The sequence below is a fragment of the Hyaena hyaena genome, unplaced genomic scaffold (assembly GCF_003009895.1).
Source record: "Hyaena hyaena isolate Hyena2069 unplaced genomic scaffold, ASM300989v1 scaffold_11, whole genome shotgun sequence".
Classification (NCBI taxonomy): Eukaryota; Metazoa; Chordata; class Mammalia; order Carnivora; family Hyaenidae; genus Hyaena; species Hyaena hyaena.
In genome coordinates, this window is record NW_024080643.1 from 4,716,000 (window position 1) to 5,004,357 (window position 288,358).

Below are 288,358 nucleotides of genomic sequence, written 5' to 3' on the forward strand. Positions count from 1 at the left end.
AAAAGAGATAGTTGCAAATGACATATTGGATAAAGGGCTAGTATCCAAAATCTATAAAGAACTTACCAAACTCAACACCCGAAAAACAAATAATCCAGCGAAGAAATGGGCAGAAGACACGAAAAGACACTTTTCCAAAGAAGACATCCAGATGGCTAACAGACATGAAAAGATACTCAATGTCACTTGTCATCAGGGAAATACAAATCAAAGCCACACTGAGATACCACCTCACACCAGTCAGAGGGAAAACTCAGGAAACTACAGATGCTGGTGAGGATGTGGAGAAACGGGAGAAATGGGAACCCTCTTGCACTGTTGGTGGGAATGCAAACTGGTGTGGTTAACCTGGAAAACAGTGTGGAGGTTCCTCAAAAAATTAAAAATAGAACTACCCTATGACCCAGCAATAGCATTACTAGGAATTTACCCAAAGGACACAGGAGTGCTGATGCATAGGGGCACATGTACCCCAATGTTTATAGCAGTGCTTTAAACAATAGCTAAATTATGGAAAGAGCCTAAATGAGTGTATAAAGAAGATGTGGCTTATGTATACAATGGAATACTACTTGGCAATGAGAAAGAGTGAAATCATGCCATTAGCAGCAACATATGTGAAACTGGAGGGTATTATGCTACGTGAAATAAGACAGTCAGAGAAAGACAGATACCGTATGTTTTCACTCATACGTGGATTTTGAGAAACTTAAGGTCATGGGGGGAGGGAAGGAGAAAAATAGTTACAAACAGAAAGGGAGGGAGGCAAACCCCCAGAGACTCTTAAATACAGAGAACAAACTAAGGGATGGATGGGGGGGTGGGGAGAAGGGAAAATGGGTGATGGGCATTGAGGAGGGCACTTGTTGGGATGAGCACTGGGTGTTGTATGTAAGCCAATTTGACAATAAATTATATTAACAAATGAGATGTGGTACATAGATACACAATGGAATAGTATTCAACCATAAAAAAGAATGAAATCTTGCAATTTGAAACAACATGGATGGATCTACAGAGTAAAATGATAAATGAAATAAGTTAGGCAGAGAAAGACAAATACCATATGATTTCACTCATATGTGGAGTTTAAGAAACAAAACAATCAAAGGAGAGGGAAAAAACGGGAGGAGAAAGAGATAAATCAAGAAACAGACTCTTGACTACAAAGAACAGAGAGTTGCCAGAGGGGAGGTGGGTAGGGAGATGAGAGAAATAGGGGATGGGAATGAAAACGTACACTGCTCATGATGAAAAAAATAAGCAAAATAAATTTTAAAAAGAAAAGCAAATGGATGGGCGACGAGCAGGATATTTGTGTTATTTTTGGCCAGGCTACAAATGAAGCTGAAGGTTTCATTATGATTTTCCAATGAAACTGGTGAGGTGACTCTTTCCAAGTCCTGGTGGGATCGATACGTGAATTTTTTTTTGCCTCTGCAAGTTTTATTGAGAGATTTGATGAAACTTGATGAAACATAGCATACCCAATAAACTTAAATCAGACAGTGGGCTTGAGGGTCTGTGTCTGTATATTTCTTCCCCTTCAAAGCCTCCTGGCAGAACAAAAACATTTTAAGAGGTCCTTCCAGTGTAAATTTTACAACTCTCAGTTTTTGTGAAAGAGGAATTTTTTAATTACAAAATTCCTACAGAATAAAGATATTGAAGAGCACTAAGTATCAGAATCTCTGGGATACTTTTTTAAGGCAATGATAACATTGATGGTCTTAAACACATATACCAATAAAAATGAAAAATAATTATTAAGCTAAATGCTCTTTATAAGAGGCATGCCAGAAATGTAAGGACACCAAAGGTTTGAAAGCAAAAGGAGGGAAAGTTACATCATGATGTTATCGACAGAAAGCAGGAGTGACCATGTTAATAAGAGACAAAACAGATAACAGTAATATTACTAGAGGTAAAAGGGTTCTGCCTAATGATAAAAGATTCAACTCACCTAACATTATAGCCATATTACATCTAATGAAAACTTGATAGAACTTCAGTGTGAAAATGACAGACACATCAGTAATATGGGATTTCAACACCCAGAATTATTGACACATAGTATAATATAGCAGTTACATGATAAGAACATGTACTCTGCGACTAGAGTGTCAGGTACGATTCTATACTCTGGTACTTAACTAGCTATGTGATCTTGGACAAATTACTTCATTCTGTTCAATTCCCTCGTAGGTAAAATGAAGGTAATGATCGTACTCACCTTAAAGGGTAGTTAAAATAATTCCCTAGTAACTAATGCAAAGAGCCTGAAACACCGCCTGGTACATAGCAAGTGCTTGGTAACGGCTCATCATTTCATTGTCGAGAGGTCAAGTGTACCGAAAGTAAACAAATAAATGTACAAAAGCGTAGAAGTTTCAAATGACATAAATAAAAGTTTTATTTTTAATAGGCATTGAAATCTTATACTCAACAGAGAATAAATATTCTTTACAAGCACACATAAAAATGGAACAGGTGCGATATCAAAGACCTCAAGAAGAGCACAGACCATGTTCTATGACCACAATTCAACTAAGTTAGAAGTTAATGACAAAAATAATGCGTATTTTAACAAATATTGTCGGAGATGTAGAGACAAAGAAGAATGCACGCTGAACAACAAATACCTAGAACTGAACATTAATAAAAATATCAAAACTCGTGGGATAATGCTAAGTTGACACAAAGAGGAAAATTTAGAGACCTCATGTTTATGTTAGAAAAACAAGACATGAAAAATAAGCAAAAATGTAATTAGCTAAATGTCCATTTTTAGAAATTAGGAAAAGAACAACAGACTAAGCCCAAAGAAAAGAGAAGATACCAAAGGTAAGAACAGAAATGAATGAAATCGGAAAAAATGATATGGTACGGAGTATCAACAAAGTCAACAGTTTATGCCTTCAAAGGACTAATAAAATAGTGGGATGGGGGAGGGGCGCCTGGGTGCTCAGTCGGTTGAGCGTCAGACTTCGTTCGGCTCAGGTCATGATCTCGCGGTTTGTGGGTTTGAGCCCCGCGTCGGGCTCTGTGCTGACAGCTCAGAGCCTGGAGCCTGCTTCACATTCTGTGTCTCCCTCTCTCTCTGACCCTCCTCTGCTCATGCTGTCTCTCTCTCTCTCTCTCTCAGAAATAAATTTTTAAAAAACATTAAAAATTTGTTTAAAAATAGTGGGATGGGGAGAGTGGAGGGAAAGATAGATACGGAGACAGACAGACATACACATGTGCGCACACACACACACACACACACAGGAGGTACTTTATAAAAAAATAATACATTATGACCAAGTTCGGTTTATCCTATGAATGCAAGCGTAGTTTGACAGAAAATAAATAAATGCAATTTAGTACATTAACAGATTAAAAGAGAAGATCTTTATCATCTCAATAGATGCAGAAAAAGGAAGAAATCCAATACCTATTGATTTTTTTAAAAGGAACACAAGGGAATTTGCTTACCTAGATAAAGAGAATCTTTAAAAAAATAACCTTTACAGGTGAAATACTGATCAGGAAAAAAACAAGAATGCTATTATTCCCGCTCCTATTTAACATTATCCAGTGCACCCAGCCAGGAGCATAAGAGAATAAAATCAGGTGAAAGATCAAAGGATCGTAAGGGAAGAAACAAAATGATTATTTGCACAAGATACTACTGTCAGTGTAGAAATGTCTAACACATATACAATTAAATTATTAGAACAAGGGTTTACCAAGCTTGCGGAATATAAATTCATTATATGAGGGGCTCTTGGGGGGCTCAGTCGGTTAAACGTCCGACTTCAGCTCAGGGCATGATCTCACGGTTCGTGGGTTCGAGCCCCGCGTCAGGCTCTGTGCTGACAGCTCAGAGCCTGGAGCCTGTTTCAGATTCTGTGTCTCCCTCCCTCTCTGACCCTCCCCTGCTCACGCTGTCTCTCGCTCTGTCAGAAATAAATTTTTAAAAAACATTTAAAAAATAAAATATATTCATTATATGAAATTCAATTGCATTTTTACACAATAAGAAATGTTCATTGCTTTCTTTAAAAAAATTTTTTAAATGTTTTATTTATTTCTAGGAGAGAGAGAGAGAGAGCGCGAGCGTAAGCAGGAGAGGGTCAGAGAGAGAGGGAGTCACAGACTGAAACAGGCTCCAGGCTCCGAGCTGGCAGTCAGCACAGAGCCCGACGCGGGGCTCGAACCCACGAACCGCGAGATCATAACCAAAGCGAAAGTCGGACGCTAAACCGACTAAGCCACCCAGGCGCCCCTCATTGCTTTCTTTAAAAAGTTAATGCCATTTATGATAGCAATAGAGCTTGTGAATAAATCTAACAAATAGAGAGCTCAAGTCCTATTATGGGAAAAAGTTATAAAACTTTATTAAAAGACGTTAAAAAGACCCAAACCTTATACCATGCTCACTGATACAAAAAAAATCAGTGTTATATGATATAATTATCCATAAATTAGTCCATAGATTCAATGGAATTTAAAACAAGTTTCCATCAGGAATTTCCATGAAACTTGAAGAGCAGATGTTCATCTTCCTAGAAAATGGCCAAGAGTAAGCAACATAGTCCAAAACAAAGAACAAAATAGGAGAACTTGACCTACTAGGCGTATTAGGAAGTTATAAAAATTAAGTTTGCAATTTCGTTTGTCTAACAAGTCAGTTTGGAATTGATACTGGGAGAGATAAATAAACCAGTAAAACAGAAGAGTGAGAAAGAGATGTGCACATACATAAAACTTAATCTGTGCCAGCGGTTGCTCTCTGGGCACTGGGAAAATAATAGATTATTCAATAAACGGTGCTGAATTTCCATACAAAAAAAAATGAAATTCTGTCTCTCACACCACTCATGAGTCAGCTCCTGGTGGAAAGAGCAAATATTGTTATGAGTTCTAAGTAGGGAAAACTTTTTTAAATACCCCTCCCAAAATCCATAAAATCATAAAGGAAAATAATGAATAATTTTAAGTACATTAAGAACTTCTGCTCATTAAAAGGCACCCTAGATGAAAAAGACAAGCCACAAACTGTGATTAAACATTTGCAACTTATTTAACCAATAAAGAATGAACAGTTACAATTTATGAGTTAATAAGAAAAAAATAAACAACCCAAAAGGAAAAAAAATGGGCAAAAGATATCACATATTTAATTGGAAAGAAAATTATGAATGGCCCATAAACATATGAAAATATTCTCAAACTTATTAGTCATTTAATAAAAAATTGAAACCACCAGGAGATGGATACCATTTAATACCAATTAAACCAGCAAAAATTAAGGAACCTCTCATTATTATTGCAAGTGAGGATGCAGAAAAACAGACACTCACAAACACTGATGGTAGGAAGGTAAATTTAGGAGGGTCTGGGTGGCTCAGCAGGTTAAGCAGTTAAGTGTCTGCCTCTTCACTTCGGCTGAGGTCATGATCTCACCGTTCATGGAATCCAGCCCCGCACTGGGCTCTGCGCTGACTGCACGGAGCCTGCTTGGGACGCTCTCTCCCTCTCTTTCTGCCCCTCCACTGCTCACACACCCTCGCACTCTCACCAGGCTAACACACACATTCTCTTTCCAGTTCATGGGCCTCCTTTACCTGAATCCTCTGGCCAGAAAGGCTGGGAAGTTTCTACAGGAGTTTGAGTCTCCTGAAATGCACTCACAAGCTAGTAGAGCCTGCCCTGGGGGCAAAGCGTTGAGGAAAAAAATGAAAATTCAAAAAAAAAAGGAAACTGGCTCCTGTTCAACAATCTGCCTTCTGCGGCATATTTTGCAACATCCTCAAGTAGTGTTTTTTGTATTCTGTCCAGGGTTTGTATTTGTAATAAGCAGGCAGGATGTGCCATCAGGGGAAAGAGCATAATAAGCCGACTAGGAATCCCTGCGACCTCACTCCAGGCACAGCGCCACCCCCCAACTCTGTTGCACCCAACCGTGCTGCTAACGGTGACTAAAGATTTCCTCTGACTTGAACGTGACCGCCTTTCTCCTAACTCACTGGACATTAAGCTGTGGTATTGCCTCACTTTGTGAATACACTGAAAACCTACTTCAAATAGGTGAATTATGGGGCATGTAAATTATATCTCGGGAAAGCTGCTTTTTAAAAAAGAATGAGTTGCATAATTAAATTAACACAGTTAAATTAAATTAACTTGGTCAACTGCATTTTGTATCAACTCTTCCTACTCCATCTGTAAATTTTCGATAATTCCTTACATACACTGAATTAGTGGCCTATCTCCCAGTTTTTTTTAAACACTCTCAGTAACTGGTTTAGGATCCATGAGATCATCCTTACACATCAAGGGCAAGTTCTCTTTAATGAATTCAAAACATCTTGGCCAAACTCACTCTAAGCCTGACAGTTCTATTCTTAAAAAGTGAGGGTTGTACACTGATAATCAGAAGCTCCTTGCAAAGTCGATATTTGTTGACTCAATGACTGCTCAGAACTGGATTTTTCTTCCCACTTCATTGCTTTCTGTAACACTGGGTTTTCGAAATCCAGTTAAAACCTGTGATTTGTTGCCTGAGAGAAAAAGAAAAATAGTTTAGACCGTATTGTGACAATTACAATCGTTACCATTTATTGTGTGTTTGGCTGGCGCCAGGTGCCCACTGTAGCACCTCATGTACGTTAACTCATTTGCATCTTCAAAGTCAACCTGTAATGTAGGCGTTACCTCTATTTCACTAATTCGGTACTTAGAAAGCAGTAAGTAACTTAGCCAAGTCATAGAGCAGCATGGTTCCAACACCTATGCAGAGAAAGGTCAGCAATGGGTCCCTGAAGTAACCCTTTTCCCACTGCAGTAATCACCCAATTCATAAATATTTATGGAGTCCAATCAAATGCCAAATATTGAAGATACAAAAACAAACCAAAATAACAACAAGTCAGGGCTCTTGTTCTGGGATCACACAATCGAAAGTGAGAGACAAATACCTCCTCGAGTAGCACAAATGTAATGGGGTAAGCCTTTACATGTCATATGTACACTGTACAATGTCATAAGGTCCAAAGTCCAACCGGAGTGAAGAGGTGCATACTGACTTTGCTGGAGAAGACGGGGAAGGAGGAGGAAAGGGGGCAGCCACTGAGAGGCTAACATTTATTCCAGGCAGAAGAAACAGAGGACACAAACGCCAAGTGGTGGGGAAGAACAGAGTCCCCAGAACGGCCTCAGTGTGTGAGCATCAGCAGAGGGCTTGGTAGGCGCTGGCTTTGAGGGACTTTGCAGACTATGCTAAAGCGGTTGGAATAAAAAGCACCGGAGACTCTGGGCCTTACGTAACCTGTTTGCATTTCAAGGAGGTAACTAAGGATTCGGATGACTTGCAGGGGCAGACACAAGGGATGCCAGGTAGGACACTGTTAAATTGACACAATTAAAATGTTGCAATTATTCCTCTTTTAGGCTGATGATAAGCCATTTGTGGTCCCAGGACCATGGTTAGTACTGTCTATAGCAGCAATGTCAAACAAATATAATGTAAGCCTCATTTATAATTTAAAATTTAAAGTAGATTAATTTAAATTAAAATTTGGGAGTGTCATTAAAACAAGTAAGACAAACACATGAAATTCATATTTTATTTAACCCGATATATTATCATCTTAACATGAAATCAATATAATTAATATAAATATTAATTAAATATTTTATTTTTTCATGACAAGTCTTCAAAATCCAGTGTGGATTTTATACCTAAAAGCTTCTCAAATGCTAGATTTGCTTTGAAACTACTTGATCTGCATGTAGATTTCATAAAATTTACACTCAAAAAGTAGACTCGTATACTCAGGTTGCTCCAAACACACTTAAGTGCTGCCCAATATGTAGCTGAACGTCCATTTTCAAATTTAAATGGATTCAAATGAAATTTTTAACTTTGGTTTCTCTATCAAACTAGCCATATTTCAAGTGCCCACTAGCCACGCATGGCAAACGGCTACCATTTTGGACAGTGCAGATTGGAATACTAATTCTGAAGCAAGGCATAATGACTTGCCACACTCTCCTGCTTGGCTTATCATGGGTGTTCACTGAACATGTTTGTTATTATCAGAGAGCGTAGACTTTAGAAACAGAGAATCGCTAATTCTAAACCGACTGCAAATAGAAGTGTGTCACATGGGAGAAATTCTTTTTGAAACCAAAAGGAATAAATGCTCAGCACAGTATTGGTTTTGGCTATGTTATTTAAAAGAACATTTTTCTTTAGACCAATGTAAACTGGTTCCCTTATTATAGAAAATGTAAACTGGGATTGGAAAGGATTATTCTTTGTTATTAACATACCTACAAAACACACGAGTCCCAGTATAGAACTTTAAGCCATAAAACGACAGGTCAGGAAACATACACTGTGCCTTGAATAAGAAACGTCTAAGGAGCCGTCCGCTCCCCCTGCGCCCTGCTCTCAGCTGCCCTGCACTGCAGAGCTCCAGTACTGAGGCTCTACATTCAAGGCCATGATGGATGGTCAGCAGCTTTCCACAGCACTGAGAAACTTGCCAGATGATGAATACATTTTCCTTCCTAATGGTTATTTGAGAGCCGACTAGCCACCATCAGTCTCACGTCTCTGTGAATAAGGAAGACTGGGGGCCCGGCTCTCTGTGTGTTGGTTTCCCCACCCATCACGGCACTGGTGAAGGGGAGTGTGGAGAAGACTCCTCTGATAGTTAAAGGTGAGAAAGGTAACGGGCAAAGCCGGAGTGCAACAGAGCAAATGATTACACTGGTACAGCAGGTAATTCCACAAGTGAGGGGAATGTAAGAGATGGCAGGGAGCAGCGGAGCCTGCGGTTAACCAGAGGGCCAGTGACAGCTCTGAAAGGGGAGGGTCCCTGAGTGGGTGGGGAGGCCAATCACTGCTGCCAGATCTGTCTACTTGTGTTCGTTCACAAGCAAGACATTTGGGATTCGGTGTTAAATCTGACTTTTAAAAAGCAGCCAACATTCTATTGACCAAACAGATCAAGTTGCGGCTCTCTAGTTTGCAACCTCTGAACCTGAAGTTACAGAAGCTCAAAATCGAGAGCAACATCCGAAACAGAGTTCAAGTAAAAGATAGGGAAGGATAGTTCTCTTTGAAGACAGGACGATGCAAAGTAGATCACAGACAAAAGAGAATAAAGTCACTGCTGGGATAAATCCAATCTAGGTCAGTTCATATCCATGTCAGGAATAAGACAGAGTCAAGAGAATCTGTCCCCACAACAGTGAAGTAAAGGCTCTCTCTTTAGAGCTGAGGGGCCACAGCAAACCCAGCCTGCTACTTGGACCATCATACGAAAGAGAAAGAAACATCTTGTTCAAGCCACTGTATTTGAGGTCTCTTACGAAAGCAGTTGTGCCTGTACCTGAAGTAATGGGAGCCATGCAAAGTAAGGAGACAGAACTCCCTGCATCAGACATCCACACGAGGAGCCACCCATTTTATCTAATGGGCCAGAAGACAGTGATTGTTTTAGGCTCTGTCCCAACTAGCAACCACAGACAGTAAGTAAACAAATGGGCATGGCTGTGTTCCAACAAAAGTATTTACAAAATCAGTAAGTGGGTTCGATTTGGGCCACAGGCTATCGTTGGCCAACCCCTAGTCAACATATCAGTAAATAAAGAAATAAGGAAGCGTCTGATAATGAAAACTTGCCTGTTTGTACGCTTGGCTCCCTGAAGTGAAAGAAATTTCTGCTGAGACTTTATTACTGAAAGCTGATTCTCAGAAGGGACTATGGTCTCAATTCCCACGATATACGTGGTCTAAAACATCCTCAGAGCGAGATGTTATTTTGAAGTGGACCTGGGTAAGGGGAGCCTGGGTGGCTCAGTCGGTTAAGCATCTGACATCAGCTCAGGTCATGACCTCACGGTTCGTGGGTTTGAGCCCCGCATCGGGCTCTGTGCTGACCGCCAGCTCAGAGCCTGGAGCCTGTTTCAGATTCTGTGTCTCCCTCTCTCTCTGACCCTCCCTTGCTCACACTGTCTCTCTCTCTCTCTCTCAGAAAAAAAAAAAAAAAAAAAGAAGTGAACCTGGGTCAGGGGCCTAACAGAAGCAAACACAAATCCTCTTTGGAGGAACATGCCTTCAGCCTCAAAGAAGTCCCAAAGATAAATTTCTATCAAGGATGAGCTCACAAATAAAAATTATAAAACACACAAGGAGAAAAGAAGTCACGTTCAACAAGGCAGCAGAAAAAAAAATCAGACTCTATTGACTTTCAATATTAGATTTATCAATGACAAACACAAAATAAGTATATCGAAAAATGTGTAATGAAAAGAAAGTGTAATGAATAAGAGATTACGAAAAAGTGACCAGACAGGGGTACCTGGGTGGCTCAGTCAGTTAAGCACCCGACTTCAGCTCAGGTCATGATCTCACACTTCATGGGTTCAAGCTCCACGTCGGGCTCTGTGCTGACAGCTCAGAGCCTAGAGCCTGTTTCGGGTTCTGTGTCTCCCTCTCTCTCTGCCTCTCCCACACTCATGCTCTGTTTCTCTCTGTCTCAATAATAAATAAACATTTTTTAAAAAGTGAACATATTTTTTAAAGGACCAATGAGAACTTCCATAAAAGAAAAAAAAAAGATATTTAACATTAAATGAATTTCCAATAAAATTACTCATAAGAGGATTAGAAAACAGGGGCGCCTGGGTGGCTTAGTTGGTTAAGCGTCCGACTATCGCTTAGGTCATGATCTCGCGGTTCGTGGGTTCAAGCCCCGCGTCAGGCTCTGTGCTGACTGCCAGCTCAGAGCCTGGAGCCTATTTCGGAGTCTGTATCTCCCTCTCTCTCTGACCCTCCCCTGCTCACGCTCTTTCTCTCTCTCTCCTAGAAATAAATAAAAAATATTAAAAAAAAAAAAAGGATTAGAAAACATAAAAGATGGTCTAAAATCACAAAGACAATAAGAAAAAAGTTAATAGCAAAGAAATTTTAGGAACTGGAATGGAAAAGTAACTGACTTAGCAGATCAAGAAAGCTAACGTTCCCCCTCATGGTGGGGAAAGCTGAGAAGGAAGCTACTAATTACCGCAGGAAGAGTTGAAAGCAGGACTGAAAACAGAATTGGCCAAAAGCTTTAGGAGGTGAAAATGGTCACCTCCAAATAGAGAAGGCTCATAGAAACAGTTGAGTCTTTAAAATGTGTCATGGGATTTTGATTAAAAAAAAAAAAAGAATAAAAAAAATGAAAATAAATTCTGTATTTTCTATTTCTTTCAATGCTTATTTATTTTTGAGAGAGTGAGAATGAGCAGGGGAGGGGCAGAGAGAGGGAGGGGACAGAGGGTCCAAAGCAGGCAAATTCATGCACTTCACAGATCATACAGATCATGACCTGTTGGACACTCAACCAACTGAGCCACTCAGGTGCCCTTCTGCTATTTTCAAGAGTAAGAAATTCACTAAACTAATAACTCAGGTAGAAGGGCATAATGTTGATATACCAAAAGATATAAAAATATATCTTTAAATATATATCATCAAAAATAGGAATGACTTTCAAATATACATTTTCAATTTTATTCATATACAAATAATTTTAATTATATGTGTATACACAGATACACACAGATACACACACCTCACACACAATTACAGTTTTAGGGGGAAAAAATACAAGTAGACCACATAGGCTCAAGACTGCATAAGAAATCTAAAAGTAGTTTTTAGAAACTTCTTAATAGATTATTTCAAAAATAAAGTAAAATCATTACATCAAACAAGGGCTCAGTCTAGAAGGTCCAGTTAAAAGACAGTTTATTTTAGTTTTCATAGTGGCACCTATACAGTTCACCAAGTAAGATAAGAACTTGTCACTCATGTATCTAAGAGTTGGCGTCCTGGAATCAAGTTCTTCTGTCTATCTAGAAGAAAAATTAAAAAAAAAAAATGCATTGGTCACAGAGATTTAACTTTTCTTCTGCCCTCACAATATATGGCAATACAGCAGGCATTAAACTTGGAAATGACCATGAGCCGAAAGTGCCATCATTTGAAAATCAAGTTCTAAAGACTTCACTTGAATGACACCAGGGGTATCAGAGTTTGAGTCTGAGCATCGTCCCTCAGGAATGCATGGCTTTGGGCAAATTAGCTTCTTCTCTTATCTTCTAAAAGAGCAATGATCGTATCACCTACCTTAATGTTACCGCAGTGTTTAAAATTTTCATGACTGTCCCAGCATTCTAAAAAGTAGTATGCATGAAGTCTCTTTTCAAGTTCTGCCAGTCTCCAGTCTGGTGCCAGCCACCTGGCTGAATCTTCTAGACAACTTCAGACAATTATGAAGTTTTAATGGTAAACAAATATGAAAGACTACAAACTGTAAAACTTTAAATGTATTAGGAGCATCTGGGTGGCTTAGTCGGTTGAGTGTCCCAATCTTGATTTCGGCTCAGGCCATGATCCCAGGGTTGCGGGATCAAGCCTCTCGTCAGGCATAGACCCTACTTAAGATTCTCTCCTCTCTCCCCAGCTCACATTCTCTTAAAAAACAAACAAAACAAAACCCTTAAACTGTCTTAATTCTTTTTTTCCCTTTTCATTGACTTCTCACTCTTTCCCAAAAGTCATTAAAAAAAGACTAATGAATTTGGGAAATGCGAAACTTAAGATTTCTACCCCGCACAAAAATAAACAACCATAAATAGGTGAAATGATTAATCACAAAACATCTGCAATACTTTTTTTTTTTTTAAATGCTTTATTTCTGAGGGAGACAGCATGAGCAGGGGAGGGTCAGAAAGAGAGGGAGACACAGAATCTGAAACAGGCTCCAGGCTCTGAGCTAACTGTCAACACAGAGCTCGACGCAGGGCTCGAACCCACAAACCGTGAAATCATGACCTGAGCTGAAGTCGGACGCTTAACGACTGAGCCACCCAGGTGCCCCAACAACTGCAATACTTGAGAAATTATTTAAAATGACAATTTTCACTGAAAAAGTCACATGACCCCAGGACTAAAGGTTTAAAATTTTTCATTTTTCCAAACATCTCTACAGATAGGAAGAGATTACATCCAAAGAGCTCTTAAATCATTTTTTAAATTATTTAAATTTAAATAATTTTAAATTATTTATTTAATTTAAAAAGCTGGGACGCACATATGTACAGTGTGCACATATGTACTATGCAGTTATGAAGGAAAACAGTACCAGGATAAAGAGAGATTTAACAGAAACTTCCTCTGGAAAGTGAGGCATTTGTTGCTTTTTATTTTCTCCCTTTATCTTGTTCAAATATAAAACTATCTTTAATTAAATAAATCCGTGGTTCTTTAAATTCAAATTGTTAAAACTTCATTAAAAGCAGGGGCTCCTGGGAGGTGGCTCAGGAAGCGTCAGACTTTGCTTCAGGTCATGATCTGTTTGTGGGTTGGAGCCCTGTCTTGGGCTCTGTGCTGACAGCTCGGAGCCTGGAGCCTGTCTTCGGATTCTGTCTCCCTCTCTCTCTCTCCTCCTCCCCCACTCACACACACTCTTCTCTCTCTCAAAACTAAACACTTAAAAGAACATTTAAAGGGCGCCTAGGTGGCTCAGTCAGTTAAGTGTCCGACTTCGGCTCAGGTCATGATCTCATGGTTTGTGGGTTCGAGCCCCACGTTGGGCTCTGTGTTGACAGCTCAGAGCCTGGAGCCTGCTTTGGATTCTGATTCTCCCTCTCTCTGACCCTCCCCTGCTCACACTGTCTCTCTCTTTCTGTCAGAAATAAATAAAACATTTAAAAAATTTTAAGAAATCCTATTCACTTATTGCTCAAAGCCACCTATTACAATTTTCTTGAGTTTCCCCAATCCAAATTAATGATCTCCTCTGTGCTCTCAATATTTTTTTTTTGTATCTTTATCCTATCACTTAATGAGAAGCTCACATTATAGTATACTTGCATATAATCCTAGACTCTAGAAATAAACAGCCTGGGCTTGAATTCTGGCCCATTCACTTACCAGTGACTTGTGCCTCTATTCTCATTTGTAAAAAAGAAATAATATGATCTACCTCATAGAACTAAGAGTTCATATATGGCTATTTTTTAAAATAGTTTATTGTCAAGTTGGTTTCCATATAACACCCAGGGATCATCCCCACAAATGCCCTCCTCCATGCCCATCATCCCCCTTCCCTCCCCCCACCCCATCTGCCCTCAGTTTGTTCTCGGCATTCAAGAGCCTCTCATGGTTTGCCTCCCTCCCTCTGCCCCACTATTTTTCCCCTTCTTCTCCCCCACGGTCCTTCGTTATGTTCCTCCTAATCCTCCTATACGTGCAAACATATGGTATATGTCCTTCTCTGCCTGACTTATTTCGCTCAACATAACACCCTCAAGGTCTATCCATGTTGCTACACATGGCCAGATTTCATTCTTTCTCATTGCCATGTAGTATTGTATCGTATAGATAAACCACATCTTCTTGATCCATTCATCCGTTGATGGACACTTAGGCTCTTTCCATGTTTTGGCTATCGTTGAGAGTGCTGCTATGAACATTGGGGTCCATGTGCCCCTATGCATCAGCACTCCTGTATCCCTTGGGTAAATTCCTAGCAGTGCTATTGCTGGGTCATAGGGGAGTTCTAGTGTTCATTTTTTGAGCAACCTCCACACTGTTTTCCAGGGAGGTTGCACCCGTTTACATTCCCACCAACAGTGTAGGAGGGTGCCCGTTTCTCCACATCCTCACCAGCATCTAGAGTCCTCTGATTTGCTCATTTTAGCCACTCTGACTGGCGTGAGGTGGTATCTCAGTGTGGTTTTGATTTGTATTTCCCTGATGAGGAGGGACGCTGAGACATCATGTGTCTGTTGGCCATCTGGATGTCATCTTTGGAGAAGTGTCTGTTCATGTCTTCTGCCCACTTCTTCACTGGATTATTTTTCAGGTGTGGAGTTTGGTGAGCTCCTTATATATTTTGGATACTAGCCCTTTATCTTATACGTCATTTGCAACTATCTTTTCCCATTCCATTAGTTGTCTATTCGTTTTATGGATTGTTTCCTTTGCCGTGCAGAAGCTTTTAATCTTGATGAGGTCCCAATAGTTCATGTTTGCTGTTGATTCCCTTGCCTTTGGGGATGTGTCAAGTAAGAAGTTGCTGCGGTGGAGGTCAAGGAAGTTGTTTCCTGCTTTCTCCTCTAGGGTTTTGATGGTTTCCTGTCTCACGTTCAGGTCCTTTTATCTACTTTGAGTTTATTTTTGTGTATGGTGTGAGAAAATGATCTAGTTTTATTCTTCTGCATGTTGCTGTCCAGTTCTCCCCACACCATCTGTTAAAGAGGCTGTCTTTTTTCCATTGGATTCTCTTCCCTGCTTTATCAGATTAGTTGGCTGTACACTTTTGGGTCCAGATCCGAGTTCTCTATTCCATTCCACTGGTCTATGTGTCTGTTTTTGTGCATATATGGCAAGCTCTTAAGAGTAGGCCCTCATTCTCCACCTAGTACTGGAAGTTAGCTAACGTTACTGAGTACAGAAAACACTCCATTCGTATTTATATTCTTTTAAGTTCCCAGCGGTGACTTGCATACAGCAAATATCAACAAATGTTTGCTGAATTAAACTGACCGACTACCAGCAGATTCAGAGGGCTGAGGAGGAGGAAAACAAGGTCTCTGCAAATTAAATCCACAGCCAAGTCTTTGGCACTGCAACCTTTGTGAGCCTGGTCGGTTTTTGTTGATCTTACCGGACAGATTAGGTGGAAGAAAGAGAGCATTAGATTGAATCAGTAGGGAAGGCAAAAAAAAAAAAAAATTTTGGACCATGACCGGTTTTTCCAGAAATCCCTACTCTTTCCTCTACCTGCTGCTGCCTCGTAGCTCCCCAGCTCCTTGCCCCTCTCCATGGTCTCCTTGGGCCGGGCGCGGTCACTCTCTGTAAGGCAAGAGAAGGCTCTCGTCTCCTGCCGTCTGAGCACGCGGTGCTCCAGGGTCACAGGAAATCACGCAGACCTTCCTGGAAGGGCCTTCTTGTTAAACATCTTGCCTTCCTGAGATTCTAACCGTCCAAATTGCTCCCCCTGACACTTTCCAAGGTGGGCAGACCACCCCAATGCTGGAATGGGGGGCTTCTCTCTGAGCTGCTTCACGGGGAAGCAGTGGGAGGTGGTGACACACGTCTGGCCCTGCTAGGTCCTAGCCTAACACCCTCCCTAGGATTACGCTCCCTCAAGTTCCAAGGCCCTTGTACTTACCTTGCTTTGATCTATGGTTTATTGTATACTCGGAATTTTCCACAGAAATCGTGTAAGGACATTCCCTTCAGAGACTTTGACAGCTTGGGCATGAAAATCGGTGTGCCATTCCTGTTAGCACAGAAAACCCCAGCCCCATGACTTAACAGACATGTGGCCTCCAGTAAACTGTGTAAATTAAGCTTCAGTTTCTTCATCTAGAAATTGGGAGTTTTCCCCTTAGAGGGTAATACTAAGGTTAAACAGAGGAGAGTACATAAAAGTTGCGACTGTGGAGCCCGGAACAGACCCCACACTGAATATTAATGGAAGATGCCCACAGGTAAAGGGGACTTTGTGAAGATCTGGATTAGGCCCCCCAGCTCGGGTTTTCCAGGACACCGACCCCGTGTTACCAAGTCCCAGGGTTGTGTCCCCTAAATAACTCTGTGGCGTGTGTTCCAAAAAGTACAGCGCAGCTAGGATTACACATGGGGAGTTGGGCGAGGCACGGAGGAAGGGGGTGCCAAAGCAATTGCGATAAATCCCTGAAACCCCAATATTTCACACGTAAAAATCCCATTACAGTATTTCTAAAAGCACTATTCAGATTCCCACACTATTTGAGATTAGTAAGTCGTTAACTTGGGTTTACTGGGTCATCACAAAAGAACAGTTAATCTGCTTGTGTAATGATTCGAATGATACTGTACTAAGTACAGGATTAAAAATCCACTCAGTAATAAAATCAAGATGCGGTTAGTAAAAACAATTAACCAAGTGCCCAATAAACGCTGTGAAACCTTGCCCAAAGAACACGAGACCTAACAGATGCACATATCATGCTATCCATGTTAAGATGTCAACTCTCCCCCAGATCCTCATGTATTTCATTTGTATAAACCCAATCAAACTCCCAGTAAGATCTTTTAAAGAAAAATATAGGTATTCAGGCTTACCTTAAAGACTAGGTGTCCTAAAACAGCCACCGTACACAAAAACAAAAACAAACAAAACAAGTAAGATAGGGCAGCTGCCCTATCAGGGGCCAGAGCCAAGCACCCAGCTACAGTGACTACAGCAGTGGGGTGCTGGTGCAAGAAGTGATGCTTGCAAAGTATCGGGGGCTCATGCCATCCAAGTGCTTTGTAAGAGATCCTATTATTAATACAACTACCCATCTTTATTATCCCCACTTTTCAGACGACAAAGCTTAAGGTCAGAAAAGTGAATTAACTTGCCCAGGATCACACAGGTTCAAAGCAAGGGTCTGAACCCAGCTGACTCCAAGAGTCCAAACTACCTCAGAAGAAAAATATTAATGTATATTATCTTCAGAGAGCATTAAAACAAAAAAACCTCTTAAATAACCTGGCATAAAGATGGACAAAAGATATCAACATGCAATTACATTAACATGCAAATGGATAACATATATATTAAAAAGTTCAACTCACAAGTTATTATTAGGATTGATAATATTCAGGGTTGCAAAGCATACTAGGAAATGGGTACTCCTACACACTGTAGAAGTGTATTATTTATACAGCGTTTGGGGAGGCAATCTAGCATTAAAAAATACAATTTGTGTATTTGCCTCTTTGGCAATTCCTCTTCAAGGATCAATCCCAAAGAAACATTAAACATATGAACAAAGAGTCACATACAACTCTTCTGTGAAACAGAAATACTGGAAAGAAGCTAACTGCCCACACCACAGAAAATACTTTAAAGAAATCATCGTACATCCATGCTACAGGATGGTACAGAACAAGTAAATTACATGCACTGACGTGGAAAAACAGTGATGACCTATCATTAAAGGGGAAAGAAAACAAATCGGGAAGTACAGATTTTCTTTAAACCCATTTGTTAAAAAAGAGAGGATCTAAGAGAGAATGTTATATGTGAGAAAATGAGAGAGAGAAAATATTCACATGCCTATGTTGAAAAAGGCATCTTTTAAAGGGTTCGAGAGAATACACACCCAAGTGTGAAGAGAAGATACTCAGGGGAAGAAAGTGGGATGAGGCCCTGGAAGCTGAAGGGGACTTTTGCATTTTACCCCATATCCCTTCTATCTTGTGTTCACTCTACAATTTTTTCTAAAAAGCAAGATACATAAATTGGTAAAAAGAAAACACTAAGAACCAATCAAAGAGAAAAAGGAGTAATAATAAGAAAATTACGTATTAAGAACAACTACTGACACCTATAAAAATTCAAAGCAACTGACACAATAAATTTTATTGTTTACATAATGACAGGCTCAGGACAGAGTGAAGACATTGGAGACAATGACGCCACATTTAAACTCCTATCACAAGTTGATCTGTTACAAATTTCCAGTGGTTCAACATATTAAAATGTATAATATATAAAGAAAAAATAAGAAATATAAATATTCAGATTTTTGTAGCACAATGCAATGTCCTTTTAAAAAAAAACCCAGCTTGTTGTAATTGGGTATTTAATTCTGACAGTAACTCAAAACACAAAATCCCATTTTCCTACCCTTCCCCAAAATCTGGATCTGGGGACTGCAGTTTTAAAGAAGGCGAAAATAAAAACAACTTCAGTGTTCAGAAACAAAGCGTTTTCCTTATTTTAATGCATCAAGGCGCAGAGGTTTCAATTCCAAAAAGCCAATCACTGCTATATGCGGATAAATAAAACAGACTGAACAACACTTTAGTAATCAAACCCAACTAACATTATACTAAAAATATATATGTGTGTGTATATATATGTAATACCTATTATAGAAAAAAAGGTGCCTTGGTGAAAATGATTCTGAAAATATTCACTTGATGCACATTATGTACAAAACCTTCTATATAAAAAATTATACTATTTTCAACGAAATTCCATGTTCACAGCCCATTTGAAAACTGTACTTGAAAGATAAGTAGGTCTACCTCATGGTTTCTGTCTGAAATCATAACTAAGGCAGTTCTCTTTCCAAGGGCCCTCTTTTTCACCCACTCGATGTCACGGATACTCATGGACACAAATATCACACAGATGCATTCTGACGTGCCTCGTGTTTCAGTTCTGGAGCTCTGTTCACTGTCAAAACGGGGTAGTTTATAGTTGCTACAAAGAATACTTTTTTCTTAAAATATAGGGTTTCTCTGTTCCAAATTAAGCATTTACTTAAGACATTAAGAGGCTGATAAACCACTCCATTTGGTGTCAATATCAATAGCCCTATAAGAAAGAACTCTGTATTGGAATAGCTAGAAAAGTTTCCATTAAAGTAATAGTGCATCCTTCACCTGCATAGAATCAATTTGGCTTAATAGCTCTTTGCCCCCAGACATCAGTCTGGAGCATATGTGACATACGCTCTTGAAGGTTCATCTCAGATATGAGAAAGCATCTCACACAGGCAATATGAGAGTGTATGGGATAATAAAAATTGTTAAAAATCCGCTGGATGATTCTTAACAGCACTCCTCATTCAGAGCAGCTGCTGTGGAAAAGACTGGGGGCAATGAAGCGGAGCTGGTCAACTATTTACACCAGTAACCATTTCATTAGGTCTCTAAGCAAATTAAATAACCGCAATGACCTGGTACCTCTAGCTCATCGTTCTACAAGCACTGAGGCTTTGAAGCTTAAAAGGTGAAAAATAGAATACCCTTAGAAAAGGGGAACAAGTCTGAGGCAAAAGTTGTAGGTCTGTAAATATATATTTTATATGAACACACAACTGTGTGTATTATTCTGTATATATTTACATACATATTCACAAGACGCCCTGCAGTGGAGTTCAAAAGGCCTTTATCAAGGAACAAACTGATTCTAGTAGAGGACTCAGGAGTTCATACCACCTGTACAGGAAACAAATGTGCATATATTCACATCATGTAAACCTTATCAACAGAAACACTGCTATGACAGTAGGGTTAAATAGGTTTTACTTATCAGTGATGTAATCAAACATTTCTTACACTGACCATCAAAATAACGAGATACACAACTGGGTTTCAAATCCACAAGGAAAAAGATGTTTACCGTGGCAAACAAGAACACAGTTCAGATTCCAGAGTAGGGAAAATAGCAAAACTTTATAAATCTCCTGGGATGCAATCTAATTACTGCATCAATTTTAGAAAAATAGACTCATAGAATGAACGATGCTGCTATGAATTCTCTTGACCACATCAACCCGTATGTTTATCTTTTTCCTCTTTTGTTTCCAGCTGGAGGTTTCTTCAACTGAAGGAGCTGCCCTCCTGTTCCAAACCCTGCAGAGGCAGGACTGGACACCCCAAATGTCAAACCAGCTGATGCCGTGATCCCAGGATTGCTGAAGTTAAACCCAGATGTACTTGAGCTGCCAAAGCCTTATGTTTAGGGAAGAAAATATTCACGTCAGAAGATAAATCACAAAAACAAATATAAACACTGGCGACAAGAGGTAAATTTCTAGCTAAAAGAATACATATTTATAAAAATAACAAATATATTAGAACCCTAAATCTGTAACATGGGAAATGTTATAAGACAGTAATTTAGCTAACAACTAAGAGGCACTTTGAAGGCGTAAGGTTAGTGATCCAAGCCAGAAGAGAAATCTCAGCACAAATAACGGAACTCTAGAACACTTCAAGTCGCCAGACACTTTCCTGTGAATTAGATATGCCCTGGTGCCTTCCACCTCAGCCCCTCCAGAAAAATGCTGTCACCGTGTAGAAGAGGGGCTCACTCCTGTAATCCTAAGTCCTCTAAGAAGGCCTCGACCCATGATTTTCAGGACAACGAACACACCAAAGAGTAGCATGCACTGCTCAGATTTTATAAGAATCTTCGCATAACTAAGATCAAGTGCTATCACTGCCTACTTAACAGTACCGATTTGAGATTAGAACCCTCCTATCATGGAATTCTATTATCTTACTCTTTGGGAACGACTGATTTTAAATACCACTTACTATTAAATGGAATTGCCTTAAAATTCCCTCAATTTAAACACATTAAGTATTATGCCATTATTTTAGACATGCTACTTATCCCTAAGCGTTAAACATTAAATCAAGCCATGATTTACAAATACAGAGAAAATGGGAGAAGAAACTTGGGATTTTCTACTAGAAGAGTCAAAAGATTACATGCCTGTTTCAAAAATGAACAAAGAACCCAATTAATCATCTCTTGTAAAGACTGGGATTTTTTAAACCAAAGGGACTTATAACTAAAGAACATCTCTTTGGGAGAGAAATCATTCTCCGAGACAAATAATGATAAAAACTGGGTTAAAACTTTCACAACAATGGGTCCATTTCTGTAATTAATGAAGAGACTTGTTTAACCATGAAACTAGTCTTTGGGTTCAAAATAATCTCTGCTTAGTTAAAAGAGGATATAATTACTTATTATATCAAACTAATAAGTCCTGTTAGAAATATTTCACAAACTTGACTTTTAGTTTATGAGAGAGATAAAACTCTATGATTAGTTAGGCTTGCATGCTACATCTGGGGGGGGGGTAGAAACTGAATCAGAGATTGCTTTTGGATACGGGAAATAACAGTAATTATACTTTTAAATTAAATAATTTGCATCTTTAAGTTTGCCTGAAATTCAGGCCGCAGACACACAAACCTGCACTAAGACTTCCTGAGGGTTTATTTGTTGTTCCAAATCCAAATGTGGAGGCCCCTGTCGTGCTGCATCCAAAACCAGAGCTAGTTCCAAATCCTAGTGAAAGGGTAATAGAGAAATACACAATGGTACGTAAAACACAGATCAAAGGATACTGACAAATAAAACCTAAAATTATCAAAGGTCTAATAAATACAGTGCTATTACAGAAACCTGCTAGTTACTCTTTTGCATCAGACTTTTGAAGAATCAGATTAATTCTGAAATAAACATTTTTTATCTGTTTAGACTAAATTTCAGACCAATCGGTACTTTATAAAGAACAAGATCATATTAGTATTTTCTCTCCCAAACTGACTAGAAATCTTAGTGACCACTCTAATATGGTGTCAGGTCAAGCAGATACAGACACATCTACTTAGGGTTATTTCATTTTGAAAAAAAAGACTGACTAAATTCATAAGCATGACATGCACAACAATTTAAACACCAAGTACCACAGGACAACTTTACTCTCTTTTTTACCAAAACCTTTTCACTTAAGAACCTCTACTATTGAAAAACGGCTTAATTACAAAACAGTTAATCACATTAAATCTACTCAGTAACAGCAGGCTCCCGTCGCATACCAGCCGATTCAACAACTGAGAAATTTAGAGTGGGAGGTCATTTTTCTTCTCTTAATAGTACTAGTCATAATTTAAATAAACAAATACTGTTCGTTATATGAAGTTCAAGAGGAGCTTCTGCTAAGTACTGAAAGACTTGTTTCCACTCTCCTAAAAGTCAAGTGCTCTAAAAATAAAATTCAAATTCTCCTTAGGCTGGTCTGCAGTAGTTTATCTACAATACTGAGTCTGACAGTATTATGGCCTATATAACACTAAGAAATATGATGGCAAACTGGATTATATAGATTATAGGAAATATACTATCTACCATAATCCTAGCAATTCCAGTAGAGTCCACTGGATTCACCTTGATTGCTCATAGGCTTTCACTCCTTTGATGATACATTTTAGTGGAAATAATCTACTCATTACAGGACAATATGCTTGTCAAAATACACTCTACTATCAAATACCCACACCACAGAATGGTGAATACATTTATATTTAGCATGATGATTTGCAGAAGACTTACCTTACTAGAGTTAACTTATAAAACTATTAATTGTTATGTATTTACAAGTATGAATAAAGGCAAATATGCCCAAAGTGCTTAGGAAAAGACAGAAGCTGAGCTGTCCAATTTATAATAACATTATTTTCCCATTTAAAGTGTTCATTTACAGAAAAAGAAGATAATGATTAGATGTCCAGATGCAGTTTGGACTCCAAAATGATGTGATTAGGACTACTGATTTTTTTAAAGTTAAATTTATTAACACTAAGTAATTTTCAAGTTTGTAGTTTACCCTATTGCTTTGAAAATAGGAACGTCCCTACCGATCAATTTTACTACTCTTTTTTATTTACTATTCACTGAAGATGAAATGATCCAAGTTCTAAATCTAAGACCGGAAAGCACTGATTACGTCTGGAGAACTGTTTTTCACTACCAAAATAGCAGACCCTCTGAGAAAGTTTTTACAGACTGGTATCAACTCAAATGAATAATAGTCCAAGGCAATATTAGAAAAGTTAAAGTGTACCTCCAAGGTTTGAAGAACCTAAGCCACTTGACTGCAAGCCAGTGCCAATACCTGAGCCGAATGGTGTTCCAAAACTAACTCCCAGAGATGGCTGTGGCCCTGGTATAAAAAAAATAAAATAAAAAATAAAATAAAAAAATGGGGGGAAAAAAAACAAATTTGCCTTACTCTTTCAGGATTAAAATTTCTTTATGAAATTATTTTTTAAATAAACAGTGATTAATTTTAACAAATTCTATTTGCTAAAAGTCAGTTTTCAGGATGTCTCCCCTGCCTGATTTAACCTCACGACAAAAAGAAAAAAAAAAAAGAAACCAAAAACAAAACTGGTTTTTAAGTAACCTGTTCATACTAGGCAATTAAAAGAGGCTTAGCACATTGAAAGATGTTATTTTAACCTACTAAATAATTTGAAATCTTTAATGTATTGTCTTTTAGTTTTATTTCTAGAATGATTTCAGGTCTCCCCCAACTGTTTTCTGATAAAGTTAGTTGGTGTAATCAGTAAAGGTTTTTACTTTTTTTCTTTTTAAAACAAGCTCCTCATCGTTAGAGTCAAGTCTCAACTGATCAGAGACTGACACTAACGTGGCAAAACTATCATGTTACTTCATAAGAGTAAGTACCCAAAAAACTAGGCATCACTTTTTATATGAAATATGATATATACAATAAATAGATAAAAAACAAGACAGTGTTTTATTTCATTAAATTTATTGTTCATTTTAAAGCAAATCAATTACACAGTAACATGACAATTCCAACTTGTTCACAAAAAGTGATAATTGATCTATTATTAAGCTCTGCTACATTACACCACTTATCACCTGATTAAATAAAATGATGAACATTTACAAAGGCACCGCTGTGTACCTTGACAGATTCAATACATTCAAGATTTCAATTCAGAAGTTTCTTTCCAACATTTTGGAAAATGTACTCAGATGCAGAACAATTAGTCATCCTTTTCCCATTCGTTACTTTAAAGATTTTGGCTGAGTTTGTTTGGCAAGAATAGCATCAAACTCACTAGCCTCTCTTTTTAACTACTTTTTGTTCTTTAAGCAGAATACAAAAATCTAAAAATCTCTCATTTGATAAATAATTTATGAAAATTACTCAATAAATCTCATAGTACAATCTTCAGTCTTGTCTTTTTCAAGCACAGTGATCAGTGCATCTCAAAGTTGAGGGAACTGCCAAAGTAACATACAGATTGAAATTTAAACTCTTCAAAAAAAGCAAAGCCTTCAAGTTGTTCAACGAAGAATGAGGTTTGTATATTCAAAAGGTAGTGTGAAATTACAAAGCTTAAAAAAAAAAAAAGAAAACTGAGGAACTGTATTTTGCTACACTGGGACAGAAACTGGACTTTTCAAATAGCTTCTACCCAGAAAATAAAGAGTGAGAACTGATAGCAGCCAGAGTTCTTATACTACTATTAAAAAATAAATTAAAAAAAGATTTAAATTTTTACATCCAGTTTGAGATCAATTTGAGAATAAAATACCTGCCTAGCAGCTCTTTTGTAAAATGTTACTACAGGAAAAAGAAACTAAGCACATCACTTTCTTATTTCTAACAAAAGTAATACGTAGAAAACACGTCCAGTTTCTGTAACACTGAGAGACTTAAGCGTCACATGTTTATAGGAGGCACTGCTGGTGGAAGACCCTAGAGAATAACGCACACCACAGCCCTCAACCCTACAAGTCCTAAGAGTTACTCAAATAACGTGCTTTTTGTTGTGTATGGGTCTGTTTTTCAGAGCAACCCTAATCATCAATATTCAGAATATAGGTAAATCAAGAACTCTGACAATGACAAGACTTTCCATTGCACAACAGGTACATGATACTTTGAGTTTGGTACCTTCACACAAATTCTGAAGGCAACATCATTTATAAAACTAGTAGGCAAATGTATAACATTTTTTAATATTAAAAACTCATGATAAATATCTTCCATGCCAAAGTATTAGCATATATTACACTCTGGCCACCATATAAATTAGTTTCACTATTAGAAAGCAGAATCTAAATCCTTCAGGCAAAAGTCACGTAAACAATTCAAGAAATCTATCTTCAAAATCTGAATAGTCATTCGATGAGAGGCTTAGTTCCATAAATAAAACCAAGTTAGTAGTAATATATCCCAATAATTGCCCAAAGTGAAATCTTCATGTAGAGTAACATTTTACAAAAGTTACCGTCTAACATATTCACACACAACAAAATCAAGTTTAGCACTGTAATTCATATTTTCCAGAATAAATTCTACTTTCTTAAAAGTAAAACTGCATTCACAGGAAATGGACTAAAGTGCTAAAATTTTTTAATAATTTTCAATAATTACTCAAAATACCTAATGTAATTAGTATGATTCTTCCTAGGTCATCTTTTAAAAATAATTTTTCTTAAAAACAAAAAATGCCTTTTCCCCTAATTTGAAAAATTTTACTTACTGATTTAATGGGGAATGTTCCTTTGGTTGTTAAATACAACAAAACCACAAAACTCCAAGAAAACTAAAATGAAATACTTAACGTTTCCTATTTAACACTACATCTTAAATGTCCAAACCTACACTAAAAGCTAGAAATTAGGAATTCCTAACAAAATGTCTCAGCTCTCCTTAAAAATAGCAGCTAAGTCACATGAGAATCATCTTATTATGTAAACATCAAGAACTTTTAAAAGTGTCAAAACACAAAAGCAAAACTTAATCCCAGCACATTAGCTTAAAACAATCTATCCTAAGTTAAAATTATACTGATAATCCTAATGTAAAATGTCTTCAGCTTTTTAAGAAGCTTCAAAAGCACTGATGGACAAGTGTACTCAAGATCTACTAATGTGTCATTTATCCATGTACTGATGCTTATTTCATACGTAATTAGCCTCCTGGTTTTCATCAATTCTCTTCAGCCATCAGAAGCAATAACCATAAATCGTGCAGGCCTAATATCTTTTTTTTTTTCATTAAAAAACACCAAAGTTAAGAAGTCGCTAAAATCCATACCTCCACCTCCAAGAAAGACTGTGCAGAAACCACCTTCGGAAGGTAGCAGCCTAAGAAGCTATCTGCATTTTTTACATTAATGAAGAATCCATATGCAACTAAGGGCAAATCCCCTGACAACTCAGATCTTGCACAGATCAACAGTGGTACATGACAACAGCACACAAGCCTTACCTAACTGAATCTAGGTGGTCTTTAAAATTATTTGCACTTAAAAAACAAAAGATATCCCCAAAGTCACAGGACAAAAAGATGAAGTCACTGAGTGGGTACAAAGCAACTTCTCAACGGGCTGAATCTAGGGGCCTCATCCATCTTGCTGCAGTGGTGACAGGGCTAAAATGGCGAACATTCTGACTGCAAAATACATATAGGAACGCACGAGGGAGCTGGGAAGGCCTTCAAAGAAACAGAAGGAAAAAGAGGAGACATAAAACAAAACTGTGATCACTGTTGTTTAGCTTCTCAATTCTAAAAATCCACACAACTCAAAATGAAAACGGAGAAGCCCTTATAGGGGCTTCAAAACTGCAGGGACCATAGAAAACAGTCGGGTTCCCTGAAGCCTGGCAAAAGTCACAGATAAAACTAAATGAGCAGAGGCTCCTCAAGATGATGAGTTTAAATGAAGCGAACATTCTCCAACGCCACGGAGAGCAAACACCATACTCAGCTCGTATCGTTTACCTTCGTATCCTCAGAGCCTAGCACGTAGTAGGCACTCGTATTTATAGAATGAACATACATCTTCATATGCCCATGAGCGCAAAATGTATGAGTGAAAACCTACAAACCTCAAGACCGTCTACATAAAAGATTAAAAAAAAAAACCCACGAAAAAACAAAATGCAACAATAACCCTGACAAGTGGTTTTGCTTCAATTTTCGCTTCAAATTTTGGAATATAAAATTCAGCTATACCATGACATTTTAAATAACTGACTTTTTATTAAAATGGAAATCCCTTATGTTTTAAAGGACACTTAACCAAAACCCATGCTTATCTGATCTATTTTAGGATTAATGCTGACTCTAAAAAGTAAATTGGTACTATGTTGGTTGGATTAGCTGGTTAAACAATCATGAGAACTAATAATCATAATTATACGACTGATTCCTTTACTGAATCAGTAGGATTCAGTATCAAGTCAGTAAAGGAATCCTACACTCCAGCCAGCTAGAGAACTAGTACAATAGTGCCACTGTGAGCCACTATTCACATGGGTCCAGCCACGGAATGTGGAGGATGTGGCATGGAACCAATCACCAGCCACTCACTGATGGTAAGTCAATTCTGTCATCTCCAAATGTGAAGAACAATTTCTGAACTGCCAGTAGTGAAAACCAGAGAATGCTTCCCTAGTAGAGGCAGCCTAAGTGCAATCTAGATACGTCTGTTTTGTTTTTACTTTTTGTATCATAATTTACTAGCGGACTAATGGAACTATCAGAAAGACACATGCGATAGGATAATAAGAAGCATTACTCAAAAATTTCTGAATGAGTAAAAACTCAATATCCACGGAGACTGTGTTTTCTGTCATACTTGCAGCCTGACAAAAAAGAGGCTAGGAGTAAAGACAACAATCTCCAAAAGACACAGCCCGAACTCCGAACTGCAGAACTAGACCACAAAAATGTTTCTTTTGTCAGAAGCGGAGTTAAACCACAGGCCCCCATCACCTCCTGTCTAGGGCCTCACCAGTTACTTTCCTCACCTGCCCAGCTGCCCAGCTCCCACTTCTTAACGTGCAATCCAGCACCTCAATCACCTTTTTCCTGCTCCTGCTCTTTTCACTCTGAAAAGGTACAAATAATTCTAGCACATACTCTCGTCCAAACTTGGTTAAGAGAACCTGTATTGTTTCCAGTCATTATACATAAAAACAGCCAACTGACCTTCAACACGCCTTCGGCCATAATGTACTTCACCCTACATGTGGGCCCTCTGTAAGCACTATGTATGAGGACACAAGAATGCACCATCTATCAGTATCGTATGTGAGAAATGCAACAATGGCTGGATTATCTTTGACTTTAAAACAATAAAGGATACAATCACAATTTCAGAATGTGTTATTCTTAAATGTAACTTGTTAGTGAAACACCATGTTCTAAAGGGCATTTATAGCAATACAGCAAATAACAGTAAGTAATTCACAATATTCAATATCTAATTGAGGAATAATTATTGCTAAGACTACCCTGCATTTTTTATCAGGTATATAATTGTGTCCATCATCACTTTTAGATTGTATTGGAATAGCTACTCATAGAAATTTCTTCAGTGCTCACACAAAAGGAAGACTTATAAAAATGCACATAAAGGTTCTGCATTTTAACAGTAAGAAGCTATAACTTGAATGCACTCAGACCTGTAGCAGGCTGCTGCTGCTGTGTGAGTGTTGCAGCCATGGCAACGGCTGCCGCATTTGGCATGCTGCTGAAAGGGGTGGGTCCAGTAGTAACTCTGGGTGCGTTCTGCCACTTCTTGGCTTCTGCTCGCCTGGCTTCAAACACATCTACAGCATCTCCCAAGAACATTTTCCTGTAGCCCAGGTACTGTTCTTTTAGCACCTAAAGGAAAGAAAAAAGAAAGGGTTAATCAGGTTCAGTGTTGACTCTGGTAATACGGGAATATCTAAGTAGGAAATAAGAAGATCAAAGACACTGCCGATACTAGACATTCCCCCTGAGGTGCAGATCACAGCGCTGTTAACGCATGGAATGCAAAGTGATGCCCGCAAGCTCTATCGCTCTAGAGTATTTTCTTCCCTAATTTTGTCACAGCTTTACAATAAATTGCCTAAAATATTCTGGCTTCATGAGGCCCTCTTTAAATTGAGTCAGCCAGTAATATGTAAAATTCCATTTTCAATATCCTACTTTTTTATAATTGTTTCCAAACTCTCTAACATCCAACCTCTTGATTCAAAAAGCTAAAAACATGTACTACATATATGTCAAATGCCTTCTTTAAAAGGTATAGGTGACACATGTTAAAATAAGTGACTTCAGCATAGAGAGCTTGGAGGGTATAAAAAGGGTTTTCACTTTATCAATATTGTTTCACTATTGTACCATGAGAATGACTCATGTTGAGCTTGCATAACCAAATGGGGAGGGGGAGAGTGAGTTTATAATTTCAGAGTAAGAAAGAAAAATTACCAAGTTCATCAAGTGGGCTGGTTCACCCAATACAGCATCTGCCTTGATTAAAGCCATTAATTCATATCAGAATTACTAAATACTTTCATTAAGGGTTTAATCTAATTTTGATCAGTTTTAAACAACTTTTTAAAAATATATAGAATTTTATGGGGCACCTGGGTGGCTCAGTGGGTTGGGCATCTGACTTCAGCTCAGGTCATGATCTCACGGTTCGTGGTTTCGAGCCCCACGTCGGGCTCTTAGCTGACAACTAGCTCAGAGACTGGAGCCTGTTTCAGATTCTGTGTCTCCCTCTCTCTTTGACCCTCCCCTGCTCACGCTGTCTCTGACTCTCTCAGAAATAAAAGAAAATTTAAGAAAATTATTAAAAATATATAGAATTTTCAGATTTCCTACCATTCTGAGCAGTAATGTCTTTTTGGTCTTAACCGGTAGGACACTTAGAAATCGTACTGCTATTTACAGTATTTAAAAGTTATCATCCCCTTTTGTGTGGATGTCAGTATTTGAGGTACTGGTTCCAAACTTTCCTACCTCTATAAAGTACATTATATATATATATATATATATATATATATATATATATATATAAAGTACTGAAGCAGGCCTGCCAAGAACTGAAAACTGAGGGAAATGCAGTCAGAAGCAGAGTATGTGATGTCAGAAGAATGAATTTTATTAGAATTGATCTCCCCCTAATCCATCCTCTTTTCTCTGTGTAATTTTACGGACATACCCATAATGTTTGGCATTAATAGCCCATAAATTTCTGTTCTGCTTCAGATACTGAAAAACAATGACTTGCCTTAGAGACTTGAAAAGACAATTGGTTTAAGGGGGAAAAAGAAAAAAGAACAGATATTAGCCTTGATTTATAGAAGCTAATTGATAAAATGTCCAATTTTGTTAATGTCCTTGAGGCTTGGCTGGCTTGGGTAGTTTAAGCCCACTTCAGCAGATTATCTCATGAAAAACAATACAAAAGGATCAAAAACAGAAAACCACCTCTTGTGAGGTTTCTGTAAGTAAACGAAATTATACTAGAAATTATACTTTGGTCACTAAATTCAACTGATAATAACTGGCAACATAGCAAATCTGATCATGGAACATCCTTTGGTTCCTGGGAACGTACATTACAAAAAAAAAAAAAAAAGAATACCAGAGAGGAAAAACTGCCATTGAAAAAGCATGTTTACTTACAAATAATATGTCTAGAATTTGCTTTAAAATGTTCCAGGGGGAAAAAGCATCCCTAGGTGGGAAACTGACATCTTGATACGGGATGAAGCTGAAAGACGGTACCTGGGCATTCATTACAACAGTGCCCTTCCTTTTATGTGTGTGTATACTTAAAAACTTTCATAATAGGGGCGCCTGGGTGGCTTAGTCGGTTAAGCGTCCGACTTTCACTTAGGTCATGATCTCGCAGTTCGTGGGTTCGAGCCCCGCGTCGGGCTCTGTGCTGACTGCCAGCTCAGAGCCTGGAGCCTGTTTCAGTCTGTGACTCCCTTTCTCTCTGACCCTCCCCTGCTCACGCTGTCTCTCTCTCTCTCCTAGAAATGAAAAAAAAAAAAAAACTTTCATAATAAAAATTAAGGGAAAAATATCTGTAGAACACACAGACTTCAAAGTACCAACAGATGCAACTACGTGGATGGAACTAGAGAGTATTATGCTAAACAAACTTAGTCAGAGAAAGACAAATATCATACGACTTTACTCATATAAGGACTTAAAGACAAAGAACACATGAACATAAGGGAAGGGAAGCAAAAATAATATAAAAACAGGGAGGGGACAAAACATAAGAGACTCTTAAATATGGAGGACAAACAGAGGGTTGCTGGAGGGGTTGTGGGAGGGGGGATGGGCTACGTGGGTGAGGGGCAGTAAGGAATCTACTCCTGAAATCACTGTTGCACTCTATGCTAACTTGGATGTAAATTTTAAAATTTTAATTTAATTTAAAAAAAAAAAGAAAAAAAGAAAGAAAAGTACCAACAATCATCTTTAGCACTTTAATAAACTTATTTCAAGAAAATTCTTCCTTTAAAACTAACTATTTTAAAATTTTGGCTTAGAATTTTAAATATGTTAAAGCAAAAGATCCAAAGTATGCTCATTTTTAAAATGGTGTAATTTATGGGGTTCCTGGGTGGCTCAGTCAAACATGGTGTAACTTATGGGGCTCCTGGGTGGCTCAGTCGGTTAAGCATTCAACTTGGGCTCAGGTCACGATCCTACACCGCGTTCTCTACCGTCAGTGCAGAGCCTGCTTCAGATCCTGTCTCAACCCCTCTCTCTGCTCCCCTCCAGCTTGCACTCTCAAAATGTTCAAATAAACATTTTTTTAAATGTTACAATTTAAATGGCTAACTTAAAAAAAAATCTATTACCATGTACCAGATTAAAATAAAAATAATGGTAATCTCAAACTCTATTCTGCAGTTAATATCAGACTCAGGTTTGGATGCTTTGAATTTTAAAGGTTGTTTTCTGACTGTACATAACCCCAAGAAACAGTTTAATTATATTTGCCTAACCAGTTGGAAAAAGTATACTATATTTAACATTTCACTAAAATTTTAAAAACTAACATTACACAAGGTTCAAAATATTGAGTGACAAAATATTTTATTTATATTATTTAATAAACACAAACTTTTCCCTGTATTTACAAGAGACAGATCTTGTAAAAATTTGATAACTAATTAAGTATTTAAAACATATGCAGGGGCGGCCTGGGTGGCTCTGTTGGTTAAGCCTCTGACTTTGGCTCAGGTCATGATCTCGCAGTTTGTGGGTTCAATCCCTGCATCAGGCTCTATGCTGACAGCTCAGAGCCTGGAGTCTGCTTCAGATTCTCTGTCTCCTTTTCTGCGCCTCCCTCTGCTCACACTCTCTTTTGAAAAAAATAAACAAAATAATATATGTGTGTGTGTGTGTGTGTGTGTGTGTGTATATACACACACACACATATATATAAAATTAAAGCAGCACAAAATACTTTTGCTACTGAGTAGGTTTCTTTTCTATAGTGCTGTTTATAGTGGTAAAGAGATGGAAACAACTTAAACGTCCAACAACAGGATGGATTAAGGAAACTACGCACATATGTACACCGAAATCCTACGTAACTAATTAAAATGATGTTGAAGAAATATGTATCCACGCAGAAAACTGTTTACGATATACTACTAAAAAAAGTTAAAATAGCTAATTGCATAGAACACTTGGATCTTTTTGAAAAAACAATGGATATTATCTGTGACTGCATCTGAGCATGATTAGGGATTATTTTTAGTCTTCTTCACTTGTATGCAATTTTAGCTACTCCCATACGGAGCATGAATGCTTTTGCTCTGCAAATGAATACTTCACTTGGGTCTAGATATACAGATACGTGAACTGGTAATGAAAACTTACCTTCACATTTTCATGAATAGACTGAAGTTGTGCAGCTAAAGCTACAAATGTTTGATAAATTTTCTGCATAGCCATTGACAAATCTATAAAAGAAAATTATATTATCACACAAACATATATGTAACATAATCAGTATTATTTTTCTAGGACTTGACTTCAATCTTTGGTACTAAAAGTGTAGGAGGCAACAAACTATATCAGCGTTGCCATGACTACGAGAAGAAAGCACAGTGAGCTGACTGAGAGCAGGTGTCTGAATCAGTCATCGGGGGAAGGGAGAAGGCCCTGAGACTTCTGCCTTGGTCAACATCCTGACAGTTCATAACAAAGCATTTTCTATTTATAGAGAACAAAGATCTCATCAAAGCCTTCAGGAAATTGTCTTACACCAGCTGAAGATGACTATTAGCTGTTACCTAGAATATGATGCAAAAACACCTTAACCTCTCTCTGACCAAAACCCAGGACTGTCAAAAAAACCAACGACAACAAAACCACACCACACCACAGAAAGCATGTTACCTTGAGGGGTTATATGGGAGTTATTTGCCTGAGTGGCAAGATGGTTCTCTAGTTCTTCAATCTGCTGCCTGTACTGCTGAAGCTGGACCTCAAACTGCTGCACCAAGACTCTGAAGTAGCTATACAAAAACATTTACCAAGTCAGGTCAAAATTTTCAAAATATTATTTTCCCTGCATTCCAAACACCAAGTAAATAATTATATACCCCCATATAAGTAGGGCCTTTGACTTAGTCTGAGGACATAATGATATGGCACACATATTATTGAAACCAAAACCAAAACTTCTAAGTTACCAACTTATCAAAAACAGATGTACATCCTTACTCTGATCATGAAATACCCCAATGAGGAAATAATCTACAAAATAACATTCTATGCTTTAAAAGTATCAAAATTATGAATAACTGTTACAGACTGGGAGAGATTAAGGAGAAATAACTGAATGCAAAGTGAACAGGAACCTAGAATAGAAAAAGTACATTTGTGGAAAACAGGATCCTGGAAGAAAAAAAGCGTATCAGTGGAAAAGTAAGTAAAATTCAAATTAAGTTCTGCTGCTTGATTAATACATCTATGTTAATTTCCTATTCTTAATTATACTGTGGTTTCACAGTATTTTAACAGTAAGGGAAGAAGGGTAAGGGATATAAGGAAGTTCTTTGTACTATCAATTTTGCAAATTTTCTGTAAGTCTAAATAAGTTCAAAATAAAAGTTTTAAAAAGTGCAACTGTCAACCAGACTTTACAAGTACTTAGTCCTTGTATTTATAACCTAAAAACACTTTGGTGTCCACAGAAAGAGCATGTAATTACTACTACTATTCTGCTAAATTTAACCAGAGAATGCCAGATAAATAAAAGGGACCTTGAATCGTATACAAAGCATGCTGAATGTAATTCTGTAGGAAATGGGCAACTACGAAAGCTTTCTGCAGTGGAAAATGACAGAATTCGCCCCATTTCAAAACTAGCTCTGACGGCAGATGAAGAGTAAGAAGGATAAACTACTAGAGGATGTTCAGCAAGGAAGCACAGCCCATGCTAATCTGAATAAGCTAATAAGAGTAAGACTGTCCTTGTTAATGTTCTGATTTTGGTCACTGAACTGTGGTTATGTAACAGAATGTTCTTATGGTTTAAGAAATACACCTGAAGTGCTTTAGCATAAAGGGCATCTGTCTGCAAAGAGCTCAAACTGTTCAGGGAGAAAAATATGCATGTATATTAGAGCAGGGAACAAGACAAATATAGTAAAAACATTACCACGTAAGGAATCTCGATAAAAGATATATGGGAAATCTTTGTTTTATCCTTGAAACTTTTCTCTAAGTCTGAAATTATATCACCATCAAAAGTTAAAAGAAAAAAAAAAAGAGCGAGAGACTAGGAGCCAGACCTCCACCGCCCTTCAGGCCTCAGGCCCTTCATCTGGAAGATGGGACGGTCACCGCTGTAGAGGTTTTGTGGAAAAGGAGATAAAGTATGTCAGGTGCTAAGCGCTCTGCGTGGCCGATGGTGAGCATCTGACAAATGTTAGTTATTAGCTCTAGCAACATGAAAGGATATGAAGAGACAAGATAGAAATCACTTGGCAACTAGACAGATACACATCCTGGGTGATGAGACTGCAGGTGGATGTTTTTTATTTTAACTTTTCTACAGTTTCTAATTGCTCTTTCTGATGAGTTATTACCTGTGTGAATAAAGCTATGCAAACAAGTAAAAGGGTTAAACTACTTCCAGAATGCCCTGTTTAAGGAAGGGACTATCATAAAATTATCTTTAAAAAGTCCTTATTGGTAAAAATATATACTGCCTGCAAAATTTAACAGTGGAAAAGGCCCTCTACATAACTTACAAATAAAGTGTAACTGCGTAACACTGGTTAAAAGCTCACATCTTAGCCATCACTTACCCTTTGATAATGAAGATCGTGAACTGCTTTCTTAGGGTTATTATGAGAATTAAAAGGAGAAATCCATGTCAAGGGCTTGTTAACCCAGGCCTGCTACATAATGAGCCACAAACCCTTAGCCTGGACGGTGTACTGTTCTGCTTTCCTAACATGAGAAAGTCCAGCAACTTACTCGGCGGGAGCGGTGTTTTCATGTTGGAGTCCAGGCGGGGTTTTCTGGGTTCTTAAAGCTATTTCAGCATTCTTTAACTCCTAATAGATCAGAGGTTTAAAAAGAAAGAAAAAAAAAAGAAAGAAAGAAAAGAAAGAAAGAAGAGAAAATTGACCAGTTAAAAGCCAGGTTGAAAACACCTATGATCTCTGGACTGAAACTTCAAACACTGCCACTCTCCTGCTCTGAGAACGTGTCGTGTTTAATCCGTCTGACAAGTTGCCAAAACCTCTTTCCAAAGACAAAGTACACTCTTAACAAACTTTATGATAAATTTATAATGAGCTGCTTATCTATTTTAGGAACTATGGACTTCTGTAAAATCTGTGAAGTTAATTCATCCACAGCAAAAGACTGCTATTATTTAAATGCTTTAAGGGGCACCTGGATGGCTCGGTCTGTTAAATGTCCAACTCCTGACATTCATGATCTCATGATTCACGACATCAAGCCCCACATCCCACTCTAGGCTGACAGTGCAAGGCCTCCTTGGGATTCGCTCTTTCTCTCTCTCTGCCCCTCCCCTCCTTGTGCAAAGATGCACACACACACTCTCTCAAAATAAACATTTTTTAAAAGCGCCCACTTGAGGCCGTTGTGCCTCAATCATACCTTGTACCTAGAACATAGTACTGAACTGATTTAACTTACTCTCCCTGGTATATCCTATGTCTTTTGATCCCAAACGCCTCTGCTGAAGTGCTGTGTATAAAAGATCCTTAAAAATGTTCACTGACTCCATGGACTCAGCAATATAACTGCAACAAACCATTTGGCACCTACCCTACCCAAAAAGAAATTTAACTACACTTCTTATTTAAACTCTTGAGTTATATACCCCTAAAAATGAGGTATTTAAAAGAATTTGCTTCCATAAGGCTCTGGTCTTTGCAATCACAACTCTGCTCCTCACCTCAGAATTGCTTTATTTCCCAAAAAGGCTTTCCATGAAGAAAAGGGTTTGGGGTTAAAGATTGATAACTACTTCGCTAAGGGACTCAGAATATTTTTCCAATTGATAATTCACTGAAGTGTGGGTAGATCACAAATTCCTGTAAATTAGAAATAAACCAAGCTTATATCAAATTTCTTTGACATCACCTATAAAACTTTCTAGGCCCGGCTCGGAGGACTTTTCCTTAAGGAAGCTCTTTGACTCTTCACCTGCCACCGTTATACTCTACCCAAACTTTCATGATTTCATTCACCCCAGTAGTCTTTTCGTGCCTTTGGGGTTGTGTTTTTATCTCTGAAGGACTATTAACAAGTCTAGTACATAAGAAGTAGTCTGAATATGTGTGAATGGAATCATCCAGTACTAAAGTTGCAACAGATCTCGTTATAGCATTCATTTCTCTTCCTGAGTTTGCTTCCTCTACTACTGTGCTAATAAACTTTCCATATAATTTCATACATTTCACATATGAAATCTGTGATTTCATGTAACGTTTAATCAAAGTCTAATCATTCTCCACTGTCTAAAATCATAACTAACATTTTCTTTCTCCTAGAAAGATGACATATACATACCTATCTGTTATATACAGAAGAAATAAGTTAAAAAGAAATATGGGAGAATATTTTATTTGTATTTAACCAAAGTGTGTAGGCAACCTGGAAATCTGAAAGCAGACACAAAGGCTTTGAATTCCTTTTATACATCATACTTTAAAACAGCTACTTTAGTAACACACGTTCATTAATAATATCACAAAAGTATTCTCCAATAGTTGACTTAAAGATAAGCACATACAAATTTCTAATTTTAAAATAAGACCAGGGAATGTAATGTACAGCACAGTCACTATAGGTAATATACTTGCAAGTTGCTAAGAGAGTAGATCTTAAAAGTTCTCATCTTGGGGAACCTGGGTGGCTCAGTTGGTTAAGTGTCCTTGGCTCAGGTCATGATCACATGGTTCATGAGTTCGAGCGCTGCATCAGACGCTGTGCTGATAGCTCAGAGCCTGGAGACTGCTTCGGATTCTGGGTCTCCCTCTCTCTCTGCCCCTCCCCTGCTCTCTCTCTCAAAAATAAATAAACTTAAAAAAAAAGTTCTCATCTCAAGGGGTAAAGATTTTTAACTAAGTACGGTGGTAGATGTTAACTAGGTTTGTTATGGTCATTTTTGCAATATAAATAAATATTGAATTGCTTTGTTGCACACCTGAAACTAATATAGTGTCATGTCAATCATATTTCAATAAAAAAAGACACATAAGCACCTTTAAAATTTTTACTTAATATTATCACTTCATTTATGAAGAGCATAGCACTAAAAAGGCCTATCACATAAAGCTCATTAAGATGAGGGAAAACTTTTGGAAAGATTTCTAGACAGCCATGACCAAATCAAGTATATTTTGTAATTGTGAAATAGAAAACAAAAGTAAATCACTTACCATCATTCTTCCCCACCAAAGTAAGTAAAAACTATATATATTTTTATATATGTACAAAATATATATATTAATATATATTTAATATTTACAAAGCATAATACAGTTTTTATTTAACCACTGACAGGCTTTTAAAAAACACTCTCTGGGGGCGCCTGGGTGGCTTAGTCCGTTAAGCGTCCGACTTTCGCTTAGGTCATGATCTCGCGGTTCGTGGGTTCGAGCCCCGCGTCGGGCTCTGTGCTGACTGCCGGCTCAGATCCTGGAGCCTGCTTCAGTCTGTGACTCCCTCTCTCCCTGACCCTCCTCTGCTCATGCTGTCTCTCCCTCTCTCTCTCTCTCTCTCCTAGAAATAAAGCATTTTAAAAAAAATAAAAAATAAAAAACACTCTCTGTCTAGCTTTTATAATAGCAATTTAGCCAGCGGACACTCTGTAAAAGCCAACTAGTTAGGAGCATCAACTCTAGAGCTGGATTACCAACCAGGGTCAGAGAGACCAAGCTCTTGCATTTATTAACAAAGCTCTCTGCCCGCTGTCTTATTTACATAAGGAAGGTAAGAGTGCCTACCTCATAGAGCTGCCATGAAAACTAAACTGGACTCATATAAATTGCTTAAAATACTGCCTTCTATGGGGCACCTGGGAGCCTCAGTTGGTTAAGGGTCTGACTTTGGCTCAGGTCATGATCTCCCAGTTCGTGGGTTCACGCCCTGCATTGGGCTTTGTGCTGTGCGGAGTCTGCTAGGGATTCTCTCTCTCTCCCTCTCTCTGCAACTCCCCTCCTTGTGCTCTTTCTCAATAATAAAAACTAAAAAAAAAACAACAAAAAGAAAACAAAACCTCATACATAGTAAGCACTCAATACAAATTAGTAACTATTTTACCGCAGCAACTTACAAGTGTATGAGCTGTATGTAGTAAGTCTTCAAGTTTATAAAAGAGCGGTTTCATCTGAAAAAACATGGCAGAACAACACTGCACACTAAAATGACGGTACATTAGTTTACCTGAGCAGTTTCTATTTTCAGCTTGTCAATACTGAGAGTGTCTCTCTGCAATCCACTGGCAGCCAGGGACAGAAGCTGCTTCAGAGCTTTGATGTCTTCTCGTACTTTAAGCATTGCTTTCGAAGACATTCTACTAATTTCTTCCTGTACCTGTTTCTGTTCCTTCACAAATTTCCTAAAAAGATACATAGAACTAAATTTTTTAAAAATACACCTTTGGTTTCCTACAGAAAAAAAGTACATTTACAATAGGTTGGTCAGAGTTCTAGTGTTTTAAGGAAAAATTAAAACTTCAACTACAATTCATATGCTTTTTTCAGAATGACAGTAACAAGAATTTAATTCCTGCTTTCTGCTTTCTCTCTAGTTTATAAAAATATTAACATTTTTACCCAAGTTAAAACGTTTAAGAGGAAGAGACGTTTCCCCCTAAAATACATTCTAGCATTCTTCAATACGATTTATCTAATGTGTGACACACTTACTGGAGATTTTCAACATCCTGGCAGATGACAGGAGGTAGGTTTTCATCCTTCAGTGCTTTACTATCCCTAAGAGAAATGCCACAGATTTATTAAAGCCATTGGGGTTATAAACAGCTGGCGCTGAGTTCCACTAGAGTACATGTTGAGAGAGAAGAAAATAAAGCAAATATTCCCCATTTATATATTTCATGAATGATCTCAAAGCTCTTTATAAAGAACTATAAATTTCCTGACCTTTAAAACAACTTTGAACAACTCACCTGACGTGGAGATATCTTTTCTAAAACAGACTGGCACCTATTCTAAGTACACATAAATGCATTTGACTAAATGTTTAAGAAAAAAATTTAGAAATTCCAACAGATTAAATATTGAACTAAGTTCCCCCAGCTCAAAAATTCTATGAGTGTCATTTCATTCGGTTCAAAAATAGTAAAGGATTCTTTAAAGAGAGTCTACAAAATTTCTCATAATGGGATGCTCACTGTATTTTACTTTATTTTAGAATTTCAATTTGTTGTTCAACAAAGTAAGACTGAGGAATAGCTTAAGGGAATCACAAATATTTAAGGAGGATAGGAATGAGTGAAATCTGGCATGCCGCAATGTAATCATCAGGGAAATTTCACCACAGATTTGCTACTAATTCCTTGCTATAACCCTAGGCCAACCTCAGTCTCTTGCAGCTTCCTCATTTATGTAACAGGACTAAAATATACACAAGATGTTTTAAAGGCATGAACTTGATCATTCATTTATAAATGTTTCATTTAATGTACAAATTAGGTGAGAAAAAAACAAGTGGTAGTAAAAACCATGCTCTTGAAACATATGATGTGTGTGGAGGCTCTATTCCCTCCTTGTCATCAGAAAATAAACGGTACTGGTAGAGTAACTCACAGAAAAGGGGTGTTATATATCAAATTGGGCATAAAGTGTTCCAGAAAGAATCAGTTATAAATTTTCCAAATGATTAAAAATTGAAGATTTGACCATCCCATCATCTTTCCAGAGCATAGGTTTATTATTTTATTTTTGACAAAAGCAGATTAAAGAATTTTTCAAAGAAAAAGAAGCCTATATGGTTTCATTTACTTCCAACCATACTATCTGTCTACGATTTACTCAATAAAACTCAATTAAAATATTTTAAAAGTTAAATTGTGAACTTACTCTGGTCTTGTTCCTGTTTTATCACCTAGAAAATTCAAGAAGCTTCATGTAAAAACCGGTCATTCAACAATGCATTCCAAATAGAAGTTTTAATTTAATGCAAACTAAGGTATCAACAGAAACTGTTCAGCATTTCTTAGACTGCCTCTTAAATAGCACGTGAGGTCATGACTTATCACAAACTAGAATCGTGAGGTCATGACTTATCACAAACTAGAATCGCAGCGCGGCATGTTACGGCATGTTACGGAGATGTGTGTGTACACATAAACAGACAGTAATGCAGCTGACTGTATCTATCTCATTCAAGGGCAAGAATCTTCCTCTTCCAATGGTCTTCCAAAAAAATATTCCTGCCTAGCAGTTTAACTCCTGAAAGTTTTACTTGACACTTTTTTAGGTTAGAATATGAAAATATGTCAGATTACCTGAACGTCTCTAGATATTTTATGAAAGCAGCAAACTTTTTAAAAATGAAGTCTTCAATGTATACAGATATAGCAACAAGTTTCTCACTAATGACCCCTACTTCCTAGTTATCATTACTAGCATATATCTATAGAAGTAGAAAAGTAAAAATACTCCTTCAGCAAAATGCAGTGACTTATTTTCCACTTTTCCAAGATTTCTCACTATAAAGTAAGACAGCTTATTTAAAAACATACAGGCACACACAACACTTAATCCCACCGGAGAACTTCAAGGGTCCCCTCCCAGTCTTTTTCTGCACTTACACACACATTTTTAAAAGCAGTCAGGATTGCTAGAAGTGATATTTCAACACCTTTTCTCAACATGTTATGAGCATTTTCCACATCACTTAACATGACTGTAAATGACCATAAAATATGATGATGTCGTTGTAACAGAACCTTTGTGCCCAACCCTCTTGTTGACATGAGATCTCACTATATAAACAATGCTGCTACAGTCAATGTATTTATCTACAAATACTTGTTCACTACTTTATTTGTATTCAAAAAAGAGGAATTTATAGGTCAAAGATTATTCCAAGGAAGGCCTTTGACGTATTATCGAACTGACCCTTTAACACAACTGTTCCAATTTATCCTCCCAACTGTTATGAATAAGAGTACTTTTCCAAATTGCCTGGGTGGCTCAGTCAGTTAAGAGTCTCTCTCAGTCTCTCCTCCCCTCTGCCCCTAGACTGCTCACGCTCACTCTTTCAAAATAAATGAAAAATAAACTTAAAAAAAAGTACCTTTTCCATCAGACTCTCAGCAATGAACAGCTTTTAAAAAAAGATCGATGCCCGTATTTAAGTGGAAAAGGCCACTTAATTGTAAACCAAATTCATATTTCTGACAGGTCTAAGTAAAATACTTCAAATGTTAGAGAAGCATATTTCTCCTTTTGTAAACAGCCTATTCAGGCTATTTGTGTATCTCTGAGGTATTTTTCTTACCGCTTCTAAGAGCTATTTCAACATTAAATATTTAATTCTTTGTCCCATATATTTCATGTATTTCTAAAATTAGATCCTAATTTTAAGATGCATCTCAATTTCAGAGGTTAAAATGTGAAAATACAAGCATCTAGAAATCAGGCATTTTAATCCCAATTTGTTATTTACTTTCTGCCTTCGTCCATGGGGTTTCTTTTGTTCGCCTCTTTAATCCAACTATAATTTATATTTCCATATTTTGTATTTTACAGATTCTAAGATTCTTCTCCTTCATGGTGGAACCTCTCTGAAGCTGGTGCCCACGTCCTCCAGATGGGGGTCTCCAACTTGGCGAGACACAGTAATAGAAAGCAGGGATTTAATTTTTCCCCCAAATAGTTCAACTTTTTTATTGATGAATGCACTATTTTGCTCTTTGACATTCCACTTTTCTTACAGAGACAGAATCTGTATACAGACAAGCCCGTATCTATAAAACCCAGGTCTGTTTCAGCCCACGAGGGTCCCTGACTCGGTCTCCCTTTGCTGGAACAGCCTCCTACTAGATCCGCGCAGGTCCTCGCCCGCCTGCACTTCCTCCCCCACAGGGCCGGCTTCACACTCTTCCTCAAATACAGCTCTCATGTCACACGATCCACAACAAAGCCCCGGTAGGTCTCAACTGTCCTCCGTGTAATACTAAACTCCTGAACTAACGTGGCACACAAGGCCCTTCGTGACCTCCGGAATCCAATCTTGCTGTCGTGTAGCTACGCTGGTCTTGCAGCGGTTCTTCAAGAGGGCTCAGCTCATCCTCACCTGGCGGTCTAGCTCCAGGCTGCCCCTCCTCACAGAACTTTGCTTCCTAGCACTCTTCACCCGATTCAACCCAGTAACGCAGGTCCAGGCGAACTGATACCGCTAACAGAAAGGCAGAGAAATCCTTCAGGTGAAAACAGAATCCCCCGACACAGAACAGCAGAGTAAAGGGAACTAGACGGGGTACATGAAGTCCCATGCGCTTCCTTCTGTTCAATTCTCACTCAGGTATGAGAGTAAGATGCAGGGGGGAGGGCAGGGGAAAAGAGGGGAGATTAACTCCCTGCATTCCTCTTACCCCTTTGCCTCACTCAGCTCTTTCATATGGAGCCTGACAGCAAGTACAATAAAGAGGGAAGCAGTTTCACGAATAAAAGTAGTTGGAGGGGACCCAGCTGCTCTGGCTGAGTAAAAAAATAAGCTGCTAAAATACCTAGGGTTTTTTCTACATATCTTAGAAAGTTGCTAAGTTGCTACAAAGAAAACTAAGTAAAAACAAGAGATAGACCCCTACGTTTATAAATTAGTCAATTTTCAATCAAAGAAAAATAATCCTAAATTTCCTAAATTTAAAAGGATTTTGCCTGGGGCCCCTGGGTGGCTCAATTGGTTAAACATTCAGCTCAGGTCATGACCTTACTGTGTGGCAGATGGAGTGCAAGCCTGCTTGGGATTCTCTCTCTCCCTGTCTCTCTGCCCTACCTCAGCTCTGCGCATGTGTGCTCTCTCACTCTCAAAATAAAAATAAACTTAAAAAAAAAAAAGATTTTGCCAACTTTTAGGATAGTACTTCACCATGGTATCTCTTTACAATAAAAACCATGTCCAAAACAAAAAGTTCTCACATATGGACACAGTGTAAATTACACCTTCATCCGTTACCGCACTTCAGATCCTTCTGGGGCTTTTAATGCAATATGCATGTATATACCCTAGTGGAGCGTGTTTGCATCAGAGGCAGAAGAGACATTGCAAAACAAAACAAAAAAATCACACACGTGGGACCAACAACACTAAAACACTTTTGAAAATGAATGTGGATTGACAATTTCTAAAAAGAATATTCAGCCTGGCAGAAGCAGAGCGGGAAGGGCATTTTCATACTGGCTGGTGGGAAATAAATTGGTAAAACCTTTCTAGAAAGTAATTTCACAACATATACTAAGAGTTTCTAAAACTGTCTCTCTCTCTAATGATTCAGCTTCTAGGTATTTGTCCTAAAAAATTAACTGAAAATTTATAACAGCAAACACCTAGACAGCATTCACTAAGCGCCTGGTTCTGCTGAAGTTTTATGAAAGTAATGTCCTCAAACCAACATGACAAAGTAGGTACTGTTATTTTGGCCCCACTTTACAGATAAAGAAACTAAAGCCCAGAGGGACAAATAACTTGAGTAAGGTCACAGAGCTTGTGAATAGCTGAGCAGCTCGGAACCCAGGCGATTTCAGCTCGAGTGTACATCTTTAAATTACAATAGTATGCTGCCTTTCCCTGTAAGGATAGCCAATACAGTGATACTTCCCAGAAGACCTAAAAACAAGTTGTTAATAATAGAATGATGGCTGACTAATGATACATCCATTCACAAAACTGATATTAAGTTGCATTAAAATATTTCTAAAGAATTACTGAATTGACCAATGCTTCTGACAGAACACATGAGGAAGAATAGGTTATAAAGCAATACAGCTGAGCTTTGAACAACACAGGGGTGAATGGGTGCCAACTTCACAGGCAGTTGAAAATACACATATAACTTTTGGCTCCCCCAAAACTTAACGACTAATAACCTACTTTTCACCCAAAGCTTTACCAATAGTGTAAACAATTAACACACGCTTTTTATGTTACGTGTATTATATACTGCATTCTTACCGTAAGAGAAGCTAGAGAAAAGAAAATGCTATTAAGAAAATGATAAGCAAGAGAAAACACATTTACAGTACGGCTACTTATTGGAAAAAACCCACGATAAGTTCAGACCCGCACAGTTCAAAGCGTGTTATTCAGGTGTCAACTATGCGTTCGTGATCCCAACTTAAGAATATGTATCAACCTACGCGTGAAGATGGCTACCTAAGACATCTGCACATACAAATCTCAGTTTTCTATAAAAATAAACTCAAACACACACTACATGAACAATTTGGGAAATAAAATACAAACAAATTTAAAAGTCAAAACTTTACTACTTAATATGTACTTAATCCTCCAGACCCAGGAATTTAAGTTACTATAAGGACATAAAATAGGACGTTACTTACTCTTCTTATCTGATGAGCTACTAAAGTCTATACCTCCAAGGCCTTCGTTGCCAGCAGTTGAAGTAGCTGCCGTGGTTCCCAAAGTCAAGCCCAAGGCATTCTGTCCAAGTCCTAAAAATAAGCCAAATATTACATATCAAGTTCACTGAAAGCCTTCATAATTTCACCTTAATGACCAAAGCCCTAAAATGCTTTTAAGTCGGATCCTGGTTTTCTTCATACCTGATTTAAGCAAAGAACAAGAAACAAGTCCAGAGTATGCTCTGGACAAAGACTGAGAGTCTTGCTGGGATTCAATGGTACACGTAGTTCAGATGATATCATTTTATTTATTTTTTTAAATATTTTTATTTATTTCTAGGAGAGAGAGAGAGAGAGACAGCGTGAGCAGGGGAGGGTCAGAGAGAGAGGGAGTCACAGACTGAAACAGGCTCCAGGCTCTGAGCTGGCAGTCAGCACAGAGCCCGACACAGGGCTCGAACCCACGAACTGTGAGATCATGACCTGAGCGAAAGTCGGACGCTTAACCGACTAAGCCACCTAGGCGCCCCTATTTATTTATTTTTTTAAATGTTTTATTTATTTCTAGGAGAGAGAGAGAGAGACAGCGTGAGCAGGGGAGGGTCAGAGAGAGAGGGAGTCACAGACTGAAACAGGCTCCAGGCTCTGAGCTGGCAGTCAGCACAGAGCCCGACGTGGGGCTCGAACCCACGAACCGCGAGATCACGACCTAAGTGAAAGTCGGACGCTTAACTGACTAAGCCACCCAGGCGCCCCAGATGATGTCATTTTAATTTCTTTACTTTCTAGGTAATTTTTTTTAAGTGTAGCTGACACATAACGTCACACTCGCGTCAGGTGTACAACAGCAATCCGACGAGCCTACATGCTATGCTATGTTCACGGCACATGTAGCTACTCCTCTGTCACCATAGAACCTTATTACAATAGCACCGACTATATCCCCTAGGCTGTCCCCTTCATCCCTGTGATCTACTCAGTCCACAACTGGAAGCCTGGACCTGCCACTCCCCTTTGCCCATTTTGCCCATTCTCCTACTCCACCCGCTGACCACCACATCACTCTGCCCTGTGTATTTATGGACCTGTATCAATTTTTCTTTACCAGAAGGATCAGAGGGTGTATGTTAATTCGATACAGGTGAACAATCCATTTTATTTGTTGTTTTTTAAACCCTCTCTACAAAAGCAGTTTTAGCTTGTTATTTTCAGGTGAACACTTCATGTCTTCCAATCAGGCTTTAGAATTGTATACTTTTAAAATCAGATGTGTGAATTAACTTCATAGCAGAATCCTTTTACAACGTATATGTATATATCAAAGCATCACGCTCTACGCTTTAAATATCTTACAATTTTATTTCTCAGCTACACCTCCATAAAGCTAGGGAAGGATGGATAAATAAAATAGTAATGATTTGTAAGGTTTCAGTATTAATTTAAAGCAAAGAGTTTTACTATTGATGAAACTTAAAGAACTGATAGTTGGAAGCCTTATAGTTCAAACATCATCAAGATTTCATACTCCTAAGTTCTTTTCATAAAACTTAAAAAAAAAAAAAGTAGGATTCATTTATTTAAATCCTACCTCACTGACAAAAGGAACTAAAGAGACTATACTTAATCTTAAATCATTAATGTATGCTTGTGAATCAAGTAGCAAAATTTTAAAGACCCTGCATTGGTAAATCTTAGAAATCCTTGCATTCGCAGCTGATACAACTGTGGTTCTTTTTGAACAATATGCTATGTATTTTAAAAACAGAGGAAACAGTAGGATGTACTGGATATGAGCACAGGATGACTGAAAGCTGGATTCAAATACTGGCAATGTGTGGAAAAAAAACCACAGCTAAATAGACGTTAATTTTTTAAAATCAATGGCACCTTTAGGTTAGCATAACCACAAATTAAGCACTAATGTGTGTCTAGAGCTTAAGAAAAATTAGAACAGACCTAAAAATTCATTAGCAGACACAAAAATAATGCTCGACCTCCCCTTTCTACTATCTTTGTGTTTTGCTCTCCTAGGAATCTTTGGGAAAGATGTTGAAATATTTACCCTGCAAGGAAATGTATGTTAGTCATCCAGTGACTGTGGTTACTAGAAGACACTCTGAATACCTACCAGGTTCGACAACAGTGACAAAGATAAGTATTTGAAAGATCAAAGCTAACCTGAACACTACAAATTTCTACAGGTTATCCTGACAAGCTCCTTTTTCCCTTTTCCATTGACCCAGAGTTTCTTCATTAAATTATAGTATTTGAATAGAGAACACAAAAGAACCATAACTTTAACAGAAAACTCTCCCACATACCAATTATTAGACACATATTAGGTGTTCAGCAAAACTTCTGAAAATTAAATAGCCATTATAAATGAATGTATGTATTATTGGAAATTCTGTGATTTCAACATGTTATCAACTTTCCCTAGCTCATAAATTAGGTTAGGAAGCAGAAACATTTTTTATTAATTTTTCTAATGTTGATTTATTTTTGAGAGAGAGACACAGAGCATGAATGAGAGAGACACAGAGCATGAGTGGGGGACGGGCAGAGAAAGGAGGCACAGAATCCGAAGCAGGCTCCAGGCTGTCAGCACAGAGCCCGACACAGGGCTTGAACTCACAACCATGAGATCATGACCTGAGGTAAAGTTGGATACTCAACCGACTGAGCCACCCAGGTGCCCCAGCAAACAGAAACTCTTTCCTGGGGGGGGGGCATGGGGGGGCAGGAGAGAAAGAGAACACAAGCAGGGGAGGGGTAGAGAGAGGGGGGAGAAAGAATCCCAAACAAGTTCCATGCTCGGCACAGAGCCGGATGTGGGGCTTTATCCCTCAACTGCAAGATCAAGACCTGAACTAATATCAAGAGTTGGACACTTAACTGACTGAGCCATCCAGGCACTCCAAACAGAAATTCTTGATTCTAAGTGCTATGTGAGATAATTATACAATGTCTTCAAATCAGAGGAAAGCTTTTCTCACTTCCACTTAGCCTCACTGGCTTTCCTGCATTCTATTACTGTATTACATTATATATAGTATCATGTTTCCTCTATTATAAACCCCTAATATTCAAAACATCTGCAGAATCCTTAATACGAGGCTAATTCCAAAATAAGCATGAAATGAAAAATCAATCCAAGATAGAAAACATTAAGTCTTCTCTGCCAAGTGAATTGATACTTTAATATTTTGCCTGACTAGAATAAATTTAATGTTGTTTTAAAACTTTGCTTTCAGGGGCGCCTGGGTGGCTTAGTCGGTTAAGCGTCCGACTTTAGCTTAGGTCATGATCTCGCGGTTCGTGGGTTCGAGCCCCACGTCGGGCTCTGTGCTGACTGCCAGCTCAGAGCCTGGAGCCTATTTCAGAGTCTGTATCTCCCTCTCTTTCTGACCCTTCCCTGCTCACGCTGTCTCTCTCTCTCTCTCCTAGAAATAAATAAAAATATTTAAAAAATAATAATAAAAAATAAAACTTTGCTTTCAAAACATTCTAATACCATTTCCTGATCTATTTAATGGAAAGCGATTCTTACAACCAAAGCTTAAAAGGTCAAGTTGTCTTACAATGAATTTAGATACTAAATGATTCAGACTAAGCAACTGCCTTTTATGAAAAAGACAAGTTTCTCTAGAATAGTTTACTCCTCCTTAAACAGGCCCCTCTTTGCTTCCTTATCTAGTCAGTCAATACTGAGGGGCCCCTGGGTGGCTCAAATGGTTAAGTGTTCTACTCTTGATATCAGCTCAGGTCATGATCTTGCAGTCATAAGATTAATCCCCACGTCAGGCTCTGTGCTGGGTGTGGAGTGGGATTTTCTCTCCCTTCCTGCCCCTCCCCCGCACATGTGCGCTAAATAAAAAATAAATAAAAATACTGAGGAGCAGAAAAATTTATTTCTACATGGCTACAATGTCTAATTATGTATGAAAAACATTTTTTAATTCAGTATTCATACTAAACAAAAAATCCATAGGTTAAAGGAAAAAAATGATCTGTTCAAAAGGCTAAAATACAGATAAAGTAAATTTAAGTATAAATATTTACTATTTTTGGAAAGTAAATACCATCAATTACCTGATGTTACTGTATTCGAACTCTGGAAAAGCGAGCCTCCCAGACCAGCTAAGGCTCCCCCTAAAGAGAGGCTTGTTGATGCAGTAGTAGTTGTGGCCGTTGTTCCACCCAAGTTATTTAGGGTAAATCCTGTAGATGCTAGACAAAAATGCAATTGTAAGGTTTCATAAGGAAACATGTCTAAGAACATCAGAGAAAATAACACTTCCTAAAAAAAACAAAACCAAAAACACTCCATGTCCGTAATAAAATTCACTTAGGAAAAACTACTCATTAAAGATAAAATACACACACACACACACACACACACACACACACACACCCCTAAGAATAAAGAGAAATAGTACCTTCAGAGTAAAAACCGAATGACAGAAATAAGAGTTTTGGGTAATACTACAATGGTGTCAGGTAAGTGACTGCAGACAATAGAGAGTTTTTCAACCCAGGACATCAACTTCGTCTTTGAAATGGAATGAATCCTAAGCCAGGCAATGTTCATGCAAATTATTTACCCTTGCCTGTCACCAAAATGCTCCTTGAAAACAAAGTGGATATTAATAATTTTACATTTTGCCTCTCGCCCGGTCCCTGCTGTGCTCTGTAAATCGAGACTAACCTCCAAGACAGCCCTGCTGCTTTTAGGACCAGTGATGACCTTCTTCACAAATCAGTAATTTACTAGGTCGAAACTGCTTAATGGCTGAAATAAAAACTCTCCAAACTGAAGTTATCTTTAATAAAGGTGGACACCTACGTTCACTAACCACAAAACAAAATAAAACTCCACCATAAGATGTGGCTTCTTCTCTTCTGCCTCACCTGCAGGAGTGGATGTGAGAGCAGACGAAAGAGTAAGACCACTCGCTGAGGTAGACGCGACAGGGAGAGCAAATGGTGTGGCAGAGGCGGCAGGTTTACTGAATCCCAAACTGAAACCCGTTGTAGACGCAGATGTCGTGGCTGGCGTTCCTGTGTCAAACAAACAAACAAACGGACCCTATTTTACCATAACCGTGTATGCATTATACAGTCTCAATCAGGACCCCTACAAGACAGAGTCTCTCTACCCTTGCAGATAGAACAAGGATACATGTACTTGTAGTTGCATAAGAAGTAAAATATAAAACCTGGGACTAAATCAGGACAAATACTTAAATGATGGTCCTGTGATTTAAGAAAAGCAAAAGAAAAGTCCAATCAATGTGATAACGTTGAAATCCAATTTCAGTGCCACCCCTGAATTTACCTAAAATAGCATTTACCCTTCCTTTATACTCAGGAGAAAAATACCGCTCCCAACCGAGGCTGATAAACCACGCTTCTCTCCCGCTTCCTCTCCTGTGTCTCTGTCTCTCCCGCTTCCTCTCCTGTGTCTCTGCTTCCGCTACTCCTTTCAGTCTCCTTCTGTCCATCTCCTTGTCCTTCCTCTGTTTGCCTCCTAAATGGTGCTGCCTGTGGCCGCCGGCCTGCTTCCTTTCTTCCCAATTGAAGATTTTCAACCAGAGACATGGCCTAAAATTACACCTCCCAGAGTCACCCCTGCCCAACTCTACCTGGATGTCCCTCTGCACCTCTGCACCTCCCTAGACAAAACCACCCCTAACCCCCTGCCAGGGTCCACTCAGTTGCCCGTGCCAGAAACCACGACCGTCCCTGAGGCCGCGACGAACCCTACTCCGGAAACATCCCTGGACCATAAGCATCCTCAGAAACCTTAGCTCCAACCATCTGCCTCTCAAGAACTATTATCACAACCTCTTAATTTGTCTCTGTGCTATCAGGCCTTCTAACCTCTATTCTTTGAATTATTTAGTTACTTTAAAAACAAGAGGTAATAGCAACAAGAAATAATACCCTGCTGACTCTCCCTGACCGAAGGCTCCCAGGAGCTCTCTGCCATCCCCACACCAGAGCCTAGATGGCTGGCGCACAGCCACCTCTCCTGTCTTGTCCCAACCTGCTCGTGCAGCCCCTTCTCTGTACCATTCCCACCTCGGAATCCTACACTCTAAGAACCAAGTATTTTTCTTATTTCCCTGGATCCCTTTAAAACTGGGCCTTTGCACTTTCCGTTCCTCCAACAGGAATGTTTCCTGCCATCCAAATAAACTTCTACTCTTTTCTTCCTCTTCCTTCCTTTGTGCCTTTCATACCTGTTAAAGCATTTATCAGATCACACAAGACCATATTATTACACCTGCCTGTCACCTTCCCCTCGTAATACAGGGAATGCTTTGCTCAGGCCCTCTGTAGTCGACACCGTCAGGACATCCTCACCACCAGTACCATCACCACACCGACAGCTAATACTAGATGCTCAAAGCATCATGTATACCTAAGGACACACAGCTAGGAAGCAGAAGCTGCTCAAAAATATTGAATGAAGAAACGTATAACCACCTGCATTCTGGCTTCCTCTGAGAGCACAAAGAAGCCAGAAGCTAAGCTTCTGGATTGTCCTTACCACAACCAGAGGTTCCTGCCAGAGTACAGCACTGTGAAATCCTGTATGGGTCCCACCGTCACAGAAAGTAAAAGAACCCAACTGCTTGCCCTTGAGGCCAATCCTGTCCAAACTTCTGGTAGTAAACAGATGTGTTATGCTTTCTGCTGATATCAGGTGAGTAGCATCCAAATGAAGAAAGTCCACCGATCTTTATTTCAACGTTTTCTTTAACTTTAATAACTTGAATTTTAATTGAGGTTGCTCACTGTCCTTGCACGCGTTCACTTCCTGACATTATGAACCGCCGTCTTAGTAACTCAGGGCCCAGCTGGCGTACCACTACACAGAACTAGCATGTTTTGGAGCCAGAAGGGAAGCCAAAACCTTTTTGGTCCAAAACCTTCACTTTATAGATAACTAAAAGCTGCCAGACACTACATGACTACCTAAGGCCTCACAAGGACTTGGAGGTGCAAGCAGGGTTTAATCCCAAGACTTCTGACCTACAGTGTGGTGCTTTTTTCACTACAAGAACTCAAATAACTGCAAACTGCAATGTGGAATTTCCACAGAAAAATCATTTCTGTGTTTAAGGCTTTTATTCTGAATTAAAGTCACTGACTGTTTAAAAAACTCCCAATACTGAAAGGTTCTGTGAGGAGTCGGTGTCCATGATTCCTTACATGCTTCCTTCTATACCCCAGCTCTGTGAGATACTGAGAAGAGTAGAAAACCACAGATCTGGGAACTTTCCTCAAAAATTCTTACCCAGAGTTAATCCTGTAGTTATAGTTGTTGCTATTCCTGGGGACAAAAAGAGAAATAAAATTTAATTCGTCAGTGGAAGATGGCATTTGGGGGTTATCACAAGGGCAGACTTAACCATCTTCAGGGCGTGGTTACAATACTCAGACGGCCAGTATCTCCCGCCATAACCCCTAACACAAATGTTCTTCCTACACCACTGGTTTTCATATCATAAGCTGTATGTGACTTTGATTAATTAGGGAATAAAATTTATAAAATGCAAACAACTAATGCTTGTAACAAACTTAGGCAAGGAGAAGAAAAAGCTACTCCAAGCAAAACACAGAGCTATCTCAGGGCGCTCACTGGCTGGTCTCACATTTACTCCTGCAGTTCTTACATTGTCTATGTGTGGCCGTGAAAAGGTGCAATCAAGGCTGGAAGGTCAATGCAAAAGGCGGTAACAGAGACCAAGAGGCCCTGAGAGTAGAGAATAAAAAGTCAATAAGGAAGTAAACTTTTTAAATGGCAGTACCAGTGAAATATATTTTTAACTTGATAAATACCCATGAGTACTAAAAACAACTTATTATTGAAATGTCTACCAGAAACCTTGAACTCTCACCCTTTTCCCAGTGAAACAATTGTTTTAATAATACAAAAACTTAAGACATGTCTTAGGAAGGTAAATTATAACATTATAATACAATAGATGCGAACTCTCTCACATCTGCTCAATTAGTTCAGTCCAAATGGGTAAACTTATCTTGACTAAGGTAAAATGCTGCATTATATAATCTAATATAAAAATTAAGTTACTTTAATTCATTATATTTAAAGAGCTATACCATCTTTGTGTCAAATACACTAAAAAATTTTTTTTCTTAAGAGAGATCTTATGTAATTCTTTAAATGTGTAGGTTTTCCTTCTTTATACAAAAATAGGTTATAACCAAGCTGGGCCTATCACTGGTCCTTAATTCCACATCCAATATATTTTTTCATCTTAGTATTTACCATTTTTTAGCTCCGTCACCAAGGACAATCCTCATAAAGGGAAGAGACAGAGAACAGAACTTGAAAACGAACAGCCCACACCTACTCCCTGCAAACGTGATGACCCTGCTCACCTGCATTTGTTCCTCCCAGAGTGAAGCCAGTGGTAGATTTCGGTCCAAAGAGCCCGGTTCCAAATCCGCCCGAGGAAGCAGATGTGGCTGCAGGAGCGGCGGTGCTTCCAAGAGTTCCAAAGTTGAGCCCCACCGAAGGGTTGCTTGTTACAAAAAACACAAAGTCAAGTCTATTAGAGCCAGTATCTCTTTAAGAAAAATAAAAGTTCAAGGTTCCCTTCGTTCATTTAACATATGCAATATGCCCCCATAGAATACGAAAGGAACTATTTTTAGCCCACCAAACTCAAATATTTTCCTGTTCTCTTTAAAAATCAGTCACATATAAAAGTAGCCTTAAATACAATAGGGGGGTGCACCCGGGGGACTTGGTCACTTAAGTGTCCGAATTCAGCTCTGGTCACAATCTCATGGCTCTTGAGTTCGAACCCCACATCAGGCTCTGTGCTGGTAGTGCAAAGCCCGCTTTGGATTCTGTGCCTCCTTCTCTTTCCCAAATAAACATTTTTTAAAAAAGTAGCATATTTTCTACTCTACTAAAATACAATACTGGCCTTCAAAAAAAAAAGCATAATCCACAGCGATTAGGATTTCAGATCCCAAGTAACCATAAACAGTATCACACATATTCTGCTTTCAGAAGTTTTATTGAAACCTAGCATATTTTGGGGGCGCCTGGGTGGCTCAGTTGATTAAGTGTCCGACTTTGGCTCAAGTCACGATCTCATGGTTTGTGAGTTTGAGCCCCACAACGGGCTCTGTGCTGACAGCTCAGAGTCTGCAGAGCCTGGAGCCTGCTTCGAGTTCTGTGTTTCCCTCTCTCTCTGCCCCTCTCTTGCTCACACGGTCTCTCTCTCAAAAAAAAAAAAAAAAGCCCACATAATTTCAAATGGCCATAGGGAAATCTTATGAATGTGGATCATTTTCTTCTTGAGTGACTCATGGACAGTTCACATTTCTAAACACAGTTGTTCTTCCCCAACTACTAATAACATAAAGGAAGATAACATACCCAGAAATAGAAAAGTGCTCTTCACTACCTCTCTATAGCTATACTACCCTATTCATGGAGTTGGGGTGAGGGGGCGAGGAGGGTGCAGTCAGTTATCTTGCCACAAAACAGCAGTAAGAACTGGCAGTGGGGGTGAGAAGAGGAGACGGCTCAAAGGTAACCCGGCAAGAGTAAAATGCAAAGCAAAAGTACCCTCGATCCAGACTGCGTTCATCACCAGAAATTCTCTTCAGGGTTTCTGAAAGCTGAAAAAGAACAGCTGATAATAACAAGTGATGTGAACAAAGTTCACAACTTTCAACTGTTCTTATCAAAATTCAGGGGCTTGGGGCGCCTGGGTGGCTCAGTCGGTTAAACATCCGACTTCGGCTCAGGTCACGATCTCACAGTTGGTGGGTTCGAGCCCCACGTCAGGCTCTGTGTTGACAGCTCAGAGCCTGGAGCCTGTTTCAGATTCTGTGTCTCCCTCTCTCTCTGACCCTCCCCTGCTCATGCGCTCTCTCTCTCTCAGAAAAAGAAAAAAGAAAGAAAAAAAAAAACTCAGGGGCTCAAACTTGCTATCTAAAATCTTGACAATCTGCTACTTCAAAAATTGTGTAGGAGAGTTAGGAGAGAATATCTCAACATGTAACAATGGGAGACCCCGTTCATCCTACAGAGGTACCTTTATCACTTCTCCCTCACCTTCACACAGACATAATCACCCTAAGAGAAGCCAAGGTCAGGTTTAAAAAGTTTAAAAGTCTGGGCTGTTTCCACTTAAAAAAGCCGTAGCGTTATGGTCGGGTTCCAGCGACAGCACCCCAGCGTCCTCATACCTGTGTGACCTTAGTTGGCCTTCATGATTCTCTATTTCCTCACCTGCAAAATGGGAATATCAGTGCCCACTTAACAGATTTTTTGCAAATATTAAGAGACTGGCAAATTAACTTCACTCAATAAATGTTACTACTGTCATCATAAGAACACCTATAAATTCAACTAAACACATTATGTACAAGGTATTATGCCAGCTAATCACTGTGAGAATAGAGAACTTACTAAGGAAGTAGAACTTGAAATCAGTCATCAACACTGAGTAGGAAAAAAAGCCTATGCCCTCTTTCTTAGTTTATCATTGATTTCAAAACGATTTCCATGAGCACAGGTGTATGTGTATCCCAGGTGTGAAGTACAGAGGGCTGGCAGAACAGGCCACAAGGTTTCACCAACAAAGGACAAATCTTAAACACTTAATCAACTGAATTAAAAGGGTATTCTAGGGGGCAACTGGGTGGCTCAGTTGCTTAAGTGTCCGACTCCTGATTTCGGCTCTGGTCACAATCTTGTGGCTTAGGAGCTCAAGCCAGGTGTCAGGCTCCCTCGCTGATAGCACTGAGCCTGCTTGGGATTCTCTCTCCCTCTCTCCCCCTGCCCCTCCTCACCCCAGAGCACTTGCTCTCTCTCTTTCAAAAATAAACATTTTTTTGTATTTAAATAGACACTCTTGGCAAATTGTGCAAACATCAAATTAAGAAAATATTTATTATGCTCCCTGTCTTCCAAATAAATCAATGACCCCGTTTGGTTTTACTGTCATTCCATAAATATACAAAAGACGTACAGTGAAAGTATGTATTTTTAGACAATTAAAATACTTAAAATTTCTCGGTAACTGAAGACACAATGAAGTGTTTCATAACTAAATTTGAAAACATTACCAGAGAAATACATCAAAGTGGTATCTTCTTACTTAGAAAAGTAAAAGAGAAAGTTCTCTGTGGCAGAGAAATTTACTTTATGAAAAACAAAAGCCACCCCAGACATAACCAATTTTTGCCTCAACCTAGCCTCAACCTTATCTGCCAGCGACTCTTTAAGATGTGTTCAAGAAAAGCCAAGTTGACTCCAGCAGGTCAGGAATACTCTTTTAACTTCTCCAGCATGTCCTAATGTGGACTTAGGGGGTAACATTCACCGAGTGCTTCCCAAGTGCGAGATACGGTGCTAAATACTTTTACATGCTTTATCTGACAACTCTGTGGGGTAAATATATTATACCCCTTTTCCAGATGTGGGAACTGAGGCTTCGAGAGTAACTTCGCTAAAATGATTCACCTAAAGAGACCAAGTCACTAGATGGCATAGGGGTAGTTAGGCCTTCCAACCAGCACTCCACTAGACAGATGTCAGCCTGCCTCCTTTCATTCACTTATCTAAGCCTTTCTAAAGACTGAGTGCGTGTTTCTAGTTCATTACTAACAACTCCTTTCCTCAGTCATTCAACAAGGATTTATGAAAGCCCTTTTCATGTGCCAGGACTTGTCACAGGGACTGAGGACAGAGTGGTAAATAAGACTCAGATCCTGGCTTCAGGAAGTTTCCAGTGAGAGAATGAACCAATCATTCATTCACTCACAAAATATGTACTGAGCTCCACTGTGTCCACTGAAAAAACAGTACGAAATGGTCTTTGCCTTCAAGGGGCTTCCATTCTATTGCTGGGATCAGAACATAAGTCAACAAAACACTTAATGAACTGATCACAACTGTGCTAGGCGCTGTGTCACAGGGTACTCTGAGGACGTTTCTGTCCTCTACACTTGCAGATCTAAAAAGACCTCTCTGGATAGGTAAACATTTGAGTCCTCAAAGTAGACACTAGCTGGGCACCCAAGGTGGTTGGGGAATTCCAACAGGAGGGAACTGATCCAAGAGAGAAGAGGTTTGGCCACGCCCACCTGAGGAACTAAGAAAATACCAAAATTGCTACAGGAGTGTTTTTCAAACTAAGATTAGGACCCATCGAAGTATAACATCAATTTAGTAGATCACAACCAGCATTTTAAAAAACAAAATGAAGCGGCGCCTGGGTGGCTCAGTCCGCTAAGCGTCAGACTTGGCTCAGGTCATGATCTCATGGTCCACTGAGTTCAAGCCCAGAGCTTGGAGCCTATTTGGATTCTGTGTCTCCCTCTCTCTTTTTCTCTGCCCCTCCCCCGTTCACTCTCTTTCTCTCTCAAAAAAACAGACATTTTCTTTTTGAGAGAGAGAGACAGAGCATGAGTGGGGAGAGGCAGAGAGAGGAGACACAGAATCTGATGCAGGCTCCAGGCTCCGAGCTGTCAGCACACAGCCCAATGGGGGCCTCGAACCCACGAACCGTGAGATCATGACCCAAGCCAAAGTTGGAAGCTTAACTGACTGAGCCACCCAGGAGCCCTTAAAAATGTAGTTTTAATTAAAATATAATAACGAAATGGAACAGAACAGAAAACATCAGTGTCTCAGGTAAGGTGAGGGCGAGTATCTTTCTTTGAAATTTAGCTTCAGTTACTTGTATGCCTGTATGGGCTGGTGACAGAAAATAATTCTTTAAATACATCCGCATCACTGAATTGAAGCAAGCTGAGAAGAGGAGAATATGGGCTCAGGATGAGTCTGAAGAGGTTCCAGATTATCTGGGTCTTGCAGATTATGGTTAAGATTTATTTTTACTTCATTCCGAGGATAATGAAAAATCATTAAAAGGAGGCAATTGGAATTTTTAAAAAAATCACTCTGGCTATAATGTGGTGAAAAAAGATGGTCATCAAAGTAGATTTTTGAGACAGCAACTAGGAACCTCTGAACACATCTGAGGAGGAGAGGACGTTATAGTTTTCACCACACGAGAAGGATCACAGGTGGAAAAGCTGGCCGAAATCACAAGTACTTTAGGAGAGCAGGACTCTTATTTATCTGCCCCACTAAAACAGAGCCTCCTCGGCAGGAGTGTGTTCAATAAACACGTGTTCCCTGAATGACCAGTGCCTGTAAGAGGCTGGCAGCAACTGGAAAGGAAGCAAACGGAAAGGGAATAATTAAAAATTATGAGGCTTTGCTGATTCAGTGTGCAGAGTGAGAGAAAAGGAGGTGGTATTCAAGGAGAGAGACTCCCAGATTTTATAGTTGACTACGCAGTCTGTGACCACCCCTTTTTTTTTTTTTAACACAAGAAGGTTACTTTTGCCCTTTTAATCTACCACCGCATTCCTCAAACTTCACAAGACACCTTGAAACGCTTTCTAGGCATTCTTCTCGACTTAACTCCTCCACGTTTACCTTAAAAAAGACTGAATTCTGGGGCGCCTAAGTGGCTTAGTCGTCTGAGCATCCGACTTTCGCTTAGGTCATGATCTCGCGGTTCGTGGGTTCGAGCCCCGCGTCGGGCTCTGTGCTGACTGCCAGCTCAGAGCCTGGAGCCTGTTTCAGTCTGTGACTCCCTCTCTCTCTGACCCTCCCCTGCTCACGCTGTCTCTCTCTCTCTCTCCTAGAAATAAATAAAAATTAAAAAAAAAAAAGACTGAATTCTCAAGATTAAATCTGTCATCACAAGGATCTCTAGCCATTCTAGTGGCCTCTGGACCTCTGCGAGCTGTTTCGCCCCCATCTGAGCTGGTGGTTTAGCAGGTGGCACAAAAAACGAGAAACACGCTTCACTTCTGAACGTTAAGTAGACGACGGTGTGAGTCATGACGACGACAGCTCGCGTCCACTAACCTGCACACCATGTTCAAAATCATCACCAATAAATGCTGTCAAAAAGCGTCTAAAACAAGAAACAACAATAACAAAGGAGAGGGTCCCATGAGGTTGCATAGACCTGAGCTCGTTTAAAACCCCACGAAATCAGTAAGCACTGGAATGTCCCAAACCGTATACCCCGCAATGAAACCCGAATTCTCGGCGAGACACTTTTAACTGTCCTTACAATTCTGTTAACTTTGTTCTAAAGCCCCAAATAAGCCCCAAAGTCGTCCATTCGCCCCCCATTCGCCCTGTCCCCGGGCTGCCGCTCTCGGGCTCGGAATGACATCCCAGGCCCTTCCACGCAGCCTGACCCCCCCCCCCGACACCCCCCCCCAACCCCCTCGGTAGGAACAAGGTGTGAACGTGAACCATCGTGAACTCTGGGACCTCAGCCCCGAGCCCTCCGCCCTCCTGCCGGCCAGGCCGCCGGGGGCCCGGCAAGGCGCTGAGGACTTCGAAGCCGCCCAGGGCACGTATCGCTCTTCCAGGCCCCCCAGGAAGGAAGCCAGGGGGCGGGGGGGGGGCAGGGGAGGGACGGGCCCAATCACCGGAGCCCCGAGGGGAGGCCCCGGGCCAGGAAGGCCAGGACGTGCGGTTACCTAGACGCCCCGGTCCCGAAGGAGAAGCCGCCGCCTGCGCCGGTCCCGCCGGCGGCTACGGTGGTGGAGCCCAGCGTGCTGGTCCCGAAGGAGAACCCCGTGGACATGGCTGCCGGGTGCGGCGCCGTCAGCAAGCCGCCAGGGCCTGGGCCGCTCCTCCTCCTCAGAGCCAAGGCGGGCCGGGCAGCATCGCTCTCACCCAGCCGCGACCTGGCGGGAACTTCAAGTCCCAGCGGCGGCGAAGACAAGGCCGAAGTGGGTGGGGCAACCACGCGAGAGCACGTTCCGGCGCCCGCGCGCGCGCACGTAGCCCACCGGGAGCGAGGCCGCCGCGCAAGGCGCCCTGGGATGGAGCGGGGTCGGCGCCCCGCGCAAGGCACCCTGGGATGCGGTGGCGTGGGCGGGCCTCCGGCTCCCCTACGGAGTTGGCGCCCAGCTTTACAGAGGCAAGCGGAACCGACTCTTTTTTAGTTGCGTATCCGCATGTGTGTTGAGTGAATCTGTGCTTTATGGTTGTTGAGTCTCAACTATTGCTTATGTCCTTTCAAACTCTCCCGCAAAGATTGTTTCTAATTACCATTTTATTGAACGGGTGGTTAAATTTTTTTTAATTTTATCATTTTTTTTTTAAAGTTTCTGAGAGAGAGAGAGAGAGACAGCGTGAGCAGGAGAAGATCAGAGGGAGGGAGACACAGAATCTGAAGCAGCTCCAGGCTCTGAGCTGTCAGCACAGACCCCGACGCGGGGCTCGAACCCACGAACCTTGAGGTCGTGACCTGAGCCGAAGTCGGACGCTCAACAGACTGAGCCCCCCAGGCGCCCCTGAAAGGACAATTAAAGACCCTCAGATATTAAAGAACAGGTCAGACACGAAAGTCAGAAACCAAAACAAATCTAGAGGGAGTAGAGAATAATTTGGGAAGCAAAAATAAATAAGTTTATTTTTCTTTTGCTCATACCTAGAGAAATGAGATCCACAAAATCAGAACAGGGTGCTACAAAAAAGTTTTGGAAAAAAGGGAAATGTGTGTAACAAAATGAACTCTAAGCCTGGGAGGAACAGCATTCCGTACGGTAGGCACAGCTAGTGCTCAGATCTTGGATTCTAATATTATGCTCCAGTTGAAGGGACTGGCCCTCCTTGAGAAATTATTAATTCTTAGAGTCGCGGTGGAAAAGATGCAAGATGAGCCTGGAGCATACTGTGGTGCCAGAAAGTAAGGAAGTGCTCACAAAAGCCCCGCCTGTGTTGATGAGACCCTGTCAAAGGACATAGGAGCCAAGTGAAAGATTTCCTGATGGCCAAAAAAGGAACAATTCAAGCAAGAAACTAAGGAACTCTCAGATTATAACCAAAAGTGTAAAATGAGCATCCATGAGTCCATACTGATGTAAACCAATGAGTGAATGAATGAATGAATAAATAAATGGGGGAAACTAGAAAAATATCTTCTGCAGAAGAATTCCAAATCATTTATATAGAAACACTATCCTTACAAGAAGGCAGGAACAACTCCCTACTCTATAAGCTGGACTGTGAAGAGTGAGCTCTTTCAAAAAAAAAAAAGACAGTATAGAAATAAGGGAAATAGTAGCTTTATGGAGGAGAAACTTAAACATAACCTCAGTCAGGTGATCACGGTGAGCATCAAGACTGACAAATCATGTTGGGGCTTATGTACCCTTGATATAATGGGATAAAAATGGCATTTTATCTCTGTGATCTTCCTCCCCCAAATCCTTAATCCTAGTTTATCTATGAGAAAAACATTAGACAAATTCCAGTGCAAAGGCATTCTACAAAATACCTGACCAGTACTCTGCAAAACTGTCAAGGTTATCAAAAGACCAAGATTTTCAGAAACTGTTTGTCAAGACATACGTGGCTCCTTAAAGTAATGTGGTATCCTGGATGAAATTCTGGTATAGAAAAAGGACATTAGATAAAAGCTAAAGAAACCTGAATAAATTATGAAGTTTAGCTATTGAAAACATATCCATATTGGTACATTAATTGTTATAAACATACCATACTAAAGTAAGATATTAATAAAAGAAGAAACTAGATATGGGGTATGTGGGAACTGTCTTTTCAATTATTCAGTAAATCTAAAGGTGTTCTAAAAATAAGGTCTACTTAAAATTTAAGAACTCTTGGAAATTAAAAACATAACTGTGGCAATTAAAAAATATTAGAAACAGGGGCGCCTGGGTGGCTCAGTCAGTTTAGCATCCGACTTTGGCTCAAGTCATGACCTCGTAATTTTTGAGTTCGAGCCCTGTGTCAGGCTCTGAGCTGTCAGCACAGAGCCTAGGGCCTGCTTCAGATTCTGTATCTCCCTCTCTCTGCCCCTCCCCTGCTCATGCTCAATCTCTTTCTCTCTCAAAAATAAATAAAAGTATTAGAAAAAGAAGAGTTCACCATGTTCTCAAAACACTGAATGGAAATAAAAGAGAAAACCAAGTTTCCTTATTTTATTTAATTAATTAATTTATTTATTTACAGCTTATTTATTTTTGAGACAGAGAGAGACAAAGCATGAGTGAGGGAGGGGCAGAAAGAGAGGGAGACACAGGATCTGAAACAGGCTCCAGGCTCTGAGCTGTCAGCACAGAGCCCTACGCGGGGCTCGAACCCACGAACCGTGAGATCATGACCTGAGCCGAAGTCAGATGCTTAACCGACTGAGCCACCCAGGTGCCCCGCAAGTTTCCTTATTTTAAAATATCCGATCATGGGGGTAAAGAGATCCAAAAAGCTTCCTGAGAAAATAAAGTAGGTACACCCAAAGGAAAACAAAGTCATCAGATTTCTGATTATGTACCTTGGAAGTTAGGATGTGTTTCTAGGAGCTCTCAAAATCCCAAGAGAAAAATTTTTTCCCACCACAGTATTCTAGACCTAGCCAAACTATCCATCAAAGATTTGTCTTTTGTCTTATTTCAGGAAGTCATTAAAGAACAGAACGAAATAAATCAAGAAGAATACAACGTAAGATCTAGGAATTCAACACAAAAGATTAATCAAGACTTTTCCCTGGCTGATGGTGGAGGGGAGTCCTAAGATAATATCCATTCAGTAGGCCAGAGAACAACTAGAACGGCCAGGAACAAGAAGGGAAGAGGCTCTTAGAGATATCTAGGGAGTTCTAGAAGTATGTCTTGAGGAAAAACAATGGAACTGAGAGATTATCTGTCAGAGTTAACCATTAGGAATTCTGGATCTAGTGTGAAAATACTTAACATGAGAGAAAGAAAACTAAGCAAATTACTCAGAGGCAACTGAGCTAGAAAAAAAATGCAATTATATAAGAAAGGAAATGTAAGTAGAGTACTTAATTTGGATTAGCAGTGAACAGTCTATATGAATAATAATGAAAACTTGAGTGTGGATTTAGCTTTTTTGAGGTGTTAAAACTCTAGGAAGACAAGAGGAAGGGGGAATGTGAGTCTGGGACCAGGGGATGCTCTGCAAGAGCTAAATTCCGACCTTAGGTGAAGGAAGAAACTGAAAAAAATTACCTAAAACTGAAAAAGAAATCAAGAAACAGTCCAAAAACTATATTACTTAGACATACAAAGACAAACATAGAACTAAAAACAAGAAAAAGACAAAAATCAGAATGAGTGCTTTGGGAAAGTAGGAATCGTAATGGTAATATAACCAAATTTTGTTATAAGCTTTATGCTACTCTTGAATATTTATTTGTTTGTTTGTCTGTTTGTTTTAAAGTAGGCTCCACACCCAGTGTTGGAGTCCAACGTGGGGCTTGAACTCACAACCCTGAGATCAAGATCTGAGCTGAGATAAATCAGACACTTGGCCAGCTGAGCCACCCAGAGGCGCTTACGCTTGAACTTTTAAAAAACCATTATACATTACTTTGAAAAGAAGTTAAAATTTCTTTTTTTTAAATATTTTTATTTATTTCTAAGAGAGAGACAGCGTGAGCAGGGGAGGGTCAGAGAGAGAGGGAGACACAGACTCAGAAACAGGCTCCAGGCTCTGAGCTGGCAGTCAGCACAGAGCCCGACGCGGGGCTCGAACCCACGAACCGCGAGATCATGACCTAAGTGAAAGTCGGACGCTTAACCGACTAAGCCACCCAGGAGCCCCAAGAAGTTAAAATTTCTTACTTCATAGTCTTTCCCCAGTTATGAAAATATCATAACTTGGCAGAAGAATGCAGAAAGTATACGAGTTCTGTTTATAAACTAAACATCCACATCATGAAACACCCATATTGTAACCATCACCCACATCAAGAAACTGAATGCTGCAAGCAACTTAGAAATTCTTTTTATGCCCTTTGTCAATCGCACTCTAATGGTAACCATTATGCTGATTATTGTAAGAATATATTCTTTACTTTTCCTTATAGTTTTAGCACCTACATGCTCACCCCTAAACGTAGTTGAGTTTTGCCTATTTTTTAACTAAAACATAAATGGAATCACAGCATATGGTTGTTTTGTGTCTTGCATCTTTTGTTCAACACTATGTTTATGATTTTCATCTTTGCTGTTATATGTAACTGAAGATTGTTCATTTCCATTGCTGCATATTATTCCATTTTATGACTATATCACCATTTATCCATCTATTCTACTATTGCTATTGTGTATAGTTTGGGGCTATTATAAATGGGGTACTATAAACATTATTACACGTAATGTTCTATAATATACTGTTGCATATACACAGTACACATAATATACTGTTGCATATACATAGTATACATAATATACTATTGCATATGCTTAAGATTCTCTAGAGCCCACATTTAGGAGTGAGTTGATGGTTCATAGGCTATGTACGTATTCAACTAGATAAGGTGATGGTAAACTGCTTTTGGAAGGCTTTGTAACAAATTACACTCCCACAGCAACCATGGTCTGAGAGTCCACGCTGTTACGTATCCTTGCCAAAACATGTTACAGTCAAATTTTTTTTTTAATTTTCCTGATTAATAATAAAGTTAAATATTTTTACATATGTTTATTGAACTTTTGGACATCCTATTTTGTGAAGTCCTGTTCAAATGTTTTACCCATTTTTCTGTGGAGCCTCTTTTTATTTAAATTTGAGAGACAGAGACAGAGCTTGAATAGGGGAGGAGCAGAGAGAGAGGTATCTGATACACAGTATCTGAAGCAGGCTCCAGGCACAGAGCCTAACGTGGAGCTCGAACTCACGAGTTGTGAGATCATGACCTGAGCCGAAGTAGAAGTCGGATGCTCAACCAACTGGCCACAAAGGTGTCCCGGAGCCTCTGTCTTTTAAAAATTTATTTACAGGAGTTCTTTATATTTTCTGAATATGAATCCTTTGTATATTATATGTGTTAAAATGCCTTTTACACTCAATGGATTGCTTTGTACTGCCTTATTGTTGTCTTTTTTCCTTCAGGAATAGAAAGATACAATTTAGGGGTGCCTGGGTGGCTTAGTCGGTAAGTGTCCGACTTTCACTTAGGTCATGATCTCGCGGTTCGTGGGTTCGAGCCCCGCGTCGGGCTCTGTGCTGACTGCTAGCTCAGAGCCTGGAGACTGTTTCAGTCTGTGACTCCCTCTCTCTCTGACCCTCCCCTGCTCACACTGTCTCTCTCTCTCTCTCTCCTAGAAATAAATAAAAAACATTAAAAAAAGAAAGATACAATTTAAATATAATTCAATTTACTATCTATAATGTTTTTTAATGGTCTGTTTTAAATATTTTTCTCCATAATAAAGTCATGAAACTATTCTCACCTAACCTCCAAAAGTTTATTATGCTTATTTGGGTCTTCAATCAACATGGGAATGCACAGCATGGGGTAAGCATCACATTTGATCTTTTTACCATATAGATACCAAAGTTTCTCAGCCCCATTCACTGAAAAGAGGGTTTCCCCACACTGATCTGCAATATCACATTTTTCGTAAATCAGATATCTATATATGTGGGTTTATTACTGAACTTTCATTCTGTCCCACAAGCCTATTCGCCTATTCTTACAACACACTACCTTAGTTACTATAAATTTATAATGTCTGAAAAATTCCTTTGGGAAAATATTGCTTTCTTGTTCTTCCTCAAAATTATTTTTAGTCCTTTACATTTCCATATATATTGTAGAATAAGCTTATCACACATACATACTGACAACTCCCCACCGCATCCAAAATATACACACACACTAAGCCTATTAAGATAGTGATTGGGACTACGTTGAATTTGTAGATAGGTTAGTTTGGAAAGAATTTATATGTTTTGAAATTGCGTTTTCTATTCCATGAACATAATGCACCCTTCCATTTATGTAGGGGTGTGTGTGTGTGTATAAGAGAGAGAGGGGGATTGAGATTGAAATATATCAATATACCCATTCACCCATCCACTTATGGAGTTTGTAACATGCTCTACAAATATCTTACACATGTTTTGTTAAATTTGTTGACATCTGATATTCTTTTTATGCTGTGGCAAATATATCTTTTTAAAATCCCATTTTCACTTTCTATGACATTAGAACTTATATGCTGTTTCTATTATTTTAACAGTTACTCTAGCAAACAAAACATAAACACACTTTTTAAGGCCAAAGTTAACCAGCACTCCCACTCTTTTCCAAGATAATGCAAGGATCCTAGAAAACTTTATCTCACTCCTGACTCATGTATTTGAATTATTGTTCAACTCCGCAAAACTTTGGCATTGTTTTATACGGCTAGTGTTTATGTACATATACTCATTTCTTCTCTTTTAATTTTTAACATTTATTTATTTTTGAGAGACAGAGGAAGACAAAGCATGAGTGGGGAAGGGGCAGAAAGAGAGGGAGAGAGATGCAGAGCTCCAGCTCACAAAACTATGAGATCATGACCCGAGCCAAAGTCAGAAATTTAACTGACTGGGCGCCTGGGTGGCTTAGTCGGTTAAGCGTCCGACTTTCGCTTAGGTCATGATCTCGCGGTTCGTGGGTTCGAGCCCCGCATCGGGCTCTGTGCTGACTGCCAGCTCAGAGCCTGGAGCCTGTTTCAGAGTCTGTGACTCCCTCTCTCTCTGACCCTCCCCTGCTCACGCTGTCTCTCTCTCTCCTAGAAATAAATAAAAATATAAAAATAAATAAATAAATAAAAAGAATCTTCATTTCTTTTGCATCTTAGATCTTCCATCTGTGGTCATTTCCTTATTCTGAGATATAACTTAGAATTTGCTTTAATATGGATCATGGCAAACTCACTCTTTCTGTTTTTGTTGTTTGGAAAATGTGTGAGTTTTTCCCCCCCTACTTTCATTTTTTGAAAGATGTTTTTTCCTGGAAAAAGTATTTTATTTTTTTAAGTGATTTCTTCCTCTTCTTAAAAAAATTATTTTTAAATTTATTTATTTTGAGAGAGAGAGAGTGGGGGAGGGACACAGAGAGGTAGAGAGAGAGAATACCAAGCAGGCTCTGCACTGTCAGCATGGAGCCCCAGGTGGGGCAGGAACTCAGGAACCATGAGATCATGATCTAAGCTGAAATCTAGAGTTAGATGCTTAACTGACTGAGCCACTCAGGCGTCCCTATTTTATTCTATTTTTAAAAGATTTTATTATTAAGTAATCTCTACACCGAACTTGGAGCTTAAACTTCCAATCCAGAGATCACAAGTCATATGCTCTACCAATTGAGCCAGCCAGGCACCCCTGCAAAAAGTATATTAGATTGACAATTGTTTCTTCCAGTATATGGAAGATATCATTGCAATGTTACATGCCTTCTACTATTGCTGATAAAAGTCAACCGTAAATTTAATTATGAATCTGCTGGAGGTAATTTGTACTTCTACTCTGATGCTTTCAAGATCTCCTTTTTTGTCTTCAGTGTTGCCATAATGAATAGTGAATCTATAATTCACTACCGTGTGTCTAGACATGGATTTTTTTTAATTTATCATACTTGGAATTTGTAGGCTTCTTTTTTCTGTGGATCAATGTCTTCCATGCATTCTAAAAAAATTTCAGGCATTATCTCATCAAGTATTATTTTTGCTCCAGTCTCTCTTCTTCTCTCTTATTCTTGTGAAACTGTGATTAGGTTTGTGTTAGATCTTTTAACTCTTTCCTTCACTTTTTCTTGAATCTTTTGTCATATTTATAATCTTTTTGTCTCTGTATTCATTTCCTTCGAGGATAATTTTTTTAGTAACTTCTGGTTTTCAGATTCTTCTTGTTTAATCTGTTAAACCCATCCAATGAAATTTCCATTCCAGTTTTTGTGTTTCATTTATAGAAGTTGTATTTGGTTCTTCATATTTGCTATATCATTCAAAAGTTATTTTCCGGGCAGCTAGGTGGCTCATTGGTTAAGTGTTCAACTTTGGCTCAGGTCATGATTTGATGGTTCATGAGTTCCAGCCCACATCAGGCTCTGTGCTGAGAGCTTGGAGCTCAAAGCCTGCTTCCGATTCTGTGTCTCTTTCCCTCCCTGCCCCTCCCCTGCTCACACACACACACACACACACAGGCACACACGCACACACACTTTCTCTCTCTCCCTCTCTCTCTCAAATATAAATGAACATTAAAAAAATTTTTTTAAAAAGTTATTTTCCCCAGGGCACCTGAGTGGCTCAGTTGGTTTAGCATCCAACTTCAGCACAGGTCATGATCTCACAGTTTGTGAGATCAAGGCCTGCGTCGGGCTCTATGCTGACAGCTCAGAGCCTGGATCTGCTTCGGATTCTGTCTCTCCCTCACTCTCTACCCCTCTTCTGCTCTTGCTCTGTCTCTCTCTCTCAAAAATAAATAAACAAAACATTTTTAAAAATTATTTTCTCCTACACTGCAGATATTTTAAATGTCTCATTTCTTTAAACAAAATGAGCACAGTTGTTTTAGAAACAAAGCCTGATAATTATAAAATCTTTATTGCTATTGCATTGTGACTGCCAGTTATTTCTTGAGAATTGTTTCCTTGTGTACTAGTTATTTTTTACTGTGATGAATCATCACAGTTTTCCCTTGAAAACTAATTGTGAGAATTATTTGAAACCTACATTAAAGATAGAGTCTACTAAAAAAGGATTTGTGTTTGCTGTAAAAGGCTTCCTAGGCATTACTAATTCCAAGCACTTTCAACTATATTCACAGCTTGACATTTGGGGGAAGTTTTTTTAGGTGGTATGAATCCAGCCTGTACATCCATCTAATAACCTAATATTGTGATTGTAATATTTCCAAGATGGGCAATTACTGCACCCCCTTCTTTTCTCCGTGTCAATGCAAATTTCCTGCAGTATTCTAAGACTTGGATTGGTTGAGTTTCCTATATGGCCCTGGCTTTATATAGGGAAAGAGTGTCCCCACCTGGGTGGGCCCTAGATTTTTGACTTCTGAATTGTGCGTCCTTCAGGGGCACCTGGTTTGGCTAAAGCTCTTTTCTGACACTTTCGGCATCCTCCTTACCTTTCTGGGTATATGCTCTCCCTTAGAGTTTGCACGTGTACATCTTCACTATCTTGTCAGTTACCTGGTATTTTACAGAACTTGATTTCTATTTTGCCTGTTACTTTGAGTCTTTTTTGTTTTTAAGGCAGGGTCATTTCCTAGCCTATCGTATTATCATAAATGGAACTCCTATATGGATTGTGAAAAACAAATCAATATAGAATAGTTGTTAATAATACAGACTCTAGAGTCAGACTGTCTGGCTTCACATCACGGATCTGGGCTTTCTCTGTTGCATGATATTGGGCAAGTTACTTCACTGTGTTTCACTCTCCTCATCTTTAAGCTGAGGAGGATAAGTATTTTCGTCAAAACCCAGGGAAGGCACCTGGTGTACTTTCTGACTCTTGATAATCACGTAGTAAGTGTTTCTATCATTGTTATTCCTTCTCTATTAGAATCAGTAAGAGAGAAAAAGTGAGAAATGACAAGAGAAAAGAAGGTAGATGATAACCTGATATGTGAGCTTAAACTGTATGGGAACAGGAAGTGGGAAAAATGACAAAAATCTGGGAGAAATAATAAAAAAGAGGTTTTATTAAGGAAGTCTTGATGTATGTTACTCAATATAATTCACCCTATTTTCATCTCCAAAAGATCTTCAGGGGCGCCTGGGTGGCTCAGTCAGTTAAGCATCCGACTTCAGCTCAGGTCATGATCTCGCGGTTTGTGGGTTTGGGCCCTGCGTCAGGCTCTGTGCTGACAGCTCAGAGCCTGGAGCCTGTTTCAGATTCTGTGTCTCCCTCTCTCTCTGACCCTCCCCTGCTCATGCTGTCTCTATCTCTCTCTCAAAAATAAATAAAATATTTTAAAAAAAAAGATCTTTAGTAAGGACCTACATTACTTTTCAATGTTTGGTTGTTTTTTGTTTTTTGATTTTTTTTGCTTTTGGAAGCAGGTTTGTGTTTCTTTTCTATGTAATACTGTACCAAGACTGCTTTCTAGGTGACTCAATCTTATTCTTAGATATTTACCTTACAGGAGTAATTTCAACACAGGGACTGCTGTGCTTAACAAGCATCTCACTTGCGTAAGTAATCTGTCTGATACACAGCAGGCACTCAAAAAAAACCAAACCAAGACAAGTTGAATAAAATAAGTGAATGAAATTCTGGCAAATTTTTAATTAGAAAGGAAGACTTAGGGGCGCCTGGGGAGCTCAGTCGGTTGAGCCTCCCACTCCGGCTCAGGTCATGATCTCACGGCTCATGAGTTTGGCCCTGCACTGGGCTCTGTGCTGACAGCTCAGAGCCTGGAGCTTGCTTCAGATTCTGTTTTCCTCTCCCTCTGCCCCTCTCCCACTTGTGCGCCCTCTCTCATTCTCTCTCTCAAATATAAATAAACATTAAAAAAAAAGAGAGAGAGAAGAAAACTTAGATGTTAGGCCTTTGTAACACCAAACATAGCGTGAAAGGTGATGTAAAAATGTAATGATGTTTTACTAGTAGCATTTTCTAGTTACAATAAGTGAAATTGATGAGGGAAACAAAGGCAAGAGAAATGTAGCTTAAATTAAATTTCTTTAGGGCTTGTGGCTCACGACAGACACCTGACACATGCAGAGTGTGACCTTCCTCAAGGCACTCACGGCCGTCTTAGTGCCTTAGTGGTTATGTTTTATTAAAAGACTAAAAGTAACCTTATCTTAACAGCAGCTCACGCCTCAAGGTCCTGAAAGCCTTGCTTCCACATCCCTTGGAGACTTACCCTATCACTAACCCCCAGTAATTAAAAAGCATATAGTCAATTACTCTTCATGACCCCAGCACAGCTCTTTCTGCCCATAGGTCCTATCCCTTTGCTATATTAAAATCACCATTTTGCACCAAAAACTCAAGAATTCTTTCTTGGCCATTCGCTCTTAAAACCTAAAACTTTCAGATTTCATCAAAACTGCTGAGTATAGAACATCTGGAAAATATTAAGCAGGGTTTCTCCATGTCTTCACTATTGACATGTTTCTGGAGAATTCTTTATTGGGTGTGTGTCTGTAGGTATGCATTGTAGGATGATCCGCAGCAAACCTAACCTCTACCCGCTAGATGTCAGTAGCACTCTCCACCCATGCACCCAGCCTAACAACCAAAAATATCTCTATTTATTGCTAAATATCCCCTGAGGGGCAAAATCCCTCCAGGCTGAGAAACACTGTAATAAAGGAATTACAAAAATCACCTGTAATCCTCCCATCTAGAAATGTAAATTTTTTGTTTATATAAAAAAACCCCTACAAAACAGTCACATTGATCTTATCATTCCAGAGCCAGCTTATTTTCCACTCAGTAATACACCCTCAACATTTTTGTTATGTAATATTCCTCTACAGCATAATTCTTTTGGTAGTGCGAGTACTTCATAATAAAATAATCCTAATTCCTCCTTCCTCCCTCCCATCCCTGTGTCATTGCTGTCCTTCATTTCACTTCTAATAAGCACACACATACACAACACTATTATTTTCAACAAAATGTTTATTATTAGATCACTAAAGAATAAGGAAACGTTTTTATTTCACTTTAACTTATTCCTTCTCTAATGTTCTTCCTTTCTCTATGTAGACCCAAATTTCTGACCTGTATCATTTTCCTTCTCTCTAAATAATTTCTTTTAACATTTTTCCCCCAAGGCAGTTCTATTGGCAATAAACTTGCTCAATTTTTATTTATCTAAGAAAGTATTTCACTTGACTCTCTTCTTGCTTGTGTGGTCTCTTCACATCAGAAGAGAAGTCAAATGTGATACTTTGCTCTGTATAGGTAAACTGTTTTTTTTTCCTCTGGCTTCTTCAGGATCTTTTTTCTCTATCCTTGATTTTCTATAGTTTGAGAATGATATGTAGTTTTTCTGACATCTATCCTGCTTCGTGTTTGGTCTGAGATTTGACATATAACATTAATTCCAGGGAAATTTTCAGACATTATTGTTCCAAATACTTGCTTCTGTTCCTTTTTTTTCCTTTTCAGATGTTCATTACATGTATATTACACCTTTGTAGATGTTCTGCAGTTCTTGGATATTATTTCTGGGTTGGTTTTTTTTTTTCAGCCTTTGTTTTCTTTGTGTTTTAGTTTTGGAAGTTTCTGTTGAAGTATTCTCAAGCTCTCTGAGCAAAGAGTTGTCCAGACTACTAATAAGTCCATCTAAGTCATTCTTCATTTCTGTTGCAGTATTCTTTATCTCTAGTATTTTTTTGGTTTTTTCCCCCCTTGGGATTCTCATCTCTCTGTTTCCATTGCCCATCTGTTCTTGCATGTTGCCTCCTTTATTCAGATAGATTAGACCCTTTGCCGTATTAATCCTAATTGCTTTAAATGATCAGTCTGATGATTCCAACATCCCTGTCATATCCAAGTCTGGTTTTGATGCTTGCTCTGTCTCTTCACACTTTCTGTGCTTTAGTATGTGTTTTTAAGTTTTTCTGGATATTTGGGCATGATTTACTAGGTAAAAGAAGCTGCCCAGCATTGGTGCCCAGGAAGGTCGCTGCTTGTGGGTTTCCGTTTCCTTCAGTTGTTTGTGATTCTCTGTATTTGCCCGCCCCTCTCTAATTCTGAGGGCAGCATATTCCCTGGAACATCAGTTCTCTTGCAGGTCTAGGAAAGTGGATAATTTTCCAGTTTGTTCAGCTTTTTCTTATTAGGATCTACTGCATAATTTTTTAATGGATGCTGGTATGTATGGACATGCTACAGTTTTACAAAGCTAACTCTGCAGTATGGGGAATTTTGGTTGTTTCAAATAAGGCTACACTAAATATATTTGATGATTTCCTTAGATCAGAATCTCGTGAAGACAATCGCATCTAAAGAGAAAGTGTTGAAATTTGGTGCTGTCCACTGGCAGGGTAATGGACTTCAGTGATTTCTTGTCTCGTCCTCACGCACTAAATTCTTTTTACATAAGAACGTCTGCATGGTCTATTCTTTTTTTATTTTTTTTTAATGCTTTATTACTTCTGAGAGAGAGAGAGACAGCATGAGGAGGGGAGGGTCAGAGAGAGAGGGAGACAGAATCCGAAGCCGATTCCAGGCTCTGAGCTAGATATCAGCACAGGGCCCAACGCGGGGCTCGAACCCACGAACCGTGGGATCATGACCATGACGCTCAACCGACTGAGCCCCCAGGCGCCCCCCAGAGGGTTCATTCTTGAGCAGAGAAAAGTGCGGACCGCGGTGCTCTCCATTTCTGGCCCTCTGCCAGGTAGAGGGACGCCTGCTGTTAGGGTTTGGTGAGCCTCCACATGCAGGGGGCGCTGTAGAATCTACGGTGACCCGGGAAGAACGGGACGCCGCTCTTCCCCCAGAGGACGGTCTGCCCCGCCGGTCCCCGCCCCCTCCGCAGCCGCCGGTTTGGGGAAGTGTTTCTAGGAGACGGCGCACGCCGGCTGCGCCTGCGCGGTTGGCGCTGCCAGGGGGCGGGCTGACGGGCCGGGCTGACGGGCCGTGGCGCTGGGCCGCGGGTGGATCCTGCCGGGCCTGGGTGGAGGCGTCCGCTCCATGGTACGCCTGTGAGGCGGGCTGCCGGCGGGCGTCGCCTCGAAATGGAGCACATCCGCACGACCAAGGTAGTGGGACGCAGCGAGCTGTTCGCCACTGGCCGTAGTCTGAGCCGGCAGAGGGGCGAGGCGACGGGAGCTCGGCCGGCCGGGCCGGGGCCGGGGGCCGGCGGCGCGCGGGCCTGCCCGGGCCTAGGCGGGGAGGGTGGGGCGGTTGGGGCCTGGGGTGGGTGCGGAGGCCCCCGCACCTCCGGGAGTGGCACTCTCGCTTCCAGTGCTTGGTGTCGGGGTGTGGATGGTTTGGGCGGCTGCGGACTAAGTCCCCTGAGATCGGTCGCCGCCCTCTCAGCGCTACACTTCGGGGGCGGGGGGCGAAACTGGGGCCGCTTCAGCTTCAGCTGCTTCAGCCAGCAGTTCGCCGCACCCCAGGCCGGAAAACGGGGGGGGGGGGGGCGTCAGATCAGCGTTCCGGTGCCGTGGACGCTCTTCCTGGTTCACGTTGAGTTGCCCCGTGTCACAGACTCCTGATGCAAGTTGTGGAGACGCCGCGATCTGCGCCCTGCTCCGCCGCGCGTTGTCGTCTGGGCTCCGGTCGGTTCAAGTGGGCGTCCCGTCTCTGCGCTTCGCAGCTTCTTTGTCTGTAGTGTGAACGGTTCAACAGAGGAGTTCCGGGGGGGGGGGGGGGGGGGGGGGGCGGCGGTGAGGGGAAGTGCATGTGTTAAAGTGTCAGATGAAACCCTTTTTCAGTTGAGCTGGTTAAATCCTGTGCTTAACATTTGGATGCGAAAGTCATTTCTTTTTCCTTTTCTTTTTAATGTTTTATTTATTTCTAGGAGAGAGAGAGAGCGTGAGCAGGGGAGGGTCAGAGAGAGAGGGAGTCACAGACTGAAACAGGCTCCAGGCTCTGAGCTGTCAGCACAGAGCCCGACGCGGGGCTCGAACCCACGAACCGTGAGATCATGGCCTAAGCGAAAGTCGGACGCTTAACCGACTAAGCCACCCAGGCGCCCCCGAAAGGCATTTCTTTTTAAGAACACACTCGTCTTCTTGTAATTCCATTACACATGCTGAGACTGAAGGAAATGGCAGCAGAATACTAGCACATTACGTTACCAGCAGTCAAGTTCAGCTTCAACCTTGGGAGGGAGAAAAACCGAGAGAAGGATTGAGGAACATGATTTTAAGATCTCTGGGAGCCTAACAAAATCAGGGAGAGGACCCACTGTGAATCCTGACTCTTCGTGTCTTCCTGAAACCATTGTTGAGTTACCGCGCACCCTAAAGTTAGGATTCATTTAGAAAAACAGCAGACGTCCATGATCTCCTCCTGTTCCAAGGAGAATTTGAGGTCACTGCCGTTAAAATGTTTCACAAACGTTTGCGAGGTGTCACCGATTTTGGTTGGGGCTTGTTTTTAACGTTGCATATACTATAGTAAAATCGAAGATGCTAAAAACTAAAAAAAAAAAAAAAAAAATCTTTCAAAAAAATCTTAAACATTTTTTTAAAGAACATGTATTATTGAGAAACAGTAACAGAGCGTGAGCAGGGCAGGGGGGAGAGGGGCAGAGACAGAGGGAGACAGAATCCGAAGCAGGCTCCGGGCTCGGAGCTGTCAGCACAGAGCCCGACGTGGGGCCTGAACCCACTAGCGGTGAGATCATGACTGAGCTGAAGTCGGTAGCTCAACCAAGTCACCCAGGCGCCCCTCCTTTTTTTTTTTTTTTAAGAGAAGAATGGATAAAATAACTCCATAATCCTTCAAGTTGCTGGCACTTAAAGTTTGAAAATAGAAGGCTAATTAAGTAAATAACCAAACTGGTAGAAAATGCAGAGGTGGAAAAGAGGAGGGTGTGGGTCAGATCAGGTTCATGTCCTGGTTCGGACTATGTATCATTACATAGTAGCTTTTCACAGGGAGCCGATGCTGATGGCTTAGTGAGGTCCTTCTATGGCTTTTTAGGAAGCAAAAGTTAACTTTCTATTAAAATTACTTCTCACGTTGGTGGTGTTTTATTACTTTGAATTATTTTTCTAGCATTTGACCACCAATACTCTGGAATCATCTTAAGTGGCTGTAGGGAGACTGCATTTAAACAAATATTTACCAGGTCCCAGTTACATGCCAGGCACAGGCACTCCAAATAGATTTGGAGCTCGTGCTACATTCTGATGATTGTGTTTACTCTAATATTTTCTTAAATTGTGGCTTATTCTTGAAATATTGATATGAGCATAACCTATTGCATTCTTATACCAGTGTGCTTAGCCTTCACTTGAACATGGTTAATTTACTGCAAAAATAATTGTATTTCAGAACTAAAAATGGATGGTTTTAAGTTTACTTAGGTGTTTTGGACTTGATCACTATGATCAAGAATCGACTGTAGTCGTTTGTGACTATTGTCTTGTTCTATTTTGAGACAGCTGTATTTGAAAAGTAATAATGACCATTTCTTGAGCAACTCTACGTCTGTAGAGCCAACTGTGCTGTAGTATTACTTTACGGTGTTTACAATTTCACAAATACTTTTTTTGTACAAAATTGTGGCTAATTTCTTAAATAACCTTGCCAGTTGAGCACATTATCAACCTTTACAGATGAGGGGATAGGCTGGGAGAGTTGAAGTAATCTGCGAGATTGAATAATCTTGATAGTTGAGTAGTCTCACGAAGGGTGGAGTTAAGATTGAAACCAAGGTTTTCTAACTCCAAAGACTACACGATGGTTTTTCTTCTCTAGTTTTAGTCTAATTGCTAAAATGTATTAACATTAAATCAGAAATGAATCTAATAGTAATCTGAAGAGCTTTTTCTTCCCCAAATCTCTTTTTGACATAAGTAAATAATATGTGGCATTTTTTTTTGTATAGTTTATGGTCATTGTGAGGTTTGTTTTTTTTTTTTTTAATTGCTTACTGACCAGAGACTGAGGACTGATTAAATGGCTTTATAGCTGTAAAATTCAGGAGTATCATCCTATTTTGGTGACATTTGGTTTACTAACTGTATCACTAAAGATGTCAGGTGTGAATTTGGATTTCGGAAAGGCCATTTCCAAGCTCTGCCTATCACTTTGAGCCCTAATTTTGCCATGATGAGATAGTGTTGCCAAGAAACAATGGGAAGTGCACAGAGACAGTTCTTCTTTATAGAGCCTTTCTCCTTTCCCTGCCAGGCTCCAGCGCTGACGTCATCTGTTGATATCGAATGATAGTATGCTGTTTGTGAATGGAACTTTACAGAACGTAGTGGAAGAATGTTTTCCTAAGCTATATGTGGAAGATTGCTTTCTAGAGTTTAATCAAGATTGGAACATCCTGTGAAAATCCAACCCCACTAGGGTTCAAGTGAATTATTCCAGAAGTAATGCCTAGCTTGTTCTTAGCTTGCTCCCCATTTTTGTCATTAAAATGTAAGATCATACATGTATGTATACAAATATTTGTTGTCAGTTACAAAGAGGGAAAGATATGCAAAACTAAGAATGGCTAAGAGCCCGTAGATTGAGTGGAGCAATCTTTTCCCCACATAAAATGCCATTTTGACTCACTAATATTATCCTATTAGACAGGAGAGAAAACTGCAGCCTGCAGAGGATTAAATCACTTGTCCTGACTCTGGCAGCTAGCTCCACTGACGAAGAGGCGGAGCTGGAAACATGAATCCAGATCTTTCTGATCCCAGTCCTGTTCTCTTAACCGTAATACTCCTCTGCCCCACAGAGTAATTGTCTAATCAATTTGGATAGTGAGGTGGGTCAGTGCAGGTAGAAATGGAAGGAAAGCAGGGGGTGGAGGAGAGGGACTTGGGTGGGAGGTAGGACTCTGTCTAGGAGGCAACCGATTATGAGGGTCTAGGGTCAGGGAAAAGGTCTGGTCCAGAAGAATAGACTTGGGAGTTGTCCGTATTTAGGTAATCATTGATTTTTTTCTTTTATGGGTGAGTTTATGCAAGGAGTATACGCAGAGGCTCTGTGGAGAAGAGGAAGGTTAGGGCCCTGGAATCCTTACAAAGCAGAGGAAGGAGGAGTCCCGAGAATGAGTATTAAGGATAAAATGGGAAGAGGCAGTCACAGGAAGGGACCAGTCTTCGCCATCCTAATTTCCTTCTCTGTTCCCTCTTCTCTGTTCTCTCCTTTCCTTTGGGCTTGGTACTATTTTAGGTACTGGGGAAGCGGTGGTCAGTACACCAGACAGAAGTCCCTGCCGTTATAAAACCTGCCTTCTAGTTGGGGAAGACATAACAGTAAACAGAGTTAGTTAAGTCAAATACATAACACGGTAGACGACAGTGAATGCTGTGGAAAGTGCCAGGGTGGGGTGGAAAGTGCCAGGGTGGGGTTGGGGGCAGACTGTTGTAAATAGGGTAGTTAGGGCAGTTTTTTCAGAGATAGTGACACTTGAGTAGAGACCTGAAAGTGATGAGGGAGCAAGCCGTCTTCACAGGGACAGGGGTTGGGAAGGGGTGGCCGGGAGAGTCCCAACCGAGGGAACAGCAAGAGCACAAGCCCTCCCCTGGGCGTGCCTGGTTAGTCAGAACTAGCGAGAAGACCCGTGTGGCTAGGTTAGAGAGAGTGAAGCAGAGAGCACTGTAGTGCATTAAAAGTTGGGAACGGGGACACGCCTTGAAGGCCAGTGTGAAATCTTTGCTTTTACTGAGTGAGGCGGGAAGCCGTTCGTGAAGAGTCAGCGGTGTCCAGCTCTGCGGAGAAGCAAAGTTAAGATGGGATTAAAAAGTGCCCTTGGCTTTATGATCCGTGTCATTTGGTGATGTATTCAGCTAGACGCTGTTGTAGGAACGGGGGGTACACGAACAGAGAGAGATGGACAGTCTCTGCCCTTTAGAGGCTTATCTTCCACTTCACCAAGGCAACTTGATGCTCTTTCCTTTTGAAAGATGTCAGAGCGAGGGAGTGTGGCTACTCGGAGTCCCAGGTGGGTGCCTGGCTGCGGGGGCGGCTCACGACAGGTCACAGAAGCCCTGACGGTGCCTTTGCTGCTTCAGTAACCTTGTCAGGTAGTGGTAAAGGTGCGGGACTTTGAGGACGGCCACTGGTCCTTTCTTGTCCCAGAGACCGCTTGGTGTCTGCATTTTCTGGATGAGATTCTGAGTATGTGTGATTCCCTGTGTGTTTCCTTTCCAGCTTTGGAATCAGCTGACATTTGGAATCAGCTGACATTTGAACTTCCTGTTTAGACCATCGGGGGCCCTTTTAGCGCGGGCCCAAAGTGGGCAGCAATTCCCAACTGGCCCTCAGAGAGGCGTGTTGGCATTTCCCGTCCCTTCCATACTGACCAGACCCTCCAGCTCTGCTCTCTCCACTCCCTTTCTTCTTTGTTACTCTTCCTTTCCCCAAAACCTTTTCCTTCTTCCTCACTCTCTCTTTGCCGGTGGTGATCCCGTAATTAAAGGATCTTAACGCCGTTTCTCAGTGCGATTGACCTGGAAGGGTTGTCGTTGCTCCCGAAACACCTGACTGAAAACACTTCCAGAAGAACACGGGGAAAAATCTGTGGCAGCATCTGTGAAGGAGCTTTAAAAAATTTTTTTTAAATGTTTTATTTGTTTCTGAGAGAGAGAGACAGCGTGAGCAGGGGAGGGTCAGAGAGAGAGGGAGTCACAGAATCTGAAACAGGCTCCAGGCTCGGAGCTGTCAGCACAGAGCCCGACACGGGGCTTGAACCCACGAACCGTGAGATCCTGACCTGAGCCGAAGTCGGCCTAACCGACTGAACCACACAGGCGCCCCCTGTGAAGGAACTTTTAGTTCCTTGGTGAAAAAGGGAAATGTGAGGCAGCAGTTTGTGTTGAGAAATTGGCCGAATCTCCATTTTGAAATTTGTTTGCTGATAATTTTAGCAAAGAAAAAGATCTGATTTCTTTTACATTCATCTTAGGATTTGTGTCAAAGAACAGAATAGTCAGTAAATTTTTTCAGAACCTGAAGTTTCTCCAGAGCCTAAAGTGCTAAATAAGTGTTTTGGACCAATGTTCAGATCAGTTTTATTATCTGTCACATCCACATGGCGATTGCCATATTGAGGCAGTCATGTAATGATTTTTCTATTATATTTTCTGATTTGAACATAATTTTGCATTTACTAAGGTAAATAATCCTCAGTTTATTAAAGGCATATAGAGTCTCCTCGCAGATTTACATTTCTTTTTATACCTCATCTCGGTGGGTGGCAGCCAGTCTGACGAGTAACATCTTCAAGAAGCCTCTGTTTCTCTATTGCTTCTTCCTCCTCACCTCGGGTTTGTGATCTCAGGACTCAGGACGGGCTTCCTCTTTATCCTGTCGATTGTGGCTTCTTCCAGGACTTTATCACATCTCTCCCAGGAACCCTTAGGTCACTTCATTAGCCTCTTAGCCGGTCACCCTCCTCCCTTCTCTTCTCTCCTCAACTCTTTCTCCACATTACCATTGGAAAGATCTCAAATCCGTATCTGATCGTGGGCTACTGTGCTTACAACCCTCCCTTGGTGTCCTTTTAGCTACAACATCACAGATGCTCTACCTTAACAGGTGTTTCTTTTTCATCAAATAAATGTTACGCCCCTCCCCTTTTGTGTTCCGTCTCTTCTATTGAGAGTTCTGTATTTTCTGTATATTAAGAAAATTTTGTTGAGCTTTGCTTTCAATATTAAGAAAACATGTTTTTTTTTCCCCACCTGTAGCACACATTAGAGTATTGACTTTGCTTTTAAAGTCCATATTGCCTCCTCCTTCCTTTCTCCATTTGAACTTGACAGTAGTTTATTTTGTTTATTTTTAAAATTTTTTTTAAAAATTTATTTCTGAGAGAGAGAGAGAGAGAGTGAGCAGGGGAAGGTCAGAGAGAGAAGGAGACACAGAATCTGAAGCAGGCTCCAGGCTCTGAGCTGTCAGCACAGAGCCTGACGCAGGGCTCAACCCACGAACCGTGAGATCATGACCTAAGCTGAAGTCAGACGCTTAACCGACTGAACCACCCAGGTGCCCCGACAGTAGTTTAATATAGAGGACAGTCAGGACCCAACTTAACTTACCAGCTTACTAACTTAATAACAGTAGTAATTTTTGCAAGCGTTTGGGCACTTAATTGCTTACTGTTTTTTAAGCAACCTTGGGGTAAAGTAGCTATGTTTATCATCCAACCTTACTGCAGCCCTCAAGGGAGAGATTATTTGTCCTTATTTTACAGATAAAGAAAATGAGACCCAGACAAATTGACTTTGGTTGATAGCTGGTAAATTTTTGTTGAGCGAGTTAGTAAACTCTCTTTCTTTATAATGTATATTTGTATGTATGCTCTTCCTATGTTCTTCATAATGTTTTTAATGTTTATTTATTGTGAGAGAGAGAGAGATGTGCAGAGAGAGGGAGACATAGAATCTGAAGCAGGCTCCAGGCTCTGAGCTGTCAGCACAGAGCCTGACATGGGGCTTGAACTCATGAACCACGAGATCATGACATGAGCAGAAGTTGGATGCATAACCAACTGAGCCCCCAGGCACCCCTATATCTGTGTTCTTCAAAGACGTGTGGTGTATGCATGGCGGGAGGGTGGGGGGGGTGTGTATACGCCCATAATGCAGTTATATATTTTAAGGGGCCACAGTTGTAAGAAGCTCTTTTAAAAAGTGGGGGGACTACACCAGCTGGGACCCTAAATGTTTGGGGAAAGAGCATAGAGAAGGAACCTAGTCTAATGCCAGTTAAGAGCAAGAGGGATTAATTTGGAGTTAAAATTAGAAGGAATACCTGTTGCATAAAGATGACCTGGCGAGCTTCTTAAAAATACAGTTTCTTAAAAAAAATACACACACACACACACACACACACACACACACACACTTATATTCTTGGTCTCCATCTCCTGAGATGACTGAATGTAGTCGAGTGAGCCTTGGGATTTATACTTATATAGACTTTTGGAGATGATTCAGATGAATAGGTAGGCTTTGGGACTTGTGTAGGTAGCCAGAATTAGAGATCTAATAAATGAAGTTTCAGATAATTTTGGATATAGAAATTAAGGGGAATCAAGAAATAGGCTTGGAATGTTCGGAAGAGTTTGTTTTTTTAAAGTAGGATCCACATTCAAAATGGAGCCCAACATGGGGCCTGAATATATGACCCTGAGATAGAGATGTAAGCTGAGATCAAGAGTCAGACACTCGACCGACTGAGCCACACACATGCCCCAGGAAGCGCATTTTTAACCTGATTTTCTGATCTTGATAGACATCAAGCCTGAAAGAACTGTGTAGTGTTACACAGCTCTAGAGGAAGAGTGAGTTTGTCCTAAATGGGTGATGAGGGGGGAGTAGCAGACTTGAGAGTCCACACGTGTATTTAACAACAAAAATAGTTGAACTCTAGTAGTAACTTTTCTACTTATTTTACATTTGTTCATTTAGTTGTAAATTACTGAATGGGTGTCTACTATTCACCTACGATCTAGGGAAAAGGTGGCAGAGAGAAATTAGGGACAGCATAATATTATAATTACATAATCTCTTGGGTGATTTCAGCAAAAGAGACCATGCGTAAATTGTAGGCACCTTCTGTTTCCCCGCTGTGGGAAACTTCTCTGTGGCTGTTCATTTTTGTTTAACAAACATTTATTGTGTCACATGCTATAGTAGTCATTAGGTAGTCAGCCATAAATAAGAGACAGTTCTTGGGGTGCCTGGGTAGCCTAGTCAGTTAAGTGTCTGACTTTGGCTTGGGTTATAATCTGGTCCATGAGTTTAAGTCCCCCCATCAGACTGTCTGCTCTCAGCACAGAGCCTGCTTTGGATCCTCTGTCCCTTTCTTTCTCTGCGCCTCCCCCACTTGTGCTTGTTCTCTCTCTCAAAATAAACATTAAAAAAAATGTATTAAAAAAAAAGAGAGTTTTTGCCCTGGGGTATGTTATAACTTTAGTGGGAGAGATGGACACATGAACAGATGCTTTCATTATATTGTAGGAACTACTCTAATAGTAGTGGAAGGTGCAGATTTTTAGAATATGTAGGCCATAAAATTGGTAGGAATTGGTGATTAATTGAACATTGGAGATCATAGGTTGAGTCCCAGATTTCTAACATGGGTGACTGGATGAAGATGGACTAGTATTAACTCAGATCAGAAATGCAGGATTAGGTACCTATTTGTGAGGGTTGAGGGAAAATCAGTTTCCTCTTTGGTATGTGTAACGTAACTCTTTCGACATTCAAGTAGAGCAGAACACGGTGGGAAGGCCTCCTACCTGAGGAATCGGACTGTCCCTGGTCAGTGCTGTTCCACTCATAGACTGTTACTGGCTGTGTGGTGTTGGGACATTTAACTTCTCTACGTCTCATTTTTTATACGGAGACTAGTACCTACCACATAGGAAGTGTGAAAAGTAAAGAAATAATGTATGTTAAGCACTTACCGTAGTACTGGCCACATAATAAGACCTCAATACTACGTCAGGAACTATCACTGTTATTATATGTAACACAGACAGTGTAAATCGGAAGAGCTTGGAGTTAGGGATTTCGGATGGGGAGTCGTTAACATATAGGCTAAAATAATGGCAGTAAATACGAGCCCCAAAAGAATAGTAACGAGTAGGAGACAGATGGAAGAGGGTTAACATCCAAATGAAAACTGGTGATTGTTTTGCATGTAAATAATTGTGTGCAGAGGATTCGTGCCTTGTCCAGAAATCATTATTTACAGTTTATGATTGGAGCATAAGAAGAAACATTTATGACCTTTTAAAAACCCACAGATTAAAAAACTTCATATGGACTTAAAAAAAAAAAACACCTTACTGTTCAATTAAATAAATGGTAACATCAGCCCCCACTCCCTTTAAACTACTTGCCAATATCCCTTTTTTTTTTTTAATCTTTTCTGAGTAGTGTGTAAAGTGACACGAATTGCTTGAGTAGTGTTGACACTGTGCAGTAACCTTTATTTCCATGTATATTCATTATTCCTCTTCTCTTCTAGCACTTTGCTCTCATAGCTTCAGAGACAGGCTGACGAGATTTTATAGTGTGGGAACCGCTGTTGGCTCTCCGTAGCGCCCTCACGGCCAAGTCTAGCACAATGGAAGGGGGGTGAACAGGAGTTGATCCCATTGTTTTGAAAGTGTTTAAATTTAAGTTTGGATTCAAGGCGTGTTGTATAGTGAAGTTCGAATTTTAGCTAAGGAAGAAACGGTCCTAAACAATGAAAAACATGCTGATCCCCAAGAGAAATCTTCATAGAGGTTTTTAAGAAGGAGGTTTCCCTTTTGTCTGTCAGATCAGCTGTCAGGCCTGAGCTGTACAAGTTAGATCATCTCTCTCTGAGTTTCCAGAAGGAAGTGTTAAAACTCAATTCATTGCTTTAATCATGCAAATACAATTTTCTATCAAAAACAGGTACTTTTATTTTTACATTTAAATTTTAACTTCCTTGGACAGCAGCTGTTAGAAGTAAAAAACCCTGGAATTAAATTTCTTTGCGAGAAGCTAGTTAGTGTTTTACATGGTAGTTATTATATTGGAGATCCTAATTTCATAATAGGGGCATTTGTTTCTTCAGTTTTAGTAAGGAAAAAATATGTGTGGGGAAAGTATAGAATTAATGAGAAAATTGTGAGTAATCTGGTTTCGAAGACACACAAAGAATTACCTACGGCCTACTGTTATAGCTGCAGATTAAAATTTTAAGTTGGTGAGGGCTGTTTTACTTTTTTCCCTTCCCCGTGAGCGTGGACAACAGTAAATACTGTATTTTCAAAACAGTATTTTCCTCCACATTCCTGGCCAACTCTCACCTCACTCCCCAGTGGCAACTCTGTGTGTGTGTGTGTGTGTGTGTCTGTGTCCCCGCGTCCGCGCGCCTGCACACAGCATGCCTGGGTGTTTACTATTAATAAAGAAATACTATGTCCCTCACTGCCTCAGCCACTAGCGAACACAGAGGCAGCATGTGACATAATCTGTGACGGGTGTGACGGGGAATTCAGAGCCAGGAGGAGCTACGAAGCTGAGCCATTAATCAGTTAATTTTCGGATGATTCCGGTTAGGGGACGGTTAGGGGACAGGCATCAAGGAGCCTTGCAGAGCGCTTGGCCCGTAGCCACGCAGAAGAGACGGTCCTAGGCAGTGAGAACGTAAGAGTGAAAGCGCAGAGCTGGTTCTGGGTGCAGTGGTGAGAAGAGTAGAGACTTTAAGTTGGAGTTTGCAGCCATTTAACTGTTTCCTCATTTGATTTTTCTGGTAGTTTACCTCCATGACCCTAGATAATAACCTTATATGTTTATCACTTAACTTGCCAACTTAAATCTTACGGACTCTCGGATACAAAAACTGTTTCTGTTTATTTATACCACGTGCTTCCTTTCGGTTCCACTTAATATTTGTGTTAATGTATTTTTTTTATGGAGTTCCTGTATTGGTTATAATTTTAATTCTAAATAGTACCCAGGTTACTTATGGTATACGTATCCCCCAAGAAATGTGAAAATTGGGGCACCTGGGTGGCTTAGTCGGTTAAGCGTCTGACTTTCGCTTAGGTCACGATCTCGCGGTTCGTGGGTTCGAGCCCCGCGTCGGGCTCTGTGCTGACTGCCAGCTCGGAGCCTGGAGCCTATTTCAGAGTCTGTATCTCCCTCTCCCCTCCCCTGCTCATGCTGTCTCTCTCTCTCCTAGAAATAAATAAAAATAAAAAAATTAAAAAAAAAAGAAATGTGAAAATTAGTGTGCAACATTAAATAAACTCATGTTTTTGGGCAGAAAGAGGAAAAACAATTGAAAATAATCATTTAAATCCTGGATAACAAAGAATTTGTATTACCTTTGAAATGAGAAATAACATCTTTTTTTTTTTTTTTTTTTTTTTTAGGTTGAGCAAGTGAAATTACTTGACCGATTCAGTACCAGCAACAAGTCGCTAACAGGAACTCTCTACCTTACAGCCACACATCTACTATTTATAGACTCTCAGCAGAAGGAAACTTGGGTAAGAAGAACGTCTGCTGTACTGCTTACCATCCTTATAATGATGGACTTGGCCTCCAGCTGTGTTTTATTTTGGTCATACACAAATAATTTAATCAGTGGTTACCTATTTTCAAATATTTTTCAAAGCCACCTGATCACTTCTACCCTCCGTCCTAATAGAACAAAGATACCATATGGAATGTGGAACTCTTTTATAGGATACAGCAAGACTCTTTTTATCTGCAAAAATAATTATAAAATGCCTACTTGTTCCTTTTAAATTTTAAAAATGTAAATAATATATGTACATGTTTAATGTTTAATAGATCGAATGGCATATTCCCTGGTATTTTTATACCAAATTGCAATTGCAGTGTTTTTTAAATTGATTGATTGTAGATCAAGCAGTATAGTAATGGATATCTTGTATCTATTTCTTCCTGCCCATGTGTCAGAGTCTCTCGGAGGGGATCTGGCTGAGAGTAAAATAATGGGGCTTAGATAAGTGCATATTTCCTTCACAAAGTGTGGCACCTCTCCAAAATAATGGTTTCAGAATATTCTCACTAGAGTGTGACTCGTTATCTGCCATCACCAGCAGTGTTGACATTGTCCGCTTTAAAATGTTTGCCTCTCTGACGGATGTGCAATTGCGATTTTAATTTACTGATTATGAGGAAGTTGTCCTTTCAGATATTTTGGCCTTTAGGTTTCCTTTTCTTTTTCTGTTGGGCTCTTTTTTTTTTTTTTTTTTAAATATGGAACGCTTCACAAATTTGTGTGTCATCCTTGCGCAGGGGCCATGCTAATCTTCTCTGTATCGTTCCAATTTTAGTATATGTGCTGCCGAAGCGAGCACTCTGTTGGGCTCTTTATCCTTTTACGGGCTTTCTAAGAATTCTGGTTTTGAATGTTCTGTTACGTATACGTGCTGTAGACAACTTCCCCCACCGTGTGGCTTGTCTGGTGTGCGTATACGTCTTTGAGCTAAAGTTTAACATTTTAATGTGTTAGATTTTCATTTTTTCTTTTATGGTTTTTGCTGTTTGTGTCTTAAGGGATTTTTAAAGTTATAAAGATTCTCCAGTGTTTTTTCTAAAAGCTTACATTTTGTATTTCAAGTATAAGTTGTTAATGTGTCTGGGAAATATTTTGGTGGATGATAGGACTTAGCGATTCATTTTTATTTTCTTCTCATATGGACGCTGACACCATTTATTGATGGTTTCATTGCATTAATGTGTAGTATCAACTCTGATAAATAAAGTGAGGGCCTGCTTTTAAGCTCTCCAGTCTGTTCTTTTGACATATTGCTTACATTGTACCAGTAGCACATTCCTTTATTGACCCAGATTTTTAATGGAATCTCTCTTTTATTATACTCTTGATTTCCCAGGAAGGACATCCAGTTGATATGTGATTCCAGTAAGTAAGTCAGGATGACTTCCCTGAGGTGTTGATCTTGGAGAAGTTGTATTCCCTGGAGGCCCCTGGAGGGACTAGACCTCATCCCCATGCAGTGTTGGCCAGGAGTTTTCACCTAGCAGAGGCTTATAAAATTATCAGTCATGTCACCATCTGCTCTGTCTTCCCCTCCTTTGTCCATCTGTCCTCGTATCTTCTCAGTATGTTATTCATCTCCTAGCAGTACACCTGGCAGTTTCCCATAGACCTTTTCTTGCAGATATTGGGAACATAGTTTTAGGGGCAGAAAAAACCGTCGGTGTTGTTCTTTCCTGTTACTGTCTTTAAATGCCTTCCTGTCAGTATAGCCCCATAGGCCTCTCCTGAATGAAATCTGTGTAGTATACTAGAGCCACAGAAGTGAACATTTTAAACCTAGAAAGAGACATACCAACTTTTTAATCTCATTTTACAGATGACTTTTCTTTCAAGATCATGTAACTTATTAGTGGCAGAGCCAGGTCTCTTCAGTGTTTTCTTCTTGTAGATACTTTTGGGCCTCAGTAGCTTATCATCTCTTATTCTCTGTTTAGATGTTACTATTAGATCGTTTCGAGTGACTTGGCACAGGCCTGCTAAAATAAACTGTAATCGTGCTAAATGTCAGCCATAAGTCTGAGCTGTACATGCTTAGTGTGTGTTAAGTATTTGTGTTGTATATACTTTTAATGTCTGTAGAACAAATTCTTTCCTCATTAAGTCTTTTTTAAGCTTTTCCTGATTATATTATAAATTTAATCTTGCATGTGAACTTTAGAAAATATATATAATTAATGATTAGTATCAGCATTTAGTATTAAAATTATATGATATGTGTGTATGATATGTAAGTAATCAGCAGTCTCTTACCCTGCCACAGAAAAAGGCAAAAAGCCATTTGGAATTTTTTACTGGAATTATATTAAAGTTTTAGATTAATTTGGGATGAATTTATTTCTTGTCATGATTGAGATTTATCGTTCAGGAACCTGCTCTAACTCTTAAGATCTTTTATTTTCCAGAAAATATTTCTATGAATATTTTTTTTTTAATTTTTATTTTTTTTTAAATTTTCTTTAATGTTTTATCTATTTCTAGGAGAGAGAGAGAGAGAGAGAAACAGCGTGAGCAGGGGAGGGTCAGAGAGAGAGGGAGTCACAGACTGAAACAGGCTCCAGGCTCTGAGCCGGCAGCCAGCACAGAGCCCTATGAATATTTTAAATTAGAGGTTCCCCGGGTGGCTGAGTTGGTTAATGTTGGACTCTTGATTTTGGTTTAGTTCATCATCTCACAATTCATGAGGTTGAGCCCTGCGTTGGGCTTTTTGCTGAGCGCAGAGCCTGCTCTGGATTCTCTGCCTCCTCTCTCTCTTCCCGTCCCCTGCTTGCTCTCTTAAATAAACATTAAAAAAATTCCTTTAAATTAATAGGAATGGTATTGAGAAAAAGGAAACTTTAGTAGCAAACAGAATGTTAGAACTCATATGCATGATAATTATATGTTTAAAATGTCATCAAGTATTGAGTTTATAGTAGGACTTTCTAGTCATTCAGTCAGGAAATATTTATTGTGATGGAGGTATAAGCAGTGACATCTATATTGTGGTTTGGTAAGATTTTAAGTTTGGATGTATAAGATAGAACATGTGAAACTTTTTTTTTATTTGAGGAGGGTCACTATAATGCTGCAGACACTGTGCCAGGTGCTAGCAGTACAGTGGTGCTCAACTTAGCGGAAGCATTGCTCCTTACGAAGTTCCCAGCACCCAGCTGGAGAGGTAGACGTTTACTATACAAGGAATTACACGTGCTCTAAGTGCTATATCGGAAAAGTATAGGCCGATAAGGGATAAGAAAATAGAGAGGACCTAACTCACTTGGGACAGGCTATGGGGGTTGTCAGGCTGTTTTCTTGGTGGCGAGGTTTAAGCAAAGGCCAGAAATAGTACTGGAAGGTCCTAGGTGAAGAGACAGGGCTACAGTTTGCCAGTCAGCAAGAACGCTGAGTAAAGGAGGTTGATACATTTGAGGAGCCAAAAGACAGCTCTTGTCCCTCGAACTTGTTGTGGGGAGGGACTTGAGATAAGTCTAGAACCTAGAGTCCGGGAAATGACAGGACTACATTGCTGTTTTTTAAATCTTTTTTTTTTTTTTTTTTTATTTCTAGGAGAGAGAGAGACAGACAACGTGAGCAGGGGAGGGTCAGAGAGAGAGGGAGATACAGACTCTGAAATAGGCTCCAGGCTCTGAGCTGGCAGTCAGCACAGAGCCCGACGCGGGGCTCGAACCCACCAACCGCGAGATCATGACCTAAGCGAAAGTCGGACGCTTAACCGACTAAGCCACCCAGGCGCCCCTTTTAAATCGTTTTTTAATGGTCATCACCTGCCCTGTAGAAAATGGAGTAGAGGAAGTCAAGAGTAGATGGGGAGAGGGGCGCCCGTTGACTCAGTTGGTTAAGCCTCCCACTTCGGCTCAAGTCATGGTCTCACAGCTAGTGAGTTCAAGCCCCGCGTTGGGCTCTGTGCTGACCGCTCAGAGCCTGGAGCCTGCTTTGGATTCTGTGTCTCCCTGTCTCTCTGACCCTTCCCTGCTCACGCTGTCTCTGTGTCTCTCTCAGAAATAAATAAAACATTAAAAAAAAAAAAAGAGTAGATGGGGAGAGAGCATGTAGGAGGCTACCTGCAGTGACTCTGGCGAGAGAGAGTGGGAGCAGCGCAGCTAGAGGAGTGACCGTGGACGTGGAGAGGAGCAGGCTGCAGAGCTGCGGGGGAGACGCGGCTCTTGGGGCTCATGACGTACTGCGTGTGTGGACTGACGGAGGAAGTCTCAGAGCCTAGTTCCAGCCCAGGCATTCAGTCACAGACTTTGAGTACTTTATTTGAAGAGGGCGGTTCTAACATTTATGCACTCTGGAAGGGAATACAGTACTTAGTGCCTTTTTATGACACTGATCCGGTGTTTCTTTCATGCTGTAGATACTGCACCACCATATTGCCTTAGTGGAGAAACTAGCTTTGACTACTTCTGGCTGCCCGCTTGTGATTCAGTGCAAGAACTTCAGAATTGTACATTTCATTGTTCCCAGAGAAAGAGATTGCCATGATATTTACAATTCTTTGCTACAACTGTCAAAACAAGGTACTGTGATTAGAGACCAAAGCTTACTTAATTTTGTGATGGATTATCTAAGACACTTAATATCTCATTGTTACTTTATGCTTTACGTTACTCCTATGTGTGTGTGTGTGTGTGTGAATTTAAATTCTAGTTAGTTAACGTACAGTGCAATGTTGGCTTCAGGAGTACAGTTCATTGATCCATCACTTACACCCAGTGCTCATCACAAGTGCCTCCTTAGTGCCCATCACCCATCTAGCCCATCTCCCACCCACCTTCGTCCATCACCCAGTTTATTGCTTGTCTTTAAGAAACTCTTAGAGTTTCCCTCTCTTCTCTTCCCCACTTTCCCATATGTTCATCTGTTTTGTTTCTTAAATTCCACATACAGGTGAAATCATATGGTGTTTGTCTTTCTCTGAATGACTTATTTTGCTTAGCATAATACATTCTAGCTCCATTCATGTTGTTGCAAATGGTAAGATTTCATTCTTTTTGATGCCTGAGTAATGTTACTTTGTATATATATATATACCACATTTTCTTTATCCATTCATCAGTCGATGGATATTTGGGTTCCTTCCATAATTTGGCTATTGTTGATAGTGCTGCTATAAACATTGGGGTGCACGTACCCCTTCAAATCTGTATTTTTGTATCCTTTGGGTATATACTTTAAGTGACTCTTAAGTTCTTGTGCATTCTATTCCAAACAATGTGGCTTTGAAATAATTAGCTGCTTCTGATCTGACTTGTAAGAATGGTTTCCAAAGAAGGGGTAAGAGTCAAGAAAACGTGAAGCATTCAGAGCACAGATTTTAAAAAGCATAGATTTATGTTACTGTTTTTAAAGTTTGTTGGTAGCCAACAGGACAGGTTTTGTTTTTTTTCAAGTGAGTATCCCACAACCGAGGGGAATGACTTGGAAATTGGTTGCTAAGTGAGAAGTTAAGGAAGCTTGGGCTCCTTGGGTAGCAATGGGACATAAGGGAGATAGCCAAAGGAGAAAGAGAGGGTGAGCCGAACTTGAGTAGACGCAGGAGTGAGAGGAGGAATGCTATCAGTACTTATCCTTCAGGATCTGGAGGCTTCCTTCCCCCACCCTGACTTGGATTACACAGATCTCTCCAGGGAGACCAAGCACATTGCTTACTGAATGTACTTTCTGTTAGCGCCCGGACTGCCACGGTCTAGGGGCAGGTGTGTGTACCGCCTTCTCTCCTGACACGTGAAGCCTGTAGCATTCATCCCGTGGTCCCAGGCTAAGACAAATCTTGTAGTCAAGATGGGTCTGTCACGTTAGGGGCTTAGCTTAGCACGGTTCAGGAGTAAGTGCTCTCCGGAGCTCTGTACAACCGATGCCACTTTTGGTCCAGGCCATCACGTAGGGATGGGAGTGCAGTGTCACGTTCTGTGTGCCGCCTCTCGTCTTTTACCGGAGCCGCAGTGTCTTCATTTCACGTCCCGCTGGGGAAGAGTGGTAGGCGAGAAGGGTCTGCATCATTAAAATTGTACTTTTAAGGAAAAGAATTATTACACCATAGGCTATTTTAATATAAAAATAGTATTTATTAACTTTTGCTGGTATAAATTAAATCTCAGATTGATATGTATCCCTTTAGATATAAGCGTGTGAATTAAAGAACTGAGGAAATATTAAGGTCACATATGTTCAGGTATTAGTTATCTCTTTGAACATTTTAAAGAAAAATTGAAGGGATAAAACTGAAATTTTAACTATAAGCTCTATAACAGTAGTGTCTTAACATTCACGTATTTTGTGTACTATAGCAAAATACGAAGATCTCTATGCATTCTCCTACAACCCCAAACAAAACGACGCGGAACGCCTACAGGGCTGGCAACTCATTGACCTTACCGAGGAGTATGAGAGGATGGGAGTGCCGAATTCTAACTGGCAGCTGTCTGATGCCAACCGAGAATACAAGGTAACGTAGGTAGCAACCTTTTTTTTTTAAGTTTTTATTTAAACTCCAGTGAGTTAACATACAGTGTAATATTAGTTTCAGGTGTGCAGTGTAGTGACTCAACACTTCTTACAACACCGGGTCCTCATCCAAGTGCCCTCCTTAATCCCCATCCCCTACGTGACCCACCCTCCCCTCCCCTCGGGTAACCATCAGTTTGTTCTCTGTAGTTAAGAGTCTGTTTTCTGGCTTGTCTTTCTCTCTCTCTTTTTTCCCCTTTGCTCATTTGTTTTATATCTTAAATTCCACGTAAGAGTAAAATCATATGGTATGTGGCTTTCTCTGATTTATTTCGACTTAGCAACCTTTTGGGAGAAATTCAGAGAATGTTAGTACCAGAGACTGAGAGAGTGTCATGTCACAACAGCAAGATGTCTCTCTGTATGTGTGCTGCACTTACATTTAATACGTTTGAAAGGTTTTTACAGGTAGTTTTTAACCTCATGGATTTTGAACTGTGAGAAGACCGGTGATGTTTTATTTGTTTTTTACAGATTTGTGAAACTTACCCCAGAGAACTTTATGTTCCCCGAATAGCAAGTAAACCAATAATTGTTGGAAGTTCCAAGTTCCGGAGCAAGGGAAGATTCCCAGTTCTTTCCTACTATCATGAACATAAAGAGGTAAGAAAACAAGATTTTCTTTTTCTTTTCTTCATTTACAAATGAGGTGTAATCCCTCTTCAGGTTTAAGCATCCTAAAGAGCACTCGTTTCACATTAAGAGGTCATTATTATAATGTTGAAAGAAGTGCTGGCTTTTCCCTTGATTTTGTTTTTGAAATTTTAAAACAGAAGTACCCTGAAATGTAGAAACTTTCATACTTGTCATCTTCCCCCCGCCCCCCCCCTTCAGTGTTTCCTTTCTTCTCCTAGGGCCCTGGAGGTAATAGGGTTGATGCTCAGACAGGTGCTGCTTTCCTGTGGTTCTCTTTTGCTCGTGCTTGTACTGGGGGAAACCCGATGGTCTGGACAAGCCAACTAGGAAAAAGAAGAGAAGCAAGGCTATTTCAGGCTCTCAATTTTTATAGAAAGCTCTTCAGATCAGAGAGATTTTTCACGATGAACGGGTGGAGGAGGCGGAGATGCTGTGGTGGGGATTGCCCATCTCTCTAGCTTGGAATAGCGGGCCACCAGGTGCCTTATGTGAGAGGCTTTGTATGCATGAAATCCCCATGAGAATCTTAGAAGGTTGCCTCTGCTCGTTACCTGTAACCTTCAGATGGGGAAACTGTAGTTCAGAGAGAGGAAACCCCTTTGCCTGGGAAGTTGGGGGGTTCCCTGCCACTTCTGACTCCCAGTCCTTTGTGACCTGATTGTTTCTCCTCAGGAAGCTTTTAAAATCTGCTTTGCCCCCTAGTGTTCTGAAATTTCACAGTGAGGTACGTTGGCGTGTGTTTAAAAATTCTCTCTGGGAACTCACTTGTGGGAAATTACTTCTCTATTTCTTTGGTAACTTCCTGTCTTCTGTTAACTTTTGTACTTTGTACTTTGTGTGTGTGTGTGTGTGTGTGTGTTGGCAAGCGGGCTTCTGTAAACTTCCGTTTTTCTTAATTCTCTCTCCTATTTTCCATCTCTTTCTATTTTTTAGACCTCAACTTTGTTTGTTTGTTTCTAGTCCACCTCTTTATTTTTGCTATACTGTATTTAAAATCTAAGTACTCTTCCCTATTTTCTGAACTTTTTAGACACTTTTCTTTTCTTGGCTGAGATGACTCGGTTCTCCGAAGATATTAAAGATTTTTTAAAAAGAATTCTCTAGCTCCCCACATTAGTTGTCTGTTGCTCTGAGTTCCTTTTTTCTGTTAATTTTTTGTTTGTTTTTCATGCCTTTCAAAATACCTGATTCTTAGCTGTCCTCTCATATTTAAAAGTGAGGTACTACAAAGCTGTTTAGAAGTTTGTGTGCATGTGTGATCTCTAGCTTTGGATTCTTTTTCTGTTCTTTTTTAAAAAATTACTTTCTAATGTTTGTTTATTTTTGAGAGAGAGAGAGAGCGCATGCAGGAGGGGCACAGAGAGAGAGAGGGAGACACAGAATCCAAAGCAGGCTCCAGGCTCTGAACTGACCGCAGCAAGCCCGATGCTGGACTCAAACTCAGGAACTGTGAAATCAGGACCTGAGCTGAAGTTGGACACTTGACTGACCAGCCACCCAGGTGTCCTATCCTCCTCTTTTTTGAGGGTAATACCCACAGCTGTGCCTATTGTCCAGAGTCTTCAGGTTAATCCTTTTCATAGAATATGGGGCGCCTGAGTGGCTTAGTCGGTTGAGCGTCCGACTTTCGCTTAGGTCATGATTTCACAGTTCGTGGGTTCGAGCCCCACATCGGGCTCTGTGCTGACTGCCAGTTCAGAGCCTGGAGCCTGTTTCAGAGTCTGTGACTCCCTCTCTCTCTGACCCTCCCCTGCTCACACTGTCTGTCTCTTTCTCTCCTAGAAATAAATAAAATATTAAAAAAAAAAAAATCCTTTTCATAGAATAAACTTTGTCTTCAGAATTAAGGAAGATCTGGGAGCCTTAACTAGTCCGCGTACAGATATTCAATCGGTTCTATTTTCAGTTATACTCTGGCTCGGGCTTTCAGAGGTAAATCCCTTTCTGGGATTTTGCTGCTCAGAATACTTGGTTCTTGTTGACTTATAACAACTTGGCAGTTTCCTTTGTTCTGGTAAATTGGTTATTACGTGTCAACCTGCTTTCATTTCCTGAAATTTTATTAACATCTTTGCTCTATTTTTCTCCCCTTTTCCATTCACTTTAATCTTTTGATTTTATACATTTTAGTTTTAGAAGGGAACCAGAGGTAAAAAGTAAAACTGTAAACAGAAGTTCATAACAAAGGCATGGGGAGTTATGACTGCGTGTGGCCTCTGTTTGGCACACCCATGTTTGTATACAGTATTTATTGAGAAGCTTGGCTGAAAATAGATCTTCAGTGCCCAATTTAACAAATCAGAAAGTGTGTCTGAAAAGAATATTGTAAAGCAACCCTCATTTTCTTCTATTTTATTAGATTCTCACGGCCTTATTTTGTGTGTGAATTTAAAATATGTGTGTCTCCACAATAGCTAAAACATGGAAAGAGCCTAAGTGTCCATCAACAGATGAATGGATCAAGAAGATGTGGTTTATCTATACCATGGAATACTACATGGCAATGAGAAACAATGAAATCTGGCCATGTGTAGCAACATGGATGGACCTTGAGGGTGTTATGCTGAGCGAAATAAGTCAGGCAGAGAAGGACAAATATCATATGTGTGCACATATAGGAGGATTAGGAGGAACTTAACAGAGGACCAAGGGGGAGAAGAAGGGGGGAAATGGTGGGGGAAAGGGAGAGAGGCAAACCATGAGAGACTCTTGAATGCTGACAAAAACTGAGGACTGATGGATGTGGGGGGGAGGAGGGATGGGCATGGAGGAGGGCACTTGTGGGGATGAGCACTGGGTGTTAGGTGGAAACTAATTTGACAATAAACTATTTGTAAAAAAATAAAAATAAAATAAAATATGTGAGTGTGTGAATTTATGTATACTTTTCTTCCTTAATGTTAAATACAGTGGTTGGAATGTTGGGTAGGTTAAGCTGGAGTTGGTGTGAATGAGACTGGAGAAAAAGTACATGGGTCTAAATCTTTTCAACCTTTCTTTAAGACATTAAACAATAGTGAATGTCCAATCCGACATTCACTACTTCTTACAGATACGTTTGCCCTCTTAGATTGACTATATTTGAACTCAAGTTTGAACTGAAGCTTGTTTTTCTTACTTTATGTTCCATTTTATATTAAGATTGCTGATTTCTTTTTTTTTTTTTAATGTTTTATTTATTTCTGAGAAAGAAAGAGACAGCATGAGCAGGGGAGGGTCAGAGAGAGAGGGAGACACAGAATCCGAAACAGGCTCTAGGCTCTGAGCTAGATGTCAGCACAGAGCCCGACACAGGGCTCGAACCCACGAACCGTGAGATCATGACCTGAGCTGAAGTCGGACGCTTAACTGACTGAGCTACCCAGGCGCCCCAAGATTGATTTCTGAGTAGAGATCTGAAAGCTTTTGGAAAGTAAAAGCTCAGATGTTGCTATTTTTAAACATTTTGTTCTACCTTTATTGACTAATCTCCTACTTGAACTTGAGTGGAAAGTATCTTATAATTGAGAACATAGAATGCAAGTATCTTAGTAGGTTACATGATAGAGAATTGACCACGTGTTGCTTTTTAGAATTTAAGAATATTTCATCAAACTAGGGCAGGAGGCATTTCAGTTTCTTAGTAGAAGAGAATATTGGGAAAACTTACATAACATCAAAATATTCAAATAGTGTTTAATTCTAATAGTATTTAAGAGTTAACATCTTCTAATTGTCCTGCCAGCTTTTAAAAAGGTTACATGTGTGGCTTTAACTTTTGTTTTTCTTTTAAGCGTTTTTTAGACGTGTTTGAGACATCTTTGGATAATCTGTCTTCTGTCCTTTTACAATTAGGCTGCCATTTGCCGATGCAGTCAGCCGCTGTCAGGGTTCAGTGCCAGGTGCCTGGAGGATGAGCACCTGCTTCAAGCTATCAGCAAAGCCAACCCAGTCAATCGCTACATGTATGTCATGGACACCAGGCCCAAAGTATGTGTCTTGAATACAGTACAGGCTGTTTGTCGAATTATCTTTCTGTCTTTAAGTAATGAGGTTTGATCTAATTGCCCATAAACGATCTATCTGAATCCTAGTTTTAAGTTAACTGAGGCTCATGTACTGATGAAAGCAGTCTTTTAAAGGATGCCAACTTAGGAGATTGTCTCCTAGACCTGTGATTTCTTATGTCTTCTGATTTATGTGTCAGTTTAGAAAAGCTTGGCATTATAAGGAGAATTCTTGATGATGTGTAACTCTTACATTTTTGTGAGGAAATATTCAGTCGTGTGTGTGTTGTGAAAAATTAGAAAATCTTACTCATTTTTTGGGTAGAATTTTTAATTGTCAAAATACTTTTCATTAAAACAATGAGCCTTAATTTGAAATATTCAAGAAAATAAGGAAAAATAGTGAGTTAACTTAGGAAACATTGAACTAGAGAATTATAAATAGTAAACAGGAAACAGTTATTCTGTTAGGTGTCTATAATGTTAGGTTGAATTTTTATCATTGGGCCAAATGTCAGAATCCCATTTTCTTTTTATAAACACAGTTAAACAACTAATGCATATAGGACCCTGAAACTAAAGTAATTAAAGTCTTCAATGGTAACAGCTAACATTACTTTTAATTTTTATTATAGCATCGCATGCAGAGCTGGTGGGCTACACAAAAGGACATTGGCAGAATTATAGTGAGGATTTCTTCAAAAATCTGGAATGATGAAAAAATAAGAGAAAGCGATGAGAAAAAGCGAGTGAGCGATATAGGCAGTTTTATGGTAGTTGTTTTAGAAGTTATTCTCATCATTGTGCATTCTCACAAAAGATAATGGAAGAAACAGAAGATAAGATTAATTTGAGTAAATTAAGAAGTCTTAAAAATTAGAAATTGATAATTGGATAATCTTTCATCTTGTTAACAAGAAAAGAGGTTCTTAGAAGCCTAGAATGTTGGTGCTATCTCTTGTAAGACAAATTTTATTTTACTTCCTTGTTTCGTCTGGGTGGGTTCGCAGGTCAGAACTACTTTTAGATGATATTAGATATAAACGATTGTTGTAACACAAGACTTTCGCCTGAGGGGATCTGTCTCTCAGGACCTAGTACCTCTTATTTGTATACTTGACCTCTACACAGAAAACAGGACTTTCTTTGTTTTGTTATACTAGTTAAACTTAAGCAATAATGTGGAAGCGTTTTAATCTCTAACTCTCACCTTAGGTGCTTACTAATCAGTGAGCTAGCAGCTAGAATCGAACCCTTCTTGTTACTAAACTGGGCCCCCATTCACCAAATTGAAATGCTACGTTTTCTTCCAGTTTAGGTTTTCTTTCATCCAAGTTGATAAGAATACTTAGTAAACTGTAATAATGCACAATATGAAATCCTAGTCTGAAAGAATTGAAACATGACAAATCTTAAATGAACTTCTGCATTTGATCAAGTGACCAAAGACATTGGGCCTGCTAGCAGTCTGTTTTCTCCTTATGGACCAGTTTATTTTGGCCCAATTCTTGGAGGTATATCAGGCTAGTGAATTACATGCCATGGTATATACTATGTGGGCCTCCGGTATCTCCAATATGGAGGACCTCAGATAATCTGACGTGTATCTCAGATGGGATTCTTCAGGGTGCCTGCGGCCCTCTCATGATCGGCTGCTCCACAGGCTTGCTCTGAAGTGAATCTCATTCATTCTATAACAGAAAAACCTCCCAACTCTGCTCATCTCTGAATCATTTAGGATTCAGATAAGAGATACTTCTTAATGTTTTTTAAATTTTGAAATACTGCAAACATATGGAAAACTGACTAAAAACATAAGTGAATTAGTTTCATAAGTTATTTATGGGGAACTTTTTGTCTGAACTTTCCATCACGTTGTTACTTTATAGTGTCCTTCTTTAGTGTTAATAACATGTGACACTTAATTATTAAAAAATGGTAGCATATTCAGTTTTGAAGCATTCTTTAAACTCTCTGCTAAAATATGGTTTATTTAGTGCTTTCATGATGTTTTGGTGAACTAAATTAAAAGATAAAAGCAGTTTATCTCAAAATTTCTAAAATTTTAAATTTTAGCTGAATGCAATGGCCAACAGAGCAGCTGGAAAAGGTTATGAAAATGAAGACAACTATTCTAATATTAGATTTCAGTTTGTTGGAATTGAAAATATTCATGTCATGCGGTCCAGCCTTCAGAAGTTATTAGAAGGTATGAATTACTTGTCTTTGAAGCAACTTTGTCTAATAGAAATATAATGCTAGTCCAACTATAAAATTTTCCTACAGTCACATTCAAAAAAATAAATGGCTACTGTATTGGATAGCACATTTCTAATGGTTTTGCAAAAAATTGCTATTGTTAGATAGATCCTCTTTCTTAGTCTGTGCAGTGAAGATTGATTAATTGATGGTAATGATGCTCTATTTAAGTATTAAGGTATCTTTCCATCATGGTGTGGAATTTTAAAAATTAAAATATCAGGGGCATCTGGGCGGCTTAGTCGGTTAAGCGTCCAACTTCGGCTCAGGTCATGATCTCACAGTTTGTGGGTTTGCGCCCCGTATCGGGCTCTGTGCTGATATCTTAGAGCCTGGAGCTTGCTTTGGATTCTGTGTCTCTCTTTCTCTCTACCCCTTCCCCACTTGTGCTGTCTGTCTCTCAAAAATAAACATTAAAAAACAATTAAAAAATTAAAATATCAGGGGCTCCTGGGTGGCTCAGTTGGTTAAGTGTCCAACTCTTGACTTTGAATCCAGTCATGATCTCACAGTTCATGAGGTCGAGCCCCACAACGGACTCTGCTGACAGTGCAGAGCCTGCTTGGGATTCTCCTTCACTCTCCCTCTCCCTCTCCCTCTCAAAATAAATAAATAAACTTTAAAAGCTTTTTAAAAATTAAAAAATTACAAATATTTAAAAAATTAAAATACTAGACTTTGGAGGGGGCGCCTGGGTGGCTCTGTCAGTTAAGTGCCCTAATTAGGCTCAAGTCATGATCTCACGGTTCATGAGTTCAAACCCTGTTTTGGGCTCTGCACTGACAGTGCATAGCCTGCTTAGGAGTCTCTCTCTCTCTTTCCCTTCCCCTCCCCTGCTCTTGCTCACTCGCTCACTCGCTCTCAAAAATAAACTTAAAATTCTTTAATTTAAAAAATCCAGGCTTTTTAAAACACTTGGTACTTAAGATTTTTTTTAAAAAAAAAAAGGAGATAGGAGCTTTTTTTAAGCGTGAAGAATGACAAAAATGTACCCAAAAAGTCCATTATTGAACTTCTAATAGCATCGTTTCATTTATAGGATGTTGCTTTTTATTTTGTTCTCTTCTTTTTCTCATTGAACTCAGAGCTTGAATAGGGCAAGTGGAGACTGCAGCCTCATTCTAATTGAAAATTTTTTCCCTCTTTTTTAGTCAATGGTACCAAAGGGCTTTCTGTCAGTGATTTCTACTCTGGTTTGGAGAGCTCAGGATGGCTTCGCCATATCAAAGCTGTTATGGACGCAGCAATCTTCTTAGCCAAAGTAACTCCTCTTCGGTCACATTGGTTTGGGGGTTTATGCTGGTTGGGAAGGGATACATTTATTCTGTTGGAAGCTGGTATCCTTTCCAGTCAGATAAGTTTTATTATGTGTTGTTACCTCCTTAATGAGGCTCGCTTTTCTTTGAGCTTTAAAAGATTACGTAGCATTCCATGTAGGGACTTAAAAAAATTCCCAAATACTTTGAAACAGCAGTTTTGGTTGTTTGTTTGCTTTGTGTTTTTATTGTGTTTCGTCTTTTTTTGTTTACTTTTGTTTGTTGGGAATTCTGCACGACAGCATTATCATTGCTGTCCTGGCTCTTCTGTGTGACGCAGTGGCTGCTAGCGTGGAAACTGAAATGTATTCTGCTGTAATCTAAGTGCGACCTTTCTCTGCAGGCAATAATGGTTGAAAGCGCAAGTGTGCTGGTGCATTGCTCTGATGGCTGGGACAGGACGTCCCAGGTCTGCTCCCTGGGCTCTCTGCTGCTCGACTCCTACTACAGGACCCTCAAAGGATTCATGGTAAGGAGTGATTCGGCTGGGCCAGAGATTCTCAAGTACGAGGGATTTTGTCCTCCCAGGAGACATTTGGCAATGTTAGGAGACAGCTTTTGATTGTTAGAAAAAAAGGATGTAACTGGCATTTAGCCGGTAGAGGCTCAGGACGCTGCTCGTACTCTGTACCGCGTGGGCTAGCCCTGCAGCAAAGAACTTTGGGCCCAAAATGTATATAGTGCTGAGGTTCAAACCCTTGAGTCACCCTGATTTCAATTTGTACCACCTCTTTGAAAACAAGTTTCTCATTTGTTTACTTACTTAAATTTTTTGAGAGAGAGAGAGCTTGAGCAGGGGAGGGGCAGAGAGAGTGGGGGACAGAGGACTTGATGCGGGCTCTCTGCTGACAGGCTGACAGCAACGAGCCCAGTGCTGATCTTGAACTCAGGAACCACAAGATCATGACCTGAGCTAAAGTCAGACGCTCAACTGACTGAGCCACCGTGGTGACCCAACAACTTTGAAATTTAATAGTTGTTTTCTAAAATGTTATAGTAGAAATACTCAGTATTTTCTCCCTCATTTTTATCCAACAAATATGGGTGATAGAGTAAAACAAGGCACAAAGAAGAGTACTTAAAAATTGTATTTTAGGTGCGCCTGGGGGGCTTAGTCAGTTGAGCTTCCACCTTCGGCTCAGGTCATGATCTCACAGTTTGTGGGTTCCAGCCCCGTGTCTTAGCTGACAGCTCGGAGCCTGGAGCCTGCTTCAGATTCTGTGTCTCCCTCTCTTTCTGCACCTCCCCTGCTCGCTCGCTCGCTCTCTCTTTCTCTCTCAAAATAAATAATGAAAACATTTAGAAAATTATATTCTAGAAGGAACTTTATATTTAAAACTCCTTTATTTGTTCATTGTAATTACACAGTAGGAAGCATGTTTTATATCTGAAAATTAAATTTCTAGGTGAATAGATATTCTGCCTTGTTCTTTTTAAATTTTTTAAAACCGTTTACTTAGTTTTGAGAGAGAGAGCGAGAGCGCAAGTGGGGGAGGGGCAGAAAGAGAGGGAGGCACAGAATCTAAAGCAGGCTTCAGGCTCCGAGCTGTCAGCACAGAGCCCGACGCAGGGCTCTAACCCATGGACTGCGAGATTATGACCTGAGCCAGAGTCAGATGCATACCTGACTGAGCCCCCAGGTGCCCCTGGATTTTCTGCTCTTTAACATGATTAGATTAACTTATACTTTCAAAATTTGCGTCATCACTCATGGCAAGTAAAGTAAGTGAAGTGAAGGGAGGAAGTTTTCACTAGTTAGAATGATTAAATGCAGGGCCATCATTAAAGCAGAGGACAGTTTAACATCCCCAGATCCCTTCCAGCAGCCTTGTTTGGTGGCACTCACGTACAGAATCTTGGACAGGCTGAATGGAAGTGCTCCTAATAAAATGTTGTGCCGCTTACCTTGAGAGTGGAAGGCAAGGAGTCTTTTCTCTGCCTGCTCAGCTTTTATTGTTTGCTACACATGCCGATGAAGGCATGTGAGGAATACCCGGGGGCCGAGTGGGGGCTCCCAGGTGAAAGGAGCAATGGGAACCAAAGCACAGCGCCCTTAGCTGACCGCGGGCGTGGGTGATGGATGGCGCTGAGGCTGTCCGAGCGGGCCGCTGGCGTGCAGAGGGTACGGTGGGAGGAATGCCTCAGCAAGAGAAGACGAACTTGGCCTTCGCCTTCTTTGGGTAGTGAGAGCCATTAACTGGCTTTAAATAGAGGAACCAGTACTTGCTCAGATCTTCCTTGTGAAAAGATGGCTTGGTGTCCTCAGGGCGGAGGGGAGTGGGTGGCGGAGGCCAGGAGGCCACGATGGAGACCTGTGGGACAGCTCAGGAGAGAGAGAGGGCCTGGGGTGAGGCGGTCCCACACAGCGCCTCCAGGGGTGCTGAGAAAGTCGAGTCGGTAAATTGTTCCCGGATAGATGTGCGGCAGAAGAGAGGAGCCCCTTCCAGAATGATTTCCTGGATCCGGACTCCGTTGCCAGCACGGACGCCGCTGCTCTCTTGCTTCTGCTGAGAGAAGCAGGAGGCTAAGTTTCGTGAGGAAGATGCGGAGTAAGTTCTAGACGTGGGTAGAAGACAGGTGGAGGGCCTGCCGCAAAACCTGGGGCTCCAGCCTGAAGACCTGTGCCTGAGGTCACACAAGAGTGGGGGTGCAGAGCGGGGTCTGAGCCCGTGCAAGCTGGCTGCACAAACCGCATCTTTCCCCGTCACAGGATGTGGCCTTCTGGGGAGATTCACAGCAAAACAGAGAAGCTACGTGTGGCAGCTTTGATCCTGAAAATGTACTTGGTGATCATATCATGAAATTACGTGGCACAGTAAATACTAAGAAGATAGGTTATGTTATCAGACTGAAAAAAATTAGAGGCTTGTTCCTTCAGGAGAGTTGTGACAGAGAAAACAGATAAAGACAGTTCATTCAGGAGGTTAGATACCAACATTTGAATTTGAACATAAACTTTTCATTGCTCTCTTTATCTTTTTTTTTTTTTTTTTAAGCACTGTATAAGTAGTGTACAAGTAACCCAGAGGTTTAAAACTGGGCTCCTGGGTGGCTCAGTCGGTTAAGCCTCCGACTTCAGCTCTGGTCACGATCTCACGGTTCGTGGGTTCAAGCCCTGCATCAGGCTCTGTGCTGACAGCTCCGAGCCCGGAGCCTGTTTCAGATTTTGTGTCTTCCTCTCTCTCTGATCCTTCCCTGCTCAAACTGTCTCTCTCTCTCTCTCTCTCTCTCTCTCAGAAGTAAATAAAACATTAAAAAAAAAAAAGTTTAACACATATCCCAGTCTGCCACTCACAGTTAACTACTATTGTTTTGATTTATATTTTCTTACTGTTTTTGCTATGCAGATATCATCAAAATGGAAATGTACTTTTTAAAAATGTAATGAATAGAACTGGAATCATTAAGTCACAGAACTTCCCTATTTCTTTTATGCATTACTTTTACTCTTTGTTAAACCAGCCCCTAATCCAGGTTCTTCCTGTCTTTTGCCTGTAATTAAACACAAATTTGTTTTGTTTTGTTTGCAACCGTAAGTTAAAAGGGTAAATGCTATTTTAAAATAATAGGACTTAATCCATTTTAAACAAAAGAAATTGACAGTAGTTGTAAATTGCATTTTACTTTTTCTCATAAAGGTTTTAATAGAAAAGGATTGGATCTCTTTTGGACATAAGTTTTCAGAGAGGTGAGTCGTATAGTTTTACATTTATATGTTTTGTAAGATTAATAAAGCTATCCTACAGTGCCAGAATATTTCTGTTCTCCAGGAGACCACATGTCCCGTGGCAGGTGAGAGTGCTGCTGCTGGGTTTTTTGTATGAAAACGGATTTAATTTTTTTCTCCTCTTTCTTTCAATTCTCAAACCTTTGTTAATTTTTAAGGCAATTTATTACCTTCCTTCTTGTCTGGATTGTGATACTTAGAAGGTAACATACCCTTTAAAGTTGTGGTTGAAAAACTCATAGGTTTAAATTGCTTAATAAAAAACATTATGCTTTTTTAGTGCCAGTGTAACAGTGTTTTAGGTGCGTACATGTGTGTGTTTAAATTTAATAATACCCGTGTGTGTGTGTGCTCACGCGCGCGTCTGTTTTAATCTAAAAATACCTGAACACTTGTCTTTGCGCAGAGGCATTTTTAAAAGCTTGTGCTTTCTGGGGGGTTAGGTGTGGCCATTTGGACGGTGACCCAAAGGAAGTCTCCCCGGTGTTTACTCAGTTCTTGGAATGTGTGTGGCATTTGACCGAACAGTTTCCACAAGCATTTGAATTCAATGAGGCGTTTCTCCTTCAGATCCATGAACATATTCACTCATGCCAATTTGGAAACTTCCTTGGAAATTGTCAGAAGGAAAGAGAAGAACTCAAGTAAGATGGTTTGCTTCAAGTGGTCTTTTTTTTTTTTTCCTCCTTAGCTGAGACCTAATATAGCTCATAGTTGGACATAATAAAATATCTTTGCTTTGGGGGTGCGGGGGAGAGGAAGGGGGTGATGGGCATGGAGGAGGGCACCTGTGGGGATGAGCACTGGGTGTTATATGGAAACCAACTTGACAATAAACTGTTAAAAAATATGTATATAACATGCAGAAAACAGAAAAAAATCAAAATAAAATATCTTGACAGTTTGTAGTAGAACTGAATTTTATTGTTTGTATTTCTGAGGCCAAGTACCTTCTGAAGATCCTTAATATCCTCAGGTTAGTAGTAAAAACATATTTTAAACATTTGTTTTGAAAGGTGGCATACATACAGAAAAGTACATATAGTATAAGTGTGAAGCTCAGCAAATATAAAACTTCTCCATCTATGTAACCAGCACCCAGAACAAGAAGTATTGCCAACATCCTGGAAACCCCCTTCATGTTCCTTTTTGGTCTGAATATATATTTAGAACAGAAAAGCCTTACACTATTTCATTTCCTACAAAGTATTGATCGCTAGGTTTTAAAGTTTGGTAAAGAGGGGCGCCTGGGTGGCTTAGTCGGTTAAGCGTCCGACTTTCGCTTAGGTCATGATCTCGCGGTTCGTGGGTTCAAGCCCCGCGTCGGGCTCTGTGCTGACTGCCGGCTCAGAGCCTGGAGCCTGTTACAGTCTGTGACTCCCTCTCTCTCTGACCCTCCCCTGCTCACGCTGTCTCTCTCTCACTACTAGAAATAAATAAAACATTAAAAAAATAAATACAAATAAATAAATAAATAAAGTTTGGTAAAGAATTTTAAAACTGTTGGTTTTAAGGTAAGATGAGAACTTAAAGTTCTTACATTTCTTTTTTTTTTTTTTAAATAAATTTATATTTGAGGGGCGCCTGGGAGGCTTAGTCAGTTAAGTGTCCGACTTTGGCTCAGGTCATGATCTTGGAGTTTGTGGGTTCAAACCCTGCGTGAGCCCGGCATTGGGCCCTGTGGTGACGCTCAGAGCCAGGAGCCTGCTTCGGATTCTGTGTCTCCTTCTCTCTGCCCCTCCCCTGCTCGTGCTCTGTCTCTCCCTTTCTCAAAAATAAACATTAAAAAAATTAATTAAAAAAAGGCTCTTTTGAAAGCTTAGTTATTTATTTAGAGAGAGGAAAAAAAAAAAAAAAAGAGCACATAATCACTCACAGGGAGGGGCAGAGAGAGAAAATCCCAAGCAGGCTCCATGCTGTCATTGCAGAGCCTGATGTGGGGTTCTATCCCATGAACCGTGAGATTGTGACCTGAGCCAAAATCAAGAGCTGGACACTCAGCAGACTGAGCCCCCCAACCCCACAGTTCTCACATTTCTAAGCAGACAATTGTGTGGGGAAAACATGGTGGCTAGTGTGTCTGTCCTGAATTGGGTCTCCTCTCCATTCTTTCCTCACCAGTCTTTGGGAGTAGTGGTTTCTTGCTGGAATTTGATGCAGAGGAGATGTGGGACAAGGCTGTGAGAAGTTCTTATATGTTTTTTAGGTTGAGTTTCTGAATTTAGATGTCTTACAAGTCAATGAAGAGCGTTTATAGGTTCTTGCATATCCAAGAGACGTGTTAGAGCAGCTAAGTCTGGTAGTAATTTGAAGACAGCCACGTGCTCTCACTCTCAACCGAGCTGAAAGCAGAACTGAGAGCACAGGGAAGATTCTACAGATGTTTAAAGGGAATTACAGCTGAAATAAAGTATGACAGAGATGAACAAATCACAGAGCATTGAGACTTTAGTGTAATTCACAATTTATCATAATTTGGAGCAGGTGACTCTTGAGTACAAAGCTATTTTAGGAAAAACTATCCTTCCCAGTTGGTGCCAAACATCCTCTCAAAAAGGAAGATGGTAATAAAAGCACATATTTCTTACTAGTCTTTCTCTAAGAACTTACCTATCTTAGGGATCATAGAAAAATGAACAAAATCTCCACCTTTCTCTATACCCCTGTCTATTCTATTTATATAGTAAATATACTACCGAAACCATTCTACCCTTTGTCCACTTAATCTGCAGCATAGTGGTGCCTGGGTGGCGCAGTCAGTTAAGTGTCCGACTTCGGCTCAGGTCATGATCTCACAGCTTGTGAGTTTGAGCCCCGCATCGGGCTCTTTGCTGACAGCTCGGAGCCTGGAGCCTGCTTTGGATTCTGTGTCTCCCTCTCTCTTTGACCCTCCCCTGCTCATGCTGTCTCTCTCTCTGTCTCTCAGAAATGAATAAAAACATTAAAAAAAATTTTTTCTTAAGTTGCAGTATATTTGGTGTCTTTTTACAGTTGAATAATGACCTGATTTTTCCCAATTCCCTTTTATTGTACTCATCCACACTTAAATTTGCCCCTGCTCTGGAATTACTTGTACTGCAGCCCCGATAGAGGGGTAAGAGACTGAGGCAAAGAACGATAGAGCTGTCTCATTCTGTATACACGTGTGTGGGGATTTGAAACAAGAATCTCAGAGACCCTGTTTACCAAGTTGTGGGAGTTGAAGGGACTCTTAACGTGTGTGCTTGTGAGAGAAACGGTAGACCTGTGTTATGTTCAAAAAGACGTGGTTGTATTTATTTCATGATTGTAAGTGAAAAGGGAGAATACAGAATGCAGAGACAGGTGTGAGGCTAGATTGAATGGAGGGAAAAAGGAAAACTGAAGTCTACTTGGGAAACAGTTGCCTGATTTATAAATATGCTCATTGGCATCTGTGGGAAAGGTCTTTGTTCTTCTTGTCACACTAAGGTTAAAGGAGAAGACCCATTCCCTGTGGCCATTTCTCCTGGACGACCAGAAGAAGTACTTAAATCCTCTCTACACTTCCACATCTGCGAAGTTTACAGTTTTGGAGCCAAATACAGTATCTTTCAACTTTAAGTAAGTTGGCACCATCAAGGTATTTATACTTGGTTTTTCTCAAACACGATTTATTGAGCTGGTGGTTTTTTGTTCTTTGTTTTTGTCATAAAGGTTCTGGAGAAACATGTACCACCAATTTGACCGAACGCTGCATCCTAGACAGTCTGTGTTTAATACAATTATGAATATGAATGAGCAAAATAAGCAGTTAGAGAAAGATATTAAAGACTTAGAATCTGTAAGTACTCTTTGGTATCTTAATACAATACATTTGGAATAGTAAATTCGTTTATTCCCTTATGTTGTCAGTGTAAATTAGTATGTGGTAGAGAGAAACCTCAACAAGTTTTGCTTATTAATTGTTGTCCCTGAATTTTAGTGTTGAAATACTAATGTTGAGTAGCCGACCCTTGAACAACATGGGTTTGAAATGCACAGGCCCACTTAAAAGTGGATTTTTTGTTATAAAAACAGCACAGCACTGCAAATGGACTTTCTCCTCCTCATGCTTTTCTAAATAACGTTTTCTTTTGTCTAGCGTACTTTATTGTGAGAATACAGCATGTAATACATTATAGCGTAGGAAGTACGTATCAGTTGACTGCTGATGCTGTTGGTAAGGATTCCAGTCAACGGCTAGTTACGCTTTTGGGGAGTCAAAAGTTAAATGTGGATTTTGGGTTGCAGGGAGGTTTGGTCCCTGCAGCGCCTGTGTTGTTCAGGGTCAACAGGAAAGCAGAGATCTGAGCATAATAAGTATTGGGGTATCTACCACCCAGCTTTTTGAGATTTTAATATTTATCATACCTCAGAACTTTCATGTCGCTTGCTTTTTTTTTTTTTTTTTTTTTTAAAGAAATGAGACATGATAGATCTACTTGAAGACCCTGTATACTCCTGCTCAGCCTATCCCCCCATACTTTGGGCTGAATTCAGTGTTAATTATTCCCGTGCATGTTTTTATACTAATACTATATATCTTTTTATCCACAATTTGTAAGATTGTTTTGTATGCTTTAAAATACTATTTTTAATAGTTATTAAAAATACAAAAGCATATATTTTTAATGAGGTATAAAAGAGCAGCAGGCAACATGAATGCACATGAACCCTTCATCCAGCTTGAGGAGCTGCACGTTGGAAAACTATATACAGGGTGTTATATTGTCATGCTTCATTTCACTCAGCATTGTTTTGGAATTTATCCATGTTGGTACATGTTGCTTTAATTTGTGTTTTATTAATAACTACGGTATAATATTCTCTTAAATGTGTATTTCACAGTCTGTCCACTCAGCTACTGCAGACCATTTAAGTTTCAGCTTTGGGTTCCCATGATAACAGCAAAGTTGAGTGACTTGTCATATGTATGCTGGCCATCTGGTTTTTCCTTTTCTGAGAAAAGCCTTCTTTTCTGTGAACAGCTTATTCCAACCGCCACTCATTTTTCTGTTGGCATATTTGCCTCTTCCTTATTGTCTGTAAGAGTTCTTTATATACCAGATACTATATATATTATACATATATATGTATGTATATGTATAGTCTTGTATATATATACTATACATACATATATAGTCACAAGTGGCTTCATGTAGTCCATTCTTGTCTATTCCATTTTATTTATGGTATGTTTTATATACAGGCAAATTGATCAGTCTTTATGTTTTATGCCTTCTTTTGTATCTTGTTTAAGAAGTCTCTCTCTAAGACTTTCTCATAATCTTTTCTCTGTCATCATATATAAGTAAAAAGGATCAGTACATACTTTAAAAATCCTAGACAGTTGTAACTCAGACTGTCGTGTCTGCCAGTTGGGCAGGACTGTTTCATAGTCATCTGTCGGAAAAGGAGGTAACTAATAACCGCCTGAGGAAAGAGTGGGAGGGTGTGTAAAAAGAGAGGCAAGCCAACACATAGGTGACCCAAGCAGATTGGCTAGAGAGCAGTCCAGGGATTTGCAGAGCATGATACTCTGCCAAAGAATACTTTTACAATCTTGTGTTCTGTGTAAAAAAAAAAAAATATTGTGTTCTAAAGCTAGTTGTGTTCACGTAACAAACCATTACAGGGAAACCATGTAAGAAAGTTCTTTAGGCAATAAAACCTTTAGATAAGTAAGTGTGTGTTTGTGATACAGTTGAGATTCAGGTTGAAGGTCTCATACACATTTCTTGCATTATAAAATGTTTACTTTTTATACTTCCAGGTAACATAGATCCTTTTCAAACATGAAGGCTTTTTTTTTTCAAACATGAAAGACCTTTTGCAGTCAAGTGTAATAGCGATTTTTCACTATAAAAGCTGTGTAAACAGGATTCTCAGTGATGTCTTATTCTTCTGCACTAGATTGTATTAATTTTTTGAGGTTTTAACTTTGTATTGTTCATAAAGAGAACATTTGCAAAAGCTTGGTTTCTTCTTTCATCTAACCTATATTGAACATGTAGTATGTGCAGTTAGTAATTTTTTTTAAATTTGGATTTGTTCTAGAAAATTAAGCAATGTAAAAATAAGGCAACAGATGGAATTCTCACCAAGGAATTGATACATTCAGTTCATCCTGAATCGCCTACCCTCAAAACTTCCTTGTGTTTTAAGGAGCAAACTCTGTTACCTGTGAATCATGCTCTTCGAACTATAGAGGGCAGCAACCCAGCAGATAATCGTTACAGCGAATACGCTGAGGAATTTTCCAAATCGGAACCCGGTGTGGTCAGCTTGGAGTATGGTGTGGCGAGAATGACCTGTTAGATTCATAGAGTGTTTTCTGGACTGACTGTAGTGCAAGAAATGGATTGCGAGAATGATCTGTGTGCATGGCCAAAAGGAATTTGTCTGGTAATGATCTTGGAGTTGAATAGTTGAAGAAAGGATAATAACTGCTCTTGTGAGAGAAATAAGGCCGTTTAATTACATTTGCAGCAAGGAATGACTTTCTGTTCTTTAAGAAACGAGTGGTAATGGCACAGTTAGTCAAAACTCAATTTGTACTGTATACTAGTGAATTGACATTTCTGTATGATTTATATGTTAATTACAGCCAAACATGAATAACCTCCCCTAACTCTAATTTAATTGCCAGGAAACAAAACTTGGCCAAGTTCTCCCTTACTTAATAATTCACATGGCATGGACTTCCGATTATGTAACCGTGGATATTTACATTATTTTGTGTATTAGTGATGTTTAATGTTGAAGTGCCATGAAAAATATTTCTAAGAAAGCCTTAAAATCTCAATTTATTCTTTACTCTTAAGTTTTATAGACGAGAGCAAGGTTTTTTTTTTTTTCCCTTTTGGTCAGCCTTGTTTTATCTGTAAAGATTTGCACTCTCCTTACTGCAGGGGTTGCACGCTACAATACTCCTGTATAAACAGATGCACAAGTACACTGTTAAGTTCATGGTTAGCTGGTCCCACTTCCATATTCAAAATTAATAAAACCGAAGGTTTAATTCCGATTACAGTTTGTGCAGTGCTACACTTGATGGCATTATTCACAACTTTGATTACCGATTTCTTGAATCTGTGTGAACGTATTTGACTGTCTTTTATGTATGGATTACTGCATTCTTTTCATGATTTGTAGTTGGCTTTATGCCTTCTTTAACTGTGTAACTTTATAAAGCTAAGACTCTAAAACTGTTTTAGAGACAAGGGCATATAGATATATACTGTTTTATCAATAAGTTGCTCTTCCTAAAACAAACTATCAGTTTCCCCCAAATTTTGGGGTTAAAAAAGGGAAGTACAGGTAGTTTAGATTTTGCTTGGTTGCATGAATTTTAAAGCAGCCATTTCTATGTGGAACATTTTTTTCTTATCCGTTAACATAGGGGAAAAAAAGGAAAATTAAGGATAGCCTAGTACAAAGTTAATGTGTAGCAAAATAACCTACCTGCTAGGAAAAGTTTCATTTTTGCCATGTTCTGTGTGCTAGTAACATATCTTCAAATGACAAAAAAAAAAAAAAAATCACATGCAATTGACAGTCTCACTCAGCTGGCTTTCACATTGAAGGTTTAAGTAACACGGCTGGCAAGAGATATGATTCAGGGGTAGTAGGAAACCTGCGTAAAATCCCTAATGCTTCTCTTTACTGTACTTATAGCTATTGTATTAGTTTTGAGCAGAAACAAATATCTTTTTCACATGGGAAAAAAGCTTTATTGTATGAGAACTTATCTAATCCCGTTTATTTTTCCAATGCTTTTGTGTAACGCGTTATGTAAGAAGAAAAAATACTCCTTTTTAAACAGTGACAGAAATGCACTATAAAATGTAGTTTGTGATTTAGCCAAGCCTATTTCCATACTTAAGCGCTGGGACAGGAAACTCAATCTTTGTGACTACAAAGGGAAGTTTTTGTGCCTTGTTACTTGGTTCCGGTTACTGATTGTGGTTTTAGAATCTTCCATGGCAGACTTCTCATATTCAGGTGTTCCTGGTTTATCTTCAACTTCAGGCATAGGTCTGTGTATTTTATGTGCCCACACACGGACTGAGAAATCAGTTAGATCTGAAGTGACCTACAGGGTATGTGTTGGCAAAAAGCAGATTGTGTGCGTCTTATAAAATTGAATTTATGTTCACTGTGTTTGGGAATGGATAGCATGTAAATTATTACGTACATTATTTAAAGGTAATTAAATGTTCATATTTTACTTTGAATGTTTTTCTTTTGTAAAAAACAAACAAATGGCATCAAGTTGTGGTTGTTTTTTTTCTTTGCTCGCTTAAGCAAATGGACCTGCACGTTATACTAATCGTAACAGTATGAAGTTTGAGCAGTTCGTTTTCCAAAAGGTTGATGTTGAAAAATAATAACTTACATAAAAATAATTACCAAAATATTTAAAATAGGCACAGTGGACTAAAAGGTTCAGCAGATACAGCTGATGATGTCACTTCATTTTGGTGGAAGGCAGTGTCCAGAAAGTACATCCATTCAGGGTAAAACGTGTGCCAGGGGCCAATCTGGAGGTAAACGGGAGCAGGAAGATGACCTGCAGGATGGAGTTTCTACGGGGGTGTTTTGAACAGGTGGGCTGGGCCAGGGGAGCCCAGGGAATCTTGACTACATAAAGGTGGGAGGAAGTCTTTTTTAATTTATTTAGTGGAGTAGCCGGGCAAAGCAGGTGGTATCAGGAACCCCCTCCCCCACTCTTTTTTAAAGACTGTCGTTTTAAAGAGAAGTTTAGGTTCACAGCAAAATTGAGAGGAAGGTCCAGAAATTTCTCACATCCCCCACCAGAGTGGTACATTTGTTACAACTGAGGAACCTGCATGGACACATCAGCGAGCGATGGCTCAAAGTCCACGGTTTACCTTAGGGGTTAGTCTTGGTGTCGTGTTTTCCATGGGCTTTGGACAAAGGTACAGTGACCTTTAGAGTGTCATACAGAGTAGCGTCACTGCACCCAAACCCTGTGCGCACCGCCTGTTCATCTCCCCCTACCCACCCACCCCTGGCAACCCCTGATCCTTTCACTGTTTCTACAGCTTTACCGCTTCCACGTGTCACATAGTAGGCATCATACAGTATGTTTGTAAGCCCCTCAGATCAGCTGCTTTCCCTTAATAAATGCATCTCAGGTTCCTCTATGTTTTTTCGTGTCTTGATAGCTCACTCATTTCCTTTTTGTCACTGAATAACATTCCATTATCTGGATATACTACAGTTTATTCATTCGTCTACCGTAGGGCACCTGGGTTGTTTCCAAGTTACGGTGATTTTAAATAAAGTTGGTTATAAACATCCGTGTGCAGGTCTTTGTGTGGACAGAAGTTTTCAACTCCTTTGGGTAAATACCAAGGGGTGTAATTACTGGGTTCTGTGGTAAGAGCGTGCTTAATTTTGTAAGAAACTGCCAGACTGTCTTCCAAAGTAGCTGATTTGCATTCCCGCCCGCAGTGAATGAGCTTTCCTCTTGCTCTGCATCCTCACCAGTGTTCACTGTGGTCCGTGTTCTGCATTTTGGCCATTTGAACAGCCTTTTTTGACCTCCCTTCCCCCCCCCCAGGTCCGCGTTAGAGTACTGAAAGTTTTTTCAGTTGGCATTCTAAGTTAGGTGAAATTCTGATCATTTACAAAACTACATAAAGAGCACTTGCAGACTTTTTAATCAGTGACATTGATCCATTTTCATTGGCCAAGTTTTAGCTATTTGGTTGGCTTTTCCATGCAGGAGTACAACTGGCATTAACACGTTTGGGTTAATTACAACGTAGAACCTATTTTTAAAAATACATGACTGTAAGCTTGAGAAACCTCTATCTAGAAAAAGACAGTCTGTAACCTAAAACGATCGACTGTCTCAACAAGGGAGTGTACTATTGTACTTGTGTTATCGGAAAATAGAACACTGATTTCTGCCGTGTTTCTAAACAATATTAATGTTCTTGTAATTATTTCTAAGCAAGTAAAATATCCCCTTGCACAGCAACTTTTGTAAAAGAGTGGAATGCGTAAGTGAAAGCAACTTTCAGAAGCATTTGCATTTAACGATATTTTGGAGCTTCTGTTGCAGAATGGTAGAATTACACTCGGAACTGCCCGCCCCGCTCAGTAAGCATCTCTCCTGTTCTTAAAGGACACGCAGTTACTTTCCTATGCAGAGCAGTGGTTTGGGAGCCATCATACTTACTGCTATGCAACACGGCTGAGAGGTAAACCTTTGTTTTAGGTCACCAAGAGTTTGGGCTCTTACTGTAGCACAACGTAATTCATCCTGCTTGAGGACACCAGTAGCACACCTAAGGAGTTAATAATCCTCTGATTTCATCTCATTCCAGCCCTTCGTTGTCTCCTAAGGGTCTTTTGCTGAGTTTTGCACTCTTCTCTGCAGCTAAGGTTCATGCATTGTACTTGCTTATAGCTCTTTAGTCTCTGATCTTGAACAGTCCCCTCACCTTTCTTTGCACTGACATCTTGAGTCAGACCAGCTGCAGAGTATCTTATGACTTCTTGCCCTTCCTTACTCAGGACTGATATAGTAATCAGCCTCTATCACTGTTTTGATGATAAATTTGATCAATTGGTTGATCTCTCCTTCTAAAGGTACGTTTCCCCCCTTTCCACTTGCCTAAGGCTCTGCCCGGTGACATCAAAATGAATATCCCATTCCCTAATAACGTGTCCATTTGATAATATTTGCCCGAATCAGTTATCTCATTGGGTGTTCCAGAATGCTGATTTTCTAATACATCTTCAATTTTACATTTATTTGATGGTATTCTTTAAAGAAGTGCTTTCACTCATCAAGCAGGAAAATTCTTCTGGAATAGGGCATGATAAATGCTTAATTCTTTCCCTTTAATCATTAGTTTTCAGAGTAAGGAGTTGTAATACCTCCCCAAATTAGTTTTCTCTCTTTTTCTGTAGGGTTGTGTATTTTTATAATCAGTTGCAGTAAATGCTTTTTTTTGCACACGGTTCTAAATCTGTGCAGAACTCCTTCAAGTTCCTTTCATATCCTTTTCATGTTCCCACTAGTTTTGAGCACATTTTTGGTTTCTGACATGAGTAGGTGTCCAGGCTCAACTCGTGCTTTCCTCACTCCATGTTTGGAATTGGCCATTTCCCCAAGGAACTTTTGTTCCTGTTAGTGGGGAATGACGTTTAAAACCAAACTCTGGACATCAGATGTGCTCATTCCTTCTGAAGCGTCATTGTTACCAGCCCTTTTAGTGGACAGAAATAGAAAATGTATTTTTTAAAATAATAAGTTTAGGGATACTTGGGTGGCTCAGTTGGTTAAGCATCTGAATCTTGATTGCGGCTCAGGTCATGATCTCATGGTTGATGAGTTCGAATCCCATGTTGGGCTCTGTGCTGACAATGCAGAGCCTGTTTGGAATTCTCTCACTATCCCTCTCTTTCTGCCCCTCCTCTGCTCTCTTTCCCTCAAAATAAAAGATCCCAAAAACTTTAAAAAATAATAAGTTTAAACAATATTAATTCAAATTATTATTACCACAGTGCTTTCTTCTTTGATGTGGATCTCCTTTTCCCTGATACTAAAAATTCTATTAAGGCAAACTAGAGTAACTCTATTAAGTTTCTAATAGCATGTGTATATTCACCTTTTTTTTTTTTTTTTTTTTTAAAGTAGGCTCCATGTCTAGCACAGAGCCCAGTGCAAGGCTCAAAATCGTGACCCTGAAAGCAAGACCAGAGCTGAGATCAAGAGTCAGATGCTTAACCAACTGAGCCACCCAGGCACCTCTTGACAGTTTTTGCTTTATTCTACAATATAGTACAATATATTATATTGGATAATATACATATATAGTATATGTATATATATAGTGTACTGTGTACAAAATATAGTTTCAAAATTGCAATTAGTGTTAACTACTAATGATAAAAATGGTGAATAAAATTTAAGATTTCTTTGCAGTTCTCCTATCAAGGATATATACAAGGATAAAGAGAACTGCACTCCAAAGTCGCTTGAAATAATTTCTGTGTTCGCATTACAGGCATACCTCAGAGATAACTGGGATTTGATTCCACACCACTGCAATAGACTAAATATCCCAATAAAGTGAGTCAAATGAATTTTTTTGGTTTCCCAGTGCATATAAAAGTTACGCTTACACTATACCATAGTTAAGTGTGCAATAGAATTGTGCCTATAAAAACAATGTATATACCTTAATAACACTTTATTGCTAAAAAATACTGACCATCATCTGACCTTCTAGTGAGTCATAATCACGGATCACAGCTCACCATAACAAATATAATAATAATAACAACAACAATAATAATAAAGTTTGAAACATTTCAAGAATTACCAAAATGCGACACAGAGATATGAGGTCAACAGAAGCTGTTGGGAAAATGCTGCTGATAGACTTATTCGATGTATGATTGCCACAGCCATCAACTTTTAAAAAAAAAAAAAATGCAGTATCTATAAAATGCAATAAAAGAGGAACACCTGTACTAATTTGAAATATAACTGCGATATTTTGTTTTCAAATTTAGGATTTGCTACTTTTCTTTCTGGCTTAGTGGATTTTTAAAGAGATAAAATGTAATTCAAAATTCAAACTTCCATAGAAAGAGATATGCAGAAGTCTTGCTTTTATTCATTTCCCTTCCACCCTGTTTTTTTCCCCACGACTCTTCCATTCTCTACTCCATAGGCAGCCACTTTTATTAGCTTCTATTACCATTTCAATATTTCTTTTTTGAAAATAAATGTGCATACATATATGATGTATATACATATATATTCCCTTTTTTCTTGAACAAAAGATACATACGTTATATACTGTTCTATGTCTTGCATTTTTTAACTTAACTGAATCTTGCAGATTACTTCAGATCATTACAGAGAGAGCTTGGTCATTCTTTGTTCATAGCTGCATAGTACTTACTCTGTTGTATAGATTTTATCAAACTAGTGAATTCAACTCGTTCCTATTTTTTTTAACTTTTTATTATGCAGATGTTCAACATTTCAAAAATAAGAGTAGTATAATGAGCCTTTGTGTCAATCTACTTTGTATCTAGAGTTAATTATTAATGGCAGTTTGCTAATCACATTTGGTTGATATTCTGCCATTTTTTTGTTTTGGCATATATTAAAACAGATTTCAGAAATGCCATTTTACCTAAGTAGTTCAAAATGCCTGTGTGTGTGTGTGTGTGTGTGTGTGTGTGTATAGCTAGCTAGAAGAAGGTGTGGTAAAGGTACTGTAGATTAATAGATAAGGCATCAATATATTTTTTTTCTTTTTCATATATTTAAGGTCATTCGTACTTCTCTGAATTGTCTGTTCATGTCTTTCGCCCATTTTTTCCTGAACAAGTTCTGCTTTTTCTTAAGAGCTTTTTATAAGACTGACTCTTTCTCTATGATATAATGTGTAGATATGTTCCCCTTGTTTGTCATTTGCTTCTGGCTTTTTGCCATGCAAAAGAGTTTTATATTTTGGAGGTAGAGTTCTAGTAATCTTAAATTGTTGGGTTTGGTTTTTTTTTTGATTTTTTTTTTGAGTTAGACATTTTTTTTGACCCAAGAAACTTAAGGCATTTATTCTCTGACACTTTACAGTTTTAGGTGCACAGGATAATGATTCAACAATTCTATATATTCTTCAGTGCTCATTAAGATAAGTGTACTCTTGATGTCCTTTATTTCATGCCTCTCCCCACCCACTCTCCCTCTGGAAACCATCCGTTTTATGTATTTAAGAGGGTTTTTTTGTTTGTCTCCTTTCATCTCCTTATTTCTTAAATTCCACATACGAATCATATGATATTTGTCTGAAAATCATATATTTGTCTTTCTTTTTTTAGGATAATTTTTCTTTTATTCTTTTGTTATTTTTTAGTATAATTTATTGTTAAATTGGCTTCCATACCAGCGCCTTTGATCCTTTTTATCATTATATTTTCAGTTTATTCATTTATTTATATTAACATAGACTCATCTTTGGTATTAGCTTTGCAATAATTTATTACTTTATTATGTGTACATTTACTGTAACTTTCTATATTTACTTGATCCTTTTACTATGTGGTCTTTTTCATTTAAAAATATTTTTAAACATTTCTTTTAATAATTACATGTCACCTCTTTAGTGGTAAAGAGCTTTATATGAAGCTCTTTTATATATTTATAAAAGCTCTTTTCTATATTTAGCTTTATATGAAGCATCTAGTTCATTTTTTACCTTACTTAGGTTTCTACTCCTTGGATTGTCCACTATATGTAGTAATCCTTGGCTCCCATGTGGTACTTACATGTCAGTCAGTGAGCTTATTTTACTCTTCCTTTTCTCTCTCCGTCTTCTGTGTTATTTCCACTTTGTTAGTGCATATAACATTACCAAACTCCTTTCCACCTTATTTATCCCCAGTTTTTTTGTACTCAAGAATTTTTCACTAAATGTCTTCAATGCTCAACACCAGTCTTTTGCCAGTGTTTCCCCAGTGGAGTTTATCCCCTTGAAGATTCTGTAGAAGAGCTTGCGGGTGCAATCTTTCTTTAGTACTTGCATGTTTTAAATATTTTCTATAGATTTTGTTCTTTAAGAGTAGTATGGCTGAGGGGCCTGGGTGGCTCAGTTGGTTAAGCATCCGATGTCGGCTCAGGTCATGATCTCAACAGTTCGTGCGTTCAACCCCTGCGTCGGGCTCTGTGTTGACAGCATGGAGACTGGAGCCTGCTGCAGATTCTGTATCTCTCTCTCTCTCTCTGCCCCTCCCCCACTCACACTCTGTCTGTCTCTCTCAAAAATAAATAAACATTAAAAAAAAATTTTTTTAATGACTAGTATGGCTGGATATAATATCCTTAGCTCACACTTTCTTTCCTTGGGTTTCTTGAAAATGTTGTTATTTATTGTTGAGAAGTCTGATGCCAGTGAGGTTTTTCTTTATAAGTGGCTTGGGCCTTTCCCTGGAGGTCCAGTGGGGTTTGTTTTTTGGTTTTTTTCTTTTTAAAGTCAAGTCATTTTATAAACTAGTGTCGTGCAGTTACCAGGTAGTCAGTTTTTCCAGGAACACTAGAGCCCAGCTGAACATACAGATTCAGGTCTTCTATTTCAGCATAGTTTTCTTGAATCGTCTTTTAAATATTAGTTTTAGGGGTGTCTGGGTGGCTTAGTTGGTTGGGCATCTGGCTCTTGATTTCAGCTTGGGTCACGATCTCATGCTTCGTGAGTTTGAGCTCCGCATCAATGGCACGGAGCGTGCTCAGGATTGTCTCTCTCCCTCTCTTTCTGCCCCTTCCTACTCACTCTCTCTCTCTCTCCCTCTCTCTCACGCTCAAAAAAAGTGAATAAACTTAAAAAAATATATATTAGTTTTATTGTGTTATTTTACTTCTTTAGGGGCTTAAATTTTGTATGTATTAGATCTTTTTAGTTTTCTGTACCTACCAGTTTCACTTTTTACCATTTTTTGTTCATTTCTGTTTATTTTTTTGCATTTTTTATTTCTTTCCTCTATGCTGTTTATTGTGCACTTAGTTATTCATATTCTCCATTTGGAAACTTTTAATCTTTATTTCTGGATTTTTTTTTTTTTTGCTTCAGTTTCTTTTTTAAGTTTAATTCTTGTTTCACATCTTTTTGTTCATTTCTGTTCTGAGGTTTTGAATTTATGGTTAGTGATTGTTTATCATTTCAGCACTCTTTTTAATTGTATTTTAATGCAAGTTTCAGTATTGCTACCATTACCTCCATTTGTAGCCTTTTTCTTTGGGGTTTTGTCTACTGAAAAGTTTCAATTCTCATTTTTGTTTTCTTCTTATAATAACTTCCCATGGATGCTTGTTTTTGTTTGTTATTCCTAAGTATTTGTGTAGGATTTTTTTGGAACAGTTGTAGCAGGTGATCCTATGAAGAAAAATGGGAGAATCAGCATGTCTTGCTAGTTCAAGAACTTCCTCTTCTGTTGCTGTAGTAAAGTACAGTTTCTTTAAAAAAATGTGCCTTTGTTGTCTGTCTTCTGACTTACTTATATTATCTTGTCTTGGTAAATGGCTTATCATTTACGTCTTCTTCTTTTCCAATACCTCCACCTTTCGGGATACTTTCTTTCCCTTGGAACTAACATTTTCCTAAGATTGCCACAACATACATTCCAACCCCCTTGTTTTTGACTCTATAGTTTCAGATATGGGGTCCAGTATTTCTCCATGTAGAGAGGGATTCTATCTCTGTGGGAATGAACTACGTGTAGCTTACGTTATCACCACCAAAGCCTCATTGTACTTTCTTTTGTTCATTTTCCACAAAATGGAAATGACTCTCCACTTTTGGTGTGTACTGTAGAAACGGGAACCAGTTCTCCTGGCCACAGATCTTTATTTCCCCAGTCACATTTAAATTGAAATTCATAAAATTCTTAGTTATGCTGAAAGTGTGTGCCACGAGGGACTTAATTTGTCCTTCCAGATGATCTTTACAGTTACACTGATGAATATGAGGAAGTTCTAATGGGAGTAATTGGATCTAGGCGTGGCCGGAGTCCAGTGGTTGCACTTAAGGCCAAAGGCAAGGTGGGTGTGGTTACTGCAATGGACAGCAGGGTTAAAACAGCACTTAGAGTAGTCTGACTCATAAAGGCCTATGGCATTGGCTAGTTGATAATGGTGTTTCCGGAAGTGAAATGGATAGGAAATCTACTAAATTCTTATTTGATCTGTATAAGCAGAAAAGTTTATGGTCATGGAATTCATTGGGCTTGCTGTGTTGTCTAAACAGCTGGCTTGAAAGACAATGGAATGGCCCTTTGAAGATTCAGTTGCAGTGCCATCTAGGTGGCAATACCTTGCAGGCCTGGGACAAGGCTCTCCAGAAGGCTGTGTATGCTCTGAATCAGTGTCCAGTATATGTTGCTTTTCCTCCCATAGGCAGGATTCGTGATCCCAGGAATCAAGGGGTTGAAATGGGAGTGGCATCACTCACTATTACTCCCAGTGACCCACTAGCAGAGTTTTTGCCTTCTAGTCTCATGATGTCATGCTCTGCTGACCTACATAGTGTTAGTTTGAGAGGGAGAAATGCTTCCACCAGCACACACACCAATGATTTCACTGAGTTGGACGTTAAGACTGCTACCTGGCCGCTCTGGGCTCCTCATGCCTCCTAATCAACAGGAAAGACCAGCAAAGAAGGGAGTTACTGTGTTGGCTAGGTGATTGATCCTAACTAGCGAGAGGAAACTGGACACCACAGAGGTAAGGAAGAGTATGTCTAGAGTACAGGAGATCCTTGTAGGCTTCTCTTAATATTACCATGGCCTGTGGTTAAGGTCAATGGACAACGGCAATAATCCCATCCAGTCAGAATTACTAAATGGCACAGACCCTTCAGGAATACAGGTTTGGGGTGGAGGCACCTGTGGGGCTCAGTCGGTTAAGTGTCCTACTCTAGATTTCAGCTCAGGTCATGATCTCACAGTCCGTGAGTTCAAGCTCCATGCTGGCAGTGTAGAGCCTGCTTGGGATTCTCTCTCCCTCTCCCTGCCCCTCTCCAACTTGCCTTCTCTCTCTCTCTCTCTCTCTCTCTCTCTCTCTCTCTCTCTCTCCCAAAGCAAATAAATAAACTTAAAAACAAATTTTATTTAAAGGAATATAAGTTTGGGTCACTCTGCCAGGTAAAGAACCATGACCAGCTGAGGTGCTGGCTGAAGGCAAAAGAACTACAGAATGAGTAGTGAGAGAAGGTACTTACGAATGCCAGAAACAACCACGTGACCAGTTATAGACTGAGGACTATTGTTGCCGTATTTCCTTCTTATTTTGTTATGAATACATTCGTGTGAGTATATACGTGAAGCAAATATCCTTGTTTTCTTTCCTGTCTTGTTCCATTATTATATAGCATATAATGTATTCACTATATCATAGTATCTAGGTATTGTTAATTTTATATCATAGTATTTAAATTACAGGACGTCAAGAAGAAGAGTAAACATCACTCAGGGATCTTATTTCCTTTTTGGGGGAAGAGCCTAGTGATTTTTCAGTCGTTTGCAGAAGAGTTGTATCATGTTAGGCAGAATTAAGATCCAATCATTGTCTTTATTTGGAGAGAAGTATGGTTAACGAGATATGTATGGGCCCAAGTTGACAAGGGGTGGGCTTGTGGTGATTAATTTTATGTGTCAACTGAGTCATGGATACCCAGATATTCAGCTGAACTTTATTCTGAGTGTTCTGGATGAATAAAAACACTCTCTTTATTCTGAGTGTTCTGGATGAGATAGCATTCGAATTGGTGGACTCAGTAAAGCAGTGTGGGTGGACATCTTCCAATCCATTGAAGGCATGAATAGAATGAAACATGGAGAAAGAATTTACCTCCTTCTTCTGCCTGAATGATTTAGCTGGGACACTGGTCTTCTGTAGCCCTAGGACTAGAGTTTATACTATTGGGTCTCCCTGACTCTCATGCCTTCAGACTTAAACTGATTTATATTGCTGGCTTTCCTTGGGTCTCCATTTTGCAGATGGTAGATCATGGGACTTCTCAGCCCACATAACCAGGTGAGCCAATTTCTCATAATAAATCTCTTTCTCTGTGTATGTCCTTTTGATTCTGGTTCTCTGTAGAACTCAGACTAAGAGAGATAAGTTACAATTATCTGGTGGGAACTCAGAAGCCCCCATCTCTTCTTTTAGAATATTTTTCTTATGTTTATTTATTTTGAGAGAGAGTGTGTGAGCAAGTAGGGGAGGAGCAGAGAGAAAGGGAGAGAGACAACGCCAAGCAGACTCTCTGCCATCAGCGCAGAGCCTGACGAACTGTGAGATCATGACCTGAGCCGAAATCAAGAGTCAGACACTTAACCTACTGAGCGACCAGATGCCCTCCCCCATCTCTTCTTTTTATACGTTATTACTGTGGTGAAATACACATAGCATCGAATTTGCCATTTCAGTTGTTTTTAAATGTACAATTCAGTGGCATTAAGTACATTTACAGTGTTGTGAAATCATCACCCTCATCAACTTGCAGAACTTTCATCATCCCAAACAGAAACCCTGGGCCCATTAAACAAAAACTCCCCAGTGCCCTTTGGCAGCCATCTTTGTACTTTCCGTCTCTATAAATTTGACTTTTCTAGTTACTTCATGGAAGTATAATATGCAGTTTATGTCCTGTTGTGTCAGGTATATTTCATTTAGCATAGTAATTTTCATTTGGGTCCATTTTGAGTAAATTTTGTATATGGTAAGATAAGGGTCCAACTTCATTCTTTTGCATGTGGATCCCTAGTTTTCCCAGCATTGTTTGTTGAAAAAAACTGCCCTTTCCCCATTAAACATTGACACTCTTATTGAAAATCTGGTGACCATGTACGTCAGGGTTCAGTTTTTTGTTTCTGGGCTCTATATTTTATCCCAGTGATCTACATATTTGTCTTTATGCCAGGACCACACTGTTTTGATTATTGTAATGTTGAAGTACATTTTGAAATCAGAGAGCATGAGGCCTCTAACTTGGTTCTTTTTTCAAGTGTTTTGGTTATTAGGATCCCTTAAGATTCATGTGAAGTTTTGGATGTGCTTTTCTATTTCTGCAAAAACACTGTGGGATTTTTGATAGGCATTTATTGAACCTCTAGATTGCTTTGGAATAGTATCAGTGTCTAACTATATTAAGTATTCTGATTTGTGAACACAGGATGTCTTTCCATTTATTTGAATTTCCTTTAATTTCTTTCACCAATGTTATATAGCTTTCAGGGTACCTCCTTGTTAAGTTTATTCCTAAGTGTTTTGTTCTTTTTGATACTATTATCAATGGAATTATTTTCTTAATTTCCTTTTTGGATTGTTCATTGCTCGCATATAAAACCCTCACTCATTTCTGTCTGTTGATTTTGTATCCTGAAACTTTGCTACATTCATTTATTAGCTCTAAAAATTTAGTTGGGGGGAGGGGGAGTCTTCAGGGTTTACATGTGTAAGATCATGTCATCTGTGAACAGCAATAATTTTACTTCTTTTTTTTCCAATTTGGATGCCTTTTGTTTCTTTTTCTTGCCTTCTTGATCCAACTAGGACTTCCAGTACTAAATTGAATGGAAATAGTGAAAACAGACATTCTTTTTAGAAATTGTTTACATTTTTTATTAAACTTTTTTTTTTTTTTTTAATTTTAGAAAGGGAGAGAGAAAGTGAGACGGTGCATGAGCAGCGGAAAGGGGCAAAGGGAGAGAGAGAGAACCTTCAGCAGGCTCCATGCCCCACTCATAGCCTGGCACGGGGCTCAATCCCACAACCCTAAGATCATGACCAGAGCCAAAATCAAGAGTTGGATGCTCAAACAACTGAGCCACCCAGGGCCCCCCCCTAAATGGGAATTTTTGTATTGTTCTTGATCTTAGCAGAAAAGATTTCAGTCTTTCACCACTGAGTATGATGTTAGCTACGAGTTTTTCATATATGGCCTTTACCATATTGCAGAAATTTTCAATTTGTTGAGGATGTGTTGAGTGTTTTTATTATGAAAAGACATTGAATTTTGTCAAATGATTTTCTGCATCAATTGAGGTAATCATTTTTTCCCCTCTTCTTTCTGTTAATATAGTGTATTACATTGATTGATTTTATATGTTGAACCATCTTTGCATTCCAAGAATAATAATATTCCAAGAATAGATCTACTTGATCATGGTCTATAATCAGTTTAATGTGCTGTTGAACTCAGTTTGGTAGTATTTTGTTGAGGAGTTTTTTCATCAATGTCCATAGGGCATTTTTGCTCTGTAGTTTTCTTAATGTCTATTTTTGAGAGAGAGAGAGAGAGAGAGCATGAGCAGGGGAGGTGCAGAGAGAGAGGGAGACGCAGAATCTGAAGCAGCTCCCTGCTCCAACCTGTCAGCACAAAGTCTGAGGCGGGGTTCGAACCCATGCACCGTGAGATCATGACCTGAACTGAAGTTGAATGCCTAACCCACTGAGCCACCCAGGCACCCCTTAGTTTTCTTTTCTTATGGTGATTTTGGCTTTGGCCCACCTGTTCTCTAGTGTTGGCATGGTATAGGTTGGTAAACTAGAGGAAGAGTGACCACCATGAAAAGCTGACACTTTAGAAAGGAAGAAGAGTGAAAAGCATATCTTAGCTGCATTAACTGAGCCATCATCCTTCCAACTCTTCTTAAATTTTTGTTTTGATATGGTTGCCAAAAATACGAAAATTAAAATGATAAACATGACTAAAAGGATCATGTAAAAGGTGTTCCTTGGTGAAGTAGAGAATGCAAAGCAGTGGTGAGGGAAGTCCAGATTAATACTCTTCTATAGAAATATAATGTGAACCATATTTGTAATTTAAAGATTTTCTAGGAACTACATTTAAAAAAGTAAAAAGAAACAGATGAAATTAATTTTAAGGATACATTTTTTTAAACCCAGTACATCTAAAATATTATCATTTTAACAAGTAACTGATATAAAAATTCTGGATGTGATATTTAACATCTTTTTTTGGTATTAAGTCTTCTAAATTTGATGTATTTTACCTTTACGGCACTTACCAGCTTGAACTTACCACACGTTACATGCTCAGTAGCCCTACGTGCCTACTGTATTGGGCAGTAAAAATCTAGACAGTGGGATCTCACTTGTCCAGATCTGTTTGTCAGTTTAATTTTCCAGACCTTGACAGATGAAATTGTTAGCTTTTCGACTCTCTTTCCTTAACAGATCCAGCTGTATGCTCTTATACAAGATAGTTCCTGCAGGAAGCTATAAACCCTAAAGTCTAATTTATCTGATGACGTATTCCTTAGAAATAGCCGACATTGGACAGATTGTCAAGAAACAAGTCCTTGGCAAGTGGTCTTGGCATTTGCGGAGGGTGAAGTGGGACTGGTGGCTAAGTAGTTGTGGCAGGTGAGGGCCTAAGGGAATTGGCTGAAGATTTTCGGCTCACTGGATCCAGCAGGGGGTAGATTTTTCGAGCAGTTGGCAGATAGGGGAACAGACATCAGGGAGATTGGGAACGAAAGTAGAGTGGGCAGAGAAGTTGGCCTTTCTTGGCTCTTGTGCCCGTGTGTGAGTAAGAGGGAGGTGTGTGCACACGAGAGTGCAGTCTCAGGGACCACGGGCGTCCAGATTCCAGGGGTACAGTAGCAACAGCGACAGCTCACACATGTCCCTGTCTTGATTGGCTTCCCTTTCACCTCACTGTATTCCACTCCCCTAAACATCCACTTATTTTTTTATATTTTTAAATGTTTATTTATTTTTGAGAAATAGAGCATGAGCAGGGGAGGGGTGGAGAGAGAGGGAGACACAGAATCCGAAGCAGGCTCCAGCTCTGAGCTATCAGCCCAGAACCCAATGCGGGGCTTGAACCCATGAACTATGAGATCACGACCTGAGCCGAAGTCAGACGCTTATCCAACTGAACCACCCAGCCGCCCCCAAAACATTCATTTAGAGTCTTTAATGTGTGTATCTGTGTGTGCATGTTTTACATTTACGTAAATACGTGCGTGTATCTGTGTGTGCATGTTTTACATTTACGTAAATACGTGCGTGTATCTGTGCATGTTTTACATTTACGTAAATACGTGCGTGTATCTGTGTGTGCATGTTTTACATTTACGTAAATACGTTGAGCACTTCCCTCTGCATGTTGTTCCTAGCTTGGTCTCACTCACGCTGTCTTCTCACTCTCCTTTCCTTTGATGCTTTTCCCACTTCAAGTGCTTTCCCCCCTTCTTTTTCTCTCGGGCATTTGGCATTAGCTGAGTGTCTGGCACATGCCAGGTAGGGTGCTGCGTACATCACAGACTTTGTTTCATGGAAGTCTCGGTCACCCTGCACGGAAGGTGGCATGTTCCTCATCTTGTGAAGGCACCAACTGGGAGCAGTCAGGTGACATGCCTGCTCTGACAGCTGGCAACTTGGACTCATACTTTACCTTTATGATTCCAAAACTCACATTCCTTCTGCGGTTCCAAAAACCTTCTTCGTCTTTAGAAAAAAATTTACACATCGCTCTCTTCAGTGAGGAAATGCTATGAGCCAATCTGGCTACCTCTTGGGATGTAGGGAAACTAGCTGTTTGCAGATTTGGTGATAACAGCAGCTAACAATTCTTCAGTGCTTATGGAAGGCAGTCTAGAGCGTGATTCAGAGCACAGACTGGAGCCTGGCCGACCCCAGCTCTGCACCCAAGCGCTGAAGTATCTGTGGACTTTGAGCTAGTTGTCAACCCCTCCCTGGAGACAGAAGCCAAATTCTATGCAGTAGAAACATAGTAAGAAAATAGAGGTATGCATGTTTTTCATTCACTCATCCATGCACCAAATATTTGACAGGCTTACCGTGTGCCAGAGGTTACTCTAGGATTCTTCTAGGAGCTGAGAATCTAGAAGGGGCCAAGGTACAAAAAGTCCCTGCCCTTGGGAAACTTACCTTTCAGTAGCAGCAAGTAGGGAGGCTGATACTAAAGGAAGGATTGGGACCTCAGCCGGAGGAGGAAGCAGTAATAGGCAATATCTTCAATTTACTACTGTCTGTTGCGTGCTCGAGCCTGCTTCTGACCAAATTCTATCCCCTCAGGGCAAGCTTTCATTGTTTAGCAGTTTTATTGAGGTGTAATTTACACGCTCTCAAATTCAACCTTTTGAAGCGTGCCATCCAATGATTTTTAATACATTTATTCAGTTGTCCAACCCTTACCTCACTCCAGCTTTAGAATATCTTCATCACTCCATAAAGCTCCTTCTTACCGAAGCAAGGTGTTTTTGTTTTCTTGTTGAATGAAGGGAAACAGTGTCTTGTGCAGAAGGACCCCTGACCCAAGGGCCAGGAGAGGAGGGACCCAGCCTAGCTCTGTGGTGGTCCCCCCCCCCAGGCAAGAGTCTTCCCCATAGAGTCTCACTCTCTTCACCTGTCGTATAAAGGCCAGGGCTTACTAAGTCTTCTTAGGGTTCTAAGATCAACCAACCAATGTGGTTGTATGCCTTAGTTTTCCAACAAGTTTCCAAAGTATCATAGACAGAGCCATTCACTGCCTTGCTTCTTATAAGGGGCTAATCAGGAGTATCCAATTTAGATGTTTTGCGTATTTCTATAGACGGTTCACACCACGGATTCTCAGTGTTCTCTTAACTACTGGAAATAGATTCATTAGCATTTAAAAATCTTTTTTAATGTTTATTTATTTTTGAGAGAGAGACAAGAGACACAGAGAGAGGGAAGGGGGGAGGGGCAGAGACAGAGGGAGACACAGAATCCAAAGCAGGCCCCACGCTCTGAGCTGTCAGCACAGAGCCCAACGCCGGGTCCGAATTCATGAACCAAACTGTGAGATCATGACCTGAGCCAAAGTCGGACCTTTACCGACTGAGCCACCCAGGCGCCCCTCATTAACATTTTTAAACTTCATAGAGAGCCAATTCCAAACATCCAAGAGCCAATTTAGAAAACTCGTCCCTAAAATTCTGTTAGATTTAGGCTATCTAGAGCCAAAATCTGTGTGTGGTTCTCCAGAGAAAACCATCAGGACAGACAGGCATACCTCGTTTTAGTACACGTCACTTTATTCATTTGCAGACACTGTGTTTTTTACACACTGAAGGTTTGTGGCAACCCCATGTGGAGCAAGTCTGTTGGCGCTAACATTTGCTCACTTTGTGTCTCTGGGTCACATTTTGGTAATTCTTACAACGTTTCAAACTTTTTCATGATTTGTTGTGGCAATCTGTGATCAGTGATTGTTGATGTTACTATTACAGTTTGTTCGGGGTGTGGGGGGTGTCCCACAAACCGTGCCAATGTAAGACGGCACACTTAATCATGAGTGTTGTGTGTGTTCTGACTGCTCTCCTGACTGGCCCTTCTTCTCTCCCTTTCCCTCTCCTTGGGCCTTCATGTTCCCTGAGACACAACGATACTGAAATCAGGCCAGTGCATAATCCTACAGTGGCCTCTGGGTGTTCAAGTGAAAGGGAGAGTCACACGTCTCTTACTTTCATCAAAAGCTAGAAATGGTTAAGCTTCACGAGGAAGACAAGCCGAAAGACAAGGCAGGCTGAAAATGAGGCCTCTTGTGCCACACATTAGCTAAGTTGTGACTGCAAAGGAAAAGTTCTTGAAGGAAATTAAAAAAGGGCTCCAATGAACACATGAATAATAAAAAAGTGAAACAACTTTATGGCCAATACAGAGAAGGTTTTAGTGATCAAACCAGCCACAGCGTTCCCTTAAGCCAAAGCCTAATCCAGAGCAAGGCACTACCTCTCGTCAGTTCTGTGAGGGCTGAGAGGTGAGGAAGCTGCGAAAGAGAAGGAAGAAGCTGGCAGAGGTGGGTTCCTGAGGTTTAAGGAAAGATGCGAGCTCCATGACGTCAGATTGTAAGACGAGGCAGCGACTTGCCCAGAAGGGCTCGCTAAGATAGCGATGAACGTGGCTACACTGCACAATGAGTTTTCAATCAGATGAAACAGCCTTCTATCGGAAGATGTTATCAAGGATAACATCTTGGAGGAGGACAGGAGACGTCAATGCCTGGATTCAAAACTTCAAAGGACAGGCTGACTGTCTCATAAGGGGCTAATGCAGCTGGTGCCTTGGAGTTGAAGCCAAACTCATGTACCCTTCCCAACACCCCAGGGCCCTTCAGAATTATGCTCAATCTATTTGGCCTCTGCTCCGGACGCGGAACAACAAAGCCTGGATCACAGCACATCTGTTTACAACAAGGTTTGCTAAAGAATATTTGAAGCCCTGTTGAGACCTGCTGCTCAGAAAAAAGAAAAGAATCCTTTAAAAATATGACGGCTCCTTGACAATGCACCTGGTCACCCAGGAGCTCGGAAGGAGACGCACAAGGAGATGAATATTGTTTTCAGCTTGCTGACCTCGCCTCCATTCCGCAGCCCGTGGATCAAGGAGTCATTTGACTTTCAGGTCTTATTTTTTAAGAAATACATTTCATTCAGAGAACTCTAGATGCTGGCGAGGATGTGGAGAAACGGGCACCCTCCTGCACTGTTGGTGGGAATGTAAACTGGTACAGCCCCTCTGGAAAACAGTGTGGAGGTTCCTCAGGAAACTAACAATAGAACTCCCTTATGACCCAGCAATAGCACTGCTAGGAATTTACCCAAGGGATACAGAAATGCTGAGGCATAGGAGCACATGTACCCCAATGTTCATAGCAGCACTCTCCACAATAGCTAAAACATGGAAAGAGCCTAAGTGTCCATCAACAGACGAATGGATCAAGAAGATGTGGTTTATCTATACCATGGAATACTACATGGCAATGAGAAACAATGAAATCTGGCCATGTGTAGCAACATGGATGGACCTTGAGGGTGTTATGCTGAGCGAAATAAGTCAGGCAGAGAAGGACAAATACCATATGTTTGCACGTATAGGAGGATTAGGAGGAACTTGACGGAGGACCAAGGGGGAGAAGAAGGGCGGAAATGGTGGGGGAAAGGGAGAGAGGCAAACCATGAGAGACTCTTGAATGCTGACAAAAACTGAGGACTGATGGATGTGGGGGGGAGGGGGGGATGGGCATGAAGGAGGGCACTTCGGGGATGAGCACTGAGTGTTATGTAGAAACTAATTTGACAATAAACTATTTGTAAAAAAAAAAAAAAAAAAAAAAAAAAAGAAATACATTTCATAAGGCTCTAGCTGCCATAGCCAGTGATTCCTCTTATGGATCTGGGCAAAGTCTGTTAAATCCCTCCTGGAAATGGGAAGCCAGTAAGAACAATGGGAAGAGGGGTCAAAATATCAACATTTGCAGGTGTTGGGCAGAAGTTGATTCCCACCCTCGGGGATGACCTTGGGGGCTCGAGGACGTCCGTGGAGGTGGTCATGGAGGATGAGGTGGAAACAGCGAGAGAACCAGAACGAGAAGGGGGCCCTGGAGGTGGACGGTGTGGCTGCGATCTCGTGATGGCACGTGATCGGGTGAGGACCGCGTCTCACTCGGAATCTGCTCCTGGTGAAGATGCCGTGAAGGTTGCTGAAATGACAGCCGAGGATTTGGACTGTTACACCGACTTAGTAGTTAGAGCAACAGCAGGTTTGAAAGGATTGGTTCTCATTTTGAGGAAAGTTCTGTGGCTGAAATGCTCTCACACAGCATCTCCTGCTGTAGAGAAATCATTCATGAAAGAAAGTTGCTTGATGAAGCAAACTCTATTGTTGTCTTTTTAAAAAGTTTAGTCATTTATTTTGAAAGAGAGAAAGAGAGAGAACAGGGGAGGGGCAGAGAGAGCGGGGGAAAGGGAGAATCCCAAGCAGGCTCCACACTCACAGCACAGAGTCCGATATGGGGCTCGAACTCAAGACCTGTGAGATCATGACCTGAGCCGAAACCAAGAGTTGGATGCCCAACCGACTGAGCCACCCAGGTGCCCCTATTGTTGTCTTATTTTGAGAAATTGTTGCAACCACCCCAGCCTTCAGCACCCACCACCCTGGTCAGTCAGCAGCCATTGACTTCGAGGCAGGACCCTCCCCCAGCAAAAAGATCACAATTTGCTGAAAACTCAGATGATGGATAATATTTTTTTGTCAATGAAATATTTTTAAATTAAGGTACTTACATTGTTTTTTAAGATACAATGTTATTGTATACTTAAAGATACATGGGGCATGTGGGTAGCTCATTCAGTTGAGTGTACGACTCTTGGTTTTGGCTCAGGTCATGATCCCAGGGTTGTGGGATTGAGTTGCACATCAGGCTGAACATGGAGCCTGCTTAAGATTCTCTCTCCATCTGCCCCTGTCCCTGTGCTCTCTCTCTCTGTCTCTAAAATAAAAAAAATTTTTTTAAATGTTTTTATTTATTTCTGAGACAGAGAGAGAGACAGAGTGAGCAGGGGAGGGTCAGAGAGAAGGGGAGATACAGAATGTGAAGCAGGCTCCAGGCTCTGAGCTAGCTGTCAGCACAGAGCCCAACATGGGGCTCGAACCCACGAACCGTGAGATCATGACCTGAGCTGAAGTCAGACGCTCAACTGACTGAGCCACTCAGGCACCCCTCTAAAAAAATTTTTTTAAATAAAAATAAAAGGCCAGGGTTTAATGTAAACATAACTTTTATATGCATTGATAAACTAAAAAATTCATTTGACTTGCATTGTGATACTCATTATATTGTAGTGGTCTGGAACTGAACCTGTAATATCTCTGAAGTATGCCTGTGTGTTTGTGAGTGTGGTTCTGTGTATATACATATACATATACATATACATATACATATACATATACATATATAAATTTATTTGAGGAATTGGCTCATGAAGTAATGGAGGCCAAGAAGTCCCACAGTCTGCTGTCTTTTAGTTGTTGAACCAGGAAATCTGGTGCCATAATTCATCTGAGTCCAACGGCATGAGGAATGGGGAGAGGGAGGCTGATTGTGTAAGCTCCAGACTCAGTGTGAAAGCTCAAGCTGCTGTCCAAGAGCCGTAGAAGATGCATGTCTCAGGTCAGGAAGGGAGAGTAAACTCACCCTGCCTTTTTGTTCTATTTGGGCCTTCCGTGGACTGGGTAGTACCCACCCACAAAGGGGAAGAACGCCGGCTTTTCTTGGTCACCAACTGAGATGCTTACTTTTTCTGTAAATACCCTCACAGGCATACTCAGAAATAATGTTTTATCCGCTATCCGAGCGTCTCTCAGCCCAGTCAAGTTGGCACATAAAATCAAGCATCACGAGGGGCAGGATTCTAAAAGCCTTTAAATCCAGGCCAAGGATTTCATTCAGTTGACTGTCATGGGGACACCGCTGAAACTTTTGGTTATTGTTTTTATATGGCAGTGAAGGATTCAAGGGATGGTATCCTGGAAAGAGGGTGAGACTCAAATCCTATCATTCCTGTCTTTGACTTTGATCAAGTTAATCTCCATAACCTTCTGTTTCTTTATGGGTAATACTACCTCAGTGGGCTTAAGATAATTGACAGATAGGTGTGAAGCTCATAATTGTGTTTGGTGCCAAGCATTTGATGTTTTAAAATTATAAGAGGTATTTTATGAATATTAATTTGGTGGCGATGTATTGAGTCGATTGGCAGGAAGCCAGTTAGATGTTCAGTGGTTTTCAAAATATGGTTTCCAGATCAACTGTGTGAGAATCAGTTTGGATATTTTGTTAGACGTATAGGTTCCTGATCTCAGTCCCAAATCTGATGCATCTGAATATTGGAATGGGCTTTGGAGATCACTGGATACCATTTTAACATTTGGAAAGCGTTTTAACATTCCCAGCTGATTCTTATACACATTTAGATTTGAGACCCGCTGTGACTGTTTAGCCCTCAGTAAATATGAGTTGTTGTTTTATTATTTTTGCTGCTGCTGTGAGTTATTACAGTCATCGCATAGACAAATCCTGCCTCCACTTGGGAAGGGGCCATCAAAGGCTTCGCTTTGAACTGTTTGCACAACTGAGTAGGTTTGGGATGGAGGCGTAGGCTTTGGCCAGGTAAAGAAAAGAGGAATGTTATCCATTTAGAACAAAAGCACCAAACTATGGGAAAACATGGCTTTTGTGGGGAACTCTAAATAGTTCAGAATATGATCATAATGAAAAGTACCACTAGAGAGTAGTAAGAGTTGATATTGGATGTTAATTCAAAGAAGATGGAAAGACAGTTTAAAGTTTTGGTTTTAAACAAGAGTGACAGAAGTTCAGATCTGTATTTTGGAAGGATTACTCTGGATCAGTGAGGGGTCAAAAGGAGGCTGCTGAGGGGCGCCTGGGTGGCTTAGTCGGTTGAGCGTCCGACTTTCGCTTGGGTCATGATCTCGCGGTTCGTGGGTTCGGGCCCCGCGTCGGGCTCTGTGCTGACTGCCAGCTCGGAGCCTGGAGCCTGCTTCACATTCTGTGTCTCCCTCTCTCTCTGACCATCCCCTGCTCATGCTCTCTCTCTCTCTCAGAAATAAATAAAACATTAAAAAAGAGAAAACAAGCAAACCCAAATGAACGTATCCTATGGAATGTGCATGGAAGGAAGAAAATGTCTCATAGGGGACTTTGATCCTGGGCTTTAAGCCTTTCGATGGCAAGCAGTGTCTTCCTCGTTTTATCCATAACCCGTGAGCATGTCACCAGGTGCCCAACAATTGTGCAGGAAGGCTTTTATAGATTTGCTGTGGAGATGGTGGCACGGGCCCAGAATTTATTTATTTATTTTACAGGCCCAGAATTTTTAAGCTTTTTTTTTTTTCCTAATTTCAGATGGAGTTAAAAGAAAGGGACCCAAAAGGAACCGTGTTGAAATACCGATACGTACCAAAAATGATGCTTTTAATTTTCAAATAGCCTATTATTTTTCCAGTTTGCTAAGAATTGCTCTCTCTCCTTTAATAAGCTCTCTCTTCCCCTCCTCATAATTCCAGGCAAGTCTTTAATCTCAGTATTTTAGTATCTTCTAATGCTTGGAAGTGAGTTAGGGTTTTTAAATGTGTATGTTGCTACTAGACAGTAAGAACATGGGATCCCAGTGGGGATGGGTCTAGCGCTGTTGGGGGCGCCGTGTCTTCGGCGGGGTGCCGTGTGCTCAGAAGCCAGCCTCCTAGCGGGCCGGGCTGGGGCCACTGCTCCAGGACTCAGGCCAGGTGGCTCGTGGCCAAATGGTTTCTGAAAATGGGCAATATTAATAAATGTTTAATGCTTCTCCTTCCTGTGCAGCTGCTACAGAGTGCCTTCCTCTTTGTGAAGATCTTGGGTTGGACCCTGTTTTCCCCGACTCTTCCCACCGAAGGTTTTGATCCAGTTTCTTCTTCTGCATCGCCCTTGTCTCCCTTTGCCCTGTCCCCGTGCTGTATCCGAAGCCTCTGGGTTAGTGTCCATTTTCAGGTTTCTGGGGTGTCTGGACTAGTAATGTTTACAGCAGTTGCTCTTCCGGGACCATAGTTTAAAGGGTCAAATGTAAGAGGAAAAGAGAGCAAGCTGCTGTGGGTGCAGTGTATGTAGGCAGTTGAGGGAAGGAAGCTTTGGCTGGCTCTACCTGTGTCTGTCACCCTTCCCTGACCACGTGATGACAGGGCTTCAGGCGTACTTTATCTGGGGCAGCTCTTGATTCTTCCACACGTTTAAGTGACACATGCATTAAACAGTTAGCAAAGTGGCCGATTCATTGTAAGTGACAAATCTGTGTGGTTGTTCAAGAAATAGTGAATGACCTATGGGTCCAACACACTTCAAGGCACTGAAAGTACAAAATTAAAGAAGGCATTATAGTTCCTGGCCCTCAAGGGTCTCACAGGACAGTGGGGTGGGGGCGGGGCAGAGAACACAAGGGACAGGCCGAATCCCAGTGTGTGGGCATTACTCCCCTCGTAACACTGCCTTGTTATTATTTGTTCTAGGAGCAGGGGACGGGGAGCTTGTAGGTCTTTCTTTGTGGGCCACGCTGGGAGTAAGTGGTAGGCGTCAGGAAGGTTCTAGAGGAGAAGCGATAGTTGGGTTGAGTTGTAGACGATTAGTGAGAATTCACCAGGTGGAGAAGAACATTTAAGATGGAAGAAGGATGAGCAAACATGGAGGAAAGAGAAGAATCATGAGCAGTCCAGCCTTTGGTAGGGCCGGCTTGAGCCCATGGCACGGGTGGGGATGGCTAGGTGTGAGGGGAGGTCAGGAAGGCTGCAGTGGCCAGATCATGCAGGCTGTATACTCTGTTCAACAGGTATGGGTGCTGTGTTGCAAGCTCACTGAACCGGAGGATAATAAGTAGGGTGGGGGGTGTTACATAATCAGATTTATATTCTAGAAAGACATTTTATTTTTTTATTTTTTTTAATGTTTTATTTATTTCTAGGAGAGAGAGAGATAGCGTGAGCAGGGGAGGGTCAGAGAGAGAGGGAGTCACAGACCGAAACAGGCTCCAGGCTCTGAGCTGGCAGTCAGCACAGAGCCCGACACGGGGCTCGAACCCACGAACCGCGAGATCATGACCAGAGCGAAAGTCGGACGCTTCACCGACTAAGCCACTCAGGCGCCCCATAGAAAGACATTTTAAAGAAAGGTGGGTTCAACTGGGCAGTCAGATATCTCTGGTGCCTGGCCCCACATCCCTTCACCTTGTCTCATAAGTGCAGGAGATTTAACACCCTCATGGTGAGGAATGGGAGCCAGTGGATAAATTCTTCTCCTGTCTCATCTCCATGAATAATACCAAGAGGAAGTCTGCATGTGCCTGAAAATGGGATCAAGCCCCAGCTACCCACAGAGGTGATTTTAGTCTCTCATCTGTATATTGGCTTCTCTTCCACCATTCTCCCAGCTCCCTCATTCCTGTTGCCTTGAGCACTTCCAAAGTCAACAGAACCTACTTACGGGTTCTAATCAAGCACTGCTTGGGAGAGAAAGGGGGACACCCAATCTGGGCAGGAAAGTGCCAAAGAAGAAGCTCTTGCAGTTATTCAGGAGAAAGTGATGAAGGACCAAAGCAAAATATTAATTGCCAGGATGTTAACTAGGGGAAGGAGTGGAGAGAGATGCAGGAGTGAAAATGGAAAGTTCTTGGGGGCCAATTCAATGTGCAAGGTAGAGAAGGAGGGATTTCGGACGTCTCTTGGATTGCTGATGAGGACGGTAGTGTCATTGACCAAGTTGAAAAATAAAGTTGTGAAGAGCAGGTGTATATGGGGAAGAACATGGGTTCTGCTCTTCATGTGAAGAATTTAAGGCAATGTGGGAAACACGGGCAGAGACTGTTAGTAGGAAGTTGGATTTAAGAGTCTAGAGCTCAGGGGGGCACCTAGGTGGCTCAGTCGGTTGAGTGTCTGACTTCAGCTTAGGCCATGATCTCGGGTTTGTGAGTTTGAGCCTCACATCCGGCTCGTTGCTGTTAGTGCAGAGCCTGTTCAGATCCTCTGTCCCCCAGTTTCCCTGCCCCTCCCCCACTTGCAATCGCTCGCTCTCAAAAAATAAATAACACATTAAAAAAAAAAAAGAGTCTGGAGCTCAGAAAAGGGGTCTGTATCTGGAAGTTTTGTGAATCATGAGCATAGAGGAGAGGGCACCTACATTTATTGAGAGTCTAATATCAGTTACATGCAGCTCTTTCCCCAGACTTGGAGGGGAAAAGGCAATGTGTGGGTGCGAATGCCCCGGAAGTACCCGCATTTCCTGCATCCCATTGTTTTACTTCCTGTCACTGATTTTTCTTTCTTTTTTTCCCCTAAGAGAGCCTTCATTCATTAAAAGTTCTATTTTCGTAGTTTTCTATTTAAATGTGGTCTTCCTAAGAAGAGGACTCCTGATAAAGTCCCTTGATCCCATTTGAGAGCAGAGGAAGAGGGAGAGGAGAACAGACAGGCGTGTTCTTGCCTTGCTCAGGCGCTTGGCTTTGCTCCACGTGTGCCGGGCAATCACTGGAAAATGCAGCCTCCGAGGCCGGCGTGTGCCGGGGTCCTGAGCCGCGCCTGGAATTAGGGGAACTTATTGGCTCTGCCAGTAGAAGCCTTATCCTTACTCTCCCCTTGACGGCCTTCCTGGCTAACTTCTACTCATCCTTCTCCTTTCCTTTGAGGCCAGTGAATCCTTGAACTCGTGATCCAGCAGGAAGACTTCCCTTAACCCCCAACCAGGGCTGAGCGGTTTGCCCGTGATCTCCCTGGAGTTCAGATAAATCTGTGTGTCTCTTCAGCACAAGGCTGTGTACTGAAAGCGTTTACACGTCTGCCTCTAGAAGACTATAAACTCCTTGAGGACAGGCAGCAAGGCGGGTTTCATCATTGTATCCTCAGTGCCCACATATCTAACATATCACAGGCACTAAATCGTTGTGGAAAAGAACGAGCGGAGTATGACACCCAAGGGAACATGGAAGGTATGGGTGGGACGCAGGATACCCGGAGCAGACTCCGAAGGGGCTGCTCGGGAGGAAGGAGGCAGTCAATAAACTATAACCACTGCAAGTCGTTTATGCTGTATGGCAGAAACTGGTCATTGTTGGGGCGCCGGGGGGGGCTCAGTCAGTTAAACGTCTGACTTTGGCTCAGGTCGTGATCTCACGGTTAGTGGGTTCAAGCCCTACATCCGGCTGTGTGCTGACAGCTCAGAGCCTAGAGCCTGCTTCAGATCCTGTGTCTTCCTCTCTCTCTGCCCCTCCCCCATTCATGCTCTGGTTTTCTCTGTCTCAATATTTAATAAACATTAAAAAAGTTTTTTAAACCTGGTCATTGTTATGAAAAAACACAGGGCTTAGGAAGAGGGGAAGGCTGTGGGTTGCGTCGGGTGATAACGGTGGGCCTCACTGAGGAGGTGATGTGGGAACAAAGACGGGCAGAGGGTGAGGAGTTGGCCGTCAGACAGGAAGGGCCCGGGGCAGGAGCTGCCTGGCCAGCCTGAGGAATGGGGATGAGAGTGGACGGGAGCAGACGCCGGCTTCTGTGTGCCCGCATTTTTGCCCACCCTTTGGATCCATTTGCAGCACAGCCCTTTGAAATTCTCCGTTAGCCCCTTGAACATCTAGGCTCTGTGAGGACAGGGATGTTCGTGTGTGTGACATCAGTCGGAGGCTTAGTGCATAGTGGACACTGTGGGGCTTGTCAAGTGAACAAGTAAATACAGGAAGTCAAGAAGGGGCAAGGTTTGAAAGAATGCTCCACAATGTGAAATGCAACAGAGCGGTGAAAGAGAATACGCTCTGAAAAGAGTCTGTGCCTTTGGTAACCTCTCCATGATGATACGTTACTATAAAGAAAAGACACTTGAGGGGATTTGTTTTGTTTTGTTTTTGTTCTTCGTGATTCTAAAATTAAACCATCTTCTGGGGGCGCTCAGTCAGTTAAATATCTAACTTCAGCTCAGGTCATGATCTCGCAGTTCTTGAGTTCGAGCCCTGCATCAGGCTCTGTGCTGACAGCTCAGAGCCTGGAGCCTGCTTCGGATTCTGTGTCTCCTCTCTCTCTGCCCCTCCCCTGCTCATGCCCATGCTATGTCTCTGTCTCTCTCTCTCTCTCAAAAATAAATAAACACTAAAAAAATTTTTTAAATTTTAAATTAAATCATCTTTGCCCTCCTGTGGCCGCGTTATTTACTTATGAAAGGCTATCTCTTTCGGCTCCTGTCTCTTGATTTAACATGGGCCCTATTAAAATTAAAACTCTAAATAATTTTTTCTCATTTAGTTGAATTTGTCTGTTTTTGTCATCTTCTATTTACTGATGGTCTCAAGGTCTGACCAGTTGTTCCCCACAAGGGTTTTACTGGTGTGTTTGGAAAATAAGTGAGAATGAACTATTTAAAGAGTTATCTTACAGTCCCATGCCAGGACTCAAATGCAGCAATGCAGACATCCCCACTCGATGGCGTGACTTCACATCCCAAACCAAATACAGTAGTTCGCTTTTGGAATACGGACTTCTTGTGTCTGTTTCTTCATAGTGTAGAACTCATGGTTCACACTGAGATGAAAACGAGGGTCAAATGTCCTTTCATAATTAGTAATGTGGTAAAACCCACTCATCTCGGGTTCTAGTCTCTGGCATTCACTTTTTAGATTCAATTTATAGCCAGGCATCTGTCGTAGAGATTTGACATTGTAGGGAATGTGCGAGAGGAGAATGTCATTCTTTTAAGAGTGACAGTCAGTCATCAGAAAGCTAAAGGACAAGGTTAGAAGTGATGTCCGAGGCATGCAGGCTCCAGGGAAGGATTTTAAATTCTGGGCTTCACTTTTGGTGGTAAAGTATACTTGTTCTGATGGGGAAAGCATGCCTTTAGTCATCTCAAATATTTATGTATTTGACCTCTTTCCAACTCACCCATAGACCGGGAGTACATTCAATGATGAGCACTTGACCCATAAAGAAAAGTAAAGGTCCCTGATGGGGAAACACTAAAAACGTGTTCTCAGGAAGGAAGGGACATGTTTTATTCAGTAAAAGCATGTTTAATTCAGTAAAAGCAAAACTGCGTATGTAAAGTACCTTCACTAGTTTTTGCAATTATAGGGATATGTGGGAGAAAAAAATATTGGAGGTCCGTATCAGTGAAATTCAATAATTTCCAAACATATCAAGTCCAGTTTCCTCATGCAAGATGAGGCCATATCTAAGAGGGTGCTTAGGAATATCGGGGGTACGGTCCCTGCTGGGTGACCCACTCAGCCCTTGTTCCCATCTGCAGACCGGTACTCTCTCAGTACCAGTTTTAGAGTGGGATGTTATTTATCTAGCTTTTATTCTTTTTTTTCAATAATTCTTAAACGTTTATTTATTTTTGAGAGAGAGAGGGAGACAGAGCGTGAGCAGGGGGAGGGGCAGAGAGAGAGGGAGACACAGAATCCGAAGCAAGCTCTAGGCTCTGAGCTGTCAGCACAGAACCCTATGCGGGGCTCGAATTCGCGATCGTTAATACTACATAAAATACTAGTAAATTAAATTTGATAGCACATTTAAAGGATAGTTTGTTATGACCGTGTAAGATTTATTACAGAACTACAAGAATAATTACATTAAAGTATATTAATAAACCAAATCAATAACTCAAAAAGGAAAGAGCTTATCTTGTTAGATGTTGAAGAGATATTTGTGAAATTTAAGGCTCTTCTTGCCCTATTGAGATCAGAAAAATCTTTAAAACACTAGGGATATGAAGACGCGCATTTGGGATAGAATATGTATCTCCATTAAACATTAAATATGAGACTCTAGAAGTATTTCTATTAAAATTGTGGCGGGGCGCCTGAGTGGCTTAGTCGGTTGGGCGTCCGACTTTCGCTTAGGTCATGATCTCACGGTTCGTGGGTTCGAGCCCCGCATCGGGCTCTGTGCTGACTGCCAGCTCAGAGCCTGGAGCCTATTTTGGAGTCTGTATCTCCCTCTCTCTCTGACCCTCCCCTGCTCACGCTGTCTCTCTCTCTCCTAGAAATAAATAAAAGTATTTTTAAAAAATAATAAAAAAAAATTGTGGGGGAACCCCAAGGATGTCTGCTATTGTTATTACTCACCAGTGCTTGGAAGTTCTGGCCAATACAATTAGATATCAAAGATAAATAAGATATGTAATTATTTAAAAGGAGGACAAAATTGCAACCAATATTGTTGCCTGTCTAAGAAAGCACCATTCGATAATCAATGAAAGAACCATTTCATTTGATAAAGAATCAGAAAAGTGGCTAAATGCAAGACAAATATAAGAAAAACTGATAGCTCGCTTCTGTACCAGCAAATTTTTTTTTTAATGTTTTTTATTTATTTCTGAGAGAGAGACATCGTGAGCAGGGGAGGGTCAGAGAGAGAGGGAGTCACAGAATCCAAAACAGGCTCCAGGCTCCAAGCTAGCTGTTGGCCCAATGCAGGATTCAAACCCAAGAACTGTGAGATCATGACCTGATCTGAAGTCAGATGCTTAACCGACTGAGCCACCCAGGCGCCCCAACCAGCAAATTTTTACCTGGTCTGAAACAAAGAGTTTGTCATAATTCCAAAGTAGACAGAGCTGTCTTCACTAAGGAGGTACTATCCCCCCCCATCGATGGTAGTATTGTTTTTCTTCCCCACCCTGGGAAGTCTACATATAATGCCACCCCACAGAGAAGTTCGGAGCTGAAGAAACAGTTCTACTTAAATCTTAAAAGTTCAGAGGCACTTAAGAGAAAGTAGAGGTGTGGGGGGTGGGGCACAAATATACAACACAATGTCCTTGTACTGTTTAAAGGGTGACTTGCAAAAAGAATTACCCTAGGAGTCAATATCCATTGGTGCGTGTTGAATAATTTAAGACTGTTAAGTGTTCCTTTTTGGAAAAAGAAATCAAGATGTAATTGATCTCTGGAAATGATGGATCCTAGGAGGCAGTGGAATTGAATGGAACAAAAAGGGTAGAACCCTCTGCCTGAGCAGAGGCATCAGGAGACTATGAGTTTAACAGTCCTTATTTTTACTTGTATCAGAGATCACGAATCTCTGAAAGGCTTTGGCTTTCAAGACAAAAGCAACGTACACATTCAGTGCAAGATTCCATCGCTTCCACATCATGCTGTGTATCCCTCCTTAAAAAAGAGAGTTCCTGGTGCTCCTGGGTGGCTCAGTCGGTTAAGCAGCTCAGGTCATGATCTCACAGTTCATAGGTTCCAGCCCTGCGTCGGGCTCTGTGCTGACAGCTCGGAGCCTGGAGCCTGCTTTGGATTCTGTGTCTCACTCTCTCTCTGTCCCTCCCCTGCTTGCACTCTGTCTCTCTCTCTCTCAAGAATAAATAAACATTTAAAAATTTTTTAAAAAAGAGAGAAACTTCCTGTCAGGAGGGTCATCTTCCAGCCCAGTGGCTCTAAACACCAGCTAGCCTGTGGGGGGACCTCAGGCCATGGTAAGGCTTCCTCAGTCTGGCAAAATGAATGAAGGACAGCATGGTGTGTGTATATATGTGTTTGGATCTGGTTGCGAACCATCTTCTTCTGCAATGGATGATCTTTGTTTCTGATTTTTAGCTGTTATAATATCTGTTCTTTGTTTTTGTTTGCTAATTGCTTAGCGACCTTACTTGGAGTCATGGGACCCCACCGCTCTCTCTGCCTAGCTCTGCTTCCCCTTATGCTCTTTCTAATACATCTTATCTAATACATCTAATACATCTTATCTAAAACATCTTATCATTTTGTTTTATTTTATATTTTTTGTTTGCTTGTGTATTCATTTATTCCTTTATTCAACATATATTAACTGACCATGGAATTTAGTGGATCTTAGGCCAAAACTAAAACAAAACAAAACAAAAAAACTTTGCCCCTATTGAAACATCCTTTGAACTTCATCATTTCCTTAACTCTCAGTGTGGATAAGTCTTAGATTTTTTTCCTGAGAAGACTGAAAGTGGAGAGAGAATGAGCGAGTTTGGAATTTTATTTTATTTTTTTAATGTTTTATTTATTTCTAGGAGAGAGAGAGAGAGACAGCGTGAGCAGGGGAGGGTCAGAGAGAGAGGGAGTCACAGACTGAAACAGTCTCCAGGCTCTGAGCTGGCAGTCAGCACAGAGCCCCATGCGGGGCTCGAACCCATGAACCGCGAGATCATGACCTAAGCAAAAGTCGGATGCTCAACCCACTAAGCCACCCAGGCGCCCCTCGAGTTTGGAATTTTAAAGACAGCGGAAAGGATATAGAATGGTGCACAGGAAGTCACCACATTAAACTTTGTCAGTATCCCAACTCTCCAAGCCTCTGAGTAGACAGGTATTGACTTTGGTAAATTCAGTAGCATCAGCCAAGGAGCTTCTTAAATCACACAGATTTTAAAGATGATCAAAGGTGGTTTCAACACAGGCTAAACTGCAGGATCTCACAACCAGAGAAAATCTGGGTATCCTTCTGTAGATGTTTTAGCTTGGGGTAAGTTTGCAAAACATATAAAAGCTGGCCGAAATTGCAGTGAGTCTTTCCCCACCAGTACCCATTCCTGCCTCGCTCCAACCCTAAGCTGTGGGCATCTTAAGAGCAGGGGCTGTCCCTTGATCATCATTCCTGGCCATTGAGCACAGTGCTTAGTGGATTGCTAGCATTGAATCGGTACTTAATAACCAATGGAATGAAAAATTGCTGCATGGTGGCCCAGAGGGCCCAGATCCTCTTCCGGAATTAAGCCTTGATTCTGTCTTAACGGTGGGATCCTATCGAGAGAGCTGCTTGGAGGGTGAACCCTTGAGGAAATCAAGACTTTGGGAAATTGTTTCCTTTGACCCCAATTTTCTAACATGTCATTAAAGTTTATGAGGGAGAAGACAGAGCCAATAAACTTCCCCCCGGTTCCAGGCAGGTCTCTTAAGTTCGCCAGCACACATTGTCCTTGAATGGCTGCACCTTCCGATGACTTCCCAGGGCACGGAGAATAAAATCTAACCCCCTCACTGCCTACGTAGCCTTTTCCCTGACAGCCTCCCTCTGGCGTGCTGCACTGAAATGTGATAAAAAGAACCTTTGTCCTCACGATGAATCCTTTCCTAGGAACACAAAATCAAACACACTGTCGAAACCATGATATCACCACTGTTAGTATATGAATGCTTGTGCGTCGAAAAAGACAGGGATAGGAAGTGAAACAGTGGGATGGCAGAAAGGAGGGGGTGGGTTTTCACAGCACCCTTGGTCTGGCCTCTCCCCTCTCCAGAAGGCCTGGGAAAAGAGCTGTGTTTATGACAGAGTAGGCTCTCAAGAGCAGGACCTTCATTGTGCTGAGCTTGGTTCCCCACTGAGCTGCCACTCAAATGGCAGCGTGACTGGAAGTCAACAGCCCCGTTGCCATGGCCAAATGGGCGTTGGAGTACAATCTCCACTGGGGAGCCGCTGTGGGAAAACGCGTCTGCTCAGACCAGCATCACTGGTATCATCCTCGCCAGCGCTTCTGGAGTTAAAGCTCCAACAGCTTAAGTCCCCTTTTCCACTCCCATAACCTAGGATTAGATGCTGCTGGTGGTGAGTTTCATCAGGTAGCCTGAAGGCGAGAGAGACGACTCCCTTGGCCATCTTTTCCTGAAGGAACTCATCTTACTGGAGGAGAACATTCTGATTCAAATTCCTTCGCTGTCATTGCAAATGCCATTCACGGTTCAGAGAGATATTCAACTGGGATTACCCAGGAGAAAAAAGAGCAAAATCTGCAACTCAAAATTTAAATCGAATCATAGCCTAGTTAATCTTTTATAATTAATTACTCCGTGTACTGTCACTGAATATTTCAAAACTCTAAGGCTCAAATCTGAGGTAATTAGCATTTGGTAAAGTCGTTATCAGCTTTTGATTCCATCTGTGTCATCTTCACTACTCTTGGAGGTATAGGATCCAGGTGTCGTTAAGCTTAGACTTTTGTTTTGTTTTGTTTTCCATTCCTTAGTCTTATATAAATGATAAGCCTTATAAGTCTATATTGCTATAGCTTAGGTTCGTCTAATTGTTTAGAAAACGTTTGATTAAAAACTTTTTTTTAAATGTTTATTTGTTTTGAGAGAGACGGTGAGCGGGGGAGGGGCAGAGAGGGAGGGAGACACGGAATCTGAAGCAGCTCCAGGCTTGAGCTGATAGCACAGAGCTCGATGCCGGGCTTGAATTCACGAACTATTGGATAATGACCTGAGCCGAAGTCAGATACTTAACCGACTGAGCCACCCAGGCACCCCTAAAAAACGTTTGATTTTAGAATAGTGTTAGGCCTATGGCACATTCCTTTCGCAATTAGTTTGAATAAACTCTATATGCCATTTTCACACGTGTCAGAATAATTTCTCTTTAACAGTTCCAAGACTATCCCAAACTCCATACCCAGTGTCCTCTGTTGTTAACTACTTATATAGTTACCATGTGTCACAACTGAGGGACTAACGTTAGTGTGTCACTACCTAACTGTATATTTTACTCAGATGTTGTTAGTTTTCTCCTAGTGTTCTTTTTCTGTTCCAGGATCCTATCTAGGTTACTATATTCCATTTCAGCGTCTTGTCTTCCTAACAGCCTTTGGTCTGTGACAGTTTCTCAGTCTTTCCTTGCTTTTCACGACCTTGGCGATTTTGAGGAGCGCTGGTTAGGTATTTTGTAGAATGTCTGTCTGTTGGAATGTAAGAAGTCACACTGCCCCGAAACCCAGTGTCACAGGGAGGGGCCCACAGCGATGAGCTGCCAGGTAGAGAGGGAGGGGCCCGGGAGCCTGGAGGTACCAGACGTGGGAGTGAAGAAGCTGTCTTGGAAGTGAGTCGTCCAGCTCCAGCTCCCCTCACCTGATGCTCTGAGGATCAGAGACGGGGTGTTCAACCATGCCTTTCCTGGACTGTGAGCCAAATCAGATAGTAATTTCCAGAGAGTAAGTTTCACATAGTCTTGAAACTGTTAAAGAGAAATTATTCTGGCACATGTGGAAACGGGATCAAGAGTTTATTCAAAACAATTGCCAAAGGGGTGGACTATTGTAGTAGGGGAGAGAGATCAAATGCACCTTGGAATACAGTCGGGACAAGTGGGGAGTTATAAGCAACAGGCAGGATGAGGCGGCGGATGGAAAATTACTAGGAGGAACTTGGTTAGTTATCGAAGTTGAGGGATGGGTGGGGAATAGGAGTTTGCTTGGATATCAGGGGTGAGGGCTTCTCAAAAAACGGACTTAGAGCCTCCAGTACAGCTGGGCTCCGTAGACCAACGACAGGGACCAAAGATGAAGCCTAGCTGAAAAGAGGGCTTGTGGAACCAGCTGAAGTTTGGTCAAGGAGGGCATCCATGTCTTGTGCAGCAATGAGATCAGAGGGCAGGGGTGGGGGTGGCTGGAAGGCATGGTAGGGGGTGATGTGAGCTTTCCCTAAACGAGGAGCTGGACTCCTTCCCTCCGGCCCCAGGAGGACGCTTGGCTCAAAAGACAATCAGAACTTCAGCCCATTTGCACATTCTAAAGAAGGATCAGGGAGAGCAGGCGGGGTGATGACTTGGGGGATGGCTGTGCCATGGCCACGGCGGGGCTGGGGTGCGTGTGGACGCAGGAGTGGTGGTGTCAGAACATTAACCCCGGATGTAGGAGGTGCGGGAGGAGCGAGCCGTCCTTCTGCCCGCACATCAGGTACTGAGGAGGCTTAATGGAAGAGCTCATATCTGGGATCCTCACTTTATCATATCACTTTAACAGCAAATTGATTGCTCTCCGGGGCACCTGGGTGGCTTAGTCAGTTAAGCGTCCGGCTTTCGCTTAGGTCATGATCTCGCGGTTCGTGGGTTCGAGCCCCGCGTCGGGCTCTGTGCTGACTGCCAGCTCGGAGCCTGGAGCCTGTTTCAGAGTCTGTGACTCCCTCTCTCTCTGACCCTCCCCTGCTCATGCTGTCTCTCTCTCTCTCTCCTAGGGGAAAAAAAAAAATTAAAAAAAATTGATTGCTCTCCTCTGTGAGAGGGGCCAGAGCTGCAACCCAGGACAGTGGCCCCAGCACCCTTTGCTTGTCCTCCTTTGCAACATTATCCTTGATAAGCCATCTGCCGTGGGATACAGTGCCTGTAATGACGTCAGTCTTCCCATTGCCATTGCTGAGAAACAGATGCATTGCCTGTGAAGGTATCTGTAATGATCACTGGTCCCAGTGTGATCCCATCTGGTACGGCCTGAGGCCATGGCCCTGGGAGAGTGTGCCGGGGACCTAGCTCTGCCCTCATCTCTGATGAGAGCCCACCGACAGGTGGAAGCCTACTTAGTACCAGGGGCCATAACAAGGACCCCTGTAGAGGGTGTTTGCTGGCACATCCCCGCCCCCACTTCCCCATCCAGACAGGTCCTGTGACCCGCAGCAAATCTGGAATTGGCCCCATCAGACCTCTGTGTTCTCCATCAGAGGGACCCCGGAAGGTGCCAGGGGAGATGAGGTCCCCTAGCACCACACACTGTCATTAGCCATCCCTACCTCTCATTCGCCATCTTGGAGAAGGGCAGGAAAGGGGGGGGGGGAATATTTGAGAGACACAGAATGTTTCTGAAGAGACTGAGCACATGGCAAAGGCTAATTGATCACATGATCACACCAGGCTGGATTTACTGAGTCCCGGGAAACTGAGATCCTCACCTTCCTTTCCTGATGAACAGTGGCTCAGGAATGGAGAAATGCAGAGGCCAATTTTCTCTACTTCACTGGGGGGGGGGGGGGGCGGCTACACAGGCTATACATTCCAGTATCATTTTCACCCTGTGACACAGTTACTGGGGGGATCCTCAAAAGCCATATATTCTAAGTTTCACATGCCCAGCACATCCTTAAGTATCAGCAATATAGATGGACTTCTAGTTATAAATTTCATCTTTAATCATCACTCCCACGAAAAGGATTTGCTACTGGTTTCGAGATAATCACCAAATAATGTGATGAATGGAGCCCTGAGCTATAGACCTCCTTTATGTGACATGAGCACCGGGGCTTGCCTAATGAGTTAGATGACATATTCATGACCCTCATGCTTCACTTTCAACCCGAAGCTTAGAATATCTCACAAATATTATTTTATATCAAAGCTTGCAGAATCAGTATTCCAGAAGTATTTTATCGGCCATATATTTTCTCTCTGAAATTGCGCTCACGAGATCAGAGTTAGGCGTGTAGGTCTCCCGCAGGACCCGTGCAATAGGCAAGCCGATCCGATGCACAGCCCCGGAGCTGTTGTGTAGACAGCCACCTCTGGAAGGGAAACTTTGGCTTCTACTCTGAGATAGAATTGGAAAAGATCCTGGATACATCCAGTTCTCCCTCCTGCCCTGGGGCCACTCGGCGAAGCAATGTCCCCCCAGAGGTAGGGTATTAGGGTTACAGAGCTCCTATGGGGAGGGGGTGTACTTGCTCCCACGTCTAATGCAGGAGAGTCTGAGAGGTCCCCTTTGGATCATGTCCTGGGGCTGCTACGTGGGTACCTGGGCTCATCGTCACCATATGCCTACAGATTATGAATAGCAGGAGTATTAATCTCATGTGAGTCAAACAATGGGAAGCCCAGAAAGACCAGTCTCCCACCTTAAAGCTGGTGCTGACCCTGATCTCGGTTGTGCTACGTGGTGCCCATTTCCCCAAAGAGTGAAGCGGCCCCCACCCCTACCCCTGGTGGTGGCAAGGTGGGCTGAGAGGCTGCTGGCTCTGGTATGTCAACCCTCACTCTGGCCGAGCCGTGGTTTCCCCTCCTCCCTCCAGGTCACAGCGGTGAGGGCGGCCAGGGCTTGGTGGCCTGATCAATCTGTGTGAGCTTCCCAGGGCCACTTGACAATCCGACGTGGTCAGGCTGACCTCCTGGAAGTTGAGTTTTACCCCTGCTCCCAAACCTCAGCTTTGTACATGGCGATGTAATCAATCAGTGCCCACGCCCACGCCCACACACAGCCTTCCTGGATTTGCCATGAGGAGGTGGTGAGACGGTCTGCGAAACAATCAACAACGAGTCCACTCACATTGAGAGCTTTTCCACGGGCTAAACATTTGACTGGGATCCTTACAACCCCCTGAGAGAGGTGGGGGTATAGTCCTCGCTTTATGGAGGAGGGAGCTGGGGTGCGGGGGGTTGTCCCCCTCCCGAGGTCTCTTGTTCCTCAGCAGAGCGGTGGACACGTGGTGCTTTCACTGGTCAGTCCCGCCTCTCAGGGAGCCTGGCACGGGGTGAGGCCCAGGACGGCAGCTGTAGCTCCTGGTTTTATAGGCAGAACCAGATTTGGAACATACTCCGGCCAGTCCAATGGGGGGAGGGGAGGGGTGGCCTCTCAACGTAAACCTGGGAAAAAACAGCCTCCGACAGACCCCTCGTTTATTCCCTTGTCAGAGAATCTACATCATTATGCTCAGTATGTGGAACTTATTTATTTTATAGAAATGGCTTATTTAAGGGGCTGAACACTGCTGTCCACAGCGGGGCGCTTTTCTGATCGGAGAGCCTTTGAGAACATTCATCTTTAATGACATAGACTAATACTAAAAAGTAATTAGGATGGTAAAACCAATAGTATTTTGAGAAGAATTCCCCAAATGGCTATTTCTTTGTGGAGCATGGGCCGTCATGAAATGAGCCAGCTACCGAAGCCGCCATTTTGTTGCTGGCGGGAAGTCAGCGGGTAGGAGAGAGGGAGATTCCTGCTTCCTCACCAACCCTCCCTTCCCGCCTCCCTCCCTCTGGGCCAGCCAGTGTGCTGGTTACAGGGGTGAAGATGAGTGAGAAAGGTGAGGCTGTGCCTCACAAAGCTCACGGTTTAAAAGGAGAGGAGCGCCACACCCGTGAGCTGGCTTCCAGTGGAGGGACGTGCTGTGAAGGCACAGGATCCGTGAGGGGTTGGCCAGGGACCTTCTTAGAGACGGTTCTCAGGGTTGGTAAGCTGTGAACTGAGCCCCAAGCTCACCTGGAACAGGAAGTGGGCTGGGCTGGGAGGGGCTGCCGTGTGGGGAGACTGAGGCAGGAGGCCGGTGGGCATTGGGGCCGGGGGACAACAGGCAGCCAAGGGCCACGTCATCAGGGACACATGGACGAGGTTAAGGATTTCAGACTTGACCGTCCTCAGCAAACTGGGAAAGGACTGGAAGGTTGTAAGCAGGAGAGGGGCTTTATTCTCAGAATCTGGCCGTTTAGAAGAGAAGGAGCCGCTGGTGTGGCTGTGTCAGCCTCTGTCACCCGTTCTTCACACGCCCCCCGTACCGGTGACCGCACCTCGAGGGGCCTGAGCGCAGCTAACTGGGCCAGGACCATTCCCTGCGATGAACACGAACCCTGAGCTGTCTGTTCCACGAAACTCACCGAGTCCGTCCTGAAGGTCGTGCAGCAATGACAGTTCCAACTGGCTGAGACGTAAGAGCTCTTTTTGAACAACAGTCGTTTTGTGGGTTGTTGGGTATTTTCCCCCCATTTGTCATTCAGATAATTGGCCTCCTTTTCTCTCCCATTTGGGATGTGGGGCGGGGGGGGGGGGGGGGGGGGGACCAAATAGAGTTTCCGGGGAAACCAGTGGTGACTTTTGTCCCTGCAGACCAATGGCTGTTTCGGCCTGACAAAAAGAAGGGTCTGGAGTGTCACCATATAAAATATAAGGGGAGACAGAGCTAGGCCAGTTCCTCTCAGGAGACATCCCTCTCCATGGGCAGAGTACATTCTAGAAGGCCAGGTTAGCTCAGCCAGAGTGCTGAGGAGAATTTTGTTACTGTGGAGAGCCAAAAGACGTCATGAAGTCTTTATAACTCGGTGCTTTATCTTTGTGCCCTATTTTGTTTTATTCAGATTAATAAGACAATTTCTTTTAAGGTTTGTGAGTCGGCAGTCAAGGCTTTGTTTCCTGCCAGGAATTTCCTATCTTGGATCCATGTTTCTCAATGCGGGAGCTCAAGCTGGGTATAACCCTTCTCACGTGTACGAAGCATGAGCTGTTGAGGGAGGTGTGGAATAAAATGTGTCACAGATGATTACAGTTGCCGCCGTGTTGGGTGGGTCCCATGCGGCGTGTAAAGGTCCAGGCGGTGGTGATATAAAAATAGTAAATATGAGCACACAATAATTCTTAGAGGATCATGTCCAAAAAGTAGGACAAAGGGTAGGAAAAATCATTCCTCCTTTTGAAAGTGCGCTCAGGGCATATTTCTCGGTCAGGCTGGAAAGATTCCGATAGAACACACGAAAGTTGGACTCTGGATGATGCCATGTCCTAAAAATACAATTTAAGTGATGCGCACTTGAACCCCGCATTCTGTCTTTGGTTTTGGCCTCGAATCAGCTAGCCCATTAGTGGCAGCAGACCCTCCTTGATGATTCAAAAGACGACCAGCAAATGCTTTGGCACAATCACTGGTTCTAAAAAATCCTGGCACCTTTCTAGAAGTCACGTTTCCTTCCCTTGGAATGCATCTGAAACCCTGGCACACAGAAGCGCTCACATCTAGCTGGACAAATACTTTATGACACTGTTACAGTCATCCTTGGCCTCAAATGCCTTTATTATTTTTCAGTTTTAAAAGCCAAACACACAGCCACGACTGTCCAGAATGAAGGCCTTGTCCCGGTTGTGTGTGTGTGGGGGGGGGATGGCTCCACACCCCCTCCGGGAGCACACCGGGCTTAACTTGGGGTTGGCCTGCACACACCACGGCCAAGGGGTGTGTCTGCACTAGCATTTCTGGCAGGAGAGTTTCGGGTCATCCTGAGGCCTGGCTGCCTGCCTGGAGATGACCTAGTGGCATCGAGGATGGGCACTGCCCAGTGAGGAGCCACCCCCCCCCCAGGCGATCCCTGCGTTTCTCTCCCCTCCCCGCCAGGACACAGACGGCCCGTGGTCCTTCTTCCTCCCCTGAAGCCAGCATGCATCCTTTTCGTCTTTCTTCCTCTACACTCGACTTGCTTTCGGTTTGAGCTTTTCTATACTGTTTTCTAAGGCGTAAAATACTCCGCACAGAACGGTACCACGTTAATGCCACGTAGCGCATCCCAGAAGCCTCACAACGTGGCACCTGGTGCAGATTAGATACGTGCTGCGTGAACGAGTGAACTAATGAATGAATCCGTACTTTGGCGCACAGGCGCACGCCAGCCGTCCCAGAGCCCCGGCGACCATGGCCTTCGTGAACAGGGAACTGGAACATATCTAATGAGAAAATTGTTCTTATCGATTTGGGGTCAAAATTGAGAAGCAATAAATTGAAGAATAAAGAGCAGTGAAGTACCAGCCAGTGACCTTAATGAGCTCTTTCAGGGCTATGAAAACGGACTCACCTGGTTACTTTGTGTGAGGAGGGCTTCTTAAAGGGGCGTGTGCCACGGGGCAGGAGCCTGGGAGCACAGGGTAGCAAGGGGGCTTCCTCACTCTACAGAGCAGCCGTGCCAACAGGATGGGCCGGTCCCCCAGGCAGCGGGTCCCCTGCCTGGGCACCTCCGTCCCTGACACCAGCAAGCTCGTCTTGACCACACAGCGACTTTTCCGAGGATTCTTTGGGCCACTGCTCCTCCCTCCCTGCCAAAGCCTGGCTTGCGTCCTGCGCTTGCCCGCCTTCGTTCTCGCCTAGCGCCCTCTGCAGTTGCCCTTCAAACTCCAGCGAGGAGAACCTAGGACAGTGGTGAAAACTGCGCGAGCCCCCAGCCCAGCGCCTGGATATGCAACTGACCACGACAAGCCACACGGACCTGCTGAAGCGCCGTCAGACAGCAGAAAGCAGCAGGAAACAGAACCAGAAGTAAAATCTCCACAGGCTACCCTACAAATCCAGAGGGGAGGGCCCTTTCCTGGCTCCTTCCCTGCTCTCTCCACCCCCCACCCCTGCGCTCCACCTCCTTCCTCCTTCTTCCAGCTTCCATCCAGAGAGAGGGCTGCAGGTTCTCCCTATGGTGGGGGGTGGGTGGGGGGCGCCTGCCCTGTGCTCTCCGAACTCCGGCAGCCCTCGCCTTGCTCCTGACGGGTCTGCACTCTGTCCTGGCCATACCCAAAACAGCATCTGTGTTGGTTACTACTTCGCGGCTCTGTGAGTCCTCAGCAGCGCCCCCTCCGGCCGACCAGGGAAGTCCGAGGGGGCGCCCAAGGGCAGTGCTGCCCGGGGGGAGGGGCGGGGGCACCCGGTCCCCATGGGGGTGGAGGACCCAGCAGCCTGGGGGCATGCGTCTTGGTGCCGCACCTTTGTGGCTCCTGCTCTCTGATTCAGCCTGTTCCGGGAGCTCAGGGGGGCATCTGATGCCGGAACAAGCCTATTTAAACTGCAGAACTCACTCATGTGGGTGACAGCTTTGTCTCTAAGAAGGACTGATACATGCCCTCTAATGATTTGTTGCCCTGGGCATGAAGTAGAAGGAGGTGGCATTTGTCTCCGCAGCCTGTGCCGTCAATATGCTGGTCACTGGTCTGCCAACACCCAGTCATTTCTGTTCCCTGTGAATGAAATCTCAATTTTCTGGGATTGGCTGACTGAAGGAAGTTCCAGAGGATGAATCATGATTAGTCTCAGACTATTCCCTTTGTTAGTTACCGGGTTTAGGTAGGAGGGAAGTGGTTGGGGGGGGGGGGGTACAGGGGGTGTGAGCCTGCTCTGGCCAATAAGATGTAAAGGAAATTCGGCTGGAGAATTTTGCAAAACATTTTCTTTTGTGAGGAGAACAGAGGTACATGAACTGAATTTGTCCTTTCCTTCCTGGTTTTGTATGTTATGGTGGATGATGTGATGTTGGGAACTGTAGCAGCCATATTGTGACCAAGAGGATAAAATAAAGCAAATCAAGAGAATGCAGAGAAGTTGACCTAGAGCCCTAATATCATTAAACCACTGGATCAACATGGAGCTTTCTACCTCTTATTATACATAATAGTAAAAGCTTATTGTTCAAGCTACCCTTAGATATTCTGTTACTTATTGCCAAAAGGCCCTTGACAGGCATATCGTGCACCGACATGCCTTTGGACCTTTTCGGAGAAGCCCAGAATGGTGGATCTAGTCTGGAGAAAGTTGTTGCATCCATGGTGGAGAGGAAGGCTGATAGGAGAAGATGGAACAGGTTCCCCTTTTGATAATCCTTAGCCAAGAAATAGCACTAGACCTCACTTTAATTACTGACTATAGTTACATTAGAGTTCACTCTTGGTGTTATACATTCTATCGGTTTTGACACATGTATAATGACATGTATCCACCATCGTGGCATCATACAGAGAAGTTTCACCGCCTTAAAAATCCTTTATGGTCTCCCTACACATCTTTTCCTTCCCACTGACCCATGAGAACCACTTGATCTGTTTACTGTCTCCATACTCTCGCCTTTTCCAGAATGTCAGATGGTTGAAATCATGCAGTATATGTCCTTTTCAAATTGGATTCTTTTTCTTAGTAATATGCATTTACGTCTCCTCCATGTCTTTTCACGGCTTGATAACTCATTCTTTTTATTGCCGAATAATATCCCATTGTCTGGATGTACCATCATACCCTCCCTAAAGGATATCTTAATTGCTTCCAAGTTTGGGCAGGTTTTTAGGTGGATATAAATTTTCAGTTCATGTGGGTAAATACCTAGGAGAGTGTTTGCTGGGTCATATGGTGGGAGTAGATTGGGTTTTGTAAGAAACTTCCAAACTGTCTTCCAAAGTGGTGGTACCATTTTGCATTCCCATCAGCAATAAGTGAGTGTTCCTGTTCCACACCCTTGCCACCATTTTGGGCATGTCCATGTTGGATTTGGGCCATTCTAATAGCTGTGTAAGGACATCTCACTATTGTTTTAATTTGCAATCCCCTCACAACATGCGAGGTGAGGCATCTTTTTATGCGTTTATCTGCCATTTGTATACCCGTTTTGGTGAGGTGTCTGATCACTTTTGCCCATTTTTTAAATGAGTTGTTCACTTCCTTATTGTTGGGTTATACAAATTCTTTCAGTGGTTTTTATAACAATTCTTTATCAGATGTGTCTTTTGCAAGTATTTTCTCCCAGTCTATAGCTTGTCTTCTCATTCTCTTGAACTTTCCCTTTGCAGAGCAGAAGTTTTTAATTGTAGTGAAGTCCGGCTTATCGATTACTTCTTTCCTGGATGGTGTCTTTGGTGTTGGATCTAAAAAATCATTGCCATACCCAACAGTAGTTAAACTTTCTAAGAGCTGTATACTTTTGCATTTAGGTCTATGGTCCATTTCGAGTTACTTTTTGTGAAGGGTGTAAGATGTGTGTCTGGGCTCATATTTTTGCCTGTGGATGTCCAGTTCTAGTACGATTTATTGATAAAACTCTCTTTGCTTCATTGTGTTCGCTTTGTTCCTTTGTTAAAAAACCAGTTGACTATGTTTATGTGGGTCTACTTCTGGGCTCTCTATTCTGTTTTATTGATCTATGTGTCTTTTTCTTTTTTTGTTTGTTTTTTGTTTTGTTTTGTTTTGTTTTGTTTTGTTTTTAATCCCACACTGTTGTGATTACTGTAGCTTTACCCTAAGGCCCAAAGTCAAGGATCATCAGCCCACTGACTTTGTTTTTCTCCTTTGTATTGTGTTGGCTCTTCTGTGTCTTCTGCCCCTCCGTATAAACATCTGACCTAGCTTGCCAATTTCCTCCAGTCACTTGCTAGGATTCTGATTGGGATTGCATTGAATCTATAGATCAAGTCGAGGAGATATGACATCTTGATACCATTGTATCCTCCTCTCCATGCACATGGGCCGTCTCTCCATTAATTTAGTTCTTTGATTCTTTCATCAGAGTTCTGTATCTTTCCTCATAGAGACCTTCTACATATTTTGTTAGATATATACCTCACTTTTAGGTATTGTTTTAGACCTCATTTTGGGGAATGCTAGCATAACTGGCACTGTGTTTTTTATTTCATTTTTTAAAGTAAGCTCTAAGCCCGCTACGGGGCTGGATGCTTCATGATGCTTCATGACCTCGAGATCAAGAGTCACAATGCTGTTCCTCCCAAGTCAGCTAGGCACCCCTTATTTAAAATCCCACTTGTCCCTTGCTGATACACAGAAAAGTGTTGACTTTTTATGTACTCACGTTGTTTGCTACAGCTTCACTATAGTTGTTTATTGGTTCCAAGAGGTTTTGTTTGATTCCTTCAGATTTTTTACACACACGACTGTGTCATATGTGAACAAAGGCGATTTTATTCTTTCTTCCTGGTTGATTTATTTATTTTTATTTTTGTTCCTCATCTTACTGAATTAAGTAGGACTTCCAGACAATATTGGAAAGAAGTAGTGAGAAGTGACAGACTTGCCTTGCTCCTCATCTTAGCAAGAATGCTTCTAGTTTCTCGCCGTTACGTGTGATGTTAGCCGTAGGCATCTTTATCATGTTGAGGCAGTTCTCCTTTATTCCTAGTTTTCTGAGAGTTTTTATCCCCAATATGTATCAGTACAGTTTCTTAATGCTTTATTTATTTCTGACAGAGAGGGAGAGAGAGAGACAGAGAGGGAGAGAGAGAGACAGTATGAGTAGGGGAGGGTCAGAGAGAGGGAGACACAGAATCCAAAGCAGGCTCCAGTCTCCAAGCTGTCAGCACAGAGCCCGACACGGGGCTCGAGCCCACGAACCATGAGATCATGACCTGAGCCGAAGTCAGACACTTAACCAACTAAGCCACCCAGGCGCTCCTGTATCGGTACATTTTTAATTAAGGTCACTTAGGATTTTTTTTAGTATTTTTAGGGTTTAAAATTTTTTTATTGAAATTTATTTATTTATTTAAGTAATCCCTGCACCCAACATGGGGCTCAAACTCATGACCCCAAGATCAAGAGTTGCACGCTCCACTGACTGAGCCAGCCGGGCACCCCAGTCCTTTTTTTTTTCTTTTCTTCTTCTTCTTCTTTTTTTTTTGTTAACTAGAACCTGAAAGCATTTTCAGTGCTATTGTGGTAGGAACCCCTCCCTAAGGAGAAAGAAAAAAATTGAAGAAGAGAGAAGACTTCAAGGTCACCTAGATAAGAGTCCAGCTGCCTACATCCCCCATGTTCCTGTAAACTGAAACAACTTAATCAGACTGCATGTTTATGTGTATTACCATATATGGGAGACAAAGAAATAGAAAATGCATAAAAAAACCTATGCCATATGATGTGGGCCGCTCAGTTCTTTTGGGTATGAACCCAACTGAGCGGTGCCGGCAAAATAAAGTTGCTTCCTGGAAAGAAAAGTCTTGGTGTCACAACTCTCTGAGCGAGAATCCTGCAACATTACCTGAGGGCTCGTCCGGGATCGAAACTAGGCTGGAATCAGTGTGCTTTGTGCCGTCAGGAGGGCCACTGGAGGTGAGTGCCCGCAGCGACCAGATGATTCTCAGCAAGGTCCTAAGCAGAAAACAAAGGGGCCATATGGTCCAGGGCCGGTACCGACTGGCCCCGCAGCCTCATGGGGCCCCCAAGAATGATTTTGTGGGGCTAGCCACCATGGAGGACTATGAGGAGGACTAGGACAGACCGAACTCTATTTTGCTAGGCCCCTGGGAGCCCATGGTCAGAAAGAAGGTGGGGGGCCGACCAATTGACTTTATGGTAGATACTGGAGCACAACACTCAGCAGTGACCCAACCCGTGGGCCCCCTCTCACGGAGACAAGCCACCATTGTGGGGGCCACAGGCGATCAGATACGTCGTCCCTTCCTGTTACCTCGATGATGCAGTTTAGGTGGCCATGAAGTCATCCATGAATTTCTGTACCTCCCTGACTGCCCCGTGGCTCTAATGGGCCGTGACCTGCTAGGAAAACTACAGGCCCAGATCACTTTCAACTCCCAGGGACGGGCTGCTCTGACCCTCCGAAACCAGAGGCAAAAATTATGACTCTCACCATTCCCCAGGGGGAGGAATGGCGTCTCTATAGCCTCAAGGAAAAACCGCAATTGGTGCCTGAGCTTCCTTTTAAGGTCCTAGGGGTGTGGGCTGAAGATAACCCACCAGGACTGGCGCGAAACATACCCCCTGTGGTTGTTGAACTAAAGCCTGGGGCAGAGCCCACCTGCCAGAGACAGTACTTCATCCCTCGCAAGGCACAGGTCGGGATTCAAAAGCACCTGGAAAGACTTTTAAAGTATGGGATCCTCAGGCCGTGTCAGTCGCCCTGGAACACACCCCTCTTGCCTGTTCAAAAACCAGGCACAGATGATTACCGGCCAGTTCAGGACCTGAGAGCAGTAAACCAGGTGACTGTCACCATACACCCAGTGGTCCCAAACCCCTATACACTTTTGGGGCTCATTCCTGCTGATGCCACTTTCTTCACCTGTTTGAACCTTAAGGATGCCTTTTTCTTCATCCGCCTGGCCCCTCAGAGCCAATTGATTTTTGCCTTCCAATGGGAGGACCCTAAAAATGGTGACAGGGGCCAATTAACCTGGACTAGGTTACCTCAAGGGTTCAAAAAAACCCCAAACATTTTTGGCACTGCATTAGCATCTGACTTAGAAGACATCACAGCAGAACAATATGACTGTATCCTGCTTCAGTACGTGGATGACTTGCTATTAGCTGGGAAGTCCCGGGAGGGTTGCATGGAAGGGACGCGGCAGCTCCTTACCCTCCTATGGAAAGCCGGCTACAAGGTCTCAAGAAAAAAGGCCCAGATCTGTCAAGAAAGGGTTAAATATCTTGGCTTCCACATATCTCAGGGGCAGCATCAGCTCGGCCCAGAGAGAAAGCAGGCCGTTTGCTCTATCCCGACTCCCACAACCTGGCACCAGGTTTGAGAGTTTCTCGGGGCTGCAGGTTTCTGTAGGGTCTGGATACTTAACTTTTCAGTCCTGGCAAAACCCCTCTATGAGGCTACAAAGGGGGGAGAAAGGGAACCCCTAATATGGGAGTCAGTAAAGCAAAAGGCTTTCGAGGAAATAAAGCGTGCCCTTACTAATGCGCCTGATTTAGGGCTCCCAGACATGACCAAGCCCTTCTTTCTGTATGTCCATGAGCGCACTGGTATTGCGGTGGGAGTACTGACTCAGATGTTGGGATCATGGCATCGCCCGGTGGCATCTCTCTCCAAGCAACTTGACTCTGTGGCCCAAGGCTGGCCCCCCTGCCTACGGGCACTAGCAGCCACAGCCCTTTTAGTGTGGCTGACAAGTTAACTATGGGACAGGAATAAACAGTTCGAGTGCCACACTCGGTATTAACATTAATGGAATACAAAGGACAATGCTGGCTCACCAACGCCAGGATGGTCAGGTATCAGGGAATGCGATGTGAGAACCCGCGCCTTCACCTAGAAGTAGTACGGACCCTGAACCCTGCAACCCTATTGCCTGTCGGGCCAGGGCAGCCAGACCATGACTGCATTGAAGTCACAGATGAGGGGTCTCCAGCAGACCAGACTTGCGGGACCAGCCTCTCAAAGACCCCGATGCTGAATATTTCACTGATGGTAGCAGTTTTATAGAAAGGGGGGAACGTCTTGCAGGATATTCCGTGGTGACTCTAAACTCTGTCATTGAAGCAGAGGCCCTGCCGAAGGGGACTTCAGCACAAAAGGCAGAGCTAATTACTTTAACCCGAGCCCTCCAACTGGCGGCAGGGATATGTCTTAATATATACACAGACTCTAAATACGCCTTCACCACTCTCCACGTACATGGGGCCTTATATAAGGAGAAGGGTCTAATAAACTCAGGAGGAAAGAACAAAAAATATGGTAAGGAGATCCTTGAACTCTTAGATGCCGTGTGGGCCCCTAAAAGTGTGGCAGTCATGCACTGCCGGGGACATCAAAGGGGGGGAACACCACGGCTGCACTGGGAAACCAAAAGGCTGACCGAGAGGCAAAGCTAGCAGCTTCCGAAGGAGCAATAAAATCAGCGGCTGTAACTGCTGCACTGTTCCCTAACCCACTGACGGAGTGGGACCCTAATTACTCACACCATGAAAGTACTTGGTTTAAGACTGAGAGTGGCAACTACCTCCCAGGTGGATGGTGGAAATTTGAAGACGGCCGAGTAGCGATTCCTGAGGCCTTCGCTCCAGCCTTTGTGAAGCAGTTCCATCAGGAAACTCACATCGGCCGGACAGCCCTTGAAACAATGTTAAGCCGTATTTTTACATCCCTCGGCTCTCCAGCACAGCCCGAGTGGTATGTGAGCAATGTGAAACCTGTGCCCGAAACAACCCACGTCAGGGGCCCAAGGCCGCCCCTGGAGTACAGAGCGTTGGGGGAGCCCCCTTTGAAAATGTGATGGTGGACTTCACGGAGCTCCCCCGGGTTCGGGGATGTAAATACCTGTTGGTGTTTGTATGTACTTTCTCCGGCTGGATAGAAGCTTTCCCTACCCGAACAGAAAAGGCACATGAAGTGGCCTGACTCCTTCTCAAGGAAATTATCCCACGATTTGGGATCCCGATCACTATGGGTTCAGATAACGGGCCAGCGTTTGTAGCTGAGGTGGTGCAGCTGGTGGCAAAGGGGCTAAAGATCACCTGGAAGTTACACACGGCACCCCGACCCCAGAGCTCCGGAAAGGTGGAACGAATGAACAGAACCTTGAAGCTGCAATTAAGTAAACTGTGCCAGGAGACCCACCTGCACTGGGACCAGGTGCTGCCAATAGCCTTGTTAAGAATCAGGTGCAGCCCCAATAAGCAAACGGGGCTTTCCCCTTATGAAATCCTTTATAGGTGCCCTCCCCCAATTGTTAAGGGGATAAGGGGAGACTTAAATGAGATAGGCAATTTAACCCTAAGGCAGCAATGCAGGCTCTGGGTTCTACTCTAGCCACTCTACACCGATGGGTTAAAGAACGATTGCCTGTGAGTCTCACCACAGATACTCACTTCTTTGAGCCAGGAGATGCTGTATGGGTAAAAGAGTGGAATGTCCAACCACTCAAACCCCTTTGGAGGGGCCCGTTTACTGTCATTTTGTCCATCCCCACTGCAGTAAAAGTAGCCGAGATGGGTCCCTGGATTCACCACAGCAGAGTGAAGCCGGCATCCGGGGACTGGGAGTGCATTCCTGATCCGTCCACGCTGTATAAGCTGACCATACGGAAGAAGCGAGCTGCCACGGCGGAGACTCCAACGGGAGACTACAGCCCTGCTTTAGTCACTCCAGAAGCTAACTAATCTACGCACGGCGGAAGCTTGAGGAATCGCCGGTCCAAAGAAATAAATAGACTGTCCTTATTTCTTACATCTGCCTCTTACCGTAATGCACTGTCACCCCTTGTCTCTCACTATTATTGCAATTTTTGCTTTCCTTCTTGCTATTGGATTGGCGGAGGTTGCCCCAGCCAGCTGGAAATGTGGCGAAAGGTTTCTGTTAGCACTCACTTTTCTCTTGTGGGTAGGATGTTTTGTTGGTATTGGTTGTTTTTAATTTGGACTCCGCTTGCAAACCCGAATCTCTCATCATGCGATCCATGCATTCGCATAACCAGGTCAGGCCAAGGAATCACCTGGACCATACTATTGTACCATACCCATTTCTCATGCCAGGGAAAGGTCCAAGGGACATGCATACATAACAAGACCACCTATTCCGTCTGCCATTGGGGAAGTCAATACACTTGCTTTGACCCACAGTACTCCCCAAATGAAGATTGGTTAGAAGTCTGATCTTACCAGGAAGAGGGGGCCTTAATTAGCCAGACACGAATTACAAACCCCAAACGTCCGGTGTCAGTACTGTTTGATGTGTGTGCGGTTATTGGTCTAGGCCCAGAAGCATCTGTTATACGGAAAAAACGGGCACTTGTCATGGAGGGTCCAAAAACTCTTGATATACCATGTGGAGGCTTAGATTGGGAGCGAAAATATCGCCTCAATGACAAAACATGTGTGAGGAAAATGGTTTATGTGCCTATACACCTGAGTTTCTAGGTCCTAGTTGGAGCTGTGTTTCATGCGCCACTTGGAAAAAAAAGGATGCAACAGCTCTCCTTCAAAAGGGGGCTGCTAGATCAGATTGTCAGTCAAAAGCCTGTAACCCTGTAAAATTTACTATCATGAATTTAGAAGACTACAAATGGCAATGGAACATTCAAATCAGTATTCAAATTTATGGAAGAGGCACAGACCCAGAGACTGTACTATATTTTAAGAGGATCACTGCCACCCATCCAGCCACGTCCCACCAAGTTTTTCACTCCTTCTATGAGGAAATAAGAAGTAGTCCCCTTCCCATTTCAGTCACAGCAAAGAATTTGTTTCTGGCCCTGGCAGAGACTATAGCCCAGACTCTGAAGATCTCTTCATGCTATGTATGTGGGGGGACCAACATGGGGGATCAATGGCCACGGGAAGCCAGAGAATTAGATCCCCTCGAGCCTTAGGATGGAACGAATTACCCCAGTTCTACAGCCGGGGTTTGGCTCCTGAAAACCTCAATCATTGGGAAGAACTGTCTTGCCCGATGGGGGAAAAAGTTCGCCACTCCTGTCGGAAACTTAACATGCCTGGGCCAAAGGTTTTATAATTCAACCACCTGGGAAACCCAATGGTGGGGGTCCCCAGGTCACCATGAGCCAAATCCTCACCCCTTGTTCAACTTCTCTCATCTCCGGGAGGCCTGGGACAACATAGACGATGCCATCGAATGGCGGGCCCCAGGGGGACTATCCCGGATATGTGGGAGAACAGCCTATACAGTACCCCCTTCAGGCTGGTCAGGGTCATGTGTGCTGGGAACTATTCGCCCATCCTTCTTCCTACTCCCACTTGCAGAAGGAGAACTTCTGGGAGTTCAAATATATGGAGATAGGAAAGTTCAAAGAAAGCAGTGTGCCTTGCAAATTGGCAACTGGAAGGAAAATGAATGGCCTCCCGAACGAATAATTCATTATTACGGCCCTGCTATGTGGGCCGAGGATGGGTCTTGGGGCTACCGCACCCCCATTTATATGCTAAACCGCATAATTAGACTACAAGCAGTTGTAGAAATTATAACCAATGAAACTGCTAGGGCTCTTAATTTACTTGCTAAGCAGCAAACCAAAATGCGCAATGCAATCTACCAAAATCGCCTGGCCTTAGATTACCTGCTTGCTTCTGAGGGTGGTGTTTGTGGAAAATTCAACCTGAGCAACTGCTGCCTACAGATAGATGATGAAGGAAAAGTCATAGAGGAGATCACAGATCGAATGAGAAAAGTTGCTCATGTCCCAGTCCAAACCTGGAATGGTTGGAACCCCAGAGAGTATTTGGAGGATGGTTTTCATCTTTCGGGGGATTCAAAACCCTCATAGGTCTTGTCCTCCTAACTCTGGGAGGATGTTTGCTCGTACCCTGCTTGGCTCCCTTGATTAAACGATCAGTCTCCAGACTCAATGAGACTAAAGTTGAGAAAAAAACAACTACTAATGTAATGATGTTAAGGAAATAAAAACCTCTAAGCCAGGATGATGCTCTTTGACCCAAAATAGAGGGGTCCGAGCATCAAAGGGGGGAATGTGGTAGGAACCCCTCCCTAAGGAGAAAAAAAATTGAAGAAGAGAGAAGACTTCAAGGTCACCTAGATAAGAGTCCAGCTGCCTACATCCCCCATGTTCCTGTAAACTGAAACAACTTAATCAGACTGCATGTTTATGTGTATTACCATATATGGGAGACAAAGAAATAGAAAATGCATAAAAAAACCTAGGCCATGTGATGTGGGCCGCTCAGTTCTTTTGGGTACGAACCCAACTGAGCGGTGCCGGCAAAATAAAGTTGCTTCCTGGAAAGAAAAGTCTCGGTGTCACGACTCTCTGAGTGAGAATCCTGCAACATTACGAAGAGGAAGGAGAGACAGAGGAGACAAAGGAAGAGAGAGATGGCAGAGGAGAAGAGCAAGGTGGGAAGAGAAGAGGAAGAGAATTTGAGAGGAAGGATGAATATTGGGAAAAGGTCATTGGTCAGAAGGGACGTGTGGACACAATGGAGGAGCCCCAGGCTGGCATTTCCCTGGGGAGCCACAGCACCAGAATGTGACACAAAGATTTGGTTTCCGGGGCACCTGGGTGGCTCAGTCAGTTAAATCTCTGACTCTTGGATTCGCCTTAGGTCATGATCTCACAGTTTGTGAGTTCAAGCCCCACACGGGGCTCTGTGCTTGGGATTCTCTCTCACGCGCTCAATAAATAAATAAACTTAAAACACTTTAGGATTTGGGCTCCAAGTCTGGAGGTGTTCGCCCATCCTTGGGTGATGGGAAGGCTGTCTTCCGGTGCAGGGAGCCAGAGCTGGAGGGGAGCTGCTCCCGGCACTCTGATACACACGGGACGCACTTCAGGCCGACTCAGGATGGCTCTTCTCCTTCCAACATCCTTGCCCCAGACGCCGGCCTTGAGGCAGAGCCATACCACATGGGGGCAACAGAAAGCCTGTTGGAGGGCAGGCTGGGCACTGCGGGGCCCGGGTCCTGGAAGAAGACACATTCAGATTGTCAGTCGTGGGGAAGACCCACCAGGAGTTTCCTTTTCCCCTCCAGCCTGGCCCTGCTTTATCTTCCGGAGCTGCCCCCAGAGCCCCTCTTTCTACAGGAAAGATGCTCTCGCGGCTGGAAGGGGCTTTCCATCCCACCCACTCCAAACCCTCCAGAGCCTTTATGGCACCTTGATCACGCCCACCGTCCCTGCTCCTCCCCCACCCAGCGACCGATTGCTCCTTTCTTGGCTCTCCCTTTTAAAATGGCACTCCCCAGTACCGGGCACCCCTTTCCTCTTCCTTGATTTTTTTTTTTCACATGGTACATTTCAGAGCCCGACAGACCCTATGTCCTCCTTATTTATTTGCTTTTTGCCGGTTTCCTCAACCAGAATGGGAGCTCTGGACAGGTGGGCAAGCCCTTTGTCTCTTTGTTTCTGTACCATTTCCGGCATCTACCACAGTGCCTTGTTCTTCGTAGCTTCTAGTAGTATTTGTTGACTAAATAAATGAACAGATGTAGGGCACCTCCATTTGTCAAGTAATGTAGTCGTCTATGCAATTTTTTAAAATTATATTTGTTTCCTTTACCACAATTGAAGGGTGGAGATCCTGCCTCATTTAAAACGATGTTCATTCATTTGAGAAATATTTATTGAGTGCCTACTACATGCTCTCAGGGCACTGTGCGAAGCACAAGAGATAGAGACGGACTTGGCCCCTAATCTCATGAAATTTGCTGCCCAGCCATGGACACAGATGACTCAGGAATAAAAATTAAATGGGACGATTATTTTACTTGGAGATTCACCCTTTCACCCTTCCACAGGATTAATGTAGCGCCTGACACTCAATTTTTATTGAGTCAAATGCTCCTTCAGTGCAAGCAATGATATTGATGTCATATTTCTACTGAGAGATTATAGGGAAATTAATTTCATGCTTGTTTCCAACAACTCCCATTTCAACCTCAGAATTAAAATAGAAGTAAAAAAGCATTAGTTTAGTGACACATTTACACCGAGCTAATATGAATCTTAAATCAGATTAAGCATTCATATGATGTGGGCCTCTGTTGTTTCCCAGGGGACCCTGCGATGTGCCACCTGTCTGACCGCAAGTACTTGTCCTTGGCTCAGCGAATGACTCAAGGGCAGCGAAGTACCATCTCTCTCTGAAATCAGACTAAGTTCAGTGATGCAAATTCAACTGCTTTCTCCTCTTCTCTTTCTAGAATCTTCTCTACTGAGGATTTTCAAACCTTGAGGGAAACATTCCCCATCTGGACAGTTGTGATGTGGGGGTCAACGGCACAGAGGACACCCATGTTGCACGCTCAGCTCATGCCATCCTGTTCATCGGGTGGCCCCACCCAGACTCTGGCGGCACATCTGTGGTTGACAATGAGTCTGATTTCACATTTTGGCTCCGCAGTAGGCATTGTCATAAGACCTGAATGCATGCCCAAAGGGCTGTAAACAAGGAGCTATTCAGCAACAAATGGCAAAAAGAAAAGAAAAAAAATAGCTCTTTGTCTTACTAGAAAAGTTGCTCAGGATTCCTTCGCAAGTCTTCATGAAAACTCTCCACCATGTTGGTTTCCACCTAAATATCCAAAGGCTTCTCTGGAGAGAGATGGCGGCCTCTGTCTGGAGAGAAAATACTCTCTCCAGTATCCAGTTTGTCACCCTATTGAATTTGTCCAGCTGCCCCCAGGTGAGACAGCTGAGTGTGGGGGGATGGGCTAAAACTCTTCGTGGTGCTGCTGGGGTCACCAGCAGGAGAATGGGGGGCGGGGGGAGCTGGAGTGGCCGAACAGCAGCGCTGGTCCCTCCTGCCTGCTCTTGAAAGAGTCAAGTGTCACTGGGGGGATTGCAGGCTGATAGAGGGGAGTCCAGAAAGAAAAGGCAAATAGCGCCCCCACCCCAGGCGGGCAAATTCTGCTCCTCTCAGAGCACTCCCATTCAGGCAGGCAGCTCCGATCCATGTTCCCTTCTTACTCCCATCCCCGGGGCTTCTGGAAGGTCTTCCTCTGACCTTGTCTTTCCCTGAGTCCAACCATATTCTCTTAGGAGTCCTTAGGGACTCGCAATATTCAGGGTGTGGGTCTTGAGCACCCTGCTTGCCTAAGTGGCTCCTTCAGCCTCTGTGGCCCTGGGGTGCACCCAGAAAGGGAAACAAAAGCCACAAGTTTGTTCAGACAGGGCTGCGTGGATTTTCTTCTCCAAATACACAGGATACCACTTACTCTTCCATTAGTTAGTAGAGTGACCAACTCATCCTGAGATGTCAAGGATTTTCCTTTTAAAACTGCAAGTGACACATGTCTCAGACTCGGGCAAACCCCGATGGTCGGTGGCTTTCTCTGTAAGGAGATTCGGAAGATGTCGTATGTTCTCCGATTGGGTCTGTGTTCTACTGACCCCTGTACCCCATGAAGGGAGCCTCTGGCATGTAGTACTTAGCTGGGCCAGGGGCAAGTCGGAGGCCATAGGACAGAGATCTTTCGTCCATAAAAGAACCCGAGGGGCGCCAGAGCTCTGGCACCTCCTGGCTCCAATCCTTCCCCGCAGGCCTGCTGGGCACCCGGGGTGAGGTGCCTCGCTTTCCTCATTTCCAACACCAGGAGTCCCTACCTCTTGCGATTGCGAGCAAGCAAGTGATAATATAAACAGAGCGCTCAGCACAGGGCCTGATGTACTGAGCAGGCATGCAATGACCATGACCTCCTATCAGTAGTAGGAGTATTGGTAACTGACTGGCCTCTTTGTAAATGGTGCCTGTATTTTCTAATAATGCTTAGAAATTTATGTGGGTGAGACACCAAACCCTCTGAAGAGAGGAATAGATGAAACATGAAAATACCCCAATATTTGGATTAATGTGGAAAAGACTCAGTAAGTGAATCAATAAACTCTGAAGGGGAAGAATGACTTTCTCTCAGTTCTTTGAAAAGACAGAGGTAATACTTCATAAAGAAGACTCTTGATTGGCAGGAAGATGGACGGATTAAACAGAATGGTAACTTCAGTCTCTGGGTTTTTGAGGTTTTCCCAATGTTATGAAAACAATTGATATCGTTTAAACTAGCAAACTTTCCTAGTTTATAGAATACGAGGCAGAAGGAGAGAAATAGCTTGGTGTCCAGTTTCCCAACCTCAGCCCGGCTCAGGAGACCTCTGTGTATGGTAACGTTTATTATGAATTAAACAAGAGAGATTTGAACATCATATGGGATCTTTTGGGACTAAGGGGCAATTTGGGCGCAGCTTGTATTACAGTAAAAGATTGTAAAATGGCCAATCTTTTGGCATATTTAAAAAATTAAAAAATTTAAAAAATTTAAAATTAAAAAATGGCCAATGTGATTGGCTTATTTAAAGGCATTGAAGTTCTGCCTCATCTAAAACATTCAATCTGGCTAAGGAAAGTCAGTTCCTTGCCTAAAGTTTTGAAAAAACAAACAAACAAACAAACAAAACAAAACATCATAGAAAGATGTTGCTTGGCTCATCCATCACAAAATAGGGCACATATGCCACAAAGTCACAATTACCTATTTATTCTGGGATTAGACATAGGGCTAGACCAAGAAGAGATTAAAATGATCTGACTTCATTAGCTTCATTAGGGAGTCCCAAATTAGATTTTTGCAGCTAAATTCTTCATCCACTCGGGGCGAGCAGCTGTTGCCAGGCGCCGGGCTCAAAGGTAGAGCCCCCCCGCGCGGTCTGGAGAGCCCCTGCCCCCTTCCCCCAAAGCTGGCCTCAATGAACGGCTGCGGGAAGCCCATGGGGCCACATCCTTGCGATGTGGCATTGCTTTGACCTAAAGAGCCATTTCGAAGATTGTTTCCAGCAGAGACCCCACTGGCCTTCTCCATTATTACCGAGCCATGGGTTTAGCTCTGCGGCAGGTCCCGGCTGCATAATCTGCAAAATAAAAACGCAGGCTCCCTGTTCGAAGTGTGTTAACGATTTCAAGACGCAGCAGCAGGACATTGGCCCAATTGGGCCCCGTGCGGTGGGACAGGCCCGGAAGCCGGCCCTGCCTTACAGTCTGAATGGTTCATGAACTTATCATCGAGGCTGGGTTTCTTCTCTCGGGGTCTAACACACCCTCTCCAGATGCTCCATGGTTCAACTTAGCGATTTTTGACTTTACGATGGTGCACAAGCGATACGCATCTAGGAGAAACCAAATCTTGAATTTTGGATTTCAGTCTTTTCCTGGGCTACGGATATGCAGTAAGATCCTCTCTCCTGGTGCCGGATAGTGGCTGGGAGCCCCTAACCAGGATTGCCAGCCATCGTGAGAGGAAACAACCGGCACACTGAGCCCACACAACCGTGCTGTTTGTCACTTTCAGTGCAGCATCAACACATCACGTGAGGTGGTCAACACTGTGTTTTACAACAGGCTTCGTGTTAGATGACTTTGCCCAACTGGAGGCTGATGTGAGTGTCTGAGCACTTTACGGTAGGCTAGACTGAGCTCTGAGGCCCCGTAGGTTACGTATATTAAATGCATTTTCAACTTGTGATATTTTCAATTTATGATGGGTTTATTGGGATGGAACCCCATCACCAGTGAATAAAGACCTGAATTCAGGAAGCAATGGCTGAGGTCTGTAGTAAGTGTATTTTATACACAGTGCATACACGATTGGGTTACTTGCCAGGTGAGTACCTTTTTATTTATCTTGATATACATAAATACAGCATGATACAATCCCTAGAAGTTAGTAGTTACAAAAGGAAAAGCACCATCACAAACCAAAAAATACCCAAAGGGATACCAGTCTAGGGTCTAATATCTTTGAGTGACTTGGACATAGTCTAGAAGATCTAAATACTATTTACAGAGTTCTGGAAGCCTAAAAATGCAGAGCTATCATCTGATTTAAACAAACTTGAGGACTGACAAGCTCATGGACCAAATTCTACAACGGGAATTTTGTCAAAGATCTTTCTCAGCCACAGTAAATTACATTCCTTGGGCATCATGGTGTCCAATGAAGTAGAGACAGAATACCCAGACAAGTGAGCCAGAAGGTCATTTGGAACATTGTCAAGCCAGCGATGTGTCAAGGTGGCATAAGGTTTCCAAGCAAGTTAAAGGTCAATTGGGCAAAGATAGCACGAACTATCTTGATAACCTCTCTTCTTATAACTCCTTAACTATGGGCTTTCTCCTTCCCTCCTCTCTGCTTCTATATTATCCTTTCTTGGCAATTTCATGCACCCCCTTATGTTGAGTCTTATCTCCAAGAAGAAGGCTCAGGGAGGGACCCCAGGCCCTTCATCCCTGAGTGTTAGCTGTGCCTGGGAGCTACCTCAACCCTTGGGTGCCAGCTGCACCAGAAATTCAGTTAGACAGAAACAAATGCCAGGCTCCCACTCCCCCTGGTCATGAAAACTCAGCAGGCTTTAGTTTCTGCTCTTTTCCTCTGTTCTTCACATTCAACCAGATAACAGTCATGGCTCCACACCCAGAAGGTTTCTCGAATCTAGTTTCTTTAGCCATCTAGAGCCAGTCCTGTGACCGTCTCGAAGTCCTGGCTTTGCCTCCTTCAGCCACCTGCAGCAGATGACTTTCTTAAGCTCCTATACTCTCCTGCTCAAAGACCCTCAGCCCATCGAGTTACTTCCTTCACTTGAATTTATAGCTTCCTTAAACTGATCTTAATCTACCTTCAAGTTTTTTCTTCCAGTAATGAGTCCTTTGTGTGGATCTTACCCTTCAGCTCAACCACCACTCATGACTTTTTTTAAAGTTTATTTATTCATTGAGAGAGAGAGAGAGAGAGAGAGAGAGAGAATATCCCAAGCAGGCTCTGTACCATCTGCACCAGAGCAGGACATGGGGCTCAAACTCATGAACCACAAGATCGTGACCCCCATCTGAAACCAAGAGTCAGATGTTTAACTGACTGAGTCCTCCCCCCCCACCCCGGGCGCCCCACCACTCATGACTTTTGGATAGACTTGGTTCTTTCCTGTCGCCGTGGTATTTCTATCTCTTTCGTTAGCACTTTGCCCAGAAAGGCTTCCGCCCTGGGTTTGCGTCCCAGCAGAACACATCTGGGCCTGTCCCACGGAACCACTCCTAGACTCCCAGGCTGTGGTCATTTCCCCCCCGGGAGGATCTGAATTCCCATATGTTATACTTTACAAGGCACTTGTCACATTCAGTCATATGCAGAATCTTCCGTTCTAGATTTTACACGCAGCTTGAGGATAGGCCTTTTGTCTTGTTTTCCTTTCTTGAGCCCAGTAAATTACTGACTCAATAGTAGTGACTAAACAGAGAACTGGTAATCACAGATGTCACGTCCAGCTTTGCAATGTTTAATGTTGTTGTTTTAATTTTTTTAAATGTTTATTTATTTTGAAGGAGATAGAGACAGAGCGTGAGCAGGGGAGGGGCAGAGAGAGAGACACACACAGAATCCGAAGCAGGCTCCAGGCTCTGAGCCCTCAGCACAGAGCCTGACGCGGGGCTCGAACTCGCAGACCGTGAGATCATGAGCTGAGCCGAAGTTGGACGTTTCACCGACGGAGCCACCCAGGCGCCCCTGCAACGTTTAGTGTTTAATTGAGGCGGGACCGTGAGGGCTGAGAACTCGGTCCGTCGGTGCACCTTCCCGCCTCCCACTGCCTCTGCTGCCCCCAGCTCAGCCCACAGCAGCCCTCCTTGGATGGCTGAAACAGCCCCTAACCAGCCTCCCCACGGCCTCCGTGTCCTCCACATCTAACCTCCACACGACTACCAGGCGGTACTCTGAGAATACGTCAGTTCTCATCACCCCCGTGATGAGATAGAATCTTCCAGACTTCCTATACAGGAAAGGCTTAGGAAAGGCTGGCAGGAAAGGAAGACTAGCAGAATTGTTTGATGCTGCATTCGCACACCAAGAGACCGATTTCTAGTCAGGATAGAGAAAGTTTGAGGCTGCTTCGTGATGGCCGATGGAGAGAGCTGACGTAGTCCCCATCCACATGGCTCCTAGTACCTGTCCCCTACTGGCACGTGTTAAGTGGGAAGGATCAGAAAGGAGGTGGAGACTGGGTCCTGCCCTGGTGTGGAGTCTTCCAGAAGGTTCTCCCTCTTCCTTGTTTCGTGTTGACTTCCCTGCCGACTCTCAGCTCCGCTGGCCTTCGTCCCTCGCAGTCCCCGGGAGCCGAGGTCCCTCTCTTGTCCAGCACTTCCCTCCGTCTCTGCAAGGACCGGGAATTCTCGCCTGGCTCCTCGATGGGCCTTGTTGCTGCCCACGAGGAGGGACAGAGCAAGCTCAGGGGATCTACATGCAAGATGAGAGGAGCCAACGCTTCACCCATGAATGGGGGGAGTTCCCTTCAGTGGGTGCAACGGAGCACTCTCGTTTTCACAGGTGCAAGAAGAAGTTCTCCTCGGCTTAGGCAGAGACACAAGCTCTTGTAAAGATTGAAAGACACGCAAGAGCAGCGTCTGCTGGCGCCAGCTACCAGCAGTTCCGTGCACGTTATTAACGGGGAAAACACCTCCTTCTGGTGCTTCATGTTGGAGGGAGGAAGAGAAGCGGGAAACGGACTGGAGCACCAGCCACCTACGAGCTCTCGGTCTATCCTCAGACGAGCTGTGAAAGCTGTTGTGTTTCCCAGACATCCAAGACCGTAAGATTGTGCGTGGCTTCAAGGAACTTCTGTGGAAATTCTGAGAAATCCGTTCGGATGGAAATACCAGCATTCCTGTCCTGTCTTCACACTTCCTCTGGAAACGGAGCTGCACGGGGGCCCTTGTTTGCACCCGGGATAACGGTTGTGGATTAGTCAGTAGCCGAATGTTTAGCAGAGGTAACAAGGTGAGAGCTGGCCCTGGCTAACTCCCTTAGTATTGCTGGGCTTGGAAAAGAAGGGAGCCCGGGGGACGCCTGGGTGGCTTAGTCGGTTAAGCATCCGACTTTCGCTTAGGTCGTGATCTCGCGGTTCGTGGGTTCGAGCCCCGCGTCGGGCTCTGTGCTGACTGCCAGCTCAGAGCCTGGAGCCTGTTTCAGTCTGTGTCTCCCTCTCTCTCTGACCCTCCCCTGCTCATGCTGTCTCTCTCTCTCTCTCTCTCCTAGAAATAAATAAAAATAAATAAAAAATAAATAAAATAAAAAAAAATAAGGGAGCCCAGGCACGCTGCACAGCGCCCCTGGGGAGGGAAGGGGTCCCCTGGAAGAGACCAGCAAGTGCGTCCCGCACTTTGCAGCAACAGGTGTCCTTCGGTCCAACCCGGCAGCCGCCCTGCGCTCCTAGAAATCCTGCCCAGGCACCAAGTGTCACAGAGCCAGTCTGGCAGCGCAGTGGGAAGAAGTCAGATAATGAGTCAAGTTTTCACGTGGAGGCTGCCGGTCAGCTGCACGGGCAAGGAGGGCTGGGCATCGTCTGTGGCAGGGGAGGGGCGGTGGCCCGCCTTTCCTGTCCCGCGCCGGCTTTTCCTCGCTTCTTGACTTCAATTTTTCCAAAAGGTGACATTACTTTCCCACGTGCTTGGGCCCCAAATATTTTCATGATCTTTAAACACTTGGAAAATACAGCAATGTGCACATAGAAGAACAAAAATCTCAGACCACCGTCACCAGCGATGGCCACGGCTCCGTTCGATTCACTGTGCTCTTTGATGCACCTTGTTTTACACAGTTGAGATTATACTGGGTAGAATTTTAAGATTGTATCTTGCTTTTTTACCCCTGATTAGCTCATGGTATCATAAGCATTTTCTCGTCATAAAAAATTCTTCATACAGTTATGCGAGTGGGAAGTGTATATTATTAGCACCTGATAGGAGAATTTCTTTTAGGGAGAAATTGGCGATTCTTGAGAAAAAAGCTCTGGAGAAGCATGGGGAGGGGGGGATACTTTGTTAGTTGAGGCAGGGAGCTGAGGGAGCGCGTGCCTGAGGGTGAGGGGGAGCTGGGTTGCATAATCTGAGCCCCCTTGACGGACCCTCACAACGACAGGAAATCCCCCAAATCACGACATGCTTGTGGGGAGTGGAAGCTGAATGAGGCAGCCCCAGGCAGGGAAAAAGCACTTGGAAAGAAGGAAGCTCTTGGCGTCCTACCCAACTAGTGGCAAAGCCTTGCACCGTCGTAAACGGTGGAGCGGAGAATCAGGCCATGTTCATCAGATATCTGAGGGACAAGGGAGGGCCTCTGAGCGGATACCGGGTTTACATTTACAAACAGCCTTTTGATGGTGGCCTGGGGTTCCGTTAAAGGACACCATCATTTAAATAACACGTTGAAGAGCTTTGTGTTTGGATTCATTCCTCGGACATGGAAAGCACTAGCTCAAATGGTACAAGCCCTTGAAAGGGATCTGTTACATCGCCACCCGGTTGATTTCAAGAACGTCCCGCAAACAGGCAGCTGTGAGAGGAGTCTGTGTTCTCGGCAGAACTTCCCTGCTTTTTAGGATTTATTCCGCATGCCACTGACTCCAAGAGCCTTTTTTTCTGCCCAAGGAGAAATAATTTGTCCTATAAACCTTGTAATGTCTCCCTTTCGCCCCCCTCAAGGCAGTGATTATAGTTGACTTTATATTACTGTCACTAGCACACACCGTTCCCCTTGAACTTTACTCTAAGCAGTCGGAAGGTCCACTCTGCCTTCCTTGAGCTTGCTGTGCTGGGCCACCAATACTCCGGGTGAGCAGAAGCCGACATTTCTTGAAAACAGTGGGCAGCACCTGGCCCTCTAACTCTATGTCTCCTGACCCAGATTCCTAAGAGGATCAGGTTCTAAGAGGAGCTGCGATTTCCTTTGGCGACTGCAGCGCTGAGATGATCCCTGGGGGAGTCTGGAGAACAGGAAAGGCTGTAAACGGGTGAACGGTGGGCTGGTGTTCGGAAACAGGCAAAAGGCGGTGGGGGGGCGAGGAGAGCCCAGCACGGAGTGGGGCCGGGACGAATTGAGAAGGGGGGGGCGTCATCCCCAGGAGCGGGGGCTCAATGAGGAAACGGAGACTGACCTCGGTTCTCTTGCTGCCAGTGTTGTGGTTGTGGCCCCAGAACCCAGTTAAGGGGCCAGCAGTGGTTTCTCTGACCCTCCCGAGACGAAGCGTGAAAAGGGGGGTTTGGATGCAAAGCAGGGCAAGTTGGTGGACCCACAATTGCCTGGTAAATCCGCCCTCCGGGCTTGCAGAGCTGCGGCTCGATGGCTACATGTTAATGTGCAGAGAGGCTGTCTATTAAGAGGTGTTCCTCACAGCTTTCTTCTCGTCTCTGAATGGGCCCCGGGGCTTGTCGGTGACTTGGGAGCAGATGTGGAAGGAAGACGTAAGTCAAGAGTCAAACGTCGGTTTGACTGAAAACTGGGAAGGAGCGCGAAGACCGCGGAACCCCAAATCAGGATCTAGAAAGGCCCGATGAATCAGAGAGTGTGAGGCCAAATTCCACACAATGGAATTTAACTTGGGCCCCTCAAAATAATTGCACAGGGAAAGAGTGAGGGGCTGCAAGTGTCAGCGGCCGGAATTCCTGTGTGATGCCGTGTGGCGTCAAAAATTCCCACTTGATTCAACATCCGCATGTAGAAGACAGGAGGCCATGGTCACTCCGCTCTGCACCAGCGTAGGCACACCCCGGAATGTGACGTTAAACCCCGGGGTACGTGGCGGGAGAAGGCTAGGGGGGTAAGGAACAGTTCAAGAACCAAAAGGCTCACCTGAAAAACCAAAGTCTTGGAGAATACTTGAAAGGTAGTTTCCGGAAGAGGCGTCGTCTGGAGGAACGTACGAACGTATTTTCTAGAAGAAATAAGTTGTGGTTTGGGTAGACGGCCTTTCCTCCGACGGTCACAATGATCTTTCTCATCTCACATGTTTTTTTGTGCTACGATCTTGCCACTCTTTAATAAAGAAATCAAGTTTAATTATCCTTCCCTTGAGTCTAGGCTTCAGTGGACTTATTCTGACCAATAGGATCTGGTGGCGGTGGTGGTATATAACTTCTGAAGCCGGACCTGAACGGTTACACGGTTTTCGCCTTTGCTGATTGCAATGCTTGCTGTCGGGGTCCAGTGCTCGCCTCTATCACACAGCAATCGATGACAGACCTCCGTTGGAGGAGGAGACCCACCCAGCTGAGCCCTGACAGGGTATCTGATCCACAACATTCTGAGCAAACAAAATGGTGGTTGTTTGAAGCCACTATGTTTTAGAGCAGTATGTTACTCAGCAACAGATTACCGCAACCGAGATTAAGAAGGTAGACTATGGGGGCGGCCGGGGGGCTCAGTCCGGTGAGCATCCGACTTTGGCCCAGGCCGTGATCTCGCAGCTCCAGAGTTCGAGCCCCGCATCGGGCTCACTGCCGTCAGCCTGTCTGCACAGAGCCTGCTTTGGATCCTCAGTCCTCCTCTCTGCCCCTCCCTTGCTTACGTTCGCTCTCTTAAAAAATAAATTACAAAAAGAAAAAGAAGGTAGACCATAGCACCACACTGTTGACCGGCTGTTAGATCTTGAGCAAATCATTTTACTTCATTGTCCCACTTCCCTTTTCTGAGTAACAGGGAGAGCCAACCCCATGTGATTGTTGTGGGGATTAAACAATGCGTGAGAATCCCTCCGACTAATACCCAGCCTGTCAAAACTGGTCAGTACTGGAGTCCTAGAACGGTAGAAGGACTAAGAGGAAGAAGCTGTGAAGATCTAAAATAATTCAACTCTATTTTAAAAAACAAAATCCTGGAGTGGAATTGTCCAAACACGAGGTGAGCTGCTTCTGGATGTGGTGAAGACCCCTTTCCTGGAGAATTCCAGTCATGAGTGGGTGGCTCTCTGTAGAGTTTGGGGACTGGTGACCCGTCAACCTTAAGACTCTATGTTGTGACATGCTGAGGCCAAGCCTTTTTTCTCTTTTTAATAATTTATTGTCCACTTGGTTTCCATACAGCACCCAGTGCTCATCCCAACAAGTGCCCCCCTCCATGCCCATCACCCAAGCGGTCAAGTCTTTGATGAAGAAGGTACTCCCTGTGCTCAGCATGCTTTTCTTGAATAGACTTGAGCTGGATATACTAGAAAGAGGCACTCATCTGGCTGGATCATTACACTGTTGAGATTACCAACAGATTTTACCTGGCATGATGCTTTCTCATCAGCCATTGATGTTTCTGAACACACCCTCATGAGGTCAGCACCACCATCCTGTAAGATAAAGGACTTGCAGCAGAAGAGCTAAGTGGCTTATTAATTATTCAGTGAACCGCTTAGAGCACCTTTCTGCCTGTGAATTCAAGGCTGGGGCCCGAAGCCCGAGCCGCTCGACTTCCTTGCCCAGCAAGGTGGTACAGAGGCCATCCCGGCCTCCCCAGACCGGGGTGAAAAGGCACAAAGACGCAGCACGGACCTGACCCCTGACCGCACTCTTCCCCAGCTTCCGAGCTCAAGAAACAGCCCCACGTGGCCCCTGAATGACAAAAGGTCACGAAAGGAGGAGCTGCTTTTCAGAAGTTAACAAAGGAAAAGGAGGCCTGGCGGGGAAACTTCCTGTCTGCTACAAACCAGTAAAATGTCCCGGACCTGCTCCCAGGGGCCCTGAGAGATAACAACCCCGAAGCCACTAGCAATTCAGCTGGCCATTTCTTGCCAGGTCATTCTAGGGCAGGGCACAAGATAAGGCACGAGAATCAGGAGGGGCAGGTGCTCTGGGCGCAGGGGGGGGCGGGGGGGCGGGGCCCAGCTTGCTTCCTGTGCTATTCATTCTCTCCCCGCGCTGGCATCAAACACAGCGATCTTGGGACTCTAAATGAGGACAGGCTGACCCAAGAAACAGGGACAGGTGGTCACTTTGCGTCTCGCTCTGAAACCCCACATGGGGTATTTTAATAGTGTTCTCCATCTGTCCAACCTCGGGGGCTAATCCCTTCCTAATCTGAGCTGTAATATAATAATTGGGTAATCAGACAAGACACTCCAAAAAACTCGGGCCGTAGTTTTGCTGTTCTTTTTGGCTAGATCTCCCCTTGATTAGAGCAAAGTACAGCTGACCTAGAAATTTCCCATTCGAGCTTCAGTCTTTGCTAAACAAAAGCAGATACTCAGAAGACATACGCATGTTTAGAAAGCACAGGCCTCCTTCTTGAGGGTAATTTCAGTCACTGCTCGCTGCACATACAGGAATGAGCTGCTACGGGACCACATGACCTTGCTCTCCCTGCAAAATTTAAAAAAGAAGAAGAAAAGTGGGGCGTTGGGGGGGGCCCTCATGGTTAGCTTGGGCTAATGAGCTCACTGGTGTGTGTCCAGGAAACATCTCAGAATGAATACATCTGCTGAGATTTCTCTCTTTTGAAAAAAAGTAACAATGTAGTGGCGAGTGGCAAAGAAACATAAATGAAAGCTGCGTGAGGCAGGATCCGGGACTGAACCCAGAGCACATCCAGAAACCCCCGTAGGTGGTTAGGATCTGGGACTGAAGTAAGCCTGGCTATTTGGGGATTAACCCGTCATGGAAGAAAACATAGGTTTGTTTTTGGGTTTTTTTATTTTTTTTTTTTTCCAAAGGAGGAAAAAAACAACACTCAGGCTGCCAAGGCCTGATCATCCTGGGGGTGGGAACAAAGGTACTCTCCGTCCAGTTGGCTGGAGAGTTTCGCACTGAACTAAGCTCACACTGGGGAGTCTCCCGGTGGCTCTCAAGGGCAGTGTCCTAGATTACTCATGACAGCCCCCAGCACACAGTAGCCACTCAGTAAATGCTAATGGATGCAGTCTAGACGTGGCAATAACCACAGTCAGGTGCTAACTTAAGTCTATTTCAAACATTTGCTTTTTTAAAAAAATTTTTAATGTGTTTTAAAGGGCAGAAAGAGAAGGAGGCGGAGGATTTGAAGCGGGCTTTGCGCTAACGGCAGAGATCCTAATGCGAGTTTGGAACTGACCAACCGTGAGATCGTGACCTGAGCCGAAGTCGGACGCTTCACCGACTGAGCCACCCAGGCGCCCCTTACAAACATGATCTTAAACCGCTACTTAAAAGGCAGGGGAATTCGGAGTTTCTGAGACTGAAGTTGGAGCAGCTGAGAAAGGGAGCCGGCCATCCGGAAGGCAGCGTGGCTGCGACGAGGGTCATTTGCTCACGTGGATGCAAACCCCAGTGGGAGGGAGGAGCCTGGGCACAGGCCTCCCTTAGCTGCCCGGGCTGCGTCGTGCTTGTTGCCTATCTTCTGTGAGCTGTGCCAACCCGGTGGGTGACGCTGCCTTGCGTCAAAGAGCAGAAACGCGGTAGAATTTCCTTAAAGATGAGCGAAAGTACCCCCAGAGGGGCAGGTGCCTGGGCTTTAATTCATTCCTCGCAGCCCCTCTGGGCTCTCGCTCCTGAATTCCTGAGTCTTGTGGCCTCCGTAACACCTGTGGGTGTGATGGGCCCAAGGCCGAGGCACCCTGTCCGCACAGCCTCTGTCGTCTGGCCTGGTTTGGGCTTCCTCACGCCCACCTTGGTGCTGACAACTTGAAACGATCCCACCTGACTGTGCAACCTGAGAATATTTCCTAAGAGCAGCTCCGGCCAAATAGTGGCCCGGGAGAGAAGGGGAGTCTGGGGGGTGCTGAGTAACGGGTGCCTCGGGCACAGAAACTGGACAGCGGTAGTAACCGCAGCGTTTGCTCGTATTCTATCCTGCGTGGGATCTTGGAGAGCCCTCGGAGGCGCCCCCTGGAGAATGCCAGCAGACCCCGGGGGTCTCACATACGTGTGCCTCCATCTCGTCTTCTTGGCCTCCGCCGTTTTCTTTCTTGTTTCCTCGGGCTGGTGGCGGTACTGTTCCCTCGCTGCTGGCAAGCCCAGAAGTGCCATCTGTGACCTTGAAGTCTGCCAAGGGTCTACACGTGCTGGAGCAGCCCATACCCAGTTTGAATCCACCAGAGAGAGTCCAACCACCGCACTGTGCCGAGGGCACTGGTGAGCGCGGTGAGGGATAAAAGCGAGGCGGATGCTAGCCCGTTGCTGGCAGTGGTGCTTGCTGTGGGTGGAATGGTGGCTCCAAAGATACGCTGAGGTCCTAACCCCTTGATACCCGTGAATGTGACCTTATTTGGAAATAGGATCTTTGCAACTGCGACTAAGATATAAAATTATGAGGTGGTTCTGGAGAGGGGTGGGTCCTTACTCTTATGTGATTGGTGTCTTATAAGAAGAAAGGAGACAGATACTTGGGGGAAAACATCACATGAAAACAGAGGCGGTTTGGGGGCGCCTGGGTGGGTCAGTGGGTTGTGTCCGACTTCAGCTCAGGTCATGATCTCACAGCGCGTGGGTTCGAGCCCCACGTCAGACTCTGTGCTGACAGCTCGGAGCCTGGAGCCAGCTTCGGATTCTGTGTGTGTGTGTCTCTCTCTGCCCCTTCCCTGCTTGTGTTCTCTATCTGTCTAAAAAATAAATAAATGTTTTTAAAAAAAAGAAGAACATGGAGGTGGTTTGGAACGATGTGTCTAGAAGCCAGGGGATACCAATGGTTCCCAGCAAGAACCAGAAGCTAAGAGAAAGGCAGGGGAATGACCCAAATGCCAGCGTTGCCAACTTGATGGCCCGCGCCCCTGAGACCCACCGACATTACAGATAAGTGCTCCTTTTGCTCTTATCTGGTCTTTTCTTCACACCCCCTTGCTCTATGATCTGGGTACAAACCCATGGGGGCTGGTCCAGGGTGACACCTTATGCACAGTGACCTGTGGAAGCCAGGACACCTCACCCCCTGAGCTTTCTGGTTACTCCAGAGCCAACATGGGATTCTGTCGTCTCTTGGGATGAGCTAGCTCTCTCCCCCTCAGCAGCCTCAGCTGTGTTCCAGGGCTAATGTGGAAAATTACGAGTTGGACTGGGCTTTTCACATCGCGTGTTACTAATTAGAAATGAATTTCTCCTCTGCGTAAGCGTATACCCAGAACAGCTATTACCCCACACGGAAAGCTGATGCTCGGGACAGACCAGGAATCAAACTCCGCACGAGAGTGCATAAGAACTTCAGGCCAGCTCAGGCTTCCTGTGCGCGGACCTCTCTGCTCCTCCTCGCCGCCGGGCCCTCACCTGGAGCCTGAAGTTCTGCAGAAAGGAGGGTACAGAAAAAGCCAGTAGCGTGGGCCCCTCGGCCAGGGCACTCACATATTTCTCCCCTGGCCACTGGGCACTTTGCCTTGTGGTCTCGGCTTGCGTGGGGCCCATGGCACCCCTGGGAGGGCGAGGGCCGACAGTGGTTACACAGACAGGGCTGACTTCAGGATGAGGCTCAAGGTTGGCAAAGCTGGGCTCTTTCTGATGGTCCTCTTAACAAAGATATTTGAGGGTCTTCACTCAGCTCGCCGCAGAGGACGATTACGGTGGGATGGGGTGGGGTGGGGTGGGGGTGGAGAGGGACAGAAAGGGGAAGCCAGCTTTGCCAACTGGGCTGGGGTCCAGAGCAGGCTGAGCGGTTCGGGGACAGGCAGGTCCAGGATCATTTCCAAACGAAATCATGGGGCGCCTGGGTGGCTTAGTCGGTGAAGCGTCCGACTTTCGCTTAGGTCATGATCTCGAGGTTCGTGGGTTCGAGCCCCGTGTCGGGCTCTGTGCTGACTGCCAGCTCAGAGCCTGGAGCCTGTTTCAGAGTCTGTCACTCCCTCTCTCTCTGACCCTCCTCTGCTCACGCTGTCTCTCTCTCTCTCTCTCCTAGAAATAAATAAAACATTAAAAAAAAATTAAAACCAAACGACATCAGCTAAACATTGCTTTACAGACCTTAGCAAATGTAAGGTAACGCCGGGGGCCTCCTTGATGGGAATGCTGTGACGAGGGGAGGTCCCCAGCAGCGGCGGCACCATGGCCTTTTCCACAGAGTGTTCTGGGTGATCCCCCTCAGATAGAAAATTCCACCTACTAAGCTTAGGACAAAGGCTGGGGCTAGGAAATTGACGATGACGTCATGACGATGGTAAGCTTTCATACGATTCCTCCTGTGTTTCTCTGATCTTTTCTCTTGTTCTGATTGTCTTCCCCCAAAGACGCTGGCTACCCAGAGAGAAAAGCTGCGATTGAATAACAAACACTCCCTTGTGCCAAAAAAAAAAAAAAAAAAAAAAGCATGCACATGTCTCCGGCAAAACCTGTTTGCTGTTTACATTTGTGAAGTATCCTGTCATTCTGGAACAGCTTTTTTCCTTTTTTTTTAATTAAAAAAATTGTTTAATGTTTATTTAGTTTTGAGAGAGAGAGAGAGACAGAGTGCAAGTCGGGGAGGGGCAGAGAGAGAGGGAGACACAGAATCTGAAGCAGGCTCCAGGAACTGAGCTGTCAGCACAGAGCCCCATATGGGGGCTCGAACTCACAGACCGTGAGATCATGACCTGAACCAATGTCAGAAGCCACCCAGGTGCCTCTAAATTTTTTTACAAGTTTATTTATTTATCCTGAAAGAGACAGAGACACCATGAGTGGGGGGAGGGGCAGAGAGCGAGGGAGACGGAGAATCCCAAGCAGCTCTGCACTGTCAGCGCAGAGCCCGATGCGGGGCTGGAACTCAGGAACCACGAGGTCATGACCTGAGCTGGAGTCAGATGCTTAACCGACTGAGCCACCCAGGCGCCCCTGGAACAGCTGTTTTCAGAAACATTTCTCCTCAGCTTCTTTCTACTCGAATTTTCTGTTTGCTCTTTCAAATGGCAGAGTGGGGGGTGGGGGCCATGGTGGAGTTGGGGAGAAGGAATGAAAGGAGAAAACATAACCCCCTACAGGGATGCTTCTGGCAAAATGATCTTCACTGTCATGATCTGTCTTTCAGGGACTAAAGTCACCAGTTTGTACAAACGCAGATTTTGCTTCCCCCACTCTTACTGTGAAGAGTGATTTAAGGGGGAGCGATCCCTTGCTGTGGTTCCAAACAATGACCTTTGGCTTAAACCTGCCACCGAGCTGGGACTCTTAACCATCCACCTCCCTTGCTGGCTCCTGGGCCCTGGGAAGGGGTGCTCTCCCCATGTGTCTGGTTCTTCTGGTAAGGCCCGCTTAGGCTGGCCACACTCTCCTTTTTCTGACAGTCCCCATAACAAGGACCTTGGGTTAGAGGACATCTGAAGACCCCCATCCACACCAGGACTTCTAAAGCTCCCTTAGCCGGAGGCCTGGGATGGTTCCGAGGCTCTTTGCCTTCTTCTCCCTCGGGGTCAGGGACTGAAGACTGCGCTGTCCCTTTCTTTTTGTTGAAGTCCTGTGTCTCCCAGGGAGTGAGATCCATCCCAGGGTCCTGGCCACAGTTTTCCAAGGGGACCCGAGGATTCTCATGCAAATGAGACTCACTGGGGCGTCTGGGGAGGTCAGCTGTGGAGCAGCCCAGTTTCTCGTGCCAGGCTTGGGGATGGAGCAGGGGAGAGTCTGTATGGAGCACTGCACGATCGCAGCCACAAATGCCTGGGGACTCACAGTTACGCAGCAACCCGCCAATCAGAGCAGTTGCACGGTGCGCATGAAGAACTGGGAAAGACTTTCCGGAAAGACTTTCCACTGCCTTCAAAAGGCCGGTGAAGAAATAACCAATGCATTTCTCTGTACAGATCTTCACAGCTCTTGCCTCTGGGCGGTGATGTGACACCTGATTGCTCACGACAAGGGGCAGTTAGAAGTGGCAAAAGAGCCGGGTCTTAATGTTACACCCTGTCCGGGAGAGACCAATAATTGCAGACACCTGGTTGGATTCACATGCGAGAATGAAAACCTCTCCTGAATCCAAGCTTCCTACTTTTTAAATTTTATCTAACAGTGTTCTTGATCCAAAGCGACAGAAAAGGGCAAGTGTACAGCTAACAACCCCAAGGCCTAAATTCACACCAACTGGGTTCCGTGCTACAGGAGCTGCCAAGGCCAATGTGGTAGTAGTAAAACTCTGACTCCAAGCCATAGAGGATGGGGTTTCGGGGTAAAATGCAAAGGTCATAAAAATGAGGTTCGAGGGGCGCCTGGGTGGCTCAGTCGGCTGAGCATCCGACTCTTGATTTCGGCTCAGGTCGTGATCCCAGGGTTGTGAAATGGAGCCCCGAGTCGGGCTCCGTGCTGGATGTGGAGCCTGCTTGAGATTCTCTCTCTCCTTCTCCCTGTGCCAATCCCCTGCTCAGTGAGCATGAGGGCTCTCCTCCTCCCCCCCTCCCCAAATCTCTCTCTCTAACAAAAAAACAACAAAAATGAACCTCGAGATGATTAGGGGAAACATGGATATTCACACTGACGTAAATACCACATATTGCTAAATAATATTTATGAATAAAATAAATGGTATACGGTAAGTATTATATATTTATCACATTATTAAATAATACTAAATATATATTATATATGTGTGTGCACCTGCTTCTCCAAATTTCTTCTTTTTTGCTAATAACCCTCCAGCTAGGTTGCTGAAATCAGGTGTCAAGGTTATTGTAATATATTAGCAGTCACCTTGGAAGTCAGATCACAGAACAGACCCCCAGACTGGGCTGTTCCCTGGGCCGAGGGTTTCCTTTTCCCCAGATCATGTGGGTCCGAGCAGCCGCAGACACTCCCGGACACTCCGGAGGCCGGCAGGCGCGTCCCTGCCCCGCAGGGGGCCAGGGCTGCAGGAAGGCCTGGGGGTGATGGAGGGGTAGGGGTGGCAGCAAGGGCGGGGGCGGGGGGGCAGGGGTAAAGGGAAATGAAGAAGAAGAAGGCAGACCCTGCACTCCTAGGAGCACCTGTGGAGTGGCCCTGAGCTTCTCCACCCCCGCCTGGCCCGAAGCCGGCGAGGAGCGGCTGCCGGGGCTGAGCCCGGGGGCTGGAGCCCGCGGCGGTCCCTCGGGCGCGTCCGCACCGCCCTCGCGGAGGGCGCCCCCTGGAGCCGGGCCGGAGGCGGCGTCGGCGGCGGGCGAGCGCAGGTGTACGCGGGCTCGGCCCCCGGAGGGCAGGGGCGAGACGCGCGCGGCTTCGGGACGCCCGCGGGAGGCGCCCCCGGGTTGTGTCGGGTCGCATTTCTTTGTCCCCGCTGGGGGAGCCTCGGGACCCGCGGCGGCGCTGGCGGCCGCGGAGGAGGGAGCCGCGGGGGCCGCGACCGCCGGGGCGCAGCGCCATCATGACGCCGGGCCTGCCCGCGGCGGGCTCGGGGCTCTGCGGCCCGGCCCCGCCGCGCACGCACGCAAACCCCGCAGCACAAAGCCGAGCCGGGTCGGAAGCGGGTTAGGGGATTATATAAGCCGCGGGCGGGAGGCGAGATGGTCTTTTCGGCGTGTTCCTCCCGCCGCGGCGGCGGCGGCGGCGGCGGCGGCTCGCGAGGCTCGGGCTGACGGGGGCCTGGCGCGAGCCCACGGCTGACGACAGCGGCTTCGCCCGCTCGGTTTCCATGGCGACGCGCGGGCGCGGCGGCGGCGGCGGCGGGGCTGTCAGCGAGCGCGGCGGCGGCGGCGGCGGCGGGGATCGCGCGTCCGCGGGGGTCTGCGGGAGGAAGGCGGAGGCCGGGGCCGGGGCCCTCGCGGCAGACATGGACTCGCCCTGCGACTGTGCCGCCGAGACGCCGGCCGCCGAGCAGCCGTCGGGGAAGATCAATAAGGCCGCTTTCAAATTATTCAAGAAGAGGAAATCGGGTGGCACCATGCCCAGCATTTTTGGGGTCAAACACAAAGGGGACGGGAAAGGCTCGGGTCCGACGGGGATGGTGAGGAGCAGGACCCACGACGGCCTGGCCGAGGTGCTGGTGCTGGAGGGCGGCAAGAAGGAGGAGCCGCGCGGCGGCGGCGGCGGCGGCGGCGGCGGGGTCCGGCCGAGCCCGGGCGCCCCCAGGGCGGGGGGCTCCGCGGCCCCCAGCGCGGTGGCCAAGTCCCACAGCTTCTTCTCGCTGCTGAAGAAGAACGGGCGGCCGGAGGGCGGCGGCGGCGGCGGCCGGGGCGAGCCGGCGGACGCGAGCAAGGCCGGCGGCAAACAAAAGAGGGGGCTGAAGGGGCTCTTCAGCAGCATGCGCTGGCACAGGAAGGACAAGCGGGCCAAGGCGGAGGCCAAGGGCGAGCGCGCGGGGGCGCCGGGCGGCCGCGTCCCGCCGGGCTCGCTCACCGCCAGCCTGGAGTGCGTCAAGGAGGAGACGGCCGCGCCCGCGCGCCAGCCGGAGCAGCCGAGCGGGGACGCGCCGCCGGAGCCAGCAGGTGAGCCCGGAGGGGGGCGGCCGGGGCCGGCGCCCGACCGCCGCCGAGACGCCGCCAGCCCCGCGGCCCCTAAGGCCGAGGGCGCGCGGGCCCAGGACGCCGCGGGGCAGCGGCGCGCCGAGAAGCCCCGGGCAGCGGCGGAGCCGGGCGCGCGCGAGGCGCCGACGGCCGACGACGCCTGCAGGACCGGGGACGCTCCGGGGCAGCCCGTCCCGCCCGTCGACCCGGAGCGCGGCGGCGGCGGCGGCGGCGGCGGCCGAGCGGCGGCCGCGCCCGACCCCTCCTCGGCCGACCCGCCCTCAGACCCGTCGGCCGATCGTATTTGTTTGATGTTTTCTGACGTGACTTCACTGAAAAGCTTTGACTCTCTTACAGGCTGTGGAGATATTATTGCAGACCCGGAGGACGAGGCAGGTCCCAGCTGTGACAAGCACGCCCCCGGGCCGGGCCGCCAGAAGCCCGGCGGCGTGCTGGCCTACCAAGGCGGCGGGGAGGAGATGGCGAGCCCGGAGGGGCTGGACGACACGTGCCTCCAGGAATTCTGGGACATGCTGTCCCGGGCCGAGGACCCGGCCCCGGGGCCCCCGGCGGCCGCGGCCCCGGGCCCGCAGGCGGCGCCGGAGACGGCCGCGGACGCGCCCTCGGGCAAGCCCCGGAGGCTGCCCCGCAGCCCCGCCGAGCCCCGCCCCGGCGAGGAGCCCGAGGCCGTCGCCGGCCGCGACGACAGCCGCCGCGGCGCCGCCACGCCGGGCCCCGAGGACGCGAGCGGCGCCGAGCAGGCGGCCGTCCCGCGGGACGCGCCCGGCGGCGACGCGCCCTGCGACCCGGACGCCGAGCCCGACGCGGCCGCCCCGGCGGCCGCCCCCGCCGGCGAGGAGGCGTCCTGCCCGTCGCGGCTGAAGCCCGTGTCCCCGGGCGCCATCACCTGCCCGCTGCGAACCCCGGGCAGCCTGCTGAGGGACTCGAAGATCCCCATCAGCATCAAGCACCTGGCGAACCTTCCGTCCAGCCATCCCGCGGCGCCCCAGCCGCCAGTCCGGAGTGAGATGCCCAGAACAAAAATCCCCGTGTCCAAAGTGCTGGTCCGCCGGGTCAGCAGCAGGGCCCTGGCTGGCACCGCCATGCGGGCCGCCGCGTGCCACGACGGGGCCAAAAAGTTGTGAGGTCCCCGAAGCCGACGTGGGCGGGCTCTCCCCGGAAACCGCTAACAGAAGTTTCGCTTCCCGAGAAGAAAGGCTCTGATAAGGCCCGTCCCTGCGCCGCAGCCTGGACCGAGGAGGCCTCTGCGTGGCAAGCAGAGGCAGGAGACGCCGTGGAGGGGGTGCTACGCGGGGGGGATTGCCCCTCCAGATAAGTTCCCTGCGAATTGTTTTCAAGCACTTTTAATTTTTTTTTTTTTACACCTTTAAAGAAAATCTTTGTTTTTCCTTTTTGTTTTTTGTTTTTTGTTTTTGCTTTGATGCGCTGAACACTTGGAAGTCACCTTTACTTGCCTTTGCAGAAAACAGGACTTAACCAAACCTAAGTAGGCATCGTGCCACGATATGTGGCCGTGCCAGGCTCCACAGAGGGCCGGGAGAGCCACTGCCAAGGCCAGAGGAGCCCTTCCTCTCCCAAGACACCTTCTTTCCTTCCTTCTTTTTCTTTCCAGGGAAAAAATGGAGCTTGAAAGAAAAAGAAAGAAAAGAAAAAAAGACCCTTTGCTGTATCACTGTGTGGGAAGTACTCTCAAAGCTCAAAGAGCCAGGTATTTACCTGAGGGGCAGAGGGGACCGTTGATTGGCAGCACATTTGCCTACTTTCGGTTGCTGGGTATGCAAATAGGGCACTGTCTGTCACTAGGACCATAAAGGAGCAGTTTGGTTTGGTTGGCTTAGATCATTTGTTTGGGGAGAAATAAAAAGCTCAGCAGAGCGGGTGTTTTTCTTTCTTTCTTTTTTTTCTTTTTCTTTCCCACCCAGTGAAGAAATTAGGATCAGGGAAAGATTTCACTAAAACGCCAATAGACACAGTATGTTAGCATTTATAACCTGTAACCTTTTCATGTGTACATAATGCATATTTTACAGTTTATCCAGCTGTTAACGTTTTATAATCTGTCAGTAACCTCGAATTTAAAATCTGGTTTTATAACTAGTTACGACTACTGTCCCTGAACTATTGCTGTTCTTTTGTGTTCTGAAACCTAAAGCGATCCTGTTTTTGTTTTATATGGGTTCTCTAGCTCTCAATGCAGGAAAGCAAAAACAAAGTCTATTGTGTTGACATCCCACAGGAATGGTTCTGTCTTGTCTTGGGTAAGAGCCTATTTGCTTCTCACCCCCTAATCCTGGTTTTCAGAGATTTTTTTACCTTGGTTATAAAAATTTTGGGTTCCACCATTCTATAATGTGGGGAGTCCCACATGAGGACCATATACAGACAAACAATAGAAAATTCCAGTGTTTCATGGTAGTTGACTTTTGCTTTCTGGACTTACGATCGACACAGGTACGTTCAAAATATGACACTGGCAAGCGTTATGTGTCATAAACACCATGCCAAGATTTGTTTTTTTTTTTGAAAAGTGGCTTCCTGATATGTTGTTTTCTATTATTTTAGATGAAGCATTTATTTCAGAACGGGTTACCATATGCCTGGATAGTTTGAGTGATTAACTGAAGCAGTTCCTAGAATGCTATTAGCCTCTAATGATTATATAATACCTCTCTGAAATGCACTTCAGTGTGTTTAATCAAAAGATCAGAGCTCCTACTAGGAGTTGATTCATGGTATCAGGAAGATGAGATATTTTCAAGCAAAACTACATGTATATGACTGGCATAACCGCTTCTATATAGCTCCCATCTTCCAGAGAGATTGCCTAAGTAATGAACTGATAGCACGTGTTTTTGAAGCTTGTGTTGTTTCATAGAGGAAAGAAAGAGGCAAGTTAAGTATATGGAAACCTATTTTCACTGTACAGAAGGAACCAAATAAACAGACATCAAAGGAAAGCAAATTTGAGCCAGTAGCATAAAGCAGATTCTTCTCCATTTTAAGTTCGCAATGGTTCAATTAGAAGAGGTGGTAGAGATTTGTTGAATTTCTTTATTCGTCAGATTGCTGGCTCTTACTGCATTGTGTCAGGTCCTTAATGTATTTCAAAGCACTGCTTTAATATTGAATTTCCTTATATAGATGAGGTCCTATAATCAGACATAGCCTTAAGCACGCTGAACTCACCACCAGGGATTCGTAAAGCCACTCACACGCACACGTGCTGATGCACTCAACTGTGCGCAGACTAACAGACAAAGGCATCTACTGTACACTTGGAAATATTTTACAATTCTGCCTTGAGAAAGGGATTTAAATTTGATTTCACACCGATAGCACTAGTTAGACTCCAGATGCATTCATTTCCCCCTCGTGAATGTCAAGAACACAAATTTCATTCCTAGCTGTAAAACAAAGGATCTTGATCTTCTTCTTGTGCATCTTCTTGTGAGGGTTACATTCTCCTCTGTGTGAACCCACGACAAAGTTCTCTTTGCTCATTTGTTCAGCTGTACAGGAAAGTTCAGTGTACCTGAAGTACTGGTGAGAATATTGTAACAGAAAAGACAGTCTATCGAGAAATCTATTCTATAAGCCCTGGACAAACTATTTTTGCTTTCACAGTTTTGGGACTTATTTCTGCAATTTTACCACGATGCCTTGTCTCCTTTTGTAAGGAAAGGCAAGCGCCAGCAAAGCGTACCTTCGTTTCCTCTTGCCTGTCAATTAACCAGTTATGCAAGATGTGAAATATGTCTCCTTTGTATTCTTTTTTCCATATGTTTTCCATTAAAAAAAAAACAACACCTCTATATATTTAAGAATTCCACCCATGCCAGTCAAAATGAAGGATGCAGGCAATTAATTAAATGGCCTCAGCAGCCTGATAGGAAATCAAGGCTCAATGCAGGAAGCCTGGATCATAACCTCTTCCACTCCTAGAAAAGGAATCATAGTTGCTTTTTTTGTGTGTGCCGAGGGCTACTTTCATTCATGCTCCTGGAGATCGGAGAGGTTTGGCTTTTTTTTTAAAAAAGCATTTTAATAGATTTATATTCCAATTATTGTGCATTTCCTAAACTGGCCATATTTGCTGATTTTGTTTTAAATGGGAAGGATTCAATGTGGGCTGGTGATACCTTTGCTATGTGTGTATGATTCTTAGATGCTTGGTTGATTAAGTCTGTTTAGTCAGACAGCTGAACAAATTAGGAGAATTAGAGAGGAGAAAGTCAAATCAATTGTTGGCCCTGAATTTATCAGTGAATGTAATAGCTCTGCACAAAGACAGCCTGACTTCAATACCTACATTCTACAGACGGTGTTACTTGAACTACTCTGGCGTCCATACTAATGGCAGTTGGATGCTCTGATTCTTCCACTAGCCCTGACTGGGAGAAATTTCACTCTAGCATTTCCGATAATCGCCAAGAGGACATAGAGTTTTACTGTTTCACCTAATAACAGCAATGACATATAGGACATTCAGGACTTTCTTTAATACGTTTTCCACAAATTATCTTCCTCTTTAAATACAAAATGTTTAATGCCCATGAACGTGATGATCTACTGAGTTTAAAGGGTTTCTTCGTTAATCTCAGAAGTAGCTGCGAAGTGTTTGCACTTAAATGAATAATATTCAAATTGCCCTTTGCTTACACAGTTACCAAGGTAAAAAGGCTATCTTAGGTATCAAGATTTCTTCTACTGATCTGAGTTTTCATTATTTACATCTTTGTCGGATTAGTTTTCCGAGGCTCTTTACCGTTGACTTTGTGCACAGAGATTGATTAAAGTAGCTTTCTTTCCCCTCTCCGTAGCCACCATGTTTGCTTGGTGCCCTCAGATGGCAGTAAGGGGACACTTCTCGTGAGGTGGCGTGTTTTGACACTTGCATGGCAGAACACATTTCCTGATGGTAGTCATTCCGGATTTCTCTCCTGAATGATGACAATCTGGCCTTGGTCCCCTGTGCTCCGTTTCTGCTGAGGCGTGTTCCAATATATTTGCATGTACTTTGCGATCCTTCTCCTTCTTAAGAAACTAATTAAAGAGTTTTAAACTCTCACACATAAGGAGAAGCCATCACAGTTGCCTCTTCTCACCACTGGCCATGGCCAGTTAAAAGTACCTGAATCAAATAAGAAGAGAAACCCACATACCTCGGCCCTCCCCATCTTCTTCCCTCTTCTCCGGGCAGACCACGGGGTGAACGACACCCTTCTTGTTTGTGGAAACTGGGTCTCAGGAATTTTTGATTCCCTGCACATAAACATTCATGACAGTTTGGGACCACAAGCTAGCATGGCCGACCGGTGGCTTATATATCTGTGTGGGAAAGCAGGAGGCAAGCATTTGCCTCATAAAAAGACGTGCGTGTCACGTTGGCAGGTGGGAAGTGTGGTCAGTCACGCGTCTGGCCCTGAGCATTTTCTGATGGCTGTCGTAAGTTGCTTCTCAAAGCCTTTGCGCTGTGCTGCTGATGTAGACAGTTTGTTGCAAAAATGTCACTTATAAGGAACCTTATTCACTCCCTGCAGGTAATGCTTTTGAGGAGTGATTCAGCATGATAGTTTCGTGATTATGGAAAGGAGGCCCTTCTCAAACTGGAAAAGGAAAGGTTAAAATAGTCACGAAGCCTCCAGAACTGAAACTGGACACATTTTACGACCTAGAATTACTTACATTCAGTGCAACTTGTATTCAGCGGTCATATACTGTATCTGACGCTTCATAAAACTCCCTTCAGTTTGGAGTTCACACATGGCTGTACTGTGACTGGACTCTCTTAATAGTCATTAAAAACATCCTTATTTTATTTTACCTACTTTTTTTCTTTTTTTGCATTTGTTGCTTATGGTTTGTGGGGTGGAACAGAATGCGGTGAACTTGAACAAGAGTGGTATGGATTAAGCCACACAAATTCCTCTCAAAATAATAATAGTAATTACAACAATGATGAACATTTGTCGAGTCCTTGTTAAGTGCCAGGAATCACTTGGAACTTTGTAGATACTTACTCGGTCCTCTTAGCGGCCACGAGGGCTGGGCAGTATTACTTCTCTAATGTGCCATCTTTCATTCATGCTTTTTGTTTGCACCCCATTCCAATGTTATCCCTTCCCCTTCCCTTCTTCCTCTCTCTCTTCTCCCCTAGTCTCTGGGAGAGGAATATAAAGTCTTCTGTAACTTAGGGTAACACAAGAGCTAAAAAGTACTTAATGCCACGACCAGCTCACTTCTAATAGAAAAAGAGCTAACCCAAGCCATCAAGCTGGAAATTGGTTTCGCGTCCGAGACGATGGTGCTCACATCGCTGACGGAGGAACCAGGCACTGTTGTACAGTTAATAGGCAAACACTCTGCTCTTTTTTTGACAGTATCCTCTCTTTCTCGGGACGAACATCAAAAATATAGACAGAAATCTCTTCTGTTGTCATGGTAACACTTCTTCCCTGTAGGGTTTCGGTCATTCCAAGCACGCTGCACTTGGTTTTCCATCATAAACACAGCCTAGGCTCGCTCTGGGTGTTCCGTGTGGTTCATTTAAGTAGGAACTAGCTGAGCGATCCCTTGCCTTGATGCAATTCTGAACTTCAGAGACGAGCTCCTAGCTCTTTGTGAAGTAGGGCATCCTACGTTCCATCTACAGCCATTGAATTCTGGTGCGTATTTCCTGATTCATTGATCCATTCAACTACTATGTATTGAAGACCTCTCAGTCAGTCACCGTGAATTTGAGTGTTGTCTATTGAAGTGAAATAACTAACATATACCATGTGTTTTCTCTGTGCCGGGATGATGCTCTGTGCATTGTTATTGCCACTGTTCGTAGGAACTGTGCAGGGGGGATATTGGCTTCATCCAGCAGAGGAAGAAAATGATGCTCACAAAGGTGAAATGCTGTGTCCCAAGTCGCCCCTTTCATAAGTAATGGACAGAATTTGAACAAGAAACCTAACTCTATAGCTCATGCTTTAATTATACATCTTTTTTTTTTTTTTTTAGCCCTATGATTCCATTTTCACAGTAACTTGTTTTAAGTACAAAACTGATCACAGTTCTGAACTGTGAGAGCCAAACCAGATTTTTATAACAGTGGATACCATTAAACTGATGACTATTTTGACTCTTTGAGTTAAAAGCGAACTTGCTTTTTTGTTTTTGTTTTTGTTTTTAATTCTTTGGTGGCTTTTATACATGCAAGTCTCAAAGGTCTCAGAGCCTAACAGGTTTTTTTCTCACCTGGGCCAGTCAAAATTGTGGACTATATTCACCAGTTATTCTAGAGCCACACACAAGCAGGTCTGCATACAGATTTCGTAACCTGACGTCTGTGTTGTCAGTAACAAAACCAAAAACCATCTCAGTAGTGAATCCACTAGGTTGCAAGCTAAGTTTCCTTCCACTCTGATTCTGTTCATACTCTCGTATTTAGGGGCAACCCATTAGAAATTGTAACATGGTCACAATGAACAAGGTGATTGTACTAACAGATGAGCTGCCCACCCTTGGTAAAATGCTTTTAAAGTGAATTTGAGACTTCGTGTTAATAAGATTCAGTCGAAGATTTCAGTAACAGGTGGTCATTCTATTGAATCGTAAACTGGGGTAATTTTTGGTAATTACTCAGTAATTGGTAGAGTAACTTTCTGCTTTGTGTGGGAAGATAATATTTTTAATAAAATACAGCCTAGGTGACTGGTTATCGGAGACATATTAAACTTTCTCAGCTACCTACCTGGATCGTCGAATAAGCTGAAGCAGAGATACTAAAAATACCTGGTCAAACTGCAGAGGGACCTAGAGCTGACACACAGCAAGTACTTGTAACATGCCATCAAACGGCCCTAGGCAGCCTAAAGGAATTAGGGAACCTTCTCAAATATCTACATTGCAACCATTCCCCCCCCCCCCCCCCCCCCCCCCCAGTATACAGCTGGAGAAAGGAAGAGAAATGCTAACGAGGTAACAGATAACATTGTTACTGCTTTTAGGATGAAATGAACTGAACTTGAAGGATCTGAGAGGGGTCGTTTTATCCAGAACATCAGGGAACATGGTTTTGACGTCATAGGCAAAGTAAACTTTTGTCCTTTTTACTTGACTCCAGCTATCTGCCAGGCTCAATGCTAACTTCAGGTTTTGACCAAGTTATTTGTATGAAATATCTCAGCGTAATGAAGGGAATCGCAGGTTATTTGAAAATTATAACAAAGAAGACCCAAATGAGAAACTCCATTTCTAGAATTAGTTTTCCTGAAAGTCAGGCGTGTCTTTGAGGACAAGCTTTTGGCTGTATTATTTTTGTGCACAGGAGGGAAATTATTAGTAGGTTTATAGATATTATTTTTATAATAGAATGTTAAATCCCCCCCAAACATCGACAATTGTCTCCTAGAACTACTCTATGTTTTTAAAACTTGTTTTAAAAAAGGATTCTAAAAAGCAATAGGATCTTTTCTCCTTTCTCCACTCCAATGATTTAATGGGATAAATGAACCAACGTTTATATTTTTAAGCCTGTAAATATTTTATTTTGGGTATTTTGTATATTTGTTGATATAATTCCATTTTGTGCATATGTATCATTGTGCATGTTGCTGTTTTTGATAGAGCCACCCTTTTAATGAATGTAAGAAGCTTGGACTAATAGCACTTTTCTTGTTTCATTCAAACATCTTAAAATGAAAACACAACACTGCCATTTTAACTGTTGGGTTTCATTCAGTCAATAAATTTTGTTTGTCCTTTACATTTAAAGTGAATTCTGTAGGTTGTTATCTTTTCAGGATGAATCTGGTTTTCCAAGCCTTTCCATTCTTAGAACTGATACTGATGGTGGCGATAACGGCCAGGCGATGTGTGTGTGCAGGAAATTGGTGGAAAACCCGCCGGCGGGCCCATATTTCTTTCCACACTTTGCAAACAGGTGAAAACCTGCCTTGTGCCTTTTGAAAGCCTCGTTATTCTGATGTGGGTCTGATTTCTGAGCCTTTTGCTTAAAAAAAAAAAAACCCTCCATTTCTCATAAGCATAGAGGAGGCCAGCTCGTCTTCTGGGACTGTTAGGATGAACCAACCAGAGTCTTTTTTGAAACGTTATTTTCTGGGTTTTATGTTGTTCTGTTTTGGGGGGGGTGTTAAAAAACAAAACTTAACTGAGTAAATTTGAAGATCGAAATGGCTTCATTCAGCAATTTCTAAATTAGGCAACATCCCTTCCAGCAAGTGGAGAGATACTTTGAGGAGTTGTACAAAATAGAGGGTTTTTATAAGAAGGATTGTGGGGCAAAGAATTATTAGGAAAAGAAATACAAAAGGAATATTTCAGGGGCACCTGGGTGGCTCAGTCGGGTAAGCATCCCACTTCAGCTCAGGTCATGATCTCACGGTTTGAGAGTTCCAATCCCGCGTCAGGCTCTGTGCTGACAGCTCAGAGCCTGGAGCCAGTTTTGGATTCTCCGTCTCCCTGTCTCTCTGCCCCTCCCTTGCTTGTGCTCTGTCTCTCTCTCTCTTAAAAATAAGCATTTAAAAAAAGCATTTATAAAAATTAAAACTTAATGAGCTGGAGTTGAACAGAGAACTTACACTGATGTGCACAGAGATAAATACGGACTTCTTGGGTTGGAGCTGAGGTGTGAAGTGGTGAAGGGTGCTTACATCCAAACGAGCAAACAGAAGGCAGTAGAGGTGGTCTGAAGTGTCTTCTTCTGAGACGCATGATTCTGAAATGAAAAGCCTACATATAATTAGGAGAGCCAAAGGGGAAAATCCTAGTCTTTGTGGAAGAAGTCAAGGACAGTAGCTGAGCTGGTTGGAGAGCTGGCAGCTAAAATTCCAGCAGTGAATAGACATAATGGTGCTGAAATTAGAAGGGCGCTTCCTCCTCCAGATACCAAACAATGGGCGAGAAGAGAGAGTGTAACCATGACTGAAGGCAGGTTGCTGGGTGGGTTAGTACACACCCACTTAGTGGAGAGAAATCATTGACTAACCCGGGAAAAAATGTAACTCTATGGGCTTGAGAGAAAATAATTTAAGCGAGAGAGCAACAGCTTCTGCCATTTCAAGCCACGGATGCGCAAGGCCCATGTACGGAATCAGCCTCAGTTCCCGAATACTTCTCACAGAGTGAGCATCGCTCTGCCCCTAGTGGGATGTGGGATTCTGGGCCTTAACAATAGCACCATTTTCCTGAGACAGAGCAGCCAAACTCTGAGAGACCCATCCGTTCTGACACGGAGGGAGTCGTTGGGCACACTGGGCATACTGGTAGCCGGCAGTCTCCAACGTGGGCCTTCACAGGAGAGTTTAAGGGCACACATAATTTCAGCCTCTCATGCTGTTTTCACTGTATGGAGAACTTTAACATGAAGGCTTAGAATCCCGAGGAAGCAACTGTGAACCAAAGGGGAGTGAGAACACATATCTCAGAAGGAAGAGGTTAATGTCATCAAGAGAAGAAAGCAATGGAAGGCTGCCCTTGAATTTTTCTATCCACCCATGCTTTGTGCTCGTGACTCCTGCCCACGCCAGGACATGTCGGGTGCTCGTGAACCCGCAGTCACATGGGGAAAGGGATATTCCCAAGAAAGGATAAAAGTCTGGGTAAAGACCTGGACCCAAAGCTACAGACACATTCCTTTTTCCCAGTTATCCCCCAGGTGGGAGGCAGTTCCCATTTCAGATCATTTACAATGTTATGCTTTTCTGGCTTCTAGGTCTACGATTTGAGAGCCTCATTTCCTGCTCAGCTCCTGAAATTTCTAGATTCCCCATGCCCTGCATAAAAGTGGCCTTTTAGAAACAATTGAGATTCTTTGATGGTCGTTCTCAGTGCTGGAAGCTGCCTCCATGTTAGCTTTGTTCCCCAGGTGATATACGCACTTTCTAGAGGATTCTGATTCTGTTGGGAAGGGACAACTCTTGCCAGGTGCTCCAGTGGTCCTAGGCCTGATGTCACGGTCCAACTGCAGCCTTCCTCTGGTGAAAAAGTTATATCCATTATATGTGACAGAAAATAGTTCATGTCGTTTGGTTTAGCTCAACAACCATGAACTACTTGCTGTGTTAGGTTCATGCTCAGCTTGGTGGGTATGAGTGAGCGAGACGTAACACCCTCTGCCAAGGCCACTTACGCTTCCCAACAAACTCCCTGAGTACAAATCTCTGCCTTGGTGTCATTTCCTGGGGAATCTCAACTTCAGATAGTGTTATTTCCTTTTTTTCAATGAGGTTTAGAGAGCTTACATGTTTCTGACAACACAGATATTTAGATAGAGTTTTAAAAATTTCTTATACAGAACACCTACTTTTATTTCTAATCATATAGATGCATTGTTGAGCTATCAAAGGAGGGAGGTCAGAAGTCCCTGGATGTTACTACTGATTCCTGGAGGCCTAGAACTTTCGGCTTTTGGCTCCATGGTCTAAGAAGGGGCTGGGGACCATACAATAGGCACTTACATCCACATCAGAGTGAAACAGTTGTTTTGTAGAACTTCTTGGTTATTGAAAGATGAAGCAGGCACAAGATCAGTAAGGATTAAGATTTGAGAAAGACTTTTGGGCACATATGTAATCCTGGATCAAACAATCAGAGAATCCACATTCTTTTCAAGTACAAATAAAACATTTATTAAAAGTGGCTACCTCCTAAGCAATGAACTAAGTCTTGAAGCTTAAAAAAAAAAGTCAGTTACATGCAGAATATGTTCTTTCAAGCACAAAAGTATGCTAGAAATTAGGAGACACAAGATAACTAAAACCACTCCACACATTTGGAATAAATCTTAAATGTGCCTTTCAATAACTTAGGGATCAAAGAATAAACGTGAATGGATACTAGAAAACAATTAGAAGTGCGTAATTATGAAAACATCATATATTAAAACATGAAATCTAGCCAAAGCCTATTTAGAAGGAATTTTACAGCCTAAAATACTTAGATCAGAAAAGATAAAAGGCTGAGAATTAATGAGTTAAGGATCAATTTCAATCCAATGTAAGAAGTTAGAAAAAAACCCATGGAAAGTATAAGTCAGAAGTAATATAAGTTAGCAGAAAGTAATGAGCTTGGAAACAAAGATACTCTAAAGTGGATCAACAAAGAGAAAAATTGATTTTTTTGGTAAAACATTTATAATGTTTATTAAGAAAAAAGAGAAAAGAGAAAAATAAGATTCAGAATGGGAAGATGGGTATAACTTCAGTGTGGCAAAGATAAAAAGATAAAGAAAGCCATAAAGCTGTGGCACTAACTTTAACATTTAGACAACATATACAAAGTCCAAAAAATATATAAATTGCCAAAAGTGACTTGAGAGGAAATAGGTAATGTACAAAGTCCTAAAACTATTATTAAGACATGGGAATCGGTAGTGAAAACTCCCCTGCCCCCTCCAGTCAAAATAGTAAAACCAGATGGGCAGAACCAATGTCCTACCAAACGTCTAATAATCAGGTAATCCCAATCTGACACAATCTCTGTCTCTCTCTTTTTAAAATATTTATTTATTTATTTATTTATTTATTTATTTTGAGAGAGAGGGAGAGAGAAAGCATGTGTTAGTGGGGGAGGGGGCAGAGAGAGAGACTCTTAAGGAGGCTCCACACTCAGTGCTCAGCATGGAGCCTGACTCAGGGTTCAATCCTACGACCCTGGGATGGTGACCTGAGCTGAAATTAAGAGTCAGACGTTCAACTGACTGAGCCACCCAGGTGTCTCTAACACAATCTCTTTAAGAGAAGGAAGAACCATTTTTTGTTGCATATATCTGAGGAAAATTAAAAACATATCTCTATCATGGAATTCACCATTTTCATATTAGATTAGAAAACTGCATCTAGGGGTGCCTGGGTGGCCCAATTGGTTGAATATCTGACTCTTGATTTCAGCTTAGGCATGATACTGGGATCGTATCTTATGCCTGATACTGTATCAGGCATGATACAGGGGATCGAGCCCCCTGATGGGCTCCACACTGAGTGTGGAGTCTGCTTCAGATTCTCTCTCTCTCCCTCTGCCCCTCTCCCTCAATTTTGCGTGTGCCCTCACTCTCTCTCTCTCTCTTTAATAAAATTTTGAAAAAGAACACTGAGTCTAGTAGTCTGTAAAACCAACACTCATCATATCCAGTTGGGTTCATTCCAGGAATGGAAATCTGGTTCAACGTTAAAAAAAAGTCTATGACTATAACTTGTCACATTAAGAGATTAAAGGGGAAGCATATGATATCTAAAAGCTGTAGATTCACATGCCTGAAGGCACTTTTTAAAGTTCTTTAACAATTCTAGAATTTGGACACTTACTCCTGCCACGCTCGTAAAACATTCAAGCTATTCAGGGCAATGAAGTTCTTTAAACTTTCAATGTTTTGCCCATATTTCATCCAAAATAAGGTTCTATAGATGTACATTCTCTTATGTATCATAAAGGAAAAAACAATGCTGGCAATTATAATTGTGAGGCACCATGGATTCAAATATGTACCCAGCTTTAGAGATGGAAAATTGTGAAAATATGCATCCTAGAATGGATAAAATATTCATGTATTTGTTAAATATTTTAAAAATAGTATTCTTCACTTATCAGGGAAGTGAAGGTTTATGTGAAAAAAAACTGTTATCTAAATGCTGAGCCTACAGATACCAAGTACAGATACTAATATTTAGTGAAGAACGTACCAAACAGATACAATCAAAGTCTCGATGTTTAGGAAAATTGTATATTCTTTTCTGCACAGAATTATACACTTTTCAGGAAACGAACATGAAAAAAAAAAAAAAAAAAAGCCCTCACAGGTCCACAGGGTTATTTTTTAAGCCTCCCACTTCGAGAAAATGAAGGCCAGTACATTTCACATCTTTGCCTCTTGCCTTCCTTCACTCACCCGACCCTCCACGTTGGCAGGCAAGAAGACAGTGATAACCTAGAAAGATCTTTCTCTGCTAGCGCCTCAGAGTTTCCCAGAAGACACCAATGTCTCATATATCTATGTCTGGTACTCACTTCCAGATGGTAATGTGTTTTTTTTTAACAGGTTCCTAAATCTTTCGTTTGCCCATGGGACTGCATTTCAGAAGTCTTCTGTCACATCTTGTTTTCTCAGTCTGGCACATAAGCACCAGGTCTGATGCATGAGCATACCCATCAATTTGTGCCTGCCCGGTGGGTATGAGGGAGATCTCTTCTAAGTGGAGAGCCCCATCAAAGTCCACATCTAACACTGTGTTCAAGAGAATATTGGTCTTCCGATAGTGCTCTCTCTCAACCTGCCGGTCCTTAAATAGTAATAAAAGGTGAAACCCTGGGTGCCTGGGCAGCTCAGTTGGCCAAGCGACTTTTCATCTCAGCTCAGGTCTTGATTTCAGGGTCGTGAGTTCAGGCCCCACGCTGGGCTCTGCACTGGGCATGAAGTCTACTTAAAAAAATAATAAACAGGTGAAACCCTACTTGGCTTCATTCTTTCTGATGGTCTATAGTTTCCCCACCCCAAGGACTTGCATCTTTTAATCATTTCTTTTATGACTGTTCATTTTGGTTTTACTCTTTCCTTCTTCCTGCCACCTTTGTTCTTTGGTCTCCTAATAACCTCCCTCTCGTATTGACAGTTAGCTCGGAATTTTATTTCCAACAATCCATTTGTTCTCCTTTACTGGAAAATCCACATAATACCTGATTTTTCTGGGAGGCTTATCCTGAGAGTCTTGTATCTATAAACAAGTGTTGTTAGGGGTTATAATAGGGTTTGTCTAGTGTATGTTCTGTGGAAATCCCTGGATGATCGGAGTATCTTTGTTATTCACGGTGGTCCCCTCATCCACACCTGAGCTTATGCTAAGGAGTTGCCTCAGGATGGGACCAGTTACGCCAGAGAGATCAACCATGTGATTAGAAGGTCGGGGCTCGGAACCTTGTGACAGCCACCTGACCTCCCCACTTCCAGCGACGGGAAGGAGCCTGGGGATTTATGGAGTTCAACTTTGAAGCCAATGATTTAGTCAATCGTGCCTACATAATGAAACCCCAATAAAATCTCTGGACATGGAGGCTTCTCAGGGTAGCTTCCTGACGGTGAACACATTGTTTGGGGGGGGGGGGAGAGGTGACAGCCCCAATTGCATGAGACAAGACACAGAAGCTCTGTGTCTTGGACCCTCCAGACCTTGCCTTATGTGATTCTTCACTTGGCTGGTCCTGATTTGTATCCTTTTTAATAATTATACTTGTATGCACAGCACTTTCCTGGGTTCTCTGTATCGTTCTAGTGAATTATCAAATCTGAGGGGGTCTTGGGAATCCCCCAAACTGGTAGCCGGTTGGTCAGAAGTACAGGTGACCACACTGGCAGCAGGCATCTGAAATGAGGACAGTTGGGGACCACGCCCTTAGCCTGTGGAATCTCTGCTGACTCCAGTGGAATTAGACTGCAATATTGCAGGGATGCAGTGGGGGCGGGGGGAGCTTAATTTTATCAGGCCCCAAATAACACTTTTAAACAATTATTTTGGGGGGCATCTGGGGGGCTCAGTCGGTTGAGCATCTGACTTTGGCTCAGGTCATGATCTCACGGTTCGTGGGTTCGAGCCCCGCGTGGGGCTCTGTGCTGACAGCTCAGAGCCTGGAGCCTGCTTTGGATTCTGTGTCTCCCTCTCTCTGCCCCTCCCCTGCTTGCATTCTGTCTTCCTCTCTCTCCCTCTCTCTCTCTCTCAATAATAAACATTAAAAAAAAATTTAAGTTACTTTTGTGGGGCGCCTGGGTGGCTCAGTCAGTTAAGCATCTGACTTCGGCTCGGGTCATGATCTCACAGCCCTGGGTTCCAGCCCGGGGCCTCTGTGCTGACAGCTCAGAGCCTGGAGCTGCTTCAGATTCTCTTGTTTCCTCTCTCTCTGCCCCCCACCCCCACCCTGTTCGTGCTCTGTCTCTGTCTCTCAAAAGTAAATAAACGTTAAAATTTTTTAAAAAATATTTTTGGTTATAGTACCCATAAATAAATAAAAATTGACATATGGGTTATAGTCTCATAACTTACACACATGCCCGATTGATCTGCCAGCTCCACTTGTTTCCGCTATTTTATGAGGCTCTTTCTCTGAACCTTTGAAGTTACTCTTCCCCTCGCCGCTGTGCCTTTCGCTGGGTGTTCGTCAGCGGCACGCCGGAGGGGCTGGCCAAACCCTGGATGGGGGACCCACAGAGTGACCTGGGCAGCGGGGAGAGGACCCAACATCAGGCCGCGAGATCCGCGAGTCTGAGAACGGAGAACGGATGAAAAGCCGGGATCTGCAGGGCTAGAAAACGGCAGGCAAGGGGACCCGTCTCTGACGCTGCTGCCCACTGGAGGGGGCAGGGGGGAGGTGGGGGGAGACCCGCGGAGGGGGGTGGTGAGCCGGGAAGGGGAGGAGTCTGTGTTGGAAAAGGGCAAGCCGCGGGGCTCCGCTTCGCAGCCAAGTGCAGCGAGTGTAGGCGGGGCCCCAATCTCTGTCCCCCTACTCAGCACGCTTCGGCCAAGGGCACCTTCCGCGGACCCCTGCCCTCCCAGGGACTGCTCGCATCCGTGAGGTCCGCCAGGGACAGCCTCCCCTTGGCGAGCCATCGATGGGTCCAAGTCCAAGTGGGTCTGAGGTCCGTTTGCCCGGATCCCAAGAACTTGCACCAGGAAAGAAAAGGAGGGGCTGGTAGACTCTTTCAACCTAATTCCAACTGTTATAAACGTTTGAGGGGTTGGCAATATGGTTTTCAATTTTTTGTCACCCATTTGGATGAACATGTTTCCTCCGTTTTTTAAAAAAATATTTTTACTTATTTCTAGGAGAGAGAGAGAGAGAGAGAGACAGCATGAGCAGGGGAGGGTCAGAGAGAGAGGGAGTCACAGACTGAAACAGGCTCCAGGCTCCGAGCTGGCAGTCAGCACAGAGCCCGACGCAGGGCCCGAACCCACGAACCGCAAGATCATGACCTAAGCGAAAGCCGGACGCTTAACTGACTAAGCCACCCAGGCGCCCCGAACATGTTTCCTCCTTGACAGTGGCATCAAGGGTTGGAAAAAGAAGATGAAACCGCCCAAGGATTAACACCTGAGGGGGAAAGCCCTGTGTGTGTGGGGGGTGGGGGGGGGAGCTCTAATTTCTCAGCAAAGTCCTTCAACAGGCTTTACTGAAGAGTTTTACAGAAAGCCAGTCTTAAATATTTTATCGGGTACTTCCTCTCTGATTTTTCTGGATGTAACCGTGTGATGCCATATGAACAAAATGTAATGTTTTTACCCAGCCCTTAGAGTTCGTTGTCTCTGACTTCCCTCGGGTTAGCCCTCCAGTGCTGCATAAATATCATTTTCCACGAAGGCTGTGATAGGAAAAGCTTTGGGGGGCCCTTGCCCTTCACACGGTCATGTAGTCCCCAGACCCACGTGAGATTTACTGGTATTTTAGGGAAACTCAAGACTGTGACCAGTAATTTCAGCTACCCTCCCTGCTTGACACGGGATAAATCTATTTATATTGTTTCCTCTCCCAAGAGCTGCTAGATAATCACAGCAAGAGCACCGACATAATAAATCTCAGCAGATTCTAGTGGGATATGTAGTAGCGAACACAAGCTTCATAGAAGCTTAATACACTTTTAATTTAAAATTTAAGAAATGTTTAATGTTTATTTATCTCTGAAAGAGAGAGAGAGAGACAGAGCGCAAGTGGGGAGGGGCAGAAAGAGCAGGAGACACAGAATGTGAAGCAGCTCCAGGCTCTGAGCTGTCAGCACAGAGCCCGACGCAGGGCTCGAACTCACGGACCGTGAGATTAAGACCTGAGCCAAAGTCGGACGCTTATGCGACTGAGCCACCAGGAGCCCCTCTACATTTTTAATTTTACGGAATCAGAAGGTCATACAGTTGTGTTATGTGACCACCATAAGGTAAGTGACCGCTGGGGTTGCCTGGTCCTCTGAGTTTAAATGCCATCCTTCAAGTGGCGGGGAAATCCAGTGGAGCGAGGACGTGGTTTGGGGGCAGGTCCTTCAGCCTGGTCCCGCAGGGAGAACATACTCACTGCGGAGTCTGTCCCACCTCGAGGCGAACCAGGTTTTTCTGCTCCCTACGAGGCAGCCGTTAGGTGGGAGACCAAGCAGCCTTTTCCATATCCATTGGCCATTCGGGTTTCCTTTTCTTCATTTTACAAATGAGGAAACTGAGGTCCAAAGAAGGAAGATGATTCTCCAGTGGTGAGTGAGATTATGTGGTAAGGGAGGGGACAGGCTTGAAGCCAGAGCTGAAGTCAGATCCTTGTCTGGTTCTCCTTTCCAGCGACGGATGGAATGCAGAAGAGCATTTCAGGCTTTTGCTAGACGTCCAAGTAAGTCGCTCACGATTCTCGAAAAGGGTGTTCTTAATTAAGGCATGTGCAGAGGGGGATGGAGAGATACAGGTTCAAGAGACATTCAGGAGGACGTAGCAACATTTGATGACCGATGAAAGGACAGAGGGATGACAGACAACTCCGAAATTTCTAATTTGTTGAAAGACAGGTAGTAATTCATTGAAATAGGGGATGTTGAACAAAAAGCAAATGTTAAAGACCAGTTCAGTTGAGGTATGTTGAGTTGTGATGTTTTCAGGACCTTGAGATAAACATGCCCTTTAAAGATGGGAAACTGGAGGGGCACCCACGTGGCTCAGCCAGTTGAGCACGTGACTTTGGCTCAGCTCATGGTCTCGCAGTTTGTGAGTTCGAGCCCCGCATCAGGTTAGTGGCTATCAGCGTAGAGCCTGCTTCAGATCCTCTATCTTCCTCTCTCCTGCTCTTCCCCTGCTCACATGCTCTCTCTCAAAAATAAACTAAAACAAACAAAAAAAAAAACTTAAGAACCTGGGTCTAAGTGGGGATAGTGCTTAGGAACATTTTTGGATACCAGCAGATAACACCAGGTCATAATTCATTTTTTCCCCTATCCCTGGAACACATTTAAAGAAACTGGTTTTAAGGTAGTCACTTACTCAGATCTGTGTGCCTCCATCACCGAGGATAAGCTACAGTGAGGGAAGAGAAAATACACCCCTGACAGAATTGCTCAGAATCATGCTTGCTGGGAATTAAGACAACTGAGATTAGAGATGACCGTTGAAGCTTCCTTAGATGAGATAAATGACTTATTAAATATCTCAGCTGAAGATCCCAAGGATCAAGAGGTCTGTTCCTGAAAAAGAAGAATAAATATATTTTAAAAAAATATTCCCTGGGTGGGGGTCCCTGGGTGGCTCAGTCGGTGAAACAACCAACTTTTGATTTTAGCTCAAGTTGTGATCTCACAGTTCATGAGTTCAAGTCTGGAGCCCAGTTGGGATTCTTTCTCCCACTCTCTCTGCCCCTCAATACCCCCTCAAAAAAATAAATAAACTTTTAAAAAACATTTAAAAATAGTCTTTCCCTTTGTGGAGAAAAATGCCTGTGTCCACCATTTGGGCAAAATAAACTGGATAATCTGACAGTGAACAATTCCATTTTTAGTGGAAGACCAGAAGCAATGTGAATCATTTCAGAATGTTGTTTAATATGTTTTTAAAAAGGGGGGGGGGAGGGAGAGACAGTGCCCTTCCTCCTTCTAAAAAATCCCTTTAAAAATTCTTTTCAAATACACTAGTTTTTTTGTTTGCTTGTTTGTTTTGAGAGAGAGAGGGCGCAAGTGAGTGAGGGACAGAGAAAGAGAGAGAGAGAGAATCCTACAAGGGACAGAGAGATGAGGGGGTGGAGAGAGGGAAATAGAGAGAGGTGGGGCTCACCCGAACTCTTGAACTCACGGGGCTTGAACTCATGAACCATGAGATCATGACCTGAGCTGAAGTAAGATGCTTAACGACTGAGCCACCCAGGTGCCCCATAAACGCACTCTGTCTTTTGTTGAACTTTCTATTTCATCGGATGAAAAAAATCAAAGAAAGGTTTATTCCAGACAAGAGCGCCTTACGTCGGACAGCAGCTGAAACCACAGAAGTAGCTGAGATGATCCCAGAGGATCTGGAACGGGAGGCAGGATGCAGAATTCTGGTGTGAGGGGCAGCTCTTCAATTCGCCTTTCCAGGATCCCTTCTCCCTCCTCTGGGTGACAATATCCTATTTCCTCTGAAAAGCACCTCCATTCCTATCCCTGAGTTCAACCTGTTCACGTAGGGATGGCCCCACATTCTGGCCCCGGGCTGGGACACACCACCCAACCACGGTGCATCAGAGTCCTGCAAGCCTCGGTCACAGTGGTTGATTCAAAGGCACAGGTCCAAGGAGACGTCGCTGGTCCAAGGAGACGTCGCTCTAGGTCTTCTGCTAAAACTCTTTGGGAAAGGGGGCTCTTTGTCTGCTGGGGTTGTTGACCCAGTAGGAATATGAACAAGGAATTGCTGTTGGCCAGCTACTCACCGCAGGGGGCCCTTGGCCGAGAGAGAAGCAGCGAGAACAGAGCTAAGAGACTGACAGAGACCCCGAGTGAGCAAATCCTGACGCCCGAGCTCAGGGACCTGCCCTGACAAAGCTAGTTCTGTTCTCGAGCTCTGGGCCAAGACACTCCTTCTCCCATGAACGCCAATTTCAACTGTGACCTGACACTTGTAGCAACAATAAAAAATCATCACTCGGGAACATTAACACTTAAAATGTGTTTTCTTAAACTTCAGTCTTTGGAGTTCGCGTTTACGCAAGCGCGGGGACACAGTTGACTGAGGAGCCCAACGCTGTCTCGCTTAGCCCCCTTCTACGGTGCGGAGCCGGGAAGGTGGAAGCCACCTCTCTCACTCCCAGGATTCTGCGTGAGACTTCGGTTCTGCCAGGAAGATGAGCTTGGGAGAGACCCTGATTGAAAACGGGGTCGTCTGAAGACAGTGGACTCCATGAGGGACTGGATCCGGGTGGAGATACAGGAGAGAAGTGGGGGGGAGGGGGAGGCACCACTCTGCGGTCACAGCTCCTGCTAGAGCTGCTATAGTTTTGGTGCCAGCAGCTTGGTGGCAGCTTTGATTCAGGAGCTTTCTCAGCGGGCAGAGGCCGGGCAGTTCTGTTTCGTGTGTAGGGTTCCTGGGAGTTTCGCACTCCCGACCTTTACGTGAACGGTCTGTGCTCTCAGGGAAGCCCTTTCCGAGTCTACTGGCTGAAGTACCTTCTGCAGTTTGTTCCTAACAACCTTGATCAATACCGTGCAAAGTACATGTTTCTAGGGAAACCAACAACAGGCTTTGTCAAGTTTTCAACCGGTTTTGTAATCCAGAAACGGCAATACATTTGTCGGCTTAAGGGCTAGAAGAAGGGAGGAAGGAGCACTGAAAAGGCGCAGGAAGATCTATGAGGGAAAGGCTCAAAAGGCCATTTAGAAGAGGAGGCATCAGCAGAATAAACTGCTACAGAGGAGCGAAATGTTGAAATTAGGCCACCGCACTTGGCAGGGTCAGGAAAGTAGAGGGGCAGAATTCTAATTGCAGTAGTGAACCGAGAAGTGAGTCAGTGATCGGAAAGTACAGGGAGTATATTTTTTTAATGTTATTTTGAGAGGGGGGGAGGGGCCGACAGAGAGGGGGACACAGAATCCGAAGCAGCTCCCGGCTCTGAGCCGTCAGCACAGAGCCCCAGGCGGGGCTCGAACCTACCAACCCTGAGACCATGACCAGAGCCGAAGTCGGACGCTCAACCGACTGAGCCGCCTGTAGAATATTCTTTGAAGGGAACAGTGGTGAAGTAAAGAAAAAGGATGACAGATTGATGTTCGGGAAGAAGGAACGTTGTTTTTCTTTCCTTCTTTTCTTTCTTTTTTGGTTCGTATACGCAAGAGAAAGAGCCACTGGGGCAGGAGAGACGGAAGATAAAAGGAAGAAGCACTTGCTGAGGCCAAGTCCCTGAGGAGGGCGGCGGGGACGCGACCCGGGGCAGAGGGGCCCCAGCTCCCCGAGCCCAGGAGGAAGGCGCGCATTTCAACAAAGACGGAGGTGAAGATGCGTGAGACGCCAGAGGGAAGCGGCGCACTCAGAGCGGGAGGGCTTCGCTCTCTCCGCGGGGCAGAGGCAGGCCGCCTGCTGACGACAAGGTCGGCGATGGGTCCGTGCGGGGAGCTGCACAGGCTGCTTCGGGGGCGTGTGAAGGGACACTGGTCAGGCTCGGCCGACAGCAGGGGACAGAAAACCTTGCTCAAACGGACTGGAACGAGAAGGGTCCCCCTGGTTCATGGACGGAGTCCAAGGCCTGAGCTGATCAGGAGCGCAAACGACGCGGGCAGAACGTGGGTTCTTCCGCCCTGCGGTTCTCAGACGCCAGAGCCCCGTCGCTGACGAGGGAAAGAGACGCGACCTCCCGGAAGGCCTGCCTGCGTCCTGACCCGGGCCCGGAAGAGACCCCCTGGGGTCTTCAACCCACGCTCGAACCAACCACCGCGGCCCAGACTCGGATCGCTCTGATTGGCTAAGCCGCGGACACGTGATCGCCTCTGACCCAATCACTGCGGCAGGGCCATCTCGGCGCGCTGGAGAGCCAGCCCCGAGGACTGTGCGGGAACGCGGGTTCGAACCTAACTGAAGGACGTTTAGTGCCAAGCCCAGGCCTCGGTGTAGGACAAGGGGCGCCCCTATGTTCTTCGTTAGGTGGAAGGGGAGTCTTCTGCCGCCCGAGCCAGGGAGGAACTGCGGCTGACGGACCGTCTGAAACAGCCCCCCCACCCCCACCCGGGAGAAGAGGAGACCGCAAAATCCGGATTAAGGGATTGTGAGGGGGGGGCCCCACGGTTAGTACAAGTACCTGGTTGAGTCCATCAGCGCCGTTAGGAAACCTTTTTTTTTTTTTTTTTAAAGCAGAACTTCTGGCCCACTTTGGAGAATAAGGGAAGGAAGCAGAAATATTAATAGAAATACACCCACGGGGATACCTGGGTGGCTCAGGGAGGTAAGCCTCCCCCTTCTTGATTTCAGCTGAGGTCATGATCTCATTGGTCTTGGGTTCGATACTCACGTGGGGCTCTGTGCTAACAGCTTTGGATTCTGTGTCTCTCCCTCTCTTTGTGTGTCCCTCCCCTGCTTCTCTCTCTCTCTCTCTCTCTCTCTCTCAAGTAAATAAATAAACTTTAAAAAGGAGGGGGAGGGGCACCTGAGGAGCGCAGTCGGTTGGGCGACCGACTTGGGCCCAGGTCATGATCTCGCAGTTCGTGAGTTCCGGCCTCGCTTGGGCTCTGTGCTGACAGCTTCGGATTCTGTGTCTTCCTCTCTCTCTGCCCCTCGCCCACTCACACTGTCTCTCTCTGTGTCTCAAAAATAAATAAACATTAAAAAAAAATTAGAGAAGAAGAAATACACCCACAGCAGAGTCACAGACAGGCTGCACAGTGGGAAATTTCCCACTTACCCTAGAAGGCACTCGTTTCTGACACAGGGACCCCAGCCCGGGAGCAGGCGTGGCCCACCACTTCCTGTGCAGGCACATTTACTCCTGGGGAAAATGTCATGACATACTTTGGAATGATCCCCAGTGAGGAGCAAGTGAGGGTCTGTGACATGTGCGCCTTTTGGGATTTGATGTGCTCCCCTTAATCACATGAAGCGAAGCCAGTACTTACAGTAGCTGGGCCACAGGGAATTGGCATATGATCTGCACAAAATCTGCTTTGAGTTTTAATTTTATGTTGCTCCCTTAGGGTATGCTTAATAGGAGCGATGTTTCTTGATTCCGGAACTCCTCCCCACCAAGTCTCAATATTTCTCAGTCACTCCTTACAATAACCCAGGTCTTCCCCACCACAGGTCTGCAGCTGAGATGAGAAACACTGAGTGTGGTGATGGGACCACAATGAGAACAGGCCGGGACTACATCAGAGGACACGGATGCACTTAAGTATCTATCATGGGGAGAGAGCAAGAGAGTAAAGTTTGATGTGCCCGGTAAAGTAATCTTTCTAGAGCACAGCTCTGACCACTGTGTCCTCTGCTCACTCTTTTCCTTTTTTTTAAATTAAGTTTGCACGAACATTCTTTTTTTTTTTTTTTTTTTAATTTATTTCTAGGAGAGAGAGAGAGAGACAGTGTGAGCAGGGGAGGGTCAGAGAGAGAGGGAGACACAGACTCTGAAATAGGCTCCAGGCTCCGAGCTGGCAGTCAGCACAGAGCCCGACGCGGGGCTCGAACCCACGAACCGCGAGATCATGACCTAAGCAAAAGTCGGACGCTCAACCGACTAAGCCACCCAGGTGCCGCTTGCACGAACATTCTTAATACCTAGAGAATGAAGTTCAGAATCCTAGGCATGGCATTCTGGATCCTTCAGGCTCTGTCCTCAAACTTGACCTTCATGGTTTAAAAAAATTTTTTTTACATTTATTTATTTTCGAGAGCCCTAGAAAGACAGAACATGAGTGGGGGAGGGGCCAAGAGAGAGGGAGACACAGAATCCCAAGCAAGCTCCAGGCTCTGAGCTGTCAGCACAGAGCCCGATGCGGGGCCCGAACTCACAAACCATGAGATCATGAACTGAGCCAAAGTCCGACGTTTAACCTACTGAGCCACCCAGGTGCCCCTCCTTTCATTATTTAAAATTTTTATGTTAACTATTAAAGATTTCAATACACAGAGAAGTTTAGAGAGGAGGGTAATAGACACCCAAGTGCCCACAAGAAAAATTAGACTGTTCATTGGTTTACCATATTTGTTTCATATCTTTGTGTAAGTCAAGTCTTGGACAAGGCCTTGAGGGCACCTGCACTGGCCCGGTGGCCGGGATGGGTGCTGGAGGGCTGCCTGGTTCCTTGACGGCCTGGGGGTAAGCCAGGCATCTGGGCCTGGGGCCGGGTGCCTGCCATCAGTCAGCGCGTCGGCCCCGCGGAGGGGTACTGCTCTGAGGTGACGATGGAGGACCAGCAGCCTGGGTGGTACCTGGAAGAGAAGAACTTGGGGTGAGCAGAGCTGCGTCGGTGCTTGGAATGAACCCATTCAGTAAAAGCTGTAAAAACACTCTCAAAAGCTGTAGATGCTTTCAAACCTGATTCGAAAGTGCAGACAAAAATAGGAGTGAAGTCCCAGGAATATTCTGTGCAGGTTCTTAAGAAGAGAGTCAAGGTGAATCTCAGTGAAGTTGGTCCTTTGGTCTCCAAAGGGAGAGCAGTGATTAATGGAATGGCGGCGGGGGTGGGAGGGGTCGTGGCCACTGCCAAGTGCTTATCAGGGTGTTGCTGCCCAAAAACGACTTCTCTGCACGTGTGCGCGATGGCCAAGAAGCCAAAGCAGTGGGCTCGATCAGCCCTGTTCTAGAACAGAACCAGGGTGGGGATGCTGCCTACTCCACGCAATGCCTTGGACCTGGCAGGGAAGGTTTTACCTGGGGAACGGTTGCAGTAAAAGTGGCAAAATTAGCAATTAATCAAGGGATGGAGCTGGATTTAGCAACAGGATTCGCCATAGAAGAAGCTTGTTATACTCAGACTATTCTAACAAAAGACTAGCCTTTTTGCTTGTAGAGAGAAAAGGTCCTCTCACTCTAAAGGAGAATAGAAGGGACTGGAATCTTTACAAGGCCAGTGTAATAAATGTACTTCCAGAAGTATCTTTCAGAATCACATATGCTGTAGCCCCTGGAATCCCAATGACCAAAGTGAAAAGTGAGTTATCTGTAGAGTGAATTAGGCATCTGGAGTGGACCCATACGTGTCCTTTTCCAAATGTGTATCATGTCGTATCCATTTGGATTTATAAAGCCGGTAGTGTATACTGTCAAAAACAGATTCAAAATTAGATACACATTTTTAAGTATCTCCTGCATGCAAGGCTTTCTGTTCTCAATTTTATAATGCGGAGAACTAATATACTGCACACTCTAGGAAATTATGTTGACTGTATGTCTACAGTGCTGCAGTATGAAATGAAATTATTTCTGTCTACCAAAATGTAAAAAGTCTTACAGATAGAGTGTAAACTCCCGGCTGCCCTGCAATTCCCATGCGGAGTTCAGTGTCATGACTGCCCCGGAAGGAATCACTATCCCGATGTTGTTCTGTATCCTTGTCATCCATGTTTATATGTTTTCATTAATTATAGGTTTCTGTAGACACTATATAGTATTATTCAAGGAGATTTAAACTCCTATATTAATTAAATCACACTGTATGTATCACCTTCTAACTTGCTTTTTAAATTCAACGTTTTTGATATTTATCCACGTTAATAATGTAGATCTAATTTGTCTATTTATTTCAACTGCTATACTATATTCCCATGAGTGGATATATCAAAATGTGTCCATTCTCTTAAAAAATTTTTTTAATGTTTATTTATTTTTGAGAGACAGAGACAGAGCCTGAGCGAGGGAGGGGCAGAGAGAGAGAGGGAAACACAGAATCTGAAGCAGGCTCCAGGCTCTGAGCTGTCGGCACAGAGCCTGATGCAGGGCTCAAACTCACAAGCTGTGAGATCATGACCTGAGCCGAAGTCAGGCACTCAACCAACTGAGCCACCCAGGTGCCCCAAAATTTATCCATTCTTTTAATGAGGAACATTCATTTGGTTTCTGTATAGCAGTGCTGTGACCTGTGCATTTATGAATGCTTCCTTGGGCACATACATGAGTTCCTCTAGGGCAGTGATGTTTCAAAATTGTGCCCTATTACCGATTTTGAAAACAATATGGACAATTGCGGAAAGTAATGAAAGAAAACACAACTGTTACAATTATGTAACAAATCCCTCAAGAAACTGCCATCACAAGGCACAACAGAGAATTTTCTCTCAGGTTTCATAGTGACGAAACCCTGAACACCTGAACCATTTTTTTCCCTGCAGACCTTGTAATCATTGGAATGTGTTTTTTGCTTTGGCTATTAAGAAACCTGGCACCAAATTTGTTACCCACCATGGGAACCCACAGCACTACATGGTGTGTATTCTATGTTCTAATCTCTCCCTGGCTTCATTCTTTTTCTTCAGCTTTATCACCTGAAGTATTCTGTGTGTGTGTGTGTGTGTGTGTGTGTGTGTGTGTGTGTGCGCGCGTGCGCGTGCGCTTTCCGGAAGCATTTGTGGAGTGTCACATAAATGAATCAATGAATTAATAAACAGATTATTATGGCAAGACAGCAACACTAGACAGGATAGAACGGGCAGATCAAATAATCTGTACCCATTACAGAATTCTGCCTTAAAGCTAATTTTTGTCAAGACATCTTTCATAAATAATGTAGTTTATAATTTCATAACTTTGGCATTTTCTGGTAGAGAGCAAAGCTCGTTCCATCTCAACCATCTCTAAGATTAAGAGTTAGGTTTTCATGTTTCCTTGCATTGAACAGCGTTTGTTAATATATACATCAAAAGGACAATTTGTGAGCTTGCAAATATCCAGCGGTTAGAGGCAGAAATAACAACAGCTGTCCGTACTGCTAGTCAGTGGATCCTTCTCTTTGAAAAAATAAAATAAAATGAAAAGTTCAGACTTGCGAATGCCATAATCTGCCTGCAAAAAGATTGTATGTAAATCACATGCAAATTTGCCCCACTGTGCTGACAGTGAATAAGAGCGCTGGGGTGTAAGTGGTTCTTTAATAGTGTTTTGGGAACTAAGCCACTCTTTGGCCTTTAGTGAATAGGACTTTTATATGTCTTGCCCTGATTAGCCTTTTGTGTTATGTGTTGGAGCCTTTTTCCACCTCAGTTTAAGAATGTCTTCTGATGTTCAACCACTTCATCTCGTTATAAATGTCCTATTTTTTTTCCTTTTGTTATTATGGAAACTATCTGTCCTGTAACGTAGCAGGTGTTTTCAGTGCCTGCTTTTTCCCCTCTGACCTGCTGTTCTGCTTCGGTTCTGTTTCACACACAGATTGGTTCGGCAGTTTTTAATGACTTGGCAGGTCAAAACAGTTTCTGGGAAGAAAAAAAAGAAAAGAAAAATTTGAAAAGGAAAAGCCAGGCAAACCAGAATTTTTTTATCCCAAGTGACCTAACCAGTCATGGCAATTGCTGTCATTTTCTGGTTTGGTGAACAAGGAAGTAAAAATTAAATGGATAGTAAAAACCCTACTTAAAGTATTTTCGCATGGATGGATTTTCTCACCCCTCTAAATGTTGGTTTCTCTTTGTGCAATTCTGTCTCGTGCATTTTCAGAGTGCTTTGGGTGTGTGGACAAATTGGCCCACTGGATGAATGGAGAGAGTTTGAAGGTCAGTGAGTTTCCAAGTGCTGGTTATCTTGTTTAAATTACTAGCCGAATCTTGTGCCACCCTCTGGGACAGTTGGTTTCTTTCCTTTACTTATGGCCCAAACCACATGATCGGAAGATTGAAAATGCAAGGGAACCATCTGAGACCATCTGAGATCATACTCTGCCATTGGTAATTCTTGGTTTTCTTTTCAGAGAATTTGTCCACCAGCATACTTTGTACGTATCTGTTTCCAACAGCTTTTTCCCCGCTTGCTTAATAAAAAATGGCATTTTATCTGTGAGCAAGTACATTCTGGAGACGGGGTCTGTTTCAGGGTTTTCCACCTCAGCGCCATCAACATCTTAGGCTGGCTAATTCTTCGTTGTGGGGGCTGTCCCGTTTTTCATCGTATGGTGTTTAGCATCATCCGTGCTCTCACCACCAGGTGTGGGGGGTACCCCACCCACTCCCAGCCAAGACAGCCCCAAATGTCTCCAGACAGCGAGGGGTGTGGGACTTCATAAGATTGTCCCAGTTGAGAACCGCTGGCCTGTTTTTTCTTATCTGAGAAAGCAGAGGGTGTGAAGATTGAAATCCCATGTCCCCCCAGGCAGAAAGGCGTGTGAGTTGGACACAGCCCCTGGGAAAGGCAGGCAGTATAGACAGCCCCTGGGGAAGGCATGCAGGCCTTTTCACCTGCCCCTCAGAATGAAGCGAGTCAGAGGGGTACAGGGCCCCCAAATCCAGCTCTGCCCAGATCAGGGACCAGTAGTCACTCTGTTGGCAATGTGTGCTGTTCCAGGCACTGGATCTTATCCATAATCCTCTGAGGAAGGTAGTATTACCCATGTTTTACGGGGAGGGAGACGGAGACTCAGAGAGGTTAAATCAACATGCCCACTGGCACGTTGAGGAACTCAATTCAAACTCTGAGCAGTAAGGATGGTAAAGCTTATAGTGCACCTCCTACCACTACACAGAAAGGTATTAGGTGTGGGCCAGGCCTGCAGGGTATGGCCAGAGAGGTAAGCCAGGGAGGAGGGTGGAAGGGGGCGGGATCTGGCCAGTCAGGAAACCATCCCTTTTGATCAGTTACTCATAGGAAGTCAAGGGCCTCCAAACTTCAAGTTCACTTCGTGTCTTGACTGGTGGAGGGAGCTGATTTGGGCATCTCCAATATTCTCCAATATTCTCCAGCACAGGCCGGGACAGAAAAACCAGTTGCCTGCTCGAAGCCCAGGGGAAACGTGGAGATCCGAAAATTAAGGCTTTAGAATCATGGGCTGCCGTGGGCAGCCCCAAACCTCTTGGCCACGCAAACTTGAGCAGCCCTAGAAAAGCCGCAAACGAATCTCGTCATTTCTCACATCGGGGTTGCCTTTTGTTCCTTCCCTGAGGACAGGAGAGAGGAGAATCCCGGAGAGAGATGACAATGCCATGGATGTGGGGCTTTGGAACCGCCCCGGCCGTCGGGCCAGGCAGCGGTTTGCCAATGGCAGCCCTGTACCTGGCGGCGTGACGGGCATGAAGCTGTGTGTGGGGCTGGATTGCAACAGGCATCAAGCAAGGTCTTTAGAATCCGTGTTTCAAGAGAAGAAGATGTGAGGTTGATTACGGTCAAGGGAAGCTTTCAAAGAAAGAACGGAGGTGCTTCATGAGGAATTTTGTTTCTGCTATGTGTTGGGTGCCGAGACCCCTGTACTGAATCCTCATAAAGTCTCTAATGGAATACGTGTATTTCACGTAATTGCATCGTGGAGTTGGGGCAGCCACTGGAGACGGGTCAGAGTGCTCAGGTCTGCCCGGGGTGGGTAAGAGGAGTGAACAAGGCAGCCCACGTCGGGCTGGTCCATCCAGGCGCTATTATGGGTATAACATAGGAGCGCGTTACAACACGTCACAGGAGAACGGATGACGGATGAGACAGAATCGCCAGGGGCTCCTGTGGACTCCACACTCCGTACTCACTGGCAGCCAGTCCTCGTCACAACCCCATGAGGTACGTGGTTACTCTTGTCATTTTACGGTTACAGAAACTCAAGCTCAGAGAAGTCATACAACTTTCGGGAAGTGATGCAGTGGTAAGGAGCGAGTGTTAATCCGTTCGTGATAGGCCCTTGTCTCCGCCATCATGCTGAGGAAGACGAGCAGGACTGGAAATGTCCTTTGTCCTCAGATTTCTTCACTAGACAAAGGTGTCCTGGATGCTGAGCACAGACATGAGGGTCCCTGCGGGGGCTCCACAGCTGCCAAGCCCCAGCCTCGCTCTGTGGGAAACGGGGCAGGCCCCCAGCAGCCTGTGTCTGTAAAGTTTCTTGTAATTCTTAAACATGTCCTCAGCATCTCTGTCCTGAAGTCCCAGCTAACACATGACTGTGCTCAGGCTCTGTTCATCTCAGGAACCTATGTAATTCTTTTTTAAATTTATTTTTGAAAGAGAGAGAGAGAGAGAGAGACAGAGTATGAGCAGGACAGGGGTAGAGAGAGAGAGAGAAAGAGAGGGATACACAGAATCGGAAGCAGGATCCAGGCTCTGAGCTGTCAGCACAGCCCAACGCAGGGCTTGAACCCAAGAATGGTGAGACTATGACCCGAGCCAAAGTTGGACGCTTATCCAACTGGGTAACCCGGGCACCCCTATGTAATTCTTTTAAAGAGAAAAAAAAAATCAGGATGTAGGGACTGCTAGATCAGCCCCCACAGGTGAAATCTATTTGGGGAGCTGCATAACGATAAGCCCATTGATTTAGCCAGTCTCCAGTCCTTTGGCCAGTTTGCTTTTGTTGACCATGCTTGCTGTGCCAAGGATATTTCCTAACAGCTGACCTTATTTCCAGTCAGCTGTTAGTTGCATATAATTGAATATCAACCACTGTCACTGTGGAAAAGATAGTTGTATCGTCTTTAGTTACTCTTTGGAGGTTAAAAGAAGCACGTGGAAGTAAAGCAAAGCAGAAGCAAGGCCCTTTCCCACCGAGTTTGGAGACACAAGATCTGGGGTGAAGCAGAAGGAGCCCACAGGGCCAGGCGGGGACCCAGGGGACCAAAATCCAACTGGAGAAGCAGAGAGCAAGAATCTGATGAGACTAGGAACACACAGAACTATGAAACCTTCTCCCAGCCTTCATGGAGCCTCATGAAGCTCGTGCACTCAGGGAAAGAAAACTCACGAAGATCTGTCAACAACTCTTTGAATTCAAAAGAGGAGAGAGAGCCTTCATATTCATTCCTACGTGCGCACACGCGCATGGGCGTATTTGAAGGCAATGTAAATATCTGTATATGGTCTTCTATGCGCTACTTTCCAGGTGCTTGGGGTAAAACAATGGGCAATGTAAACCAAAAAGAAAAAAAAATCTTTGCTCCTGTGGCGATTACATGATATCTCTATGTGTATTTCTCAATATGTATATGCAGAATGCACATATGTATGTGTTTATCAAATAGAGAATGCATGCATGTATGTATTTATCAAATCTCATCCACTTCAGACCATACTAGTGGCTAATTAAGCACTGATGCGTCACTGTTGTTTCTTTGAAGAATAGATGATAAACATCAACGTTTTAACTGACTTTGCAAATTATGCTGCAACATGCAAAAGCGCCGGCTCCCTGGAGACCATTATCTTGTTTATACTGCCAATTGATTTAGCAACCTTTTCATGAAGAAAGTGTGCGGTGGAAGGTACATTTCAGTTGGTGATGTGTTCAGACATCATGATGGAAATCAGAGATTTGAATGACCGAGTTTTTACTGCCTCCGTGTTCAGCTGAGCCGGGTGCGGCTTTGGGAGTTGCTGAGTTTGGCCCCGAGTTTATGAAAGCACAGATTGCCTCGAAGGTGTTGACATTCTTTAAATAGAATAAAATATGTACGGGAATGACTCATCCACTCAGTCGAAGCTTTTTTTTTTTTCTTTCATGGAAGTTAATCTAGTTTCCTATTTAAAGACATGGGAAGTAATCCGCTCCAGTTTGAAAGGCGAAGTGCTGCCGTTTAACGGCCAAACTTCCTTTCCTTGAACTTTCGCATCCCCGTCTTATTACTAAGAAGCAAGAGCGCTGGACTGTTAGGACACATTGCATGGTCCAAGATGCTTCGCAAAAACGGACCCTGAGGGACTCTCCCTCCTCACTGGGGGGAGTACAGATGGCACAGCCACTTTGGAAGACAGTTTGGAAGTTTCTTACAAAACTAAACATACTCTTACCATATGATCTAGTAATCATGCTCCTTGGTTTTTAGCTAAAGGAGTCGGTAATTTCTGTCCACATAAAAATCTGCACATGAATGTTTAAGACAGCTTTGTTCATAGTTGCCAAACCTCGGAAGCCACCCGAATGTCCTTCAGTAGGTGAATGGACAAATAAAATGGTACATGTAGACGATGAGTATTATTCAGCACTAAACATAAATGAGCTATCAAGCCATGAAGAGACCCAGAGGAAACTTAAATGCGTATTACTAAGTGAAAGAAGCCGATCTGAAAAGGCTACATGCTAAGTGATGCCAACTATATGAGATTCTGGAAGAGGCAAAACTCCAGTAAAAAAAATGAGTGATTGCCGGGGTTGGGGGAGTGGGGACGGGGAAGGATGAACAGACAGAGCGCAGATGGTTTTAGGGAAGTGAAAATACTCACCAGGTACTGTCATGGTGCATACGGGCCATTATACACTTGCCCCAAACCATAGAATGTGCAACACCGAGAGTGAAAACTAATGTGAACCATGGACTTTGGGTGATAACGATGTGTGAGTGTAAGCTCATCAGTGTTTGCCGGTGCATTAGTTACAACACACGTAGCACTCCGGCGGGGTGTGTCTCGATAGTGAGGGCTGTTGTACGAATGTGGGGAGAGGGGGTGTACTGGAAATCTCTGGGCTTTCTGCTCAGTCTGGTTGGGAACTTAAAGCTGGTGTCAAACATGAGGTCTGTTGGGGCGCTTGGGTGGCTCAGTCGGTTAAGTGTCTGACTTCGGTTCAGGTCATGATCTCATGGTTCGTGGCTTTGAGCCCCGAGTCAGGCTCTGTGCTGACAGTTCAGAGCCTGAAGCCTGATTCGGATTCTGTGTCTCCCTCTCTCTCTGACCCTCCCCTGCTCACACTGTCTCTCTCTCTCTCTCTCTCCTAGAAATAAATAAAACATTAAAAAATTTAAAAAAAACCCACAAAACTATGTGTTTAGGGTTGCCTGAGTGGCTCAGTCAGTTGAGCGTCCTACTTCAGCTCAGGTCATGATCTCTCGGTTTGTGGGTTCGAGCCCCGCGTCGTGCTCTGTGCTGACAGTTCAGAGCCTGAAGCCTGATTCGGATTCTGTGTCTCCCTCTCTCTCTGACCCTCCTCCACTCATGCTCTGTCTCTCTCTGTCTCTCAACAGTGAATAAACGTTAAAAATATTTGTTTAAAATATGTGTTTAATGAACTAGAATTTGATTGTGCAAATATTACCAATTAGATGGGTCTTTTTGTAACCCGTCCGGGCTACTGATAACAGATTGGTACGGAAATGTTTGTGGGCGAGGCCTTCAGCTGGCTCGCTGAACATGAGTGTCTTTTTTTTCTTTTGCCTTGAGCAAGATTTGCTGGTATCGCAGTGGTGCGTCCCCACGGTTTCTCGCCCTGAAAGCAGCATTGTGTAAGTTCAGCCTCCGTGCCCACTGGCAATTTTCACTAATTGTTTACAGTGCTCTAATTTTTACACTCTCTTTAAAGAAGCTTTGTGTGTGCTGATTGCGGAAGGTAATATTTCGGGCATCAGTAACCATGGCAATGAATCATTCTCCTCTCAGAATTGGTGCCAGCTGTGCTAGCGTCTAGATAGTAGCACCCCGGTGTTTTGCTAATGAGCGACTTTTCATTTGCTGGGGGAGGACAGTCCCACTTCTTCGTGTGCTTTGCTCGTGGTTGGTTAAAGGCTCTTCCCTGAGAACAACAGTAAGAAAAATACATCCCATTTGGTAAAACCTGGATCCCAAAAGGAAGACATTCCCAGTCCCAGAAAGCAGGGCACGCAGAATGGAAGCCTTTGAAGGTTCTATGGGGAGGAGCCTCCTGTCCCGGCTCAGGTCCTACTCCCCCTCCCCCACACCTACCCCCTCCCCACCCCCTCCCACCCCCTCCCTACCCCATCCCCAAGCATCGATCTGGATCTGTCTCTTTGGGGGCGTGCACCGAGCGCTTTCCATCAGCATTCTCCTTTGACTTCTGGAGAAAGGAGTTTAAATATTTCAAAGATTTATGTTATGAATAATTTAAGAGAAATAAAGAAAGCTCCTAAACTCTCTTTGAATTATGTAATGGGAGCTTTGAAAGATGTTAGCATTTTGCCTTATCAGATTAAACTGGTTTTTGTGTGTGTGAGAAGATTGAAATGGAAATATAAGCTATTGTTGCCCTTTATTTCACTGACTAATGCTGATTCTAGGAGAGACAGCTTCTTAACCCCGCCCCCCCCAGGAGATAAGAGCCTGCAGTAATGGACCTTCTTTCCATCTACTCTGTGTGCTATTTCCTCCAACAGTTGACAGGACACCCTCACCAGCTTTTAAAACGTTCCCCTACCACTGCTGCTTCTAGCCTGGATGGCCTTTGGCCGAGAGCAAAAGAAAACTGATATCCAGAAGACCTGCTCAGTTTTCTTCCTTCCTGGTTATTTAAATATGGACACCTGATCATGCGATTTTGGTGTGGATACTGACTCTTATGCTGAACTTTCACTAGCAGTGTTAGGTTCACGAGAGGCAAAGGCGTGGTGCGGTCCACGGTGTCTTACGTGCTTTACTTTATCCCTTTAACGACTCTACGGTGAAAACATTACCATTTCCACGATACGTACGGAGGGAGAGGGAGGCACAAAGAGGTTGTGTAACTGGTTCAAGGCTCCCTGGATGGTCAACGGCAGGGATGGGATTCACACCCGGGAAGTGTGAGTGTAGAGCTCTTCATATTATCTATATATCTGTACATCCATAGAGCCATCTGAACACTCTAACATGCAAGAAAGCACATCAGAAGTCTCATTTTCAGTTTTTTCATTTTTCATTTTGTTTACTTTTTTAAGTTTATTTTGAGAGAAAGAGAGAATGTGTGAGAGTGGGGGAGGGACAGAAATAGAGACAGAAAATCCCAAGCAGGCTCTGCGCTGGCAGTGCAGTGGGGCTCGAACTCCCAAACCGTGAGATCATGACCTGAGCCCAAGTCAGACACTTAACCGACTGAGCCCCCCAGGCGCCCCCCCAGATACACAGTTTAAAGCTTAGTTCGCAAGATATGTTTGAGAGAGAGAGAGAGGAAAGAGCAGAAGGGAGAGAGAGGAGAGTCCAAGACCAAGAGAAATCATAGGCTTCAAGTTTATGGCCTGATGTCTAAGTGTCCGAATACAGGAGGTTCAGTTTTCTTCCTTCCCTGACGCTGACTTTTTCCCTCTGGATCCTTCCCAGTGGAAGACACACGCTGCAAGAATATCTAACATACTTACAGGCTTCTCTCGAGCGGACTAAAGTAATCACTTGCCTTAACGTAGAGATTTGTTTTTCGGACTTAGCTGTGAGTCACCAATCACGTTAAATCTTTTATCATTGCAACTGAACTCCAGAATCCAGCCGACAGGTGGGAAATACGGAGGCGATCGCAGGCCACCAGCTTTCCCGGCACTGTCCCTTTGAGAGCGCGCGACCACAGTCCCTTCGAAGTCCACTGTGGCCGCGTCCACGCGCGGCGAACACGCTTCTGGGCAGCGCACAACAGGTGAGGACGCGGCCCCGGCGACGGTGCGAGCCGAGCAACCCCCCGCCCCCCGGTAAGCGAGGCGTTTTCTGCGCCTCCATCCGCCTTCAGAGCCCGCGCGCGTCTTGGAAGGGGCCCGGGAAGGCACGCTGCAAGGGACAGACGGAGAAGGACGGGGACAGTGTTCCGGTGGAAAATGGATTCGCTTATTAAATCGGCCGCTTGTCGTGACGTGGCGCCTCTCCGCGGCCGGCGCGGGGACCAGAGGGTCCCCAACAGCCTGCTCCCGCGTGAGCAGTTGTGCCGGGATCGCCACCGCTTCCAGTCACTTCGCAGAAGCCCCCGCGCGAAGCCGAGGGTTCCCGTGGGGAGGCCGCCGCGCCCCTGCTCGGCCACTCCTCGGGCGCCCCCCGCCCCCGCCTGGCTCCCGCCCCAGGGTGCCGGCTCCTCCTCCCCGGGCGCGCACGGGGCGCGGGGAATAACCAGACGCCCCACGGAGACGCGCGTCCCCGGAGCTCGCGTGGGCGGGGGCGGAGGGCGGGCCCCCCAGCGAAGTGGGCCGCCGGCCCCCCGGAGCCAGCCGTGTAACAGGCGGGTCTTCGTACCAGAGGGTCTCAGTTTTTCATGCACTTACGGGGAAGCAGCTCACACCGAATTCGGCCGGTTCGTACCCCACAGCGACAGGCGAAAGGGCCGAAGCGGGAGGGTGAGATACACGGCCCAGGACACACCGGTGCCCCTCAGGTCTCCCTGGAAGAGCGGAGTTAGGAGGGCTCTTCCTCCTTTTTTTTTTTTTAAGTTTATGTATTTCTGTTGAGAGAGTGCACGCATGCAGGGGAGGGGCCGAGAGACAGGGAGAGTCCCAAGCGAGCCCCGCGATGGCAGCGCAGAGCGAGGCTGCGCTCGATCTCCCGACGGTGGGATCACGACCGGAGCCCCATCTTCAGCAAGCAGACAGAACAAAACAAAACACTCCAAGGAAACAGGAAGAACAAAAAGTGAAAACGAACAGCGGAAGCCCCTACGGACATGAGAGCAAGGTCCTAGAAGCTAGAGGCAGGGATGGGCCGCCGGGGCCTACAGCCTGCTCTGGGCTCCCGGGCGGCGCAGTGGGTAAGCCTCCCACTCTCCGTTTCGGCTCAGATCGTGACCTTGCGGGGTGTGAGTTCAAGCCTCGCAGCGGGCCCCGTGCTGACCGTGCAGAGCTTGCTTGGGATTCTCTACCCCCTCCCCCGCCCCGCTCCTCCCCTACTTGCGCACCCATTCAAGCACACACTCTCCCTCTCCCTCCCTCCCTCTCTCTCTCTCTCTCTCTCAAAATGAAGAAATAAACTTGAAAAAAAATAAAGCCTAGTTCTGGGGCTTGCTGAATACATGGGCTAGGGAGAGGCACTTCACCTCAACACCTCGGTTTTCTCACCTGTGCAATGGGGAGAAGATTAGTCCCCACTTCATGGGTTGTGAGGGTTAGGTTAGTTGATGTAGGTCGCGTGTTTGGAAGTGTGTCCGGCACTAAGTGTCAGCTGTTATTGTAGTTTAGACAGATGACTTCAGGCTGTCAGGGTCTCAGGAAATGCAGTGAAGGGTTTACTGGACAAGATGGCTTCACGCTGCAGACGGTCCTTCGTCGCAGCCTCTTCACACGTTCTCCCTCCTCCAGCCCTGGTCGCTACCCTGTGTCTCCTCCAGCTGCGTCCTTGATGCCCCTTCTTTCCAGACCTAGACTTTCCACATCTACCTTGGGCTCTGTCTTCTTTTCAGATCTAGACCAGCCCCGCGGAAGCTGTCCTGAGCACGGGAATCACCTGGAGATGTTGCTACAATTAAATGTTCTGGGGCATCTGGGAGGCTCAGTCGGTTAAGCGTCCGACTTCGGCTCAGGTCATGATCTCACGGTTTGTGGGTTCGAGCCCCGTGTCGGGCTCTGTGCTGACAGCTCAGAGCCTGGAGCCTGCTTCATATTCTGTGTCTCCCTCCCTCTCTGCCCCTCCCCAACTCATGCTCTGTCTGTCTCTCTCTCTCTCTGTCACTCTCTTCCTCTCAAAAATAAATACTTAAAAAATGCATATTCTAATTTTGTGCATCTAGAATGGGTCCTTTTTTCCCTAGTTTGTTTATTTTTGAGAGAGAGAGAGAGAGAGCAGGGCAGAGAGAGAAAGAGAATCCCAAGCAGGCTCTGCACCATCAGCAGAGAGCCCATCTCGGGGCTCCATCCTGTGACGGTGAGATCACGACCTGAGCTGAAATCAAGACTCAGACGTTTAACGGACACAGACCCCCTGGGTGCCCCGGACCCTGCACGGCTAACAAGCTCATAGATTTTGGCAACTTTGAGAAGTGACGAAACTAAACTACAGGCTGCTTCAACATCCTCTTCCCAACCAACCTTACAGCAAACCTTGCTTTTTAAAGCTTGAAGTCTCCGTCAGCCCTGAGGTGTAGCCCACATGAAGACACACCCTCCCTTCCCGCGTCACAGCCATCTGGCATCGTGGCCACGGAAGATGGACCCTGCACCCGTAGAATATTCCAGCTCTTGTTATTCACCCCATCTGCCTCTTCGTGTTTTCTGTGACTCAGGAACAAAGCTCCTCTCAGAGAGCGTTCTAGTAGGTGTGGAGGATGAATAGTTTCCAGAACCATTCTCCAGTCTCACGAGGCTGTGAGGAGAATCATTTTTTTCCCCAAAATAAACACAGCAAAACAGAACCTTGTGTGACGGGGTGTTATAGTTGCCTGTGGATTCGTCGGCCTGTCTTTGGAAACAATAATCTCATAAAGGTGAGGACGTCTTGTTCACTAGGACTCCTACCACCCTCGCTCTGTGAGACCCCCCGTACACGGTCAGTCCTCAACAAATGTGTGAGGGGGGTGTGAACGCATTTCCCCCCACCTCCCACACCATACTTTTGTTCCAAGATGCCCGAGCCGCAGATCTCTTATGTATTTATGAGGCTGTCACAATTCTTTTGGTTCAGACGTCCCCTGCACCCGGGAAAATGGAACCACCCAAGAAAAGAGTGTTATAAGAAAATAGAATCTGTGAACGTGTATTTTAAAATGGGAAAATGACAATAACTTGAAGCATGGCGATATTACACAGGCCCCAAAGCTCAAATGCAATTAGCCCCCAGGGGCATTTAGTTGCGCTGGGATCGAGGGCACTCTCCAGGGAGTTTTACGGTGGTCTCTCTCCCCACCCTGACCCCACACAACTCGGGATTCACTCATTTATTCATTGATTTGTCCAGTCAGCAAACATTTCTTTCAGTCGGTTAGCTGGCTGACACGTGGGAGGAGACGAGAGTGGATTCTCAGTAGAGCAAGAAGAGAAGATGAGAGTTCTGTTAAACACAGATGATGTGGGTGTCTTGTGGTGGGGAGTTTGGGAAGCGCAGAGTCGAGGTCTGGCATGTCTGGTCTCCCAGGCGGCTCCTCTGGGGACCGGCAAAGACTGAAGGTGTGGCCCGGTGTCCCGTGTGGAGAGGCCGGCAATGGAAGGTGTCAACTCAACCCGGGGTCAGAGACGGTTCAAGGGCAGTGAGTGCGGACGCCCTGGGGGCCAGGAGTGAGAGCAGCACCGACCCGAGCTAGGGCAAGTCCTCTGGCCCAGGGGAAGTCCCAGGGGGGCCTCCGGATGGCGGGGGTGACCCAAGTCTATTGTAAACCTCCCTACTGCCAGCTCTGTCTCTGTGAGTGATGGGTTTTCTCCAGAAGCTTCACAGAGCAAGGAGCTCAAAAAGAATCCGCTGAAGAGAAACATAAGTGAATGGAGACAAATACTGCATGGAACCGCAAATGCCAAGGAAGCATTCGACTTTGGGGAAAATAGAGGGAAAAAACACATAGAGAAGGTAACGGACATTAGAATACAGAGTGCGACTTAGAAATCACAAAAGACTCTGTGCCCGCGCACTCTGTACACCGAGTGAAGAATCTAGACCGTTTTAGTCAGGGACACAAGAGGTTTGCTGGGGAATAATAATTTATTTTTAATCTTTTAATATTTATTCATTTTTGAGAGACAGAGAACGAGTGGGGGAGGGGCAGAGAGAGAGAGGAGACACAGAATCCAAAGTAGGCTCCAGGCTCTGAGCTTGTACTCAGGAACCATGAGATCATGACCTGAACTGAAGTCAGACACTTAACCGGCTGAGCCACGCACGCGCCTCTTGTGGGGAATAAGAGAGGTTTTCTTCACAGAACGATGCTGCAGTTGTATAGTACTTCAAATTTATGACATGGTTTTACATCAGTGGTCTCTCCTCACCCCCGCCAAGGCCCTGGGAGGGACCCAGGGGAGGTGTTCTCCTCAGCTGACCCACGAGAGGCCAAGGGCAGCTTCTGCAGTGCTGGCCCACAGATTGCCCGCGTCAGACTCACACGAGGGGCACTGGCCGTGTACGGGGGGTCTCACAGAGCGAGTAGTTAAAACTTGGGTTTCTGATCTGTGTCAGAATCTCTGGGGTAGAACTCAGCACTTGGCATTTTTAACAAATTCTCCAGGTGATAAGCGCCATCAAGTTTGAGAAGCAGTGGCTTCAGAGGATAAGGAACATCACACGTGTGCGCGCGCACACACGTGCACACACACAGAGCCAAGATCAGAACCCCTCTGCTCTGGTCCGGCGGCTTTCCCTGTTGGCCCTCTGTCTGGCACTACGTCCTGGTGCCCATCATCACCCATTCCGTGCTGGAGTCTCCGAGACGTTTACCACCACTCGAACCCGGTCTTTTTCTTGGAGAAGCAGGATTCAGATGGTTTGGGGGAAGACATATGAGTAAAAGACGCATATCCCTTAAAAGCAACCCCTTATTCATTCAGAACAGCCCTGCAGTCTCGGCCACTTGGTGACTTAGAACCCGGCCCTCCACCCATCTTTTACCCCAGAGAAAAAGGGGCTGGTCGAACACAGAAGTGAAGCTGTACGCTGGGAAGTGAAACTCTTGTTTTACTTATGAAACATGCACATTATATGCTCTCACTCTCCAGGTGAGGAGGTGCCTTCATGCACGTTTCGGCAGCCTTTCTGTCCTGATGGGGGACGTGGGAAGGCACAGCCCTCTCCTCCTCCCCTCCATGCCCCGCCTCCTAGGTGGGAGAGGCCATTCCACATGGTTCCTGGTGCCACAGGCTTACCAGCGTCTGCCCAGGGGAGGGACCCGGTGGGCCAGCTGCCCCGTTCTCTCCCACTGACATAAGCCACGGTCTCCAGGGACGGCTCTGTCTGTAATAAAGGTAACGTTCTGATGTGCCCCCAGCCTGACTCTCTCTGTTTGAGTTGAATTACCTGTATTGAATTGAATTTCTGGTTCTTTCCACTGTAAGTTTTCCAGAACTAAGAGGAAACAGAAGTTTGCCTCATGGAGCTATTTGCAAGAACCCCAAATGTGCAGCTGCTTTCACGGAGATGGTTAAACAAGGAACTTAGCAGGGCAAGACTTGTGCTCCCATGCTCTGCGCTGTTCCCGAGGAGGCAGAATGTGGCGGCCCCGAGCCTCTTCCCTGTGTGCAGGACACACAGCCACAGCCCTTGTAAAAACAAATAATAATGGTAAGTTCAAGGATTCAGGCCAAGATGACAACCGCAGTTCGGACCACTTTTGTAAAGTGCTGTGTGTGCGGTGGTCTGAGGCCAGTCTTCACGGCCGGTTCTCCCTCTTCCCTTTCTGTCTGTGGCTCCTTCTACTTGGGAATCAAACTAAAAAGCGATCTGGTCTCCCAATCTTGCTAACAAACTCGGGACGTTTGAGCAATAATAAGATCGTAATACGTGAAGAATGGCCGAGCCAGTCACGCCCTCATCATCGAGGCAATTCTCGTTTCTAGGCATAATCTGGGCATAGTTCTAATTTCCGAGCCCCGGACATGTTTCTACTGCTTTCCTGGCCCTGGGCTTCAGCCAGTCTCGGCCTGAAGCCCCACTGAGAGGTCAGAAGTTTCAGAAATAGACTAGGTGTGGGGCGCCTGGAGGCTCAGTCAGTTAAGCGTCCGACTTTGGCTCACGTCATGATCTCACAGCCTGTGAGTTCGAGCCCCACATCGGGCTCTGTGCTGACAGCTCAGGGCCTGGAGCTGCTTCAGATTCTGTGTCTCTCTCTCTGCCCCTCCCCTGCTCATGCTCTGTCTCTCAAAAAAATGAATAAATGTAAAAAAAAAAAAAAAAGAAAAGAAAGAAAGAAAGAAATAGGCTAGGTGGGAGTTACCTGATTCTCAAAGACTGCCTGGCCCCCTCTTCAGTCTGGAAACTTCTAGAGGCTCCTGACTGTCCAAATGCCTAGGAGAGTCGTCGATTTAGACCCATAACCAAGTTTGTACATGTGCATATGGCAGATGTAATGTGGGAGAGGCGTATATTCTAGTTGGAGAATTACAGTAGTACACAAAAGATTAATAATAATAGAGGGGGACAGAGCGTGACCAGCAGGCACTAAGAGTCACAGGAAAATTAGGACAATAAATATTTGAGGAGATTTGGGATTTGGGGGAAAGATCCTATCAAGCTGGAGGGTTCAGAGAAAGCCTTTAGGAACCCGACTTGCAGAGTGGATAAAATGAGGCTCTGCTTACCGGAAAGGTTGGCTGTCCTACCTGGGGGGGGGACCCCCCTCATCTGTCTCACCTCATCTGGACCTGCCTCATCTGTCACCACCGGCCTGACGAGTGTCCTCCGACTTTTCCAGTGTGTTGGGCACCCGCGCCCTGCAGAGAACTTGGACTAGCGCATCTTTGGCTTTAGGTCGGGAAGGGCCGCAGTCTGCTGCTGTGATAAACGAGGCCTGGTGGGTCGGAAGCTCTCCCCGCAGAGTGTCCAGGGCACCTTGCTGTGTGGCTAGACGCTGTGTGTGTGTGTATCTGGATATATGTGTCTGTGTGTTTGTTTATATGTGTCTGTGCCTGTGTGTGTCCGTATGTGTCTGTTTCAGTGCGTCTGTGTCCATGTCCGTGTGTCTGTCTGTGTGTCCGTGTGTGTCTGTGTGTGTGTGTCTTTGTATGTCTGTGTGTCTGTGTGTGTGTGTATGTCTGTATGTGTCTGTGTGTCTGTGTATGTCTATGTGTCTGTGTGTGTCCGTGTGTGTCTGTGTCTGTGTGTGTCTGTGTGTCCGTGTGTGTCTGTGTGTCTGAGTGTGTCTGTGTGTCTGTGTGTGTCTGTGTGTCTGTCTGTGTGTTTGTGTGTGTCTGTGTGTCTGTGTGTGTCTGTGTGTCTGTGTGTGTGCACCGCCCTCCTGTGCCCTGCGGAGCCTGCCCTGGGGCCCAGCCCGCCCCCACTGAGGCTGTTGTGTTTGTTGGTTTGAAGGAGTTCCATGGCCCCCTTCTCCTTGAATCTCTCCCCCAGCGTGAGGACTGTCATCTCCTTACTGACGTCTCTCCTTCTCCTTTATCACCTGGGAGAGTGTCCTTTCCTCTCTTATCTCATACGCCCCTTCTGAGTGGCCTGACCCACTTCAAACAGTTACGACTGTCACCACATACCCCGGCAACTCCGAAATCGATACCTCAAGCTGTATTTTTATTTCTAAATTGAGTGGCAGTCACATTTCTGCATTTCTTCCTCCTGAGGGACATCATTAGGTCCCTCAAATGAAACATGTTAAAAAAGGAGCTCATTTTCTTCTTCCTGAAAACGCCCCTCATCTCCTTCATCTTTCACCTTCCTCATTCAACCCATTCCAAATTGTGTCAAGTGTATCTCAGGTCTGTTCCCCAAACTGGCCCGACTTCTTATCCTGTGTCATTACCAGTCCACCTCTCAGCAGGTGGGAAGCCTTCAGCTCAACTGGCTGCCACCAGAATCTCTCCTCTTGGGTTCATTTTTACATTGCGACCAGAACGATCTTCCTAAAAATAAATTCTTGCTTTAAAAGGCTTTAGCTGGCTTCTCGCTGAAAACTTAGACTCTTCTGTGTCACCTCCCTCCCGCCCCCAGCCCGAATCTTACGGCCTCATTCCCTCTCACTTCTCACCAGTCCATACGCTCTAGCCCAGTTCGTGCCTCTGTGCGTGCCTTTCCAGTATCCGGAAGGCCTTTCCTGTGGTTTCTCTTCCGGCGAGCTCCTACTCATCCTTCAACACCTGTTTTGATTAGAGTCCCTTCCGTGAAGATGAAACAGCATTGCTTCGACCCCACGATGCCGAGAGCTGCGCGCCCCGCCCCGTCATCTTCTTGCCAGCCCTTTCCCAACCGTCCCCTGTCACCTCCGTGTCTTCGGCTCGTGGAACGGAGAGGAGGAGACCGAGGGCCCAAGGGGCACACATCCCGTCCTCCCTGCTCTTCTTGATATTCTCTGAGACACTGTCTCCGAGATGAGACTCTTGGTCCCCGTCGGGCGGTGTGACGACGATGTGCTCAGATGGCCGGTGGCTCCAGGGGCCTCCGTCTCGCCAGCCCCCTTCCAGACGCGTCCTCCGAGGGCCACCTCAGCTTGATGGTGACGACGTTGAGTTCAAGGGGCCGTTCCCTTCATCTGCCAGGAGTGCTGAGACCAAGGCCTGGAGAGAGAGAGGGTATCGTGGGGTGGCCCGCCATCAGAGCGCCCTGGCCCCACACAGGTGCCCTGGAAGGACACCCCCGGGCTCGGTGAGTGGAGCAGGCTCTTGCCTTCGGGCTCAGAACGATCGAGCGGGACTGGCTAAGCCTGATCGGTATCCTCACTACCCTGAGCGGAGGTCTGCGTTGTCTTCCGCCTGATGGTGGACAATTTATCAACCTCTGTGTTCCCCAAGCCCGTGTTCAAGGAATGAGTGTTCACGGAATGAAAGTTTGGGTGAATGTATTACAAGAGCTTCAGGGGTTTTCTTCGTTTTTACTTTTTGAATAATGTATGAAAGGGGCAGATTTTCTGAGACCCCCCACTTCCCAAGTGCTGTTCCCCGTGCTGGGTGCAGGGGCTGTTGGGCCCTGAGTTCCCGCCCCCATACACCGTGTTCCTCTGTCTTCTCTGACCCTTGGGGAAGGGGGAGCCTGCAGGCTTGAGGTCTTCAGGGCCACTAAATAACTAACAAAATCCCAACCAAGGACATCTTAAAGATCTAATTGGCTTTATTAAACAAGTCAAGAATCAGGCAGCATCTGCTTCAGATTCCGTGTCTCCTTCTCTCTCTGCCCCTCCCCCGCTCACACCCTGTCTCACTCTGTCTCTCAAAACTAAATAAATGTAATTAAAAAAAATCAGGCAGCATCGCACCTAGCAAGGAGAGGGGAGCTCAGAGGAATTGTAAAACCTGGAAGGTTTTTAGAAGGAAGGTGTGGCATGGGGCGCCCGAGTGGCTCAGTCGGTGGAGTGTCCGACTTCAGCTCAGGTCATGATCTCATGGTTCGTGGGTTCGAGCTCCTCATCAGGCTCTGTGCTGAATGCTTGCTCAGAGCCTGGAGACTGTTTCAGATCGTGTCTCCTTCTCTCTATGCCCCTCCCCCACTCATGCACTGTCTTACTCTGTCTCTCAAAAATAAATAAGTGTAAAAAGAAATTCTTAAAAAAAAAAAAAAAAGAAGGATGGTGTGGCAAGAAAGTGATTAGCAAAAGAAAGGAACTATTTCAGGCAGATCCCCTTTCCCTTAGGGGGAAAAGCTAGGGTTTTATGAAGCCAACCACCTCATGTTCCTTTAGGTGATGGAGGGGCCCCAGCATCAGGCTCACCTGCTCAGACTGACCAGTTCCTGAGTGACCCGTTAGAACCGCATCTCTGCATCTCTACGGGAGGTTAAAACTGCCACCAGGGCGCTGGTGAGCCCTAGTTTGCGATCTTGGTGTCAGCGGCACCCATTTTATAAAAATAAAAGCCAGTGGATTTCTTTTTAAACCCATCACGCCATGATCAGGGCAAACTTCCACACCTCGGAGAGTACAAGTCGTCGTTCGATGTGGCCCTAAGGACAAAGCTAATGTTACCGATGTGGGAACAGAGGCAGAAAGAAATGGAGATAACATTAGATTTCTTACCCACAGCCCCACTGACAAACACTTGAGGCGGGCAGAGTGTGACCTTCCTCCAGGAATTCCCAACTGTCTTAATATTTATGCTTTGCTGGAGGGAAAAACAACCTTAGCTTGACAATCGCTAGGCCCCCAGGACCCTGGGAGTCTTTAGCACATGAAAGTCTTTGTGGACTTGCCCTGGCCTTAACTTCCCCCAATTCCCAAGCGTATAATCAGTCACCCCCAACCACCCCAGTGCAGCTCTTTCTGCCCAAGGGTCCTCTCCCCATGCTTTAATAAAACTCCCTTTTTGCACAGAAGACATCTCAAGAGTGGGCTCCAAACCTGACCTTTCCACATCACTATCACTTCTACCTGGAAGCCATGAATTGAGTGAAGTAACCCTTTTGAGCCTCTGCTTTCTCCCCTGTAAAATGGGACCACAATTCCTTTAGAATTGCAGGATGCGGCAGCCAGGGAGGACCTGAATCCAGTCTCCAGGCACCACTACTGTAACTTTAACTTCTGCCCAGGAGCAGCTGTGAGGTAGTGCGTTTATGTCTGTCTCCCCCACCATAACCAACTCTTCTCTGTGTTTGAAATCTCCGTGTTTGACACCCAGGAAGTCCTCAGATAAACGTCTGCGAGTAAATAATGAATACGAGAAGAAGGAGAGAAAGGAAATAATAAATACGAGAAGGAGAGAAAGGAATCCATGAAGTACAATGCAACCTTCAACAGGACCTGGGAGATACTTTGTTGCATGTTGCTGATAGGTCTTTCAAATCCTACTCATGCATAAAATTATTGGTGCTCGAATTCCAAGTATTTAGAAATGACTTTTGAAAGGTGGAAATTGTGAGAAGTGAGATGATTTTTCAAATACTAAATAAAAGCTGTGCTGTCTAGTTAACAATAGGTTTACGAACTACTGGAAATATGTACAAACTTGGAGTCCCCAACGCTTAGACACTACACTTCCTGGTTCTTTTTCCCCTCTTCGTTTCGTGGGCTCATTTTTCGCTGGCTTTGCAATGAGCATGCACCAAAGAACTGAAGTTGTCTGCCCAGCCTCAAGGAATGTACATTTGTTTCAATCAGGCTACTTTTTGCCTTACATGGGCATAGGGGACTTCCGGGGAAGGCTGTGACCCCTGTAGTGCTCAGCCAATGAGGAACCAGGGGAGGGGCTTGTGTGCTAGGAGATAAATTGTCTGCTGTAACCTCCCCGAGAGTGCCTGTTCATCAGACACCTGCTCTTGCAAGAACGTTGTTTAAAGCCTTGCTTCACTGTGCTCTGAATCTCTGCGTCCCTCCTCTGATTGGGGCAGTGAGCTTATTTCTCACAAAATCAAACCTGTGGGTTTTATTTCTTGACCTAGAGAAGGAGGTGCCTTCGGAAGGCCTTGCGGAAATAGCCTTTAGAGGGTGGATGAATGTCTCCACCGCACAGGAAGCAGGCGGCAGTTCTGACGGGAGAAGCCGCCCCAAATTGGGGAATGTGTGGGAAATAGAGGGAGAGGGTGATGGAGGCCTGAGCCCATCTGAAGCGAGCTCTGGGGTATCTGAGGTTGGCCTAGGAAATAGAGAGCCCTTCATGGGAACCAGAACGGCTGCTGGGGAAGCATGGGGCCGAGCTTTCGGCAATACTGGGACCAGAGCTTGCCGCTCATCATGGCACAAACCCCGGCCCACCCTCAGGCCAGTTGTTGGCTGTGAGCCAAGCTGACCCCCACAGCGGTGTAGGGACCCTGAACTGTGTGAACCAGTGCAGACACCCCCTTTGCTTGGGTCTGGGATTCACTTGGAGGATTGCCTTTTAATCTTCCTTTTTTTATAATGTGTATTTATTTATTTATTTATTTTGAGAGAGACAGAGCAGGGAGGGGCAGAGAGAGGAAGAGAGAGAATCCCAAGCAAGCTCCGCACTATCAGCACAGAGCCCAGTGCGGGGCTTGAACTCACAAACCGTGACATAATGCCCTGGGCCAAAACCAAGAGTTGGATGCTCAGCCAACTGAGCCACCCGGGGCGGGGGTCCCTGCCCTTTAGTCTTCTTAAAAGTGCTTTTTCAAACTCTGCCTAGAGAGTTTCCAGGGGAAACAAGAAGCATGGATTTTTTAAAAAATGCTGACTCAGAAGTGAGGATAAGCCACTGTGGAACTTACCATATTACCTTGGGCCAATCAATAAAAGCAAAATTCCTGAAGAGTGAAATAAGAGGCCACAAAAGCACCTAGAACATCGTGACTTTGCAAAAAGAGACGAAGCTATCCGCAGACGTTTAGGCAAAAATGCTTTCTGCTTTCACATCCCCATAAAATACAAGATTATCTGCAAAGATGATCTGAGGGGAATCAGTGTTTCCATTATTAACATCTAAACACCGATGTCAAATAGGAGCTTGGGAGTTCTTAATTGTTAAACCACATCACATAAGAAGGTAGCAATTAAAAAAAAAAAAATCCCAGCATGGTAAAACGTAAAGGAACATTAGCGAAAAATCAAGTCCAACCCCTTTATTTTTAGAAGAAGGAGCAGAGGCATGGAAAGTCCCCACAACCCTGACTGGCAGCGTGGAGATTAGAATCCCCCAAAATCCCTAATTTGGTCCTCCTTCTGCTCTACTAACACGCTTCTGAATAAGCTGGGTAGCAAAATAGCCATTTTGTGATTTTTAAACATATCTAGACATTCCCATAAACCTTCTAAATTTTGCATACAAGTTGCACCCCATAAATGTTGCTGAAATGAGATCATCAGCATGTATGGGAACAGTCTTTCCTGGAAGGGATTAACCCAGACATAGAACTCATTTTGGGTGGGGGGAGATCCTCTGGAGCAGTTAATGAAGAATGGAAAACTTGCCTGAGAAGTCATTGAGACCAAGAAGCGTCATCAGGCAGTTGGAAGACAAATGCCCCCTGGGGTGCAGGGGTGCGCAGAAGACAGGAAGTGGGGCCGCACTGATCAAGGAGGCCCCCCACAGTGTGTGGGGAGTGGAGGCAAAGCGGGGCCGCAGGCAGCTCACTTGTGACCCAGAACGCGAGTGACATCTGCAGAGACGCAGGCCTGCTGTCACACCCTCACCCCCCATGCTGATGGCTCAGGCATTCCGCTGGCACCTATTGCATTGGACTGAAATCCAGACCCAGCCATGAAGGCAGGAAGATCCCCCCGGGGTGACGGGGAGAGCCGCAGACTCTTGAGAAAAATGAGAGAAAGAGTGTCACCTGTGAGTGGTGGTGCTGGGTTTCCCAGAAGGCAGATGGGGCTCTCAGTTGGGGCCCCAGCAGGAGGAAGGGCACGAAAATGAGCCTCATCCACCAAAGTCCTGACTTGGCAAAACAAATAAAGAACAAGGCTATTTTGAGGTCAGCAGGTGTGCACCTTGGGTCAAGTGTGGTTGAGTTCGTTGTCTGTCCACGGAGTTTCGGAGCAGGAGCCAGAGCCGCAGGCCAAGCAAGAATTCTTGAGACGTCTTTGGTGCAATATGGTGACTTATTAATGCGCAGGAGACAGGACCCGTGGGCAGAGAGAGCTGCTATAGGCTTGTGAAGAGTGACTGATTATATACCGTGGAGTTGGGGGAGGGAAAGGCAAAAGGAAGCCTCCAGAAGGACTTTCATATGCTAACGGGGCCTTGCTAGTGTCCAGCTAAGGCTGTTTTCCCTCCGGTAAGGCATTAATATTAAGTCGCGGGGGGGGGGGGGGGGGGGGGGGGGGGGGGGGGGGGGGGGTGGTTCCTGGAGAAATGCTAGACTCTATTTGCCTCAAGTATTTGTCAATGGGCTGTAGGTTGTGAAGAAATCTAATGTCACCTGTGGTTTCCTTCTTGTCCTTCTTTCCCCACCTCACTGTGGAGGAGAGGGTGACGGGGCGCGCTAGGAAACTGAGTCTCTAGATTTCTGGAGATTAGACTATTGATAAGACGGCCGTTTTCTGTAGTTTCCTGAGACATTTGTAAACTGATGGAGCCTCGAGTCCTACCTGACTGTGAGCTGTTAGTTAGCCGTTGAATTTTCCCTTCGCTTTGCCCTTGGGCAGTGGGACAGGATGTGCCTGAGGAATGTCACAGATATCCCAGCCCCGGGTGGGGGCGGGGGGTTTGCCCTCAGCTTGCCTTATGCTCCCTCATCACATTTATGCTGCGTTTCCAGTGCTGTAGAGCCTTGGACACCTCAGGACCCGGGACTGAGACTCCATGGGGGCCGCCCAGACACAAAGGACCCAGGTTAGAATGCCCCCCCGAGCTGTGTTAAGCTGTAGTGACACCCCAGGTAATGCCCCCTCCCCGCCTTTTCACACCCTCTCCCCCTTCCTCAGCTTCATTGCTCAGAAGGATCTGGCCCAGAGTTTTGCCTCAGGACACCCTTCCCATGGCTTATTCCATGTGGACCAAGGGTGTTTGGGGGACATGACCTTTTCTACTTAACTAAATCATGGCGCCTCTTTTACCTCATGTCCCGCCCACTTCGTTCCCCTTCCTACAGACCGTTCCCAAATGCCGTCTCCAGTCTGACCATCCACTCTTGACCCAAACCCAGACGCTCACGTCCAGAGGCCTGCCAATCAATTGCGCTTACGTCTCCCTGTCGCTTCACGTCATTCCGTCTCGAAGTGCACACGCCACCTTGCCATCAAACTGGCCCTGCTGGGCTCTCTATTTCCATTAGCGCTCCCCCCATCTCCCGCCATCTGGGTTTATAAGCAGAGATCGCTGTGTATTCCATCTTCTTTCCATTTCGCCTTGGTGCACTGCAAATCTTCCTTTCCTCTGTCTTTCCGCGTCTGTATTTTCCTTTCTAGACACAAAATCGCCTGGAGAATTCGGGCTCGTGCATTCAGAATTAGCTCACATTTGGCAATTAACAGCATTAAAGGTTTGCTGGGAGAAAGGATGCGAGAAAGGATCCAGAGTTTGCAAGCCTTCGTGACACGTGAGTCACTGGAAGGGCAGGAGAAGCGTCTGAATCAGCCCCCAGCGTCCGGCTCAGTATCTGGCGCAGTTAACCGAACGCTGGTTAAAAGGAAGACGCAAACAGACATTCACTCGGACCCCTGTCTGCCCCAGCTGATCCAGCTTGTTACACTTGCATAAATAATTTGTATTATTAGGTTTCCCCCTTCTTCAGAAATGTCAGTTTCCTGTTAAAAACTTCTTTTGTGTGTCATTCAAGGACTCCTGCATTTGGCTTCAAGGCCGAGGAGAGGAGTGTGTGTGTGTGTGTGTGTGTGTGTGTGTGTGTGTGTGTGTTCCTATAGTTGGGTGCTAGAAAAACGGTGAGACTAGGCTGTATGAGGAAGTGAAGTGAGGATAAAAAATAAACCACCGGTCCACACCTGTCTGTCCTTAGAATGCAGGTCATTGGGTTTCTGAAGCTTGAGGATGGTGCTTGGATTGACCAACAAGCATGCCCCCCCTTGCTTCGGGGCAAGTCCTCTCTTGAGCAGCCTCCTCTGCTGGGATGTTTACTCAGTATGTCCGTTCGCTGCAGGATCCGCCTTCGCTGACCAAGGAGGCTTTACAAGGTGAGCTGGTGGTGACTGCGAGCCGGGCGTCTGAGGACACCCCCTGCGTTGCCACCGAGGTAGGACAGGCCGGGGGGGGGTGTGGGGGGGGGCGTCAGCGCCAGCCGCTGCAGCAGACAGAGCGCGGTCCCCAGTGAAGCTCCCCTGAAACGGGCTGGGACCGTGCAGAGGTGGGAGGGACGCACCGCCGGTGGCGCGCGTCCGTGACCGTGCCGACACGGCCCCGTCAGGCAGGCTGGCGTCCGACGACCGCCCTGCACGCCCGTACCTGGCCGGCTCACTCTTGCCAGGCTTGCAGGCAGCATCCAGGAGTAGACAGGGGACAGTGGTGGCTTCGGAGGCTAGACGCAGAGAGGGAAGCGGGGGTGGGGGGGTGGGGGGGGCGCTGAGACAGGATTTCATGGGCTCTGATCCTATTTCAGAGTTAAACGACCAAAGGGAACGGGAAGCCGGATGACGTCTTTACATCAGGTCAGGTAGGCTCTTCCCGTTGGCTGCTGCGTAACACGGCGGGAACGCGGCCTTCCGCTCCACGACGGAGTCTTCGTGATTTTCTTTTCATGTGTCAGAAAGCCAGCCTTTCTCCTCTGTAAAGACACCTGGAGCAACAAATGTAGCAACATTGGCTTTTTCAAGAAGTGAGGTTAATTATTGGGAGGCCATTGGAGTTTTAAAACCATCGGGTCAATAGTGCAGAGACAGGAGTCTCCAGTAGATGGCAGCACTAAGACAGTAGCGCCCTCTGCTCTCTGACTCCCGAACATTCCCATCATGAGCAGCCGCACTCCTCTGGGAACCTCTGGGAACCTCTGGGGACCTGTGTTATGGCTCGTTACCAGTGAAAATATTCACTAAATGTGGTATAGTCACAACAGGATTCCATATTGAATCGTAAAATCAGAGAAATAAGTAGGTCCATTTTCCCTGCAACCTCTAATCCAAGGGCTGTGTGTTTATATCCCAATTTCCAGAAAATAAACATCGCAAACACTGTTGAAATTCACTACTTTGACCAGGAATAATTTTTGCTTGGAAATTTGCTTTTGCTACAAGATCTGAAAAACTGAAATTTTGGATTTCACCAATGTAATACACACTTTTGGTAAAAGGGATGCACTGTGTTTCGAGTGTCTCAAAGTGTACTGGTCTTTTTCTTCTGGACAACAGAAGATTGAACTTAGTTGTTTTAGTGACAGTTTAAGAGTTAAGTCTATTCCTAGAAAGACATTATTCAGTGGCATAGCATATGTTCTTTTGGTTAAAATAAGTAGGCTGGAGTATAAACCTAATTATTATTCAAAAAGAAATGCAGAGTGTCTTAAATAAGTATGTCTATATATGCTGCAGTTTGTAAGTGTATATATTTATAGCTTAGCATATTTTTCTTATTTAAGAGGTATATATCTGCCATGAATCTCTGGTATATAGAAATACATCACAATTCACATTGTAGGAAAGTTCTTTAACGTGTAATTTCATTTTATATTAAGACTGTAGATGGCTTCTGCCTTAGAGGTCTGTACTTAAGCCAAGTGGGATTTTTTTAAGCTTATTTATTTATTTTGAGAGAGAGAAAGAGGGGAGGGGCAGAGAGAGAGAGAGAGAGAGAAAAGGAAGGAGACAGAATCCCAAACAGGCTCCACACCCTCAGCATGGAGACTGCCGCAGGGCTCGAACCCACGAACCGTGAGATTGCGACCTGAGCCAAAACGGAGAGTTGGACGCTTAACTGACTGAGCCACCCGAATGCCCCAAGCCAAGTGTTATTTTTAAAAGCAAGCCAGTCTATGTCTAGCTGCTCGTAGCTGGCAAATCCCAGAGCTAACCGTGAGGCACAGGGCAGCTTACCTGAGCAGATTGCCCCGGGTGATGGAAGGTGCATTTGGAATGCATGCCTGTTCATCTGAATGTACCTGAAATTCCTTAGAGGGCCATGGTGGAAAGAGCTGGCTGTTCTCTGAACACGGAATACGCGGACTCTTGCTGTGGGCTCTGTGGTATTTTGTTAGCATATAGCTAAGAAAAATCATTTTTACAGTTGTTGCAACTCCAGTGCAGAGGGCCTGGATCCCAGTCCCACCAGCGAAACTTCTCGACGTATTTAATACAAGTCACATTCAACCTTTGCCCCACTATAAAATAAGGGTTGTGCATCGAATGGCTTCTAAGGGCTCTTTCAGATTCCATATTTCAGTGTTTCTTCTTCTGGAGGTTCTGGGAGAGGATTAAGAGATTTATCTCCTCCCTTCCTTCTGTGCAGCTCTGTCAGAAGGAAGAGGGAACATTCTCTTTGTTTCAGCACATTCAGATAAGCCGGCTGAAAGGATGGTATCGTAGAAACATAATGGGCCTCCCATGATTCTCCAAAACCTAAGTCCTTATTTTTAACATACAGCTTTTAGTACTTGCTCCCTAAATCTCATATCCTCACAAAGGTAAATATTGTGCTTTCGGTAACTACATTCAGAAAACCAGTTCTCTCTATCTGTGTGGATTACCTCTTGGCAGGAAGCAAATGTCAGCTCATTCCTGTGTAATCGATCCGCGGCATCTTAGTTTCGAGGCTTAGCCAAAGTAGTTACTAATAGATTTTAGATGACAGATATGGAATTTTCTTCTCTCCTCCTTCGGTGGGAAAATCAGGACAGAACCTCGAGGGTAGGGCTTTGATGTCCTCGTGGTCATGTGGGGGAAGCTGAAAGCAATGTTAAGAAAGAAGGTACTGGAATATGTATCTATCAGTGATGTTTCACTTCTCTTTTCAATGAACACAAATTTATTGAATTAATCTGGCAGGTAAACTAAATTTGTTTGCATTGTTGTCAAATTTCATTAAACTCGGGACCAGCTTTAAAAGCACCAGAACAATGCATGGAATACAGTGGCTCAACAAATGTTAATGCCATTTTTCATAGAGCGTACTTGAAGGGTGATTATTCGTAATCATCTCAGGAATACCTAGATTATTTGCATCACCGCAGCTCACATTAGGAGCCCGAAGAGAAACAGATAATCTTCAATAAATGTTCGTTAGTTTCACACAGTATTTTCTTGGACCTTAGTCTAAGACCTAAATGTGATCAGGCTTAAGAACCTCGAAGACTAGGGGCGCCTGGGTGGCTTAGTCGGTTAAACGTCCGACTTTCGCTTAGGTCATGATCTCGCGGTTCGTGGGTTCGAGCCCCGCGTCGGGCTCTGTGCTGACTGCCGGCTCAGAGCCTGGAGCCTGTTTCAGTCTGTGACTCCCTCTCTCTCTGACCCTCCCCTGCTCACGCTGTCTCTCTCTCTCTCTCTCCTAGAAATAAATAAAACATTTAAAAAAAAAAAAAAAAAAAGAACCTCGAAGACGAAATATCCTGAAACATCTGTGATGAAATATTCAAAATATACGTGTTCCCTGAGGCCCCTTTTATCCCCCGTGGTCCTCATTCCTTTAATTTCAAATATAAAGACTTGAAGATCACTGTCTCCAGGAGGTTTGGGTCTTGAAGCTTTCCTTGTAAACTCTAGAAACACGGGAAACCTAGACTTTCTCGGCATGAACTCTCGAGAAGAAATAAAATTTACTACTGCAAGAGGTGGATCTGCCCACCCCAGTAGTTAAGGACACTTGCTAATAGTCATTCTATATTCACAAGATCTGCACCAAAAGAGCCTTATTGTTTGATTGACAGCTGAAACCTCCTCTTGGTGATTATCAACCAGCGGAGCCTCAGTGTTAAAGAGACAGCAGAGGCGCTCTATTCATTCTCAAGGTGCCTCAGGATGAAAAGACAGGAGAGGGTACGGGGCCCGGAGATTCTGGGACTTGGGTATGCATCAATTATGACCAAAGAAAGCAAAAGCCTTTTTTGTTTGTGAGATTGCTCTGACGAGGAACTTGTCAGGGTAATGCAAGTCACAGCCTACGCGTTCTTCTGTCACCATAGTTACTGATTTATGGAGTCGTCTAACTCTCTGAAGTATCAATATGGAATGACTTTATTTTTCCATTAACAGCCATTAGCTGTGCTGTATAGAACAGCACAGCCTCTTTCTCTCCAGAAGAGCCTCCTTAATCAGTCTAATTATATAAACCTTTAGTATTTCCAGTTATTAGAACAATCTCATTCTAAAACTAACCAGTCCTGTTTACTTTCTTTAAAATCTTATATATATATACATATTTTTTTATTGAGGTAAGCTTTATGCAGTAAAATGAATTGTATCTTACATGTAAGATTCAATGACTCAACAACTGTATGTACCTATGTGGGATGCAAAAGATATACACAAAAATCAATTGTATTTCTGTAGACTAGCAGTTAAAGATCTGCAAATAAAATTAAGAAAACAATTCCAGGGGCATCTGGCGGCTTAGTATCTGACTCTTGATTTCATCTCAGGGCCTGATCTCACGGTTCATGAGACTGAGCCCCATGTCGGGCTCTGTGCCGACAGCTCGGAGCCTGCTTGGGATTCTCTCTGCCCCTTCCCTGCTTGTGCTCTCTCTCTCTCAGAATAAAAATATTAACATTAAAAAAAAACAAACTCCATTACAGTGGCATAAAAAAAGAATAAAATATATAAGATCAATTAACAAAATAGCGTTACGACTTATGCCTTAACAAATGATGATACATTGTCAAAAAAATTATAGGTAACAGAGAACAGATTAGTCGTGACCAGAGACAGGGGACTGTGGGTAAGAGAAGTGGGTGAACTGCTTTTTGTTTTTGTTTAAAAAAAATTTTTTCTTAATGTTTATTTCTTTCTTTCTTTATTTTGAGAAAGAGGTCGCAAGCCAGGGAGGTGCAGAGAGAGAAGGAGACACAGAACCCAAAGCAGGCTCCAGGCTCCAAGGTGTCAGCACAGAGCCCGACGCGGGGCTCAAACCCACGAACCGTGAGATCATGACCTGAGCCGAAGTCGGACACTCAACCGACTGAGCCACCCAGGCGCCCCTGTTTTTGTTTTAGTTTAGATAAATTGAATTAAAAATAATTTCTCCCCAAATATTATTATTTCCCCTTCTGCCTCCATCACATATGGGGCATTCGATCATTTCTCCTGCTATTACCCTAGCTCAAAGGCTTACACTGCAAGATTGCAGTAATCTTAGTGATTCTCAGCTCTGGTTCCACACGGGAATCATCTAGAAGAGCTTTAAAAACATTCAATGTCTGGTCCTGACCTCAGAGACTCTGGACCTGGCTGAGGCCTCAATCTTGGCCTTCCAAAAAGAAAGGAAAACTGCTCAGGTGATTGTAATATGCACCTAGGACTAAGGGCCACCAGCTAACCAATTTCTCCCCATCTTCAATCCATTTTGCATATCGGACTCTGATCCTAAAGGATTCTTTCTTCGTGTATACCCGCTCCAAAGCTTTAATTCATTAGCACCTACCGTGATAGTTTTCAAACTCAGGCTTTAACTTTTGCTACCCCGTAACCTGACCCCGACCGGCCCTGTTAGCATGAATCTGTGAATTGCTGATGTTTTATCTCCCCAACCAGCATTGCGATTTTCTGCTTTTGTGCAGTGTGGATACTCTTTCTCTGTGCTTATTTCTGCCTTCTGAGAATACGCTCCGCATCGCTAGAGTTCCAGCCCAACGCCTTTCTCTGCTTGGCCACCCAATCCTGTTCTGCTCTAGAATCCACATCATTTCCAACTGATGCCAGAGCCCTGGCTCTTTATTCACCACGCCCGACTTATTGGTTGAAAGGTCAGACTTTCGCAATACACAAAATAGATTCCGATCCTGGTTTCTCTTTGGGGTGCAGTGGGGTCTCCTTGAACTTTGTTTCCACATCTGTTAAATAAGAGTACCCACCTCTTGGAGTTGTCCGAGGACTAGACTAAGGAAAATAACATATGGAAACTATCTCTCACGTAAGAAGTGCCAGATATGGGGCGCCTGGGTGGCTCAGTCGGTTGTGCGTCCGACCTCGGCTCAGGTCATGATCTCATGGTCTGTGGGTTCGAGCCCCGCATCGGGCTCTGTGCTGACAGCTCGGAGCCTGTAGCCTGCTTTGGATTCTGTATCTCCCTCTCTCTGCCCCTCCCCCACTCATGCTCTTGCTCTCTCTCAAAAGTGAATAAATGTTAAAAAAAAATTAAAAAAAAGAAGTGCTAGATAAATGTTAACTATTTATTATTTTCATTATTGTCATCGCTGTGTACATGTGCTATCACCCCAAATAGATGACAAGACATTGGGGTGAAAGACAGAGGCTTACAAACCTCTTAGACTCACAGTGTCCATTGCTGTTCCATGAACATAGAAAGTGTTCAACATGCTTGTTTAATAGATAATTTTATAGATAGTTCTAACTATATCAAATGCAATTTAAGTGAACGCAACCTCTAGCCTGGCTGTAGAGTTCTTTGGTTGTGGATAGATTATATATAATATTCTGACTTAAAAGCTTATCTTTCAGGGCACCCGGCAGGCTCAGTCAGTGAAGCATGTGACTCTTGATCTCGGGGTTGTGAGTTTGAGCCCTGCTTTGGGTGTGGAATTATTTAAAACTAAAATCTTAAAAGAAAAGCTTATGTTTTTATAATATTGCTTTAGAAAGAGATATAAAAGTACCTTGAAGCATTTAAAAAATGTTTATAGTTCCCTGTGTGTAATTCTAATGTCACTCTTTCTTAGATCCCTAAGTACCCTAACTGAGATTCTGCTAAATATATGTGGGCTGTCCTCCTCAAAATGAATGTTCCTATAATCCTAACAAACATGAGGTGGAATTCTTTTGAGGAAAATTTCCTGATTTTTATTTATTCCTTACCTAGGGCAACATTGGTATATATAAAAAAAGGGAATTATTAGCATCGGACTTTTTTTGTTGTTTGTTTTTGGTTTCTTAGTATTTTATTTTTAAGTATTTCCACACCCAGTGTGGGGCTCAAACTCACAACCCTGAGATCAAGAGTCACGGGCTCCACTGACTGAGCCAGGCGGGTGCCCCAGCATTGGTTTTTAAATTTTACGTTTAAATTGGTTCTCACCAGTAACTAGAAATACAACTAAGTTTTAGCTATTGACCTTGACTCCAGTGGCCTACTGAATCCACTCATTATTTCTATTTGTTTACGGATTCTTTTGGCTTTTCTATCTATGTAGTCATGTCATCTATGAAAATGACAGATTTGCTTTTTCTTTTCTTTCTCTATACTTTAATTTCTTTTCTTGCCTTATACAGGTTAGGTCTTCCAGTGTAATGTTGAATAAAAATGGATATCCTTTTCTTGTTTAATTGATAGGGAAAGCATTTAATATTTCCTCATTAAGTGTGATGTTCTAGATTTCTTGTAAATATATTTTATTTCTAGTTTCCTGAGTGTTTGGGGGGAAGGAGAGAGAGCACACACATAAGCACGAATGGGGGAGTGGCAGGGGGGTGGGAGAGGGGACAGAGGGACAGAGAGGGAGAGAGAGACAACCTTTTTGATGTCTTTTTTAAATGTTTTTATTTGTTTTTCGGAGAAAGAGAGACATAGTTTGAGCAGAGAAGGAACAGAAAGAGAGGGAGACACAGAATCCGAAGCAGGCTCCAGGCTCCAGGCTCCAAGCTGTCAGCACAGAGCCTGATGCGGGGCTCGAACTCACAAACTCTGAGATCATGACCCGAGCGGAAGTCGGACGCTTAACCGACTGAGCCGCCCAGGAGCCCCAGAAAGATTTGTTATAAAAGCACTAATCTATTCCTCAAGAACTGATTATATGGCCTTGTCACCAAACTTAACCATCACCTAGCACTGCTTTCTGTACATTTCTTTTCTTTTTTTTTTACTTTGCTTTACCTACCGCTCCTGGTATGATCTCCAACCTAATCGTTCAAGCGTTTATTAGATACTATGTACCAGTTTTTGCTTTAGTCACCAGGAACGCAAAGCTGAAAACACTCCTCAGACTGTTCACAGTCTCATGTGACGGTGCACACCTGGGGTGGTTTTGCGCGGGATTTCTAGCAATGCCTGCAGATGTTTTGGCCTCGGTTGTCACAAGATTGGGGGGCGGGAGGGAGGTGGTCACTCGTGTGGTACCGGCATCTCGTGGATGGAGGCCAGGGTTATCCAGACCCACCGGTCAGTAAGTGCTGAGGCTGAGGGGTCCTGCCCTAAAGTGACAATGATCATACAAACAGGCAGAAAACAAAGGGGTAGAAATGGTAAGCCACTGAAGGGCTGTTTTTGAAGATACTTTTTCTTCTCTTGGTTCATTACAACTTTTTTATCATGGGGGTGCCTGGGGGCCTCTGTCAGTTAAGCATCCACTTCAGCTCAGGTCATGATCTGTTGGTTGCTGGGTTCGAGCCCCATGTCAGGCTCTGTGCTGACAGCTCAGAGCCTGGAGCCTGTTTCAGATTCTGTGTCTCCCTCTCTCTTTGACCCTCCCCTGCTCATGCTGTCTCTCTCTCTCAGAAATAAGTAAAACATTATAAAATTTTTAAAAAATTAAAAAGCTTTTTTTACCATGGAAAATTTTAATCATATACAAAACACAAGAAGAATATAATATACCCCATGTCCCAGCTTCAGCCACTGTCAATGCTTTGTCAGTCTTGTGGATATACATGGCCCCTCTCACTGGGACCGATTATTCTAAAGCAAACCCAGACATCATATACTTTCATTTGTAATTACTTCAGTATGTACCTCTAAGAGAGAGGTTTTTTTTAAGAAAACAAAACAAAACAAAACACAATCCTTTATTTTTAATCACAGCAGAAAAAAGTACCTAATATATAAATGCATTCTTTACACGAAAGAAATCTAACTCTTTGTATTTTTTATTCACTGCTATTAATAGATTTGTGCACTCCCTGTGTCTTCCAGTGTTGAGGTGAGCAGGAGAGTTGAAATCTTTCTTTTTTGTGTACCTTATCGATTTGCACAATCTATCAAGGATTTCCACCTTGGTGGGTGCTCTTAGAGCAATGATCTAACCTGCAAAGTTTACCCTTTTTTTTCTTTTTTACATTGGCGTGATCCATAAATCTGATGAAAATTCTGCTGCATATCCAAATTGTCTGGTTAAGACAAAATGAACAACTAACTGTGTCCTTATTCCAACTTCATTATTCATGCGTCAGAACAGGATGTAATTTCTCAACATGCTTGGCTGTCCACACTAGGAATAAATTAATCCTCACATAGAATTTCAGCCGGCTCCTGCGCTGAGGGGTGGGAGGGGTTGAGGGGAGGAGTGACATTTGTATTCGGTGGGAGAAGCCAGGAAGGGAAAATCCACAATGGAACTCATGAAAATAAGTCAGTAGAAGGCGAAGACGTGAAAATAAACTTCTTGTCTCCTGATTCCCTTTTTTTTGTGGTGTGTGTCTGGGGAATCTGAGGACAGCAGACAGCTGAGGGTGTCCCAGAGGTATGGCATCCACAGCTTGGGAGTGAGCACTCTTGGATTTGAGATCTCTTTTTTCCTGGCTCAGTATAACTACTACTCTCGGGTCTGTTTTCTTGGCTCTAAAATAGGCAAAGAAATATTACCTGGGGGATGAACGAAATGAGAAGGTTAGCACAGCATGCTTATTATGGCGTCTGGTAAAATAAATGCTTAGTAAATGGTAGCCATTATTATCCCCTGTGAGAAGATATTGACGTTCGTTCTAGAAAATGGGTTCGGGAAGTAGATGTCTGGGCCTGTGCTGTCCAACGCGTCACACACACTGGCCTCATGAGACTACTGAGTGCTTGAACCGTGGCCAGCCTGAACTGAGAGGTGCCCTAAGTGTGGAACCACCACCTGATTATAAAATCTTAGTTTGATTTTTTTGGAAAGAGTGTAAAATACCTCATTGATAGTCTTTATGTTGATTACATGCTAAAATAATGATATGTGGATGTCTTGGCTTCAAGAAAACCAGCTGTTAAAATTCAGTTTCCCTCTTTTTAGTTCTTACCATGGCTACTAGAAGATTTAAAAGGAAACATGTGGCTTGCATGATAGTTCTCTGCCACAGTGATGGTCTAGGCAGTGCCTGCTTAGGCTTGACAGGGAGCGGGCTTGACAGGTATGACGCTTGCCCATCAATGAAAGTATCAAGGAAGGCACGGCACTTGTGAGCCGGGGTGCTCAGCTCTGAGACAGCAGCCATGAGCCTGCGTATCTGCTCTCGTGGCCGGCTGTGCTCAGGTGCCCTGAGAAGCCACCTGTTACACCTTAATGTCAAGAAGGTTTGGAGGGTGCCGTAGCTGACTTTGGAGGCGGGCGTTGCTCCGAAGTCCCGGGAAGAATTGAGGGCAAGGGGGTTGGGAGATGAAGCGTTGAGATGATAAAAGGCAAGTTCACCAAACTCATCAAAGGTTTCCTCTCAGCACACCCGCAGTCAGTTTTGGGTAAGAAAACACCATTTTCCAGCAGTGCGGCTCGTCCACTGTCTTCCTTCTTTCCGCAGCAGTTCTGAACGTGCTCGTGAATTGCTCAGATGCACGCAGGAGCGGACAGACAGTGACAGACAGGCAGATTTACCTTCCCAGCCGGCACCCCCCACCACCCCACCCCCATCCACCCTGCCCCTGGAGGCTGAGGCTTAGGGCCTGTGACCTTCCCCAGATACCTGTGTCCTCAGGAACCTGGAAGGTTCCATGGATGTGGCCAACACTAGACTTGACCTCATGCAAGAACACTTGGCAATGTTTTGTTTGTCTGTTTTTTAAAATTTATTTCTGAGAGAGAGAGGCAGCGTGAGCAGGGGAGGGTCAGAGAGAGAGGGAGATACAGAATCCGAAACAGGCTTCAGGCTCTGAGGTAGCTGTCAGCACAGAGCCCGACCCCGGGCTTGAACCCATGAACCGTGAGATCATGACCTGAGCCGGAGTCAGATGCTTAACCGACTGAGCCACCCAGGCGCCCCCACTTTTCAATGTTAAAACCTGTGTATGCACGTGCGTCTGTGTGGTCTGTACATACAGTGTGGAGCATTTATCAACTCTTTCCACAAACAACTACATGAGAAGTGAACAATAGACTGAGAAGTCTTTATTTTTATAGCTATGTTGTATATATATATAAATATGTATCCCTGATAATACTTAATATATAATGAAAACATGGAAAGAATATTATTTTCAGCTTAATTTTGAATTTAAAACTTTGATATTAACTGTAATTTATATTTTATCTTTATGTTGTAATAAGTAATTTTAATATATTTTAATAGAGCTAACCTTTTGGAAAATATATTCAAAACAATTTTGGGTGCCTAGGTGGCTCAGTTAAGCAGCCAACTCTTGATTTCGGCTCAGGTCATGATCTCAGAGTTGTGAGATCAAGTCTCTCGTCGGGCTACACGCTGGGCATGGAGCCTGCATGGGATTCTCTCTCTCCCTCTCTCTCTGCCCCTCCCCCATTCACAGCCTCTCCCTCTCTCAAAAAAAAAAAAAACACTTTAATTTTTTCATTTAGTCTACATTTTAATAATATATATAGTTTTCACACTTTTAATACCATTAAATTTTATTTTCCATCCCTTAGATTATTATTGCCAAACAATAGAAATTTACGTTAACGCCTTTTTTTTAAAGTAACCTCTAAACTCAAGGTGGGGCTCGAACTCATAACCCTGAGATCAAGAGTTCCATGCCCTTCCATCTGAGCCAGCCAGACGCTCCTCTGTCTTAACGCTAAAAACCTAAACTAAATAGTGATTTTTTGACTTGAGTCATATAGAAATCATAGCTCTGAGACACGTATTTTCATCTTCCTCTGTTTTGAAGCTATCTTTTAAGATGATAGATATATTTTATCTGACTGTTTGTTAAGGTGATTTATAACTTTTGGTACTTAGACATAAGTAGGCCTCTGTTCTCTTGACGGCAGATCCGTAAATATCAGCTTGGGTGGCTGGGTACACATCTGGTGGCCTGCCAATATTTGAAGTTTGTTACATGAACTACTTTATAAAATGCATCAGAAGAAAATAACGCCTTTTACAATGCTGTGATATATCTCTGGACAATTGGCATTTTTCTTCCTAACGTCTTGCTTCCCATTTGTGTACTTGATGACCGCCGTCAGGCTCCAGGACCTAGTTCACATAGGCCACAATAATGGACCCTGGCATTACGTTAGAAATATCAAAGTATGTTTCAGAGTACGTGCTGTGCCCACCCTTGGTGCTTATGGTATCTTTCTAATAAATTCCTCTGGAAGCTGTTTCATGGCTTCCTGCCCCTTAAAAGCACAGTTGCGTCCCTTCCTCGAATACTGTTGAGAGCAGTCTGAGGTAGAAAGCCCACGATACCTGTACTGATGCTGTTAAAGTACCTCATTCCACTGTGTTCTAAATTCATTAATGTAGGCATGCTCCACCTGTTTAGGCTTAGGAAGTCAAGGCTCAGCCTTGATCAAGGCCCCAGGTTTCCAGCTACTCAGTCCCCAAAAGCTCATCACCCAACAGATACACAAACCTCGTTCTGATACATACGGTTCCTTGCCTTTTATAAGAGAATGCTAGTCTCAAAATCTCTACAGCCTTTTCCTTAGAGTAATACCCATGTATTAGGCAGAAACATGTCCTTGGCAAAGTGGATCCTGGGTCTATTTCTCAGTGCCTGTCTCTTTTAGGCTGATTGTTGGCTCACCATTTTCCTCAGATGGGAAGTAAAAGCCAAAGGATGAGAGAGATAGTTCATTACTCTTTTACCCAAAGTGCTTACCACTGTGGCTCCCCATAAATCATTACAATAAACACTAACTATTTATTATAATAGCTATCAACCCAGGTGGGAGATCCCAATTGTGTCTGGATTCTCATTCGTCCTTGGGTGCTTTGTGCCAACATGCATTATTGGTGCAGGCTTCAGGATAGTGGGTAATTATACAGATTTGTGTGCAGTCGTATGTATAAGTCTTAACAGACATTTGATTTAAGAGTGGATTAGTCACTAATTTAAAAGCTTCTTCTTGCCTTGACTGATCCTAAAGGCCAATGGTTAAATGTTAACTGGCTGGTGTCAACTTACATCCAGTGATACGGTCAGATTTGACATTAATTTACTGATTGGATTTCAGGCCAATCTTTCAGAAGGTGGGCCTGTCACCTACATGGACTTTGGTGTCCTTCAGGGAGTCTAATTAATTCCCATTGCCCATCAATCGCATTGCCCTGAAAGCCCCAGTGGCTGTTGCCTTGCACTGTTGTTAGTACTGTCTGTTAGGAGTGATGCTCTGGGCAGGGGTTACCCAGTGAGCTCTTAGAAATGAGAAGAGAGTTTTGCATAGCATTTAATTATCCAGTCCCTCTCAGTGGTAAGGGGCAAGATTGCCCCAGGGAAACTAAGCACTAAGGATTCTCAGCTGCAGACTGGAGGTGAGGGAGGCATTGGGTGGAGGGTTATCCTTTTAGGTTATCCTTTTCTCCTCTTGCTCTCAACCTCTAGGCCATGGCTCTTTGGCCTCCTCTACCCCAGTGGATAATATACTTTCAGGAAAATGTGTAGTGAAGGAGATAAGTATTTTTTCTTTCAACATTTCTTTTTTTTTTTAATTTTTAAATGTTTAATTTATTTATTTATTTTATTTAAATATTTTATTTATTTATTTATTTATTCATTTATTTATTTTATTTATTATTTTTGAGAGAGACAGACAGACAGACAGACAGAGCATGAGTGGGGGAGGGGTAGAGAGCAAGGGAAACAGAATCCAAAGCAGGCTCCCGGTTCTGAGCTGTCAGCACAGAGCCCGACGGGGGACTTGAAACCATGACCCGCAAAGATCACGACCTGAGCCGAAGTTGGACGCTTAACCGACTGAGCTGCTCCAGCGCCCCTCCTTCAACATTTCAGTTGATTAGAAACTTACTGTCTTAAGGGTCTCTTGATGTATCCCCCACTTTGTGTGACAAATGTTCTGTATTGTAACGATGAGACTGTAGCCTGCATATATCTCACTTCATGCTTTCTTCTCCCTCCAGGTCCTGGGTGCAACTTTATTCCAGGGAATATGACTCCATCCGCCTTTAGACTGACTACATGTGGAAATGTCCAGATGTCGAGGTCTAGTGTATGTTTTGTTCATTGTGACAGTTCAAGGCAAGTGTTCCTAGTTGGTGGGCAGCTTTCTTCCTGGGGCGACTTGGGGGCCCAAGATTCTTCTGTCTCTGGTTCCTTTTTCTCTTAAGGGATTGGAATGCTGTGCCTCCAGGAGATGGAGAAAAGGACAATGGAAAATATGCCTGTTTCTTAATGCCTTGCTTTAAATGACACATTGTCCTTCCACTACCATTCTCTGGGTGAGAACTAATAACATGCTATATCCATATTTTTTAAGTTTACTCATTTATTTTGAGAGAGAGAGAGAGCATGTGCACATGTGAGCAAGAGGGGGAGGGGCAGAGAGAGAGGGGGAGACAGAGAATCCCAAGCAGGCTCGGCACTGTAGCACAGAGCCCAGCTCGGGGCTTGATCCCACGAACCGTGAGATCATGACCTGAGCCGAAGTCTAGAGTCAGATGCCTAACTGACTGAACCACCCAGGTGCTGTGCGCCAATGACATGCCATTTCTAGATGCAACAAGAAGCTGGGAGATACAGATTTTGGAAGAGTAGCCATTTTCCAGGGACACCTGCATTCCATGGAAGGAAAGGGATTGTAAAAGCTGGTGAGCAGTCATCTGCCTTTGGTCAAATTTCCTAGACTTTGTAACACCCATTCTCTTCTTCACCGTCAGTGAACTCCTACTCATCTTTAAAAGCTCAGCTTAAACGCCATCTCACTCACAAAGTCCCCTAAGATCTCACTGTTGGAATTAACTGCCCTTCTCCTATATACTCGGCTCATGCCTCTCTTATGGTACGAGACGTTATTTGTTTCCCCGTCTGCGATCCAAGCATACAGGGTGCACCTTAGGATCGTGGACTGGAAGTTATTTCTTTCTATACCTCCCACATCACCTAGAATAGCTCTGTACACTCAAATCAGTGTTCCCTCAGCAGTTCTGAGAAATGTTATCGGAATTTAATCGCTTGAACATTCTGTATATAAAATTCCTCAGGAGGTATGATATTGATTGGCCTACCAATAAGCATTTCTTTTTTTTTTTAATATTTTTTATTTATTTCTAGGAGAGAGAGAGAGACAGCATGAGCAGGGGAGGGTCAGAGAGAGAGGGAGACACAGACTCTGAAATAGGCTCCAGGCTCTGAGCTGGCAGTCAGAACAGAGCCCGACGCGGGGCTCGAACCCACGAACCGCGAGATCATGACCTAAGCGAAAGTCGGACGCTTAACGGACTAAGCCACCCAGGCGCCCCTCAATAAGCATTTCTTAATGACCTGCTATACAAAACCTAGTTCTTGTCTTTAAGATGCTTATAATCTAATAGAGATGTCAGATATAAGCCCTTTTAAAAAAACAGAAGAAGAAAATATTTAAACTTGTGAGGTACTGCTGATAAGACCATCAGTAAACTGGTATTTAACAACTTGAAAACCAGTGACATCTGAGGGTTGAAGTGTTGTTATATACACAATGTATACATCAAGCATTATCTGTTCAGTGAATAAATAGTAAAACTCAAATCTTTTTTTGTATTTTTTCAAATATAAACATTCTGATTTTATGAGTTTTAGAAATCATTGAAGTATAATTATACCCTATGTACAGAATTTATACAACCACAGTGAGATTCTCTGTAATTCACCTCTAGATTGAATCCAAAAGTTAAAATAAAAAAATAGCATTTATACTAGTATGGTTACATACATATACAATATGTGCCAATGTTTGTGTGTATATGCACACCCATTATATGTATAGTGACTCTCTGTATATAGCATATTGCTAAATCATGATTATACTTGTCTCTCTGTGGTGCAATGGCATGGCCTTTGCTCATCTCAAAAGAAAAGGCGTAAGTGGGCTATCCTTTTATGCATTTTGCCAGATGTAACATTACTGAGTATAATTATAATATAATATGAATGTTTATATTAACTTCTATTACCAATTAAAGAATGAAAATAGTGATACTTGTACTGGAAAGAGGGAGAGGAATAGGTGGGAAGGGATAAATAAAACATATTCTCATCTATCATAGCAAGAAAGTCAATAGTTATATTGCAAGGTTCATCAACCAAGAAACAACTGTACAATTATGATGGATGAAAAACAACTACTAGAACACTAAAAACAAATGGCTAAATACCTGATAAAAAGTTAATATCCAACATATACAAAAAACTCCTATCAATCAATGCAAAAAACCCCAAATAACCCTATTTAAAAAATGGGTAAAAGACCTGAATAGACATTTCACCAAAGAAGACATACATGGCCAGCATGTATATGAAAAGATGCTCAGCATCACTAATTATTACGGAAATGCAAATCAAAACCACAAGATGTCACCTCACAGCTGTTAGAATGGCTATTCTCAAACAAGTGTTGGTGACAAAGGAGAAAGGGAACCCTTGTGCACTGTCAGTGGGAATGCAGATCGGTGCAGCCACTGTGGAAACCAGTATGGAGGTTCCTCAAAAAATTAGAAATAAAGTTACTATTTGATCCATCAATCCGACTAATGGGTATATATCCAAAGGAATTGAAGTCAGGATCTCAAAGAGATTTCTGTATGCCTGTATTCACTGCAACATTATTTACAATATCCAAGAGATGGAAGCAAACTAAATGCCCATTGAAGGATGAATGGACAAAGAAAAGACGGTATATACATAGAATTGGATACTATCCAACCTTAAAAAATAAGGAAATCTGGATGGACCTGGAGGACACTATGCTAAATGAAATAAACCAAGCAGGAAAGGACAAATACTGCATGAACCCATGTTTATGAGGAATCTAAAAATAGTCAAACTCATGAAACCAGAAAGTAGAGTGGTTTTGACCAGGGGCTGGGGGAAGGAGGAGATGGGGAGATGTTGGTCAAAGGGTACAAAGGTTCAGTTATACAAGATGAATACACTGGAAATTTCCTGTACAACACGGAGCCTGTAGTTAACAATACTGTCCTGTATTCTTTAATATTTGGTAAGGAGTAGATTTTATGTTAAGTAGCTTTCTAAATAAAAGAAGCAGAAGGAAACTTTTGGAGGTGATGAATAAATGATGGCCTCCACTGTGGATAGTTTTAGAAGTATATAGTTACCCCTAAACTCTTCGTATTGTATGCATTAAATATATGCAGCTTATGCAGCATGTGCAGCAAATGGTTGAAAGTGAATATCTTGGTGATTAAGAGCAGACATAGCCACCTATTCAATTAGACTTTTTAAATTACATGTGCTTATATCTTTGATTAGTTATCTTTATTTTTTATTATTTATTTATTATTAGTTTTCTTTTTAAAGCCACCTGGGTGGCTCAGTCGGTTAAGTGTCTGACTTCAGTTCAGGTCATGATCTCATGGTTCATGGGTTTGAGCTCTACGTTGGGCTCTGTGCTGACAGCTTGGATCCTGGAGCCTGCTTTGAATTCTGTGTCTCCCTGTCTCCCTGCCCCTCCCTCACTCACACTTTCTCTCTCTCTCTCTCTCTCTCTCTCGTTTTCCCTCTCAAAAATAAACATTGAAAAAAATTTTAACATAGAATTTAAAATTAATTATGTTATAATTTTTTAAAGTGTTGCTCAATTTATAATAGCTATTTTATTATTTTATAACTTATATAATGCTATCTGTTTTTACATATTATATAAATACATAACTATAAAATAGCTATATAAAATATATCATCAATGTATAGTGTTAATAATATATAACATTAATTAATGTTAATAAATACATATTCTCTTGAGGTCAGCTGGAAATTTACCTTAAGTATGAAGTTTATACTCAAAGGTACACAGCCTTAATTTTGGGACCTAACGTAGTTACATATCTAAGTAATTGACAATCTGAACTAATTCTGTTTAAGAAAACTCTTCTAAAAAGGTCCAGCCCTACAAAGAAGACCAGCTGGGAACGTCTGTTCACGTTACAAAGAATTCAGAACAGATCTCCTTTAAATCCTGGTCTTCACTAACATAAGATTCACTAGAAGTTTAAAAACTAAATCGATACACAGCTTTTCAGGAATGCAGTCATCATGTTAAGAATGCAGTCTTGAAAAAAGCTAGTGCTAGAACTGGTGTGATTATTTACAAATGTGTGGTGAATTTCTGCCTCATTAACAGATGCAAAATGCTCTTTTCTTTCATAGAAGGCAGCACAGAAGAAGGATTTCAATGTGTAAATGGATAGGAAAGCAGATTCACAAGAATGTGAGTATAGACTAGTGTTTATTTTTCTAAAAATGCCGCTCCTAGTCTATCCTCTTGGGTGGAGCTGAATTGGAATAGAATCACTAACATTCTGGGCCGGAGATCCATGATTTAGTTTATAACTTCACTTTCAAATTTCCCCAGAAGTTCTGAGGCTTGTAACCCCATGCGCCGTGACACTGACCAAGGCATTTGAATCAGGGCTAAACCATGCATTAAAAGGTCATTCCCCCTGGACAGCCAATCTGTCCATCGTATTACGGTTTATAGAAAATCTTGATTGTGACTGGCAAACAGAATGACTTCTGTGGGAAAATATTGCCTCGTAGGAAAAAGAACTGAATAGATCAAAGGGATATATTCTTCTAAGATGCTTCTGAGTCTATATTGGCATATTAAGTAGTCTAATCAAATCTCTTGGTCACCATGGTTTCCAAAATAAGAGGGAAAATAAATTCACTTGTCTATATCCTATGCTCTTCTCCCTTCCCTGTTGTGGAGACTTTTTTTATTATTATTATTTCATGATTTTCACCAATTACAGGTTTGAATGCTCATCTGCTAGAGAGCCAATGATCTGTAGAGAACCATCTAGTCGTAGATACTTTTGCAGATAAAATTTAAGGCTGTTCTATGCACAAATAAGGCAGAATGAAGTCGGTTCTTATGTAGTAGTAGTAGTAGTAGTAGTAGTAGTAGTAGAAGAAGAAGAAGAAGAAGAAGAAGAAGAAGAAGAAGAAGAAGAAGAAGGAGAATGAATGAATGAAAAGCATCAAACATGGGCTGTCAAGATAAACTAATGGCATATTGTTTTTGTCAGTGGTGTTGAATTGTTCAGTGGGATTGCCAATGCTGCAACCGCGTATATTAATTTGTCAAACTAGAAAAGTACAAAATCACACCTTTGTACTTGTCCAAATAAGGAAGTCCAGAACCGCACACTTTTGAGGCTATGAAAACCAGTGTATATGGAGACTCAAAGCCAATGAGCAGAGAGAGAACCATACCCAGGGCAATTCTTACGGGTCAGAGGGGTTAGGAGCCCAAAAATAAATGGATCTAATCACATCCCATTAACCCAGCTGGGAAGCAAAGGTTATAAAACCTGCTCTTGTCTGTTTTCTCTACATGAGGACAGAGGCCGTTCACTGTACACGTGCGGGACAGTGAATGTGATGAACCCATTGTTAGGTGAAGGAGTATTTCTGAAGTAACATACTGATATCCATCGTTCTGGGGTTTCGCTTTTAAGAATAACATGTCTTTATATTTGGAAAATTGTCTATAGGGGATGTCGTTACAGGGCTCGACACCGTTCCAAATAGAAGAAATAAATGATGACAAGCTCCTCCCACCTCGGTCGTTTATCCCCCCACTGTGACCACCCCTCACCTTTGTCCCTCAGGTAACCACTGTGACTCGTTTCTTGCCTATCCTTTCAGAGCGTTCTTGTTTATATTCAAGCAACTTCAAATCTATATATTCTTATTTTGTTTCTGGTGTACGCACTATAGTCCTTCAGAGCCTTGCTTTTTTTCAATTAGCGTTTCCAATTAACTTCATGCCAATGAGTACACAGCACATTTTCCGTGTTTGTTTAGGAGGCAAAGTACTACACTGTGTAGATGCATCATAATGTATTCAACTGGTTCTCCGTGGTCGGGTGTTTAGTTTGTTTGGGGGTTTTGCTATTAAAAACAATACTGAGGTAGAAAGCTTACACAGACATAATTTCTCACTTGTGCTAATATATCTACAGAGTAAATATACAGGAAGAAGTAGCTAGATCAAAGAGTGAATGCATGTGGAATTCTAATAGATATCATCAAAAGCCCTCCGTCGAGCCAGTACTAATTTATACTCCTAAGAGCAGTGCGTGCCAGAACCCGATCGCCCACAGCCTCACCGGGAATATTTTATTGCAGGTTTGAGTTTTCCTACCTGGTAAGTGGATTCTCAGTGTTGTTGTAAGTTGCATTTCTTTTATTAGGAGAAAAGTTGAGTGTCTTCTCTCTGTTTAAAACTCTCCTGCATTTCTTTTTCTGTTAATTGTTCTGGTCGTTTTTCTATTGAATTGTTAGCCTTTCTTTTTCTTTTCTGTACTTTTCTTTTTCTTCTTCTTCTTTCATTTTTTTTTTTTTTTGGTATTTTTTGGTAATACAAGATTTTAAAAGTTTGTATTACTTCTGGGTTTTAAAGTAGTCTTTTAGACTTAGAAATTCTTTTACTACTCCACAATTATAACAAGTGCTCTCATAATTACCTTTTATACTTTTTGAGTCCACATTTACACTTAAATCTTTGATTCATTTGGAAATTATACTCAAGTGTGTTAAACTGCATGGATTCAACTGTATTTCCCCCCAGAATGCTACCTGTTGTCTTCAAACCATTTATTAAATAGTCCTTTTCCCTACTGATTTGAGATTCAATTACAAAATTTTTTTTTAATGTTTATTTTTGAGGGAGAGAAAGAAAGAGCAGGGAAGGGGTAGAGAGAGAGGGAGACACAGAATGTGAAGCAGGCTCACATCTGAGCTGCCAGCATGGAGCCTGATGCGGGGCGTGAACCCACGAACCGTGAGATCATGACCTGAGCCAAAGTTGGAAGCTTAACTGACTGAGCCACCCAGGTGCCAGAAATGCAATTTTTTTTTTAAAGTAGAATCTATACCCGATGTGAGGCTTGAACTCACCACCTTTGAAATCAAAAGGTACCTGCTTTACCAGCTGTGCCAGCCAGATGAAATTTTTATTGAAATGTCTCAGAAGTATTTGTGTATATTTTCTGGGCTTTTTGTTCAATTACATAGGTCTCCCATGGGTTTTTAAAGACATAAATGATAATTTTATGTGTGAACATTTGCTTTTCTTTCTCAGAGTTCTCCCAGCTATTCTCATTTGTTTATTTTTCAACATGAATATTAAAACTGGTTTGTTCAAGTAAAAAATGAAGCAATAACAGTAGTAGCAACAAAACCATAAAAATACCTGTTGGCATTTAATTTGTAAGTTAACTATGGGGCACCTCTCTGGCTCATTTGGCAGAGCATGGAACTCTTGATCCTGGGGTTGTAAGTTCAAGCCCTGGGTTAGGTAAAGAGATAAAAAATGTAAATCTTTTAAAAAATGATAAATTATCTATGGAAGAATTGACATCTTTACAGTGTTGAGTCTTTTTGTTCCAGTATATGGATATCTTTCCATTTGTTTAAGTATTTTGTTGTTGTTGACTTTGAAGTATTTTTACATGACTCCTGCAATTTCTAGTTTGTTAATTCCAGTGGAATTATTATTTTTTGTTGCTGCTGTGTGTGAACTCTGTATCAGTAAGGGTTCTCTTAAGAAAACCAATGACGCCATTTAAGTTGGATGACTTGAGGAGCGAAATTGAGAGAAAAGTGGTATTTGCAAATATGTGGGCAAGGTATAGAAGAAGAAAGAGAGCAGAGTAGTACCTTTGAGATAGTAACAGCAGTTGTAAGGTCCTTCATTTTCACACCCGGGCATGCAGGGTAGAGGGCAAGGAGTTGCCGTAACCCATACACACAGCTCCCGTTCAAGATAGGAGTCCTGTCCTTACCCCAGGGACAGCACTGGCCCGCTGTGGTCCCAGCAGAGAGGACAGTGATAGAGGAGGAAATGAAAATGCTATCTCAGGGCACCTGGGTGGCTGAGTCGGTTAAGCATCCAACTCTTTATCCGGGCTCAGGTCACGATCTCACGATTCGTGAGGTCGAGCCCCAGGTCCGGCTCTGCGCTGACAGTGTGGAGATTGCTTGGGATTCCCTCTCTCCCTCTCTCTGCCCCTCCCACCCTTCTCAAAATAAATAACATTAAAAAATATGCTACTTCCCTCTAATCCTTTCCTTCAGATCTCCTGCTGGAGCTTTCCATTGGCCAAACTCAACCAGAGGCAAAAGGGTGAAAGAGCCCATTGATATAGTCAATAGGCAATATGATTAATTAAGCCTATTTGGGTAGAGAACAGGGAGCAGTCAGGTGGAGAATGAATCTGGAGGGCAGGCAGGGTATCCAACATCTGGTCTTTTCTTCCACTGGGTCTTCTACTGCCTGATTTTTTTTACATTTAAAAGATACTGAAAAAGAAAAGAAAAGAAAAGATACTGATTTTTTGCATGTGGATTTTTTTTTTTGCACCTTTTGAGACACATTGCCATTCAATAAAATTCACAGAGCTTAAGAGTAGAATTCTATGAGTTTGGGAAATGGATACAGTTATGCAAGCCCTGCCAAAATCAGAATTCTTCCATGTTCTCTTAACAGTGACTCCATTTTTCCAGCTCTGGCCCAAGGCATCCACTGAACTGCTTTTCGTCCCTATGTTTTTCTGCCTTCTCTACAATTTCATACAAATGCAAAAATTTTTGGCTTCTGTGTCTGGTTTCCTTCACTTTGCATATTCTTGAATTTCATCCATGTTTTTTGCAGGTATCAGTAGTCCATTACCAAGCAGTGTTCCATTGTCTGGATATATAACTTGTTTACCTATTTACTAGTTAATGAATATATTGTTTCCAGTTTGGGGCAATTGAGCATAATATTGTTATGAACATTTGCATACAGTATCTTTGTGTGTAGATATATGTATTCATTCTTGGTTATACAGCTAAGAGTGGAATTGCTGGGATGAATATTAAGTGTGTGTTGAACATTTTAAGAAAGCACCAATTTGTTGATGTATGATATATGACCTATGATATATCAAGTGGATATATCATTATAGTATAATCACTAGCAATATGTGAGAATTCGAGTTGCTTCATCTCCATGCAGATACTCGATATTGTCAGGCTTTTTAAATTTTAGCCATTCTAGGAAGTACATAGCAGTATCTCTTTGTTGTATTAATTTGCATTTCTTTGATAACTTGATGTTATTGTGACATTGAACATCTTTTCATTCCTTATTGGCCTTTTATATATATACTTTTATGAAGTGTTGTTTATTTTTAAATTTTTTTTTTAATGTTTTACTTATTTCTGAGAGAAAGAAAGCGTGAGCAGGAGAGGGTCAGAGAGAGAGGGAGACACAGAATCTAAAGTAGGTTCCAGGCTCCGAGCTGGCTGTCAGCACAGAGCCTGACACGGGGCTCAAACCCACGAACTGTGAGATCATGACCTGAGCCGAAGTCAGATGCTTAACCAACTGAGCCACCCAGGTGCCCCATATGAAGTGTCATTTAAATCTTTTGTCCATTTTTTAGCTCAACTGTGTATCTTCTTATTGGTAAGTTGTAATAGTTCTTTATATGTTCAGGACACACGCCCTTTGTTGCATGTTTTGCAAATGTTTCCCCCATTTTATTTTCTGAAGAGAGTCTTTTAAAAAAGGAAAAGATTTTCATTCTCATGAAAACTAATTTATCAATATTTTTCTTTTGTCTTGTGCCTTAATGTCTTCATAAGTTATCACAAGTATTTTCTCCTATGCTTTCTGCCTAAAGGTTTTAAGACTTAAGCTTTTAAACTTGGGTCTGTGATCCATTTTGAGTTAATTTTTGCATGTGGTAAAAGAGTCGAGACTTTCCCCCCAGTATGGACGGTACGGCCCGGTTCCAATGCCCTTTCGTTGGAAAGATTATCCTTTCCATCATTTAAGTACTTGGACACCTGAGTTAAAAACCAATCGACTGTATATGTTTGGATCTATTCCTGGACTTTACTCTCTCCCACTGATTGGTGGGCCTTTCTTTATACCTATATTACACTCTCTTGATCACTATAGTTTTGATATCAGGTGGTTTAAGTCTTCCAAATTTTTTCTTGTTTTTAAAATTGTTTGACTATTTTAGGTCCTTTGCATTTTCATGTCAATTTTAGAACCCACTTGTCAGTTTCTAAAAGAAAATGCCTGCTGTGTTTTTGGTTAAGATTGCATTGAATCTGGGGCACCTGGCTGGCTTAGTTGGTAGAGCATCAAACTTGTAACCTCAGGGTTGTGTGTTCAAGCCCCATGATGGGTGTAGAACTTACCTAAGAAAGAAAGATTACATGGAATCTACTGATTAGGGCAAAATTGATATCTCAATATTGAATCTTCCAATTCTTAAACATGGCCTATCTCTCCGTTTATTTAGGTCTTCTTTAATTTCTCTCATTGTAAAAGTCTTCTACACCTTTCGTTAAATTTATTTTTAAAGATTTTTTTTATTGTAAATGTATTGTTTTTAAATGTCAGTTTTTTATTAAAAATGTTAATGTTTATTTTTTTTAATGTTTATTTATTTGAGCATGAGCTGGGGAGGGGCAGAGAGAGAGAGAATGTGAAGCGGGCTCCAGGCTCTGAGCTGTCAGCACAGAACCTGATGTGGTACTCGAACTCATGATCTGTGAGATCATGACCTGAGCTGAAGACAGACATTCACCCGACTGAGCCACCCAGGCGCCCCTAAATGTCATTTTTAATTGTTTGCTGTTAATATATAGAAATAAAGTGATTATTGCATACTGATCTTTTATCTTGGGGTCTTGCTAAATTCATTTATCGTTCTAGTAGATTTTGTATATTCCCTCAGGATTTTTTTTTTTTTTTAAATTTTAGAGAAGTGGAGGGGGAAGACAGGCAGAGAGAGAAAGAATCTCAGGCAGACTCTGTGCTCAGTGCAGAGCCCCACTCGGGGCTCGATCCCACAACCCTGGTATCTTCACCTGAGCCGAAATCAAGAGTCAGATGCTCAACCAAATAAGGCTCCCGTACACCCCCACCTCAGCATTTTTTACATATGTGATCTGTTGACTATAAATACAGTTTTATTTCTTTTACAAACTCTATGCTTTCTATTATATGTTTTCTTGCTTAGTCACCTGTTTAGGACCCCCAGCTGAATAATAATGCTAAATACAAGTTGCAAGAGAGTATATCTTTGTCTCGTTCATGTTCTAGGATAAAAGCATTTACTTTTTAGACATTCAGTATGATGTTCATGCTAAGGTTTTCATTGATGCTCTTTTTCAAGGATGAAAATATTTCATTCTTTTCTGAAGTTGCTGAGAGTGTTGAGGGGCACCTGGGTGGCTCAGTTGGTTAAGTGTCTGACTCTTGATTTGGCTCCAGTCGTGATCTTATGGTTTGTGAGTTTGAGCCCATGGTGGGCTCTGCACTGACAGCATGGAGCCTGCTTGGGATTCTCTCTCTCCCTTTCTCTCTCCGCCTCTGCTCTCTCTCTCTCTCAAAATAAATAAAAATATTTAAAAAATAAAAATAAAATAAAATACAAAAGGAATAGGTGTTGAACTTCGTCAGACACTTTCTCTGCATCTGTTGAGATGATCATGTAGTTTTTGTTGTTTATTCTATTAATATGATAAATTACATTAATTGATTCTCATATATTAAACAAATACTACATTTCTTGGACAAACCCTATTTGTTTATGATTCATGATTCTTTTAATATACTGTTGGGTTCAGTTTTTTCTTAATATTTCCTTAAGGGTTTTTACACTTATGTCCATGATAGATATTGGTGTCTAGTTTTTTTCTTGTTATGTCTTTGTTAAGTGTTAAATCAGAATAATGCAGTAAAGTATTTCCTCCTCTTTTTCTTTTTTTTTTAAATTTTTTAATGCTTTATTTATTTCTGAGAGAGAGAGACAGACAGCATGAACAGCATGAACAGGGGAGGGTCAGAGAGAGAGGGAGATAAAGAATCTGAAACAGGCTCCAGGCTCTGAGCTGTCAGCACAGAGCCCGACAGGGGGCTTGAACCCACAAACCGTGAGATCATGACCTGAGCCGAAGTTGGGCGCTTGACCGACTGAGCCACCCAGGCGCCCCACCTCCTCTTTTTCTGATGTAATTTGTAAGTGACTGGTATCAGTTATTCCTCAAATGTTTGATAGAATTACCATAAAATCAGCTGGAAATTTTAGCATTTTATTTATTATATGTCTTCTGTTTTCCCTGAGTCTGATTTTATAATTCGTGTCTTTTGAGGAGTTTGTATATTTCATATGCCATTGATTTTTTTTTTTTTTTTTTTTTTGAGAAAGAGAGAGAGCACGGGTATGGGAGGGACAGAGAAAGAGGGAGAGAGAGAATCCTAAGCTTAGCACGGAGACTGACTTGGGCTGGATCCCACTACCCTGGGATCATGACCTGGGCTGAAATCAAGAGTCAGAGGCTTAACCGACTGAGCCACCCCAGCGCCCCTGGCATTGAAATTTTTGGCATGTTCATAACATTCCTTTATTTCTACTGTTACCTTCATTATTTCTTTCCTCTACTTGCTTTGGGTTTAATTGGCTCTTTTACTATGTCCTTAAGAAAGAAGTTTATATCATTGGATTTATTCATTTCTCTTTCTCTAATATACGCATTCTAATGCCATAAACTTTCCTCTAAGCATTGTTGTCACTGTATCACACACATTTTGATATACTGTATTTACATTTTTGTTCAATTCAAAATATTTTCCAATTCCCTTCTGATGTCTTCTTTTCCTCAGGGGTCATTTAGAATCATGTTTAGGGGACGCCTGGTGGCTCAGTTGGTTAAGCGTCTGACTTCAGCTCAGGTCATGACCTCATGGTTTGTGGGGTTGAGCCCCGCGTCAGGCTCTGTGCTGACAGCTAGGTCAGAGCCTGGAGCCTGCTTCGGATTCTGTGTCTCCCTCTCTCTCTGACCCTCCCCTGCTCACACTGCCTCTCTCTCTCTCTCTCAGAAATAAATAAAACAGTAAAAAAATTAAAAAATAAATAAAAAATAAAAATAGAATCATGTTAATTTCCAAATATTTGAGGATTTCCCAGAGAGCTTTTTGTTACTGGCTTCTGGTTAATCCTGTTGTGGTCTGAGAAGATGCTCGAAGCAATCCCATCACATTTATATTTATTGAGATTTGTTTTATGGCTCAAGATATTCTACATTGGTGAGTCTTCCATATGCACTTGAAACGAATATATTGCCATGAGGTGTGTTCTATTAATGCCAGTTAGGTCATGTCGGTTGGTGATGTTGTTGAGGCTTTATCTATCATTACTCATTTTCTGCCTACTTACTCTATCAGTGTTGGTCAATTTTTCACATACTGATTTTCCGTTTACATGTTCTGTCATTAACTGGAAGAGTGTGGTTACATCTCCAGGTAAAATCATGGATTTGTCTATTCCTTCTTTCTTTTTTTTTTTTTTAATTTTTTTAATGTTTTATTTATTTCTAGGAGAGAGAGAGAGACAGCGTGAGCAGGGGAGGGTCAGAGAGAGAGGGAGTCACAGACTCTGAAACAGGCTCCAGGCTCTGAGCTGGCTGTCAGCACAGAGCCCGACGCGGGGCTTGAACCCACGAACCGCGAGATCATGACCTAAGCGAAAGTCGGACGCTTAACCGACTAAGCCACCCAGGCGCCCCTCCTTCTTTCCTTTTCGTCAATGTTTAATGTTTTAGAACTCTGTTATTAGGTTCATAACATTTATATATGTCCTATATTTCTGCTTTTTGATCTCGGTATCATTTTGCACTTTTTTGGCTCTAATAAAACTCCTTCCTACAATATAGCTACTTGGACTTTCTCTTGCTGTTTCCATGATGGGTCTTTTTCTGTTCTTTTACTTTGAACTCATTTGCATATTTGTATTTAAAAAGCATCTTTTGTAGACCACGTATAGGTTGGTTTTGTTTTTATATTCCATCTGCCAATCTCTGTCTTTGGATTGGAGTGTCTAATCCTACTTACATTTAATTCTTGATAGGACTTATTTTAAGTCTGCCATTTTTCTATTTGTCACATCTCTTTCTCTTTTTTTTAAGTTACTCCACTTCTGATTTTTTTTTACCCGGTTTTTTGCGTATTACATGTTTTTTTTTTTTAGCATACTGTGTAATTAATTTATTGCCTTCAAGCGAATTTCATTAGTTTTTAGTGGTTGCTCCAAGATGACAATATTTGCTTCTTAAGCATCATTTTCAATCATTTGCTATTAATATGTATAAATACGATGACTGTGATATATTGATCTTTTATTCCTGGTGATAGTCTGATGATTTTGTGTCCTTTCTGATCATACAATCTTCTTAGATCCTGTTTTTATTTGGCACATGTGTGGTGGTCAGTGTTTGTGTGCCCTTTTAAATAGCTGCATATATATTTACTTCCAAAAAACACATTCTTAATCTTTTTAGGGCAAAACGTTTCAGCTTTCCTCATTGTATATCTGCCTTCATTTGCAATTCATCCACACAGAGGCTTCCCGCTCTCGCAATCTGTCAACAATCAGCTAAGCTTATAGAAGCTTTACCTTGTAATGGAGATTTAGTCTCCGTATCAGATAACAATTTGAAGCAGATGGCCTTAATGATCAGCAACAGGGAGCTGAACCCATCAATTAGTGCTCGCAATTCTGGCCTAGGATATTGTCAGGATGTTGATGAGGGACTAGGAGAAAGATATTTTATATCTCAATTCTGTGGTCTGTGTTGTGTAAAAAGAACAAGATCACAGCAAACATGAGAAATTTAAAATACGAAGTCCTTTCAATTGAGAAGATATTAATAATGATATGCAAAAGCCTGCTACAATCCATTAACCATCCATTTAGAGAGGATTATAACCCGGCAGTAAATTGGTGAGGTTCCTAATACACATAGATGAAACTCAGAAACATTATGCTCAGCAAAATAAATCAGGCACAAGGGAAGACATGCTATAGGGTTCCATTCTGTAAAGCTCAACAGTCATGAACACTTATCTTTGGGGCCAGAATACAAAATAGTGGCCACTTCTGGGTGGGGGGGAGGAAAGTCATGAGGGAACTTTCTAAAGTAAGAGAAATGCTCTACGTGTTCATTAAGGTGGCAGTTACATAGGTGTATATATTTGTCAAAGCTTAGCAAACCACATTTAGGATTTGGGTGTCTTATTGCATGCAATATGCCTTAATTTTTATAGAAAGGATTACTACGTTAGCTCAATTCTCTTAAGGCTTTATCAGGGACTTTTACATTTACTAAGGAAATGCTTTCATAAGAGCAAGCTTTTCTTCTGAGAGAAATTTTTCCTTAATGTATTTTACCCCGACTAACACATGGAGAGGTCATGAAAAATGTGGAAGCTTGGAGGTAAACTAGTTTCAGCCAACTATGTGAATTTGGCCAACTTAATTTAACCCCCAGAGTGTTTTCTTTTTAAGTTTATTTATTTATTTTGAAAGAGAGAACATGTGCACGCGAGGGGGTAGGGACAGAGAGAGAGATTCCCAAGCAGGCTCAGCTCTGTCAGCACCGAGCCAGATGCGGGGCTCGAACCCATAAACCCATGAGATCATGACCTGATCTGAAATCAAGAGTCGGATGCTTAACCGACTGAGCCACCAGGGCACCCCAAGTGTTTCCTTATAGGTAAATTGGAGATAAGGAACAAGACCTTGCTGGGTCGTTGTGTGGACGGGAGCCTTTATACATATTAAGATCCTAGCAGCACATGGTTGGGGATCAATAAATGGCAGCTAGCCCCACGTTCAGCAAGGGGATCGCATACACATTTTCTTAACCTTACAAGGGTGAAGTCTTGGTTTTCAGAGCTCTGTCTTGCCTCTGGAACGAACACACAGGGAGATTAATATTCTGTACGCTCATGCCTCCTTAGAATGTGGTGGCTCCTCTTTTGTAGGGCTTGGCAGAACATGGGAATGGAACTTTCTCTTTCCTGAACTATTTTAACAGCCTCCGTGCTCTACTCACAACCTCCATGACCCGTCTCCACACCGCGCTGGACTGTTCCTTCAGAACACCTCCCCCTCCCTCCCCAGCCGTCTTCAAAGAGTTCACAGTGAAGAGCGTAACTCTGCGACTTTGTCTACTTGGTGCCCCGAGCATGCCCACCTCTCCTGGGTCACCTCGCTCTCAACAATAAAACCAAACTTGTAACGTCTGTAATTCCATGCTGTAACATCTACAAAAATGGCCACTAGCTGGTCCCAAGTAATAATCCCTGGCCCACCCCCAGACCATCCGGAGACTTCAGAAAGCCCCAAACCATGTGTTCTAATAGTCACACTGACCATGAACTTCACAAGGGCTCCACTTCCAAACATAGCAAACCAGTCCGCAGCCTGCTTATCCTGCTTCGCCCGTTCCTTCCCACGGAAACCACAAGAAGGCCCCTTGCCCACCATTGGCTTTCTCCATCTGCCTTGTCCTCAGCCCTAGGGCTTCCCCTGAGTGGCACCGCCTGGAGTGCCCAGGGCACAGATAACCTTGAATCTCATTGCCCGTGAAACCCTTTATGGTCTCTTGCTCTGAAATCTGGCCTCATACCCACCTCCCCAGTGGCGTGGGGTACATAATACAGTGAAGGCACCAACTTCCTTCAAGACTTAAAAGAAGCTGCAGGCCTTGTCATGAGCACTGCTTGCCCCTCCTTTCCGCGGGGAAACCCTGGGATTCTTCGCTGGAGCATCACTCGCCTGGGGATGCCTTTCCTAGGTCCCTGCTCTGCCTCAAAGCACCTCCCAGTTTCTCCAGGCGCCATGTCCCCTCACACACTGCACTTCCCACTGGTGTGATTTCACAATTGTTGGTGTGACTAATTAAGGAATCTATCTTTTCCAACCAGTCCTAAGCTCCAAGGAGACAGAAGCGCATCTATTGCTACTCTCGGTGGTGCGGCCAGCCCCAGGCTGTGCAGAGCCTGGACACACAGCCCCTGGCTGTGCTTATCGCCTGCTCATTGAGTGACAGCTCCTGTAGACTTTGTGTCACAATGTTTGGGGCACGAAAGAGGTCAAGTGCCTTTTTGTGAAGATTCTGATGCTCATTTATAGAAGAGATCCTATGTGAATTTGAAGGCAGGCAGCTAAGAGATTTAGTTATTTATTTTTATTTTATTTTAGAGAGAGTACATGAGTTGGGGAGAGGGGCAGAGGGAGCGAGAGAATCTCAAGCAGGCTCCACGCTCAACACGGAGACTGATGAGGGGTTCGATCCCATGACCCTGGGACCACAACCTCAGCCCAAGTGAAGAGTCAGACGCGCCACCGACTAAGTCGCCCAGGTGCCCCAAAAGATTGCTTCAAAGTAAGCGGACATTTATCTGTCCAAGAAAGAGTAGAAGATTGATTCAAAAACAAAAGAGGTAGAATTAGGTTTAAGGAGATGTCAATGTTTTATAAACTCTTTCTCTCTCAAGTTCTCTCTTAATTTCTTTCCCCTCTCTACTCCCCCCTTTACACGGGCATGCTCACAAGCACACAGACAAACGTACTACACTTTTTAAATTAATCTCTACACCCAACGTGGGGCTCAAACTTACAACCCTGAGCCCAAGAGTTGTGTCTTCCACCGATAGCCCCGCCAGGGGTTCCACAAACATGCTGCTTCTTATACATTTGTTTTCTTTGCAGGCAGCCGAAGCCCCCGTCCGGCTGATGACCTACCCTCGCCCGTTTGTCACTTACAATGCTTGGTTTCAAGAAAACCTTTCTTTATGAACTTCTCTTGGTTGATGTGACACCAGAGAAACTAAGAGTCATGAAATTATTCCATAGATTAAGTCTCAAATGGAAGCATTATGCAACTGTTTTTTTAAATTTTAATTTATTTTATTTTGTTTTTTAGTTAATTAATTAGTTTTGAGAGAGAGAGAGAGAGAGAGAGCCCACAAGTGAGGGAGGAAGCAAAGAGAGAGAGGGAAACACAGAATCGGAAGCAGGTTCGAGGCTCCGAGCGAGCTGTCAGCACAGAGCCCAAAGTGGGGCTTGAACTCACAAATTGTGAGATCATGACCTGAGCCAGAGTTGGATGCTTAACGGATTGACCACCCAGGTGCCCCTATTTTATTTTGGAGAGCAACTGGGGTAAACGGGCAGAAAGAGAGAGAATCCTAAGCAGGCTCCATGCTCAGTGCAGAGCCCGACGTGGGGCTTAAGGCACAACCCTGGATCATGACCTGAGCTGAAATCAAGAGTCAGGCGTTCAACCAACATGAGCCACCCAGGTGCCCTTGCTTATGCAACTATTACTCACATTACAGTTAAATACTTAGTGTACTCGGATGATTTCCTTTCTTACTTTCTGTTTTCTGCAAGTCAATAATTCCCTGGCTTATCCATGAAGTACTGATTTTCCTCATACTCTCCAACAGCCTCTCCCAAGGCCAGGGAGTTCCAGGGTTCCTTGGCCGCGACCTTCCTCGGGGTCTCCCTCCATCTCTTGGGGTGACAATGTCCAGGATGCTGTTGCCGGTATCTGGCTTTTTCTGCCCGTCCCCTCTGTGCATTTCCTGCCCCCTGGGACTCAGGTCTCCCTCTGTCTTGCTTTAGTCCCTTCTTTTGCAGGGGCTCATCCTCCAGTAGTTTACTCATTAAAAGTAGGAAGAGGGGCACCTGCGTGGCTGTTGACTTGACTTCAGCTCAGGGCATGATCTCGGGACCATGGGTTCGAGCCCCACGTCGGGCTCTGTGCTGACAGCTCGGAGCCTGGGGCCTGCTTCGGATTCTGTGTCTCTCTCGCTTTCTGCCCCTCCCGCACTTGCGCGCGCTCTCTCTCTCTCTTAAAAATAAACATGAAAAAAATTAAATAAGTAGGTAAGTAACGTAGGCACAGAGGCAGGCAGCGAGCCGGGGGCCCAGCTCCAGGCTGGCCGGCTGCCCTCTGCACCCGGGACTCAGCTGCCATCCCGCATCAGCCCTTCCTGCAGAGTCCCTTGCTGCTCTTCTCCTTGGATCCCCTGTCCGCGTCTATCCAGTTGACTTCTCACTGGAGTGGAAGACATCCCTAAGATACTTACCATATGTATCTATTTTAGAAAAAGAGAAACTGAGCATCAAAGACCAAAGGAATGGCCTCAAGTCTCAAACTGGTAACTGCCGGCTGACCTGCTGACCTTCAAACCCCACCCTTTTGCGGACCTAAGCGCCCTCTCTTTCTGCAGCTTCAGACAGAGGGGGATGGGCGGTGGGTAGAGACCCATGGGCCCGGTGCCTGTACCCATCCCAGGGCGGAGGGAACCAACCGGGACAGGTGCCTGGATCAGCTCCCGGGGCTCCGGGAGACCTTAGGAGACTTGGAAAGCAAGACCACCACAGATCCGGTTTCCGTTCTCAGACCTAGACGAGGTCAGGGCCAGAACTGAGCATGACTTTAGCCTCTTGCTTTGGATCAGCCGCAGCACTGGCTTTCCCTCTCACCGCGCTGGCCTCGGGGTCCGTCATTATGGTTCTCTGGGGTGCAACCAAGACTATTATGTAACTTTCTTTTATTTTTTAAAAGAATACAACTGAAGAAAGGGGCAGGACATTGACAAATGAGTGACTAAAAAACAAAGCAATTAGACTAACCAGGGGTTTAACTGAAAGAATTAAGGAAAACAGACACACTATTGTCTACTATATGTCTACTAGTGTAATCGTGTATATTTATGTCACTCTATATTAGTATCTTTTTCTCGTGATTGTTTATGATCATGTAAACGCAAATGCGATTTACCTCAACCAGGACATTTATTTTTTTATTTTTTTTCAACCAGGACATTTAAAGAAAAAAATGTAACAGGGAAACGGGATTTGCAACAATTTAATTTAGCCAGCTTATATATCTCATGTAACCGTGATCTTCAGAGAAATATGATTTGGGTTCTTTTATTGCCCTAATCCGTGTGTGTGTGTGTGTGTGTGTGTGGTGTGTTTACTGCTTAAATAATTGATCTGTTCTCTGCCTTTTTTCCAATCAAGGATAAAATTAAGAGGAACCTTGCTTGGTGTCAAAATACAGACTATTTTAGAAACTTAAATAAGAAGATCCAGTGACTTCTTCATGGGGACACAATGACCCTCTTGTTCTCAACAAAATTTTGGGATAGATTGGAAACAATGGAATACTCTACCTGAAAGTGACACTCAGAAAAATCTAGAATGTTGGGCTACCAAAAAACAACAACAACAACAACAACCAACAAAAACACAACAGCAGCAGCAGTAGCTGGGGCTCTTCCAGACTATTTCCATTCTTCTGAATTCCTTATTTGTACATATGATCATAAGAATTAATAATGGCTGATATTTACATAAATGCTTACTACATGCCAAGCTTTGTTCTAAGCCTTAGCAAAGGTTAGCTCATCTGATCCTCAGAACACTGTGAAATAGACCCGACATCGTTCTCATCTCAGAGGAGGACACACAGGGGCTAAGTGACTTGCTCAAGACCAGCTCAGGGGGCAAAAGGCAGGAGCCAAGCAGTGCTACCCCATTTAGGCTTTCTTCTCACACTCTCTCCTCTCAGAGCCCGCTCCTCTCCCCAGTTTCCACCTGCTCAAATCCAGCCTCATCTTTCATGGCATAGTTCAGATGCATCTGCCTCGAGAAACTTCGGTGGAAGGTGTTTTTCTGAATTTTCTTAACACACGTACGTGTCTCCTTCTCTTCTGATGCAACCATTCAATGTGCATGGACTAAACGCCTTCGGATTTGAGATCTGTGACCCCTGGGTAACTCCTGCCCTCTAGTAAGCGCCTCAGTCTGCAGCGGGGAGGTGGAGAGGTGCACCGACAGGTCATTAAACAGTGAAATTAGTGCTGTGCGGAGCCTTGCTGGAGATGTTCGAGGGGCATGACGCCCCGGGTTGGGAGGGCGGTGGTCCTAAGCTCAACCAAGCCAGGGAGTCAGGAGAGCTAAAGGGTTTTCCTGACAGAGGGTTTGCAGTGAGCTCAGCACCCCGGAGGTTCACAGGGAGGCCCTAAGCTGTGTGCTCACAGCAAATTCTGACAGGCTGGCGGGCTCTTAGTCCCACCACCGCCCACTTAGCCTCACTGAAGCCGCACTCAAGCCAGGAGGTCAAGGTCACCTCTTCCCCCCTTGGCTGAGAAGCAGACAGGGAGGAGGCTCACTGCTCCGGAAGAGGGGCAGTATGAGGCCGCTGGGGTGTTGGGTTGGGGGCAAGGAAGGCACGACTGGGTGCGCACTGTCGCTCAGTAGCCACTGCAGTCCCCCAGCTGGACTTGCGGCTTTCTGCATCCAAATCCGTTTCCTGCCCCTCCTTGGGACTCAGGTGTGGCTTTGAGGCTGTCTACACGGGGGAACGCTGTTCGCACAAAGCGGTCCAGCAACACCTTCCAGCCTCACCTCAGCCTCGCCCCCCCACCCCAGCCATGTTTCCCTGCCGTTTGGGCAGGTGGGGGGTGGGGGGCGGGGTGGGGGGTGGGTGGGGAGTGCCCTGAGAGCAGGGAGCGCTGGGCCCCTTGTCCCCCAGCCCCTGGACGGGGTGGGGGGGACCTTGGAGCCGCGGGGAGGTGGGGCCGGGCAGTAGGTCCACAGCGGCGTGCTCGCTCCTTCCAGAACACCGTCGAGTTGGACAGAATTTGATCTGCGACTCACCACACCCCAAGCTGTTGAAATTTGCTCCGTTGATCATCCCCATCTTCTCCCTATGACCTTTATGGCTCCCAACTCTGTTATCAGATTCAGCTTCCTTTTAGGACATGTCTCCTTAGATGTCTTAACCCGGGGATCGGGATCTGCCATTAAACCACACGGATTTTCAATCCGGTCCTAAGATACCGAGAATCTCCAGTGGTTCCTCTGTTCTGAGACCTTTCCGTCTGCACTGGTGGTATTTTCCTTAACTGGGGACCCCAGCTAGAAAACAAAAGTGCATGTCCGCTGGCTGCTCAGCATCTTTCTTTCTGAACAGCCTCTAAATTCATGGGGGACCGTCATAGACACTGAACGTCTTTCTCCTTATACATCGGTGAGGATTCAAGGACAAGTCCTACATTTTGAAATTCAGAATTCATTCAATAAATACTTTTGAGCAGTTATCAAGTATTCTAGGAGGCAGAGGATAACAGAAGAAAATAGACACAAAGTTGTCTTTCTGGTGCTTAATTCTAGTGTGGGGGGCGGGGGGAGAGGCAGTGAACAAAAAGATAAACGTATAATACGTCCGGTGGCTGTAAGTGGGATGGAAAAGATAAATATGAACATGTTGGTGTAGGCAAATGGACTAAAAGCATTAAGATAGCCAGTTAAATGGCATGAGTCAATGTGTTTAATTTTATAGTTTCATTGCTTGAACTTTATTTAGGCCATAAATGCATCTTAACTGAACACGTAGCCTTCTGTGCTCTTGGAAGACAGAGGTGGGAGAGGGTTTGGTTTCTAGGGCGTGATTTCTTAGTTTCCGGAAGGAGGCTTGTGGCGGGTCTGCAGATGCGGCAGGAATACCGTCGGTGGCTCTCAACGCCTCCGAGCAAGGGGCTCAAAGGAATTGTAAGAGCGCTCCATCGAGTGCTTTCGGGAACCTTCTCCTGTCAGGGCAGCCAGAGAGCTTTCAGGGTCCATGAAGTGGAATCACAAACGTCAGGGCGGCTTTCATTTTGCAAAAGTGGAAACCAGTCAGTTGCCGACACTATACTGCTTGGCTCTAGGTAACCCTGGGATTTTTCCCACTGGCCTCTCACTGGTATGTTTTACATCCACTCAAACCTGTTACAAGAAAACATATATCCTCTTAAGAACGTTGGGGCGTCTGCGCAGCTCAGTCGGTTAAGCATCCAACTTCGGCTCAGGTCATGATCTCATGATTTGTGAGTTCAAGTCCCGCGTCGGGCTCTGTGCTGACAGCTCAGAGCCTGGAGCTGCTTCAGATCCTGTGTCTCCCTCTCTCTCTGCCCCTCCCCTGCTCGCGCTCTGTCCCTCTCTCTCAAAAATAAATAACATTAAAAAAAAAAAAGAATGTTAGCTGTCACAAACGCCATCCTTAAGTTACACATTTTGGGCAGGAGGTTTGTTAATTGATTGATTTGAGATTGGTTACTGTATATTTTATTTACTTTTCAGGAAAAATTCAAATAGTAAATACAATTTTCTTAATTCTATGTTTTAAAACGAGCAAAGGTTTTTCAAGCAAAGGTGTTTCAATGATGACCAAAATAATTAATAAATACCACGAGAATAGGGTGGAAAAACCTGAAAAGAGTTCATTGTACCTATTTCAGTGTTGACTAGTTTCTCTCCCACAGTAGAAGCCTGGGAGGAGAGCCTATGGCAGGGATAAGCAGTTCCTAGTTCAGTACTCTTGGTGTAAAAGTGCTGTGTGAAGTTAAGGGTTAGTTGAAGGTAGAGGCGCCTTGGTGGCTTAGTTGGTCAAGCCTCCCACTTCGGCTCGGGTCATGATCCCACAGCCCGTGAGTTCAAGCCCCGCGTCAGGTTCCACGCCGCAGGAAGTTGATTTAGTATTTGTGAAAGAATCTAGCCAACGTCAGTCTCGGCACACCAAGAAGACAGACAGAAATACACATCCAGACACACACACACCCAATCAGCTCTTAGGAAGGAAAGAGCTTTTCTAGGGTGCTAGGTTCTCAACATCTACAATTCAAGAGGCTTTCAAAAGAAACCAAGATCAGTTCTACAGTGCGTGTTGCAAAAGTATATATTAGATTGATATCTAAGAGCGAAATACCAGGAGGGCACTATCTCTTAACTTTTTATATTGTTGTGTCCACAGTTGAAAGGTTCTTCCATTTCAAGTCAAATGACAAGAAAGATATAACAAATCGTGCATTTAAAAAGTCGAGTCTAGGGGCGCCTGGGTAGCTCAGTGGGTTGGGCGGCTGACTTCAGCTCAGATCATGATCTTGCAGCTTGTGAGTTTGAGCCCCACATCGGGCTCTGTGCTGACGGCTCGGAGCCTGGATCCTGTTTCAGATTCTGTCTCTCTCTGCTCCTTCTCACTCACACTCTGTCTCTCAAAAATAAATAAACATTAAAAAAAAAAGGTCGAGTCGAAAGAAGCTTTCATAAGGGGCTGGATAAAAAGATAGATTCTTTACATGAAAAACTAAAAGAGAAATACAAGACCATCGAGGTCTAAAACATCTAGGGTGGAAGTGGCGGGCAAACTCATGAGGCATCGCATACTATTTTCTCTTTGCTGCTTCTAGAACACCCTGCTCAGACGCTCCTGCTGGGTTTCCAGCTACAGGGTCAGGTTTCCCAGCTGTCTCCACCGTTGCTCTCTGAATTCCTCGAGAGCTGGAAGCACGTTGCTTAGTTTCTCCCGTGCCTGGCACAGAACCCCGCAAGTGGCATGTGGCAAACCAATGCTTAGGGAGCGAATGAGTGAATGGGGGGGGGGCAGTAAGCAGAGTGTTGAAGGAGGGTGCACTCCCTGACCTGCTAATGTCCTATCAAGGCAAGCAGGGGAGGGGGAGGAGGGATTTCACATTTTACAATGATTGTAAAGAAGCTACAACTCATGATTTCCAAAAATATGCACAGGCTGAAAATAGAACCGGTCCAGAAACGCTCTAAATAAGCCAACTGAGGATGCTTGCACATCGATTATTTGAAGGAAGCTAGGAGAGGAAGAGGTAAACTGTGTCACAAAGATGCGCATATTGAGAGAGCTGAACAAAGGTGAGGGTGCCGGGTATCGGGAAGGGGTGCAGTCACAGCCTGGTTACCTTCCCTCGTGGTTACAGGCAAACTGTCCTGGGCCAACTGGGGGCTGTTTCCAGCCCTTATAAGGCTGCCATTTTACGCTGGTGAAGAGCGAGGTGCCTGCCTGTGTCTGTGATACTTGAACTTGAGGAATACAGACCCTGTGGCCTGGAGCAGCCGGTGGAGAGCCATGGGGTTCTGAGCCACCTCTCCATTTCCTCCCCATCCGTCCCCCTGAGCCCAACTCCTCTCTCCCCAGGTTCCCTGAATATGTCTGAGTCTCCCCCTGCCCTGACCCCTGGCCCCATGGTGTCAATTCCTGGACCACCACCAGTTGTCTACTGCTTTCAGCCACATGTCTAGGTCAAGATGATAGTCTTTACTTAAAGACCTTTTATACCAACCCCCAACCCCTCGAGGGCGATAGTGGTCCTTTAATCTAACCCCCTCTACCTTGGATCAGAGGCCCCTTCTAAACTGGTGCCATGGTGTCTCATGCTCTTCGGGGTCCCAGGTCCCACTCGGTGGCCTTCTCCCCGCCGCCCTGTCCAGTGTCATTGTGCGGGTCCCTCACGGTCTCCGAGGGCCTCCTCACCACTTAGCATCTAGAGAAACTTTCATAAAGACACCTGCAACCTCTCGTTCTTACAAATGAGGGTCTTTATATCTAAATTCCAATTCACAAATTTACTGTTATTTGTAACACAAATGGAATCTTTGTGATATTTTTCACAGAATCCTTCCAATTGTTCTCTTAAAGTCACACTCAGACAACAATTTAAGTAACAGGAAGTAGATTTGCACCTATATGTTATCTTCTCATTATATTTTCATGTCCTTATGGACAATGGCCTTAAAAAATTCCCATGTGCCTGGTAACTTCATACAGAATTACACAGTAAAGTTCACGAATGAGCCAAAGCCAAAGTGAGGAAGAACGATCTCTTATGACTTTTTTAAGAGCCACAGCGCCCTTGTCATTGCCGTTCACAGTTAATGCTTTTGGGGAAAATCTGACTAATAATTGATAAGGGCTTTTCAAAAGGGCTGCATTTTGCTAAGAAACTTCTATTCATCTAGTTTCTCTTTCCTCTGTGTCCACCTGGTAGACTGAGGGCCAGGAGGTGTTTGCATCATGAAGCAGGATATCATAACGGGATTCTGTGCTACGATGATCAAGTTTGACGTCGGGGGTTAATCACACTGTCAGATCTTGTCAGTTTTATTTATGAGCCTATTTCTCGGGGGCACACAATGAACATGATGAAAAGTGACTTTAATTAGGATCCCAACATAAAATGCTTGTTTGATGCCTAGAAGAATTTAGAACAGTAGACATGAGCAAGTCTTTATTAATCACCCCCTTTGATTTCCTTTCATTTAATTCAGGTCCCAATAACACAGTGGAGCGATTCCTAGGAATAGTATTGCATTTGGAAGTTTGGAGAGATTCTAAAGCCTGTATCTGCGTCTGTATGCAGCTTAGCATAAAGAACTTCCTCCATAATTAGGCTAACGTTATTTGCGTATTAACTTGGGAATCCAGGAAGGGTACACGGTGCATTTCTGAGTATTTCAAATGCAGAAGAAATCCTTACCCTAATAAATTCACCATAGATGATCCCAGAAGCTGAGAATTAACTAAATTTGATAAATGACAATATCTAACAAAGTAGTGTGTCCATAACAAGATTCAGGATCTCCAGACAAGTGTACAGATATTTTATTGCATTTAGTGCATGCTAGGAGGGGCTATCGTTAGTGTCCGGCCACCATCTGTGAGCTGTGGCTGAATTACCATCTTTCCTGGAGGCCCAGGCATTGCTGATTCCTTCTGCTGTGATGGGGGGGGTGGGGAGTGGGGGATGGGGGAGGGGCTTCCCTTGCTCCTGCCTTTTTCTTCCACTTCAAGCTTTTCCTAATCCTTTGTGTGAAGGTCAACCTCCAATCCAGAAGCGCTCTCTAAATGCTTTCACAGACACATTCATGGCCAACCTCAGAAATGTTCCTCAGTGAGGGGCGCCTGGGGGGCTCAGTCAGTTGAGCATCTGACTTCAGCTCAGGTCATGATCTCACCAGTCCATGAGTTTGAGCCCGGAGTCGGGTTCTGGAGCCTCCTTCAGATTCTGTGTCTCCCTCCCTCTCTGATCCTCCCCCACTCATGCTCTGTCTTTGTCTCTCAAAAATAAATAAACAAAGAAAAAAGAAATGTTCCTCAGTGAGCTCTCAAAGTAGGCCCTCAAGAGAGATGGGGAAAATGTCCACCCAGAAAACACTCGTTAAAGTCATTCCCAGGAATAAAGGAGAAGAAAGACCAACCAGCAATCTAGTCTAGTAGACGAGACCATAGGGAATGGAGATACTTTACTTGTTTGTCCCTGGGTCTCTAAAGTGATTTTATTTACTCTCAGAAGTGACATTAGTGGTAAGGGAAAAACAGTTACACACACACACACACACACTCACATAGTGTAGGTATATTCCATTTTTCTCCTATCATCATGAAAGAAAATGTAGTAAATGTTCCAAAAGTGTATAGGAGCTCCTGGGTGGCTCAGTCAGTTAAGCGTCCAACTTCGACTCAGGTCATGACCCCAGAGTTTGTTGCCAGCTGTTGCTGTGCTGACAGCTCAGAGCCTGGAGCTGCTTCAGATTCTGTGTCTCCCTCTCTCTCTGCCCCTCCCCTGCTTGCACTCTTTCTCTCTCAAAAATAAACATTAAAAAATTTTATAAAAATTTACATCTTACAAACATGTACAATGTAAAAAAATAATTTTAATTGTCTGCACTCAGGAAACTTCTAGATCTCTTGCTTTATCACAGTTCCATTTCCACCCCCCAAATGTAATACAGTTTTTCATGAAATACATCATGCCTTTTTACTTATTTTAAATAGCCTAAAGATTCATTTTTGCATGGTTTGCTTACATGGCTTTCAGAGTTAGTTCTAAAAGAGTTTTGATGAAAACAGATATAATTGTATGAATTTACATAGATATAAATATACGAATGCCTGTTTGTCTTTTCTGTTCTCATTTCCCCTGTGTTATGTTTTCCTCATCTGCCTGTTTTTATTCTCTTTCCTATTCTATCGGATTGGATGTATTTATATATGCCACCTAAAATTCTTTCCGGACCAAAGCGTGATTTTAATAAAACAATAAACAGACTCATTCAGGCTATGCTGACAGCTAACATTAGAGTTTCCAAAAGTTTAAAGTAAAAATGGATTCCAACACATATAGCAGAAAACACTACTTTAACAAATTTTTAATGTTTTTAAAAATTTATTTCTGAGAGAGACAGGGAGAGCAGGGGAGGGTCAGAGAGAGAGGGAGACACAGAATCTGAAGCAGGCTCCAGGCTCCGAGCTGTCAGTGCAGAGCCTGACGTGGGGCTCGAACCCACGAACCTGAGATCATGACCTGAGCCAAAGTCGGATGCTTAACCGACTGAGCCACCCAGGCGCCCCAGAAAATATTACTTTAAATAACATCACCCCGTAAAACAAAGTACAAATGCTTCGAGGAGTGAACTACAGATGCAGCTTTGAACCTAGAAAAGAAGGAGGCAAATTACATTCTTTCTCAGTCTAAGTGAAGCATTCAAGAGGTTTCTTCTCAGATCTGCACACATTAATTTAAATAGAACCCTTCCCTTGGGCAACTTTATCTTCCAAACGCTTCTTTCTTTTCATTGACGTACGGTTTTGTTTTTCCGACTTCTCTGGTGCATCTAATGCGGGGTGAGGGTATCCCTTACTGTCATGCATTTTGAAGCCTCATCCCAAATGGAGGGATTGCCCTAAAAACTGCTTGGGAACCTTGGAAGATTTCCACAGTTTCTCCTTCTGGGTCTATTCAAAAGACCTATTTCTAGGCATTGGACTCTGACAATGTCTGGTGTAAAGACATCTGGGTGTCTTCCGTGTTCTTACGTTTGGGATGCGGGTAGTGAGTGGGGTTGCTTTGTGGGGAAGCAGCCTCCAGTGGACACCCCACAGAAGGGCTGCCCAGGCCCCTCTGGGAAGCAGGCTGCCAGGGAGGACCATGGGTAGGGTGTCCTCTGCTCTACCCCCTGATGCCCAGAGTTGTGACCCAGGCTCACCCCCCTCCCCTGGGCTGTGGGAAGTGTTTCTCCCTGGCACCTGTCAGGGTTGGGGGGTGGGGGACAGGCAGCTGGGGTACAGCTCCTCTCTCTAACTCGCTGCTATGACCCAAGATACATCCGCTGATTCCCAGGAGCTGGAAGTCGTATCCTCCTTTTATTTTTGCGTAAGAAAATAAACACACACTACTGCTATTATTTTTTAAGTTTTTATTTGAATTCCAGTTAATGTACACTGTAATATTAGTTTCAGGTATACAATGGAGTGATTCAACACTTTCATAGAACACCTGGGGCTTAGTACGAGTGCATTCCTTAATCCCCATCACCTATTCCCCACCCCACCCCCGCTTCCCCTCTCGTAACCACATATGAGTGAAATCATATGGTAGTTGTCTTTCTCTGATTGACATATTTCGCTTAGCATAATATTCTCTAGCTCCATCCGTGTCGTTGCAAGCGGCAAGATTTTCTTCTTTTTGATGGCCAATAATATTCCAGCGTGTGTGTGTGTGTGTGTGTGTGTGTGTGTGTACCACATCCTCTTTATCCATTCATCAGTCAGTAGACACTTGGGCTGTTTCCATAATTTGGCTATTGTAGATAATGCTGCTATAAACATCGGGGTGAGGGTATCCCTTTGAATTAGTATTTTTGTATTCTTGGGGGTAAATACCAAGTCATGCAATTGTTGGACCATAGAGCAGTTCTATTTCTTTTAAGTTTATTTATTTATTTTGAAAGAGAGAGAGAGAGTGAGGGGAGGGGCAGAGAGAGAGGGAGAGAGAATCCCAAGCACAGAGCCCGATGTAGGGCTGGAACTCACCAACTGTGAGATCAGAGACCTGAGCCACAACCAAGGGTCAGACACTTCGCTGACTGAGCCACCCAGGCGCCCCAGGGCAGTTCTATTTTTAATGGTGAGGGGCCTCCATACTGTTTTCCAGGATGGCTGGATTGATGCATTCCCACCAACGGTACAGCTATTCTATTACGGTTAAAGAATTGGCAAACGAGAATCTTTTCCTTTTCTTCACAGTGGTTTGTTGCTGCCAAAAGTAGCAGGTGCCCCGAAGGAGACCAAGGCTGTGGGCCCCGGCGGGGCTTTGAAAGAGACGGATTGTAATCCTCCCCTGACCACGTAATGTGCTGTGTGCCCCTGGCAAGGAGACTGACCTCTCGGACCCTCTTTTGAATCTGTTCAATGGTTAGTGGTAGCTATGACAAAGAGGTCCCGTGGGTAGAGGGCTCGAGGGTGCGTCAGTAGCCATCAGTCTTCCCCCACCACATCCTACGTCCCTTTGTGGGGAAAGAATTAATTACAAATGAGTAGCAAGAATTCGGAAGCAAAATTCATCCTATAATCAAGCAGCTTCCAAAGCCCTAAGGCTAGCGGCTTCAGTGAGAAATTATTGTCAATAGCCGATCATCCAGCAACACTGTCCTCTGAGCCTCGGTTTCCACCAAATCAGTACAACAACGTCCTCTGCCCGCTCTAAAAACTGCTGAAAACAAGGACTGCTCTTTGTCTGATGAGGGAACAAACTCAGAAAGGCACCCTTATGCCAATATAACTAATGGGACCTAAAACCCCATCAGAAAAACGGGACTTAGTCTCAGCTGGTTCCATCAGGGAATTAGTGGTACTTCCATTCTCTCTGAGATTCTAACACCTGCCTTTCTAAACGGTTTTATTTTGGGGTGCCTGGGTGGCTTAGTCGGTTAAGCGTCCGACTTTCACTTAGGTCATGATCTCGCGGTTCGTGGGTTCGAGCCCCGCGTCGGGCTCTGTGCTGACTGCCAGCTCAGAGCCTGGAGCCTGTTTCAGTCTGTGACTCCCTCTCTCTCTGACCCTCCCCTGCTCACGCTGTCTCTCTCCTAGAAATAAATAAAACATTTAAAAAAAATTTTTAAAAAATAAATGGTTTTATTTTTCTTTATAGCAATAATAACTGCCTGACTTTTATTCGTTTGTTTATAGCCTGCTCTGCACTCAAAGTTAGGCTCCCAGGGCAGGGACCCGGGCCGTGTCTTTGTCTTTGTAGACAGGCACCAGGAGGGTTTGCAGATGAGTGGGTTTCTGAAGTTCATAGGTCAAACCACCTGCAATTGCTGAGGGGGTATTACTTGCAGGTGACCTCTTCCAGCTAACAAGTTTATATCTTAACAGATAGCACTTTAACAAAGAGGGGTCAATCCGGTGGTGAAAGCCTCATCACAGGCTGTTCGGGGGCAGAAGAACCTTTGCATCGGTCCCGATCACCTTTCTCAGGCAGCCACCTGTACAGAGAGTGGTCGAATGGATCTGAATCCCAGGATGGGTTTTAGTGATGATTCTCACGGTGGACATTTCTGGAAGGAAAGAGAAACCATCTTGGAGGGCTGCTTGTTATGTGCAGGGGTAATAGCTCAGCGCCAATGGTGTTTACAGCTTCTCAGACCGCCCCTGATCCCTAAGTGAACTTCCTCGGGCCTCAGTTTCCTACCAAATTTTTATTTGCCCCATTTTAATGGGGTCCCGCTAGCAAATTGGCTGTTTGTAAATCAGAAAATCTGGGTTTTGGGGAACGGTGGAGGGGTCTGCCACATTAAAAACAGACAATCAACAGGGCACTTGTTGGGATGAGCACTGGGTGTTGTATGGAAACCAATTTGACAATAAATTATATTAAAAAATAAAATAAAAGACTGTTATGACAAAAAAACCCCCCAATCAATTATGATGCAATTCAATAGAATCCATGCAATTACCGAGGTCTGCACATATACATTTTCAATGGCTCTCTTTGGTATGGGAAGCACACAGTTAAAATCATTGTTAAAAATCCTTGGCAAACACACACACACACACACACACACACACACACACACACACACACACACACCAAGTAGTCAAATACGATAATTAGGACCAAGACATTTAGCCAGGAGCTTCTTGAAATTTTCTTTGCTCAGTTCGGCTTTGGGAGAAATGGTGTGAGTGTGAGTGTGTGGGTGTGAGTGAGCGTGAGCGTACGCACGCGACTGGCGAAACAGGAAGCCTGCGTTCGTGTGTGGTACCACTCACTTCCCCACACTCCGTTCCTCTCAGCGATTCCTCTCAAATCCCACCTTCCCACCCCCCTCAGCATCCTCAGCCCCGAGGATTCGAGAGACGGGAGCGACCCCGCCCCCTTATGAATATGCAGCAGCGAGGGCGGCGGGCGGGGCGCGGGCGCGAGCGGAGCGCCGCGCGGAGGTTCACCCTGCGCCGCCCGCGCGGGTCCCGCCGGCCGCGCCCACCCGCCGCCGGCCGCTCGGGGACCGGCGCGCGACAGCCCGGCCGCCGGCCTGGGACGCGCGGGGGGACTGGGTCCTCGCCGGCGCGGTGTGGCCTCTGGGCAGCCCCTCGGAGCCCGTCGGGACTCCCGGCCCGGAAGGCGGCCGCCGGCGGCACTACCCGCCCCGGGACCGCGGGGCCCCCGGGGCCCCGCCCTTTGTGGTGCAGATGAGGGGCGCGCGGGGGCCCTGGGGGCGGCGCTCGCCCCGGACCGAGTTTGCGCGCGGCGTCTCGGGGACTTCCTCGGCACTTTGAGCCCGGCGCGGGCCGGCCGCCCCCTGCAGGGACGTGCGCCCCGCCAGCCGCAGGAATGCTGAGGAAGGTGAGTGGCGTGTCCTCGGCCGGCTGTCACCTCCCCCGCGCGTTTGGAGGGCGGACCGCCGAGCAGCAGGTGGCTGGGATCCCGCGGGACAGTTTTACGGAAACAAAGGCGACAGAGGGCGGGGGTCGGCGGCTCTGGGGAAGCGCCCGGGCGGAGCCGCTGGGAGGCTGAGGTCTGAAAAGTTGCCGCGACCCCGCAGGTGCGGGGCCGGCGCGCGGAGCGGGGCCGGGGCGACCGCGCACAAAGCCGCGCGCCGGCGCCGCCGCGTTGCCATGGCAGCGGGGGCGGGGCCGAGCGCGGCGCGGCGGCGTTGCCGGGCGACCGCGGGGCGCCGGCGCGGGCGAGGCGCGCTCTTCGGAGCATCTCCCCGAGATGAGCCCAAAACTTGTCTCTCCGGATCCGTAACTCGAGTGTATCGGCCACCGCTTGCCCTTTGCAAGGGACTCAGGCCTCTAGGCTGTCACCCGCTTAAGGCCTTAACACTCCGCTTTCGAAAATACTGGGTTGTGGACTGAGGGTAGACGTGAAAAAGTTACACGATACACGGTAACAAATCAGTAGCCATAAAAAGTATCGGTTCCTCCTCTTCCAAATAGCGCCTGCTGTTGAGTATTCCTTAACGATCATCATTTTTTAAAAAAATGAAATACAGAACCTGGTTTGGACCCATGAAAATGAGTTGACCTTCAACCTTCCGACATATTGACCAAAATCTTTGCAAAATAAAAGCTTGTGCAGTAGGTGAAACATTCAGGCAGTTGCGTCTTCAGATGTTTTACAAAGCATGGCAGAGAATTTCACGAAGCATGGGAGACAGTATTTCACTGGGTATTTTCTTACATGTAAGTGTGCCAGAGAATTTTGGCTCATTATCTCAAGGATGATTTGTTTAGCCATACACTACAGGAAAAAAATATTGGAAAGGAATTTGATCTTTTCTAGAGCAGTGATTGGCTGCTACGGCAGTACTTTTCACTCCCCCGCCCTTTTGCCCATTTATCCTAGCAGAGCTATAAAGGTGACTTTTGGTGTTTTTAGTTTGTTTCTCAGATTTTGATTGTTTGCCAAAGGCATTGATCCGTTAGTAGTTCTTAAACTGCGTTCCACACACTAGTGTATTTCTTTCTCTGCCCCCAGTTTAAAATTGTCTATGTGCTCTTTAATCATTCATGTATTTATTTTGTCAAATGTTTATTAGGCTTTGCGACGTGCTGTATACAGAGCCAGACTTGCAGACTTGGGAGGAAAAGAATTAAATGGTGAGAGAGACATACATTGAATTAGAACAAGTTACAGTTTCCAGGGCGCTCTGGGTGGCTCAACTGGTTAAGCGTCCAACCTGGGCTCAGGTCTCGATCTCGCCGTTCAGGGGTTTGAGCCCCCAGTCAGGCTCTCTGCCATTGGCACAGAGCCCTCTCTGGATCCTCTGTCTCTCTCTCTCTGCCTCGCCCCTGCATGTGGGCATGTGTGTACACTCCTATCTCAGAAATTAATAAACATTTTTTAAAAAATTAAAGTTGACACTTTAGGAAGAGCAAAAGGCTAGGAAGCAATTATAATCAACGACGACACATTCTCATTTAGAAATTACAGTCAAGACATCCCGTGCTGCTGGCCCGGAAAGGTGCACTGATCACAGCCATGCTCTCCCAAGGCAGACATTAATGACGTACCAATTCAAAATATGAGGATGGTAAGTCTTGAAAAGTACAGTAATTTGCCTCAGGTCTTACAGTTAGTAAGTGGTAAAGTCAGGATCTAAACCCAATGTGACTGCTGTGACACGCTGCTTATGAAGCATTAAGCCCCTTTCTCCCTATGTTCCTACACACCCAAGTTGCCATGTTTTGATGATTCTTTTTTTTTTTAATGTTTTATTTATTTCTAGCAGAGAGAGAGAGAGACAGCGTGAGCAGGGGAGGGTCAGAGAGAGAGAGAGTCACAAAGTCTGAAACAGGCTCCAGGCTCTGAGCTGGCAGTCAGCACAGAGCCCGACGCGGGGCTTGAACCACGAACCGCGAGATCATGACCTGAGCGAAAGTCGGACGCTTAACCGACTAAGCCACCCAGGCGCCCCGCCATGTTTTGATGATTCTTAATAGCGAGTGTGAATTTCTAAAACAAACAAAAAAGATTACACGGTTTTCTTGTTGGTTGAGATGTTTTCACAGTCAGTTTTGTTTTTGTTTTTGTTTTTTTATAGACAGCATGAGCTAGAGAGAAGGGCAGAGAGAGAGGGAGGGAGAGAGAGAGAGAGAGAATCTCTATACTGAGCGTGGAGCCCCGCATCGGGCACAACCCTGGAATCACGGCCTCAGCTGGAATCAGGAGTCAGACGCTTAACCAACTTAGCCACCCGGGCGCTCCCACAGTCAGATATTTCTTAAGTTAAATAACAGTTACATTTCTGAAGGATATGTTTTTCCTACTGGAGTGTTGCTATTGTCAATTATCTTTTTCCAGGGGTTCCTGAGGAGCTTATGGAAAACAAAGAATTTGATTATTTAAATCTAGTTTTAAGGATATCAGAGATCCTTGGGGCACCTGGGTGGCTCAGTGGGTTAAGCGTCTGACTCTTGGTTTGGCTCAGGTCATGATCTTCTGGTTCTGGGGTTCAAGCCTTGTGCAGAGCCTGCTTGGGATTCTCTCTTCCTTCCTCTATGCCTCTCCCTCCTCTCTCTGTCACTCTCTCTCTGTCTCTGTCCCTCTGTCTCAAAATAAACTTTTAAAAAAAAAAGAATATTGGTGTGTATTAAGGCATTCTACTTTACAAATGATTATGGAATTTGTTTCAAACCAAATACGCTACTTGGCACTCAGGTTTTTATTACCTTTCTTAATTTTAAATCTTTTAAGTCAGATTTGTTAACTTCTGCTGGCAGTGACATCTAGTAGGCAACAGGTGTCTTAGAAAGTTCAGGCATGTACTTGATTTGACCTGATCAGAGCCCTGAGAACCACTGGGAACTGACTTCATAAGTGTTTTTTACTGTAAAAATTATTTTTCTAGGGGCGCCTGGGTGGCTCAGTGGTTAAGTGTCCAACTTTGGCTCAGGTCATGATCTCACGGTTCGTGGGTTCTAGCCCCGCATTGGGCCCTGTGCTGACTGCCAGCTCAGAGCCTGGAGCCTGTTTCAGATTCTGTGTCTCCCTCTCTCTCTCTGACCCACCCATACTCACGCTGCCTCTCTCTGTCTCTCAGAAATAAAACAATTAAAAAATTAAAAAAAAATTATTTTTCTAAATAGATTCATAGGATCCATGAAGCAAGAACCAGATCTTTTGTGTCTTTAGAACCCATCTTTTAACACCAAGTACAACATGCTCCATCAGTATTAAGTGGCAAGAGAAACAAAAGTAAACTTTATCAGGCCAATGAAATATAGAGTAGAAGTAATCCTTTAAAATATATAATATGTAAATGATTCTTTAAATTTCATATAATATTTAGAGTCATAGACGTTCTAGTTATTTGATTTTTTTCATGATACTATATTAGAAAAACTGAGCTATGGTGATTAATATTTAAAGTGTTTTCCAGTGTTTTATCTTCTTTTTAAAAATTTTTTTCACATGTATTTATTTTTGAGAGAGAAAGTGAGACAGAGCATGAGTGGCGGAGGGGCAGAGAGAGAGGGAGACACAGAATCTGAAGCAGGTTCGAGGTTCTGAGCTGTCAGCAGAGAGCCCAACACAGGGCTCGAACTCATGGACCATGAGATCATGACCTGAGCTGAAGTCGGACGCTTAACCAATTAAGCCACCCAGGTGCCCCCAATGTTTTATCTTAATTGAACTCACAACCACCATGGAATAATTCCCATCACTATTTTTTTTTTTAATATATGGAAACATAGAAAGTCAGAGAAGTTGAGTGACTTGGTCAGAGTCAGCCAGAGAGGTAGAGGCACATCTGATGATGATGTCAAATGTTTTGCACTCTACCATGGCAAGCCAGATGCACCTGTGAGCTCTGGAAGCCTGAGCCTCTCCACAGACCTGGCGATGAAGAGTGCAAGATGCCTTCTCTCTCTCTCTCTCTCACCTTCCAAGGCTCTATGTCTGTCTGGGAAGAAGGGAAGAGACCCTCCTTTAAAAGACAAATACAGGGGCACCTGGGGGGCTCAGTCAGTTAAGCGTCCAACTCTTGGTTTCAGCTCAGGTCATGATCTCATGGCTCATGGGTTTGAGCCCCACATCGGACTCTTGATAGTGCAGAGCCTGCTTGTGATCTCTCTCTCTTCCTCTCTGCCTCTCCTCTGCTCATGCTCTCTCTCTCTCTCTCTCTCTCTCTAATACACTTAAAAAAAAAAAAAAGACAAATACCGACGAGACAAGGCAGAAGACAGAAAGACATGGAGAGAAGCTCATTGGACCAAAATAAAGTGGAATGAAGTTAATAAAAGAAGGAGCCGGTCCTCACAACTGGTGGTTAGGAGAGCAGGTGTATTAGTTAGCTAGGATTGTTGTAACAAAGGACCACAGACTGGCTAACAGATGTTTATTGTCTCATAGTTCTGGAGGCTATAAGTCCAAGGTCAGTGGTGTCAGCGGGTTGTTTTTCTCTGATACCAGGCTTCTTAGCTTGCATGTGACCGTGGTTTTGCTGCATCCTCACGTGGTCTTCCTCTGTGTGTATGCCTGTCTGTGTCCTAATCTCTTCTTAGGACACTTGTCACTTTGGATTAGGGCCCACCCATATGACCTCATTTTACCTTAACTGCCTCTTTAAGGGTCCTATCTCCACATACTGAGGCTCTGGAGGGTTAGAACTTCAACCTATGAATTTTGGAGCAAACTCAGTTCAGTCCATAGTAGAGAATAAGAAAAGCGAACGTGGTCTTTAACTCTGAACACAAGACCT

At 43.7% G+C, this 288,358-nt stretch overlaps 3 protein-coding genes, 1 long non-coding RNA gene and 1 other non-coding gene across 8 annotated transcripts; 3 read left to right on the forward strand and 2 right to left on the reverse strand.

Annotated features, from left to right (window-relative positions):
- Positions 1–6,313: 6,313 nt before the first annotated feature.
- Positions 6,314–60,184, reverse strand: NUP58 (nucleoporin 58). Of its 3 annotated transcripts, none has more exons than XM_039254912.1 (16): positions 59,901–60,184; positions 53,739–53,881; positions 52,630–52,665; positions 50,235–50,384; positions 49,416–49,553; positions 45,303–45,413; positions 40,812–40,836; positions 39,639–39,704; positions 39,154–39,328; positions 35,707–35,786; positions 33,616–33,734; positions 33,094–33,176; positions 28,869–29,070; positions 23,473–23,571; positions 21,819–21,914; positions 6,314–6,548 (listed from the first exon to the last, which is right to left on the reverse strand). In XM_039254912.1, the coding sequence occupies exons 1-16, from the start codon at positions 60,005–60,007 to the stop codon at positions 6,466–6,468; spliced, it is 1,713 nt and encodes a 570-aa protein (XP_039110843.1). In that variant the 5' UTR covers positions 60,008–60,184; the 3' UTR covers positions 6,314–6,465. The 3 variants fall into 3 exon arrangements, with proteins under 3 accessions (XP_039110843.1, XP_039110830.1, XP_039110836.1); XM_039254899.1 differs by lacking the exon at positions 6,314–6,548 and adding an exon at positions 18,426–20,560 and having other exon boundaries at positions 59,901–60,007; XM_039254905.1 differs by lacking the exons at positions 6,314–6,548; positions 52,630–52,665 and adding an exon at positions 20,391–20,560 and having other exon boundaries at positions 59,901–60,007.
- A 13,611-nt stretch (positions 60,185–73,795) lies between these two features.
- MTMR6 (myotubularin related protein 6) lies at positions 73,796–112,553 on the forward strand. 2 transcript variants are annotated; one of them, XM_039255049.1, is made up of 15 exons: positions 73,796–73,939; positions 85,732–85,848; positions 90,250–90,412; positions 92,183–92,340; positions 92,874–93,002; positions 96,870–97,004; positions 97,657–97,770; positions 99,098–99,230; positions 100,432–100,541; positions 100,940–101,065; positions 104,235–104,284; positions 104,767–104,967; positions 107,774–107,905; positions 107,999–108,125; positions 110,381–112,553. In XM_039255049.1, exons 1-15 carry the CDS (start codon positions 73,916–73,918, stop codon positions 110,639–110,641), a joined length of 1,980 nt encoding a protein of 659 aa, XP_039110980.1. In that variant the 5' UTR covers positions 73,796–73,915; the 3' UTR covers positions 110,642–112,553. The 2 variants fall into 2 exon arrangements, with proteins under 2 accessions (XP_039110980.1, XP_039110970.1); XM_039255039.1 differs by lacking the exon at positions 97,657–97,770.
- LOC120247761 lies at positions 86,582–86,688 on the reverse strand. Its single transcript, XR_005532407.1, has one exon. It is a non-coding gene; the product is annotated as a U6 spliceosomal RNA (small nuclear RNA).
- Positions 112,554–184,964: 72,411 nt separating the features above from the next.
- Positions 184,965–188,265, forward strand: AMER2 (APC membrane recruitment protein 2). Its single transcript, XM_039254756.1, has 2 exons — positions 184,965–185,757; positions 186,133–188,265. The coding sequence occupies exons 1-2, from the start codon at positions 184,965–184,967 to the stop codon at positions 186,918–186,920; spliced, it is 1,581 nt and encodes a 526-aa protein (XP_039110687.1). The 3' UTR covers positions 186,921–188,265.
- Positions 188,266–283,844: 95,579 nt separating this feature from the next.
- LOC120246874 lies at positions 283,845–285,177 on the forward strand. The gene is made up of 3 exons (XR_005532172.1): positions 283,845–284,336; positions 284,693–284,753; positions 285,079–285,177. It is a non-coding gene; the product is annotated as an uncharacterized LOC120246874 (long non-coding RNA).
- Positions 285,178–288,358: the final 3,181 nt, after the last annotated feature.

Coding starts and splice junctions, on each gene's coding strand:
- AMER2 (XM_039254756.1), top strand. CDS start 184,965: ATGGCGACGCGCGGGCGCGGCGGCGGCGGCGGCGGGGCTGTCAGCGAG. Junction 185,758..186,132: donor CGCGCCGCCGGAGCCAGCAG/GTGAGCCCGGAG, acceptor ACTCTCTTACAG/GCTGTGGAGATATTATTGCA.
- MTMR6 (XM_039255049.1), top strand. CDS start 73,916: ATGGAGCACATCCGCACGACCAAG. Junction 97,005..97,656: donor TCATGGACACCAGGCCCAAA/GTATGTGTCTTG, acceptor TTTTTATTATAG/CATCGCATGCAGAGCTGGTG. Junction 101,066..104,234: donor GGACCCTCAAAGGATTCATG/GTAAGGAGTGAT, acceptor TTTCTCATAAAG/GTTTTAATAGAAAAGGATTG.
- NUP58 (XM_039254899.1), bottom strand. CDS start 60,007: ATGTCCACGGGGTTCTCCTTCGGGACCAGCACGCTGGGCTCCACCACC. Junction 23,572..28,868: donor GCAGCAGCAGCCTGCTACAG/GTCTGAGTGCAT, acceptor TTTTTATACCAG/GGCCACAGCCATCTCTGGGA. Junction 20,561..21,818: donor CTCAGGAAGTCTTAGTGCAG/GTTTGTGTGTCT, acceptor CCTAAACATAAG/GCTTTGGCAGCTCAAGTACA.